At 51.8% G+C, this 255,971-nt stretch overlaps 15 protein-coding genes, 1 long non-coding RNA gene and 1 pseudogene across 33 annotated transcripts in view; 3 read left to right on the top strand and 14 right to left on the bottom strand.

Moving 5' to 3' along the window:
- Positions 1-10,385, bottom strand: part of RTN2 (reticulon 2) — a 27,204-nt gene extending 16,819 nt beyond the window's left edge. For 2 of the 6 annotated variants that reach the window (XM_078145864.1, XM_078145865.1), the window contains exons 1-8: positions 10,107-10,382; positions 9,072-9,116; positions 8,170-8,610; positions 7,667-7,933; positions 3,048-3,255; positions 2,004-2,142; positions 1,309-1,378; positions 1,178-1,224 (exon numbers count right to left, since the gene is read on the bottom strand). In XM_078145864.1, the coding sequence (XP_078001990.1) occupies positions 1,178-1,224; positions 1,309-1,378; positions 2,004-2,142; positions 3,048-3,255; positions 7,667-7,933; positions 8,170-8,610; positions 9,072-9,116; positions 10,107-10,140 (1,251 nt within the window). In that variant the 5' untranslated portion in view covers positions 10,141-10,382. Of the gene's footprint in view, positions 1-1,177; positions 1,225-1,308; positions 1,379-2,003; positions 2,143-3,047; positions 3,256-5,102; positions 5,516-7,666; positions 7,934-8,169; positions 8,611-9,071; positions 9,117-10,106 lie in introns of those variants that run through there. The other 4 variants (XM_078145869.1, XM_078145867.1, XM_078145866.1 and 1 more) reach the window with 4 other exon arrangements.
- A 4,582-nt stretch (positions 10,386-14,967) lies between these two features.
- On the top strand, positions 14,968-28,877 carry VASP (vasodilator stimulated phosphoprotein). 2 transcript variants are annotated; one of them, XM_020979785.2, is made up of 13 exons: positions 14,968-15,189; positions 22,685-22,856; positions 23,188-23,356; positions 24,052-24,130; positions 24,472-24,527; positions 24,853-25,094; positions 25,336-25,433; positions 25,954-26,008; positions 26,207-26,240; positions 26,381-26,426; positions 27,430-27,520; positions 27,787-27,844; positions 28,053-28,877. In XM_020979785.2, exons 1-13 carry the CDS (start codon positions 15,185-15,187, stop codon positions 28,088-28,090), a joined length of 1,143 nt encoding a protein of 380 aa, XP_020835444.1. In that variant the 5' UTR covers positions 14,968-15,184; the 3' UTR covers positions 28,091-28,877. The 2 variants fall into 2 exon arrangements, with proteins under 2 accessions (XP_020835444.1, XP_020835443.1); XM_020979784.2 differs by having other exon boundaries at positions 14,971-15,189; positions 26,204-26,240.
- Positions 28,878-29,529: 652 nt separating this feature from the next.
- Positions 29,530-35,311, bottom strand: OPA3 (outer mitochondrial membrane lipid metabolism regulator OPA3). Its single transcript, XM_020979792.2, has 2 exons — positions 35,086-35,311; positions 29,530-31,129 (listed from the first exon to the last, which is right to left on the bottom strand). Exons 1-2 carry the CDS (start codon positions 35,225-35,227, stop codon positions 30,762-30,764), a joined length of 510 nt encoding a protein of 169 aa, XP_020835451.2. The 5' UTR covers positions 35,228-35,311; the 3' UTR covers positions 29,530-30,761.
- Positions 35,312-39,081: 3,770 nt separating this feature from the next.
- GPR4 (G protein-coupled receptor 4) lies at positions 39,082-46,815 on the bottom strand. Of its 3 annotated transcripts, none has more exons than XM_020979788.2 (2): positions 46,737-46,815; positions 39,082-42,909 (listed from the first exon to the last, which is right to left on the bottom strand). In XM_020979788.2, exon 2 carries the CDS (start codon positions 42,156-42,158, stop codon positions 41,067-41,069), a length of 1,092 nt encoding a protein of 363 aa, XP_020835447.1. In that variant the 5' UTR covers positions 42,159-42,909; positions 46,737-46,815; the 3' UTR covers positions 39,082-41,066. The 3 variants fall into 3 exon arrangements, with proteins under 3 accessions (XP_020835447.1, XP_020835446.1, XP_020835448.1); XM_020979787.2 differs by lacking the exon at positions 46,737-46,815 and adding an exon at positions 46,158-46,716; XM_020979789.2 differs by lacking the exon at positions 46,737-46,815 and adding an exon at positions 45,399-46,143.
- Positions 46,816-52,776: 5,961 nt separating this feature from the next.
- On the bottom strand, positions 52,777-73,022 carry EML2 (EMAP like 2). Of its 2 annotated transcripts, XM_020979816.2 has the most exons (22): positions 72,877-73,022; positions 69,342-69,557; positions 67,108-67,231; positions 66,560-66,667; positions 64,348-64,376; positions 64,104-64,233; positions 62,946-63,095; positions 62,444-62,513; positions 62,121-62,231; positions 61,799-61,894; positions 61,010-61,144; positions 60,232-60,331; positions 59,483-59,637; positions 58,043-58,168; positions 57,106-57,237; positions 56,253-56,320; positions 55,707-55,795; positions 55,507-55,604; positions 54,041-54,128; positions 53,608-53,703; positions 53,145-53,275; positions 52,777-53,001 (listed from the first exon to the last, which is right to left on the bottom strand). In XM_020979816.2, the coding sequence occupies exons 1-22, from the start codon at positions 72,995-72,997 to the stop codon at positions 52,876-52,878; spliced, it is 2,499 nt and encodes an 832-aa protein (XP_020835475.1). In that variant the 5' UTR covers positions 72,998-73,022; the 3' UTR covers positions 52,777-52,875. The 2 variants fall into 2 exon arrangements, with proteins under 2 accessions (XP_020835475.1, XP_020835477.1); XM_020979818.2 differs by lacking the exons at positions 66,560-66,667; positions 67,108-67,231; positions 69,342-69,557; positions 72,877-73,022 and adding an exon at positions 65,117-65,212.
- Positions 73,023-79,571: 6,549 nt separating this feature from the next.
- Positions 79,572-85,891, top strand: GIPR (gastric inhibitory polypeptide receptor). The gene is made up of 13 exons (XM_020979779.2): positions 79,572-79,696; positions 80,173-80,272; positions 80,755-80,862; positions 81,672-81,775; positions 81,908-82,011; positions 82,474-82,603; positions 82,964-83,123; positions 83,607-83,667; positions 83,876-83,945; positions 84,551-84,639; positions 84,741-84,879; positions 85,384-85,425; positions 85,518-85,891. Exons 1-13 carry the CDS (start codon positions 79,634-79,636, stop codon positions 85,701-85,703), a joined length of 1,356 nt encoding a protein of 451 aa, XP_020835438.1. The 5' UTR covers positions 79,572-79,633; the 3' UTR covers positions 85,704-85,891.
- A 4,048-nt stretch (positions 85,892-89,939) lies between these two features.
- Positions 89,940-94,300, bottom strand: SNRPD2 (small nuclear ribonucleoprotein D2 polypeptide). The gene is made up of 3 exons (XM_020979812.2): positions 94,168-94,300; positions 90,457-90,636; positions 89,940-90,218 (listed from the first exon to the last, which is right to left on the bottom strand). Coding segments are annotated over exons 1-3 (357 nt in total). The 5' UTR covers positions 94,170-94,300; the 3' UTR covers positions 89,940-90,043.
- A 4,157-nt stretch (positions 94,301-98,457) lies between these two features.
- Positions 98,458-111,183, bottom strand: QPCTL (glutaminyl-peptide cyclotransferase like). Of its 2 annotated transcripts, XM_020979807.2 has the most exons (7): positions 110,827-111,183; positions 103,325-103,474; positions 102,657-102,938; positions 102,334-102,486; positions 101,244-101,343; positions 101,038-101,154; positions 98,458-100,874 (listed from the first exon to the last, which is right to left on the bottom strand). In XM_020979807.2, exons 1-7 carry the CDS (start codon positions 111,124-111,126, stop codon positions 100,726-100,728), a joined length of 1,251 nt encoding a protein of 416 aa, XP_020835466.1. In that variant the 5' UTR covers positions 111,127-111,183; the 3' UTR covers positions 98,458-100,725. The 2 variants fall into 2 exon arrangements, with proteins under 2 accessions (XP_020835466.1, XP_020835465.1); XM_020979806.2 differs by lacking the exon at positions 102,657-102,938.
- Positions 111,184-115,807: 4,624 nt separating this feature from the next.
- Positions 115,808-123,482, bottom strand: FBXO46 (F-box protein 46). Its single transcript, XM_020979805.1, has 2 exons — positions 123,385-123,482; positions 115,808-118,792 (listed from the first exon to the last, which is right to left on the bottom strand). Exon 2 carries the CDS (start codon positions 118,719-118,721, stop codon positions 116,832-116,834), a length of 1,890 nt encoding a protein of 629 aa, XP_020835464.1. The 5' UTR covers positions 118,722-118,792; positions 123,385-123,482; the 3' UTR covers positions 115,808-116,831.
- A 3,378-nt stretch (positions 123,483-126,860) lies between these two features.
- MEIOSIN (meiosis initiator) lies at positions 126,861-145,650 on the top strand. 2 transcript variants are annotated; one of them, XM_078145861.1, is made up of 13 exons: positions 126,861-127,159; positions 128,181-128,269; positions 130,594-130,684; positions 131,967-132,066; positions 138,316-138,567; positions 138,773-138,926; positions 141,539-141,639; positions 142,237-142,389; positions 142,480-142,556; positions 142,924-143,097; positions 143,785-144,038; positions 144,815-144,904; positions 145,192-145,650. In XM_078145861.1, exons 2-13 carry the CDS (start codon positions 128,181-128,183, stop codon positions 145,382-145,384), a joined length of 1,728 nt encoding a protein of 575 aa, XP_078001987.1. In that variant the 5' UTR covers positions 126,861-127,159; the 3' UTR covers positions 145,385-145,650. The 2 variants fall into 2 exon arrangements, with proteins under 2 accessions (XP_078001987.1, XP_078001988.1); XM_078145862.1 differs by lacking the exons at positions 126,861-127,159; positions 128,181-128,269; positions 130,594-130,684 and adding an exon at positions 130,805-131,804.
- On the bottom strand, positions 135,295-138,476 carry LOC144454259 (large ribosomal subunit protein uL30 pseudogene; annotated as a pseudogene).
- LOC144454260 (uncharacterized) lies at positions 140,816-142,928 on the bottom strand. Its single transcript, XR_013482598.1, has 3 exons — positions 142,328-142,928; positions 141,453-142,183; positions 140,816-140,905 (listed from the first exon to the last, which is right to left on the bottom strand). It is a non-coding gene; the product is annotated as an uncharacterized LOC144454260 (long non-coding RNA).
- A 358-nt stretch (positions 145,651-146,008) lies between the features above and the next one.
- Positions 146,009-150,383, bottom strand: SIX5 (SIX homeobox 5). The gene is made up of 3 exons (XM_020979800.2): positions 149,463-150,383; positions 148,021-148,874; positions 146,009-147,261 (listed from the first exon to the last, which is right to left on the bottom strand). Exons 1-3 carry the CDS (start codon positions 150,353-150,355, stop codon positions 146,705-146,707), a joined length of 2,304 nt encoding a protein of 767 aa, XP_020835459.1. The 5' UTR covers positions 150,356-150,383; the 3' UTR covers positions 146,009-146,704.
- A 701-nt stretch (positions 150,384-151,084) lies between these two features.
- DMPK (DM1 protein kinase) lies at positions 151,085-160,558 on the bottom strand. Its single transcript, XM_020979808.2, is given in 16 exon segments — positions 151,085-151,763; positions 152,039-152,113; positions 152,285-152,331; positions 152,573-152,661; positions 153,030-153,196; positions 153,434-153,533; positions 154,432-154,517; positions 155,221-155,469; positions 155,591-155,797; positions 156,049-156,142; positions 156,281-156,429; positions 157,249-157,299; positions 157,301-157,345; positions 157,651-157,734; positions 157,813-157,904; positions 160,146-160,558. Coding segments are annotated over 16 exon segments (1,899 nt in total). The 5' UTR covers positions 160,315-160,558; the 3' UTR covers positions 151,085-151,568.
- A 3,023-nt stretch (positions 160,559-163,581) lies between these two features.
- DMWD (DM1 locus, WD repeat containing) lies at positions 163,582-170,001 on the bottom strand. 2 transcript variants are annotated; one of them, XM_020979819.2, is made up of 4 exons: positions 169,500-170,000; positions 167,274-167,456; positions 164,846-166,066; positions 163,582-164,030 (listed from the first exon to the last, which is right to left on the bottom strand). In XM_020979819.2, exons 1-4 carry the CDS (start codon positions 169,962-169,964, stop codon positions 163,983-163,985), a joined length of 1,917 nt encoding a protein of 638 aa, XP_020835478.1. In that variant the 5' UTR covers positions 169,965-170,000; the 3' UTR covers positions 163,582-163,982. The 2 variants fall into 2 exon arrangements, with proteins under 2 accessions (XP_020835478.1, XP_078001986.1); XM_078145860.1 differs by lacking the exon at positions 163,582-164,030 and having other exon boundaries at positions 164,231-166,066; positions 169,500-170,001.
- Positions 170,002-170,901: 900 nt separating this feature from the next.
- RSPH6A (radial spoke head 6 homolog A) lies at positions 170,902-217,733 on the bottom strand. The gene is made up of 6 exons (XM_020979774.1): positions 217,019-217,733; positions 212,665-212,896; positions 198,756-199,523; positions 197,793-197,934; positions 172,633-172,750; positions 170,902-171,143 (listed from the first exon to the last, which is right to left on the bottom strand). Exons 1-6 carry the CDS (start codon positions 217,654-217,656, stop codon positions 170,906-170,908), a joined length of 2,136 nt encoding a protein of 711 aa, XP_020835433.1. The 5' UTR covers positions 217,657-217,733; the 3' UTR covers positions 170,902-170,905.
- A 561-nt stretch (positions 217,734-218,294) lies between these two features.
- Positions 218,295-246,743, bottom strand: SYMPK (symplekin scaffold protein). 6 transcript variants are annotated; one of them, XM_020979793.2, is made up of 27 exons: positions 246,342-246,446; positions 241,594-241,725; positions 241,285-241,350; positions 240,551-240,604; positions 240,390-240,463; positions 240,044-240,170; positions 238,744-238,993; positions 238,142-238,312; positions 236,669-236,908; positions 234,878-235,032; positions 233,763-233,913; positions 231,894-232,104; positions 230,122-230,272; positions 227,052-227,287; positions 225,865-225,946; positions 225,372-225,485; positions 224,965-225,112; positions 224,495-224,655; positions 224,133-224,241; positions 223,055-223,155; positions 222,471-222,561; positions 220,716-220,817; positions 220,253-220,440; positions 219,728-219,904; positions 219,384-219,479; positions 218,723-219,064; positions 218,295-218,429 (listed from the first exon to the last, which is right to left on the bottom strand). In XM_020979793.2, the coding sequence occupies exons 1-27, from the start codon at positions 246,351-246,353 to the stop codon at positions 218,319-218,321; spliced, it is 3,852 nt and encodes a 1,283-aa protein (XP_020835452.1). In that variant the 5' UTR covers positions 246,354-246,446; the 3' UTR covers positions 218,295-218,318. The 6 variants fall into 6 exon arrangements, 5 of the variants coding, with proteins under 5 accessions (XP_020835452.1, XP_020835455.1, XP_020835456.1 ...); XM_020979796.2 differs by having other exon boundaries at positions 246,314-246,351; XM_020979797.2 differs by lacking the exon at positions 246,342-246,446 and adding an exon at positions 244,360-244,851.
- Positions 246,744-255,971: the final 9,228 nt, after the last annotated feature.

The following is a 255,971-nucleotide window of genomic DNA, read 5'->3' as shown; positions in this document are numbered from 1 at the left end:
GATCTTGGGCAACTCCTAAAATCCTGTTTGCCTCCCATCTGTAAAATGAACTTGAGAAGGAAATGGCAAACCGCTCCAGCATCTTGGCAAAGAAAACCCCAAATGGCATCACGAAGAGTCAGACAGGACTGAAATAATTGAAGAACATAGCTGTTTGCCATAGTTGTCTTCCCCATTAGACTGTGAGTTCCTTGAGGGCAGGGACTGCTGTTTTGCCTTTCTGACTCTCCCCAGCCTTAGCACAGAGCCTGGCACTTAGCAGGCACTCAATAAATGTTTATTAACTGACTGACTGATGGGAGGAGAGCAGGGTGACTTAGTTTTATACTCTGGAGGAGGAAGCAAAGGGCATTTGATCTCATTTGGGTATGGGTATGGGACAGCAGGCTGGCTGACCTCACCTGTTTGTCTCATTGTGTGTGTGTGTGTGTGTGTGTGTGTGTGTGTGTTTGGTGGGGGCGTGGGGTGGAGCTATAGTCACAGGGGCACAGAACCAGCTAGGGAGGTTGGTAGCACAGATTGTGTCTGTCGGAGTATAATAACAGGGGAGTTTGTCGTCCTGAATTTGGCAACAAGGCATTGGGTTTTGGTTATTGGTTCTGCTACTTACTACCTATGTCAGACAACTCCCTTACCTTCTCTGGGCCTCAGTTTCCTCATCTGTAAAAGGAAGGCCTGCGTGACCTTTAAATTCCTTAACAGCCCTAAATCCTATGACCTCTCAGGTTCCCTCCAACTCTAAGGGCCTATGAGCCTATGAAAGAAGGAGCAAGGGGGATGGGGGGAGGCTGACTGTTGTGTGACTTGGCCCAATTGATGTAACTTAGTTTAGCCCAAAGGTCAGCTGACTTGGTTGTCTCTGGCTGGGATGTGTGTCCAGGACAAACAGGTGCTGGGGTGGGGGTGGGGGGGCGGAGTCTGACTGTTCGTTCAAACTGTCACTTTGTCAGCAACACATATTGTTGCTCGGCTTTTAAGTGTCATTTGGCTAAACCTGGGGGTCAAACAGCCCCAGTGTCTCTGGTTGGCTGGGGTGAATGTCAGTTGGTTGTCATGCTGTCCACCTGCCTGAACCTAGTTGTTAGAGATGGGGGTGGGGGTTGTCAGTCTGCTTTGTCTGCCTAGAAACACTGGGGTGTAAGATTAGAGATGGGTGGGGTCCTGAGTCCCTCCTTACCTGGTGTTGCCGGTACAGCAAAGGGAAGGTAAATGCACTTATCACACCTGGAAAAACAGAGTCAGAAGTCAATAACTCTAGAGGAACAGCCTTGATTCCCACCTGCCCATTGGCCCTCCCCACCAGCTCACCCAAGATGAGAAGAGTCAGCCCATTGAAAACGGCTCCCACGAAGGTCAGGATGTAGAAGAGGAGTGCTAACTGTAGGAGACAGCCAAGGTTAGGAGGATCCTTGGGGTTGGCAGGAGAGGCTGTGAGCTTCCCTAGTAGTGCTAGAGGGTGGGCTGCCCATGTTAACACTTCTTCCACACCACTAGACAGTCTGTGCTCTCTACTTCCCAAGTCCTTGGGGCCCTGAGCTCTGCCCAATGCCCTGATGACCATGTCCTTCCTAGGGCTATGAACTTCACCCAGCAGTGCCTCTAAAATCAGAGGACAATTTCTTTACCCGCAACTCTCACACATGCACAGGCAAGCTGCAGAGTCCTACTCTTTTCGGAACGGCGAGTTTGCCTTAGAAATGTACCCCAGATCTGTGACCAACCCCCTCCCTCAACCCCTTCCAGTTGTGATGCCCTAATCAGCCCAAGACTTTGAGTTTTTTCTCATTTCTCCAAAAATCTCTTTGCCCCCCCCAATATACCAAGTGTAAGGTCCCTAGGGCTAAGTACTCCCTCTCCCGCTCACAGGATGTAGTCTATACTTTTGCCTTCTAGAAAAGGATGCTGCTGGTAATGGTGTCTATAGGCAGGAGTTCCATGTGTGTTTCTGGTGATGGTGGGAGGGCTGTTTGTGGAAGGGGCAGGGTTATCAGAAGTCCTGTTACCTTGAGGGAATCAACCAGGTCCTCCACTAGGAACAGGTGTCTCAGGAGCGTCACTCCAGAAACCACATGATCTGTGATCTGCTCGGTGTAGCGGGCTGTCTGCTCCCTGCTCAGGCTCAGATCCACATCCAGGTACGCCCTGAATGGAGGAGTAGGGATGGGGAGGAGAAACAAGATATTTGGACTGGAAAAAGGTTGGTCAGATGTCCTTGCCCCAAAGCTCCCTCTGGTGGCCTGAAGCGGAACCTGCAGGACAGGGCACTGTCAGAAAGATCTGTGACCCACCAGTATTCCTTAGCAGTACAAAAGACCCTCATGCCTGGGATGCTAAACGCCAATAGTGCAGCGCCACCTGGTGGTGCACACTGGAACCACAGAGTGGTGTACCCAGGAGAGGTCCTGATCTGCTGCGCCACCTGGCGGTGGCCAATAGAAAAACTGCATCTCCTCAAGATCCTTCCCACCCACCCCACCCCCCTTCATCAATCTAAGGGAGGGAGAGGCGGAAGGTGAGAGGGAGAGGAAGGTGGGGGACACATAAGATATGAGCTGGGTGGGAGAGTGTCGAGTCAGAACTCCTCATTTTAGAGATGGAGGATCTCAGAATGAGAAAGGGACTTGCCCAAAGTCACACAAAGTTCAGAAATCTCAAAGCTGTTGTTTGAAGCCAGAGCCTATGATCCCAAATCTATGCTGCTCCCATTACCCTCTGGTTGTTTCTCTTGACTGGGGCTACAGCATGAGCCAGTGACAGAGACAAAACCAGAATCCAGGGCTCTTGGGCAGCATTAGAGAGATGAGGAAGGGGCAGAAATGAAGGAAGAAGATGGGAAGAGACTAAGGCAAGGCTTAAATACTTTAGGGGATCAGTGTTCAACATTAGCTGGGATTAAGGGTCAAGGACGCCTGGTTTAAGATTGGTTTGTGTGTAGGGAGTGGTGTGCTATGGGATGGGGTCAGGGTTGAGGTTCATATTAGAATCAGGGTTGGGATCAGGTTCAGGGTTGGAATGAGGGTCAAGTTCAAGGCTGAAGGTTATCTTACTGGAAGGGGTTGGCTCCATCACCCCGGTGCACAGCCTGCAGTGCCTTGTGGTAAACCCTGAGAGAGATGGTGATTGCCAGCAGGGCCAGGGCTAGGTGGGAGGCCACGGAGACAATGCTGAAGTGTAGAAGGCAGAGCAAGGAGACCATGATGCCTGTGAAGACCACACCTGACGTCCTTGTGTCCCGCCAATACAGTAGTTCTGCCACTGTGGAGACAGGAGGTGAGAGGAGGGCTCAGAGAGCACCTCTAGGTCCCCAAGCCCTCCCAACTGTACCAAATGCAGAGACCCAATTTGGAGTGATACAGTATCAAAGAATAGCAGATCTGGGAGGACTCAGATATTATTTAGCCCAACCCCCAGTATTTCACGGTGGGTAAACTGAGGCCCAGGGAAGGGAAATGACCCACTTTCAGGATCAGTTTTGTAACAACTGGCTAGAATGACTAAAAATAACTTATTTGGTGTCCTGAACAGAAGGAACGAAGTTATAGTAATAATAGCTAACATTTTTAAGGTTTATAAAGTGCTTTAGATAAGTGATCTCATTTGATCCTCATGACAACTCTGGAGGTAGGGGCTATTATAGATCATAGAATAACAGGACTAAGAGAAACCCTAGATACCAGATAGCTCACTCCCAACCCTCATTTTACCACTAGAGAAACTAAGGCTATGAGATGAAGGTCACACAGTGAGTCAACTGGCCTGGAATTCAGTTCTCCTGATTCCCAGCCCACTTGACCTTGCACACATCTTCCTCTCTACCATTCAATCCCAAGAGCAGCCTCTCTGATTTACCGTCCAAACCAGGATCAAATTCTGACTAGAGAACCCTTTCTCTCTCTCCTATTAACTCTGCCCAGGTCACAGATAGTGTCCTACAGTTCTGGCTCTCCCCCAAGGCCCCTGACAGCAGCCTGCCCCTTCCCAAGCCCTAGCCCCACCTGGGCATAAGCACACCAGTCCTTTTGCCTCCCGGGCTTACTTAGATTACTTCCTCCCTTCCCTATTCTACGGACGTGAAGTCCCCTCAGCCCTTCCTGAACCCCCTCCCTGAGACCCCACTTATTTCACTAGGATAGGACCTCTCCCACAAACAAGAAGAGATAACTTTCAGGGCTATCTTTCAAGTGCTCTATCCACAATCTTGTTTCCCTTCCCAGACCCAGAACTCCCATAACAGAACCACAGAAGAGAGAATGATAGAACCTTGGAACATAGAACAGAAAATATTGGCGCTGAAAAGGACCTTAGAACACAAGATATTGAAAGGCAGGGTGGGGAGGGACCTTAGAATACAGAATTGCATAGTTGGAAGAATATAGAATGTTCAGAACTAGGAAGAAGCATGGAACAGACCATCAGAGCTGAAAGGGGTCAAAGAACATAGAATGTCAGAACTGGAAAGGATCTTCCAGACCATGCATGATCAACTTCCCAAATTTTGCAGATGAGGAAACTGAGACTGGAGGAGGGGAAACTAAGCCAAGATCAGACAGGGTATGGGAGAGGAAGGGAGTAGCATCAAAGTCTGTTAAACCCCATGGTTGGTGTGAGGGTAGGACAGTGGGGTGAGGTGGGGAGAGAGAGGCTGCCAGAGGGGAAGACTAAGTTTAGGCTGGACTCAGGGGATCGGTAGAGGGGAGCTGGTGTCTGATTCCCGCAGCTGTCAGGAACCAGTCCTTCCTCCCGCTCTCCCCCTTGAGTGACAGCTCCATCTGTCACACTGGCAGAGAGTGGTGCCTCTCAGAGAGGAGAAAAGGAGCCCAGTGACCCTCTGATCGAAATGGCCCTGGTGAGGGATTTGAGAAGAGATCCCCCTTCTTCCCATCCTCTTCTTAGATAGGGGTCTCCCCCAGGGGCTTAGTGGACCCTCCCTCCACCTTATGGTCCATAGGATGTCGGGACTGAAAGGGACCATAAAGCCCTACCCCTCCCCTCCTTTGGGGAGGAGTTTCCCTGTGGAGAAACTGAGGCACAAAGAGAGGTAAGGGCCCATCCAAGCTCACACAGCAGACCATGCTCCCCTCCAGACCCCCACCCATCCCCACCTTTGCTGCCTCCCATCTCGGCGGGCCGGGGGTCAGGGCGGAGCAGCAGCAGTCCTCGGGGTATGAAGCTCTAAGAAACAAGGGGGGAGGGGTCGGAGGAGAAAGGGAGGGAGCGAGGGAGGGGGCAAGGCAGGGGGCGGAGCGCTCTGAAATCGACCAATAGCTGCGCCCGGGGGCCCCCTAGCGGAGACAAGGAAAAGGCTTACGGTGAGACAGTCCGAGGCGGGGTGGGGGGTGGGGCAGGGTCTTGCCAACAGAGCTCCGGGATCCCTTAGGTGGGAGGAGAGGCAAGAGGAGCCCATAGAAGGTAAGGGGGAGAAGCTACCCAAAGGGGCGGGATCTTCTTTAAATTAGCCAATGGCGACGATGCAAGTTCTCAGAGCAAGCCAATGAAATGGGAAGAGGGACGAAAACTTGGAAGGCGGGACTATTTAGGAAATAAAAAGAGACCTGTCAGCGGGAGGGGCAGAGTGGGGGCTCCTAGCGGAGGCGGAGATAGGCACGGAGGGGGCGTGGCTTAGCTATATTTAACCAATGGAGCTGGGCGGGGGAAGGGCTGGCAGAAAGGCGAAGGTTTTAAGGGGAGAAGTCTGAAGCAGCGCCTCAAGATGAGGTGAGAAGGGAGGAAGTAAAAGGAATGATGCCAGGGAGAACGGGCGGGATAGATGTAGCCTAATTGTATCCAGCCAGTGGAACAGGAGAAAAGGAATCCAATGATGGGTGAGAGGTATGGAATGGGCGTGGTCTATTTATAACCATCCAATAGGGACACTCTGCATCATCCAATCAGGGGATGAAAGGAACGGGGAGGGAAGGGGGCCGGATTTGGTCCTATTTAGCCAATGATGCCCTGGAGCCCTCTCGCGGAGAAGTAAGGAAAGAGTAGGAGAGTTGGGGGGGGGAAGGGGAGAAGAGGACAAGTTCTATTTATAACTAGCTAACGGTGGTACCCTAAAAAAAACGAACAACGACCAAAAAAAAAAGTGAGAATGTAGAGGAGGGGTCAGGATCTACCACTAACCAGTGACGACATTGAATGTCGCAATGTAATGTAATGAATGCAATATAATAAAATGAGGTGGGACGACGAGGAAAGAGGGTGCTGGATTTGAAACCATCCCATGCTTGTTCCTCTAGCATCCCTTAGCGGAAAAAAGGCCAGTGAAGACGCCAGGAGATTAAAGGCAGGATGGGGTTGGTTGGAACTTGCCAATGGACCAGTGAAAGTTGTGATAGCCTCGAAGAGGATGGGGATTATTTATAATTAGCCAGTAGAGGGGTCCCTGTGGGAGAGGATAGTGCAGAAGAAATAAATAGGGAACGGATAGGGAAAAGAGGGAAGGAGGAAATTATAAGCAACCTCAGAGTTACCCCTCGACTCCACTCTCACCCCCCCACACCCATGTCCAATTTGTTGTCACATCTTGCAATTTCTACCCTCCCAACATCTCTCCTCTGTATCTCGGACACTCACCCAGGTGGATTATTATACCTGGATTATTGCAACAGCCTGCAGGTTGGTCTCCCTTTCACAGGCCTCTCCCCACTCCAGTCCACCATTCTCCACTCAGCTGTCAAAGTGATTTTCCTAAAGCAGAGGTCTGACCATATCTTCCCTCTCTATTCAGCCAATTCCAGTGGCTCCCTCTTGCCTCCTTGATCAAATATAAATTTCTCTGCAGCATTTAAAGCCGTTCACGACCTGCCCTCCCCCTTCCTACCTTTTCATTTTTCTTATACCTTTCTCCCCTCCATATGCTCTGGATGCAATAACATTGACCTACTTGTTCCATTTCTAGACTCCATGTCTTTGCAATGGCTGGCTCTGAAAGGTTCTGCCCCCATGACTTTCACCTCTTCCCTGGCTTCCTTCAAGACTCATCTTAAGAGGCAGCTAGGTGGTACAGTGGATAGAGCACAAAGCCTGAAGTCGGGAGGACCTGAGTTCAAATCCAACCGCAAATAATTGCTAGTGGTGTAACGTTTATCAAGTCACTTAACTCTGATTACACACACACACACACACACACACACACACACACACACACAAAGACTCAGCTCAAATTCCACTCTTTACAAGAGTCCTTTCCTGGTCTCTCCCCATCCTCTGTTATTGCCTTTCTGAAATTACTCCCAACTACTCTGAATGTATCTTGACTATAGATGGTTATGAAATGTTTTCTCCCTCATTAGAATGAGTTCCTTGAGGTCACTCTTCTTGTTTGTTTGTTTGACTTTCTGTGTATCCCAGCCCTTAGCCTAGTACCTGGGACATAGTAAAGGCTGAGTTAATGCTGTGGACTGACTGACCAAATGGGAAGTAGAGCAAAGAGAGGAGGAGGGCATGAGGAAGGGAGAGGAAGAGGACTGGAAAGTAGATGGCAGGAGGAGTGCAAAGGGGGGAAAGAAGAAGGGAAATGGAGTGGCAGTTGGGGCACACGGGTACAGGATGGAAGGGCTGATGATCTGCACATTGACTAATGGAAGCATGTCCCTAGTATTTCTTCCACCTTTCTACCCTTAACCTCCCCAGTACCATCCAGGTCGCAAAAGCAAATACTTACCTAGGACATGAATTTCTAGAGTGATCCCTAATTGGTCCGAGCTCTCCAAGCGCTGCCCGGTGATTGGCTCCCGCTCACCGTCTCCCCACACCTCCCCCTCTTTCGGATCTTCCTCCTCCCGCCAAGAGTTTGAGTCACGAGACCCCAAGGAAAGAGGTGGGGAAGGGGTGTGAGTTTGGAGGGCTGAAATTCCTGGGCGTGGGCTGAGACGTAAGCAACCGACCTCAGGCTGAGAGGGTTCAGCTCGGAGGCATGGTACTTCCAAGTCTTCAAAGCAAAAAAGGAGGGAAATGAGGCTAAGAGCTTCTCCTTAGGGTACACCTCCCATCCCCACTAAGGTTGCCCAGCGCTCGGGACCCCTCCCTTCCCAGATTCAGTCACGCTCTTCTCCAAGATTCTAACTCCTAAGAATCCACGCTTCTGCCCCCTCTTCCCCGCCTTACCCCGAACCCACCTTCAGCTAAACCTTGAACCTCCTTTTCAACCGTGCCCTTCTGGCATACCTTCCCCAGCCAATCTGGGCTCCGGTCTGCCCTCGTCGTCCTCGTCGTCCTCCTCCTCCTCCGAGGGGCTGCTGGCCGAGTCCTCCGAGGCCGCCAGCCCCGACTCCCAGGCCAGCTGGTCCAGACGAAGCCGCAGTTCGGCCTGAGGAGGGCCTTCCTGGGCAGCCCGTCGTTCAGGCTCCGGAGACTGGCTCAGGCTGGGGATGCTCTCCAAACTGTCTCCCAGGCCCGATGGGCCCGGTTCACGGGGCTCAGAGCGGCCCGAGGGGCGAGGCCGGCGATGGACAGAGTCTCGGCGGTTGCCCCCAGCTTCGAAAGCGATATAGGAGAAGGTCAGCTCTCGGGGGGTACCCCAGTCCTGCGACGTCGTCTCCTCCTCCTCCTCCTCAGAGAACTCCCGAGCAGTGTGCAGCTCCCGGAAATCCGAATCGTCGTTGCCACCTGGAAGGATACTGGCTTTAAACTGCTGTCCCCTTATCGCCAGTCACCCACCATCGCTAAACTCCAGATTCCTCTCAGAAGTACCCGAGATTCCTCCATGCTCACAGGATTTTAGATAAAGAATGGAATCTACAAATCACCTAATCCCACTTCTTCATTTTTACATGTGAGGCAACTAAGGCTGTTTCCTTCCCCAAGGTCAAAACAGGTTACTACCAGAGTTGGATTTTCTCTCAGCAGCTCCTGATCTGTCTTCTCCTCACACATATTAAATGGCTATGACCTTACTTTCCCCCCACCCCGGCAGTACCTCCTCAGTGGTTCCTCCTCATTTCTCCTTAGAAAGTATGAGCTTACCGTGAGTCACTGATTCCTCATCAGAGCTCTTCACACTCCCCTACTTCATTTAGCCCCCCAGAAATGCCCCTGCCATAAAGGACATGGAGGTAGACTCTACTCACCATCTGTGGAGTCAGGGGTGGAAGAGGCAGTGGATGGTGCTTCTTCTAAGAAAGAAATAGAATCTTAGGCACACCCCAGGAATCTTGGACACTTGGAATCACAACATTTCAGCTTTGAAAGCTTAGAATCTTGGGATTTTAGACTCTCAGAATTGTGGAATCGTGGAAATTTAGACTTTTGGGGTTTTAAACTTTGAGAACCTTAGAATTATAGCCTCTTAACCTTTAAAAATCATAGTGCCAGAAATGAGCCTAGAAAGCAGAATGTCTGAACAGTAAAGGACTTAAGATACCATCTTACACTCTCCAATTTTATAGACGGTAAACAGAAGCCTACATTGGAAAGTTTGCCCAAGGTTGCACTATAAGAAAAGACTGATCTCGGACTAGAACCCAGTTCGTGTGATGCCTCTGTACCAGCAAAGGGGGTGGGGGTGGGGAGTGGGAAGCATCTGACACTCCTTTCTCTATCCTAGAAAAATTAATTCCAAATCTATCAGGAAAGATGGGGGCGGGGTGGGGGGTGGTGTGTGTGTGTGTGTGTGTGTGTGTGTGTGTGTGTGTGTGTGTATTCGAGCTTGTCTAAAGCTGGAAAGAAGGTGTGAGTGGACGAGACTGCCCCTTAGAGGCGGTGGCCCGGGATTAGTCTCAGGGAGTCCTGGGAAAGGGAGAAGGGGGAGGGATGGGGCGGGGAATGGCAGTCTTCCCCTCCCCCATTCATCCTAGGCCTTTCCCTAGGATCAGCACCAGGGCTATGGGACAGCTCCGGGTCTTGCCTGGTCTCTCTCGGTCCCTTTAGGTTCTACTGGCTGGGCCCGGCTCTCGACAGCCCGTTCTGCATTAAAAGTGGAAGGCGCTTGGAGATCATCGAGTCTAACCCTTTCATTTGACAAAGGGGGGGAAACTGAGGCCCATGGATAGCTACATTAGTTGGCGCTGGGAAGGGGATTATTTCTTTGTCCTTACCCCATCAACCCCGGGAATCCCCTCCCTTCTCGAGCTGGCTCCCCTACCCCAGGGACTGGGGGGACTCACTGCAGTGAGCGAAGACAGGCAGCACCTGGCCCATGGCCCCGCCCGGGCCCGCTCTGGCCGCGCCGCCCAGGGCCCGGGGCCCCTAGTGTTCATCGCCTCGGCACCGCCCCAGCCGCCGCCATCCGCAGACCGTCGCCGCCTCCCTCCCTCCCTCTCCTCGGGGCCTGGGCGGGCGGGGCCCCGAGCTGGGACCGAGGGGAGTGAGGAGAAGGGGGTGGGGGGACTGCAGCACGAGCCCCGGGCCGGGGGCGGGGCTTGGGCTGGGGGGCGTGATCAAGCGCGCCTGCGCGAGCTTGGAGACCGGCGAGGGGACGGGAGAGATAGGGAGCCTGCGCGAGTCTGGAAGGGGGGGGCGGGTAGGAGATGGGGGGGCGGGCCCTGAGGAAGACGGGGTGGAGCATAAGCTGTGGAGGGAGTGGGGCCTGCCCAGGAGCGTGCACTGGCGGGGCCTGAGGCAGAACGAGGGAGAAGATCGGAAAAAAAGACTAAGAAACTATACTGGGGGGGACTAAGCCTGGAAGGGAGGAGGAGAGGCCCTGGAGGGGTTAGGATCCTGGCAGAAGGGCAGAAGGGCGAAGTACACAACAAGGAGAGGAGTTGTTGTCTGCTCCTGACCCTTCTGAAGCTCAACTTGTTAGGTGTGGGAGGGGACCGGGGAGCTCGGGGGCGTGGCATCGAGATGGTGAGCCTGGGAAGGGAGGCGGGCTGGGTGAATGTGGTGTAGACCAGAGTGTGACCACCGCCAGGGGGAGCTTACACACTTTCATTCATTCGCTAAACTTTTATTTAGGATCTAATAAGATGCCCAGGGAATCGCACTAGGCTCTGGGGAAGACACCAAATTGAAATAAGATACAGGTCGCTACCTTAACGGAGCTTACCGTTTGCTAGGGAGGTGACTGTAATCTTCAACACTGCCTGATAAACGCAGTAGAGAAGGACAAAGTTCTGGGTGACATCCAGCTCCAGTTCTCCGATCTTATTGTGAGGGAATCATTATGCAATAAAGCACTGAATTTGGAGTCACATGTTCCACCTTCAAATCCTGCCCTTGTCACTTACACCTTGTACAAGTCATTTCACCTTCTTAGGTCTCAGTTTCTGCATCTGTAAAATGAGAGATTGGACTGGATGGCCTGTGAGGTCCCTTCCACCTCTAGATCTTTGATTCAAGGAGGAAGACCGATTCTGAGCCTCTAAGTCAGAATCTCATTCAACGAGAATAGTAGATTCTTTAAGTCACAGACTCTTAGAATTGTATATTCTTAAGTCAAAATAGAATTTTAAGCCTTTATATTCAGGCAGCACCTCCTCCAAAAAGGCTCCCACGATCTCAGCTCTCCTCAGCTGAAAATATTCTCTGCTTCCTCAGATCACCTTCCTAGAGCACTTTGTCTTCATGTTTCTGCTTATCTCACAACACATCCTACTCTGTGATTCTTACTTCTATCACATATTAGAATGTCAGTAAGCTCTTTGAGGGTAAGAATTGGCTCATTAAATTTTTAAAAATCATGGTATCATAGGCTTAGTGCTGGAAGGAACCGTAGAAAATCATCCAGTCTAACCCATCGTCCAAACGGAGAAACTAAGGCAAAGAGAGATGAAGTAGCTTGTCCAAGGTCACAAGACTAGTAGGGTCTGGAGCAGAGATTTACACTAAGGTCTGCCTCTGATAGCCTATCATAGCATGCAGGTTCCCCTGGGTTCTTTCAGGCTGTGTGAGTGGCAGTTGGTCTGTGGAATTCTCTACCAAACTGGAAAGGTTGAGTAGTGAATTGGTTGCATGTAGATTACAGATTAAAGTTCTGTTGTCTGAGACAATTAATGAAGCCTGAGTTTCCCTCTCTTTGTCAAGCCTAGCTTAGCTTGGAGAGATTCACTGGCAGCTTGGCCACAAGGTGATGAGGATGACTCTACTGGTCATATTAGAGGGGTTTCTGGGCTGTGTGCCTAGAACAAGAACTTAGAGGGCTAAAATGACTTCCTCTGACATGTTTGAGCCCAGGTAGTTGCTGTGGATGGCCACACATAGTGGGCACTTAATGTTTGTTTAATTGAATAGAATCTTAGACTTTTAGGACCTTAGATTGATAGAATCATAAGCTCTCAGAGGAATAGAATTTTAGGACAGTAGAAAGTTGACCAAGAAATTTTTACTGACCACTTCCTATGTGCAAACCCTAAAGGAGGAAGTGTTCATATTTGGACAACCTTTAGAGGTCTCTTTACCCTCCAATCTTCCCGTTCCCACCCTCCCCCAAAGCCCCTTGGCCCAGAACAAAGTGAACCTGGAAGGGAAGAGAAAGCCCTGAACTTCTTCATAACCAAGATCAGCGGGCCTGTGGCACAATCTTTCATGTTAACCTGTTAGACAGTGGGCTCCTTGTGAAAAGTCTCTTTTCCCTTTCTGTCTTCCCAGTACTTTGCATAATGCCTGATACATAGTAGGTGCTTAGTAAGTGTTTATGACTGACTGACTCCTCACTTGGCTCCCAGGCTGCTGAGGACTGGAGCAAAAGAATTACTTAGCCACTCACCTCCCCTACCATGAGACTGACCAGCCTAGTGGAAATAAAAATGATTAAGACTAGGGAGGGGACTTCCCGCTTTTCAAGTTCCCCTGTAGTGAGGACATTTGAAAGGAGGAGAAATGTGACCCCTTTAAAAAGGTACAGGGAAGGGAATTCTAGGACTCAGAACCAGGTGAAGAATTTTGTTCCCTTAGAGCCCAGAAAGGGGAAAGGATTTCCTAGAGGTCACACAGAAGTTAGAGTCATAGTCAGGATTCTAATCCTGACCTCTATCTTAGAGAAGCAGCTAGATGGTACTGTGGATAGATCATTGAACCTGAAGTCAGGAAGACTTGAGATCAAATCTCTCCTCAGACACTAACTTAGCTATGTGACCACAGGCCAGTTTGCCTCAGTTTTCTCAACTGTAAAATGCAGATAATAACAGCACCTACCTCACAGGATTGGTGTGAGGTAAAACGAGATATTTGTAAAGCACTTAGTATACGGTGCTGGGTACATAGTAAGTGAACTACAAATGCTTCTACCCCTTCCTACTTCTCTCTTCCCCTTAGAGAGAAGACAGGATTCAATATTGCCCAAATGCCCACCCAGCAGTTCACAGAATGACCAGCCAGCAGAAACTTGTGGACCAAAGGAGATAGATAGATCTCTGGAGTCAAGAGCATTCATTAAGTGCCTCCTAAGCTCCTAAGGGACTATGCTAAGTGCTGGCTGGGGTCCTCAAAAGGAAACTGGGTTCTGGACAAAGAGTTTCCCGCCCCATACAAAGGAAAGTGGAAAAGGGAATGAAGGTCTGCTGCCTGAGCACCAGGCTAGCTCAGGTTGGAGAGATTCATGACCACCTTGGCCATAAGGTCAGGGAGACTCTCCTAAAGTCCTATAGAGAGGCTTCTGAGCTGTGTGTCTGGAACAAGGACTCACAGGGGTGAAATCATATCCCTTGAGGTATTGAAGCACAGGAGATGTGTATATCCCTAGGGCCCAATACAGTGTCTTGAACATAGTGGGCACTATAAGTTCCTTGGGAAAGGAGGACCTGAAAGAGGGCCAGGAGGTAAGGCTGTGGTGGAACAAGGGTTTGGGGAGGTCAGTGGCTTCATCCATGAGGTCATTCACTGGGGACTTGCGAGCTAGAAGCCCCCATTACTCTGGGGGTAGGTACGCCCTTTTCGAGGAAAGTTTTCCTTCCTTGAGCTTTGAGGGTGGCCACTGCTTACTCTCATGACTTCCTGGTAAAACTGGAGACAAACGAGTGTTCTAATATACTGTAGAATAACAGAGCTGGCTAAAGTTCAGAACTCAGGACAGAGCTGGAAGAGCCCTTAAAACACAGACTATAGAATGATTGGGGGGGGAGGCACCACTTTAGAGATCACCTAGCTTAAAGCACTGGCTCAGTGCCTGGCATACAGTAAGTGCTAAATAAATGTTTGTGGCCTTATTGATTTCACCCATGAAGAGAAGATACAGAGGCCCAGAAAGGAGCCGAGAATCTCTTGAAGTCATATAGGGCATCGGAAGCAGAACCCAAGCCTTCTGACTCTTAATCCGAGGCTTTTCTCCCAGAGTCCTCTGCACTCAGTCTCTATGAGGATGGGGAACTCCGAACCCCCAGGGAACTCCCAGCAGGCCGGAACAGGAGGAAATGAACGCGAACTCGTTACTTCTCTTCCCTCTTCTAACTGGCAGTTTGTGTGTTTAGCAGGAGCAGAGGGGGAAACCGAGGCACACTGGACGGGGAGGGCGGGAAAGGGGGCTGAGGATGGAACCCAGGCGTCCCGCCCTTCCCCGCCCTCGCTTCTCTCTCAGTCTGTCTCTTAGTCATCCCGGTCCACACCTACTTCCTCCTCCTCACCTTCCCCAGAGGAGTGGGGGCGGGGCTGGCTCAGGTCAGGTGAAGGGAGGGGAGGGAGGGGGATGGGGGAGTGGATCTTTCTACGCTCGATTGATCCCCGTAGCCCCCAGTGACCCTTTCCCACGAAAAAGTGTGCGTAAGGGAGAGTAACCGGTCGGGAAGGGGGGCCACCAAGGAGAAGGGCAAGGGGCAGCCGGCCGGGTTACTGGACGCCCGGAACCTTTAAGGCGCGAGGCATTGTGGGCGCCCCGAGTGTGCGGAGCGGAGCGGGGCGGGGGGGGGATAGGGGGGTGTTTAGAGAAGCAGGTTGGAATCTTGGAACGAAATGTAACCACAGGAGGAAAAGCGTAACGTCCTAACAGCGGGGAGCTGCGCCGGCGACTGCGCTGGCGGGGTAGGCGCATCTGACCGCGAAGGGGAGCCCAAACCGGGGGGCGGGGGCGGGGGGAGGGCCCGAGCACCCCCAACTAAGAAGGGGGCGGGACCCCAACCGAATCCCCGCCCCCTCCTATGCCCCCTCCTCCTCCCCCTAGAGGAGGAAGCTGCAGCCCTCCACGGGGCGGGTCCGGCCCCAGATCTGACCAGAGCTCTGGGCCCCCCTCCCCTGCCCCTTCCCCGGAGCCTCCGGGTGTACCCCGGAGCCCGGGAGCCCAGTGCGGCCCAGCCGGTCCCTCGAGCGCCCCGCCATGAGGTGAGAGACACTAGGGCGGGGTCTGGAAGCCGGGAGACTTTGGTGGGGAGGGTGCCTTGGGCCTGGGGACCCAGCTGGGATCCAGGGAGGCCGCCTCCTCAGCCCTCTGGCGGGTTACGGGGAGGGAGAAAGAGGGTTGTGGGAACCCAGGTCTCTGGGAAAGAAGGGAAGGGGTGGCGAGGGGCAGACCTCCTTTCCCCTTCGCTACGGGAAGTATTTTTGGGATCCCCCCCTTAACTAACCCTCCGCAACTTTTGAAAGGACTCCCCCTGAACCCTGTAGTTCTCCAGATTGGGCGGGGGAGGGGAGAGGGGTGTGGTGTCCAGGGACTCCCTTGTGAAAAGGAAGGATGATGGTCGGACCGTTGCCCCTTCCCTTTCCAGTAGTCTTTCTTCTGTGAGCTTCCGATTGTTTCTTCCACTGTCCTGTTTCCAGGAGTTCCGAGATCCGTTAATCACACAGTGGTTTTTGGTTTGGTTTGGTTTGGCTTGACTTTTTGAAGGGGATCAAGTTTTGTCTTGGGACCCTTCAAAGGGAAGCTGACACCTTGTGTCCCCACCCCCAACTTGGGCGGTGAATGGTGCTCTCTTGCTTCCCCTTCCCATTCTTGACCCCGTCCAGTCTCTAGCCACCCTGTTCCCCCCGCATCCCCCCTCAAAAAAAAATTGTGGGAATTCCAAACCTCCCCTTTACTTATAAGCCTGTGAGGAGAGTGAGATGCCCTGGGGGAAGGGAAAGATGAGGTCCAGCTACCTCCTTTGGCCTTTGGAGACCAAACCCTATCACGCTTTAATGTCCTCAGTTTTGCGGATGAGTCCCTGTTCATGCACTGGAAAGTCTCTGCCCTGCCCCCAGGGTCGCTGAGCCCCAACTTTTCTGGGGTGCGATCCTTGAGTCCTTGACATCAGGACTGGTGAAGCTCTTACTTCTTAGCTGTCCCTACTGTTTAGCGAAGGCTTAGATACACCCTTAGAGCTGGGGTGAGCATTACCTGTTTCCACCTCCGTCTCTCTACCTCTATACACACCTGAATTTCCCGGAGGGAGAAGGTCTCTTGTTTACATCCCCCTTCCGCTATATCTTGAGAGGAGAGGGCGTTGGGGAGGTTATCCAGAGGGGTAGCCAGCTTTTTCCCAGAGTCCCCACCCTTGACCGGTCCTCCACTTCCCCCTGGGAAGGAAACCAACAGCTGGAGGGATGGAGGAGGGGCAGGGGCAGGGGCAGCTTTTGTCTCCTGAGACTCACCTGTGTAAGAGGGAGGGATTCTTAGCCCATGATCCTCGTTGAGGGGAGGGGGGCTGCTCACCTGCGCGGGATCTAGGTGTGAGGGGGTTTTATAGGTGTATTATGTGTGAGAGGGAAAATAAAGTGACAGGCCTCTCGTAAAAGAGACCTCTGGACTTACAACTCTTGTTTATGAGAGGACCACCCTTCTGGAGTCCCAAAAAGACAGACACCTGAGCTAGTGAGAGAGATGTTGAGGAGCGGGTCCGATCCCCTGGGGCCCTCCGAACCTAGGGATTTCTGGACATCCCCCCCACCCCCCACCCTCTGCCAGCATTGGGGTTCAAACCCTAGAATTTAGCTCCAAGTGGCTTTAACCCCTGCCAGGCCACAGTCCCAAACCAGGTCTGCTGCAATTTAATTTATTAAACCCCTATTAATTTCCTGAGGCTGTGGGGTTAATCTGGAGACAGGGGAGGGATGGTAGGGAATTTCCTCCTTCCCATCCCCCCCCAGCTGTGGCCGGAAGTATGTATGGGGTAGTGGGACAGTTTGACTATGATACCAATTTCCTTCAGTTTCACCACTTTCCGGGGTAAGGGGGTTGAAAAGGGGGGTGTCAGCTGAGGTGTGGGGATATAGGGGGATCAGTGGTAGGAAAGGCTTCCTTGAATGTTCTAAGCGTTCTAGCAGTCATGTTCTATCAACCTGATTTCCCGTTTGTTCTAATTGTCTTATGTTCTGTGGTTCACAGGCTCAAATTCGAATCATTCTAAAGTTCTAATCACTTCTCCATCCCTTGCCCCAACTCCCCCCAGGGGGAGGGGGGAGGGGGAAGAGATGCTGAGGGAAAGTTGGGGGTTAAGACCCTGGGGGCAACAGTATGTAAGGGGATTCAGAATGCCCCCTGGGAGGCTGTGGGAGAGAAGAGTAGTGCCTCTAACAGGCCAGGATCCGGGAGAACCGAGCTGGGCAGCTCCCCCTTCCTGCCCAGTAAGACAGAAACATTTCCCCTTCCATCCCTCCCCCTTTTAGAATTCGGTCCTGGCTCCTTATAAGTCTCCATTCAGCCTTCCTTCCCTCCTTGGAGTCCGGGGAGGAGCTCGGGACCCCTCCCCTTTTCATTCCCCGCCCTACCTCCTGCCCCAGGTCCCTCCTCCTCCCCCCTTTTCCGGTCCCCGGTACAAGGGAGGTGGGGAGGGTTGAAGAGAAGGCGGATGTCCGAGTCCCCGCCTCCCCGCTCCCTCCCGCCCCCCCCCAGGTCCTGGAGACCGTAAAAGGCTAAGGCTGCCCTCCCCCTTCTACCCTGCTTGCCTAGCGCGACTTCCCCCTCCATGGGGGAAATCCATGGCCTGAAAATGAAGGTATTGCTCAGAAGCCTTAGAGAATAACAGAATGCCGATCTATTCCCAACACCATTTTGCAGATGTGCAGACTGAGGCCCAGGGATTGTAAGGAATTTGTCCAAAGCCACATAGGGAAACAGGAGCAGAAGTGAAGCTGGAAACCATGCTAATAACGATTAGAGAGAAGCTGCTTGGTGTCAAGGAGCCCAGGACATAGAGACAGCCTATGACATCTGCCACTTAAGCAAATCATTGACCTTCTATGTTTCTTGGTTCCTCACATGTGTAAAGAGGGGATTGGCTCAAATGACCTCCAAAAGTTCCTTACAGCTTTGAAACCTTCGATGCTATGATACACAGAGATGTATCCAGGTACTCCCTACCTACCTAGGGTCTTCTTCTAACCTCAGTAGAAGGGCAGAGATAAGTGGAAAGAACACTTTGGAATTTGCTTTTGACAGACCTGGGCTGGAATCCCAGCTACCATAGCCCTGTGACCTTGGGCAAGTGGTTTAACCTCTCTGGGTCTCAGTTTCCTCATCTGTAAAACAAGGGTAATCAATCCTCAGACTACCAGATTCATTGGGGTCCTGGTAAGGAAAGCACCTAGGAAAACAGAGCCCTGGGGAAATTGTAGCTGCTGTTACCTCAAGAAACTGGGCGTGGCTTACAGCCTCCAACTTCCTGGGGGATATTTGAGGGGGAGGGTAATGGGATGGAAAGTCACAAGGTTTGTTTCTCAGTCCACTAAAGTCTGAGTGCCTACCAGCTGCCTTCATCAAAGTCATGGAGACCGGAGCTTTCAGCGCACTCATGGGGGCAGAGGGGCTTTCAGGCATTGGGGAATTTCCTGCTCTTCAAGCTTCTAAGTCTATGAGCCTTCCAGTCACTGAACGGTGGATTCTAATGCTTAGCATCTCAGAACCGGACAGGCTGTAGGGCCCATCTAGTTCAAACTTGTTCCTCATGTAGGAATTCTGTCTCCAACATAACCTGCCCAGGTAATCAACCACCTTCTGCTTGGGCAGTCTACCTCTAAATGGGAAGGATCTCAGAATGAGAAGACAGAGCATTAGGAGATGGATCACAGACTTAGAGCTGGAAGAAATCTCAAAGGCCCGCTAGTCTAACCCCTTAGTTTTTACTGAGGCCCAGAGGGCTTAAATGACCTTACTCTAGGGTCACATTGTAGTCATCAGAACCCAGCCAGGTCTTCTGACTCCAAAGCCAGTAATCTGTCCATTGGGCTACTCTGTGTGTATGGAGGAAGGGGAGGGAGAGAAAGAGGGGAGAGAGGGAGGGAAGAGGAGAGAGAGAGAGAGAAGCGGGGAGAGGGGGAGAAAGAGAAGGGAGGGAGGAGAAAAGTGAGACAGAGGAGGAGTGGGTGGAGAGAGAAGGAGAAGGAGAGAAGATCTAGATTTAAGAGCCAGGACCATTGAATTCATTTGGTGCAACTCTGTCCTTTTACAATTGAAAAATTGGTGGCTGAGCTTGTCTCAGTATCCTCAAATCCTAAAGGACCTGGGTTCAAATCTGCCATTTATTACCTGTGTGACCCTGGACAAGTCATCTCATCTCTTTGGGTCTTGCTATTATCATCTGCAAAATGAAGGGGATTAAGTTTTCTAAACTGGATTCTAAACCTAACCCCCTTGTACAGATGGAGAAACTGAGGTCCAGAGAGACTCACAGTGAGTCCTGGAAATCTAGAATTAGAACATAGTAGAACATAGGTCTCTTAATACCCACTCTTTCATTCTACAAACATTTATTAAATATGCTACATGTGTAATACCCCTGTGCCTGGCTGTGGAAGACACACAAAGTTTAGATAATCCCCCACCCCTCCCTGCCCTGGGGGAGCTTATAGTCTATTGGGGTAATAGATAACTACACCATACAATATTACATGGTAAACATATTGGAAAAGAAGGAGAGACAGAGAGAGAGAGAGAGAGAGACAGAGAGACAGACAGAGAGAGAGAGAGAGAGAGAGACAGAGAGAGAGAGACAGAGACAGAGACAGAGAGACAGAGAGAGAGGCAGGCTATGTGAGACCTGAAGGGAAAGATCATTACCAACCAGGGGGATGAGGAAAACTGAAGGAAATGCCATCTGAGTTGGGATTGAAAGGTTGAGGGGAGGCATTCCTGGCATGGAGCAGACTGAGTAGGCAACTCTAGGAGAGCATAGGGTGTGTTCCTCAGACAGGGTAGATCAATATGGCACTCTGTGGAGTGCACAGAGGGAAGTAATATGAGCTGGAACTGGGAACATAAGGGAGTGCCAGAGGGTGGAGAGCTTCCAATGCTAGTCACTGGAGATTGGACTTAACTCCACAAACCAAAGCACAGGAATGAGAAGACCCAATCGATGCTTAAGAAAAGATGGAGTCTTTGTTGTGACGAGGGATTCAAGGGGAGAGAGGGAAAGCAAGGAGACCTACCAGGACCGTCTTGCATTAGTCTGGGGGGTCATGGGGACAAGGGGACTAGCAGTGGGAAGAGAAGGAAGGATGGATTGGAGGGATTTTTTAATGTGTTGGAGCCAATGGAAAGAGAATTATCTTGGAGTCAGTTCAAGTACCCAATTTCTGCCCCGACTTTATAGTATGACTGGCCAAGTGTCTCATCTCTGGGCCTCAGTGCACCCCTCATAAAGGAAGGGAGTAGACTGGATCCCTGAGGTACTGTCCATCTGCTGATCTGATCTACCACCATGGCTGCTTTGAGAGGTGCTACAGCTGTGGGGATCTCAGTTTCCTCCCCTGTAAAATGGGGCTGAGACAGAGGCTACCTGCCTTACCTGAGATGTTGTGAAGCAAGTGCTTTGGAAACCTTAAAATGCCCAAGAAATGTATGCTGTCATCATTATCAAACCAAAGAATGTCAGAGCTCGGAGAGACCTTAGCATGTAGAACGTCGGGGTTAGAAGGCACCTTAGAACATGGAATGTCAGGGTTGAGAGAGACTTTAGAACACATAATGTGAGGATTGAAAGGGAGCTTAGAACATAGAAAGTCAGGGTTGAGAGGAGCTTTAGAACATATGTCAGAATTGAGAGCTTAGAACATAAAATGTCAGGATTAGAAGGGAGCTTAGAACACATGTCAGAACTGGAAGGGAGCTTAGAACACACCATCAGAGATGGGAGAGACCTTAGAACATAGAAAGTCAGGGTTGAGAGGAACTTTAGAACATACATCAGGATTAGAAGGGAGCTTAGAACACATGTGAGGACTGAAAGGGAGCTTAGAACACAATGTCAGAGATGAAGAAACCTTAGAATATGGAATGTCAAGGTTGAGAGGGACTTTAGAACATATGTCAGGATTGAAAGAGAGCTTAGAACACAGTGTCAGAGATGGGAGGGAACTCAGAACTGAACATGTCAGCTGGGAAGGACCTTAAAACACACCAGGAGTCCTGAAGCTGAAGCTGGAACAGGGTGGGGCTCCAGTGTGTGTACTCCTCCTCCCATTGAGGAAAAAGGGGCGAAGGGCAGAGAGCAGAGTGGTGTCTGTGTTGTGCTAGGACCTGCCTTTACCCCAGCAGGCAGTGGGCGTGGGCTCCAGGTGTGGGCAGCCTGCCAGGCCCTACCCTCAGCTGGCACTAGTTGGCGATGGGGGTGGGGGCAAACCCCTTGGGCCACACCAAGGCTCCTGACTGGAAGCAGGATGCTTTCTGGCAGGGATGGATCTCCTTCCCCTCAGGCCTCACCTGTCTGGGGAGTACTTGGCATTCAAGTGCAAATCTGGGGCCCTACTCCTTTTGATATGTTTGCAGCCTCTGGGTGTCCCCCATCTGACCCAGGGCCCTGGGTGGGCTTGACCCCTTTTGGAGATGTCCTCTCTCTCCTCCTTGGGGCTTGTAGAGCTGAAGAAGGGGCTGAGGGCAGCTTTATGTGAGCCCAGTCTCTCTGTGGCTATATGCTTAGTGGAAAGAGTGGCCTTCTCATGGCAGAAGGGGCAGACCCTGGTATTTCATCTATTAGCTATTTCATCTTCCTGGGGCTCCCTTTCCCTCTCTGAGGTCCCTTATGACTCTGAATACTATTCCAGCTTATGCCCCACTTCTGTCTTCCCTTTCTGTACCACACAAAAAGGTGAATCTCATAGTTCTTCCCCACCCCCACACTCCAGATCAGTATCACTCTCCCTCCAGAACTCTTCTTGCCTCCCTACTTCCCCATATCATGGCGGATGGGGCAGATGGTGGGGGTGAGGGGTACTATTAGAAACCTCAGTCTCTTTTAAGGCAAGAGAAGATAGCTCCCAGGATGCCCTGTGGCAAAGGAGGGTTCCATGGAATTCTGGGAATCGTAGTTTCTTTTTGTGATATGCCAGCTAGAGTGAGGGTCCTTTGCCATGATGACTCTGGGGCTGGGAACAAAGTCTTCTCTCTAAGTCCATGTGCCTGAATGTCCTCCTTTGGGGTCCATTTGGAGCATGGGGCAGAGGATGTCTTACAAATCATAGAATGTCCAGACTAGAAGGGATCTCGGGGACTATCCCAACCCCCCATGTTGTACAATTTGGAGAAAATGAAGCCTACTCCAGTATCTTTGCCAAGAGAACCCCAAATGGGGTCAGGAAGAGTCAGACACAACTCATTGACCCAATGACTCAATGACAAGGAACAAACCCCAAAGAAATTCAGTGATTACTCAAGACCGCACACCCCATCGGGATTCTCTCTGTCCATCAGCTCTCTGGACTTGCCTCCTGTGTGACAGGAGGACGTTCAGGAGTGCTCAGAGATCTCTTTTCCAGCCCTCATTTCCCTGCTGTGGCATCAGGCTCAGGAGTGCTTGGCCTCCCTGGGCCCAGGGCTTCTGTGTGGGCATCAGTTTGGAGGGAGGACTGGGGTTTCTGTGAAGTGATTCACCCCCTGCAGGCCACTGAGTCTCTGCCCTCCTCCTCTCAGTGAGAACCTGCTCTGCTCTAGCTGGGCCACGGTGATGGTTTACGATGACATCAACAAAAAGTGGTTACCGGCGGGGACAGGGCCCCAGGCCGTAAGCAGAGTCCAAATCTACCACAACCCCAGCACCAATGCCTTCCGCGTTGTGGGCCGAAAGATGCAACCGGACCAACAGGTGACTTTCTTGGGCCCTGACCTCCCCATACCCCGACTTCCACTGGGGAGCTGGGCCTTGGACAATAATTTGGGCTCCCTTTGGGGAGCAGCCAGGCTAGTAGGGGAGCTCCTCAGGCCCTGGCCTCCCGTACCCCGACTTCCACTGGGGAGCTGGGCCTTGGACAAGCATTTGGGCTCCCTTTGGGGAGCAGCCAGGCTAGTAGGGGAGCTCCTCAGGCCCTGGCCTCCCATACCCTGACTTCCACTGGGGAGCTGGGCCTTGGAAAAGAATTTGGGCTCCCCTTGGGCAGCAGCTAGGTCTCCCTTTAACTGAGTCCCTTCCCCACCAGGTTGTTATTAACTGTGCCATTGTCCGGGGTGTCAAGTACAACCGGGCCACGCCCAATTTCCACCAATGGCGGGATGCCCGCCAGGTCTGGGGCCTCAACTTTGGCAGCAAAGAAGATGCCGCTCTGTTTGCAGCAGGGATGGCTGATGCCCTGGAGGCCTTAGAAGGAGGTAAGAGGAGGGCCTTGGAATTCTGCAGCTGTACCGTTCTAGAATGTTAATGACAGGTTTGGAAGTTTGCTGGGCCCTGCAAGATCTAGAAGGAGCCTTATCTAGAGAGGAAGGGGGAAGGGAGGGCCAGTCATCAGATGGGCCTGGGGGTGGAGGATGGGTGGCCTGTGGTCAGAGAGGACACTGGGCTATGGAATCCCTCTGTAGGTGGGCCCTTAGAGGTGCAGAATGAACAGGAGCTCGTGGGAGGTTTCAGAAGCACGATTAGGACAGCCTGCTTGCTCCTTCATCACATGCAGCACCATGTTGCTTCCTCTGGACCGTGTAACACCCTATAGCGTGTTCCCCTATCTCTGCACCTGTTTTGTTCTCTGATTTCTCCCTGCCTGGCATAGGGTGGCATTTGGACCTATGCTCAAAGGATTTAGAGTTATTAGGGACATGGGCAATAAACCATCAATTAGTCTGGTGTCGGAGATGGAGGGATGTGGGGCCCTATGAAGACTTGGAAGAGAGGTGGGTTAAGGGCCCAGAAAGCCTTTGGGTTTCCAGAGAGAGATGTGGTTGAACAAGTTCCCCCAGAAGGAAAGGGCCACACTGCTGTCTGGAGTCCACAAGGCTAGGGAGGGTTTTCTAGAAGGAGGGGCCATTTGTGGAGATGATCTAAAGATTCAGGTTGATGCCCCCTCTCCCAGGTGGGCCACCACCCCCTCCCCCTGCATCCTGGTCTGTCCAAAATGGACCCTCACCAGAAGAGGTGGAACAACAGAGGAGGTAAATAATACCCCCACCATATTTTCCTTCCCCTTTCACCTTACCTCCTCCCTATAGCCTTTGTCTTTCCCCCTCCCTCTAAGTCCTATCCCTTCTGGGCCCTGGTTGGCGGGATGGAATCAGGATCCGCAGGCCCCCTTCCCATTTAATCCCCCTGATTTAATTGGAGGAAGTAATTGGCTTCAGGACCGAGTAAGGAGAAGACTCAGTGGGGCTCCCTGCCATCCCACACCCCTTCTTTGACCTTCAAGAGGCCATGCTCGAATTCAGGGGCACAGGGATGAGGTGGAGGCTCCCTTCCAACTCCTTCCTCCCCTAATCCTCTCGCTGTTTTCCTGCAGGCAACAGCTAGAACACCAGGAGCAGGTGGAAAGAGAACGCCGGGTTTCCAACGCAGGTAAGGGCCCCTGGGGAGGGATACTGAGACCCCAGCTCAGACTGCCCACCACTGGCTGGTGCCTCTGTCCTCTGAGCCCCTGCTGCGTCATCTCCCCAGTCTCCTTCAAGCTCTGCCTTGACTGCTTTTTTCTCACTGCCTTCCCAGTTCTGTCCCTTTGCCTGCCTGGGTCTCAACTTCCCCTTCTGTGAAATGACGTTGAGCTGGTGCCAGCTACTCTGACATTCTGGGTCCCAAGTTCTCAGTTTCAGAGGTTCCCCTTCTGCCTCCTGAGTCTCTGCTCCCTCTCTCACCCCCCGAACACCCTTTTCTTTCTGTGTTTCAGGAGCCCCAGCTGCTGCGCCAGCTGGGGGGCCCCCACCCCCTCCAGGACCCCCTCCTCCCCCTGGCCCACCCCCACCCCCTGGGCTGCCCCCCTCAGGAGCAGGGCCTCCAGCCCTAGGCGGGGCGGGAGGCCCACCCCCAGCACCCCCACTGCCGTCTGCCCAAGGCCCCAGTGGGGGAGGCGGGGGTGCCCCAGGCCTGGCTGCGGCCCTCGCAGGAGCCAAGCTCAGGAAGGTCGGCAAGGTGAGCTTGTGTGGGTGCCTCTGGGGTAGCAGACACCATGTCCCTGTGAAACCTGGGCTGTCACAGTGGGCTGTGAGAATCCCTGTCACACAGTCACATGCCATCGTGTGTCACTCTGGCAAGAGCAGCCCTGGTTCTGTCTGCTCTCCACTGCACAGTCTTGGGGAGTGGGGGGAGTGTGAGGAGCAAAGAGAAGCTGAGGGCTCTCCCAACGTGCCCTCTGACCTTTCCCCCCTTGCAGGATGAGTCCTCCGGGCCCCCTCCCGCCCCTAAAGCTGAGAGCACTCGGGGCACCGGGGGAGGGCTGATGGAAGAAATGAGCGCCATGCTGGCCCGGAGGTGAGCCCAGGGCCGAGGCCCCATTTACCCACCCCGAGCCCTCAGCCATGGGGTCACAGGACCATGGTGGCAGAACGTGAGGCTACTGTTGCTGTCTAATATTTCTGGAATGTACTAGGTGATGGGTTATTGTGGGTGGTAAGGGGGCAAAGAATGGGCAAACGTGACGCCTGGTTCCTAGCTCTGCATGTAAGCAAACCTCAGCTGCCAGAACATAAAGCTGGAAGGGGCCAAACCAGAAGAGATCAGCCCTTCCAAGGAGCCTTAGAGACCACTGGTTCCAGTCCCTTTTTTGTCTAGTGGGGGGGACTGAGACCCAGAAAAGGGAAGAAAATTACTCAGGACCACACAGTGAGAGGAACAAGTCAGAGGTCAGAAGTGCAATGGAGAAGAGGAAGGAGAGGGGGAATCTGGATGGGGAAAGTGCCAGGAAATCATACCTGCATGCAGGTGGGGGGTGGGCTAGGATGCCTCAGGAGGGGGCCCCACACTCACCCCCCCAACCCACTTCTGGCCACAGGAGGAAAGCGACGTTGATTGGGGAGAAACCCCCAGCCAAGGATGAACCTGCCAATGTGAGTGGGGAGCAGGGGCCTTCTTCTTCCCTATCTCCCCAAGTCTCCCCAAGGCTCGACTTCCAACTGTCCCCTAGCTGCCACAAGGGAGAGAGGAAGGCAGGTGGCATCTTTCTCCCTTCCCCAGCACCTTCGGGAGGTGGGGTGCGTTGGCACCAGTGAGAAAGAACTGAGTCCCCTTTCCCCCTTCCCCAGCAGGAAGAAGCTGAAACAAGAATTCCCACACAGAATGGTGAGTTCGCCTGGGGGGAGGAATCCTCAGGCTGTTCTGAGTTGGCTGCCTTTGGGGGAGCGGGGAAGGCCCTCCCTTCTTCTAAGGCACCTCCCAGCCCCCAACCCTTGTGTCCCCCTTCATTTCCCCTCACCCTCCAGAGCCTGTTCGGAGACCATGGGAGAAGAATAGCACAACTCTACCTAGGTGAGTGCAAACCACCTGGGGGGCAGGGAAGGGGTACCCTGGGCTGGCACTCGTAGGGACTCACTTTGAAGCCTGTCTTTGCCCATGGCGCCTGGATGACCTTGGAATAACCCTTGCCCCACTCAGGTTTCAGGGACATGAGGGAATTGGATGTGATCATCTCTAAGGTTCTGCCCATCTAAGTTCTAGGGTCCCTCCTAGAAGGAGTGACTTAATCCCTGGCCCTTTCTCGGTCTCAGTTTTCTTATCTGTAAAATGGAGGCATGGAGTAGAGGATTCCTAAGAGCCTTACCAAGTCAGTCATGACTCCCACCCTAACTTCACCCCAGATAAGTGGGGCATGACCGCTAGGCAGTCCCATGATGGGAGGCCCAAGACACCAGGTTCAGTCTCTACGCTGGACTGACCGACTCACTGTTGGACACCACACACGGTTGCCAGTCACTCTCTGCACTTGGCTCACAATGAGGTACAGGGGAGAGCAGAGAGGTTTCTCTGGTTTCTGTAAGGGCCAGTGGGTGGACCCCATGTCAGGAGAGATCTGGATTCAAATTCTGCCTCTCATATTGGCCAGGAAGTCCGACCCCCTTATCTTACAAGTGAGGACACTGAGTCTGAGGGAAGTTAAGTGACCTGCTCTAGGTGATACAGATAGGAGCTGAGCAACAGTGGAAATCGACATCGTCTGACCAGAGGGGTTAGCGGTCTTCCCCCTGAATCAGAGTCTCAGTCTCCCTGCAGATACCCCAGGGTTACTGTGAGAAGTACAAGTGAAATGAAGTCTAAAAATGCTCTTTGTGGAAATAGCAGCTGGATTGCCAGGCCCCTTCCTGCTCTGATGTATGGACTCTATTTCTATGAATAATACTTCATTCTCCGCCACAAAACAAGACAGTTTTAATGGATCATGCTAATTTGGTTGAAGTAATGCTCTTTCGGAAGGGGATAATGTGGGTCATCCCATCCTCCCAAACCCCTTTTCTGTACCTTTGAACTCTTCCAGGACGAAGTCTTCCACATCAGCATTGAGCTGTGAGGCCCCTACCTCGACTCCCAGTACCCATGAGGAGTCTGACTTAGACAGGATAAAACAGGTAGGGGGGAAGGGCCCAGGAGAGGTGTGCTCCGCGATGCCTGCGTCTGACCGTCTCTGTTAACTCTATAGGAGTGAATGAATGAGGGAGGGAGGGAGCCTCCTGAATCTAGTGCTCACTCCAACTCTGCCCATTTTGGGGACAGCCTCTAGGGTGGGGGCTTTGGAGGGTATGGCAAACTCCTCCCCCAGGAGAAAGTTCAGCCAATGACGGTTGGGGTGAGTGGCTTGGGGAACGTTCTGACGCCCCCTTTTCCTGCCTCACAGGAATTGCTGGAAGAGGTACGGAAGGAACTTCGGAAAGTGAAAGAGGAGATAATAGAAGGTGAGTGGGGATGCTGAGGGGAGAGGTTGGGGTCCCCAGGACTCAGCACTGGAGTCAGAGGTCCAGCCCCAGTAAAACTGAGGGCTATGACGGGCCAAGCCACCTCTCTCCAGCCTAAGATGCTCTGTGGCTGGGCTCTGTCCATCATCCATTCGAGGTGGCCTCAGGATTCCCCTCTCATAAACTCTTTTCTCCGTCTCTCCTCCAGCTTTTGTCCAGGAGCTCCGGAAGCGGGGCTCTCCGTGACCAGAGGCACCTGGGAAGCGAGCCCTCTCCCACTCCCTCCTGCCTTGAGCTTCGGGAGGAGCTGGAGAAGCCTCCTCCATACCTTCAGCCCCCTTGGGAGACCCCAAGGAGGTGGAGGCCCAGCCCTGCCATTCCCTGCTGGCATACAGATTTGAGGCAGGGGGCTCCACCTCCCCCATCTGTTCTTGGCCCATTCCTCCTTTCCCCCCCCCTTGGGGCTCCTTCCTCTGCTTGGAACACATCACTCAGCTCGAAGAAGGAAAAGGGAAAGGGGAGATCGCGGCTCCCCTTCCTGGAGCCTCTCTGAGGGCCCAATGCTCACTTTAATCCTTAGAAGCCTTCAATTTTTTTAAGAAAAAAATATATATATATTTGTTTGGGAAGGAAAGGGGGGGATTTTATTTGTTTTTGATAAGGGTGGGGTCTTGGCAGTCTTAAATGCTGTAATCCTAGCTGTCCCCCTCTGGGGGTGTGGTTCTTCCAGGGGGTATAGGGAACCAGGACCTCTCCCCACTGCAGGGAACTCCCTTCTTCCCTCCCCCTCAAAATATTCCCCTACCCCTTTTCTATAAGGAATTAAGATTCTATGATTCTATAAAACACTGTAACTTTTTTTGAAATTTTTTTTTTTAATTTGGGTAGGCCTGGGTTTTGGAGCCATTCCCCTGGGTGGGAGAGTGAACGGAAGTGGAACGCCCTCCTGGGGGCTAGGGGGAATGTTCTCTCATCCCCTTCCTCGTGTTAAAGTGGACTCACTTGGAATAAATCTACCCATTTTTACACAACACTCTTTGGGCTATCCAGTGTTTAGCAAGCTCTTGGTCTTTGGCAAATGTCCTGCCTGGGCCCTCACCTGCTTTCCCCTCCCCAGCCCTGGTCTAGGATGCTGGCCTGGCCTGGGCCCTCACCTGTTTACTCCACCAGCCCTGGTCTAGGATGCTGGCCTAGCCTAGGCCCTTCCCCTCCACCCCTGCCCCCCACCAGCCCTGGTCTAGGATGCTGGCCTAGCCTGGGCCCTCACCTGCTTACTCTATCAGCCCTGATATAGGATGCTGACATAGCATAGGCCCTTCCCCTCCACTCCCTCCACCACCTCCCGCAGACTGTGGGCTCCCTGAGGTCTAGACCATCGTCCCACTGCTGGGGTAAGGCATGGGAAGAGTAGTCACATCTCTGAAACCAGGCCCAACTTCCCTGTCAAGCATTCATTCCCTTCCACATCCAAGTCTCAGCCCCCTCTTCTCCAGCCTCTGAGGCCACAGTTAAGTCCCTTCCTTGCTCAGTGCCTAAATTTACCCTTCTGGTTGAAGGAGGGGTCTTGCATGGCATCCATCACCTGAAAGGTCCCATTCAGTCTGCATAACAGTAAACATTCAAACCTCAAACCTCAGAAGAGAGGCCACACCCACGTTCCCCAGACGAAACAGACCACAGGTGTATTGAGTTATTTGTGAGGCCAAGGCCCTCCCCTCCTTTAATTGTGAAGTATTCATAGTCATAAAAAATATAATCAGACCTGGGAGAGCCCTGCCCTCTGCCACTCTTCCTCCAATACCATTAGCAGCTTCTTCCCGGGGGAAGATGGAAGCAGCCACCAGTGAGGAGATATCTCTCCCCTCCACACTGCCAGTGCCAGAAAACAATGAAGGGGTGTCCCCCGCCCTGTGGGAAGGTGGTGAAGAGAAGCCCTGTATGACATTCCACTGGGAAAATGAGGGCTCCTTCTACCTGGGAGGGGGGAAGGGGTGCAGAAAGGCAGATCTGTCAGAACCTTTCATGTGGGATTTAGGATGGGCATGGGTTACTGCTGACATCAACCCAGGGGAGTGAAGATTTTGGAAATTTGGAAACATTCCACACCCGGTGTCAGCAGTGGGATGGAAGGTGGAATCCTAGGGAGGGGTGAACAGGAGGCTGAAGAGGGAAGGGTCACTACCTGTAGTGGGGAGGGTATGGATTCACAGACTAAACCCAAGAAAAAAGGACACATGAGACCATCCCATTTCAAGAATCAAGAATCAAGATAACCCAAGGAAGGCTAGTCTAGGGCTGGTGGGAACAGTCTGGGATAAGAGATCTCCAGTGAGATACCCCCAAAAGACAGGAGTTCTCCATGGACCAAAAAAGGGGGTAGAGGAGTAGAAATGCCAAGCTGGACCATCACATGGATGGGTCCAAGGGACGAGGATATGGAGGGGGCAGGTTCAATGGGAATATCCCATGTTGGTGGAGTGGAGGATTCTTAATATAATGCACTAGGGAAAGGGAAGAAGGTGAGCAGATGCCTGATATAAGGGAATGGGTTTGGGGAGCTGGGGAAGAAGATTCCAATGTGAGGAAGGCTGAGGGGGTGGAAGGTGGAGATGACTACAGGACAGTAGCCCACTGGCCAATTCTTTATGCCCAGGGGGACGCCAGCAGAACATGAAGTGGAGAGTACAGCCAACCCCATAAGAAGAAACACACAGACTAAGGGGGTGGAGATGGGGGAGGGAATGGGAAATGTCACACAGGACCATCGAATGCCCAAGAAGTGCTTTGCTCCAAAGGGAGGTACCATGGCTGCTGGCCAACCATCCCATTCAAGGGGGCCCAAAAGAACATGCTGCCAGCAGGGGTCACTGTGCAGAGGGGAGACGATGGCAGCATCCCCGGGAAGCAGGCCTGGGCATTATTTCTCCTTTTTTTCGAGTAGTTCCTTGAGTGCTTTGACCTGGGTCTGCAGCTCATCAATGGTCCCCAGGTGCCGGGAGACCTCTCGCTGCTGAGTCTGTAGGATTTCCACATTCAAGGTCAGGATGTTCAGCTCTTGCTGAAACGATTCCAAGACCTCACGCTGCTCTTCCTCCTTGCGTCGGGTTTGGCTGGAATGGCGGAGGTACTCCAGGACCAGGCAGGTGCCACCCACCAGGAAGATGGTGGCCTCGCCGAGCAGCTCGGCCCCCAGTTCTGCTGCTGCCTCCTCATTTAGGGGTTTAATTGTGACTCCTCGGAAGCCCAGGATCCGCATCTTTGTCCGCATTTCCACCCAGTGGTACACTGCAGAGATGAGGGAGGGCTGGGGTGAGGCCAGAGCTGAGGGCCAGGGCCAGAGAGGGCACTGACCACCTCCAAGAAAATGGGCAAATTCTTTTCCTCCTCTAGTTCCCCCATCTGCAAAACCGAAATAGCCTCTAAGGTCCCAGTTCTAAGACTCTGTCTGCTGGGTAACCTTAGCCAAGTCACTTCCCCTCTGAAGAAACCTCAATTTCCTCCATGGTAAACTGGACCAGACAGATAGCTCTAAAGAGGAAGGGGGTGGGACTGGAGGATGGCTTCTGGAGAGCCTGCATGCTAAAGCTAAAGAGCAGGGGTTCTCAGCCTGGGGTCCACTAACTGTCAAGGAGAACTGGGAACAACTTCAGGGGATTGGCTGGTGAGCTGGTGAAACTGGGAGAAATGTCTTTCAATGGCACTGGGTCCCTTTGTAATCCTGTGTACTCTATTTTATGCATTTAAGACCTTTATTCTTTGAAAGGGTCCATAAGCTCAGCAGCCTGACTTCCAAAGGGGCCCATAAGAGAGGTCAAGAACCCCTGCCGTAGAGAGTGAAGAAAATGGAGGAAGAGGAATGGTCCAAAGAGATGCCCAAGAACTCCCAGGGCACAGAGAGGCAAGAACAGAGACAGCAACAGAACTCGGCCTCATGGGTCTAGATGCGGGACACACAGCACAAGCAGCAAGTGCTGGGAGTCTAAAAGCACAGAGAGTTGAGATAGGGAGCACCGAGGCTTGCTGGGAAATGGAAGGAGTGAGGCTGCTGGCAGGGATGTTAAGAAGCCATATTCACACAAGAACACTGAAGTACTAGAGAGTGAAATGTGGTAGGAAACATCTGGTTGAAGATAAACCCAGGCAGAAATATATCATAATCCTCCCAGGCAGAAAGAGGAAAGAGATAAAGAGTTTGGGAAAGAAGGGGGGGGGGGCTAGGTGGCGAAGTGGATAGAGCACCAGGCATGGAGTTAGAAAGATGTGAGTTCAAATACAGCCTCAGACACTTACTAGCTGTGTGATCCCAGGCAAGTCACTTGACCCTGTTTACCTCAGTTTCCTCATCTGCAAAAGGAAATGGCAAACCACTCCAGCATCTTTGCCAAGAAAACTTCAAATGGGGTCACAAAGACTCAGATATGACTGAAACAGCTGAACAATAACAAAATGTTCATTTCAGCCTTCCCAAGTTGGAGGAATTAGGGACAGACAGGCTGATCGGAACCCAACTGTCACCAGCAAAGAGGAAATGGTTGCTTTGGTGAAAGAACAGGAATCTTGGGAGACAAGTGATTGTTCTAACTTTGAACGTGAGGGTAGCAGGGTCCCCCCCATTGAGGCAAGTTGGGGATCACCAGACACAGATTTCTAGAGGTCAGGAAAACAGCTCTGAAAGGATTTGCCCTCCTCCTCAACTACAAAATCCCATTGGAGAAGACTACCCAAACTACGTTTTGGAGACAGTCAATCCCCAGGAGTGAATGGTGTGACGTGGCTTCCCACCACGCTGATATATAATCTTAGCTGGCATTCAGAGGGTCCAGGAGGTAGCAGGCCCTGCTGGACTACATTGCCCCATTCTGGAGCAGAACCCTTGGAGAAAGACAATAAAAAGCCCTCAGATCATCCCCTATGCGGTCTAGCTGAAGGAAGTGGAGAATGGTTAGCTTAAAAGAGAAAATTCACGGAGGAACAAGAAAGCCTTTGAAGAGGTGTCACCAGGAAGGGGATTCCCCTGGCACAGTGGGCATGGCCTGCCAGGAGGGCATCTCAGGAAGCTTCTTGTTACATCAGACCTAACAGCTGGAGCCACCACAGGTAGATTCCCCATCATGGGGCATCTACAAGCCACACTGTATGTAGAAGGGGAAGAAAATCATCCCGATCTGGGTGGAACTGGAGATGCCTGGAGACCTCTTCCAGCTTCTTTGGGCTCTGCGAGTCCATGAAACAATCCCAAAGTGGAGAAGAAGGGGGAGTCTAAAGAGCCGTATGTGAATGTGTTAAAAAGACCCGTCAGAAATGCAGGCAAAGTCAGTCAACAGGATGACTAGAACACCACGGCAGAATACCATAGAGACAGTCCAGGAACATCAGAATAATAGGAAGCTTAGGAGAAGAGCTGGAGACAGCAAGAAGGTTTTAAAAATCTACACTGGGGGAAAGACCATCGCCCGGGGGCAGCCAGAATGCTGGTGAGCCCAAAGAGAAGAGCTGATCAGCCCTGAGTGTGCTTCTGTTTGTCCTGCCAGAGACACTGATCTTTGGACTGGAAGGGTCAGGACAAAATGGTCAATGTGGAGAGGGTACTCTAGGTAAATAAGTGGCCAGTCAGAGGACACAGGGCTGTCCTTGGCCACGGAGGTGCTGACAGACTATTTCCCAGGAAAATCCCAGAACAGAAAGTGAAAGATGGGATGCCTGAGTCTGTGAAAGGCAGTGGCAGATGGGAAGTGCCACAGATTCAGGAGTAGAGACAGGCAAACGTTCTGGTTTTCCAAAAACTGCCACCTGCAGTAGAGGCTACAAGGCTCCTTGTGGTGGGGCTGGTCATTAGTGGTTTCATGACCACTTGAAGGTTCCGCAGCAGTGTGCCCCAGGGATCTGTGCTGGGCTCTACAGAGGAACGTCTGTCATCAGTGCTTCGGGGAGAGGACACACAGACAGAAATCCGTCTCCAAGGTGAGGATGACCCCAAGCCAGGTGGAGTGGCTAACCCCTGGAACACGGAGTCAGGCTCTAGGAGGCTTGGGGGAGCTTGGGCAAAGTCAGTCAGTCAGTTAGAAAGGCTTATGGACAGACAGACCTCAAGAAGACGGTCAAAACCGAAAGAAACCTTAGGACACAGTGCGAGAGCAGGAGATCTCAGAAACCCGAATCCACACTGCACAGACTGACCCTCAGACTGCGGGGTTTTCCAAACACAAAGACAATACCAAGTGGGAGCCTCATCTGGACTTTTCCTGGGTCCCAAAATGAAGCCTGGGCCGGGCTACTCTCTTGGAGGTGGGACCTGAGTTCAAATCTGGCATCAGATGCTCACTAGCTGGGTGACCCTGAATGAATCCGCCCAGCCTCAGTTTTCTCATCTGCAAAATGGAGGTGACAATATCCCCTCCCTCCCAGGGCTGCTGGGAGGCGTGAATGAGATCACAGGGTAAAACTGCAAACTTTAAACATCCACACGAGAGCTGGCTACGCCTGTCCCCCGGGCCCCTGGGATGACAAGGCTGGCTCACGCTGGGCTCTGTCCCTAGACTGCTTATGGCTACAGGCTATCCCAGGCCCGTTTTAGGAATGAGGAGAGTGGGGATCAGAGAGGGTCAGTGACTTCGCCAGGGCCACACAGCCCCTACGGAGCACAAGTAGCTCTGGAACCCAGCCTCACGCCCCCTGCCCCTCAAAGAGCTTAAAGGACACCAAGTAGGAGTGGGGAAACTGACAAACGGGATGGTCGGGGATCTCGAGGGATGCGAACACTGAGCCCAGGGAAGTCCTCCCCTCCCCACCCCGAGGGCCCACTAACCCCCAAGTCCCGCCCCGCCTCTGTCATTCCTCCGGCTCAAAGTCAAACTTGCCCGCCCTTCTATCCTCTCCATTGGTTAGCGTCGCTGTCCATCCCAGCACTGCGACTCCCTCATTGGCCCACCGTCACTCACCACGAGGGCGTGGGAGACAGGAAGAAAGGGCGAGCCGGGGCACGCAGGCCTCCAGCCATTGGCCGGCGCAGAGAGCACGCGGCGCCCCGATTGGGCTAGCTGGCGGTCCGGAGAGGAGGGGGGACAATGGCAACAGACCCGCCTCTCCGGCGCGCGACAGCCTCTCCTGATTGGCCAGAGCGGGTAGCGCGCCGCTTCGCGATTGGCCACTCAGGTCGGAAGGAGGAGGAGGGCAGGGGGCGGGCTTCGAGGTCCGGAAAAGACCATCGTGAGGAACGGGGGAGATTCTGGGGTCCGGCTTACGCTGGGCGGGTGGCAGGCAGATGTAGGTCCGAAAGAATTGGCTCCGGCGCGCCCCCTCCTTAATCCTTTGGGCTAGCGGCTTGCTCAGCTGCCGCACGCCCAGGTACAGCAGCTTCGCCATGGGGAACGCGCCCACCACCATCTTGGCGGCCGCACGTGCGTCACGGTCAGGCCGGGAGACAGCCGGGCGTGAGCCCTCAGCGCATGCGCACGTAGCCGGTTGGCCGTAGGCGGGGTGGGGTGGGAGCCTGTGCGCACGCGGCTCCCTCGCTGTGAGGGGCGCGGTGGCGTCAGGACGCCCCGCCTGACGTTGCGTGCCTTTGCCCTCTTCAATATGTATATGAGCCATATTCTCATAGAGGTGGAGGTGGGAGAATGCTGGCTGGCCTGTATGACGTCACAAATCTTGACTGTGACGTCACGCATATGAGGTGATTAATCAGCGAGTTTGGTTTTCAGAGGCCTGATTTTCCACTGACCCCAGCAGCGTGGAAGGGGTACATCGCCCCTCACCCTCCTCCATAGGCCTGGGGAGAAACTCGCCCCTCCCCTTTTTTTCCCCTTCCCCACCTCCTTTCTCCTCCTCCCCCCTTTCTCCTCCCCCATTTCCCCTTCCCTCCTTTCTTTGTCCTTTCCCCCTCCCTCACGTCTTTACCTCCTTCCTTTATCCTTTACCTTCCTCCACCCTTTGTCCTTCCTATTCCTCCTTGTCCTTTCCCCTCCTCCCCACACCCCATTATCCCTTCCCTTCTCCCCCCAGTCCTTCCCCTTCCCTCCACCCCGGCTTTGCCTCTGCCCCCGTCCTTATTCTTTTCCTCCCCTCCTTCTCTTTTCTCCAGTCTCTTCCAAACCCTCTCCCTGCCCCTCCCGTTATCCTTTCGCGCCCCCCCCGTATTCTTTCCCCTTCCCCACTCTTTTCCTTACCTTCCTTCCCTGCCCCTCTCCTCCAGAGGTTGTGGGAAATTCCTCCTTTTCTCCCATGGAGCACCTGTGAGAGATCTTTTCCTCACTTATGTGGGATCTTGGGAAGCTTCTCTCCATCTCCAGAGAGTTTTGGAAGATCCTTCCCTTTTCCATTTAGAGGTTATGGGCAACCTCTTTAGACCACCCAGTGCCTGCCTGGGTACTGTGAATAACTCCTTCCCATATCCATAGGAGAGTCCTTTCTGAAGGAGACAGCCAAGCAAAACTTGACCGGGGCTGTGAGAAAGGTTTCCTTTCTCCCATCGGTGAACTGTGGGAGATCCTTTCCCTACACCATTAAGGGGTGTAGGAACAGACTTTCATGGAGAACACTTTCTTTTTCCACCAAGAACTTTAAGAAACTTTTTTTTTTTGCTTTTTGGTGAGGTGATCAGTGTTAAGTGACTTGCCCAGGGTCACACAGCTAGTTTAGTGTTAAGTGTCTCAGGCTGGATTTGAACCCAGGTCATCCTGACTCCAAGGCCAGAGCTCTATTCACTTTGCCACCTAGCTGCCCCGAAGAAATTCTTTCCCCTCTCCAACAGGGAGTATGGACAGGAAACTGTCTCTCATAGAAGTGTGAGAGATCCATTCCTTTTTGAACAGGGGCTATGAGAAATTCTTACAGTTGTCCACTGGAGGCAGTGGGGAACTGCCCAAGAGTCTCTTCACCCTTTTCTCTTGAAATCCCACTTTGTGGGTGAGAGGTTACTATTGTCAGTTTGTCTTGGAGTTGACCTCAGCCCCCTCCTCAGTCTGTGGTCTCTGAAAGGGGCGTATCAGAGTGCTGGGACTAGAAGATGTTTAAAGATTGTCTAATTCCCCATGTGGCCATTCTACAGCTATGAAAACTGAAGTAGGGGAAGCAGCTTAAGTTTCCAAGGTCACATAGTGAGGACCGAAACCATTTTCTTCCCAACAATTAGAAATCTACAAAAATCACTGCCTTGGAATGTAAAGCTATCAGGGTCATTGCAAGTACCCAAGCCAGTGATAGATGATTCTGTCAGGGAGGCCATGGGAGAGACTCCTACACTGGGCAGGAAGGTAGGCTCTATGCTGTCTGAGAGCCCTTCCCTCAATGAGATTTCGTGGATTAATTCAATAATCCTTTCCTGAGGGGGCTGCCAGGCTAGCTGAAAGATGAGAGACAAAGCCATCTCATCTTGGAGGGGACGACGACAAGCTGGGTCATGTCTAAAGCAGGGAGATCAGGGAAGGAGGGGAGGGAGGAACTAGAAACCAGGCCACAAAAGGTCAGCTGAAGGACCTTGGGAGTTTTAGCCTAGAGAAAAGGAGACTGGCAGGAAATAAACTGTTGACATTTTTATGATGTGGAAAGTGTTTTGCACATGTGATGTTCTCTGATCCTCACAACAATTCTGTAATGTAGGTGCTATGGGTATTACCCCATATTTCAGATGAGGAAACTGAGGTTCTGAGAGGTAAGCTGACTCACCCAGGGTCACACAGCTAGCAAATGTTAAAGTTATGCTTCAAACCCAGGTCTCTCCTGAATGGAAGCACAGTATTCTTCCCACTATACCACACAGGACCCAAGGATTTCCCATTGGAATCTTAGAGGCCATACCAAGAAAGAAATGGCAGAGGAGAAAGGGGAAGGGACTTTCCTCCAAATCTCACAACTGGTAATTGGCCCAGTGGGGATTTCTAACCAGTCCTCTCACTCCCGATCCAGCAGTCTTTCCTCCATGTCTCACATACTTCAGGAAGTTACTGTATTCAAGTATGGGAAGGACTGTTAGGTAGAAAATGAGTCAAACATGGCTTGTTTGGCTCAAAGAAGATGGGGACAGGGTAAGTGGGGAAAGAAGTTTCAGAAAAAACAGATTTCAGCTGGGACGCATGGAAGAAATTTTTAACAATTGGGTTGAACCTTTCTATTCCCCAGCAAGGTATTTGAGAGTTGGGGGACCTGGCTTCTTGTCCATGCCCTGATGTTGACCCCCTCTGTGACCTCAGAGAAGTCACTTTACCTTACTGGACCTCAGTTTCCTTAAGTGCAAAATGGGAGGGGGGAGGGGTTGGACAAGATGTTTTCCAGTCCCCTTCCAGGCCTGACATCCTGGAATAACTGGACACACAGGTTCTTTTTGAAAGCAAATGGATAGACAGCCTTGTTGACTGAGGACCTCACTAAGAAGCAGGAAGGGTCTTAAGGACATATCACAGACTGTCCAACCTTCCCCAGTGGGGAAGTCACCTCAGAGTAACAAGGGTCAGGGTGGATGAGGCAAAATTCCTGGGGGGTGGGAGGCCCAGGGGCAGTCTGATAGTGGGGAAAAGGGCCCTGAAAAACACCAGGAGATATAAACACCTTCCCCATCCACTGCTCGACCCCGTTCTGAGGGGGATACAAAGACCCAGAAGGGGGGGGGGGTTGCCTGAGATCTTGCAGCTGGTCAGTGGGTCTAAAACTCAAGTGTTCTGATTCACATTGTCATAAGCTTTTCCAGGCTGTGGTGCTTTGGGGATTACTCCATGCAGACATCTTTGAGTCCAAGGAAAAAGCAGGAGACATGCTCATTGTCACCCCTTCTGTGCTTTCCTGTTAGAATTCATAGTATGTAAGATCCAGGAGGGACCTTACAACATAGAATGACCAAGCTCAAAGGGACCTTAGAACACAACTCAGAGGGACCTCAGGATGTGGAATGACAGAGCCCTGAGTGTCCTTAGAATATAGAATGTCATAACTGAGAGGGGTCTTAGGACAGAGAATGTTAGCTGGAAATAACTTTGGAACATAAAATGTCAAGCTGAGAGGAACCTTAGAACATAAGATGTCAGGATTGGGAGGAACCTTAGAACACAATGTCAACCTGTTAATGGACAAAGAACACCAGAGCTAGGAGAGACCTTAGAACACAGGATGTCAGTGCTATAAAAGGCTTCAAAAGATGTTCCATAGAAAGTTAGAACTAGAGAGACCTTCAGACACAATGTTACAAATGGAAGGAACTGAGAAGGAAAGTACTTTAGAACATAGAAAATCAGAGCTCAGAACCTTAAGACAGTTAATATGAGCTGGAAAGGACTTTAATGTAAGTAATTTTTTTTCTTTGCTTTTTGCTAGGCAATTGGGGTTAAGTGACTTGCCCAGAGTCACACAGCTAGTATGTGTTGTGTGTCTGAGACCGCAGTTGAACTCAGGTTCTCCTGACTTCAAGGCCGGAGCTCTATCCACTGCGCCACCTAGCTGCTGTAAAGGACTTTAAAAGAAAATGTCCTAGCTAATGTGGAAATATGTTTAACATGAATGTACATGTTTAACATAGCAGATTGCTTGCCCACCTGGGGAGGGAGAAAATTTGGAACTCAAAATCTGATAAAAATGAATGTTGAGAACTATCTTTAGATGTAATAAGAAAAAATAAAAACTTTTACAAACAAAACAGAATGTCCTAGTTAAGAGTTACGTTAGGACACAATGTTAGCTAGAAAACTTTTCGAACATAGGATGTCAGAACTAGAAGGGAACCCCAGAACGCAGACTACCAAAGCTAAGAGAACACTTGGACACTGTGCAGTCCAACCACCCCCTCCCCACTAGACCCCATTTTAGAGTGAGAGGGCTTGAGGCTCGGAAAGGGGAAACAGCTCGCTTGAGGTCACAGAGCCACAATTTGAACTCTGGTTTCCTGGCTCCTAGCCCAGGGCACTCTCCACCCCTACCACTGCTGTCTCTACAATAAACAAATGAGTGATGATAATATAATATTCTGGCTCCTTCCTCAGCTCCCAATCTAAGTCCCGTCGCAAACACTTCCTGTGTCTCACTCTCCACGCCCTCTCCCTTCCCCCTCTCCTTGAATCACTTTCCTCATTTAGAGAATTTTCCCCATTCTTCTCCCCCTGCCCCATGCCCCCAGCATTTCCCAGTATGGGTTTCCAGGAATCTCTCTGGGGGTACAGTGAAGAATTGACCCTTGATGTCACTCACCTCCCCATCTCCAGCCCAGCCTGTCCACTCTTGGTGGGAGAATGTTGGAAGCATCCAAAAGGGTTAATGTTTAAACATGCTTTGAGATCATCTGTCCGTTTTACCCCTTTCTCCTTATTTGGGAAGACTGGGGGGGGGGCAAGGAAAATAAAGGGAAGACTCCTCCTAGTAGCCTGGATAGGTGGGAGGGAGAGAGAGGAGGCTGACTCTGGATGGCAGCTGGAGAAAGCTCCCCAACCCTCCCTCCCTCCTACCCCCCCACTCCAGGGGCGTGTGAACTGAAGCAGGGGGCAGGAAAAGAGAGCCTTGGGGGACCCTGCAGCTGCTCACAAGATCATAGATTTTAGAAATGGAAAAGGCCTTAGTCTCCTACTGACTTGACAAACATTTCTCTCCCCCTGCATACCAGCCCAGGCCGGCTGGTTTGGGCTCTCTCTCTCTCTCTCTCTCTCTCTCTCTCTCTCTCTCTCTCTCTCTCTCTCTCTCTCTCTCTCTCTGACTCTCTCTCTCTCTCTCTCTCTCTCTCTCTCTCTCTCTCTCTCTCTCTCACAAGAGAGCTGGGTACCATCTTCCTGAAGCCTGTGATTTGCAAGGCACAAGGGAGAGATGTGGAAGGAAAGATCCCTTTCCAGTGGAACATTAGAGCCATCCAACAGATAGGGAAATAAAGGCAAAGGGGATTTACTTCCAGGCCACCCAGCCCATAATCTCCCAAGCAGGCATCTGCCTCAAGGATCATCTCCAGCTCACTGATCTTTCCCTAGCATCTTCACTCTCTCCCCTGCTCCCCAAGGGGAGAGCCCCTTCTCCTTCTATCCTCTTTTCTGTTTATCCTTCTCCAGGCCTTGCCTTTCCCACAGTTTGGGCAGTGACCCCATCTTCCCCACTACAGAACCAAACGAATGCCCCTCTCCATCTTAGCTCATGCCCTCTTTATGGATATCCACACAAGATTCATTTGCATCTCATTTGCGAGTAAGAGACAGGGGGTGAGATAATGCCGGGCAGACTCCACCAGAGGCTGGGGTCCAGGGGGGAGGCTGGCAGAGGAGGGTCACTGAGAGGGCGGCAGCATTTTCAGCTGCACATCATCCCCTCGTGAGTGGGAGTTGGAGGCCAGGGCCCCTCCCCAGCTGCAGCGGCCCACACTGTTCCTCTTGGACGCCAGCGGGGTCTCCAGGGTCAGGGAGGCGTTGGCCATCTCCTGGGGCTTGTTGCTGGCCAGGAATCGCAGGAGGCTGTGCAGGGCCTTGGCCACATCGCCGCGGGCACCCTCATTGACGAAGCAGTAGAGGATGGGGTCGGCCACGCAGTTGAGGCTGGTGAAGGCCAGTGAGCTGTGGTAGGCAGCGAAGACCTTCTCCTCAAAGCCGCAGTCCCAGGGGCGGCCCAGGTAGACGGCACTGCGTGAGAGCAGGAGCACGTGGTAGGGCGCAAAGCAGACCAGCACGATAGCGATGAGGCTCAATGCCAGCCGCTTGATCTTGGCCTTCTCCTGGCGCTCTGTGGACATGCTGCCACGCACCGCACGCAGGATGCCCCAGTACGAGAAGAGCATGAGGGCCCAGGGGAAGAGGAAGCCGATGAAGATGCGGTAGAGATTCATCCAGGCCACCCAGCCCTCCATGGGGAACTTCTCGAAGCAAAAGGTGTGGTTGTAGCGGTCCCGGAAGAGCTCGTCGTGGAAGAGCGGAGCTGAGTTGGCGCCCAGCTCCGTGGCCCACACCACAGAGCTCACGGCTACGGCCGTCTTGACGCGCCGCAGGCGGGCGAAGCGCAGGGGGTGGGCCACGGCCAGGTAGCGGTCCACAGAGATGCAGCACAGGAAGGCGATGCTGATGTAGATGTTGGTGTAGAAGACGAAACCGAAGAGCTTGCAGGAGCCGCGCCCGTGAATCCAGTTATCGTGATGCAGAAAGTAGTCGAGCCACAGAGGGAGCGTGGCAATGTACAGCAGGTCGGCGATGCTCAGGTTCATCAGGTAGACGCCTAGCTCGTTGTGCTGGCGGACCTGGCGGTAGGCAGCCCACAGAGCCAGGCAGTTGGTGGGCAGCCCGATGCCCATGACGATGATGTAGAGAGAGGGCGGGAACAGGTGGTCCACCCTCGAGTCCACGTGACAGCCCTCCAGCGTGGTATTGCCCATAGTGGGTGAGGAGGGCAACGGAGGGGCGGGGGCGCACCCCCTGACCCAGGTGGGCGGTGGGGCCTCCAGAGGCTGGAGGGCAGGAGGCCATTGGGGCCCCCCCTATCCCCTCCAGGGGACTCAGGGATGCATGATCAAGGAGAGCACAGACAGCTGAAGGAATGGGAGATAGTGAGCTTAGAAGGCTGCAGGAAAGCAAATGAGGGAGGGTTGGGGAGCAGAGAAGGGGTAGTGAATGAGACAGGTGAGAGAAATAAATATAGGTAGTGGTGGGATGATGGATCCCTCCGCCTGCCCCCTTCTCCTTCCCCTTTTTCTCAGAGAGCCTGGGGACAGTGAAGTGGGAGAGGGCTATGAAATCCTAGAAAAATAAGGAGAAGAGGACAAGAAAGGCAGTAGCTAGGGCACTTGGGAGAGTAAGGGAGGAACTGGTGGGGTGGGCTGTAAGAATGGAGATGGTGAGTATTGAGGCACACTGTCTTCTCTCTCTGAAAATCGGGGGAGTTGCAAGAGTGAGGGAGGGGGAGAGGGCTGAGGTCTTTGGGAAATAGAGAAGATGTGAACTTGGGAAATGGGGGTCAGTGTGGATGGGGGCAGGGTAGAAATAAAAAGTTTCAGGGAGATGAGGGAGCAGTTTCAGGTTAGGGGGTTGGGTGTCTCGGTGAGATTCTTGGGGTGATTCTGGTTGGAGATTTGGCTGAATTATGCCTCTCTACCTCCAACAAGCTGGCTTGAGAGTCTGAAATTCCTCCTGTGTTAAAAGAGAGAAAGAAGCAGGAGTGTAAGGGTTATAGAAGGAGAGTGAATGGTCAGCCCCTCCCATACTGCCACCAATTTCAAGTTAATCTCATGAACACTTGTGAAAAGAATGGGGGAGGGGTCAGCATGGGAGGGAGGGTGGAAAGAAAGCCAGCTAGGAGTTTGAAGAGCTAAAGTTCCAATCCACAACACCCCGAGACTTTGGGCAAGTCTTTTGGGCTGTAGAGGACTCGATTCTCTTTATAAAATGAGGGAGTTGGGGGGCACTAAATGCCATCTCAAGGTTCCCAGTATGAGTCCATGGGTCTCTGCTGTCCCTCCCTAATTAACCCATCATCAGATTCTGTGGCTGGAAAAGGATGGAGCTGTCAGTTTGGAGTTGCCAAGGAAGAGAAGGTCCCTCCATCTGAAGGCAAAATAGCCACCGAAAGAAGTAGACAGAATCCTAGGGGGAAAGCAGGACTCAGGCATTCCAAGAGCCACCTCACCAGTTGGGTTCTCCCCTGAGGAAGCTGGAAAATCACCTAGCAGGCAGTTAATAAGCATTTATTAAGCACCTACTATATGCCCTAGGAATACAAAGAACAGCAAAAGACAGTCACTACCCTCAAGGAGCTCATAATCCGATGGGAGGAAGACAAGAGGGTACAATTGTGGACAAACAAGCTATAAGCAGGATGAATTGGAGCTAATAACAGAGGGAAGGCACTAGCTTAATATGACACAAAACAGGCAAATGAATACAACAGTGAAATGGCAAACAAGTACGCTCAAACATGCAGTAATTCACGTGCACAGCAGTAACACACAGTTATGTTCAAGGCACACTTCACTTGGAGAGGCACAGGATAACAACTGTCGGTTCTATAATGCCTTAGGGTTTGCTGTGCTCTTTTCTCACAACAACAATCCTGAGACAGGGAAATCCCATTTTACGGAGACTGAAGCTGCAATGTAGGGAGGGAATGCAATTTGTCTAGGCTTGCTCAGCTAGGACAGACTAGAGAGAGGACTGAGGATCGAAAGTCTAGAGCTGGAAAGGGCTTTAGAGATTATCTAGTCCAATTCCTTTATCTTGCAGATTAGGAAACTGAGGCCCAGAGAGATGAAAGATTTGCCTTTCAGAGGTCACATAAATAGAAAGTAGAAGAGCTGTGATTCAAACCCAGGTTGCCCAACTCCCAGCCCAGGGCTTGAGCCTTCCCCCTCATATTGTATCTAGCAAATCTGATCCTCCATCCTTGCATGGGTAAGGTAACCTGGAGTTACCCGAAGATGTGTGACTTCTGCTCTGGGGGTGTGCACACGTTTAAGACACACATGCATATGTATGTGAGGGGTCTTGCATGCGTGCTTCCTGGGGCTCAGCCCGCCCTTCTGGCCTGGCTGTATTCCCTTGGCACCAAAGCATGAGAGCAGCCTCCTAATCCACCAAGAGAAAGGTCAAATCTGCTTGGCAACCCTGGCCTTGTGCCTGGCCCCAACAATTCCCATACCCTAATGTCCACCCTATCCTTCCCAGTGGGAACTGGGATCCTGACTACCTGGCTCTTTCCCTCAGCCTCCTCCCACCTCGTCCCCTTTGTCCTTAAGTCTTTCTTCTCGGACCCTCAGTTTACCCTCTTAATCCTTAAGTATCCCCCATTCCTCATCCCTAATTTTCCTCCTTTCAGTACCTTAGTCTCTCCCACCAGCTTCTCTTCGTACCTTCTTTCTGTACCCATCCATTTTCCCTCTCTGTTCTTCAGTCTCCCTCTCCACTTTCCATACCTCTTTCCCTCAATGTCCGCTTTCTTCTGATCTGTCTTTCCTCTCAGTCACTCAGCCTGCCTTTCTATTTGTTCCTTTCTCTCCTTCTTTATCACTCTGTGTCTCCCTTCTCTGTCTTCCAGTCTCATGCTCTCTCTTTTCCTCAATGGTCTTTTGTTCTGTCCCTATCTCTCTTCAGGTTCTCAGTTTCTCCTACCCCTGACCCTCAGCATCTCTTCCCTCTGTCCTTTAATGTTCCCTCTCCATATTCTTCAGTCTGGTGCTCTGTCCTCACTCCTTTCCATCTTTTTCTGTCAGCATGTCCCCACTCTGAGTCTCTCCCATTTTTGATTCCTCAGTTTCCTTTTTTTCCCATAGCCTCCCTAATTGTCCCCACCTGTGTTCTTCAGTGCCCCTCTGTCTTTTAATTTCCCTCTCTCTGACCCACTATCTTTCCTTCAATGCCCCCTTCCTCTGGCAGTCTTCCCTTTCTCTCCCTCCTCTTTTCCTCCATTCTGTCCCTTAGTCTCCCCTATCTGTATCCACCAGTCTCCTTACTCTGTGTATCAAGTCTTCCCCATTTGTCCCAGTCCATCTCCCTCCCCTTTCCCCTGGGTCTCTCTCTACCCTGCCTTTCAGTTTTCTCTCTCTCTCTGTTCCTCAGTCACCCCCTTTCTTTCCCTTGGTTTCTTCTGCTCTGATAGAGTCAATAAATGTCTTTGTCTCCCTTACCTGGTGCCCCTTGGGTGCAGAAGAGAAAACCAACCACCCTGTTTCCTGCTATCAAGGAAACTCACCTCCCACCCAATCATTTCCTCCTGGGGTGGGACGAAGTGGGAGGGAGGTGTACTATTGGCCTCCCCCATCCAGAGGAAGGGGACACTTTAGGGCAATATCTGGGGATGGATCTCCCCCCTCTGCTGATTCAGAGTAGTACCCCCAAGAAACCCCCTTTCACAAAGTCCTAGAGTCTTGCATTAATAGGCTCTTGGAACTTATGAATGATATTCTTATAACACAGAATATTAGAACATACATAGACTGTGAGAACAAGGAAGGACTTTAGAATAGAACTATGAGAACATAAACTATTGGAGCTGAAAAGCATCATTGAATAAAGAATGTCAAAACTGGAAAGGTCCAGAAAACACAATGTCAGAGCTGAATGTCCCATCTCCTAATTTGACAGATAAGGAACTGACTTTGCCCAGGGTTACAGAATTGGTGGGACTAGAACCCATGTGTCTGAATGCTCAGGATTTTTCCTACTATCTACACAGCCCACATACTTCATCATACAGTCTGCTCTCCCTCTTTTGCTGCCTGGTTACCCCTCTGGACCACCACCACTGCCTCCATGTATGCATCTTAGTGTTGTCACCCTCCTTTCTTCCCAGAAACTTCGGGAGCTCTAGAGAATGGGCTTCTGAACTCAACCCCCAACTCCCAACCTCCAACCTCCAACCTCTGACCTCTCTGTCCTACTCTCACCTGCTTGTAAGGAGGTCTAGGAAGAAAAGCGTTCTGGGAAGGAGAGGTAGACGGAGGAAAGGAGCTTCAGAATCCTTCAGTTTATAGTGATCTTCCTCTGCCTCTGTCTCTCACTCATCTTTCATAGGCTTCCGTCTTTCTCTGTATGTTTGTCTCTGTCTCTAACTGTCCCTCCACATCTCTTTCTGTTCATGTCCAGCATGTCACCCTCGTTCCAGCCCCAGTTTGGGAAAGAAGCAAAGGGGGGGAGGGAATGAGGTGGGAAGAGGAAAACTGGCGTCTTCTATCTCTCTTCCCCTTCATCCTGAGTCAAAGAGCTAGCAAGACAGAAAGAGAGAGGTAGGAAGTGGAACTTCGGGCAGAGGGTGGGAAGAGGGGTCAGGGAGGAGGAGAAAGTGGGGGGAGACAGACACACAGAGATAAAGATAGAGTTAAAGCGACAATGAGGAGGGGTAGGGTGACTCAGAGACAGCGGCAAGGAGAGGCAGAGATAAAGCAAGAGGATGGGGGAAGGAGGGGATGAGGGGCTAGAGCAAAAAAGGGGCTCCCCTCCCTCATGGACCCCCCCGGCTTGCTCACCAGCTCCGCCGTCCCCCCTCGCGTGGCCGCCTGCTTCTCAGTCGGTCTCTGTGTCCCCCTCACATCCGCCCCCACCCCCACCCCTCAGCCCCTCTAACCCGGCTCCCCCGGGGACCGCCTGCCGGCTCCTGCTCCCGCTGGCTGCCCATTAGAGGCTGAAATGTGATCACGCCGGCCGGGCCTCGCTCCCCACCTGGTGTCCAGGACGGCCAGAAACCTGACCCTCCTCCCCCCAATCCCCCAGCCTTCCACGGCGCCGGCAACTACTGGACTGGCTCAAAGCCTTGGAGCCCCCACCCCAGATGGAGAGAAACAGTGGCAAGAGAGAAAAGAGGAAGGAAAGAGAAATAGAAAGATAAAATGAGACTGTCAGAAAAGGGGACCAAGACAGAGAGAGACAGACAGACAGACAGACAGACAGACAGAGACAGAGACAGACAGAGATACAGTCAGAAATCACTGGGTTATAGTGATGGGGAGCAAAGTGCGGTGGGGGAAGAAGGGAACTCAGCTTACAGCCATGGAAAGTGGCTTCTTCTCCCCAACCCCTTGTCAGGTCCTCCCAGGTGGGAGTGCCCTGGGAGCAGCCCCCAGCCCTCCCCCAGAGAGCAACACCTTTTCTCCTCCTCCTCCTCCTCCCCCCTTTCCATTCCCTGTTTCTGTCCCAGTCACACCAGCCAAGTTATTAGCTGTCTAGACACCCCGACCAAATTATAGCCCCCAGCAGGGAAGGAAAGGGGCAGGAATCAAGCTGAGGCTTAACCCCTTGCCCCCCATTTTCCCACCCCTCATTTAGGTTCTCTTCTTTGCAATATAGCTTCCCTTCCCATCCCTTGATTTGGTGAGGGGCTCTTCAGTTCTTGGCCCTAGAGCCTAGAGCAGGAGCTCTTAACTTTTGGGGTTCAGGGACCCTTTGGGCAACTAAGTCAGTCTGGGGAAGTCTATAAACCCCTTCTCAGAATCATGTTGTTAAATGCATAAAGTTAAATCCCAAGGATTAAAAAGGATCCAAAGTATATGAAATACAATTGCCAAAATAGATTTTGAAAAAAAAATTCCACAGATCCTGGGTTAAGAACCTCTGATCTCCAGTTTGTAACTTTTAAGGTTCTAGAATTCTACAATTTAAAGTACTAAGGTTCTCTGACACCAAGAATCTAGACTCTTCAAGTTTCACCCAATTTGGCAGCCTAAGATTAGGATGCTATGGTCATTTTTCAGAAGCCCAGCTCCCCATTCAAGGCCTCTCTCTAACACAGTGTGTCGGTAGGATCCTCCTAGAAGTGGGAAAGCCTTCTCCCCATCAGCCTCCACATCCAAAGCCAGACTCAGCCACACGGGTTGGAAGAGGGAGCGGGGGAGCCTAATTCCTAGTGTTTGGGTGGTGTCTGAGCCTAGAGAAGGAAATGCGCCTGCATAGGCTAAAGGGTCTGGGATTGGGGTGGGGGAGTATCAGGAAGGGGTTAAAGTTGGAAAGTTCAAACACTGTAAGGGAAAAAGGTGGGGGAGGAAGAGACTCCCCTTCCTCCTAGGCTCGGAATTCCTGAAGCCTTCCTGTACTGGAGGTGGGAGGGGGCAGGAGAGGAAGTGGAATGGGAGGGGGGGATCAGAGGAAAGGTGGTGCCCAATCTGTCTCCTGCCTCTGAGGGCTTTATCTTCTCTTCCTGAATAGCCTCTTGAGGGGAATTAACCTCTCCCCCCCACCCATGAAACCATCTGAGGGCCCTAGAGGCAGATCAAGAGACAGACAAAGATGGGAGAGGAAGGCACATAGATCTTGGGTGAGCAAAGGAAGCTTTAAAAAGGCAGGAGGAGGGAATGGTGGAGTTAAGGGTAACAGAAAGGGGGCAAGTAGAAAGGAAGGGAGAAGAGAATGACATGCTTGACTTCTCAAACATGCATCTGAGGGCCTCCTCTACCAGGCGTAGATGCCAGCTGAGTATGGGGAGTGAGGGTTAGGGCCAGGAAGGTCTTTCAGATGAAGGTAATTCTGGAGCTAGCCTGTAGGGGAGGTGGGGAAGAGAGAGAGGAAGACTCAAAGAGATAGAGATAGACAGAGCCAGAAACAGGGATGGTGGTAGAGACAGGCACAGAGATAGAGACAGGAAGATACAAAGACAGTGAGACACTGCAACAGAAAGACAGAAAGAGATAAAAAGACAGATACACAGAGAAAATGGGAGATCAGAGAGGGCTTGCTGGAAGGGGTGGGACAAGGGAGCACCAGTTTGGCTCAGAGTGGTGAGGATGGCTGAGAGGGATAGTAAGATAGAATGGGACTAGGGTGGGGGGCAGCTAGGTGGTGCTGCAATGGATGGAGCACCAGCCCTGGAGTCAGGAGGACCTGAGCTCAAATTTGGCCTCAGACACTTATTAACTGTGTGACCCTGGGCAAGTCAATTAATCTCGATTGTCCTCCCCAAAATGGGACTAGGGACTAGGACTCCAAAGGATCTGATTTTATGTGGCCTTGAGAAATACTTGCCTTCTAGGTCTTAGTTTTCTGCTCTCTACCATGGGGTATTGCACTAGGTGATCTCTAAGAGTGTCATGGGTTTAAGACCAGGAAGCCTCACTCTGCCAACTTGCCCTCTCTGGCTTCCTCTTCATCATCTACATAATGGGAATGATTAACCCCTGCTCCCTCTCCCACCAATCCTAGGATGGTTATTACTTGTGAAGAAAATATTTTGTAAAACTCGAAAGAAGGAGAAATTGGAATCATTCCATGACCCTAAGTAGTCACACAGGGTGCCAAAGCAGGCAGGGAGGACTTCCTGGGAAGGTAGGGAAGCACTGAGCTAGCCTCAGAAGGACTGGGAGGGCTAGAAGCAAAGAGGACAAGAAAGAACTGAGGAGCAAGAAGACCAGAGTCTGATCATGAGCTAAAGGATCTAAGATTCCCCTGCATATCTACCCCAGATCCCCTGGGAATGCAGGCTGGGACAGATAGTGATCTGAGGGTCTTGTCCTATAATTCCAGACCCTAAAAGGAAAAAAAAAACTCCTAGAGCCAGAAGAAAATCCCTGCACCCCTCTCTCTGCCTTAGTTTCCTCCATGGCACTTTCCTTTTTTTATTTTTTATTAATTTATTTTAATTTATCAACAATTACTTCCATAAGTTTTTGAGTTTTAAATTTTTCTCCCTCTCCCTCTCCACCTCCCTACACAAGATGGTGCATAATCTGATATAGGCTCTACATGTACATTCCCATTAAACATATTTTCACGTTAGTCATGTTGTAAGGAAGAATTAGAACCAGTAGAAGGAATTACAAGAAAGAGGGAACAAAACAAAACAGAAGAAAAAAAAAAGCAAATAGTCTGCTTCGATCTGCATTCAGACTCCATAGTTCTTTCTCTGGGTGTGGATAGCATTTTCCATCATGAGACCTTTGGAGATGTCTTAGGTCCTTGCACTGTTGAGAAGGGCTGAGTCTATCAAAGTTAGTCATCATACAACGTGGCTGTTACTGTGTACCATGTTCTCCTGGTTCTGCTCACTTCACTCAGCATCAGTCCATACAAGTCTTACCAGGTTTTTCTGAAGTCTGCCTTCTCATCATTTCCTATAGCACAGTAGTATTCCATTACATTCTTATACCACAACTTGTTCAGCCATTCCCCTGTTGATGGGCATTCCTTCAATTTCCAATTCTTGGCCACCACAAAAAGAGCTACTATAAATATTTTTGTAGATGTAGGTCCTTTTCCCATTTGTATGATCTCTTTGGGATACAGCCCCAGAAGTGCTATTGCTGGGTCAAAGGGTATGCACATTTTTATAGCCCTTTGGGCACAGTTCCAAATTGCTCTCCAGAATGGTTGGATCATTTCATAACTCCACCAACAATGCATTAGTGTTCCAATTTTCCCACATCTTCTCCAACATTTATCATTTTCCTGTTTTGTCTTGTTGGCCAATCTGATAGGTGTGATGTGGTACCTCAGAGTTGTTTTGATTTGCATTTCCCTAATCAATAGTGATTTAGAGCATTTTTTTCATGACAGTAGATGGCTTTAATTTCATCTGAAAACTGTCTGTTCAAATCCTTTGACCATTTATCAATCGGGGAATGACTTGTATTCTTATAAATTTGACTTAGTTCTCTGTATATTTTAGAAATGAAGCCCTTATCAGAGACACTGGTTGTAAAAATTCCCTTCTCAGTTTTCTGCTTCCCTCCTAATCTTGGTTGCATTGACTTTGTGCAAAAACTTCTCAATTTAATGTAATCAAAATGATACATTTTGCATTTCATAATGTTCTCTATCTCCTGTTTGGTCATGGATTCTTCTGTTCTCCATAAACCTGATAAGTAAACTATTCCTTGCTCTCCCAGTTCGCTTATAGTGCCAGCCTTTATATCTAAATCATGAAACCCATTTTGACTTTATTTTGGTATATGGTGGGAGATTTTGATCTATGCCTAATTTCTGCCATACTCTTTTCCAGTTTTCCCAGCAGTTTTTGTCAAAGACTGGGTTCTTATCCCAGAAGCTGGGGTCTTTGGGTTTATCAAATAATAGATTACTATAGTCATTGACTGCTGTGTCTTGTGTACCCAGCCTATTCTTCTGATCCACCACTCTGTTTCTTAGCCAGGACCAAGCAGTTTTGATGATTGCTGCTTTATAATACAACTTAAGATCTGGCACAGCTAGGCATGGCACTTTCAATGAGAAGTTTCATAGACTGTTGTAGCTAGATTGAGGCTTGCACAGCTCCCAGATGGATTAAAGTGTGACCAGCCCAGGATACCGTGCATCTGGGTCCTGGTCTGGCCCTTTAACTGGGGGTAAGGACTGTCTTTTGCACCTTTTTGTTTCTCCAGCACTTAGCACAGTGCCTGGCACATTTGTTTGTGGTTCAGTCATTTCAGTTTGTTGGTGGAGATATTGGAGTGGTTTGTCATTTCCTTCTCTAGCTCATTTTACAGATAAGGAAACTGAGGCAAACAGGGTGAAGTGACTTGTCCAGCGTCACACAGCTAGGAAGTGTCTGAGGCCAGTTTAGATCTAAGGTCTTCCAGACTCCAGGCCCAGAGCTCTATCCACTGCAGCGCCACCTAGCTGTAGTAGACACTTAATAAATGTTGACTGAATTTATTGAATTTGAATTGAACTCTACAACACAAGGGGGTTGGAATTCTTTCTAGCTCTGTCTTCTTATGCTCTGTCCCTAGAGATGCCCTTATTCCAATTCCCTCGTTTTACAGATGAGGAAACTAAGGCCCGGGGTTGGGAAGTATGTTGGCCGAGATCACACAACCAGTCACATGCAGGGCTCATGTTGGGACCCAGGTTGACTGATTCTCAGCCCTTTCTTTTCGTTCTAAACAAGGCTCAGGACACTGAATTCTCAGTCTGACTCCAGAATGACCCCTTACAAAGGGACCCAGGTCTTAGGCTACTGAGATAAGGGGCCAAAACTTTAAGTAGCTATATCAGGACCAGAGGGAGGGACAACTGGGGTGAGGAGAGAGTGGGAAACAGCAGCCCAAGATGAAAATTAGCCCCATCCTACAAGCAGCAACAAGGTTTCTGGGTGGCCAAGGCCACATGGAGCCAGAGAAACAGATACACTTCCAGAGATCTACAGTGTCACACAGCACATATTCAATATCTCACTCAGTACACAGTGATGCTCACAAACCCTCCCTGCATGTCACTCACTCACACACACACACACACACACACACACACACACACACACACACACACACTCATAATCACCCCTTCGTGTTGCAATGCTACACGCTATCCCAGAGAAACCCAGACACATTCTTATCTTCTCAGTGCACGGATCTTTACTTCTGGATGATACAAAAGAATGAACTTTAAAAAAAAAAAACTAAACTAATGTGCCCCTTCTCCCTGCAGCTGTGAGACCTGTCCCCTCCCCCACCCCTGTCCCCAACCTGGGGACCTTTGTCTGCTTGACTGGCTGTCCCCCATTCATCCACTTATAACTCTCTTTCATATATATATATATATATATATATATATATTATATATAAATCTCTCTCTACATATAGATTCTCATTTATATATTATATTTCTCTCCTACATAGTCAAAGAATGTCCCAGGCCTGCTCAGGGGCTTTCCTTCCCCAAGGCCCATTGGACCACAGGGGCTCAGACCACCCGCCACTGTAAAACACTGGTGTCCTTGCCACCGGCTGAAAGAGCAGCCGAATCATCCCACAGGAAGGCCACGTTAGTCACATGGCTGCTATGGCCACCATATTTGTGGCTTGGAGCCTGAGGGGGAAGAAGAAGAAGGGGAGGTTAAAAGTGGGGTAGATGTGCTACGTCTCAGCCTCAGTCTTCCCGTCTAGCCCTGGCTGTTCTTCCCTTTCTCCCTCCCTCCACCTATCCTCCTCCCTCTGGTCCCCAGCACTCACTCTGGGATGAGAGCAGGGGTAGGTGAACAGGTGCACTTTGCCGAAATCATCTGCTGAAGCCAGCAGCGACCCGTCATGGGAACGTGCCACAGCATTGATGTCAGTGCCATCAACTCCCTCAGACCAGATCCCTTTGGGGAGGGGACAAGCAGAAGGTCACAGCTATAACAGTGGGAAGGGACCTTGCAGGTTATCGAGCCCAAAGAAGCCGGGGAGCAAATGGCTCAGGGGATCTGAACCCGGTGTCCTGGCTCCCAACTCAGCCTCCGCTAGAGCTCAGGAGGGTCTCTGTCCTTCCTCACTCCACCCTGCCCTCCCCCTCCCCAGACTGAAGGCCAGTTAGGGTCAAGGGCTAGCAGAAGAGAAAACCTTTTCACCCATTCCTCAATCAGGTGGGGGGAAGGGAGATCCCATTGTACATTCTGACTCTCCTCCCACCCCAGCCCCTCCCCCCCCTTCTCACCAAACACTCTGAATCCCAGGACACAGGTGGCTGTGGCCCACTCCACATTCCGCACCACATCGGTGTTCGTGATTTGCTTACAAGTGGCTGGATCCCCTGAAGGCCAGAGGGAAGGATTTAACCATAGTAAGGGTTATAATGCTCATGGAAAGTCTCCTTCATCCACTAGAATGAGGAAGCTAAGGATTAAGAGCCAGACTGAAGAGCCAAGCTAAGCCACAGAGTACTGGCTTGGAAATAGTGAGACAGCAGCTGCCACCAAGACCCACGGCTGTTAAAGGCAGAGGCCAGGCTATGGCAGAAGGGTTGCAAATTAGCATGCTAATGAGGCTGAGGTGTACAGGGCCCAACCAACTGGAAACATGGCTGCTGCAGTCTTCGGCCCTCTTGCAAGACCCCCCACTTCCTGAGAAGCCCAGGCTCTCTCACTCACAGTACAAGATCTCATAGTCCCCTGAGTTGGTGACAAAGCAGGAGCTGTCCTCTGCCCAGTCCAGATGTGTTATAAAGCTGGAGTGACCCTGGAAGAAAGGAATGAGGGAAGATGGGGGGGGGAGGTCAGACGATAATGATGATAATAATAATAATAATAGCCAACAGTTACAAAACACTTGACAGTTTTTAAAGCACTCTACATCTCAATCCATCAATAATCATTTCTTAAGTACCTACTGTTTGCCAGGGACCTGGGCTTACAAAAACAAAAGTACCATAGTCTCTGCCCTCCAGTGAAGAGCCAGCATGGCCAGGTACAGACGGATACCAGATAGATACAAGTACAAGGCAACTTGGTGGGGAGGGAGGCACCAGGAATAGCTCCTGAAGGGGCAGCTAGGTGGCACAGTGGATAGAGTTCAAATCCAGCCTCAGACACATCATGCTTACTAACTGTGTGACTCTGGGCAAGTCACTTAACCCCAATTGCCTCACCAAGAGAAAAAAAAAAAAGAATGGCTTCTGAAGAAAGGGATGCTTGACCTGAGCCTGGAAGAAACCAGGGAGAGGCTTTGAGGTAGGGGTGAGGAGGGAAGGCCTGTTTTATAGCTGATCCTTACAGCGGGTATATTATTCCCATTCTATAGATGAATGTCTCCATGTAATAGTGCAAACAGTTGATCTCAGAGTCGGGGAGAGCTGGGTTCTAGTCCTACCCCTGACACATATGCCTGTGTGACCCCCTGGGAAGTCCCTGAATCTCTCAATAACTAAGAGGCCGAACAAGTGTCCAGGGCTGCTAGGGGGCGCCATAGTGCATAGAACACCTGGCCTGGAGTCAGGAACACTCATCTTCCCTAGTTCAAATCTGGCCTCAGACACTGACTAGCTGTGTGACCCTGGGCAAGTCACTTCACCCTGTTTGCCTCAGTTTCCTCATCTGTAAAATGAGCTGGAGGAGGAAATGGCAAACCACTCCAGCAACTCTGCAAGTGGAGTCCCAGAGAGCTGGACACAACTGAAATAACTAAACAGCAGCCACAAATTACAGGTGTCTTTCAGCCCTGATTTTTCTTACTGGGAGTATCCTATGCCCATGCAATTATAGTTCCAGAAAGAAAAATGAGGAAATTGAGGCTCAGAGGGGTTCAGTGACATGCACAAGGTATTCCAGCTAATCTGTGTCTGAGGCAGGGTTTGAATTCAGGTCTTTCTGACTCCCAAGTCCAGTCTTCCAGTCACCATGCCAGGTTGCCTCCTGGGTTAAATGTTAGCAATGGGGATAAGAAAAATGGCTAACAATAAACCTGGAGGGGGGGAAATAGTCAAGATGGGGGACCATTACCCTAATAGCTGACCACTAGGTAATGTTGCTTAAGTCTTACAAGGCCACCCTTGGAAGTCTGGGGGATGATGTAGGAAGGGTCATGGAGATGGGTTTAGGTTGGGCTCTTTTGTACTCACCGAGCATTTCCCCACTCGGCAGACTTTCCGCCCTCCCTCGCTCACACTGTACACATATACTAGGTTGTCATGGGAGCCCACCGCCAGGAATGCCCCATCTGTTGGGAACATGAGGAGATGGGCCCTTAAAGACCTCCCTGGCCCCCTGACCCAGCTTCTCTCCCTGGGCTCCCTTCTGCCCGGAACTGGCCCCTCCTGACCTGGGGAAAAGCTGACCACGGAGATCTGCTCGTTTCCATCCGTATGAATGGCCACAAGGTCGTGGGTCTCAGTGTCCAGCAGGAGCCACCTGGAAGGGAGGGCCAAAGGCAGACTGAGCAGAGCCAGGAAGCCTGGGAGATTCCCCAGACAGGAAAGCTCCCCCTGCCCCCCTCTCAGGAGGGAGGAAAGGCCAGCAGAGGGATTGAGGACTCTGAGCCTCAGTTTCCTCAGCTGTAAAGAAGGTTAATAACCACCTCACAGACTGGTTATGAGGAAAAGGCATCGGAAGCCAGAAGTATCAGAGAAAGGGAGGGTATTGCTTTAATGAAGCTCAAGTCCAGAGAGGTTATCAGTTTGGTTAATGTAACAGCAACTGAGTATCAGAGCTAAGAGTCAAACACAGGTGTTATGTAAGGTTTGATGGGCTATTTGGGAGTGAAGCCTGAAGGCCCCTGGTAAAAGAGAAGGCTTTCACCCAATGGTGCATCCATGGGTGCATTCCCTTCCTCTCACCTTCCTCCAGGTGACGGCTCTCAGGTCCTTACCTGCCAGTGACTGTACCCACAGCCAGGACAGAGCCATTGGGGTGGAAGCCAGCTGAACGGGCAGGATCCTGGAAGCCAGGAGAGAAAAGGCAGAATGGGAGATGGTGCCTTCTGGGTCCTTCTGATTCCCCACCACCTTCTCTTGCCCAGCAGGCTCTTCTCTCTGCATTCTGGCTTGGAACCTCTTCCTCCCATGTGCCCTCATCTTCCCTGGCTCCTCATCACCCCCAGGGCCCTGTCTGTGTCTTTCAGTCTAGTATTTGGGGCCTTCTTGGTCAGTCCCCAGTATTCCTGTCCAGTTTCATCTCCTTCTAAAAGCCTTATCTCTCCACGTTGGGATCCTCCTCATCCTTCAGGGGCCAGATGTGAGTTTCCCTTCTTCTTGACCAGAAAGCCCTCCCTGATCTTCCTACCAACCAATATTTAATAAGCCTCTGTATTTCCCTGCTCTGTGGGCTCAGGGCCAAGTGAGAAGAACTATACTAGCTTGAGGTAATGTAAAGGATAGGGACAGAGAAAATCGTGGGAGATGAGACAATCAAGGAGGGCTTCCTGGAAACAAGGGGGGGCCAGAGCTGGGCCCTGAAGAGTGGGTAGCTGCTAGAAGGGAGAGAAGCTCTCCAAGTTCAAAAAATCTGGGAGGACTTCCTGAAGGAGGTGGGATCACAGAAGGATGGGGAAGCGCTCATTGTGGGGCTCAGGGCTTGGGCAAGCGAGTCAAAGGGGACTTCTTGGAGTCAGGCATGGGGAGGGAGGGCCCTGCTTTGGGGAGAACCTCAGGAGTAAATCACATTAAGAGTGAGCAAAGGGGATGTGGGAGATGGGGTTGGGATGGTACCTTCCTTTGACTCACCTCTATTGTCTTGCTCCATAGAGGCTGGTGGGAATCTGTACTCCACAAATGTACTTGCTTGTCCTGGCCACACGTGATGAATTGGCCTCGGCTCGGGTGGGCAGCCAGACCCCACAGCTCCTCAGTGTGGCCCTAGGCAGGGTATGGGGGATGGGGACAATCACAGAACAGAGACTATCAGAAATGGAAGGGCCCTCCTGACTTACTATTTGGTCCAATGCTCTTGTCTCACCAATGAAAGAACTACCTGTCTCTGACTTTCCCCGTTCTAAGGCTCCTCCCAGCTCAGATATTCTGTGCTCCCAGGGCCCTCCCAGCTCTGACCTTCCCTGTTCTAGGGTCATTCTCATGTTCTAAGTTCCCTCACAGCTCTAGCACTCTATGTTCTAAGACTACTGCCAGCTCTGACATTCTGTGTCCAAAGGTCCCTCTCAGCTCTGATTTCTGGGATCTAATACCCCTCTGAAATCCTTAAACTTCTGTCCTAGAGACAGCCAGGGAGACTGGGTTTCCATGTTTCAATACCGCCACCTTGTGGCCACTTCCAGTACTGAGAGAACAGAGGCTGGAAAGGTCCTCAAGGGCCTCACAGAATAGAGATTTGCAGCCCAGAAAAGGAACTTGACTTTCCCTGGCTCACAGTGTAGTAATCCTTAAAGGGGGGATTTGACCCCAGGCCCCTCTGAATCCAGAGTCGGGGCTCATTAAAAGCAAGGTTACTGGAGGCACTATTCCTCACCGCATTGCTCTGAGGCAGGGTGTCTAAGGTTGCTCATCCCCTTTGGAAGAGGGGGAAGGTGGGGCCCAGAATTTGAGGTGACCTGCACCAGTGTCCTAGCCGGGGACTATCAGAGACTCTCAAAGGGCAATGGAGCTGGGACTCGGGGGGGGGGGAACGCATGCAGGTTAGACAGGAGGCAGGAGGTAGAGAGCTCACCTGGACCAGGGCAGAGAAGCCTGTGTGGATGGAACCCTGAAGGATGGAGTTGCGGGTCGTGCCCACAAACAGCTCATCTCCCCGGCCTTCTGCCACCGTGCGCACTGGCCCAAGGGCCTCAGGGACCTGGGGAGGCGGCAGGGGAGGGGAGTGGACTGACCAGCAGGGACACACAGGCACAAACATGGGGGACCAAGGGGGGGAATAGGGGCAGCGTTAGGGCTGGGCCTCCCAGACCTCCCCCTTCCTGGCCTTAGCCAGGACCCTGGATCTCCCAAGCCTTCCCTACAGGCCTGGGAGCCAGGAGAGGTAAGGTCCAAGGGAAGGAGTCCAATAAGTGGATCAGAACTGAGAGACATCTTAGAGGACATCTAATCCAACCCTCTCATTGTACGTTTCTGGAAACTGAGGCCCAGAGAAAGCAAAAATGACTTGCCCAAGGTCACAAGGTAATAAGTGGCAGGCCCAGATTTGAAGCCAGTGACTCTGACTACAAATCCAGTGTTCTTTCCACAGAAAGAACAGGAGATGGAGCCCAAACAAATAACTGTTTGTTCTTATCTACTCTCATTTTCCGAGTGCTTCCACATTTCCAAAGGGTTTTCCACGTCACCATGGTGCTTTGCTGTGCAAACATCATGACACCCTTTTTACTGATGAGCAAATTAAGGCTTGGGAGAAGGGTGTACGTGGGGAGTTGTGGAGGAGACAAAGAAACTGAAGTCATGGATTCTGGACAAGGAGAAAGAGGAAGGGGCAAGGTCTGGGTTTAGACAGCTGTTGGCCAGTAACAGCTGCAGTGGAGAGCCGGAGAATTAGACATGCAGGCTGGTCAGTGAAGGAGGAGGTACCAGAAGTGGGTGAAGCTACAAAGGGGTGATGTGAAGTATCAAAGGAGGCAGGGCCAGAGCTGGGAAGAGCAGAGGACTGCTCTCCCCCCACCCCGACTATTTAAAAAAATGCAATTAATTTGATATTCAAGTCAAAGATCTAACGATCTTTGATGAAAATGGACGTGGCCTAGAAGGCAGGACAAAAGGACCAGGAAAGGCTAAGGATCTGTGAGCTCCAGCTAACATTTCTGTCTAGCAAGAGGTCTTACAAAGCACCACAAAGCTCATGACCTTCCCGGGCTGTGATCTAGAATCTTGCCAAGACAAGTGAGTTCTTTCTTTGTCTTCAGGGGACTTAAGAGCTGGAAAGGGCTCTAGAAATCATCTTACAGAGCAGGAAAGTGAGGCCCTGAGAGGTTTGCCCAAGATCAGCCAGGCAGCAAAAGGCTGAGCTGGGATGTGATGCCAGTTTCCATAGCTCCAACTACGAGGCTACCTCTTAAGGCTGGGGGTTAGAAGGCACAGAGCCCAAGGCTCTGAATGGGCAGGGCCTGGGGCTGCAGCAGAGGGCGGGGCCAAACCGAGCTCCCAGCCTCCTGCCCCTTACCTCAGCCTCCTGCAATTGGCAGTAGTCCCGGCCCCAGAGCACCACACGCCGGTCTCGGCCGCCCCCGGACACCAGCGTCCCGTCCCGCAGGACGCACAGGCCGAAGACACCGCCCTCGTGGGCTCCTGGCACCGCGTGGCTAATTCGAGTCCCTCCTGCAAGGGAGGAGCAGAAAGCACTTGCCCGCTCTTCTCTCTCCCACAACCCTCCACCATTCCCCATTCTTCTCCCCCTGGCTGGGGTCTCCACCTCCTTCTATAATCCCTCTTCCCCTCCAGGAAACGCCCCCTGACCTCCCAGCCCCTCCTTACAAAATCATAGCTGAGAGGAACTTTTTTTTTTACAGGTTTTTTTTTTTTTAGACAATTGGGGTTAAGTGACTTGCCCGGGGTCACACAGCTAGTAAGTGTCTGAGGTCACATTTGAACTCTGATTCTCCTGACTCCAGGGCTGGTGCTCTATCCACTGGGCCACCTAGCCGCTCCTGAGAGGAACTTCTGAAACCAGAGTTCCCATCCTCCCCCTCCATCGTATAAACAGAGAAACTGAGGTCAAGAGAGGTGAAGAGACACCCCAGGACACACAATAAGTCAATGGGAGTAGAATGCAAGGGTTCTACACGCATAATTCATGTCTTTTCCACTCACTCTGCCTCAGTTTCCTTTTGTGTCATTTGCCTGAAGCTAAATGGGGAGGCTTCCTTGCTGAGGGAGAGAAGGGGGGGGGGCTTCAAGAGGAGTGTCTCTGACCTTTTCCCCAGATATAGATGTTTCCACTGGAATCTCCAGTGACCACGTCACCACCCTCTGTGAAGGCCACACTCAGCACATACTTAGGCTTCTCATGTTTCTGGGGAAAAGGAGCGGGATAGTCACCAGGAGCAAAAAGAAACTTCATGGGGATGGCCCTCTGCCTCACTATAACCTCCTAAGCCACCTGACTATAAGTTGGGTTTTCCTCCTATCTCCATTTCCTCCCTCCCCTCTTTCTTCTCAGTCTCCCTTCTCTAACTAGTGATATCCCTGTTGCCATTTCTGATTGGTGCCTCAATGGCTCTCTGGGCCTCTGCTGGTCTGTGCCTTGCCATTTCTTCCAATCATCTGCCTCTGTTTCTTGATGAAGACTACGGAGAGACAGCCAGACCCCAAAGCCCTTCCCCAAGCCTCCCTCTTTTTCCCATCTGTGTCTGTCTCTAGCATGCAGGTCTCCAGTTTCTGCTTCCCATCTTCCCATTTCGGGCTTTTTTTCTGTCTCTGTCTCTAAATCCATCCGTGTGTCTGTAACTCCCTCTGAGTATCACACCCCCCTTCTACTTTTTGTTTCCCTTCTACTCCCATTTAAGGATCTGCCTGCTGTCTCTGCTGGGGCTCCCTGTTTGCATCTGTGTTTGTTTTACTATCTCTCCTTGTGCCTAAGTGTCCTTCTGGCTCTATCCTGGTCTCTGCTTCCTCCTATCTGGGCATTTCTCTTTCCTCCCATGCCCCCTAAAATCCCAGAACTGGAAGGAGCCTCAGAGGCCCCCCTCACCTCAAAGATCCCTTGCCTCTTGCTCAGGCTTCCCCCTTCAAGGCTCCAGAAATAGATGTGGGACTTCCCACAAGTGATGATCAAGTTGGGCTCAGTGGGATGGAAGGTGGCTACCAGGACAGCCTCGTTGGAACACTGCGGGTAGGAAAGTAAACAAGACAGATCCACATGTAGGTCAGAAAGTGGGAGCCACACTGAGTGCCACCTGCTCATTTTACAGATGGGGAAACTGAGACCCAGAGAGGTTAAGTGTCTTTCCTGAAGATCACAGGTCAAGCCAGGTCTGGAGGGAAAAGTCCTAGATTGGGGGTTGGAAGTTTGAGCTGTTGGTTAGGGGGCCTGGGGCAAGTGGCTTCTCCTCTCTAGGCCTCAGTTTCCCCACCTGAAAAAGTGAACAGGTTGGACCAGTGGTCTCTAAGAATTCTTCCATCTCTAACAATGTGAGCTGGGGTGGGGTTCTTTTTTTTCAGTCCACTAGAAGGAGCCAGGACGTGAGTGTTGTGGAGGGAGAGCAATTCTATGACGTCTCCACTGATGAAAAAAGACCCATGGGCTGGGAAGGAAGAAGTCTGGATTCGAGTTTCACTGATTTGCTGTGTAAGCTATGGCTAGTCCTTTCTTTTCTCTGGGGCTTGAGAGCCAGGAAGGGATGCTGGACTCCAAAGTCCCTTCTAATCCTGCCAGTCTATGCTGCTAGGGGCCTGAGAGTGCTCAGGGAGCACTTGAGGTTGTGAACTCTTCCAACGAATGAGGGAAAGGAATCTCTGCTGTGGGCAAGGGTGTCCTCACCTTGACTTCAGTCACTTTTTGCTCTTTGGCCCAATCCCACACAGACAGCACATGGTCATTGGATTCATCCACAGCACACAGTAGGTTCCCTCCATTCTGGGTGGGAGAGGAATCAGTCAGCAGAGGCTGCCTCTTCTAAATCAGCATTCCTGACACAGCTAGACCCAGGGGCATTCAACAAAGAGCAGCAGCAGAAATCACAGGCAGAAGACAGGGCCAGGCCACAAGGGAAACATAAAGGAAGGCAGGAGTAGGTGGAAGGGGGATTCCACAACAGGCCTATGGAAGGACAAAGGGCTCATTGGAAGGAAATGGAACTTACGGACTTGGAGAAGCCCACACAACAGACGGCTCGGTCAAAAGCACCCAGGCCTAGCACGTGCAGAGTAGAGAGGGAGACTGAGTCCCAGACCCTCACATGGGGAGGCAGTGGCTACAAAGAAGGACAAGGAGAGAGAAGTGGACTCAAAGTCTTAGTCCTGGCCAGTCCCCTCTTCTTCCACCCACACTTGGGATACAGGATACAGCCTCCCCCAGACTCCAGTCTCTCTCTCAGACACTGCCAGGGGCTCTGTGTCCTCTAGCTTCTAACAGCCCTCCTATATCTGGGACCCTACTGCCCACGTGTCTCCAGGCTCTTTTTACCTTGCCCTCTTTGGTGGTCCCAGCCACTTGTCCTGTGGCGATTGTGACCATGTCAGGGTGAACTGCCAGGCTGGGAAAGGGAGGGAAGGGAAACCCAGGTCACAGGGGTCTCCATCTGTGGACCTTTAAATGCCACCTCCCTCTCCTTCCCTACTTCCACCTGCCAAAGGGTGGAACTGAACCTTTCTGAGAGCTTGGAGAGCCCCAGCCTTCTCCCCTATTTTACAGATGAAGGGAAACTGAGGTTCAGAAAAGGGAAAAGATTCTTCATTTGTCCAGGATTGCCCAGGGAGTGAGAGGCAGAGCCAGGCTTCTTTTAGGTCTCCCAGGCTGCATTCCCGGCCCCCTCCCCCTCACCGGGGCGGGTCTTCCATCCTGGTGACGTCACCACGTCCGGGGCGGCAGAGCAGGGTGGAGAGGAGGGGGAGCGAATGTGCCGCTGGGGGCGGGGTGGGGGCGGTGTCTCCTAGGACAATGAGGATTCCAGGGGTTTTATTCTCACCACTTGATGTCGTCTGTGTGGCCCAGATAGTGGCGTTGCCTTTGTTCCTCCACGCTGTAAAGCACGCCCACGGACGCTACGAAGTACAGGATTTCCCCCGTGGGCAGCAGGTAGAGGTTGGCCCGGCAGTCCCGACCCCGGTATCCGTAGCTGGGCCCACTGAGTCAAGGACTCTTTCCTCTAAAGTCACATCCAAGAAGGCCCAGGTGGAACTAGCCTCCTCCAGAAACCTTCTCACATTGCCTCAAGATAAAAGGCTCTCTGTGGACTCCTCCGTACCTCAGAATCCAAAACTTCCTAGGTTATCCAAGGCCTAGCTGAAACTCACCTCTGCCTGGGAAGTCATCTGGGACCGTCCAAACCCTCATGCGCTCTGCATGTCTAAATCTTCCCCAGTCCCTCTCAGAAAACCCAGCTCAAAGCCATCTCTAAAACATCTTCCTGGATTTTCTGAGCCTATGTATTATCTCTTGCCTACTCTCCTATCCCCACTCCATTTTCACACCCTTCAAGGCTCAGGTCCATTCTACCTCCTTCCAGGAGCCCTCCCAGACAGTCCTCAGGACTCTCTTCTGATTACTGTTCCCTGTGCTTCAGGACTCCAGTCAATGCCACCAACCTCAAGTACCCACATAATGTTAAAGCTCTAAGATCTTTGGAGCTCATGTGGTCCAACCTTCTTTGAGTTCCAGCAATTGAAGGTAGGAGCACTGAGATCTAAACTGAGGCCTCCTGACTCTCCAGCCTTTCTTCTTGGGAGGCTTCGGTGTAGTGGAGTCATTATCAGACTCAGAGCCAGAAAACCTGGGTTTGAATCTTTGCAATGACTCATATTAACTGGCCAAGACACATGATTAGAGGTAGAGGCATGGAGGTGCAGTGGAAAGGGTCTAGATTTGGAATCGCGGGAGAAATGACTTAGAATTTGCCCCTGCCACTTAATGGCTGTGTAACTGTGGTTAAGTCACTCAAGTTCCATTAACTCACCTATAAAGCAGGAATACCACTGCCTTAGCAAATCGGTCACAGGATTGTTGTGAGGCCCAGATGAAATCTTGTAAGTTAAGGGGGGCATTGGGAAGCCAATCTATGCTTACTTAAGCTAACCTCCTTTCTGCCCTCTGTAAGCTCTCTTACTGGAGCCTAGGGAAAGGATACACCCAGTCCAACTTGAATCGTCTGGCAGGTAGCTCTGGGTGGGCATCCAGACTGTAAGTGGGTGCCAAGGAGTCGGGGATCAGCATGGGCACTGGACGACCCCGAAGAAACATCTTCACGGATCCCTCCTCTGCAGGAGCAGCCAGTTCTAGTCAAGAGGCTGAGGCCCAGGTCTCTATCTTCCCAGCTTGACATCCTCCCCTACCCCAGTCTCCACCTCCCACCTCCCCAAATTCCCACTCACCCAGGCTGAAGATAACTTCTTTGGTCTTGCTGTTGGGGAAGGAAAAGGAGACATTAAAGGATGCGATGGGGGAGAGGACCGCTTCCCTCCTGAGGCCTTCCTATGGTCGGTATCCCACCTTCACATCTCCCAAAGGTGAATGGTGTCTTGGAGTCACAGACCCTTAGGATATTGGACTTATCAGAGCCTTGGATGCTCTTAATCTAATATTCAAAGAGTATCTTGAAGGCTTGAAATGTGGAATGGTAGGGCTGAAAAAGACCTTAAAAGCCACCTGAAAGCCTTCCACCTGCTAGGGACAGGTGAGGAGAGTGTGACCACGGTGCGTCAGCTGGCTAGTAGGGCCTTTAGTGCCAACTATCATTTTACATCAGGGAAAATTGAGGCTGAGCAGGACTGAGGGCAAATTAACTAATTAGGAGGCACAGTCAGGTACTGAAACTCCTCCTCTTCAAAGTTTGTGGAGAATTCGTTTTGAAAGGGGGCGTGGTGCGCAAGAGTGGAAAATTCTAGGGAATGGGGGCAGCAGGGAATTGTAGCGGCCACTGTACCCCTCCCCTCCCCACCGGACGCAACAGCTCCGGACCCTTAGCCTCGAGCTCCAGAGGGGTTAGGGGGAGGGGCGCGTTCCCCTTCCACTGTCTGAACGTGCAGGGAAGAGTTACTAAGGCCGGGGAAGGGCATCCGGAGAAAGGGAGAGCCTGAGGGAGCCCTCTGGAAGCAAGGGACACTGGGTGACCCCAGCGATTGGGGAGGGGAAGGGTCTCACCCAGGCCCGAAGCTACTCATGGCGGCGACGGTGGTGGTGGCTGCCGGGGTAAGTGTGGCGGCAGAAAGAGCAGCTCTCGGAGAGGGTGCAGGCGCGGGGGGGGGGGGGGGGGGGCAGGGCGGAGCCAGGAACCGGAGCGGCAGCTTCCTGCCCCTGGAGGTCCAGGCTCCACCCCGCCCTGGCCGCAGCCCTCCCTCGGCCACCTCAAACACCCCGCCCCTCTCCGGGCTTGCACTTTCAGAGAGGTCTCTCTGGGATTATTGGAAGTCTAGAAATCGGCAGGCTCGTGGGGCTACAAACTTGTAGCTGAGGACCTGGGTTCAAATTCCTTTCGGCTGCCAATTACCTGTGTGACCTTGGGCAAGTTACCTCTCGTTTGTGGGCTTCAGGTTCCTGACCTGAGGACAGCTAGGTAAAGCAGGGGATAGAGTGCAGAGCCTGGGGTCTGCAAGATTCATCTTCCTGAGTTCAAATCCAGCCTCAGCTGTGTGACCTTGGGCAAGTCACTTAACCCTGATACCCTCAGAACGAGGTGGAGAAGGAAATGGCAAACCACTCCGATATTTTTGGGGAGGGAACTCCACAGGGGGGTCTGTAGAGTCGGTCATAACTGAACAGAAAAAAGGAAGGGTTGGCCTGGAAGACCCTCTAAGGTCCCTTAGGGTTATAAATCTACAATCGGATTAAACGCCTACTATGTGCCACACGTTAGGCGCTTTGCCAAATGTGCTAGGCACTGGGGATACAAAGGTAAAAACTGCCCCAATCTTCGACAAATTGTATGGCAGGAAATCACATATTCATGTCTAAGTAATTACAAAGTATACTTAATAAAATAGCTACATTGATGACTCCTAGGACACAGAGCCTGCCCTGTCCTCAAAGACCTTTATATTCTAGAGGTGACAGAACAGAGGGGTTTGGAGTCGGTGTTTGGACCCGTGATTTCATTAGTGCATGGGTCCTCCCCGCGTGGAAACTGTCCCCACTGATACAGGTTCGCCACTAGTCATTAATGGATTCTCAAAGCTTTAAGGTCGAGGGACGTTGTGACTCGCCCAAGGTCACATATCCAGTAGGTGACCGCCAGGTGAACCCCCAACTCTTCCTTCCTAACTCTGTCCACTACTCCAGGACGTGATATGTACACAGATCTATGATAGAGTATTATATACAATAATACAGAATACAGAATAGTGTGAAGGGAGAATGACCTGGAGGAAAAGTGAGGAGCTGCGCAGGCGCGGGGCCTGAGAGGAGAAGACAGTGAAAGGTCAGGATGGCCCAGGGAGAGGCACACCTTCTTCTAGGCTTCTGAGGTTCTACTGAGCCTGCTTCCTGAAGCCTGTCTTTTCTCTCATTGTCCTCCCAGACCTGGCTGCTCCCTCTCTGCCCCGCCTCCTCGGCCTTGGCCCCGCCCCCAGCCGAGGCCCCGCCTCCTACCCGTCCTTCTTGGCGCTGCAGTTACTGCTGGAGGATGTGGTGCGGCTGCGCTCATCACGGCGGACCGAGGAGAGGCGTTCCGGCGATGGGCAGCGCCGCCCGCTGTGGCTGGGCAGGGAGAGAGCAGGGCTGGCTACTGGGGCCTCGCCTCCTCCCCCTCTCCTTTCCTCCTCCCTTGCTCCCCGTCTTCTCGCCCCCTGCCCTTTTCTTCTTCTCTTTCCCTTTGCCCCTAACCTCCTAGCTTTCTCCCGTGCACCTCACCCTCCTCTCTCTCCTCCTCCTCCTGCCCTAGCTGCTGCCCTTCCCCTCTCCTTGTTCGTCCGCCGCCCCCCATAGGTTACCAGATCTGGAGCCAAAAGGCCGTCTAGTTCAACCCCTAATTTTAGAGATGAGGGAATCAAGGTCTCGGAAAGTTAAGTGACTTGAACAAGGTCATACAGATAGTAAGTGCCAGGGCTGGGATCTCTGTAATTCCCCCTCTTTTTTCGCCTCCCTCTGCGCACGCTGTCGGAACCTTAGAGTCAGCATGTCCTAGCCTAGATTCTTACCTTCTCCCCGAGGTCGCTTCCTTCTTAGGAGAGGAGGGGGAGGTGGCGTAGCCTCCAGGGCGTCGAGGGGTCGTCACGCCATTTACCGAGGGTCGGGAGGGGAAGCCCTTCAGGAGCTGGCACACTGGAGAGAGAGGAAAAGAAGGTCATTGGGCCAGAGAATGTCAGAGCTGGATGGCACCTTTAGAGCTGGCTCACTTGGGCTTTCATTTTATAGATGAGGAGCCTGAAGCCCTAGAACCCAAGCGGCATGTCGGAATTGATGGAGCTATTATTAGGTGGTAGAGTAGAGCTCTGACTCCAAGTTTTCTCATTCCAAACCTCACTTCTTTCTGCTGTGTCTAGATGTCCCCCCGGGTAAGCCTGGCCAACCCCATTGACCCTACTTCGACGGCAGTAGCACTGCCCCTACCCCCAGTCCTATTCTATCCTGCTTTTGATTTTGGTCCTAACATTTCAAGATGCTTTAAGAGTTAGCTTTTAAGAGTGTAAGATCTTTGCGTAGTTCTAAGAGACAAACTCTAAATGAGGAGAGAAATCAGCTGTAATGAGAATCTGGAGTTCAGGAAGCGTGGACTCAGACACTTAACAAGCCAAGTTACACCCAAGTGCCACTTCCCTGAGCCTCAGTTTCCCCTTCTGTGAGACACAACAATAATACTTGCACTTCCTAGCTAACCTAGGTTTTGTTTAGGAAAATGCTTTGAATTGAAATTATTAATAAGATTTGGTGGCTAAAAATGAATCTGAGGTATTCAAAACATATGGTAAGATTTGTATGAACCAATGCAATTTTCATAAGTAGAATCAGGGAAACAATGTGCACAGTGATTATAACAATGTAAACAGATGAACAATTTAGAAACCTGAATTCTGTTTGACAGTTGCCAAGCCTTTTAACCAGTTGTGCCCCATATCTGAAATGTTCTCCTTTTCACCTTCACCTCTTGGAATTCATGGCTTCCTTCTGGGTGTAAACACCACTTATGCTGAAGACCTTTCCTGGTATGTTTCTCCCCTTCTCCTCTCCCAAAACTGCAAAGGGGAGTGCCTGTTCTGCTAAGGTTGCTGTGTGTTTGCTTTGTATATATCTTGGAAATACCTATATACCCACATGTCTTCTTGATAGAATGTAAACTTCTCAAGGGCAGGGGCTATTTCCCATCTATCTTTGTATTCGTAGGCAGTGTCTAGCATAGAGTGCTGACTGATTAAATTAAATTAAAATGCTGATTGATTGATTCTAATGTCCAGACTTGGTCCCAGAGAAGAATTGAGAAAGTATACCTCCCTCCCTTCCTTGAAGAGATGGAGAGACCATAGCAGCATAGTGTATTGGGGGGTAGGGGGAAATGGCTTGACTTGGCATCAGGAAAACCTGGATTCAAATCCCATCTTAAACACTTCCTGGCTGTGTGACCCCGGCCAAATCTCTTAACCTCTCGGATCCATCACCTACAAAACAACACCGACCTTCCCTGGATCGTTGTAAGGACCAGGTAGGTCCAGTGTTTTGTAAGGAGAGGTTCCTTTATAAATGTGAACTCTTTTGATGTAATATTGCATATCCCAGGGCCTCAGAATCAGGAAGACCTGGGTTCAAGTCCTGCCTTGACAAGTAAAGGCTTTGTGACCCTGGCCAAGTTACTTAACCTCTCGGTTCTCCCAGTCTTAGTGCTTGGCATACATTAGGTGCTTAATAAATGCTCATTGACTGACGTACTGCCAACTTAAATAAATTGCAGAGCAGATGCTTTCTGCATTTGTGAGAGGTTTTCCTCAACGGCAAACCTAGGCCAACGAATTAATATACCAGGTCCTAAAAAGGGGAGGGGGGAATGAAGATACTCTCAGACTGGGTTCGTGAGTTGACTTTGCCGAACTGTTTCTTCTAAAATCCTGTCGACGAGGAAAAGCTGAATTGAGCGGGGTGGGGTGTTTTCAAAAATGAAGACGAAGTGGGGCTTGCTAGCATGCAATAGGCGCTCACGAAATGCTTATTGACTTGATCTGGCATGTCAAGACCAAAGGGAGCGCTAAAAACTAGTGCCTGTTAACGACTGTGTGACTAAGATCCCGAAAGTCAGAGGTTTCTCTGGTTTCCTCAAGTCTCTCGGGGGTGGTCAATGTCTAAGGTTCTAAGGAGTCGAGCTCCCACGACTGCGGTGCCCGGGCAGCCTAACATGGGAGGATTCGGTATTCAGCGGCCTCCGCCCCTGGCCTGGCCCCGGTACCTGTGGCTGCGGGGCCCAAGCGCAGTGGGGCCCGCCCTTTGGGGGTACCGCGGGCGCGGATCGCCGTCCCCTGCTCCTCACAAACGCGGAGCCGGCGCAGGGCGTCCGCCAGCGCCGCCTTCAGCACGGCCAGTTCGTCCTCCTGCAGCTGCAGCCGCTGCTCCAGCGCCGACACGCGGTCGTCCACCTCCATGCCGCTCCCGGACAGACTGTCATCTAACGGACGGAAGGCAGGGTGGAGAAGGGGGCACCCCAGGCCAAACGGGCGAGCAGTCTCCCCGCCAGGCCCCCTTCGCCTCTTACACGGGGCGGGGTGGGGGGTCTTCATGGAACTGGCCTCGGAGCTGGAAGAGACCTCAGCATTCACTTGATCCAACCCCCTCCCTTTTTACAGAATAGGAAACGGAGACCCGGACAGTGAAGTGCCAGAGGCTGGATTTGAACCCAGGTCTTCTGACTTCAGACTCTGCAGTCTGAAGAGGTAGGGCCACTAAGGAAATGGGGTCGGAGAAAGGAGTGGAGAGGAAACTCGGGTTTATCTCTCATTCCTCATTCTCATCCCTACAGCCTCTGTGTTCCGTTTCGAGGACACGGGCAAGTTGGGGCCCTCTCGTGGTCTCGGTTTCCCCTTTTGGGAAACGAGAAGTCCGTCTGAAGTAGGCTGTGTCTAAGGGACCTACAATCACTGACGTTCTTAGCTTTAAGATCCGTAAAGCCTCCGATTCCATGTTCTACCCCCTCCCTCCAATACACACATATGCTCCAACCCAGAACTAGTTTCAAGTCCTGGATTGAGACAGCGCAGCGTCGACCCCTAGCGGCAAATGCAAGGAGTGCCGGCAGAGCGGCGGCCAACTGGGAATCCTTAAAGCAAGGTGCCAGTCATTCCATTGACAACCCACTCCCCAGTTCTCGGAACCACTTTCCCCTCCCCCCAGGCTATATCTTGTTCACCCTGCCTCATCCTGAACCCCACCCATCTCATCAGCCACCCCTCTCAGGCCTTCCCAGAGGGAAAGAGGCTGAGGACCCTCTCCCCTTTCCCCTATCTCCCAGGTACCAGGAGTTCCCTGCTCCCACTTCTCTGAGTTGATGGGGATATAAGGGGGGCACCTGCCATCCTGAGGTCCGCTAGCTCCTCCCGCTAGGTCTGGGCTCCGCAGTGCCTCCGGCCCCGCCCCCCTCCCGCTGCCTGCTGCCCAATCCCCTGCCCAAGCTTCCCTGCCCACCCCGCCCCCACGCCCCGCCCTTGGTCCGAAGCCAGCAGCCTGCAGCGGCCGGATGAGATGGGGGCAGGAGGGCTCCCTTTAGGAGAGGGAGAAGAGGGTCCCTTTAGGTGGGAGGTGGAGAGGAAGAAGGGGGCGGACCCATACAAGGTCCGCCATCCTATTATTTCTAAGCTTCCCAGGTTCCATCTTTCCCAGATTCTGGTTCTACGAGAAGGGGACGGCAGGGGAGGGGCGTGGGGTCTGCATCGTCCTCACCTCGCCCCACCAGGAGAAGGGAGCCAGGCACCCCGGCCCTCCAGCTCTGCTCCTTCCAGCCCATCATCTGGCCCGCCCTCCAGCCGTTTCAGGCGCTCACCCTCTTAATCTGTCCGCAGGAGTACCTGGCATGCGTGGGTTCTCACCGCTACTCTGAGGATTCCCCGAGTGATTGGGAGTGGAGGGGAGGTGTTATATGGGAAGGAGAGGCCCCACAACTGGAAATCTTTCCCTCCCCCCCTTTTCTCCGTTTCTCTTGTTCCCAAAGAGGGCCCCACCCCAGAAATAGTTGCATCTGGAGACATGGGGAGAGGATGTCGCATGCCATCCGTCGTCCAGCGCCCGGTAAGGGTAGGGGGAGCATCTTCTCCTCCAGTCTGAGCGCTCTCTTTACAGGAATCTGGCAGCCCCCCAACACACAGTTTTCTCCCCAGCACCTCTCACTCACCTAGCCCCAGGCATCCCCAGCTAAAGTCCTTTCCCCACCCCCACCCCTGCTGGCTTTCTTCCCCATCATCTTTATCTGTCTGCCTCCCCCCGTCCTGTTTACCCTCATCTTTCCTAATTTCTCTCAGGCCTCCTCTCTCTGCCCCCTCTCCTTCAGTGTTCTCAACCCCCCAAGCCTTCTTCACTTCCCTGTGGCAGTTTGTCCCTTTCCCTCTCACTTTCCCTTTGTTACCTCAGTTTCCCCTAGGCCTGTATAGCCCCAAATTCCCCATTGCTGGAGTCCTGCACTGTCCTCCATCCTCCCCTCCCCAGGTTTCTTACCCACTACTCCGGCATCAAGCCCTGGTCCTCAGCCTTCTGTCCTCCCTGTGACTGATCTCCCATTTGTGCCTTAGCTGGCTGCCCCAGTACCTCTAGACCCACCTATCCCAAAAGTCTCTGGTTCTCCCCTCAGTCTCCATCTCCCAGGCTTTTGTCTCCCTCAGTCTGCAGCCCTCCAACCCTAAGTCACCCCCACCACCCCATCCTCCTCCTTTTCTTTCCTCCATCCATTCCCTCATCCCTGCTATCCCTGGTTTTCTATTCCCCTTCTATCATCTCTCAGGTTCCTTGGCCATCCCTTCCCCAGTTCTTCATCTCCCCTGCTCTTTCCTTTCTTTTATGTCCCTCAGTCTCCCTTTGGATCCCTCTATCCCCACCACTCCCCCATGGTCCAGTCTTTTTCCCATAGCTCTCAGTCCCTACCTTCCTTGTTTCCTGAGTGACCCACCCAACCCTCCTCTACCACCATGTTTCCTGAGCAGGAAGGGAATGGAGCTAGAGCCTTATCTCCCCCGTTCCTCATGCCCCTGACCCTCTGCCCCATTCCCCTGACATTTCTCAATTCTACCCTGATCTTCTTCTCACCTATTCCTCTTATTGCCTCAGTTTCCTCAGTCTCATTTTCTCCAATTTCCAACCCCATAGCCTCCGCCAGTCCATCCTCTGCCATACTGTTCCCAGGTCTCTGGTCTCCCCTTACTCTCCAGCCCCTCCATTGACTCAGTTTCTCCAGTCCCCTGCTCTCGTCCTTCCCATGTCCCCTATCTTACCTCCTCTTGTTCCTTGCAGCCCCTTCCTTCCTTCTTAGCTTCCTTTCCTTCTGGACCTCCTCAGCTCTCAGCCCTTTCTCCACCCCCAGCCCTTAGGGCTTGGGCTCCCTCCTGTCCTCAGTTTGTCCCCAAGCTCCCACCACCACCACCTTTGTGTCCTTGCCGGTGGGGAAGGGTGGGAGGAGAGAGGAGATACAGCAACTACGGCCCTGCCTCTTCCCCATAGTCCTCAGCCCCTCAACCTCCAGTAACCCCCTTTGTGCCTCAGTTTATCCCCGAGTTCCCCACCACCACTGTGCTTGCCAGCCCGTGGCGAGGAGTGGTAGGGAAGGAAGAGAGGATGAGGCGGAGCTTTGCTCTGTCTTTCATCTCTATCAGCTCCCTCTTGAACACACACCCTCTTTATTGCCTCAGTTTCCCCCCCCGGTTCACTTCCCTCTGTCCCGTGAACGGGAGGGTGGCAATGAGGGGGCAAAGAAGGGATGGAGCTGGGACCCCGAGCCGAGGACTGACCGTGGCAGAAGCGAAGCAGAGAGGAGGTGTCGTACAGGCCGGGGGGGCAGGCCGGGCCCGGCTCCCGCTCTCGCTCAGACATCGCTGCGATCCCAGCCCGGGCCCGGCCTCCCGTCGCCATGGCAATCAGATTACCACCCCCCCCCCTTCCCGGTGTCCTTCTCCACCCCCGCCTCCTGAAACTACGGGCGACGGGCGGCGGAGACCGGATCGGCGCCCCACACTACCTCAGACCCCGGGCTCTCCCCACCTCAGCCTCCTGATTGGCTGCCCTCCGGCCAATGGGGCTACAGCAGAGCCAAGGATGCTAAGAGCCCGGGGCTGCCCGGATCCCCAACACCTTCCCCTTCCCCCACCTCGGGGAACCCCGCCCCCGCAGCCCTCACTGCTTGTCATACTCAGCTCCAAACCCAATCTCTTAGCTCCGCCCCAGGATACACCCCATGTTCTAGGCTCCTGCCCCATCCCCATAGCTGCCCCCAGAAGCCTCCTTCCATTCGCCTCTTCTAGCTCCACCTCCTCCCAGACCCTTCAGCCCCGACTCAGAACCCTCCTCCTGGTCCATGCCCCTTGGTCCACACTCGGATCTCCTTAGCCCTCCTGCTTCCTTGTCTCGACATAGGTCTTCCCCAACATTCCACGGGGAAAACTGAGGCTTAGAAAAGCTAAGTGACTTCTAACAAAGCCAATAATTGTTCAGTTATAACAGGCTCAGAACCTCAGAATCTTCCAATCACAAGACCTCGAGACCTTGGAATTTATCATCCTAGAGCCTCAAAATCTTAGAACCTCAAAATGTTAAAGCACAGAATTGTAGAATCTCAAAACTGCAGAAATCCAGAATCTCTTGGTTTAAAAATCTCAGACCTTAGAATCTCAGACCTTTATTTAGCACCCCTTCCCCTAATTTGAACTTGCACTCATAGTTGCCTTCATAGAGTCCTCAGAAGACTTCTCCTGTTCCCAGGTTCTAAGGTACTCTTGTGGTCCTGTACTCCTAAAACTATAACTCACAAGTCTCCAATGATGAGCTTTCCCTAAAGTCAGAAGTAGACACAATTAGTTCGTAGCAAAGAAATCTACTTAGAGGAATAATAAGATACATGTAACACACATTCACTCTAACGTGTATTTTCCTAAACTGGAATTAGCCAGAACTAATTCTCCCTTGAGTTCACAGCCTGCTCTCTTCTCAGCTGCCAGGGCTTTTGCACCTTGCAACTGTTTCTTGCCCCTAGAACTATTGCCTCTCTGTGTCTGATCCTGTCTGGAGATGGTGTTTCTCTGTTCCTTGCTGAACGAGATATCTCCTACCAGGGGAGTAGCTTGGATACTAACAGAGGCTTCACATACCCACCCAGCCCTACCCCCAAGAGGTGAGGAGACATTCCTTTCCCAGGGGCAGAGTTCTTTATCCTCTGTTGGTTGCTACTAGGATGAACGGCTGTTTGACAGTCTTGAGGGGCATGGCCAACCTCCACCTGATCAACGAATGGGCTTCTCTTCCAAGAATCCTTCCCAATTCACAAAGGGAATCTTAGAACCCTAGCATTGTGGAATCTCTCTGAACTCCAACATCTTAGACTCACAGAACATTACCATCTCAGAATCAGACGATGATGCAGCAGAAAGTGGGCTGACTTGGGAGTCTGAGGACCTGGACTGTTGCTGTTGTCGAGTCATTTTTCAATTGTCTGACTCTACATGACCCCCTTTGGGGTTTTCTGAGCAGAGACACTGGCATGGTTTGCCATTTCCTTCTCCAGCTCATTTTCCAGATGAGGAAACAGAGGCAAACAGGGTGAAGTGACTTGCCTAGGGTCAGAAAAGTAAGTGTGTCCGAGGCTGGATTTGAACTCAGGTCTTCCTGACTCCAGGCCTGGTGCTCTATCCGCTGCGCCACCTAGCTACCCTACCCTGTCTCTAAATACCTGTCTGACATTGGGCAACAACAGTCCAATCGAGTTATTCAACCAACTGTTTCCTCATGGGTAAAATGTTTTTGTTTTTTTGCTTAGGCAATTGAGGTTAAGTGACTTGCCCAGGGTCACACAGCTAGTAAGTGTCAAGTGTCTGAGGCTGGATTTGAACTCAGGTCCTCCTGACTCCAAGGCCAGAGCTCTATCCACTGTGCCATCTCATGGGTAAAATGAATCAATGAAGATGAAAATGAAGATCAAACTCTCAGGTTCCTTCTAGCTCTTGACCAATGAACCTTGGAATTTCACAACTGTCATAACTGAGAAACATAAAAACTTCAAAATCTTAAAACTTAGAACCATCTGATCCTTAGAACCTCAACACCTCAAGGTTCTAAGCCACAAGTCCAACCTCAGAGGATAAGAACCCTAGTGCCTTTCAACCACTGTATGTTTGAACAATATCCAAGAATGTGTGAAGAGTTAGTGTTAGAGGTTGTGGTCTCTCGTGGTACATCTCAGAACTTCTCCTAGACCTTAGATCCTCTGAGGAACTAGAACCATGGATCTTGGGCCACTAGTCCAAGGGAAAACTGGACCCCAGACAAAGTCACATAGTCATTGAAACAGAGAGAGCCTCTATCTCTTTGTTTCCATTTGGAGGGTCTTTCTTGTCCTCAGAGCTGAAACCTGAGCTCTGGGGTATGCCCTTGGGAGGAGAAAGAAGAGGCAGGCTGCTAACACACACACGCACACATACACACACACACACACACACACACACACACACACACACACACACAAATTAGGGAAAAGAACCCAGGAAGTCAACTCCATCCCTCCCTCCACCTGGTCCAATATAAAAATAGTATCCTCTCCCCTAATCTCCACCTTGGGAACTTGGGCAGATAGAGAACTCTTGAGTTTAGGGCTGGAGAGGATGTCCACAGGGAACTGACCCAGATCTTTCTTCATCTTTCCCTCTCTCCAGAGGCCCAGTGCTGAGAAAAAGGTTTGACTCCGGAACCGACAATATTTGCTCCCTGGCTTCAAGGAAGTCACTATGACAACCAAAGGATTTGGACTCCAGGCTGTGGAGGGAGATAGACAGAGATAGGGGAGAAAAACATACATACATATATATACTTATGTATATACACACACACCTCTCTCTCTTTATACATACATTTACACATTCTCTCCATATACATACATATACACACATATATACATATGTCATTCACATGTAGTATATATACATGTATAGTATATATTCATTATAGTATATACACATATTAATATATGTAGAGACAGAGACATAGATACAGAAATTTACGTGCATATATGTAGAGACACAAAGACAGATACACACACACACAGAAACAGACACACACACACACACACACACACACACACACACACACACACAAGTCAGAAAGGCAGAGAGGGATAAAGCTAGAGACAGAGAACACATAAAGGGAGAAAGTCAGACAGACCGAAACAGAGAGCCAGGGTCAGACCCCCCGAGGGTCCCTCCAGCAGGCCCAGCCTTCCAGGTCCTCAGGCCTCCACCCAAGGGAGGAGAGTGATCATTAGCTGCAGTGGTTTCTCTCCCATCTGTGTGGCACTATGAGCCTGGCTGGGAGTAGGGTCTGTGGGCAGCTGGGCATCAAAAGGCCAATATGGGAGTGCTGGCTGCCCTGTCTAGGTCAGGTTTTGTATGGGATCTGTAGCTGCCCTACTATTGGGTTTCTGTTTCTTCATCTTCTTGTCTTTGTATATGTGTCTCAGTCATGCCGCTGTCTCCCACCTCCCCTCCCCCAACCCCACCCCTTCAGCAGTGCCCTCTCTCCCCACTGGAGACCTCATTTCCCTGCCTCATTGACCTTGCCATCTGCCTGGGCTCCAGGCCCCTGCCTCTTCCCCTAGGATCTGCTTCCTGTCCCTGCTGTCTTCTTAGCCCCAGGCCACAGATCCCTGACTAGCCTGGCAGTCGGGGGGGGGGGGTCATTTAGGAGAGGCCCCAAGCTAAGAGAAAGAAAGAAAGATACTGAGTCTGGGCTAGAGACAGAAACATAGCAGAAAATAAAACATACCCACAGAAATTCTCAGAGACAGTCTGGGGTGGAGACAGAGATCAAGAAGAAGAAACAGAGAAAGGAGGAGAGATGCCCTGGGTCTTCTCTCCTATCCCTATTGGATCCTAAAAGGAGGAGGGAGTAGGAGGAGAGCCTGGGCTAGGGGGGGCTCAAACACCTGAGTCCAGTATTTAGGGGTCAACTGACCGCAGCCCCACTCTGCTGACAAGACTGACCATTCCATCCTATCCTGGGTTTCTTTAATGCTCTGAGATCTCAGAGAAGAGTTGGGGGGCAAGGTTCAGAAGGAGTTCACACCAACCAGTCTTCTCCTTCCTACTCCACCCCAACACCACAGCCGGGGGTGCCAAGGACAGACATTATATTTTCCATAGCATCTTCTTTGTCTTCCTCTGTCTTTCACTTTTCTCACTTACCTTTCCTGGGGCTCAGTTTCCTCCTTGGGTGGAATGGAAAATGGGTTTCTGATGAGTGGGTGTTGGTGTTTAAGAATATTTAAGACACTGATGAATATGTATGAGATCTTTTGCAAATGAAGGGAGGTTTTTGTTCTGCTGCCATGGGTGGGATACAGAGACACCCAGAAACAGATCAATGGAATCAAAGGGAGACAGAGGTCAGACAGACAGCATACAGGGTGTCCCAAAATCAGTTCAATTTTAAGTTTGTTAAAGACTTTTTGGGACACCTTGTATTTCTATTTGTTGATGCTTGTGAAATTTTCCATTTAAAAAAAAAAGACCCTTGGGACCTTGGAAGCACCATGGTGTAACAGATAGATTGCCGTACTTGGAGTTTAAAAGATTTGTGTTTGAATCTGGCTGTGTGACCCTGGGTAAGTCACTTAATTTTTCTGGGCCTCTGTTGGACTTGATGACTTTTAAGGGTCTTTCCAACTCTAAAGAGATGATACTGTGACCTTCCTTTCCTATCACAACAAAGCAAAGAAACACAAGGGGAGAAATTGGGACCAAGAGGAACAGAACAGACTGAGAGAGAGAGAGAGGGTGACACAGAAAGAGGAAAGGCCAGAGAAGAGATTAGGAAGCCCCTTCGTGTTTGTTCTGCTCTGTTTTCCTTTCATCTGTGGAAGACACAGAATGACTGAGACTGAAAGAGGCAAAAACAGACAGGCTAATTGGAGGTTAAGGTCCCTTCCGGCTTCCAAATCCTAAGATTCTAAGACACAGAAATGAAAGCGCGCACACACACACACACACACAGAGGCAGGCAGGATGAGAGAGAGCCCTGGATAGGTATAGGAGGGCTGAGCCTGTGACGGACTCCATGTGTGACAATGAGTATTTGCACCCACCCCGGGGCGGAGCTCAGAACCCAGAGCCTGGAAGAGAGAGCTAGAGGAAGGAGGGGAAAGCAGCAGCCCCAGGTGAGAAAACAGGTAAAGCAGAAGCCCAGACCTTTTGATCTCTGGTGTGCTCTCTCTGTCTTTCTGTCTCTCTCTGTCTCTCTGTCTGTCTGAGAACCTTGAGGATGACCTCATATCTTTTTTCTCCCCCTACTAACATTTTTTTCTTCCTCTGTCTCTCTCTCTCTGTCTCTCTCTCATAGGACCTTAGGGAAGACCTCATATCTTTTCTCTCCCCCTACCAACATTTTTTTCTATTTCTTCTTCTGTCCCTCTCTGTGTTTTAGTATCTTCTTCCCAAGGCACTAGTGATGGGGATTTGGAGATACGTGGGGAGATGTAGGTGGGGTCAAGGCATGGGAGAACAATTGGGACCAGGAAAATGGTCTGCTTCATTCAGATGCCTCAGATTCCTGGGTTCCTCCCTCCACACCTCAATCCCTCTCTGGCTTCCAAAAGTTTTGAGATCTGAGGTATTGTCAAGAAGGAAGGTAGTGGATGGTACCTCTCCTGAGGAAGGTGGGGAATGGAAAGTATGTGGAGATATGTGGCAAAACAGGGATTTGGCAAACAGTTGTTGGAGGGAGTGGGGGGGTGGCAAACAGTCCATTCCTTCAGTCTCAGTCTGGTATGGGGAAGCACCAGAAATGGCTTAGAAATTTTCTTGTTGTTCAGTCATTTCAGTGATGTCTGACTCTCCATGACTCCACTGGCAGTTTTCTTGGCAGAGACACTGGAGTGGTTGGCCATTTCCTTCTCCAGCTCATTTTACAGATGAGGAAACTGAGGCCAACAGGGTGAAGTGACTTGCCCCCAAGGTCACCCAGCTAGTGTCTGAGGCCAGATTTGAACTCGGGAAAATGAGTTTTGAAGACTTTAGGTCTGGCACTCTACCTGGCTGCCTTATGGCTTATAAGTTAGGGGACATTAAATCATCACCCAAATGATCAGTTTCTGCCACGGACCTCAAAGTGCCTTCAGGAAAACCCAGGAACAGCTTGATCTAGCGGGTTGAAATCCTGTTTCTTAGAATGGACATTGCAATGGCACCCACCCCACCCAGTAGTTAGGCATAGGAAGTAGGCCTACGACTTTCATTTGGATAGAGAGCTAGTGGGGGAGGAAACTCCCTCTACCTATACAGGCTAGCTCTGCCCTTCAATTTCACAGTCACCAGATTGTGCAGACTAGAGTACCAACATGACCTAAGCTAAGGTGACCTGTTCAGGGCCACAGAGCCAAGATGTATCAGGGAACTTCTTGGCTCCAAGGTTATCTATCCTTTATGCTACTCTGCTTCCCACAAGACCGTTAAGAGGAGCTCCAAGGCACCCCTGGAATTGTGGACTCTGAAGGCCAGATTCCTTCCCGTGATGTTGACACCTCCACCTCTCCTGGTTCTCTTGCTGTCCCATCCAGTCCTGTGGAAAGCACAAGTAAGGGGGTGGGAGGGAGAGGCCATAAGGGCTTGGAAATCCTCCTGGGGGTGGAGGGGGGTGAGGGGTAAGATGTAATTTCAAGACCTTTCCTCCCAGGAGCACTAAGGGTGGGTTTACAGACGCCCTCCTCATTCCCAAGTAACTAAGTCACACCACCAAGCTTTCGAGGTTTTAAGACACCCCTCAGTTTGGATGTCGGCTCAAAACCTCCTCCTTTCCCTTTCTCACACTAGCCTGCAAATCCTGCTCCCTTCCTGATACCTTACAAATCTGGGATGAGGGATAGTGCAAGATTGGCTGAAGGAGAAGGGCGGGGCACATTTCAGGATGTAGAGGGTAGGGCAGATGGGAGGGGTTCTGCTGGCTTTCCACGAGGGTTTTAAACCTCCTAACCAACTGTAGTAGACGTTGCAAGATCCGTTCCTCTTCCCCTGTGTACCTGGGGCATGGGGAGGAGGGTTCTTTCTCTACAGGCCGGCTCTCTGAGGAGCACAGCCAATGAGGCCTACCGTCGATGGGTGCAGTACCAGGCTCAATGCCAGGAGGCTCTGGCTGCTGCTGAGCCACTGGCAGGTAAGCTGGGGCTCCTGCGGGATACAGCAGGTGGGCCATCCTGAATCTCATTGAGGATCTGGGGGGAAGGATCAAACCTATGCCAGGCCACTGCTCCAGCTGGTGGAGATGCCTTTACAAGATCCGAAGTGACTCAACTGTGGGTGCTGGGGGGGTGGTTGTGCATGTATGCGGGCACAGAGCAAAATGTGTGTATTGGAGAGGGAGGACAGGAAGGAATTGGTGAAACGGCCAGTCTGTCTAGACCTAGGGGGAAGCAACAAGGGTGGACATTCCATGGGGCAGAAATCTCACAGGATTTGATGGGTCATGCCTGAACTGATGAGAAGCAGCCATTAGGTTCTATGGGTGGGAGAGGGGGAGACTCTACCTCCTTCACACATCCATATTCTCTTCCTCTCTCCTCCCCACCTGCCTTGGGGGAACCTAGGAGAAGGAACTGGGAGTGAACATCTTTGCCCCCTTTGCTTCCTCCTCCCCAGGCCTTGCCTGCAATGGGACCTTCGACATGTATGCCTGCTGGCCCCACGCACCCCCTAACACCACAGCCAGTGCCCCCTGCCCCTGGTACCTGCCCTGGTACCAGGAAGGTGAGGATCCCCTCTCTGGGAGAATAACAAAGAGGCCACCTCTTGAGGCTTTCTTTGAGCCAGAGGCTGCCTCAGTTTCCCTTTCTATGTGTCTCTGTCTTGAGTGTGTGTGTAAGGGTCTGGTCTCCTCTACGTCTCTCTTATCTCCTCCCTGTCCTCTCTGGGTTTCTCTGTGTGTCTCTCTTTTCTCCTGTCTGTGGTTCTGGCTCACTGTCTTTCTCCACCTCTCTGTGTTTTTCTGGTTCCTTGACTCCTTGAATCTCTCAGTGTTGTCTGCGTTTCTCTGGTTTTCTAGGTTCAAGTCCTTTTCTCCCTGTGGGACCTTGGGAAAGTCACTTCCCAGAATGGCTTCAGTTTTCCCTCCACCCTGTGTAAAAAAAAGGGATTGGGTTAGATATCCTCTATGGTCCCTTCTCTTCCGCGTTCTCATGTCTCGTATGCTCAGGGACCTCCACATCTGACATACTCATACTAAGCTCCTCTTTCTCTGGGAGCATCTCTGTGTTTCTGTCTAGAATGGTACAAGAGACAGGGCCCTAGGCTTGGAGTAAGGAAGTTCTGGGTTCAAGTCTTGCCTCAAACTATGCGACCCTGGCCAAATCACTGCTCCTTTTAGGTCTCAGTTTCCTCATCTGTAAAATAAAGAGGTGGTACATGATGGCCTCTGAGGTGCCTTCCAGCTTGAAATCGGTGATCCTGCGAGCTCCCTGTGCCTCCATGGGTGCCTCTCTGGGTCTCTGCCCCCCTCACCTTCCACCCTGACATCACACCCCTCCTTTAGCCTGGTCTGTCTTCCGTGTTCTCTTCAGTGACCATGGGCTCTGTGCTGCGTCTCTGTGAGGCTGATGGGCAGTGGGGATCCTGGAGGGACCACTCCCAATGCGTGTCTCCAGAGAAGGAGCACGTCTTCCAGGTGAGATCACTGGGTGTAGGAAGAAACACAGCCTTTCCTCAGGGGGAGTCTGAAAAATCTCGCTGTCCCATGGGGAAAGTGAGCCTTTGGTCTCAGAGCTGTGCTGAGCTTCATGAATCTTCCTTCCTCCAGGGTCAAAGGTTCATCCTGGAGAAGTTGCAGGTGGTGTATACAGTGGGCTACTCATTCTCCCTGGCTGCCCTGTTGCTGGCTGTGCTGATACTCAGCACCTTTAGGTAACTGGTCCAGAAGGAGAGACATGACACCATCCTCAGGGGGCCCCCAGTCTAAAAAGTGAGACTCGGCTTTGCTCTTTAGGAGACTCTGGTTGGAGGGCAATATGTGAGGGCAGATGGCAGACTGAGCTAGCTGTCTTCAAGCATCAGAAGGGCCTTTAGGGGGATGACAGGTCAGACTTGTTCTGTTTGGTTCCAGAAGGGAGGACTTTTCAGCTCTATATCAGGAAGAGCTGTCTAAAAGTGGAATGAGCTGTCTTGGGAGACAGGGGATTCCCCTCTCAATAAACATCTTCAAGCAAAGACAGGATGACCATTTGTTAGACAAGGGCAGAAGGTCAGTCCAGGACAGGGCTTCGTTAGGGAGAACTAGAAAGGAGGTATACGGAGTGATGAGGAAAGTGGAGAGCTGGTGGCTATGGGGCAGGGTCAACAGATGCTGTCATGACCCTCTTCCTCTAGGAAGCTTCGATGCACCCGAAACTATATCCACATGAATCTGTTCATCTCCTTTGTTTTCCGAGCAGCTGCCATCCTCACTAGGGATAAGCTGCTGCCCACCTTGGGCCTTCACACTGAAGACCCATCTCAGGTGCTCTCTGGGTTCTCCCTTCCCTTCCCCTTTCAGTGTAGGCTGACAGCCTGTAGTTCCAATATAATGACGTTCTATGTTCTCCATTCTAAATGGGTGCCCAGACATGACAGTCTATGTTTGATGCTCGATAATCCTTGGACTCCATTGCCCTCCTCCCACCCCACTTGGCTCACACCCTCTCAACTATCTGACTGCCCACCTACTCACCTCTTTTCCTCCCTCTGGACCAGGTCTAGAAGAGAAGGACTTTATCTGGGGAGAGCATCTGGTTGACGGGATGGGCTGGGGTAAGGAGAGATGGTTGGCTGTTGGGAGAGTTTACCTCCATCTGCTTCTAATCCTCTCATCCACCCCCAGGCCCTAGCCACTTGTCGAGTGGCCCAGACTGTGACCCAGTACTGTGTAAGTGCTAACCACACGTGGCTGCTGGTGGAAGGTGTATACCTGTACAGCTTGCTGGCACTAATGGCCTTTTCAGAGGATAGGCACTTCAAATGCTACCTGTTTCTTGGCTGGGGTGAGTCTCACACTGCCTGGCCCTCCGTCCTCCCCACTTGACAACACCACCGAGTCTTGGGCTAGTGACCATTGAGAAAATAAAGGGGTGTACTAGATTATCTCCTAGTTCTGAGATGAGGTCCTTCCAGCTCTGAGACCAGTCAGTCAAGAAGCATCTATCAAACCCTGATGATGTGCTCACCCCAAGCACATAAAGGCAAAAAGCAATGCCTGCCTTCAAGGAGGATACGTTCTAACGGGAGGGACGACGTGTAAAGAACTGGGTCCACGCAAGATAGAAATAGAAAGAGCGGATGAGGGCCATCTGAACAGGAGAAGGGCATTTCTAGGACTTTGCTGGTTTTTAGATATTTTACACTCCCCGGCCTTAAAAAGCTTTAGATGAGGACAGCCCTCATCTAACCCCGCACCCAACTCTGAACAGGTAGAAAGGAGGGTCTCCCTGTCTTCTCACCTCTGTGGGCATTGCTGATTTTCACAGGGGGCCCCGCGCTCTTTGTCATCCCGTGGGTGATCTCTCGACACCTTCACGAGAACACTCAGTGAGTGAAAGAGGACGCCAGGAGGCGGTGTGCCAATATGGAAAGTGGGCAAGACCTGCTTGTGTGTGGGGGAAGGCTGAGATGGACTGACGTAGTGGGAGGGACTGGGGTGGAATATGGGTGTGACTCACACAAAGGCTGCCGGGGATGGAAGGGCAGGGCCAGGATAGAAGAGGCTGACCAGGACCTTGGAGAGTTCCTCTTACAGGTGCTGGGAACGGAATGAGATCAAGGCAATTTGGTGGATTATCCGCATGCCCATTCTCGCCACCATCTTGGTATGATTCCCCATTCCCTGCCTCACAGAATAGTTCTCTCTTACTCAAGGAAGATGCCTCCTCCAGCAGCCTCTGCACCCCTTTTCCTTAGTTCAGGCTCCTTTTCATCTTAGCTCGGGGTTTTCTAGGGTCCTTTCCCAGAGGAAGAATCTGTCAGAACCTAGCCCAATTTCCCATCGCATCCAGGAAGCCCTCCTTGACAATCCAGGAAGATCTCCTCTTCTGAGCTCCCCACTCCTGACTGTGCGGGGGCTCTGAGAGTGGGAGTAACCAATATTCCCTGAGGCTCCCCAAGGCCCTACACCCCAAGGCTTAGCCTCAGCCCTATCCTAATGGGGTGGGGGAGGTGTGAGGGAAAGGTTCAACAAATAGGACAGCTGGATGAAAAGGAACTATAACATTCCCAGATTCTACTGTGTGTCCAAATTCTAAGTCTAATCTTCCAGAGCTGTAACGTTCTACCATTCTATGTTCTTGAATCCCAACTGTCCATGGTGCTGACAGTCGAAGGCTCTAACCCTCCTGTTCCTTAGCTTCTTACTCCAACAGTTTTGCGCTCTTGCCCAGCATGACCCTTCCCTACATTTTGCCACTCCCCTCCTCAGGTTAATTTCCTTATCTTCGTTCGAATTCTGGGCATCCTGCTGGCCAAGCTGAAGGCCCACCAGATGCGCTGCCAGGACTACAGGCTCAGGTGGGGGGAGGGAGGGAAGGAAGAGTCTCTGGGGTCAGGGAGGATTCCCATAGGGGGAGGGATAGAAGGGCCCCAGAGGTTCACGCTCCCTTCACCCCCAGGCTGGCCAGGTCCACACTGACCCTGGTCCCCCTCCTGGGCATCCATGAGGTGGTGTTTGCACCTGTGATAGAAGAACAAGCAGAGGGCGCCCTCCGCTACACCAAACTGTGCTTTGAGATCCTCCTCAGCTCCTTCCAGGTAGGGTGCTGGGACGGGAACTGTCTCAATGCCATTCCAAATCCACCACCTGCCACCCTTGCCCCTCAGTCTCAGCAGCCCGATCTGTTGCTGCAAACTGCTTCGAGAAGTCTTCTCGGATCAGAGCCTGCCTCTAACGCTCCAGACACAGAACACAAAAACTTGCACCTCTCAAAGTCCCATCCTGGATGCAGAAACTAAAAACTGTTGTCTAACAACAGACCCCCATTATATTTGGGAAAGCTTAGGCTCAAAAGGGGAAGGGCTGTGTCTAAAAGCAAATCTCTCACCCCTGTGTGTCAACCAAGAGCAGATAACCTAGGGCACATTGCTAGGGTGACTCACACAAAGCGGGGGAAGGCCAAGATTATCAGGTTGCTTTGGGGGAGAGAACGCTGGATTTGGAGTCTGATTAAGACCAGGGCTGAAGTGCTGGCCCTTTTTTTAAGAGAGGGCTCAGGCTTCCCATAAAGCACTCGTATTCATTCAGTGTCTTCTCTCCAGGGACTCTTTGTCAGCATCCTATACTGTTTCATCAACAAAGAGGTATGAAGCTCCCAGACCCACTATGATCTTCTTCCCCAAAGTGGGTCAATTGGTAATGGTCACGTCCTACCTTTGCCCTTGGCCCCCCGCAGGTCCAGGCTGAGATCCGAAAACAATGGCAGCGATGCCAGCTGGTCCAAAGTCTCTTGGATGAACGACGCCTGTCCCTGGACCGCCACTCTTCTAGCCACGGGGCTGCCCCCTGCCTCTCCATATGCAGCAGGGGCCTGGGTGAGGAAGGAGAGGAGGCCAGCCCAGCCTCTGAGAGCTCCTGCTAGGAAAGACTCCAACCACTGCCTGCTTTTCCCAACAAAGAATCAAAGACGCATGTGTGTTTAGCAAAAATGTAATCGCCACCATGCCTATTTTTCCAGCCCTAATTTGAGGTTTATAGAGCTCTTTGCTTGGCACAGCCTTGGGCTGGGGAAGGTGGTACAAGGTTGATTATCCCTGATTTCCAGAGGGAAGAGGTGAGGCTCCAGAAGGCTGCATGACTTGGCCAGGGGCGTAGGAAGAGGCAGAACTGTGAAGCTCAGATAAAGACAGGCAGGAGCCCCATGGGTGTATGGAAGAATGGAATTATAGGATCTGGGAGCTGCAGGCATCATTTAATCCAACCTGGCCCTGAGCTACAGGTCTCTCTGCAGCATCCAGCCCCTAACAGGAAGCTCACTACAACCCTGTCTCCCTTCTCCTACCCTGGCAGTCCATCCCATCCTTAGCTCATTATTACGAGTTATTCTCCCTTCTAGAAGACCTGGGTTCAAGCACCATTTCTGCCACTGACACCCTATCCTTCCCATTTTCTGGGCCTTACTTTACCCATGATACTTGAATATTAAGCCAGAATTGGAATGCCTGCCCTCTGAGACCAAGCGGAACAAGTCCTTCAGACAGCACAAAACAGAGACTGTGTCACAAAAGCAGTTTCAGAGCTGAGAAGGACCTTAACGGCTATGTACTACAACTTGTACTTGAAAAGAAAACAAACCTCCTTGTGTAACCCCCTGGACAAATGGCCATCCAAGCTGAGCTTGGAGACCTCGGGTGAGGGAGAATTCACTGTGTTCCAAGGCTGGCCACTCCACTTCAGGATGACTCATCACAGGGACATTTTTCCCCCCTGGTTATCAAGCCCAAATCTGCCTCTTTTCACTTCCCCCTACAGCTCATGGTCCTGCCTTCTGGCACCAACCATGGCAGGGTGGATCCCCCTTCCACATACCCATTGTATCTTCAAATGCTTGCAGCCATCATATCCCCCCCCCCCTGCCCCCAGTCTTCTCTTCTCCAGGCTGGGGGTAAAAGATCCTTCAGTCCCTTCTCATTTGGCATGAAGAAGGCCCTTCACCACTTTGGATGCTCTCCAGCCCACTGGGGTCCTTTATAAATTGTTATCCCTGGAACCAAATCCCCCAGATGGGGCCTGGTCAGTGAGAGGACAGTAGGACCGCCATTTCCTGGATCTCAGAAGTCAATGTGGCCCAAGATCCTAATAGCTTCGGGGCTTTGAGTGACTGAACTTTCAGTCTCCTAAAGACCTCTGATATTCCTCAGAGGAGCTGTTGGGCCTCTCCTACCTGATATGTTTCAAGTTTTGAACACAAGGCTGATTTGATATTAATCCCTATTTCATCTTATTAGATTCAGTCCAATTGTCATAGAATCACAGGTCTAGAGCTGGAAGAAACTTCAGGGGCACACAGGCCCAACCGCTCATTTTACAGATAAGGAAACTGAGGCCCAGGAGGATTACATAACTTGCCCAGGGTCACTTACATGGGATTTGGATGAAGGTCCCAACTCCAGACCTGTAATCCTTCATGTGTTACGTCAGGCTGTTTGGATCCCAAAGCTGTCACGCATTGTGACAGGTTCGTGTCATCTGAAAAGATGCCACCTAAATCCTTACTAAAGTCACCGACAAACATTCGGCAGCACAGAGCCAAGCCAGCTCCCTGCGGTGTTCTACCGTAGTCCTCTTTGTGAAGTAACGTGGAATACCAAGCCTGCCCACTAAACCAATTCCAGATCATCCCTCTGGCCGTACCCTCACCTGGCCCACGTCTCTCCACTCCTTCCACAAGAATCAATAGACGGCTTTGATGAGGTTTGGGTCAACTCTCTCCTGCAGTCCCCTGATGTATTAGCTTAGTAACAGTGTCAAAAAAGGAAATAAAATTAGTTTTGTGTGACTAGTCCTCAATGAAGCCACGTGGGTGCTTCCTCCTTCTTCTCCTTCCAGTTCACCAACTGTCCCTTTAGTAATAATTCATTCCAGGATCAGCCTCATGTTTGCAGGATGTTTGTCCCTCTCCCACTCTCCACCCTTTCTAAGATCCCTGATGGTGGGCCCTGCAATCATACCCAGGGATGTAATTCATCTGGGTCACTGTGGACTCATCCAGAACAGCCAGGGGCCCTCTCCCTTCCTCCCAACTGGAGGATCAGCCCCCTAGTAGCCATTTTCACTTTTCTTTCCAATCTGAAAATCCTTCTCCTTGGTAAATAAAAGCAAAATGAACATGGTGCAGTCCCATCATCAACAGGCCTTCGCCTTCACTGGTCCTCGCTCTTGGCCCACACCACCCTGTTCTTCTTCACCAATTCTGCCATCGCTGGTCTGAAGCATTTAACATCCACATCCGTGGAGTGGTCTTCTGGAAGCCTTCTACAGATCCAAGCCAGCTGTCGAGTGGTCTGTACATCTACACCACATACCCTTCTCACGGGGAGAGTATTCAGAATTTCATTCCTGTGTTTCCCCCACACAACTTCAGTGTGCGGGATGCTAGCCTACTCTGACCTCTTGCAAATCTGGTCTCTCAATTTCTAGGATGCATGTTAAACTATTCTCAGCTCTCCTTTCCCGCATCACTGCTTCCCCCTGCTCCACCACTAGCTCTCTGCTGGAGAAAATCAGATCCAGAATAGAATTCCCTTTGTTGTTTCTGAAATTATTGTTAAGATTAAGGCAAGAATGACTTCACATGTATAACTGTTATCACATTGCTTGCCTTCTCAATTGGTAAGTGAGGGACAGACTTTGGAAGTCAAAATTTTTTTTAAGAAAACGGATGTTAAAAATAAATAAACAAACAAGAGATCAGCAGAGAATGAGCACTAGCAGGTCTGGAGGGGTTCTCAGACCTTCCCTTCCCCATCCCTCCCCTAATCCTCACAAATAAGGTAAGAGCTACAGTCTGAGAAAATCATCTTTTATTTCCATAGATCCAAAGGATTCTTCCCCTCCTTGTGAAGGAATACCCTTTCCCTCTTACAATATGATACAAAATTTTTCAAATCTGTACTGAGATGATGTGAGGATCAGAGGGAGATTCTTGAAGGTGTAAAGCTTTGTGACTTTGGGGTGGGGATGAGACTTTGGGTCTTAAGCCTGTAACAGCCCCAGAGGAAGGGGAGCTCCTTGGGGTCAGGTTGAGCAGTTCAGTCAAGCCCAGTATCACCTCAAACAAAGTCTGGGAAGGCCAGGAGAGCTACCTTTGTGACCCTAAGCAAATCAAGGCTGTTCTTTTCAATTCAGTTTCCTTTATATAAAGAAAGGGTTGAATGAGACAGTCTATAAAGCCCCTTGCAGGTCTAAGGGCCTGTAATTCTAAGCCTTCCTATTCTTAAGACCCCCAAGCATTCCCCCAACTCCTCTTCCTCCTCCTGTCTACAGGGGTTTAAATTTCACTGTACCCCCACTTCCATGACTTTATAATATGATATAGTCTGTACTCTCTGGGATAGAAACAGTGACTCCCTAAGGGTGGGATGGGAAGGAGGAGGAGGGCTCCTGCACTGTCAGAGGCAGGCCAGTGGGAGGCTGTGTCCAACAGGGCTAGGATGGGAGTCCCTGTGATAGATGAGGATTTAGGGGGTGGGAGTTTACGTTTTTCTGGTTGGTAAAAGTAGCATATGTAAATCAACAATAGAAACAACCTGTTCTTCGTGGGGAAAGAGAATGAAAAAGTCAGCCTGAGAGTTCAGGCCCAGGAGTGCCAGGCACAGCTCAGAACACACCCTTAGCTGGGAATGGGAGAATTTGGCCTGTGCTGCCTCTGATGCTTCTGAGGTGGGGGACCTGACCTCCCCGGGGCTCCAGCCTTGCTTGGCTCTGCATTCTGGTAGGAGTTGTTAGCACCCCCAAATTTCAAGACTTCATTAGCCACTAATGGCTGTCCCTTCAATAGACTGCTTCTGTGGCAACTCACAACTCAATGGTAGAAATGTTAGGGATTTGATGTGTGTGTGTGTGTGTGTGTGTGTGTGTGTGTGTGTGTGAGTGTGTGCATGTGTGTTGGGGGGAAACAGCCTGAGTACTAGGTCTGCTTCACCTGAACTACTCTCACCACACCTCTGCCCCAATCTTGGGGGCTCAGTCGCCCCTTTCTGTGCTCTAACCCTACCCCTGCCTCATCTGCTACTCTTACCCCAACCCCACCACACACCCTCTCTGTGGGCACCTGTCTGCTCAGTCCAACCTGGCCCACAAGAACCAGACAGGGGAAGAAAAAACAACAAGGTTTTATTCACAAAAGGTAAAACTAGTGGACCCCTCAGCCTTACTGGGCTGAGCCAAGTGTGGGGGTGGGAAGGGGAGGCTCTGGCTCGGCTACTTGCCAGCAATGAGTGGATTCCTGAGGACCACGATGACTGAATCCCCCCTCAGGAACATCTTGGAAATGTAACGATCTTTGTTCACTGGTTTTGACTTTTTCTTGCCTTTGCCACTTTTGGGTACCTCCGTCCACATCTCCTTCACGTTCTCCAAGACCATGTTGCAGTGCCTGGGGCCAGGAGGGGCAGGGGATGAGCAGAAAAACTGGCTAAGCCTACCCTGATGCCCTTAAAAGGAGCCCCAGAAGGAAAAGGAAGGCTTGGGCAGTGGACAGCAGCAGAGAGCTGGTCCCTCCCCTTTGCAATGCCAGAGTCTCTTTCACCCCTGCCCACGGTCAGGACCTTGGAACTGTCCAAGGATCCCCCCTCTGCCCCCACAAGTGGCAGCCAAGGAGGGCCATCACCCACCTGTCAAAGGCCTTCACTCGGCCCAGAAGTTTCTTGTTGTTTCGGCAATTGATAAGAACCTGGGTGTTGTTCTTCACCGACTGAGTGAGCACTGACAGGGGCCCGGTGTTGAACTCTTCCTCTTCCCGCTTCTGCAGCTCCTCAGGGGTCATCTCGCTCTTGGGCTTGTTTAGGAGACTCCTGGGGGGCAGCGCATGGACACAGACACGTTGGCGTCCCCCCCACCTGCCTGCAGCGGCTGGCCTCCTGCGCACCAGCTCTGGCCCACTTATAGCCCCCTATCCAGGACACGAAGGACTGTTCCCAGGGCTTGTTCCTGAGCAGTCTGCTGGGCTTGGGCTTCTCCACATAACCCAACCCTGCCTCCCTGGAACCTCATCTCACCCTTGACAAAGCTCTCAAGACTCCCATTTTACCAAGGTCCCCAATCTGCTCTGTAGGCCACCTGTATGGCCAAGTGCCCCCTCCACTATGTGGTCTGGGCCAGGGACAGAGATCCTCCGCAAGCCTCTGTCCTGCAAATCAAGACTTCCTTTTAATCTGTGCCTGCTGGTCTGAGCTCCCCTACCACTCAGCAAGCTATTTCTTAAGACATGCCCTACTCATGCAGACCTCCCCACCCAGTGCCTCACCTGGATCAACTTCAAACAGTGATTGGTTCAGTGGGTGTCACCCACAAGGAAGGCTGCCCATCCCATCCCATTGCAGACTCAACGATGCCCAGCACTGGAAGATACTTGGGGAAAGGAACCTTAGTCCAAATACTACCCAAGCATGAATCCCTTATACAACAGCACTGGAGAAGGGACCATTTAGCCTCTGTGTGAACATCCAGTGACATGGAACTCACTGCTTCATGCAAATAGAGAACATTCCCCTAACAACAGTACTCTTCTAGACCACCAGACCTCCAGAGACCGCACCCTGGGGAATCTAATGAGATCTAGATCTCCCACTCAGCTTTGGAACTCCCCTGCCAGGGGTTATGTTGTTCCAAATGCTTGCTGTAGAATTACGTGGCTCACCATGCCCCCCCCCAAGTAATAATTACATTCATTTTCACATGGTTACTACCAAGGCCTTGTCAACCCACTTCCCCCCAGCTCCATTCAACATCCCAGGGACTCCCCAGACCAAACCTTCCTTCCATAGCCACCACATCCTTATGCACGCTGTCTGCCTCTATCCGAACGCAGGCTCGGTGAAGGCAGGGACTGTCCTGATTCTGTATTTATAACCTCTGAGCGTGCTCCACAATAAGCACTCAGTAAATCAAATGAGATGATATTGATTAACACAGCTCACCCAGTAGGTGCTAAATAAACGCTTATTCCCTTCTTCCCCTGATAAATGCTCTTTCCTCTAGTTAACGGCCCTTACGATTTATAAATGGCTGGGACACTAGCTGTGTGACTCTGGGCAAGCCACTTAACCTCAAGTGCCTCACCAAAAATAAATACATGGATGGATGAATGAATGAATGAATGAATGTCTGGGTGGAGGAAGAAATAGGGGGGAAGAGTTTCTCTTCTCAAAGAAGCTTTTGGGTCTTGCAAGTAGGGCAAAACATAAGCTCATGGGCAAACAAGTGGCTTGGCCAGGCCACAAAGCTGCAGCAAATGGAATAAGGGCCTAAGGCCAGGGGTCCCGATGCCAAAGAGTGCCCCACCCTGTTCTGAACCACCTTTGGAGAAGGCCAATATTTTCACAGGGAAGAAACCGTAGGTGGACAGCATGAGGACTGGGTCTGTTTAGGAAATGGACAGACCAGTCTGGCTGGACTCTTCACACAAGTTACTCCCTCAAGCCAGCTTGTCAGTAACTCTGGAAACAAGAAGGAATTTTCTCAGGCTGCTCAGAGGGAACTGGATGAAGGGACATTTAAGCTAGAGAAGAAAAGACTTTGTTAGGGAAAGAATGACTGTCTTCAGGTACCTGAAAGATTAAGACTCACTGCACTTGATTCCAGAAGAGAAAACAGTGAGGCAGATGTTGGATGACAGAAGTGAAACCTTAATGAGACAGCCAGCTCTTGGTTTCTGAGGGTCAACAATCAGAGAGGCTCAACAGCCACTTGTGGGGGGGGGGATGGGGCAGGTCACATTTCAAGCTGGGTTTGGCCCAGGTGACCTCTGAGCTCTCTTCCAAGACTGCAACTTCTCCCACGTGGAGATGGCTATAGCTGCCATCTGGTTTTCTCAGTTCATCCTTGTGGGCTACTTAACTCTCAATTCCCTTTTACCTTCCTAACAATGCTTCCCATATGGCAAGTCCCTCACAGGATAGACCACTCAAGGAGTTTCTTATTTAATTACTCTATAGCTTTCCAACATCAAACCCCTAAGTCTATTTCTCCCCACATGACTCCTTTATTGGGTGCCCTCTGCCCATGTCCAGTCCCAATCAAGGCCTCCCCTCCCTGTGACTCCCTCACACTCTCAGGAGATCCTTGCAGCCTGTGAACCAAATCCCCTCAAGACTTTGATCAATCCCACCCTCCGGCTCCCTGTGTGGGTGGTCCTCTTCCCGAGGTCTCCCCCTCACAGCTAACCTTTAGGTCTTGGACATCTCCCAACAGCTCTCTGCCATCTGTGGCTCTTCAGCTGGGCCAGCTCCACCTCTGACATTCTATGTGATGGCTCGCAAAAGCTGCTTCCTCCCACTTTCACCTCCCACCTGTGGCCCACCACTCTTCTCTCCTACCAGCGTAGATCCTTCACACTTGCAGAACAATCGAAGAATCCCTATCCTCTAACACCCTAAGATCATGGGTTTAGAGGCCTTGGAGTTCAGCTGGTAAAGCCCCTCATTTTACTGACACCCACAGAGTCCAATTCACTTCCTCAAGTGAGTTCCTGGGGGGCAGGGACAATGCCTGGCATAGGTGGTTCTTCAATCCTTTTTCAATCGTGGCTGACTCTCTATGACCCCATTTGGGGTCTTCTTGGCAGAGATACTAGAATAGTTTGTCATTTTCTTCTCCAGCTCATTTTCCAGACGAGGAAACTGAGGCAAACAGGTTTAAGTGACTTGCCCAGGATCACACAGCTAATAAGTGTCCGAAGCCGGCTTTGAACTCAAATTTTCCTGACTCCAGGTCCGGCTATCTACCTACTGTGCCGCCTAGCTGCCGCCATACTACTGGCATACAGCAGGCGCTAAATCAGTGTTTCACAGCAGGGCAGGTAGTGGATCCAGGGCACTGACACCCAGACAGACAGACAGACAGACACACACACACACACACACACACACACACACATACACACACACACACACCCGTGTACCAGCAGACTTAGCCCGCCCCCTTCTTTCCATTAGCCTCTCGAGCTGCTCTACTGGCCCATCCCCTCCTCCCATTGGCCGCCAGCGCCGCTCTCCAGCCTCAGGCCCTCTTCCCATTGGCCACTCTGCCGCCTTCCTAACCCGTCCCTTCCCCCCATTGGCCGCACGCGCCGCTCTACACTCCACGTGCTCCGCGCGCTCACCTCCCCCACCACAGTCGCACCCCCGCTGCGTTCTACTCGCGCGCTGCCTGCTCGCGGCACCTCGCGTTCTAATCACCAACGTCGCCCGGGCGACCCCCCCACCCCTGAGTGGTAGCGTTCGCTCGCCCTCCCTCAGCCCCGACTCCGCTCCCTCGTGGCCCCAGCCGCGTCCCTTCCCCGGATGACACCCCCGTGTTCGGGCGAAGGGAGGACTGGCGCTCACATGATGGCGGTGGCCTCTCGGTCCTTTGCGGTCCTGCCTTCCTCGCGCCGCGGCTGTCTCTGCGCTGTGGCTCCGTTGTCCCTGCCGCCTGGAGTCACTTCCGGTTCCGGTGTAAAGGAGCGCAGCGAGATCAGCGAGGCACTTCCGGTTCCGGGCTGAGAGGCGGTCGTGTTAGAACGGATGCAGGAACGGAAGATAATGAGGAAGGAGCGCCCGGCGCATGCGTGCTGGATTTAAGAAGAAGCTCGAGGGAGAAGGTTGGCGCAGGCGCGTTGTTATAGCGACCGGGGAATTGCCGTACCTTGCCCAAGAGGCGGGGCCCGAGGTGCCTATGTTCCAAAGAGGGGAGCCGCCTGAGAGCCCCAGAGGATCCATTTCGGCTCCAGCTTTGGGGTGCAGGGAAGAACGTGCTTTTGGCTCCCACCCACACCGTGGTGCCCGTGGGTTAGAGCTAGATTTGGAGCCGGAGGACCTGAGTTCTATTTCTGCCTCTACCACCTTTTGTCGCTTGTGTGACCTTGGGCCCTCTCTGGGCCTCAGTTTACTCACCTGTAACCATAATAATAACAAAAACAACAGTAACAATACCTAACGTTTCTACCCCATTTTAAAGTTTGCTGAGTACTTTAATAGGAACGAATGAAAAAGGATTAAGTACATTAATTAAGGATTCAAAAGTGAGTCAGCCCCTGCCCTCAAGGAGCTTACAATCTAACCTGGGGAATGGTGGTGGCCAGGGAAGCCACAGGGATGGAGCAGGAGTGACTTGATTTCATTTGATTACTGTTTCTGGGTTGAAGGTGGCAGAAAATGGGGGGGAGGGTTGGCCTGCGGCAGCAGGGGTCTGGGCACAGCAAACCCCACCAATCTCATCTGACTTTTCCAACAACCCTGTGAAGCAGGTGCTATTATTATCTCCAATTTACAGTTGAGGACACTGAGGCAAAGGTGAAGTGACTTGTCCAGAAATGTCCGAGGCTGGACTAGAACTTAGGTGCTCTCCGCTCCAGGCCCAGGGCTCTGTGCATGGTGGCGCCCCCCTCGCGGCCTCCACGGCACTGGCCACCAAGTTTGCCTCGGGGTATAGACTAGATGCTCCTTGTGGGCCTCTGGGGTCTCTGAGACCTGCTGTCCGGCCTCTCTCTGATGGCCCGAGTGACACGGCCTTACTGCCTCCCAAGGGCCTGTGCCGTGTTTGCTCAAGGCTGGTCAGCGGCACGGAAGTCCCTTCTTAGGTCAAGCCCACTAGGATGCTTCCCCCGGTACCTGCTGCTCCCAGCTCCCTTCTGCGGGCCCCAGCAGAAGTCTCATCCCTCTGCCCTCAGAGCGCTCCTCAGGGTGGTCAGGAAACCAGGAGAGCCTGGGCTCCAGCCCTGCCCCAGGCATTCACCAGGAGGCAGCTGTCCTGTCCCTAGGGACTTCAGCCTTAAGCAGACAGTCCATCAAATGGAAGTTACGTGTTTAGTCAGCTGCCATAAAAGAATCTGTTCAGTTGGTGATGCGAGGCGAGAGCCCTGGGCTTGGAGTTGGGAAGACTCGAGTTCAAATCTGGCCCCAGACACGTAGTAGCTGTGTGGTTTTGCCTCAGTTTCCTCATCTGTAAAATGGGAGTAATAATAGCACCTACCTCCCAGGGTGGTTGTGAGGATCAAATGAGGTCATAATTGTAAAGTGCTTCGAACAGTGCCCGGCACACAGAAGGTGCTATAGAAATGTTAGCTGTTGTTAGCATTATTACTGGGGCATGCACCATGCCATAGAGTCAATGCTAAGTTATTTCCAAGGACTGGGGGAGAGCCCTAACAACTAGGCCTGTCCCCGAAGCTGAGCCTTCTGTGAGGAGGGAGGGCATTCCAGGCAGGAGATGGGCTGTCCTATGTCGGGAACAGAGGCCAGTTTGGCTGCAATTCAGTTCAGTTCGATCAGCATTTATTAAGTACCTACCATGTACATTGGTACAGTCCCTGGCTGGAGGAGCTCACACGCTGCTGGAGGCAGGTTAACACGCCAGGACATACAAGCCCACAAGAAGAGGAATGCAGAGTCATTTGGAGACAGAGTGGCTGGGAGGGGCGTCAGGTTGGAGGGGCCCCTGAGCACCGGATCCTAAGGGGTAGAGGCTAGGCCTGACCATCTTGGAAAGTGACGTCAAAGGCACCGACTGTGAAGGGTTCTAAGCGCCAAGCTGAGGCGTTCATATGTTACTCAGGAAGAACGAGGGAGCCTTTGAAGCTGTCTGAACAGAGGAGAAGATCCCTGGGGCAGCCACAAGCCTGCTGAGAGCTGGTGCTCCTGGGACTGGAGGAAGGGCACAGAGAAGAAACCGGAGGTAGAATCCATGAGCCTGGGTATCTGGGCTGGGGGGAGAGAGTGTGGACGACGGGGTGGTGGTCGGGAGGGAAGAAAATGGTGGTGGTGCCTTCAACAGAAGGAAAGACGTTAAGAAAGTGGGGGAGGGGTGGGGGAAGGAACACGAGTGCCGTGGACCTGCTGAGCCTGCGTTGAATGTGCGCACCAGGGCCGCTGTCCAGCGAGAAGCTCTGGAGAGAGCCGGGGGCTGGGCTGGCCGAGAGGGTCGCCTCAGCCTCCAGATGATGACTGAGCCATAGAGCAGGCTGGCGAGAGAGTCTAGAGGGCAGCTGGGTGGCGCAGTGGATAGAGCACCAGCCCTGAAGTCAGCGGGACCTGAGTCCAAATCTGGCCTCAGACCAAACACTTAACACTTACTAGTTGTGTGACCTTGGGCAGGTCACTTAACCCCAATTGCCTTAAAAAAAAAAAGTCTAGAGCAAACATTCTCCACGCAGGGACTGTGACCTTGGGTTTCTAAAAGAACATTTGGAAGATGGTTTCAATATAATTGGTTTCCTTTGTAACCATGCATTTTTAGTTTATGCATTTGAAAACATAATTGCGAGGAGTCCATGGGCTTCACCAGACTGCCAAAGGCACGAGGAGGGGATCCAGGGCAGGGGCCTGGGCCTAGCCAGCGGTGCTGATGATGCAGCAGGGGAGTTGTGGGGGGCTCAGCCGGAGAAGAACTAGGAGAGGACAGCCACGGATACCTAAGGAAGAGAGGTTCACTGAGAACCTTGGAGCAGTCTGTGTCCTTTGAGAAGTGGGAATAAAGTCAGCCTTGCAAAGGGTCGAGAGCTTGTAGGAGGCAGGGCAGTGGAGGCAAGGAGACTGAAGACAGCTTTTCTGTTTAGCTGTGAGACATGAGGAGAGATGTGGACAAGAGCTTGGGGGTGGGGAAACCTGGATATGTTTGTAGGCAACAGGGAAGGAGGCGAGAGGGCTTGGGAAGAAGGGCCGCCTTTTCCTCAGCAAATGGAGGAGTGAAGAGAATGGGGCTGGGGCTTGGGGAGAAGAGGGAGCTCACGGTGATGGGCGACATCTCTTTTCTCAGTAACGTACGCGGCGATGGGGGAGGTCGAAGGGTTGAGAAGAGTTCGGCCGCAGCCATCGTGGGGGGAGGGCCCCAGAGATGCGTGGGGGCAGGAGGCAGCTGTCAGCTTGTGGCTACGTGTGAGAAGGAACAGAGAAGGTGGGTAGTGGGGTTTGGGAAGCTCCTCAAATACAGAGAATGCCTTTTCTTTTCTCTGTATCCCTGTTACTGAGCACAGTGCCTGGCACACAGTAGGGGCCTGATAAATGCTTACTGGCTGATGAAAAGGACACGTCAGGCAAAAGATTTAAAGGCGCAGGGCAGCGTCGAGGTGAACCGATGAACTTTAGATGTGGTCAGGATGGTGAAGGGAGGAAGGGGAGGGAAAGAAGGGGCGACCGATGGTCGGAGAAGCTGGAGGAACTGCTGCTTGTGCTGAGGGACAGATGTAGGAGGAGTGAGGTAGCAGGAAGGATGCAAAGAGGGGAAGCCACGGAGGGGAGGCATTTCAGAGTCCTAGACCACAGAGGTTACAGATCTAGAACTAGAAAGAGCCACAGAGGCCATCGGCCTGGCTGCCTTATTTTACACTGGAGGAAGCCGGGGTGATGGTGACATGAAGGGGGAGGGAACGCCCCTTCCCGTGGCTGGCCGGGCCGGGACGCCAGGAGGCCGCTGGAGGGGACGTCGCCAAGTCTAGGGTGGGGGACAGAAGCACGGGAAGCGGATGCTCAAGAGCCCTTGAGAAAGGAGAGGAGATGACTGCCTGCCTCGGCACTGGGAGAGGGCGATGTGCCTGGACAGGACGCGTCCTTGTTTCCTAGCTGTACCACGCAGTAGTTACCCTGTCTGCCGGGCTCAGACTGCCAGTGTTAAAAGGGTGAGAAAAATAATAAGATGACTTTACTAATTCAAAACAACATATGTATTTTATCCCACCCAGGTGTCGAAGGCCTGCCCTTCTTCTGTTGCACTTGCTAAGGAGAGGCAGTGTAGGCTCGGTCCTGCCTCAGACACTTCCAAGCATTTATTAAGGCCCTCTGTGCAGGGAATACAACGACAAAAAATGGAGACTCGGTTCTGCCCTCCCAGAGCTTACACTCTATATGACAACTTGCCAACACCTAAGTATGTTCAGGCCCATTTAAGGAGGAGGAAGGGAGCACTGATAGCCTGGGTTCGAATCCTACAGCAGACACTTGTTAAGCTGCTGTGTGCCTCAGTTTCCTCATCTGTGAAATGGAAGCACAACAGTCCCCGTCTCCCAGGGCTCTTCTGTGGGGCCCAGCGAGACAACACAGCGGAAGGAATCTGCAGAATGCCGGGGTCAGGAAAGGAGCTAAGCCTGGAAGGAAGCCGGGGATTGGACAGGAGAGGGCATTCCAGGCAGGCAAGGAGGCACAGAGTTGGAAAATGGAAGGCTAGGTCAGCAAATGGCAAAAAGCCAGTGTGACTGGAAAGGCAGGCTGAAGCCAGCTGCTTGATCCTGGCGGGTAATAGGGAGCCACAGAAGCTTCTGGAACAAGAGAGTGAAGATGGTTTTGGCAGCTGGGCGTAGGATGCACTGGAGAGGGGAGAAAGTGGAGGCAGGGAAATGAAGGAGGAGGCTGTTGTGACACTGATCATCCTGCGAGGCCTGAACCAGAGCAGCAATCTCTGGAGGCCGGCCAAATGATCGTGGGCAGGTCCCTCCACCACTCTTCCCTGTCAAATGGAAACGGACCCCTTACAGGGTGTCTTGAGGCTCACAGGTGAACACATTTCGGGGCTGGATAAAGACTGCCCTCCTCTCTAAGGAGCCTGCCACAAAGGAGACACCCTGCCCACAGCTGCTGCCATCCTGACCCAGAGGGGACCCTGGGCTTCTCCCTAGGGGATGGCAGGCTCAGCCAGGCCTGACCGGGCAAGTAGCCTCTATGCATCTCACCTTCAGGGACAAGGCTCCCAGGCTGCTGGGCACCAGAGGGCCGGCCGCCAGGGATGCCCAGCTGACCATGCACTAAGGGGCGGCAGGAGCCCCATCCCTCTGTGGCCAGAGACCTCTGGGAGCAGGTCAGCGCAGGAGGGGATCGGCTGATTCCCCCATAGGTTCCTGAGAGAAACTGTGCCTAGGGGACAGCTAGGTGGTGCAGTGGATTGAGCATCGGCCTTGGAGGCCTCAGGAACTTGACACTTACAAGCTGTGTGACCCTGAGCAAGTCACTTAACCCCTATGGCCTCACCAAAAAGCAAAAAAAGAGAAACTGTGCCTATTACAGATGCTTCCAGGAGCTAGGATGCTAGGAATTGTTCACAGTCAAAGCCTCCGGGCCTCAGTTTGCTCATAGTCACAGCTGAGCTGTGATGAGGACCGAATAAGATCATAGCTGTCTGAGCATCCTAATGACCCTGTAGGTGCCTACTAAGTGCCTGTTCTGAGCTAGGTACACACAGTAGGCGCTTAATACAGCTTGGCTAAAGTAAATCATAATTGTGATAGGTAGTGGTTAGCACTCTACATTTGTACATAGGTCACCTCCTGTGATCTCCACAGCAGCTGGGGTGGGGGATGGAATGGAAGACTTTCATATGAAGATATTATCGTCATTACTTTACAGATGAGAAAACTGAGGCCCAGAGAAATCTGGGTCACACGTGTGTGTGTGTGTGTGTGTGTGTGTGTATGTGTGAGTCAGCATTTGAACTCAGGGCTTCCTGACTCCAAGTCCAGAACCTTGACCAGTGTGCCTCCATCTACCCAGTGAACAGCCTCCTTCCCTTCCTGGGAGGCTCAGCTCAGGGGTCACGGCTGCTGCTCCCCTTCTCCAAACGACCCAGTATTTACTTCTCTGTTTACTAGCAAAGACAGTAAGTTCTCTAGGATTTTTCCTTTCCCATCCTTGTATCCCAGTCCCTAGCACAGAGCCAGGCACACAGTAGGTGCTTAATAAGTGGTGGCTTGCCCTTCTCAGCCTGGCAGCTCTCTGAGGACAGGCCCCTCAGACCAAATGAACAAAGCCAGAGATACGAGGAGGAATTTTCTCACAGTAGCACATTTGTGTAATCGATCCCTGAGGGTCACAGTCTGGCTGTTCCTCCACCGCTATCATGTGTCTGTGGGGTCCCCGCTGGGGCAGGAGCTCAGAACTGGCTTGGCCCTGGGGCCAGGAAAGGAGCCCGTTGTCCAGGGGCTAGAGCAGGCCCAGGTACTCAGCCAGGAAGATGGCAAGGATGCGACTGAGGTTGTGCACTGTGGGCGGATGCAGGTTGGCCTCAGTGTCAGCTGGGGTGTGCCAGACGGCAGGGAAGGGTGTGGGGATGAGGTGCAGAATGGGCACGCCTGGAGAGGGAAAGAGAGCGGAGGGCTGTGAGATAGGAGACGGGAGGGTCCACCCAGGTACAGTCAGGCCAGGCCCAGCGACGAGCCGCTCTTTGGCGCTCCGGCCTCCAAGCTCAGACAGTGAAGCCCAGGCCGGGCCAGAGACCCGAGGACCCATACCTACCTCTTCGCAGGAAGGGGGTGTGGTCGTCATCCACGGCCCCATAGGGTGGTCCTGGCTGGAAATACATCACCTCCCAAGGATGGGATGCCAGAAGCCCCAGCCGGTGAAGCCGCTTCTCTGCAGCAGCAGAGAGGAGGAGGAGGAGGGGGTCAGAGAGAGGCCCCCCTCGGGTAGGGTTGCTCCCCTTTTCCGCTGTCCCCCATTACCTATTGAGCTAAGCTGCCGGAACCAGGGGGCTGTGTTGGGGAAGTGACTTTTAATGATGGGGTCACGGGCTCCCAGCAGGTCCAGGAGGACAAATATTTCCTGGGACAGATACAGAGAGAGACAGACAGACAGACAGAAGAAGCATGAGCTGCCCTGCCCATGGGCAGACTGGTCAGGAAGGGCCTCCACTGTGTCTGTACACAGAGACAGAGCCTCTGATTTTCTGGTACAAGCCAGTGGTCCTCCTGCATCTGTGCCCACGCGGCCTGCAGAACAAAGGGAGACATCTGCCTTGCCGGTGGTCCGGTGACTGCTGCAGGCTCCGGCCTTGGGCCTCACAGGGAGCTGGCGGGAAGGCTGGGGCCCAGCACTGGGGGTCTCTGCCACAGATGACCCTTATACTGACGGGTCAGCTCAGGCCAGGCTCCTGCATGACACTGGGTGGGGAGGGGAAGCTGACGCCCTGGTCCACCTAGGCCGAACGGGACAGCTGCCTCTGGAGCCAGCAGCTCTCCCTGATGCTACATGCCTCTGGCCTTAGGAGCATGAGGCTTCTCATGGAGTCCTCTCCAGCACTGATCTCCCAGTGCAGCTAGGTGACCCAGTGGATAGAGAGCTGAGCCAGAAGTCAAGAAGACCTGAGTTCAAATCTAGCTTCAGACACTTAGCAGCTGTGTGACCCTGGGTAAGACACAACTTCAGGCTGCCTCAGTTTCCTCAACGGTAAAATGGGGATAATAATAGCACCTACCTCTCAGGGTTGTTGTGAGGAACCAGGGAGGTCATATTTGTAAACACTTAGCATGGTACTTGGCACATAGCTGGTGCTTAATAAATGTACCCAGAAAACCTGCCCACCCACCCCCAGGAAAAGAAATCAGGCATCCCTGACCTCTCGCTTGTAGGCCCCCTCTAACCCTGAAGTTTCCCCCTTTTTCTCCTGGACAGAAGCCCAAAGGAAAGGAAGTGAACCACTTGGTTGACAAGGTGGAGAGCCCTGGAGGATGCTGAGGGATGACCTGAGGCTGGGAAAAGAGGGAAGGAGGAGGCCTGGGGATGAGGAGCCCCACTCACACTCCAGATACTCACAATTGCCTGAATCTCTGAGATGCCAAAGTCATGGGGTGTCTGCTCCATGCGCTGGGCCAAGTGCCGGGCCCCATAGAGAGAGTCTTCTGGCCCCCACTCCTTCAAGGCCTCTTCTCCATCCAGGAAAAGGAGCTGAAGGGTCACAGGAGCCCCCTGTGAAGAAAGAGTGAAGAGCCATCAGGAACAGAAAGGAGGCAGAGGTCACCCCTTCCTCTCCACCTTCCGCAAAACCAAGCTTTGGCCGTGAACATGCTCTGTTCCAGAAAATCCTCCAAGGTTATCCCTCCTTCCCTTTCCCCACAATGGTCCCTTGTTCTCATTACCCGGTCCTTAAAACGGCCAAGCTGAGGGTCAAGGGCACGGACGAGCTCAAGCAGCAGAGCACAGGGCACAGCAGAGTCTGTGGCACCCAGGAAAGGGGGTGCACCTGGAGGGAAGAGCTTGGAATCCAAGTGGCAGGCCAGGGTCAAGCGGTAGGGGGCTTCTGGGGACAGTGTGGCCACCACATTGGCGAAGGCCACAGGCCCTAGTGGGGTCGGGGCTGAGAAGGCGTCCACCTCCACCTGCCAGCCAGCGCCTAGAGCCCGGAGCTCATCCTCCAAGAACTGTGGGTACAGGACGGGGGCTTGGAGGGCCAGGAAGCCTGGGTCCTGGCTGTGAGTTTGGGGGGAACCTAGTGGGACAAATGCCTGGTCCTGGCTATGAGTCTGGGGGGAGGGTAGTGGCCTAGATGCCTGCGTCCTGGTTAGAAAGCTAGAAAAGAGAGGTAGGACATTCCAGACACCTGCATCCTGTGCACAGGTAGAAAGCAGGGAGGACTTGGTGGGTGTAGTAAGGACACTTAATTTCTCTAGTAGATCAGGGAAGGAAAGTGAGCTCCGAGGTCTGGGATTCCCAGTGCCTGCCTATGGGTCTGGTAAGGACCTAGGGCATTTAAGATTCCCAGTCCCATTCTAATCCCTCTTCCCTCCCAGGCCCTTCTCCTCCTTACCTTTCGGACCTTCAAGTTCCCAGGACTGCCTGGTGGCCTTTCAACCAGTAGGGGCTGAAGGTACTTGCCCCAGAGGCGCTGGGGGTCCAGTTGTTCTAACAGTGCCCGAAGGTGGGCTTCAGGGAGGCTTCGGGCCTGCCGGGATTGGGACTGGGAAGAGAACAACCAGGCCTGGGGGATAGCCCCTTGGTTCCTTCCCCACCCCTGCCCTCTATTCTGCCTCCCCGAGGCCGTCCTCTGCTCACACTAACTCTAAGCGGCCCCCACACTCTAAAGCATCACAGACCCTTGGAACATCAGGAGGCACAGAACGCTGGGGCCCTAGAACTTTGGGAGCCACAGGATGTTTGAGTCAGGAAATGTTCGAACAAGAAGCATCACAGAACACTAGAAATGAGGAATTTCTTTAAAGAAACTAAAGGTGCAGAGAAAGGACCCATAGTACAAAAACTCACAGCAGCCCTTTTATTGTAGCAAAGGACTGAAAATTAAAGGGGTGTGCATCATCTGGGGGGACGGCTGGCCAAGTGGCCTATGGACGTAATGAAGTGTTATGGTATTATAAGAATGACAAAGGAAGGTTACAGAGAAACCTGAGAAGATTTGTATGAATGGACACAGAACCAAGTGAGCAGGGCCAGGAGGTGGGTTTCAACAATGACTACAACACTTAAGAACTCTGGTGAAATCGATCGATGACCAGTCATGACTCTGCATCCCAATGCTCCCAGCAAGTGAATTTCTTTTCCTGACTGGATGCCTTTGAACTGGCCTTTCCCCATGTCTGGAATGCTCTCTCCAACTGCCCCCACCTCCCAGCTTCCTTCAAGACTCAACTCAAATCCCACTTTGTGCAGGACCCTTTCTGGGTCTTGTCTGTACCCAGTTGTTGCCATGTGGTCTCCCCCAATTAAAATATGAGCTACTTGAAGACAGAGCCCCTGGTTTTGCCTTTCTTTGCATGAAGAGCCTGGCACATAGTAAGTGTGTTGACCGGCTGATTATATTTGGTTAAAAGGGAGGGCATTCTGGGGTGGGAGGGAGGGGAGAGGGAGATCAGTAATACTGATGCCAAAAAGAAAAGAAAAGATCAGTGAAACTTTTTCTTTTAATGGACAGAGATCAGAAGACAATTCAGAATGAGAATGAGACAGGACAGCTCTGAAGCCAAGGTATTAAATTTGTTCATGCATGCGCGAGCACGTGGGCACACACGCACACGCGCACACACACACACACACACAAAACCTGAGCTGTACTTAATAGACTTATATTTCATGTACAATCCTTTTCTGTTCTTGGCATGTGAAAATGCTCATGTTTGTTGGTTTTATAATACAAATAATATTCCCCCTAAAAGGACAACAGAATTTTAAAATGATAAAATTCCATGAATAACAGCTCTGAGATTCTGGGAATGCCAGGATCTTAGAACTTGTGAATGTCAGAGCTGGAATTTGGAACTCTGCCCCAAAAGGTTACTAAACTCTGCATACCCCTTCACCCGGCAATACCACTATCAGGCCTATACCCCAAAGAGACCAAAGAAGGAGGAAAAGGACCCATATGTACAAAAACATCTATAGTAGCTTCTTTTCTTTTGGCACCTTTATTGTGCAAAACTTTGGTTTATCAGCTTCTTTTCTAGGGGCAAAAAAAAAAAAACAAACTGCACACCAAGGGGGTGTCCTTGGTGACTGGGGAATGGCTAAACCAATTCTGCCATGTGAGTGTAAGAGAAATGGCAAAATGGACAGTTTCAGAGAAACCTGAGAATGGGGCAGCTAGGTGGTGCAATGGATAGAGCACCAGCCCTATATTCAGGAAGACCTGAGTTCAAATCCGGCCTCAGACACGTAACACTTACTAGCTGTGTGACCCTGGGCAAGTCACTTAACCCCCACTGCCCAACCCCCCCCCCAAAAAAACAGAGAAATCTGAGAAGACCTGTGTGAACATCTGATGCAAAGTGGTGCAAGCCGAACCAGGAAAACAATTGCTACAAGCTCAGCTACACTATAGCAAAGACAACTTTGAAAGATTTTGGGTCTGTGATCGCTGCAATGACAAACATTCTGGAGGGCTGAAGATGAAGCAGCTGGCATCTCCTGATGGAGAAGAGATGGACTCAAAATGCAGAATGACACCTATATTTTTCACTAGAGCCAATGAGGGAATGAGTTCATTTGACTTTGTTGCTATGGTTTTGCTTTTTCTCTTTCTCTTTTCTTTCTTTTCCCCTTGCTCCTTTTTCTTTCCTTTTGTTCTCCATTCCTCCCTCCCTCCTTCCCTCCAATTTAATGGAAGAGGGAAGTGGGACAGAAAAACAATGATTAAGGCATAGTCAATTATTTTTTATTAATTATATAATTAATGGTTAATTAATAGAGGGGGGAAAGAATGTCAGAGCTGAGAAAGGACCAGAGATACCACCTAGTTCACTGTCCAGGGAGAGAGCCAACAAGGAAAGAAAGAATGTCACTGAGAATAAGAAGGAAAGGAGGAGTAGAGAACAAATCAGAGGCCCTTGGGGGAGGGGGGAGGGTGTAGCTGAATAATCTGAACAGTAAACAGCTGCTTGGCCACCTGGAAATGATGACGCCCAAACTGTCCAGTAAGGAAGGGAGGCAGTGGATTACAAGGTGCCCTTAGGGGAAAAGGCGCCAGCAACTGGGGGCACCAGGAGTGAGGGGAGCCAGGGATTCTGTGAGGTAAAGAAGAGGCGGGAGGGCTTTCTGGGCAAGGGGGACAGCCGGCACACAGGCACAGCGATGGACTGTCATGTGTGAGCGACAGCAAGAAAACCACTTTGGCTGGATCTCAGAAACCACGGAAGGGAGTGATGTAGAATAAGGCCGGAAAGGTAGGTCAGGGCCAAGTGGCCAAGGCCTTTAAATGCCACAGGGGGAGGGGTGTCATGGGATTTGGGAAACTTCCTTTAGCAGCTAAATGGAGAATGGATCAGAGAGCTGGCAGGGAGCCCAGTGGGAACGTTATTGCAGTAGGAGAGGTGAGCAGTGGCCAGGGTGGCGGCTGGTGCGAGTCGAAAGAAGGGGACCTATGGGAGAGGTGTCGTGGAGACAAGAATCAAACTCGTCAATGGTGCAGGGGAGAATCAGAAGCTGAGGATGACACCAAGGTGGCAAATGTGAGTAAATGGAAGGATGGTGGTGACCTTGACAGTAGCAGAGAAATTCAGAAGAAGATGGGTCAAATATTTTACCAAGATTTCAGCCAACTGTTTGGTAACATTTCTAATGCCATTCCTGTGTAAAATACAGAGTGCGGTACAATTAGTTAGATTCAGAACAAGTTGAAAGGTCAGTCACAAAGAGCCATCAATTCTGTAATTGTTTCCATCTACATGTTGAGCCCTGAGCTTGAGTCTTCCATCACCAACTGCCTGGACATTTGAAATGGGATGTCCTAGAGACATGTCTAAAACTGAACTTAAGACCTTTCCCCCTAAGCCTTCCCATCTTCCAAATTGCCCTGTTTCTGTCAAGGACACCACCATCTTCCCAGTGTCTCAGGTTTGTAAGCTTGGCATTATCCTGGCCCTTGCACTCTCCCTTATCCTATATATCCAGTCAGGTGCCAAATCTTGCCCTTTCCGCCTTTACAACATCTCTCCTCCGACCCCTTCATTCCACTCACACAGCCGCTGTCTTAGTTTGGGCCCTCATTAACTCACCAAGATCATTTCAATTCCCCACTCACTGCTCTTTCACAGGTTTTTCCCCATATGGCTATTCTAGACACAGCTACCAAAGTAATTTTCCTTATGCACAGACTTGACCACGTGGTTCCCCTACTCAGCCAACTGCAGGGGCTTCTGATTGCCTCAGATTCCTCCGGCGCCAGCCTCTCTCTCCAGCCTCACCAGACATCAATCCTCTCTCTGTACTCTGCAATTCAGCCAAACTGACCTTCTCATGTAACACACGATCTCCCCATCTTTTTGCTTCTGTGCTGACTGTCTCTCATGCCCAGCATCCACTCCTCTGTGCCTCATAGAGTACATCTCTCCCTTTAAGATGCACATTGAGCACCGTCTTCGGCAAGAAGCCTTTCCTGAGCTCCTCAACTGCTCCTACCTTTCCTCCCAAGCTACCGTGTATTTAATTACTTTGTATATACATATATATATATATGTATATTATGCTGTATATACCCTTTTATGTACTTGTCTCTTCCTCCTAGAATGTAAACTAATTTTGAATACAACTACTTTGTATATAGATATGTAATTATACTTGGTATATATTTCGCATACAGACACACATTTATTAACTTTATGTTGTATTTTTATATTTTAAGCCATTAAAGTTTAAACCTACATTAAGACTTTGGGGGTACTTTGTCTCCCCCACATGGTGAGTAGATTGTTTTTATCTTTGTATCTCCGGGGCTTGGTACATGTAAATGATTACTAAATAATTACTGACTGGTTGCATATCAACTTGAAAGAATGGACTGCCCCAGATAGTTAATATTTTCATCAGTTAATTGAATAAAAGCACAGATGATACCCTAATCATATTATAGATGATGATCAGGACCCAAAAAGATCATGAGAGGCTGGATAAATGAAATTTAGTAAGTCTGACACTTGGAGTCAAGACGCCAGCTCACAAGTATAATACGGGGAAGGGGAGGCTAGATGGAGGTTCAGCTGAAGAATACCTGGGAGTTTCAGGGGCCAGCAAGCTCAATATGAGTGTGATGTAGGGGGGTCTAACAAGCTAATGTGCTCTCCATCTACATTCACGGAGGCCTAGCTCTGGGGAACAAGGAGGTAGTATCATGCCCTGGTCAGAACATCTCTAGAGTATTGTGTTCAGGTGTGGGCACCACACGTTAGGAAAGCCCTTGGTATACTGGAGAGCATCTGGGGAGAGCAATCAGAATCCAGACGAGTCCCGAGCCAATGCCAGATAAGGATGGGTTGAAGGGGCTGGTGGTGTTTAGCCTAGAGAAGAAAAGACTCAGGGGGCTCCATGAGAACTGGGTCTTGTCTATAACTCTAGAGGAAAAAACTGGGAGGTCTCGGGGATGCAGTCTTTCTATGGGACTGCAATTTCGGGGGAGCAGAGGAAGGTCAGTGGGACGGGGAGGCATCCTGGGAGTCTGGCTTCAGATCTGGGGCTAACCTGGGTCTCTTGCCTAATAAAATCAATAGAACCCAGAGCAAAAAGTGACCTTTGAAGTTGTCCAAAGCTGTTATCTTATCAATAGGGAAACAGCCACCCATGGAGGTGAAGGTGCTTACTGAAGATCACAAGAGGGGCATTTGTTGGGATTCGAACCCAGCCCGTGACTCCAAAGCCATCAGCAGAGGGTCACACACCTGCACTCTGTCTTCCCCCACCTGTCAGCTCAAGGGTCTGGGAAGGAAACTGGGCCTTTCCTGTAGGGAAGCGTTTGGCCGTCTTTCTGAGACCACTAGGACAGCTGTGCCTGGAGGAGGGGTGGGGCCAGAGGAACATCTGGAACTAGAAACCACCCAATGGGACAGAACCACAAGAGCCACCAGCAGATGTGATAGGTTTTGGCTGGCTCTGGGCTGGGAGGAAGGAGCCACAGCCCACTGGTAGAGAGGACCTTTGAAACGATCAGGTACACCGTATCTTTTATAGAGGCACAGGGAACGGAAGAGACAGTCTCACCTATAACTTCATAGTCAGTCAGACAGGGCTTAAAAGCCAGGTACCTGGACTACCAACCAAGGATTTTTCATAGGGGGAAAGCATTGCAGACCAAGCCGAGTGGGTGTAGAAATGCTGGACTCAGTCTCCTAAGGATCAGGGGTCTTGTAAATGAGTCTAGAAAAGGGTTACCTTACGTCTGCACATCGGTCACTACCAGTTGGGTCTCGGGAGGGGACTTAGCCTTACAGCTTTAAGTTAGCACGTGAAGGGGTCTGGAGCTGAGCCACATGGCCCATTCTCCTCATCTCTGAGCCTCCTAACCTAGGTGTTATCCTGGACTCCTCACTCTCCCTCACTCCACATGTCCAGTTAGTTTCCAAATCTTGCCATTTCTACCACTCTCTCTCTCTCCCATCTGACTCCTCTCCACTCCCACAGCTTTACTTCAGGCCCTCATCACCTCGCCCCTAGATTCCTTGGTAATAGTGATACTAACGGGTCTCCCCAGCTCACATCTCTCCCCATTCCAGTCTACCCTACACCAAGTCACTTTCCTGAAGCATAGAGGCGACCTCGTGACTCCCCCCACATCCCCTCCAGTGGCTGACTTCCTACTGCCTTCACTCCCCTGGTTAGCTCTCAAAGCCTCCACCACCTGGCCGCCACCCGTCTTTCCACCCTCATCAGACATCACCCCCCTTCTGCAGTCTGCGATCCAGTCAAGCTGGCCTTCTGTCTCTCATCATGAAGTCTCTCATCTCCCACCTCCATGTCTTTGTACTCTGGCCGTGTTTGGAATGCATTCTCTCCTTACCTCTGCCCCATAGGGGCCCCCTCTACATGTTAGGCCCAGTTCAATTAGATACGGATTACACAATGAACATAAAGTTTGTAACGACAACTATGTACGAGTTAGGATGTAAGCTCCTTGCCAGTAGGGATGATTCCATTCTCTCCGCTTTCATCCCTAGGCCTAGCAGAGTAAGCGATAAAACGCTCGTGGGGTAGTTTTCCATGAATGGTGGTGGTGGTGGTGGTGGTGTGGTCTTCCCTGGATTAATACGTGTGTGGGATCAGTCTCCTGTGGCCCAGGAGGCCAGTGTTCCCTCAATTTATCCATGGGGTGTGTGTCCAAGTTTCTGTCTCCCATGCGTGGCGGCAAAGCAGTATCTTATGGATACATAATATTTGTGTGTGTTGAGGAGTCCTAGTCTCTGCTGGATAAAGGTGCTTGTGTGTAGGGGGATGTTGGTCTCCTGTGGATAGGGGTGTGTGTGTGTGTGTGCAGGGGGTGTCAGTCTTTCCTAGACAGGTGGGGGGAGGGGGAAGGCAGTCAGTCTCTAGTAGATAGGTCTATGTTGGGGGTGTCGGTCTCCCTAGGATCAGTGATGAGTGGTCAGGCCCATCCTATCCAGGTGGATGGGTGGGAGGGGGTCAGTCTCCCAAGGAGCAATGAGGGGGTATGTGTCAGCCTCCTATGGGTCCCTGGGGGCTGTCAATCTCTGCTGGATTACTGTGGGGGGGGGGGTCTGTCTCCCATGGGTCAGTGGGGCTGGGCTGTGTGCATGTCAGTCTTTCCATGGGTCAGTGGTGAGGGGACCAGTCTTCCGAGGGTCAGTGGGAGGTGTCAGTCTCCCATGGATCAATGGGGGTATTAGTCTCCCAGGGTAAGTGGGTGTGTGTGAGGCTCCCATGGGTGGGGAGTATCAGTCTTCCAGGGGTCGTGGCGGTCCCGAGGATCAATAGGGGCTGCCAGTCTCCCACGGGTCGGCGGAGGGGGGTGGTGGCGTGGATCATCCCTGGCTTTCTCCTGGGCAGGGCTCTCCCGCCCAGCTCCCCACTCCCTCTCACCTGCCGCTCGGGGCTGCCGCCGCTGCTCCTCCTCCGGTACGTCTCTGCTTCTCCGACTCCTCCTCCCTTTTTCTCCCCTCCTCCCCTCTCTCCTCCCCCTCCCCCCGGCGCCCAGGCCACGTAGAGCCCGGTGCCCACGGCCAGTGCCACCAGCAGCAGCGGCAGCGGCAGCGGCGGCCAGAGCAGCCGGCGCCGGAGCAGGGGCCGGGTCTGGGACGCCTGGGGCGGATCGCGCTCCCCGCTCCGCCGCCGGGCTCGCCCCCCGCCGCCCCCGTGGGCCCCTCCGCTGACTTTCCGCATGGCCCGGGACCTGCAGAGCAGCCTCTGCGGCCCGGGAAGCCGAGGTGTGCCCGCCGCGCCACGCCCCTCCGGAAATAACCCGGCCAATGAACTTCGGCTGAGTAGCGATCGCGACCAATGGGAGGCCCCGACCCAGGCATACGGGCGCACGGCCCCTTCCGCCTCCTTCGGCGGCAGGATTGGCACCTCAGAAGCCACGCCCACCGAAATCGTCAAGGGAACCCGGCACTTGCCACCCCCATCCTGCCTGTGGACGATTGGACACTCCCCCAATGGGCATGACTCTGATTGGTTCTACAGAGGACACGCCTCCCGAGCTTCTGATTGGAGAAGACGAAGGCGCGCTCTCCTTCAACTAGAGATGGTCGGGCCCAAGTCACACCAGTTTATTTGCTCTCCTGGGAGTCTCGGTGTTCGGGTCATCCCTGCGCCTTGTCCACGTGGGCCCACGAGCTCCCGAGGTCCGGGAAGCCTGGGCTGTTGCCGTTTGGAAGCAACGGCAGAGGGCATCTCTTCCAGCAAGTGTCCTGGACCGCACCCCAAGGGTGGACGTCCTGCCTCAGCTCGGAGCCCCAAAACGTAGGGGAAGCGCCGCGTTCCCTGGCGGCCCATGACATCTGTCTGGGGCAGGGCTAAACCGGGGAAGCCTGACCTGGCCTCAAGCTGCCTTCGAGCTCTGCCCTCTGGGGCCAAATAATTATAGGAATGAAATAATTATCTAGTGCTGGAAGGTTTGCAAATATGTGCTTTACAAATATGATCTCATTTGATCCTCACAAGAAGTCTGGGAGGCCGGTGCTATTCCCATTTTACAGACTAGGAGACAGAAGGCTGACAGAGCTTAAGAGACTTAACCCAGGATCACACAGCTAATAACTGACAGAAGATGCATTTGAACTCAGGCCTTCCTGACTCCAGGTCAAATACTCTATCCACTGCAGACCACCTGTCTGCATATGTTTATGCGAACATAAAAGCACTGTTACTGTGGAATGATCACCAGATTTGAAGACAGAGGACCTGGATTGAAATCATGCCTCTGTCCCCTACTACATGTGTGACCACAGAGCAAGCCACTTCAATTCTCTGGGGCTTGGTCTCCTCTTTCATAAAAATAAGGGCTTGTTCAGCTCTAAACCAATGGACCTAGGGTGCATTATCTAGTTTCTCTTCCATAGGAAAGCCCTTCAAATACTTGAAGACCGCGACCAAATGTCCCTGGAGGGTGAAACAGTCCCACTTCCTTCAGCTTCATGAGCCTTGACCGTTCTAAACCATTCTGGCAACCACCTTGCTTGCCCTTTTCTGGTGACTTTATTTTAGGATCCTGGATCTGAAGGTGGGAAGCACCTCAGGGGCCATCTAGTTCAATTTCTTCATTTTATAGAAGAAACGGAGTTCTAGGGAATTTAATTGTCTTACCCAGGGTTGTCACTCCGGCAGAAAACATCAGAGGTGAGATTTGAATTCAGGTCCTCTGACTCTATAACCTGTGCTCTTTCCTCTGCCCTTCCTAAAATGTGGCCCTTTTTTTTCTTTTTGATGAGGCAATCAAGAGTTAATTAAGTGACTTGCTCAGGGTCACACAGCTGTTAAGTGTCAAACGTCTGAGGCCAAATTTGAACTAAAGTCCTTCTGACTCCAAGGCAGTAGCTCTATCCACTGCGCCAGCTAGCTGCCCCTAAAATCCAGCTTCTTTAGCAGCCAAAGGGTAAACTGTGGTTTGACCATATTGCAAAACATAGCAGGGCACCACCTTTTTTTTTTTAAACCAGATTTGTTATTTCACTGGTATGGGGAATTCCTGATGAGAACTCCCTACACCAATGCAGGGTAGTATTTGCTGTGTGTGTGTATGTGTATGTATATATGTATGTGTATACACACACACACATATCTTCCCTTTAAACTGGCCATCTTGAAGGCCGTCACACACTTCCTTCTCTTGGAATGCCCTCTCTTCTCACCTTCACACCTTAGAATGCAGTTTCCTTCAATGCTCAGTTTAAATGGCATTTCCTACATAAGAACTTTCCTTCCTGATGTCCCATCCCCAGCGGCTTCCCCTGAAGTGCCTTTGTATTTATTTAACTTTGGATTTCGAGGCAGCTGGGTGGTCTGCACATCCGTGCTCAGGGCAACTGGAGTTTGAATCCTGCTTTTGAGGGCAGCTGCGGAATGCTGGCAAGTCCCTTAATCTTCGCTGGCTTCAGCTCCATTGTTTGAACAAAGTGGGCAACTGCAGCATCTACCTCTCCGGTTTCGGTGAGGATCAAATGACCACTTTGTACACCTTGAAACGCTACATAGATGTTGGCTGTTACATATAACAGTTCTAATTGACTTAGCTCTTATATTTTTAATTTATAACATTTTGGGTTTAGTTTTCTGCGGGCACAGTCTCCCCCTACAGCATTTACGCTCCTTGAAAGCAGAGGCTTCCATTTTATATCTTTGGATATCCAGTGTCTACCAAAATGCTGGCAGACAGTAGGTGCCTAGTAAATTTGAGTTGACTGATTTGTATGGGGAACACAGGCTAATAAAAACTTCAAATCTTTTACAGAGGTTGGGCTAGAAAATCTGGCCACAGCACTGACATTTTACAGTCATCAAGATGAGGGCAGCTACTCAGTCTTATCCACAGGGTACAGAATCTGAAACTTTCTTAGACCCTAAACATCAGTTGTTTGACCTTGGGAGGCTCTCAGAAATCACGCCACCCAGAAGCTGATGTTAATGTTATTTTTCAGGGATGTCCTACTCTTCATGACCCCATTTGGGGTTTTCTTGGCAAAGGTCCTGGAGTGGTTTGCCATTTCCTCCTCCAGTTCACTTGTACCAAACTGAGGTAAACAGAATTAAGTGACTTGCCCAGGGTCACACAGCTCGTAAGTGACATGTGTTGTGACTACATTGTGGGGCTCCAGGCTGAGGCAGAACGTCCACTCTTGGGGTGCAGTCCAGGACACTTGCTGGAAGAGATGCCCTCTGCTGTGGCTTCCAGACATGTGTCGGACACTGGATTTGAACTCATGTCCTCCAGACTCCAAGGCCAGAGCTCTATCCACTGCGACATCTAGCTGCCCGTTGCCTATGACTTCTTCAAATAACTCAATCCTGCCTTTGATACTTGTTAATAATGTGACCATGGACAAGTGAGTTAATTGGAGCCTATTTCTTAGGTAGCTGTAAGCCCTAGTTCAGTGTGTTGCTGTGAGGGTCAGATGAGGTCCATCTAACCTTTAAATGCTATACCTCTGTCATTATCAAAAGCTCCTGGTTCTGGCTGTAGTCTTCCTGGATTCCCCTAGTTAGCAATAATCTTCCCCTAGGGAGCACCAGCAAAGGACAGTGAAAACAGTCAGAGAACTTCCTTCCAGCTCCAGCCCTGGCCCTTATCATCTATCTCTATGGCCTTGGGCAAGTCACAGGATGGCAGAATTTGAAACAAAAAGGTAACTCCAAAGTCATCCTGTTCAAGCCCCTCATTTTAGGGACAAAAACACTTGGGCGTAGAAAGAGTCAATGCTCTCCCCCACGGGCATGTAAGAGAGTTAGGTGGAAGAGGCTAGATTCAAACCGAGGTTCCCCAAATTTCAGCCCAATGCCTTCTACTCTACCATGATGCCAATGTCACTTCTCAGGCCTGAGCCTTGGGATCCTCATCTGTAAAGTGAAGGCCACTGGACCGGAAGCCCGCTCAAGGACCCTCCTACTACCTCTGCAACAATGATCTGCTGACTGCACACAGCCCTCAGTTTCATTCAGTTGTTTTTTAGTTGTGTCTAACTCTCTGTGACCCCATTTGGAGTTTTCTTTGCAGAGATACTGGAGTGGCTTCCCATTTCCTCCTCCAGCTCATTTTATAGATGAGGAAACTGAGGCAAACAGGGTGAAGTGACTTGTCCAGGGTCACACAGCTAGTATCTGAGGTCATATTTTTAACTCAAGAAGGTGAGTCTTCCTGTCTCCAGGCCTAGTACTCTATCCACTGAGCCACCTAGCTGCCCTCTGTTCACACCTTTCTAACACACCTGTGATGTATTACAGTCATCAGTTTTGGTGTCTTCTCTCTCTGGGCTAGCCTGTGAGTGCCAGGGCAGACGTGGTGTGTTATCTACACTGTATATTCTCCAGGGCCCAGTACCGGGGGGGGGGGGGGGGGGGGGGGGGGGGGGGTCATTCCCCTAGCACATGCTCAGTACATATCTGAATGAACTACCGAAGGTCCCCTGATACACGGTATATCCTTGGTAACTCAGGGGCCATTGTAAAAGGGAAGGAAAGCCCGAGGTTTGCCATCAGAGGACCTGGCTTTAAATGTTGGCTCTGCTAATTACAGAGCCTGTGTGACCTGAAACGAGGTTCTTGTACTCTCTAAGCCTCTGCTGTCTGTCTCTCTCTCAGCGCAGACTGCAGCATTAACCATCAGACCGGGTCCCTGTGCTGGGGAAGGCACATCTGAAGGTGACTGTGAGATTTTCAAAGTCTGTGATAATAACAGCTTTATGGAAAGAACATGTCATTTGAAGTCGATGATTTGTAGCTCTAAATTCTAAGACCCTACTAGTTAAAATGTGGATGATGGTCTTGTTAACTTCCCAACCCAAACTGGTCCTCCGGACGCCTCCCCACTCCAGCTCCCACTCCCTGAACACAGACCAGCCCAGGCCCAGACTTATAAATAGCTGCTTTATAGAAAGGGCCGATTCCCAAACCGGCCAGACTGCCACACATTAGAAGCATTCAGAACCACAAAGATGTAAAAACAAACAAAAAACCCACCACAAAACAAATAAACAAAAACAAAATTAGACTGTCCCAGATTGGATTCCCAGCTTCCCCAAGAAACCCAGGAGTCTGTTTTTCTTCTGGGAGCCAAGTGGAGGTGAGCCTAGCCCTGCAAAGAGAGCACCAGAGCCCCCCAGAGTTTGCTCTGAGTTGAAGTGGGAAACCCAGAAATTCCAAGCCAGGTTCCCACCACTCTCAGAAAGGATTCACAGCTTTGGGATTGGGGGTTGCTTTAAATTGTGGGGTGAGAAGCAAATGGATTCAAATCTTTAAAAAAAAATGTTTTTCCTTCTCCCTACTCCAAGGAAGAGGCAGGGGAGATTATGGATGAGGCAGATTTGGGAGAAGATGCTGCTAATGTCTCTTCCAGAGACTGGAGAGAAACATGAAGGGGGAATGGGGGAGGGGGGTAGAGAGAAGGAACTAGAGGTCTGGAGACTGTCCAGGAGCGTGGACAGGAGGGACAGTGAAGGTAACAAGCAGTCTAGGGGAGGGGGCACTGGGGATTCAAGAGAAATGACGGTGAGGACTGGAGGAGATGGACAGATGGGGATATGTCGGGGTGTTGGACAAGGCCTCAGTCTACTCTCTGCTGGCAGGGCCCTTGTGGGGAGAGACTGAAAGGGGACAGGGCCCTGGCTCATACCCCAGCACCATCCCCACCTGGTGAGGCCAGATCAGAGGAGGAGAGGAGGAGAGGGGGCTGAGATGAAGACCACATATTACTGAGATGCCTTCTCCATTCCCGGGCCCAAAACACCTTAGGGAGAGCAGACTGTCCACAGGGCTTAAGTGACAAAGCCGATCAAAGGGGGTGTCTCTGGCAGGCTCCTCGTTCCCGGTTTGATCGGCTACCGCTCGGCGGAGGGGCTGGGAGGGGGGGGCGGGCACTCCCTCCCCCTCCCCCCCCTTCACCTGGCGTCCTCGCGGCCGGGCCGGGAGCCTGCCAGCGTGTGGCAGGGCAGCACCCAGTTGTTGTCGTGCAGGCCCAGCCGGCAGCCCGGCGTGTCCTTGTCGGGCCGCCGGCAGCACATCCAGTAGGAGCGGCCGTACGGCAGGTCGTGGTGGTAGGGCTTGGGGTGCCAGCGGCACAGCGACACGTCCCCCTTCTCGTAGCACTTGCGGCACTGCTTGCAGGGGTCGTCCCGGTACAGCGGGTGGCGGCTCCAGCGGGAGTCCGTGGCCTGCACGCCGAACGTCTCGATGACGCACTTGAAGTAGTGGCAAGTGCACTTGAGGGCGGCCAGGGCGCGGGTGGGCAGGTAGCCGAAGATCTTCACCAGGACGTGGTCCGGCAGCAGCAGCATGTACTGGCGAGGCTCGAGTAGGCGCTGGATCTTGAAGCGGATCTCCAGGAAGTCATGCGAGACGTGGTGGTAGAGGCGGCACAGGGAGGCATCGGAGGCCCCGCCTGCCGTCTCAGGCTCTCCGCCTTCCGGCGTCGGGGCGGCCGGCGCCTCCGGGGCGGCCGGCGCCTCGGGCGCCGGCTCCCCGCGGGCTGGCAGCAGGAAGAGCTGGCCCGGGGGCGGGGGCTCCTCGGGGCTGACCGTCAGGCACACTGTCTCCTCCTTCACAGTCTTTGCACCGTCCTTGCCGAAGAAAACACACTCATCCACCACACCGGTGACCACCACGTCCACGTGGAAGCCTGCAGCGCCAGCTCCCCCGCACTCCCGGACCCCCGTGGGGGGCGGGGGCGGGGCCGGGGGCTTATCCCCAGCAGCTCTTTCCGGAGGCCCCTCGGAGCGGGTGGCTCCTGCGGCCTCCCCTTCGCCGGCCTCATCCGCCCGGGCCAGCAGGAAGTCCACGTTGCTGGGCAGGGCGTCCCGGGACGGGCTGATGAGCTGGTACAAGTCACAGGTGATCTTGTCCTGGGCCCGGCTACTGGGGCCCGGCCCTCCGGCGTATGCGCACCCTGGCCGGCCGCTGCAGCCCGCCCCTGGCTGGCTGCCTTCCGGAGAGCGGGGCTCACGGCCGCTGGAGATTCGAAAGGCGATGCGCACCTCGCCAGGTCCTCCGCTGCGGCCCCCGTCCCCTGTGTGCATCTCCTCCTTGCGAGGCCCATCTCGCTGGGCCTCAAAGTGGGCCACGGCCTCGGCCACACGACTGCAGTCGCCGCCTGGCCGTCGCTCCCCACCGGAGCCCCGGGCGCCCTGCTCGGCGGCTGACACGAACACAACGGGAGTGGGGGGCCCAGAGCGGGGGTAGCTCTGCAGGGCCAGAGCCGCCCTCTGCTCCACCAGGGCCACCATCTCGGCCACGGAGAGCAGGTCCACGTCCTCGGGGGCACCGGCAATTGTCTCACCAGGAGCAGGCAGCTGCTGGTCCTCCTCTCCCACGACATCAGGAGGCTTCCCGGGGCTGGGGCGGGGCTTGGTGGAGTCAAGGCAGCGGCGCCTCCGCTTGGCCTTGGAACTGTCACTGCCCCAGTGGCCCTTGACCTTCCCGGCGCTGGCCCGACTGGCACCACTACCGCACTGGTGGGCCACAAAAAAAGCCACCTTCTCCTTGGTGTTGCCTGGCTTGATGACATACCAGGTATCGAGCAGGACCCGGCCCTCTTCACCAGGGGCCGTGGAAAGCAGGGGAGCTGCGGGGGCTGCGGGGACTGGAGGCGTGTTCTCTGATCTGGCCAGCCCATCGCTGGTGCCGATGCTGCTACCACTCCCGGGCTCTGGGCAGGCAGGGGGAGGTGGGGGCTTTCGAGAGGAGGGGGCCGCGGAGCGGGGCTGATTCTGAGAATAGGTACCAAAGGGCCTTGGGCACCAGAGCTGCACTGGAGAGAGGCTGCTGGGGTCCATGGCTGTTGGGCCAGAGGAGTGTCACCACATGCTGAAGACCTGGCGGTGGAGATGAAGGCGCCCAGAGCCACCTGCGGAAGGGAAGACAGACAAAGGCATCTGCTAGATGCTGCAGAAAGAACCGATCTTTTTTTTTTTAAATTAAGAAACTGACTCCCAGTCTCAAAATTGGGAGAACTCACAATGTAGAACCTTAGAACATGGAACCCCTGAGCTGAGATGGACAAGCAGCAGCACAGTGTAAGGGGAACTATGCCATTTGGAGTTTGGGGGAGGGGTTCATCTTGTTTTGCCCCTTCCCTTTCCTTCTTTTGGGCCCCTGTTTATTAACGGTCCTAGGACACCTATGCTTGGGCTCACCTGGTGGTTCATGCTATAGGATTTCTAAGGGCTGTGTGGGGAGGCCAGACACCATAGTAATTTGGGGAGCTGACCAAATGATCATGCCACGTGAGGATGAGCTGAAGGAACTGGGAATGTGTCAGCTGGAGAAAAGAAGATTTGGGGGCTTCAGGGAGGGATGAATGTCTTTAGAAGAGGACCTGAATTTTCAGGCAAAGCAGCAGCTTTAGGCCAGATGGAACGAAAAGCTTTGAGAGCCATCCCAAAATGTGATAAATGGTCTGACAAGGGACAAAAATGCTTTCCCCTCTCTCTGGGGTTCTTCAGAAAGAGGTTGGGCACTTTGGGGGAGATGCTATAGACTGTGCCAGGAGGATCATCAGAACACACCGGACCCCAAGGATCAGAGATCTGGAGCTGGAAAGTGCCCTGAGGCACAGAGAGTAAAACACTGGCTCCAGAGGGGAAGGACTGCTTTGGCCAAATCACGAAACAAGTGGACTCTTAGGGCCCTCCTGCTTCCAGGGCCCCTTCCACTCCAACATGGACCCTTTGTCTCCTCAGCTCCTCCACACCCCCTCTTCTATAACCCTGTCTGGCTCACTGCACCCAGCACACTCCTCAAACACCCCGGCAAGAACTTGCAGCACTGCCCACAGCTATGGAGGCCGGGGCCCACTGGCCAGAAGGAACTGCAAGGAGAGGGAATACTTGTCAAGGCTCTCAGAGTTAGAATGGAGGGACCCAATAAGATAATGGGGTACAAACTCATGTGACACAGGAGGATCTTCCACATAGGCTCTTGTCCTGTCCAAATGGGCATAGCACCCCCCTGGGGCATGGGTCAGGCCTCTTCCTCCTGGCCCTATTTCCTCTGCCTTCATAACCCCTTCACCTTCCCTAACCCCCAACCTCAAAATTCAGACACCAAATAAATCCACCCCTCCCCCACAGTCCTTTCACCCAGACTCCTCTCCAATTGCAGGCAGATATACATCTACTGGGCAGAGCCCTGCGAGGTCATTCTAGAACCAATGCTTTATCTTATAGATGAGCAAACTGAGGCCCAGAGAGGCAATGACTCGCCCAAGGTTACACAGCTAGACAGCTGCAGGGACCAGGGCTCGCGACTCCAAATGTAGACCCCTTCCCAAGGCCCCCAGAAGGCCTACTGGTCCGCTCCCCCTCCCGACTCTGGGTAAGGTTCAGAGGGAATCCCGGAGCGTGGGAAGTCAGAGCGCATGCGCCAAGAGTGCTGGTTAGAGCAGGCCACGCCTCCCTCCTCGTTCTCCAGGCGCCCGGGCTCTCGTCCAGCCTTCCAGTGAAGGTAAGGCGAGAGGGAGGGGGGAAGGAAGGAAGGGTGGAAAGTAGAGCCATCCCGGGAGCCCGCGCCACCACACCCCCCCCGCCCCTTTGTTGACAGACTCGCGCATGACGGCGCGGCCCAATGAGAGGCCGCTGTTCGGGGCCATGCCCATATATGGATGGACATCGGCGAAGGGGCGGGGCCTGGAGACGTGGGGGATGGGAAGGTGTGCACCAGCTGGCCAGGGAGCGTCCTCCAGTTCCTAAGCCCGCACTCTCCCGTGCGGAGGGAGGGGGAAGGATTTACATCCTCCACGCGTCTTTCTTATCTAGGCTCCCTGAACTCCCCTACTCCCTCCACCCCACCCCTATCTTTCCCCCCTCCCCCGCCGTGGACAGGGCGGGATTTAAAGCTCCAGGCCCGCAATGAAACAGACACTCAAAAGGCAAAGTGAAGTGGGTGGAAACCCGGCGGGAAGAGTTAGAGGGGGAAGCCTGGAGCTGCCCCCAACCCCCTAGGAAATCGGGGGCCCCCATCTCTTCCAGGGCCCACCAACTATTCAAGCAGCGTCTCACTCCCTGGCAGGGGAAACGGGCCAGTGAGGGTGGAGGGTGGGCTCTAGAGCCGGGATCGAATCCCCCTGGCCCCCGGCTCTCCGGGCAGTGCCCAGAACACAGCAGGGGCCCCGAACACGTCGGACAGCTCCAGAGGGCAGGGGATGTGCTTGGGGTCACAAGGCCCTACCCCACTGCCACCGCACACGGCCTGGGCAGAGTCTAGGGGGAACCTGACTTCAAATCTCACTCCGGGCACCTACTAGTGCGAGACTCAGGGGAACTTAGTGACTTAGCCTCCACTCTAAAATCGAGTCACAATGCCAGAGACCAGGCCATGGAGTGTACTGTGAACCTTAGGGTGTTATACAAATGTCAGCTAGGATCTTTATCCTTAGACACCCTCTCCCACCACCCCCAGGAGCTGGGAGGAAAGCAAACTTCAGTTTGGGAAAGATACTCCTGCCTCCTCTAGCCGCTGGTGATTTCCTGTTCCTTACAGTATGGAGTCCAAGCTAGGATCACATTGATTCCGAAATACCTGAGTTTGCGTTCCACCACAGACACCACCCACTGGCTCTGTGCTCTAAACAGTCCACTTAACCTCTGGGCCTCGGTTTCCCCATCTGTAAAATGGGCATCATCATAATAATAATTATATCGGCCACTTCAGAGGATGATGGTGAGTCTCACATGAGATAATATCTGTAAAACACTTTGGAAACCTGAAAGTGCTACATAAACGTGAGCTGTCTGCTATTTACATTTTCAATGAAATTTTATTGACAAGCTGTTGTTATTGTTACTATCCTCCATAGCCCACAGGATAAAGGTCAAAATCGATTCAGTGCAATAATCATTTAAGTGCCTACTATGTGCCAGGCAGGTGAAGCTAACTTCTGAGTTTGGCATTCAAGGCTTCTATAACCAAGGTTCAACTTCTCTCTCCATCCTCAGGCCCATTTCCCAGCCCCTATCGCAGCCCTGAAGCCTGCCCAGTCAAGTAGTAAGTCCTTCAAGAAATACTTCCAGCCCTTTTTCCAGGAGCTGCTGAACACCACCAATGCAAATCCTTGGCACTCACGGTCTGCCTTATACAGCTACAGACTGGGAGCTCCCTGAGGACAAGGACCAGTTGTCATTCACTTCTTTTTTCCTTAACTTCTAAAGGGATTTACAGCCAAAGAGAGAAGCTTAGAATCAGAAAGTACTTACAATCTAGAACACTCAGACTGTGAAGCTCAGCCACAAGGCCTCCATTTTACAGATGAAAAAACTGAGGTCCAGAGGCAATGGAATTGCACCAGGGTCAAAGCAAATGTCTAAGGCCATCTATGCACCTCTACCCCTGCCCCACACACACAGAGCAGATGCCAGGGCACAGAGCTGGGGGTGTGCCTCCCACTTCAGGGCTCTTCACTACATCTTATGCTCAGGCACCCCTTCACTGGACCAAGGACATAGAGCCCCTTTATCCTTGGTCCCCAGATCTCATCTTGATGGGGCTCCTTAGGGACATGAAAGCCGAGAGGCTGATACCCAGATACAAGGCCCAGCTCTGATGGCAGAAATAAGCGACCTGGATCAGACCTGGCTGTCTCTTACTACCAGTCCTTTGTCTAGGAATAAAATTCCCTTTGCCCAGCCTTAATCTTGTGCCCTTCCCCTTTTGGGGATATCAGTTTCCCCAACTGTAAAATGAAGAGGCAGACAGTCTAAGGTGCTTCCCAGCTCTGACATTCCTCCCAGCTCAGATATTCCGGGTTCTAAAATCCTTTCCTGTTGCGACATGGCCTGTTGTTCCAAAGTCTCTCTCCACTCTGATATTCTCTGTTCTGTGGCCTCTCTCAGCCTTGATGTTCCATGTTCTAAGGTCAATCCAGGATCCGACATTCCCTGTTCTAAGATCCCTCCCAGCTCCGACACCCTGAAATATGGGGGCCCTCCAGGCTCTCTGGCTCTCCGGGTTCCCTGAACTCCCTGGGGATTCTGCAAGGAGGAATAATACCGATGGTCAGGCTGGTCCCAGACCAAGGATGGGGTGCTGATGGATGGTCCAGGGGACTTCGGGGTGGCTGAGGTTTCTGGGCGTCCAATGATCTCTGGAGCCACTAAGGGGCTTTGACTTCGTACAAACACACCTGCCCGCTCCTCTTACGGATGGGAAACTGAGGCCAAAGACGCCCGCTCCCCCCCCTGCACAGGTAGGGAAACTGAGGCCGGAGAGAGGCCAAACTGGGAGGGTGGTGGAAGGACTAGAAGAGGAGGCGGGACCACCGCCCCCCCCAGGGTCAAGACCCCTGGGCGGGGGCGGGGCAGGAACGAGGCCCCTTCCTCCCACCTGTCTCCCCTCCCCCCAGCTGCCCCGCCCCCCCGGCCCGGTCTCCGCGCGGGGACGCTCCCAGCGCCCGCCTGGGGCCTCCCCTGCCCGCCTCCCCCCGTCCCCCCTCCTCGGCCTTACCCGCTCCGGGCGCCCGCAGGTCGCTCCGCGCCAGGGAGTCCCCTACTCACTCACTCCACTCAATCCACTCACTCGCCCTCCTGCCTCCACTTCCGGGTTCTCGGCGCGGGGCACGCCGGGAGTTGTAGTTCGGCGCGGGGTCGGAGGGGACGGGAAGGGCGGAGGGGAGGGAGGGACTTCATTTCCCAGAAGGCCACTCTGTCGGGAAGATCGGAGACGCGGGGCCGAGATCTTCTATGGGAATTGTAGTCCCCGGGACGCCATTTTGGCCAGAATCTTCTCTCCCTTGGGACTTGGATTGTGAACACCACAGTGGGAAAAAGGACCAATGCCATTCCCCCTGGCCTTTCAGACCCAAGGACAGGGCTGTCAAATATGCACCAGGCACTATCCTAGGTGCTGAAAATAATAAGGCAAAAAATGAAGCAGGGCCTGTCATTCATTCTGTTGATAGACGGCTGTTGAAACCCGTCTAAATTCTGTATCCATGATCCTGTAATCCAGGTCTCCTGGACTTCCCTAACCGCACCTTGCTGTGCTCCACATACTGTGAAATCTAAGGACCCAGCCTTTCTTGCTTTTCCTTTGTACATGGCATTCCATCTCCCTGACACTGTCCCATCATGATAAAATACTCTCCCTCCTCTTCTCTGTCCCAGTTAAAATCACATCTTCTGCAAAAGGCCTTTTCCAATCCCCCTTAATGCATTAGTACCCTCCCTCTGAGATTACATTGATTTTTTCTGTATAGATGTTGTTTGTACAGAGTTGTCTTCATTATTAGACTGTAAACTCCTCAAGGGCAAGAACCGATTTACCTTTCTTCATAGCTCAGTATTTATCACAATGCCTGGCACAAAGTGCTTACTAAATACTTACTGATTGGACTATGAGTTCTTTTCACCCATCCACTCACATATTGCCTCTCTAGAATTATTTTAAATGTGTGTGTGTGTGTGTGTGTGTGTGTGTGTGTGATTTTTAGGGCTGCAAGGGAGCTTAAATAAGGATCATAGTGTGCAGAACCAAAATGATGAAACCAAGACCAAGATGGGAAAGGATTTGCCCAATTTTAAGCACAAGCCCTCATTTTACAAATGCAGAAAATGATTGTGGGGCTTGTGGAAGACAAGGCTTGGAAGAAAGAGGGCCATACTTGGGGTAAGGACCTGGGTGTTTGCATCTCATTTCTGCTATTTACCATCTTGTATGAACTTGGGTAAATTACTTCCCATCCCAACTCAGGTTTGCTTACTTCCAAACTGAATGGGGGTTAGATCGTCACCTCTAAGAATTCTCCCAGTTCTATATCCTATGATCCTCTATCCTTCACTGAAAGGGAACTCTCTACCTTGAGTATATTAGTTTAGTGTGTTAGATAGAGCCCCAGAGGACTCATGTTCTGGTCCTGAATTTGCCCCCCCCACCCCTCCCCTGCCCTCGACTGCTCTGTGCACAAGAGAGAGTCAGGCAGGTCAGACTACCACCACCTTGTCCATCATCTCTCCTCAGACCCTAAAGGAGGAAGCCCAGAACCCTGAGCTCAAGAACCTCTGGAATAGTCATGCTTCCGGCCCGGTGTTAAATGGTTCAGCACTGGGGCAGCTAGGTGGCGCAGTGAATAGAACTCTGGCCTTGGAGTCGGGAGAACTGGAGTTCAAATCCAGCCTCAAACACTTAACGCTTACTAGCTGTATGACTCTGGGCAAGTCACTTAACCCTGATTGCCTCACCAAAAAAAAAAAAAGTAAATGGTTCAGCATCAGAAACTGATATGATTGTATTAGTGGAAATTACATTAGAGAAGAGGTCACAGCATCTGCTTTGCTGCTGCTCCCTCAAGTACCTTGGGAACTTTCCATAGACTTGCAGCTGAGACTTTCCGTGTGTGTTGTCTTCCCCCCCCATTGAATGTGAGCTCTTTAAAAGCATGGACTCTTTTCTAGTTGTGCTTCTAGTGCTTTGCACATAGTAAGCGCTTAATGAATGTTTAATTCAGTCATTCATTCCAATGAGGTCACTTAATTTAAGGTCAATTTTCTTTGCCTCATTTCCCCATCTGCAAAACGAAGGAGTCGTCCCGTTCAGATCCTGAATTCTGAGCGATGAGAACTGAGAATCAGGATCAGAGCAGGGACTTGAATCGGATTGCTAACCCACCAAAGCGAAGCAGGCTCTCGTAAGCCTCAGACCCGGGCGGGACCGGTGCGCACCGTGGCTACAGTAACCGAGCAGGGGAGAGGCATCGGCCGGAGGAGCGTCTCTGGAAGCGAGGCCACGCCTCCCCCCAGGCCCCTAAGACTTCTGATTGGCTCCTGTGCTTATGGTCCCTCCTCGTATCTCTCTCCTCCCTCCCCCCCGCCCTTTTTGGGGCATCCCCCCAGATTGGCTCGTGCCCCCCCGGGGGCGCTGAAGTTCTTTTGGTCCAACGGCTGTCCTTCCACTTAGGGAAAGTAGTGGGCCTGGGAGCCTGCAGCCATGTCCTGATCCTCCCTGTGTCACCTGGAGCCAGTCCCTTGTCCCTCAACCCCAGTTACTGGGCCTCAGTTTCCCCATGTGTGAAACAGAAGGGGTAGCAGGCATGCCTGCTCTTGGGACTTTAGAAGTTGTGCAGGCCGACACCCCTCATTCTGAAGGCGGGAAAGCTACAAGGGAATGCCCCCAGCGGGGTTCTCGGCACTCCACCACGTGACCCTTCCCACAGGAGGACCCCCTCCCCGATTCCGCGGCCTCCACCCATCCAGTGCAGCCCCTTCATTCCCATGGATGGTTTGCTCCACCAGGCCCGAGCCATGATGGCCTTCCGGGACTGGGGAGGGGGAGGGGAACGAGAGAAGTACATCCACGTCTGCCTCGGTTTCCCCATGTGGAAAACCAGGGCCTACATGGCATCTACAAGCTCTCTTCTATTGGTGATGGAGGCCTTGAATGCCAGACTGAAGAACATGGTGGAAAGGACAGGAAAGGGGATTGGAAAGTGAGAGAGTCCCGTGAAGACAGTGGGAGGGAGTGGTGGGGCGCAGGGGGATCGGGAAGGGGAGGTAACAGGTCCTCCTTTTCGAAGCCCCCCCCCCTCCAGGGACGTTAACGTTGACAGTTGACAGTTGACGGTTGACAGTTGACAATTGGAGGGAGGGCAAATACCTTGGACTGGGAGGAGTCTTGGGGAATTGGCGGGCGGGGAGGCGGCGGAGCCTGTGGTGGGAAGGGGGAAGGGAGGAAAGGAGCCTGCTAACTAAAGTGGCGCGGCCCCCCCAAAAGGCGGGAAAGCGCCTCGTGACTGGCGGGCGGGGCCTAGATGACTGGAGGCGGAGCGTCACGAGTCAGCTCAGCTCAAAGAGAGAGCCAAGAGGCTGGAGGGGGGCGAGAGGGGCGGAGCCAACCAGGCTTCCGTCCAATCCAGGGCAGAGAGTGCGAAGCGCGGGAAGTTCGGGAAGCTCGAGGCCTGCTGCAGGGGAACGGGGCGGGGCCAAAGCAGCGAGGCGGATCGCGATTGGCCTGCCGGTTGGGCGTGCGCGGGCTGCAGCTGGGCTTCAAGGCAGCTGCGGCTACTGCAGCAGAGAAGAGGACGAAGGCGGCTGCAGCGGCACGCGCTAAGTCCAGGCCCGGGGTTCGCAGGCCGGAGGGCCGGGCGCGCGTGCGCGTGGCCGACTTTCCCCTGACCTCCCTTCCCCCTCCCCGGCCCACCCGGGGTCTCGCGCCCGCTCCCGGGCAGCGGTCCGGGGGCAGGACGCAGCTGGAGGGAGGCCGGGGCTGGAGGAGGCGCGGCAGGAGGGTACTGGGGCGGGGGAGGGGGGGTACCGACTGGGCACACCGCCTGCCCTCTCTCCTCAGGGTGGGGCCGCCCACCTCGCCCCGGTGGTCCCTCCCCATGCCCCGCCCCCAGATCTTCTGGCCCCACCCAGGGGCCCTGTCCCCCTCCCCCAGCTCCCTTGGCACCTCCCCCAATCTGCGCCCCACCCAGGGGCCCCTCCCCCATGCCCTTCCCCCATGCCCTTCCCCCAGCTTTCTACTCCCTCTCTTGACCCCTGCCCACCCCACCCACCTGCTTCCCAATTCCCAGGGTCCCTTCCTTTCTATCTCTCCCTAACTAGGGATGCTCAGAACCTTCCCCCATGCCCTGCCTCCCTCCCTTCTTGATCTCCTTTTCCTGCCTCCAAGGGCCTTGCCCCCCTCCCCCCGCCAAAAAACCTTGCCCTGTCTTCTAGGGTCTCCTCCACCACTGGGGAAGCCTGCATTCTTCCCCTGGGGCCCCACCCGCAATGTCTCCCTTCCCATGCCTTGGCCCTCTACCTCCCAGAGTCCCTCCCCCAGATCCTTCCTCTCACTTCCCTAAGGCTTCTCCCCCACACTTGTCCTCTCCCTTCCTGCATTCTCCCCCCTGAAGATGCCCAGGTCCCCCCCTCCATGCCCTGCCCTCCCCCTCAGTTCCTTCCCTCCAATACAATCCAGGGGCCCTTCCACCCAATTCTTCCTGGGCCTTGCCTCCTTCTTCTCCCATCCCTCACTCCCCAGCTGGCCTGTATCTCTAAGGCCAATGACCCAGCACTCCCCTACCTGCCTTAGGGAGCCTTTGCCAGATTTCCCCCTTCCTCCCAGATCCTGATCTCCCCTCCTTTATATTTCCTCCACTCCTTCCAGGGCCCCAGGAGAAGAGATGACCGTCTTCTCCCCATGGATTCTGCCTCCTTTCTTAGAAGGCCAACCTGGGGCCTCCGGAGAGAAGTGCCAGTCCCAAGGGTGTCAGAGGCCAATGGCCCACTCATTACCTCCCCTTCTTTCATCTCCCTTTCCAGATGTGGGGCCCCAGTGGACACCTGTATCCCCCTGAACGGCCCCAAGGAGGCCCTGGCTGCGGAATGGGCCCACTCTGCCCCAGTGAGAGGTAACAGGGGAGGACCAGGAGGGGGAAGGGGTCTCCTCTTTGTACCAGAACAGAAGACAGAGCTGGAGATGCTTAACAAAGGGAAGAGAGGTGGAGAGAACATTGGATTTGAGTCCAAAGGTCTGGGTTCCAATTCCGAATATGCTACCTGTGTGATCTGGGACAAGTTGATTCGTCTTTGGGTCTTAGCTTCCTCATCTGAAAAATAAAGGGGTGGATTAGGTGGCCTTTGAGGTTTTTGCTGTTCCTGGACTTTCTGATAATGTGATTTTTCAAATACTTGCCCTGTGCAAGACAATTTAGTTGTTAAACTTGGCCTAGAGAGGGCTGGGAGGGGATATTGCAGAGAGGTTGCCTGAGTGGAGCTTGAAAAGAAAAGAGACCTAGAAGCAGAACGGGTCACCTTTTGAGGGTTGGGGATTCCCCATTACTGAAAAGCTTTAGCACAGACTGGAAGAGCCTTGTGGGAAATCGGGCAGTTTGACAGGGTGGAAAGCTAGCTGAAGCTCATGAAGGATTGCTTTGGTGCCCTGCCTGTGATGCTAGCTTTGGGACTTTGGGCAAATCAGCAGCAACAGCAGCTAGCACCTACTTTATGCCTGATACCTGCTGAGCCAGGGGTACAAAGAAGGGCAAAAATAGTTCCTGCCCTCAGGGAGCTTGCCTTTTAAGGAGCAAAGCAACAAATAATTTGGTGCACACTAGATAGATATACTTATCTAGCTATACACACACATACAGATTAGATTGAAGGCAATCTGGTGGGAGGAGAGGGGAGAGAAATGAATAGCAACCAGGAGGAGACCATGAAAACCCTCCTTGGATAAGTGGTATTTGACCTGAGGATACCCCTCGTTCAGTATGAAAGGAAATGAATTTTAGCCTTTACCATCCTCTCCTCTGGGATTATGTGAGCCCCATGTTGGGAACTTTCGATTTAAAGGAATCCCTCTAGCAAATTGGGAGGATGGACCCCTTTTAGGAGGATTTACAGGAGAACATGGATGAAGGTTGCACAGAATGAGAGGCTGTGATCTTTTCCATCTGTAATTTTATATGGAGCACCCACATTCATGACAATCAAAGATTCATCATACTATCAAAGTAGTACTGACTTTACCAGGGTGTGAGGGTCATTTGAGCTAGTGTATGTAATGATTTGGCCAGTCTTAAATCCTTACTCTGGCATCATCATCATCATCATTATGATGCTCTGGGGAATCCTGCTTGGTGCTAAGCTGGACAAGGAGGCCTCAGAGGGATCTTTCAGCTCTGAAATTCTCGCTTCTGCTCCTGGTCCAGTTCCAGACAAGGCCCTCAGGGAGCCCCCACTGCTCTGTTTGCAGGAGCTTAAGGCACAGACAGCCTGTCTGCAAGCAGGAGTGGCTTTATCCTAGTGTCTACAGCTTCCATTCCCTTTGGGCCCAAGCTGTGCTTCCCCAAACAGCTCTAAGTCAATGAAACTTGAGTGAAAACCATCAGCAAACTGTGCCCTCCGGATTGGGCCGTTCCCTGGGGCTTTTTTCTGAGGCCTGTCTGTGTCTCCCCAAACCACCTTCTCCTCCTTTGGAAGTTTTACAGCCCCACACAAACACAAAGATGTATTGCTCTTGTTAACATTGGGTGTTGAGGGTAAATATTGTAAAAATTGGAAGTAGGAAGGAATGGGTCTATTTGCCTCCCATGAACCCAGGACACAAAGCCACAAGGGGGTTCTGAGCTGGTCCAAGTCTCACTTTGCAGATGAGGAAACCGAGGCAGTGAGGACAAGCAGCTTGTTCTGGGACAGGAACAGCTGAGCTGGCTGATTCCAGGTCTCCACATCAACCTCAGAGCCTTAGTTTTTATATCTGTAAAACAGGCATCATAATAACAGCTAACATTTAGCACTACATATATTAGCTCCTTTGATCCTCACAGCTATGTTGGGAAGTAGATGCTATTCATATCCTCATTTTACAGATGAGGAAACTGAGGCCGAGAGAGGGAAGTGGCTTTGCCCAAGGTCATATAGCTAGTAAGTGTCTGAGACAGGATTTGAACTCAGGGCCTCCTGTATCCAAGGCCAGTCCTCTTAGCCACCTAGAGGCCTAATAATAGTCCTTGTGCTGTCCATCTCACAGGACCCTGGTCTGCTGTGTAAATATGAGCAGATAGCATCATGCATGGATCACCTGTGTGTGTGTGGGGGGGGTCCTAGTCCTTTGACCTTAGTCTACAAGGAGCAGCTGAGATCTCTTTCCTGAGGATCTATAGGCAGCCTCAGAATCTAGGCCTAGATTTGGGGTACTCACTGACCTCTTCTGCATTCTCTTCCCGAACAGAAAACAGAGGCAAAATCACACCAGCACGCTTCAAGAGTTAGCCACGCTACTGCCTATCCCCCTGCAGGCCAGCAGCAAAAAACTCACCAAGGTACAGGGGGAGGGGAAGGGGGAGTGGCTGTGGGAAAGCAGGGGAGACACAGGACAGGGAGCCAGGGGGCCTTAGGAGACAAACTGGCCAATGGGTGGGCCTGGGATTTTAGAGCCTGAAGGGACTTTAGAGATCATTGAAAGGCAAGGGGGCCTGCCCGAGCTCCCATAGGGGCAAATAGTGATTTGAACTCGGGCCCTTTGGCTCTAAATCCTGTATTCTTTGCATTTCACCACTGTGCTGGTGACCACCTGTCAGCCCCTGAGGGTGGACAGCAGGGTGGCTGGGAGAGAAGTGGGAGCCCCCACCGACATTTCTCGTGTGGGAGGCGAGTTTGCTGCCTGGCTCACTGGCTTTCTCCCCTCTCAGCAGGGAGGGCTGAATGGTCATTCCCAGAGCCCGATGGTATGGGGCCAAGTCAGCTAGAAGTGATCCCTGCCCCACCCTGCTGAGTGTGACAGGGTTCAGGAGCCTGAGACTGGAGATCTGGCTGGGCCAGGCCACCCCTCAGGCTGTCGCTTCCTCTCTGAGCCTCCAAATCAGAGACTCGTGCCAAATGATCTTTGAGGTCCCTTCCGGCACTGATTGTGCTCTGTGACAAGGTTGAAGAGGCCAAAGCAGAGAAAACAGGCGAACCTGACAGCAATATTCTAGTATGGGAATATTGGGTGAGCTGGCCCATGCAAGAGGAAGCCTCACCGTTTTGCTCGTTCACAGTCAGTCATCGTACGCTATTGCTATGACTCTGTACGACGTTCTGCTTCGGCTCACTTCATTTTGCATCGGTTTGTAAAAGTCTTCCCAGGTTTTTCTGAAAGCATCCTGCTCATCATGTCTTGGTGCGTGCTGTTGTGATCCTCATTTTTCATTTGAGGAAACTGAGGCAAACAGGTGAAGTGACTTGCCCAGGGTCACACAGCTGCTAATCAGTGTCTAAGGCTGGATTTGAACTTGTCTTCTTGCCTCCAGGCCTGGGGCTCTAGCCATTGTGCCACCTGGCTGCCTCAGGCCTCTTTCATTTGGACTGCTGTCCAGTGATGCTTCCTCCATCTTGTACCCCGTAGTTTAGACATTAATGGAAATTCCCCTTTAGGCAGAGACCTTCCTGGACATTATGTGGGTAAGTTGAAGCTCAACGATACTGAGCTCCAGGGGCCCTGGATAGTCCAGGCCTCTACTGGATAAACACTGACTGACTTAATGACCCGAGTGAGGCCATTCACGGGGGAAGCTCTTTCTGATTCCCGATCCCACACGCACCCTCTGTTTCTTTTGGGCACAGAAGGAGATTCTCCTGCACGTTCTGCACTATATTGAGCACCTCCAACGAAGCATCGATGTGGCCAAGTCTCTTCTCTTATGCCAGCCCTCAGACAAAGAAGGTAACCCCTACGTAATTGGGGCCTGGGGAGGGGATTTTGAGGTGGGGCGTGGTTGGGGAGCATAAGTCGCACAGTGGACTGTGAAAGGCCTGGCCCAGGGAAGGCCTGGATGTGCAGTAGAGCCCAGGCTCAGCGGGGAGTTGGGAACCTGAGACTGAGCTCCAGTCTGCCCTCTCCTTCCCTTTTGGGTGACCAAGCAAGTTGCATCTTCTCCCTGGCCCATTTCTTCTAAATAAGCAGAGACCCGGTTACGTGAAAATCCAGTGAAAGAACAGGATGCTGAGAGCTGGAGAGCAGGAGAGGGAAGGGGACCCCTTGGCCATCCTCAGGTGTCTGAAGGGCTGGCATTCAGAAGGATCAGACCTGTAGAGTTCGCATGTTTGGCAGAACTAGGAAGTCACCAAGAGGAAAATTGTGGCTCAGTCTGAGCAAACACACTTTTGAACAGTTAATTAGACCTGTCCTAGATTGGAATGGGCTGCTGTAGTCGGTGGTGGATTCACCATTGAAGGTCTTCAGATGGGTGCAGGGGGCGCTTAGAGAGGATTCTCATTCAGGTTGGACTACATGACCTCTGAGCTTCCTTCCAACTCCAGCAGGCCAGGAGCCCAAGACAACTAGCTCTGTGCCTCTGGGCAAGGCCCTTTCACTTTCTGAGCCTTAGTTTTCTTAGCTGTGAAATGGGGATAATTGTCAGCCACATCACACTGTTAGCACACCGTTAAGAGAGTGGTCCACCACATCGCCAGGGCTTTTTCATTTGAACTGCTTTCCGGGGGTGTCTCTCTCATCCTGTGCCACACAGTTGATCGTTTTGGGGGAGGGCAGAATTCCTGTCTGGAAACTTTCAGGAAGATGAGACAAAGTTCCCAGGGAGGAAACTTGGTTCCCACTAGGTGAGTGGGGGAATGGATTTTCAAAGTACAAATGTAGGAAGAATTAAGGAGAGAAGAGACCCAGACCTGACCCATTTACGTGTCCCTCTATAGAGCTTGGTGGACATGGGACTGGATGCAGGAAGCCCCCTACATTCGCAGGCAAAGACAAAAGGAAAGAGGCAGCACTTTAAAGCTCCCCTCATGTTTGAAGAGCCTGGTTCCTGGCCTTGCGAGAAGAAACAAGTTGGGAGGTTAGGATAGGGGAGGGAAGGGAAGCACCCAGATGGCCCCCTCCGCCTTCTTGGAGTAGTAGAAAGCTTGGGCTGACTGGGGTGGTGAGGCCGGGCACACTGAGGAACAGACCTCCTCTTGGCCCAGAGCTGGCCGGGTCCCACCGGCTGGCCCTCAGCCACCTGCCCTTCTTGATCCGGGAGCAAACATCTGTAGGGATCCCACTGCTGCTCAGGAGCAATCCTTGCTGCTTGTTGAAAACCCGGCTGCCCCTGGACTCTGGATTCCCTCCCACTACTCCCTACTGATCACCCTGCTCTCTGGCCAAACTGGACTGCTCAGGGCCTCCAGCTGTGCCCATCCCCAGCAGGCCCGCCCCCGGCCCTGCTTGTCTGATTGCTCCTGATCCTTCCAGTGCCCAGCTCAACTGGCACCACCTTTCTAAACTGGGACAGCAGGAAGAACATGGGGTTTGCAATCAGAGGATGCATCCTGGTTCCGCTGCTCGTGCTCTTCGTGACCTTGGGCAAGTCTCCTCTTCCCCATGGCCTTGTGTTTTTTCCTTGTATAATGTATGGGTTGGGCTAAATGGTCTCCAAGGCCTCTTCACCTGTAAATCCTACCATCTTCTCTGAAGACAGAAGATGGGCCATATTGGAAAGAATATTGACTGGCCTTCGACCTGGGTCTGCCTCTTGGCTGAGAACATTAAGGAGCTGAGTGACATTGTGCCAATCCCTTAGTTTGTTGATCTAAACAATGGGGGTAATAATGGTAGTCCTGTGCCTTAAAGAATGGTTGTAAGGAAAGCGCTTCATAAATCTCATGTACTATGGACATGTGAACTGGTACTATGAGGAAGGAGTCCCTTCCTCCTGACCACGAGAGGAGAGAGAAAGCTGGAAGAGATCACTCAGTCCCTAGGCCCCCATTTGATTTGGAACTTGCTTGTAACTGAGGGGGTTTGGTGGAAGCTGGGGACCACATTGGGACAAGCAAGGGACCCCTAGTGCACCAGTGGGACCTTCTGGGCTGTAGGGGGTGTTTAGAAGATGTGGACAGAAATTGCGTGGAATGGGCCTGGGGGCAGGGGCTGCTATCTGTACCTTGGAGGGTGCCTTCTCTTCAGTGAGGTCTCAGAGCCAGTAAAGCCTGGAAGCATCACTCCAGGAACAGAACGCAGAACTGGGAATCAGGTACCTGGGGTTTAGTCAGTGCCTCCCGTGGGCCAGTCTCTGTGCAAGGCACCAGAGATACAAGGACAAAAAAGGAGCCTACATTCTCTCTCAACTCTTTACGTTCTCCTTCTGTGACCTTGGGCAGGTCCCTCAGCTTCTCTCGGCCTTGGTTTCTCCATCTATTAAATGGGTTCTAGATCATCTGTAAGCTCCCTGCCAGGGAGGAAGGGGATGTGGTAGGGTAGGCAGAGGAGGCTACAGAAGATAAGGAGTCGTCAGTCTTTTTGTTTTCTTTTTTACATTGGTAAACTTTTAAAACGATGACCATTTGTTTCATAGACTGATAAATATTAGCTATGGACTAGTGGAAAGTGCTGACTTGGCCCAACTCATTTTATAGGGGCCTCAGTGAGGAGGGGTGAGCAGAATCTGAGGCCCTGAGAGGAGCGAGACTTGCTCAAAGTCAAAGAACTAGTTATTATGAGAAGCCAGGCCAACGCCCTGGTCTCGATATCTGGCCCAGGGCGCTTCCCCTGAAGCACTTAATCTTGCTTTTTAAAAAAAATAAGTTGTTATTGATATTTCTCATTTCTGACAACATCATAGCATCCCATGTATCTGTCCCCTTTCCCTTCCCTGAAAGCCAGCCCATATGACAAATAATATTTTATTGGAGAGGGAAGAAAAAGTCTGAAAACGTGTTCAAATGTGTGGACTTCCCATCTCCATAAAGATTGAGGGTGGCTTCTTGGCTCTCTTTGTGCCAGCTCTACGTGATCTTTACCATTTTGTTACATTTGCTTTTGATTTTTTAGTGTGTGACATTGTTATGGTCATTGTGTGCATTGTTTTCTTGACTCTGATTACTTCCTTCTACATCAGTTCACATAGAGATTTCCAAGCTCTCTGTACTCATCACACACATCATTTCTTTCTTTTTTTTAATCACATTTTTATTAACAGACCATTAGAAAAATAATCATGGTAGGTTCATTCTCCTTTTTTTTTTTTTAAAGGCAATTGGGGTTAAGTGACTTGCCCAGGGTCACACAGCTAGTAAGTGTCAAATGTTTGATCTGAGGCCAGATTTGAACTCAGGTCCTCCTGACTTCAGGGCTGGTACTCTATCCACTTGGTTCATTCTCCTAATAAGCCTATTGATCTGGTTTTCCTGTTACCAGCATCTCCACCTTCCACAAAATGTTTTTTTTTCATTTTTCTTTTTTTTCCCTTCGTTTTGTCCTGTGGAAAAGATCATTTGAAGGGACACAGAAAGTTGTTGGCAGCTTTGAAGTGCTTGCCAATGGTATAGATCTCATAGATCAAGTCCTCTGCAGATAATTCCATATTTACTAAGAGATTTTGCAATAATGGCATCATCAGGGCAATTCTCTGTTTCTTGATCTTGCCATAACCACATTTGTAAATCAAGTCATTCACAGACTTCATGTTTGGGTAACCCCGCACAATATATGGTTCCACAGTCCTCAGCATGTTAAATGAAGCTTTGTTAAGGTTAACAAAAGTGCCATTGAAGATTTGGCAAAGACAAAGAAACTACAATATTCTTTGGACCTTTGCGCTAACACCATTGATCTCTGATTCTGATCACAAAAGCTAACTTCGGTTCAGCAGATGCATAGCAGGTGCCAGCTTTGCATATCATTCTAGCCAGACAGATTTTGCTTCTGTACATCTGTCCTTATGAGAGGCCTTAGCCTTTTCACAGATAACTTTTCTCCATATTTTACAGAGCTTTTTTATAGCCATCTTCTTCTTCAGGTGATTGGCCTTCAGTATCACAAAAGCCTTTTGTTTTTTCAGAAAGGATTCTGGAACGGACGGTCGCTTCCTCTTTTCTTCTCTGCCCTCCATGATTCCAACTGGAAAAAAGCTACACACATCATTTCTTCTAGCAGTCATATTCCATTGCATTCATGGACCACAATGTGTTTAGTCATTCTTCAGTGGCTAAACTTTGGGCATCAACTTGATTTCCAATTCTCAGCTATCCCAAAAAGTATTGCTATCAATATTTTGGAGTACTTATGTGGGGACTTTCTTCTTCATGATAGCTTCCTTGCTGTAAAAGCCCAATAATGGAGTCTTTGGTTCAAAGCGTGTGGACATTTCTTTGCATGATTCCAAATTGCCTTCCAGAATGGTTGTGCCATATCACAGCTTTATCAACTGTGTATTAGGGCACCTTTCTTCTCACACGCCCTCCAACATTAACTGTTGTCATTTTTGGTCATTTTTGCCAATTTGCAGCGTGTGAGGTGAAACCGCAGAGTTGTTTTGATTTGTACTTCTCTCAGTATGAATGATTTTTTTCATGTGGTTGTGAATACTTTGCATTTCTTCTTCTGTGAACTGTTTATATCCTTTGACCATTTTTCTATTGGAGAATGGCCATTAGTCATTTATATATACATATACATATGTGTGTGTGCATGCCAGGGTGTATGTATGTATGTGTTAATTATTTATATATCTTGGATATTAAACCCTTATCAGAGAGATCTGATACAAAGATTTTTTTCCCCTTTGACCACTTCCCTTCTTATGCTAGAGGCATCAATGCCGACTTTGCAGAGGCTTCTCAGTTTTATCTGTTTTATCATCTTTTGGTTGTCTCTGTCTTCTGTTTGGTTAAGAATACATCTCCTAGGGGGCAGCTAGGTGGCACAGTGGATAGAGCACTGGCCCTGGAGTCAGGAGGACCTGAGTTCAAATCCGGCCTCAGACACATAACACTCACTAGCTGTGTGACCCTGGGCAAGTCATTTAACCCCACTGCCTAGCCAAAAAAAAAAAAAGGAATACATCTCCTACCTATAGCTGGGAGAGGTACGTGAACTGTCTCTCTTCTAATTTTTTGATGGGATGGTCTTTAATATTAAGGTCATGTATCCCTTAAGAATGCATTGTGGGGTGGGGTGTAAGAAGCCAGTCTAAACCTAGTTTTTGCCAGACTGCTTTCTCGTTTTCCCAGCAGTTTTTATCCCTTGGTAACCTCTGTTTTCCACTTTATCAAACACTGGGTTATTGAGTTCTGTTGTATCTGAATCCCTTAGTCTCATCCCTTCCACTGATCTATCATTTAGCCAGTATCAGATGGTTTTCATGACTGCTGCTTTAGAATAGAAGCACTTAATCTTTCTATCCCACTTCCAATTCATTTTTCACCCCAATGCCCAAATTGTTTTCCTGGTGCACTGCTCTGATTCCAGCACTTCTTTGTTCAAAAATCTTCAGAAGCCCCCTGCTTAGTGGATGAAGTCTAAACTCCTGACCCTGACATTCAAGGCCCACCATCCTCGCCTCACACCATTCCCGGTTCTGGCCAGACTGGTCTGCTTTTCTCCCTGCTTCCTTGTCCTGTCTCCTAGCTGTGTCTCTGTTTATGCCGTTCCTCACTCAGAGGACATCCCCCCTTCCTACCTTTGCCTGTCTGAAGGCTCATCTCAGACCAACATCTTCCTTTGAGCCTTTCCTGGCCCAGCTAGATGAAAGAGGGCTCCTTTCCTTCACCACCCCTAACTTTCTCTTGGCCTTGTCACATTCCACCTGTGTCCTGCAACCCCATTAGACTGTATGTAGTATGAAGGCAGACTTTCTCTCTCTGCACAGTGCCTCCTACCATAACCAGAACTTGGTAACAACAACAGCAACGTTTACAGAGCGCTTGAAGGCTTGAAAAGCTCTTTACAAATATCAACTCATTTGATACAACAATCCTGGGAGGTAGGTGTTATTGTTATACCCATTTTACAGAAGAGGAAACTAAGGCAACTCTAGCCCGTAAGTAACTTGCCTGGGGCCACATAGCTGGTGAGCTTCTTATCAGTCTCTCCACTGCATCACTTAGCTCTTCTCAGAGGATATGTATTGCTTGAACCCAGAAGGGAGTGTTTTTGGTTTTGTATTCCTCTCCAACCGCAGTCACTTTGGTTTCTCAGAACGAAGGGCAGTGGCCGCAGATCCTCATCCATGCCTGGCCCCGGGCAGAGGCCCCTCCCAGCCAGGGAGGCAGCCTGCCGACCAATCGACACCAAGCAGAAGCGGAGGAGACGCTGCGGGGGGAGCCGCTCTCCCCAGAAGACTCCCCACCCCCTGCGGACACCTGGAGTCCTGGTCGCCCCCGGCCCATGGAGGAGCTGGGCTCACACTTCTGGAGATGGCTGAAGGCGGGGTTCAGTTCTGCTTAGCAAGTTGGTTCCTCAGCCTCACCCTCCGCTCTGTTTCCCCTCACTCCACTCTGAACCTTCAGCCCTTGGTGCTAAGCATATAGGGGGAGGGAGGATGAGGGCCCATCCTCAGGGGAGGCATGAGATTCAGAGATGCTTGCTGGGAAGGGAGGGCTGACATCACAAGGCTGGTGGGGTCTTCTTTCCTTTCCTGGCCCTGTCTGCAAAGGGAGCCAAGCAGAGCTGTCCCCTGCCTCCCCTGCTCCATCCTGTTGTGGAGAAGCCAGTGCCCAGGAAGAGCGCCCCTACCCCACCTGCCAGGCCCAGATGACAGCAGGTGGTGGGTGGCTGACACCTCCCCCCTGGAGTGAGCCTCTGCCCAGGTAAGGCCCTCCCTGCGCTCACCTCCACCAAGAGCCCTGGCCTCGAAGGCCTCCCAACTAGAGGCCCATCACTGGACCCTCGGAGCCCAACTATGAGTCATGTTGTGTGGGCGTTCCTAACTTCCTGGCTCAGGGGCTCATGGAATAGCAGAGGCAGAAGTCGCCTGGCTGAGGATGATAAAGGCAGTAGGCCTTCCTCTGGGGACATGGCTGGCATCCTCTACCTCCTTTTGCAGAGAAGTAAACTGATGCCCAGGGCAGGGAAGAGGCCTGTCCAGGGTCACAGAGCCACCTGAAGGTTTAGGGATGTGAATTGTTACTGTTTTTTCCTACTCTTCCTGTACTAATCTTTACCTGGGGTTATTTGCTGGAGAGAGGAAAGCCAAGGAACTCCTGCTAATGACTCAGGTTGCTCAGGCTACGGAGCAGTCAGGAACTCTGAGGAGGGTGGAAGGAGGCCTTGACTTTTCCCTCCAAGCCCTTCATTCCCGTGGGCTCAATGGGAAGGGAGCTTGGAGACTCAGAAGAGCCCCAGTGCATTTAAGGGCTGGTGTTAGAGGGGAGGCCCCTGACAGATGGCACAGGAGGACCTCCACTGATGGGCAGTTCCCTGCTGAGGGCCTTGAAGATAGACCCATTCCTACTGCTTGTATGGCAGGTGGCCAGGCCGTCATCTGGGTGACCATCCTAGTCACCCTCATCCGGATGCTCCAGCTTGTCAGGGCCTGCTCAGACCTAAAGAACAAAAGTGGCGTGCTCAGGACAGAAGACAGAGCACTGATTAAGCACCTGCTGTGGGCTATGCTAAGCACTTTGATCCCCACAGCAACTCTGGGAGAGAGGTGTTATTATCATCCTTGTTTTATGGCTGGGAGAACTGAGACACACAGAGAGGGGAAGTGACTTGCCCAACGTTACATAGCTGTGAAGTGTCAGAGGCCGGATTTGAACTTTGGTCTTCCTGATTCCAAGCCCCGTCCTCTGTGCCAAGCATTGCCAGCTACCTCAGCTAGAGAAGGAAGATTATTCAATCAGTCATGGCTCCTGACTTCAGTGAGCTTACAGTCTATTAGGAGAAATAAGGCAATGACCATAGGAAAGGACAGACTCTGATCGGTGCAGGAGAGCAGCTGGCCTCAGTGTCTTCGTCTGAGGGCATCAGGGAAGGCTTCCAAAGGAGGCAGCATTTGGCAGGTGGCTCGGACGACCCGAAGGAGGGGATGTTGCTGGGATCTGAATAACTGAAGCCAAGGATCCCTCACCGGAGGGCTGAAATGCATGTTTATGGGACATTTGGCTCCAAATATCAGCCGATAGGACTGGGGGAGGGGGGGCCGGGCAAGCAAATATCCTTATGCAGAGAACTGGGGGTCTTGTGGGGTACAGTGTGGTCGCCAATGAAATCAGTGCCATCGTTTTTTCATTTTCCACTGGACTTGTGATTTTATTTCTGTGCGTAGGGAGCTTGCGCAGCCAAGGTAAGTCAGCTCCAGCTCAGAATTATAGTCCGTGAGGACTGAGGGAGAGTATGGCATGCTGGATAGAGGGCTGCTCTCAGAAGCAGAAGACCTGGGTTTAAGTCTCATCTCTGACCCACACTGGCTCCATGACCCTGGGCAAGTCACTTCGCTTCCAGATGTCCCCACATAGGTCTGTAAAATACAGTCTTAGGTCCTACTAATAAGAGCAAAACATCGAGGCTGAGGAGAGGCATGGCCCTGCAGCCCTCCGCCTTGGCAGATCACTTCTGGCTACCACATGTTAGGAAGGCCAGTGAGAAGAATAAAATAACAAATAAGGACAAAGTTCCAAGGAAGGCGGCCAGGATGGCCAGGGGCCCTCCAAACTATGCCATTGAAAGGTCTCCTGAAGGCTCACGTGATGCTTGTCCTTGGAGAGACAGGAGAATTGTCACCTCGGATTTGAAGGGCAGTCATGGAAGGATTAAACTTGTTCTGCTGGGCCTCAGAGGCCAGAATCTGGACCAGGGAAGAGGAGGAACAGGAAGAGGGAGGGTGATTGTGGCAGCCCCCTCTGGGGAGCAGGAGACTTCCTGGGCTTCTTGGGGTTCCCGTCAGGCCTGCCCTCTGACTCCACCTCCAGTTCACCCTCCACATGCATGGTCGTTTGCATGTTGTCTCCTCCTTAAAGCACGAGCTCCCTGAGGGCAAGGGAAGGTTTTTGCCTTTCTTTGTATCCCCAGCCCTTAGCACAGTCCTGGCACACAGTAGGCACCTATTAAATGCTTGACTGGCATTCTGTGGTTGTGAACCAATGGGCTTAGCTGGCCTGGAGATGAGTGAGAGGCAGACAAAGAGGTGGGGTGGAGCCAGACCACCTAGGGCTCTGGATGAGAGGCAGAGGCTGCGGCCACATTCCCCTCCTGGAGCAAGGTCCCTGGAAGGCTGTGGGCCTAGAACTATGATGGCATGTTCCTAGATAGGCCAGAACTGGCTGGGGCTGGGGGCTGTTACTTGGGGTCCTTTCCAGTTCTGTGCAAACTCAGGGAAATTACTTTCTTTGTACCTTCGTCTCCTCTGTGAGGTGAAGGACTGGATTAAAAGGTTCTCTCAAATCTCTGATTCTTCTTCTTGCATCCTTCTGTCTCGCAGGCAGAAGCTGGTGTTCTATGACTCCTGTGAGGAGGAGGAGGAGGCGGCAGTGGACACAGGGCCTTGGCTCTCAGCCTGGTCCCCCGACAGCAGCCCCCACTGTGAGTGAGGCAGGCGGATACAGCCTCTTTGGCTTCCCTTCTGTCTGAGCCTGGGCCCTAGAGCTTGGGAGAAGCTGTGGTTTGGGCTGAGACCATACAGTCCAGCCAAGCCAAGACGGTGAGGACCTGGGCTGATCGTGCTTTGGACCTCAATCCAGCCCCTGGTGGGACAAAATCTGAAATGGCCCAGACCGAATTTAAGCTGGGGATCTGGAGGATCCTGACAGATGATGGGGCATCCTTGCTGGAAGGGGCCTTAGCACATATGTGGGAGATCTAGGATGGTGGAACCTTAGGAAACCACTTCGTCCAACGCCATCGCCATACAAACAGGGAGACTGAGGCCTGGAGAGGGGGGTCAGCTGCTGAGCCCTGACCAGCTGAATCCCAGTCTTGTTCATGGCTGCATGCACTGGCCTAAGCCTTTCTTGGAGCTCAGAGGCAGCCACTTCCCAAAGTCCTCACTGCAGAGCGCTCCTGGGTAGGAGAGAGAGTCTCTTCTGGGTACCTGTCATCCTTATCTGGGCTCGGTCCAACTTGGAGTCTGTTGATAGAAGAGTAACTCGTGTAGCTCAGGCTCACCTGTCTGCTTTCCAGGGAGCCCCGTGGTGAATACTCCTAGGCCTAGCAGCTGGCCTGGAGTTGGCCAGCCAAGTGAGGTGCTTGGCCTGAGCCCCTCGCTCTTTACCTCTCCGGGGCGACTGTTGTCTGGGAAGCTTCTTCAGGAAGGCACAGAGAGCTTCACCCAAGGTGACATCACAGCACTGACATGCCACGGGGTGGGGGCTGGGAGACCTTTGGAGGGGGCCCTCCTCACCCCTCTGCCTCCTTTACACACAGCTCTCTTTGAAGATGTCTGCCTGAGTCCTCAGTCCTCTTCCTCCTCTGCCAGCCTGGTTGGGGCTCCACAGAAGAAGGTGGCTGGCTTTGAGGCCTCTCCCTGCTCCATCCCCATTCCTATGCCTCTGTCCTTTCACTTCCTAACAACCCCCTTCTCTAGTAAAAAAAGAAGCCCCAGCCCCACTTTTATGCCTCAGGGAGAGGCTGGAGCCCCGAGGTGTTGGAAGGGAGGATGGAGACAGGCAGTCTGTGTCGGGGAGTCATTGGGTTGAGTTGGCAGCTTCTCTGTTGGGGGAGGATGCCTGGAGGCCAAGGGGCCTTGGAAGGAGTGAGCCGCAGGAGAGGTCCCAGAGCAGGGCGAGGGGGCTGCTGCAGAGGCAGGAGGCCCATAACTTAAAGCAGGCCTGGCCCAAGTTCTCATGCCATTCCTGGTCTCCTGCCCAGCCCCAGGACCCAGCCCCATCAGCCCCTGGAGGCCCTCTCCACTCCCTCAACTTCTTCCAGTCAGCATTCTCCCTAGACCACTGTTACCTCTCGCTGAGTGAGACCAGCAAGATTGACTCCAGCCCCAGCTCAGGGGCGACAGAACTGGTGTCCCTGTGGAACAGACGGCAGGAGGTGAGATCATGTCTTCTGCCTTGGTCAGAGGCCAGCTGGCCCCAAAGCAGTGGCACTTTCGAGGGGGTTGGCCACCTGGAGCTGACCAGAGGTGGGTGGCAAGAGGCCTGAAAAATCAGCCTGGAAAAGGGAAGACCTAGCAGAGGGAAGGCGCTGTCCTGAAATCTGTGCATGAGAGGGATGAATTATAGTAACACCTCACCTTCGTCTAGCACCTGCTCTGTGCCAGGCACGGGCTAAGCACTTCACCCAGGGAGGGAAAGAGAGAGGTGCTGTTATTATCCCCATTTTACAGATGAGGAAACTGGGCTGCTTGGCCTCAGAGGGCGGCTCTCTGGGAAAGTCGAGGACAAGTTGATTTTGTCTCAGGGAGAACTTGATTATAGTCACAGAACGGGAAGAACTCTGCAGAGCATCTCTTCCAGTAACCTAGTTTTTCAGAGGAGGAAACTGAGGCTCAGAGAGGGGCTGGGCCTTAGCTTGGGCCTCATGGCTAGTAAGCAGCCGAGCTAGTGCTTGAACCCAGCCCAGTGACCTTTCTGCGTGTTGGCAGGGTCCAAGCAGAGATTTCTGCACTGGGCTGGAGGCTGGCTGAGATGACCTTGGAGTCATCTGCCTCCTGGGACTGGGATGCTCTAAAAAGTGGGTAGGCCAGGGTCAAGACTAAGCCCTCTCCTCCTGCCCCAGGCCTCCCAGTCCACCCCAGATGGCTTCCTGTCCTCCAGCGACGAGGATGGCGACCGTACCTGGACCCCCACCAAGCATGCCTCTCCTCTGCCTGCCTCTGGGAAGAAGCGGAGGAGGGGCCGGGCAGGGCCCAGTGGCAGCAGCCTTGGCAAATACAAGGAGAGCAAGAAGACACACCGTCCTTTCCAGCTGAAGAAGAAATGTGTCAACGGCTTCATCATGTTCTGTCGCCTCAACCGCAAACATTACATTCGGTGGGTTTGCGACCCAGCCTGATCTCTGGCTTTCCTGGGTCTTCACGGGGCCCCTTCCCTGAGCCCTCCATCACAGCCTACACTGGGCCAACCCTGCCCCTCCCGCCTGTCTGAGCTCGGTGCCTACCAAGGGAGGCAGGCCTTCCTGGGCTGTGTCATCTCAAATTCTTAAACTAACCTGGTCAGGAGGTGACTTAATGGTGGACAATAGCTCCCAGCTTTCCTTCTCTGAGGGAATATCTGTGTATCAGTAGTAGCCTTCAGTGCCCTAACTCTGTGGAAGGATTAAAGGTGAGACTTCGGGCCTGGGGCTGAGGGAAGCTTTCTGGGCCACTTGGGAAGGAGAGGTGGGGGTTAGGGTGTTAAGTCCCCCCCAAGCCCTATATCGAGTTCATCCCTGATCAGAAAACCTCTTTGCTTCCTTCTCTGGATTGCTGGTGGTAGAGGGGATACTGGAGAAGATCCTGACCACTTACGGACTCAGAACAAGGAAGACCCTTTAGATCTTTTAAACCAGGAACGTCAGGGGAGGGAGAGGACTTAGAACAGCGAATGTCGGGGCCGAGAGGGCCCCTAGAACAGAGAACGTCAGAACTGGGGACAGTGACTTAGAACAGGGAATAAGAGTGTGAAAATGCCCCCTCCCCAAAGGAGAAGGGGTCTTACCCAAGTCCACCAGAGCAGAACTAGCCCCCTGGTCCTGAGGCTCCCCGGGCCAGGCTCTTCCTCCCCTCCTCCCCCCGGGTTTCCTCACCCCATCCTCCTCTTCCTCTCAGAGCCTGCCCGGGCACGGCATCCACTGTGGCTACCAAGGCACTGGCACACCTGTGGCGGGTCATGACCAAGCAAGAGAGGAGGCCGTACTGGTAAGAGGGTGAGGGAGGCTGCTCCGGGGGGACCGTTGGTCACCAAACTAAAGGACTCAATACTGGCCCTTCCCACCGAGTCCTGAAGGAGTGACTCACCCAAGTGATAGCCAGAAGTTAGCTACGGGAGAAGTCCCCTAAGAGATCAGCCAGGCCTTGCAATGGGGGATGAAGCATCCAGGGGCCCCATGCCCAGCCTTGGCCAAACCGCCCTGATGCCTCTCACACCCGAGGCTTGGGGTGGGGGGCAGCAGGTGCGAGCGCCCCTCGGTGATGCCCTCCCCCAGCATCAAGGCCCGCAAGTTCAGCCGCCAGCACAACCGCGTCGTCAGGCAGGACTGTTCCAGCGAGGACGATGACCGCTTGTCCCCCAAGCCCTTCCACCTGCTTCTGGCTGAGAAGGCCCTGTGCTTCCCAGGCCTGGTGTGCACAAGCTCCCCTCTGGGGGACCCTCTCCCTGACAGCCCAGCATCTCTGTGAAGCAGGGGCTGCCCCTTCTTTGACCTCAGGGTGGCCAGTGGGGGAGGGGCCTGGCCCCCATCACCCCCTCTGCTGGGGATTTGTTGGCCTCTGAGCATGTACGTGCAGGGGCTAAGAGGCTAGTCTGCACCCCTATTTATCCTGTAGGAAGGGGGGTACCTGGGGAGACCCCAGGCCAGAGGGCGACAAACTCACGCTCCCGCTTTCCTCAGCTTTGGGTTAGGATCAAATATTTGAAACCCAATTGTCCTCTCACTCCACCCCACCCCCCCAACTGTTATATTTATAGATTATTTATTGTTCTAAAAATAAAATCATACTTGTTCTTGAACTTTCCCTGCAGAATGCTGGGTTGTAATACTGTCCTGGCACGGAAACAGAAGCTGCCCCTGATCCTGGGACACGCACAGGGGTGATGAGGGGCGGGGCAAACTGTTTCTGGCTTCTCCAAATCGTCCCCCCTTCCCCAGCAGTCTTGCTTGGTGGTCAGACCACAAACCCCACGTTCCTTCCCTCCCTGTGACTTCCCTCCCAGAAGGAAGCGAAAGCTCAGTTGGGGTTGAAAAAGGGCATCAGGAAAGGGTGCTGACTTGCCCCCACGCCCCCAGGATCAGAGGCCCCCCCTGCATTTCTGGGTCTGGTTTATTGAAATTGAGGCAGTAACATGTCCTAGAAAAATATAAAGATTTGGGAAGGTACAAACCAAGGTCAGGAAGGTTACCCCCTCTTGGGAGGAAAGATCTTTGGTCTGGGGTTAAGGAGGGATTGTGGGGCCCTCACTGCCACCACCCAGACACTGTTGGCTACTTGGGAGACACGTGCACATGTTGGTAGGGCCCTAGGCCGTCTCACACTTGCCCACACCCTCTTCTGGGACCTCTCAAATTAACAGCCATTTGCAGGTCAGGGCAGGGTGTTCAGGAGGGGTAGGCCCAAGGACCGTAGTGTTTTTCCACAGACAATTCACAGCCAGTACCGGATTTGACAGGGATGGGTGTGCAGCCACCCCTCAGTCCCCCCAAGAATGGCTCCAGGCAGGTGGGGGGGGCATATACAGGAAGGTAGGGGCTGTAACAAGCTGAAGCCTCCACTTCCAGGAGAATTGAGGGCCCCCCAGAAGGAGACGGGCCGGGGGGGGGCCTCTGACCCCAAGGAGATGGGGTGAATTAGTGTTATGATTTGGAAGACAGTAGCATTTGTGGTAGACACAGGACCCCTGATTCCCCTTTGGCCCCTTGAAGAAGGAAGGACGCTGCAGTCTTCAGAGCACCTCATTTGGAGAGTGAAGTAAGGGAGAAGAACACAGAGGTATGGATCCGCTCACAGCTCCAGTGGCTCCTCCACAGGCACTGACTGCAGCTGGGTCAAGACCTTGTCCTCGGGCTCCAGTTCATCCCCCTCCTCAGCCCCCGTGTCCCCCAACAGGAGGCTGTCCCCATCAGGCAGCCTCAGGAGGGCATGGGGGGTGGGCGTTCCTAGCCCCTTCTCCATCTCAAAGAGCCCCTCAGTCCCCACCCCCAACTCCAGCCCCCCAGGCCAAGAAGGGACAGCAGGGATGGGGACGCTGGTTAGGAGGCCAGAGGAGTCCGGGGAGAAGGCCGGGCCAGCTGCCCCTAGGGCCCCAGGCGCCTGGGCCTGGGCCGAGAAGGAGGGGAGGGCTGGGCCAGGGGCCACCGTAGCCAGGACCGGTCCCTCGGCCACAGGAGCCGGGGCTTCCTGTTTGATGGGCAGCGCCAGGCTGGCGGCAGTGGGCGGCAGGGTCTGGGAGACCAGCATGCTGGCTGGGAAGGTTGCAGTCAGGATGATCTTGCCCTGCTGAAGCGTCATCCCTGTCACAATAGGGCTGCTGGAAACCGGGTTTGCCAAGAGGAAGTTACCTGTCAGGGAAGGGGGGATGGGATGAGATGGTGGCCACCTGAGCTTGACGCCTGTCACTGGGCTTTACCAACTGGCCACCCAGCAGCCAACCTCTTCCACTCTGGGCCCGCTTCCTCCTCTGCTAGGGGGATCACTTCTGCCTCCGTGGGGCTACAGTGACATAAACGCCTTCATCTGACAGGAGAAGCTGAGGCCCAGGCCTTCCTCCAGGTCACATCGCGTCAGACTGCCCGGACAGTCCCAGACCAGGGCCCCCGACTCCCAGGCCAAGAATTAGGAGAGAGATGAGAAAACAGGAAGGTGGTCCCGTTTATGCCTTAGAGCTAGAAGGAGCTTTTTCAAGATCACTGAATCCAATTCATGACACCAAAGGAAAGATGGAAGGCCCAGAGGGGGAAGGAACTTGGCTCCGGTCACATGGGGGGAAGGGGGCAGGGCAAGATTCTGGGCTCTTTCCACTGAATCGAGAGACAGGAGGGCAGCAGTGAAGAGAGGTAAGAGGGTGACCAAGGTTACTCTCCCCACCCCCAAGCCTTCCCAGGTTCCCTTCCCTTCCCCTCACCCTCCTCAGATCACAGGTTTGGGACTGGGAAGGGCCCCATGAAATTATTTAGTTTGGAAATGACAAAGTAGCCCAGAGAGAAAAGTGAACTTTCCCCAGTTCACACAGGTAAGAAAACAACAAAAGGGGTATTCAGGCACAGGGGCTATGGGTGCTCCCACCCAGAGGAGCCTGAGGAAGGGGAAAAGAGGTTTACCTGGGGCAGCTGTAGGTAACTGCAAAGCTGTGACCCCCATTCCTGGGTTGATGAGGTGAACATTGGCCTGGCCCAGGGTGGCTCCTGTTGCTGCCGCCACCTTGACAGGGCTAGCAGGCCCAGCCAACAGCTGTAGGGACCCCACGCCTTGGGGCAGGGTCACCACCTGGGATGTGGGCACCACTTGGGGAAGGGAGACCAAGGGTGAGGCCCCAGGGTAAACAGGGCCTGATGGAGATAGGGGGACCACCTGGGGGGCTGGCACGGGAGCTACGGGACCAGGGGGTGACAGTGGTACCACCTGAGGCCCCGGCCCAGCAGGCGTCACCACGGCAGGAGGAGGGAAGGCTGCTGCTGGCTGGGGGCCTGGGACCACTTGGGAGAGGGACAGCCCCTGCAGCGGCAGGGCTTCCTCCCCAGATGCCTGGTTCCCTTTGGAGCCCCCGTCTTCAGGCTGGGCATCTTCAGCCTTCGAGTCTCCAGGCTGGGGAACTTGGAGCAGGGAGGAGAGCGGAGCCTGGGCCTGTGGGCTGGAGGGTGGTGGGCCCCCTCCTCCAGCAGCCCCAGTGAGCAAGAGTGGAGCCAGGCCTGGGGCCTCCCCCAGGGCCAGCCCATTAATGATGAGAGAGCCTCCGTTAAGCAGCACAGCCGGGGAGCTGGCCGTGGTCAAGAAGCCCCCGTTGAGCAGTATAGACGGGGCACTCGGGGGTCCCGATGGAGCTGCTGCCCCAGCCAGGAACACAGAACCTGGAGCTGGCACGTCTGTGCTCCCTGGGGCCACTCCTGCTCCAGCCTCCACATCCTCGGCTCCGTGACTGGACTCATCTTCTGTACTGGGGTTCCCATCTGACTCACTGCCAAGAGAAAAGAGAGGCAGAAAGCTGAGTTTTCTGCGGATTTGGTAGGAGGCCCAGAAGGTCTTTGTCCCGAAGTCCCTAAAGGCTTATGGGGGACAGCTGGGAGTTGCAAAAGGCACTCTCTCTGAATCTGAGATGCCTCAAGTGTAACATGGTGGTGAGGTGGGGACAGACCCCAGGGCCCTGCACCCAGGGTGACTGGATCTCGATGGCAGCACAGCTGGGGAGTTCCACGTGGACTCTGGGTGGGAGGGGAGCTACTCGGCTTACGGGAAGGAAGGGTCACATTTCACAACAAAACAGGAGGCCCAAGCATGCTGCCTCTGGCCAGTCCTGCCCCCTCCTCCCTCGATCCCTCCCCGGCTCGGCAGGGCAGCGAAGGGGGCACTGCATCAGTCCTGGGGTCGAAGGGAAGACCGCCGGGGGGGGGGCGTGCCCAGCCTTCCCCCTCTCCGAGGAACAGTGAAGAGACCCCGAAGAGTTGGGGGGGGGGGTCTGGAAGGCAGCACGGGGAGGGGGAGGCCGCGCATCAGTCAGTCCGGACTGCCGGAGGAGGCGTGCCCAGCCTTCCCCCGGGGGTCTCACCTCCTGCTGGGCGCCCCAGCCGCCGCGGCAGCTGCCGCTGAAGCCCCGCTGCCGCCCGAGCCCGGGCCGCCCGTCCGGTCGCGCTGCCGTCGGTTCTTGAACCAGTTGCTGACCTGTGTAAGCGAGAGGCCGGTGAGCGCGGCGAGGCGGCGCTTCTCGTCGGGCGCGGGGTAGCGGTTGCCACGGTAGCAGGCCTTGAGCGCGGCCCGCGAGCGCTCCTTGAAGCAGTACACTGTCTCCTCGCCGTCCCAGATGGTCTTGGGCAGCGGGAACTTCTTGCGCAGCCGGTACTTGTCCACGGCGCCCAGCGCGCGGCCCCGGGCGCGCTCGGCCTCACGGTAGCGGGCGCGCAAGTAGAGATCCTGCAGGAAGGCGTGGTGCGCCGCGGGGAAGGGCCGGCTCTCCAGCAGCCGGTAGAGCTCGGCGAAGTCCCCGCGCTGGAAGGCCACGAGCGCCCGGGCGCGCAGCAGCGCGTCGCTGCCGCCACGTAGGCGCTCGGCGGGCGGCAGCGCGCCCAGAAAGCGGCCCAGGCGGCCCGCGTGGCCCGCCTGCAGCAGGGCCTCGCACACGCACGACACCTGCTCGGCCGAGAAGCGCAACCCGCCGCCGGGCGCGGGGCCGGGGGCGCCGCCCGGGCCCGGCGCCGGGGCGGCCGCGGCGGGGGGCGGCGGCTCCAGCCCGAGCGGCGGGGCCCCCGCGCCCTCCCCGGCCGCCGCCGCCTCACCCTCGGCCGCCTGCAGGGTCTGCAGCAGCCGCCGCGCCGTCTGCTCGTCCGCCTCGCCCTCGCCCTCGTCCTCCTCCTCCTCCTCCTCCTCCTCCTCGTCCGCGGCCCCAGCCGCCGCCGCCTCCCCGCTCGCCGGGCCCGCGCTCGGCTCCGCAGGGAAGGTAGCCATGTTTTGCAACTTTGGGAAGTTCCTCCCCCTTTCCTTCCCTCCCTCGGGCTTCCCCCGGCCCCCTCCCCTTCCAGCCCCTGTCCCCCCCTTCCAGCCCCTGTCCCCCCCTCCCGGCCCAGCGCGGGGCCCCGCCTCCCCTCCCCTCCCATCCCGAGCCACCTCCTTCCGCCCGCGGCACCGCCCCCTGCCCTTGGCATCCCCTCCTCCCAGGGGGTGTCTCCCGGAGACCCGCCGGCACGCCCCCGGCGCCCTCCCGGTCTAGCTTCCTCGCGTCCTCGCGCTTCGCCCGGGACGCGGCTCCTCCACCCCCTCCATCCAGGCGGGCGGGGCGGGGCGGGGCGGGGCTCTGGGCCTGGTCAGCTTCTTCCCTGGGGCCCCAGCCCCGCCCTCTCCCGCCCCTGCCCTAGTCGCTGGCCCCGCCCCCTCCGTTCCCTTCCCTTCTTCCTACCCAGGAAAAACTTGGGGGAAGAAAGTTTTCTGTAACTTTGGGAGCGCGGCGGTGCCTGCGCGGGGCGACTTCCGCCCTTAACCCGTTTCTCTCCGGGATCCCAGTCCAGTCTGCGAAGGCCCCCCCCACGCCCCCGGGGGGCCGTAGCAGCAGGCTGGACCCCTGCGGGCTCCCAGCCCCCCCTTCCCGGCTGAGACCTAGGCCCCGCCCGCCCTAGGACCCGCACTGCCCACTCAGACTCCTCGTGGGGTGGCGGGTGGGTGCAAGAACCAGGCCTGAGCCAAGGAGACCAAGAGGCTTTTATTGGGCGACAATAAATACCGGGGGGGGGGTCGGGCTCTCAGTGCATAAATAGAGAAGGGGTTGGGCACGGGACAACTCAGCCACCGCCACTCGGGGAACCCCGGCGTCCGGCTGGTGCAGAGGGCTGGGAAGTGGGTTTCAATAAATATCAAGCCGGGCAGCGAGTGGTGAGGGAGGCAGAGGAGGCCCGGGGCGCGCGTGGTGCGTGGAGGCGTGGGGGGCGGGGTCCCTGAAGTGAGGGCCAGTGTTTGGTCTGGGAGGGGGCAGCCCAGTGGGCGGCGCGGTCCTCCTCCCCCCCCCCCTTGATTCCCTCTCCTGACGCCGCCGGAGCCCCTGGGGACGGGTCCGGATCACGGGGATGGGGTCGCGCGCTACGTCCAGGGTAGGCGAGGATGGACTGCGCGCTGGGACCGCGGCTTCCCCTCCCGGGACGCCTGGGTTCATCGGGGACAAATCTAGGGCTCAGGGGCCGGGGGCGGTTCTGGGGCTGAGGCGAGCCGGCCAGGGGAAGCCCCAGCCGGGGCTGGGGCCAGGGCCAGAGCCGGGGTCGGGGTCAGCACAGGCCCCCAGCCCAGGGCGGCCCAGCGCTGTGGCAGAAGCCAGAGCAGCGGCGACGACGAGCAGCTGGCGCGTCTCCGATAGGCCTGGCTTACGGACCTGTGGGAAGACCGGGCCGAGGGTCAGGGGCGCGGTCTGATTGGTCTTTCTAGGCGGTCTGAGAGGAGCCCATTGGTCGCGACACCATCCCCCTACCCGGTCCCAGGCACAACCTTTCCCATCCCCATCCTCATTGGTCCCCTCGGCGTCCATACGTCCTGATTGGTCTGCCCTTCCATCCGCCCCTTCCCCAGTGGTCAGAGCCGGCAGAGAAGGAGCGAAGCAGAGGGGCCAGGCAGCAAGGGGGGGGGGGGTGAGCAGCCGGAGGGACGTACCCGGGCACAGGGCAGCAGGTGGCAGGGCACCACCAAGGGGTACTGGCACAGAGCCACGGCCGGGGGGCCATCTGGCTGGAGAAAGAAGGGACAGGTGACCAGATCGGAGACCCTCCAGGTCCCTCCCCAAGGCCACCCCTAGAGGGATCGCAGGAGAGATGTATTGGGCATTCCGAGGGCAGGTGAGGTGGAAAGAGGCCCTAGGGGATCTGGAGGGGGTCCCGGAAGCAGGCAGGGGAGTCTTACATGGGGAGGCAGCTCCGTGGCCTGGGGAAGGGGGAGCCCCGAGTTGGCTGGAAGAAGAAGAGAAAGGAAGTGGGGACGAGCAGTGGGCAGGCAGAGAGAGAGAGAGAGAGAGAGAGATCAGGACAGAGAGAGGACAGCAGCCTCGTGGCCTGGGCAGTCTGCTTCGTGTGCTGGCAGCCTCCAGCCCCCTGCTATCCCCATTGTGTCCCTAGGGTTCCTCCGGTTCTCTCTCCAGCCCTGCCCAGCACAGGGGGTGGGAACCCCTGGGGGGGGCGGAACTGGACTTGCCTGATGCTTGCAATTCCTCCATCCGCTCTCGAAGCTGCTGTATCTGAGCCTCTAGCTCCCCATTCCGGCTCTCTGCGGCCTGGAGCTGGCTAGGGGCAGAGTTGGAGAATGGTCACACCTGGGGTCCCAACCCCCTTCACTATGGGGCCAAACTTGGGAGAATAGGTCCACGTGGGCCATCAGTACTGCCTTGGCTCTTGAAATAGGACCCTAGTGGTTGTGTTCCTAGCATCCTGACAGTGTCCTGACCTAGGATGGAGAACTGGGACAGACCCCAGAAACCATCTAGTCCAATTTCCCAAATTTACAAAAAGGGGAAACTGAGGCCCAGGGCCAGGAAGGGACCTGCCCAAAGTCCCAGAAGTCTTGGTCATGACATGGCTTCATATCATGACAGAATAACTTACCTCCCTCCCTCCCTCAGCAAAAATATGATTCCAGCCAGGGTTTCACTGACCTGGCAAAGTTCTGGTTGGCTAAGCGGATGGCGTCCAGCTCTCTTCGAAGGCTCTGCTGGTTCAACATCTCTTCCTCCAGGGCAGCTTGGAGCTCTTGCAAGGTGAACCCCTCTTCTTCCTCCTTCTCTAGGCTTAGTGTGGCCTCCTCAGCCTGAGTCTGGGGGACCTTAAAATTTAGAGTGGTAAAGGACTTACCCAAGCCCATATAACTAGGAACTAGAATTCAAACCAGGGTCTTGTGACTTCAAAGTGCTCCTTCCATTAAGCTGAGTAGTGGCTCCCACCCTCTGCCAAGAGGGCCTTCTCATGATTGCTTTCTCTTTTCCAGCCCATTCTAGGTCCACAGCCCCCTCCTCCAGAAGCCTTCCTGGACTGACCCTCCAATCATACCCCTATCACTCACAGGCTCTTCGGGGGTGGCCAGCTCGGGTGGGGTAGGAACTGTGGGCTCAGGCTCCAGCTCCATAGGGGCAGAGTGACTGAACTCCTGGGCCTCACTTTCACTGTGGGAAGAGCATTTGTGCATTCCAAGGCTGCCCTGCCCTCCCCCAACCTCTTTGAGAAAGAGGGCCCTTCTGGAGAGGGGTAAGGGTAGTAGTAAGAGGGGTAATCCCACTTTCCCTCAGGATTCCCTTTCTCAGCAAGCAGGTGCTAGGCTCTGGGGCCACAGACATGTGCGTGCACACATACTGGTACTGATAACAACTGAACCTCGATTTCCCTGCTTTAGGGAACTCTACCAATGCAGGTCAGCATCTTCTTCAACTGACAGACTTAGAGCATGGCCTGGGACACTGAGAGGTTAAGTGTAAAGCCCAGGGTCATACAGCCAGGATAGGCTCTTCCCCAGTGAATCCATCCATAGATAGACAAGGTGTTCCAAAACCCTTCATGTCATTTTTCAGATTGTTTGTTTTTAACTTTAATAACTTTAAACTGCAGTAAGACTTTGGGGCTGGGAAGCTAGGTGGCCCAGAGTCAGGGGGACCAGAATTTGAATCCTGGCCTCAGACTAGCTATGTGACTCTTGGGCAGATCACTTCACCTGGTTTACCTCAGTTTCCTCATCTGTAAAATGAGCTGGAGAAGGAAATGGCAAACCGCTCCAGTATCTTTGCCAAGAAAACCCCAAATGGGGTCACATAGAGTCAGACATGATTGAAATGACTAAAACAACATTTTTGAGACACCCTGTATATGGGTGTATTCACATATATTTTCCACAAACATATGTGTGTGTGTGTGTGTGTATAATATATATATATATATGTATGTATGTATAATAAACACAGAGGAGTCAAGGTATGGGGGGTGGGGGGGAGTGGAGGCGCTAGTAGCTAGGACAGATCGGGAAAAGCCCCAGGTAGAAGGTGAGAGAAGAGAAGGTTCCCCCCTCCTCACCTGAGAGCAGCATAGGAGAATGAATAGCCCACAAAGGGTAAGTGTATACCCAGTGGGGGGCTTTCTATCAGGTCAGACAGTGTCTCCTGGAAGGAAAGAGAAGGGGACAGGCTTAGGGAAGCTCTGCCCAGTGCCTAGTGGAGGCCCACAAACCCAAGATGAGGAATCCAGGCTTCCCAACACTGGCTCCCAGACCCACCCTCATCCCCGTCTCCTTGAATGACAGCTAGCTCGAGGCCAGTGTAAAATGACCAGACAGTCTGGACAGTTCTTTTTGGTTCACAGTCCATGGTTTTCCAGGAGCTGAACTAGAGAACTTTTAGGGACTATCCCAGGCCTGAGGTTCTAAAACTTCATAAAACAAACTTCACGAAGAAATCTCCTGGATTCAGCACTTGAGGACCTAGAGGGCCACGTGTGGTCTAGAGGCTGCAGGTTCCCCACCCTGTAATCTAGAATTATTCATGCAAGGAGCATGTATTGGGAAATTGGAGGTGGGGGGGAGGTCATTTAAGGACATCCCTAAACTTCACTACTTACTAATGTTGATATATGCTTGCTCAGAAACTTCAGCCTGACAGAGCTGACCAGGAAACAAGAAGAAATCTTCCTTACTTATTGTCCTCTGCCCCTGCCCCTACCCTGGTCTAATGCTCCCCAAGCCTTAAGCATCCTGTTGGCTCTGAGGTGACCAGATGAGCTCAGGTTCTTGGCAAGCTGGGGACCCAAGCGGGGCCCCTGGGGGAGGCTGATAGGCGGGGCCGGGGTACGTACCCCACCCCCGCTCACCATGGCCGTGAGCCCGTCATCCACCAAGTCGAAGTTGCAGGTGTCCGTGGCTCCGGAAAAGTCAGGAACGAAGGGGGGAGAGCTGTCCCGAATGCCCTCCCAGTCGAGTCCCTGGAAGAACGGATGACCTCGGAAGTCCCCGGCCCCAGACCGTCCTAGCCGTACCTCCCGTGGGCATAGAAGCTGTTGGATCAGGTCTCGGGCTTCCGGAGGGACCTCAGCATCAGCCATGGGCAGGGACAGGTGCTCCTAGGGAAGGGGGAGGAGTCAGGGGCGCGCTCAAGGGAAGGGCTAGCCCCAGATCACCGTGGCGGGGCTGGGTGCCAGTGCCCGACTCAAAGATTCTCCCCGCAGGGTTCCCCGGGGGCACCTTGTAGTGGACGATTTTGCCGTAGGTTTCGGCCGTAGATTCAGCATAGAAAGGCGTCTGGCCGAAGAACATCTCGTAGGCAAACACACCCAGGGCCCACCAGTCACACTCGGGCCCATAGGAACATGCCCCTGTTCCGTCCCCCACAGACTGTAGGATCTCCGGAGACAGGTAGTCCGGGGTACCCACGGCTACTGACGAGCAAACCTGGAATGAGGATGTGAATCAGGCCCCGACCCCCAACCTTCAGCTTTCAGTGCTCTGCCCCCTCCCCGGCCCCACCCCTTTATCCATTTCTGCCCTCTGGCTTCACCTCCCCGCTTCTTTGTTTTGACCGCGCCTCTAGACTTTTAACCCATCGGGGGCCGCCTCACCTCTAGCAAAGGAGCCTCTGGCCCCTGCCTTACTCTACCTGGGGCGGTGTGTCAGGGTCTCCAGCTACGTCCTCCCCCACTTACCGTTCCGTCCTCTCGAAGCTTGAGGCAGGAACCAAAGTCGGCCAAGCGAATGTGGCCGCAGCGGTCCAGAAGGATGTTGTCTGGCTTGATGTCCCTGGACAAGGGGGTAACAGCTCTGAGAAGCCACTTCCTACACCCCCCCCCCGCCTCACTGTCCCCTTCCAGTCCAGTCCTCTCTCCTCCCCTCCTCCTCGCCCAGACCCTTTGGTGATTCACCCCCCAGGGGCCTGACCGGTGCACGTAGCCGAGCCGGTGCACCGAGTCGATGGCCAGGACCATCTCAGCCAGGTAGAAGCGAGCCATCTCTTCGGGGATCCGCTCCCCAAACTTGCTCAGAAGGGTCAGCAGGTCCCCGCCCACATAGTACTCCATCACCAGGTACTAGGGGGGAAGGAGGTTTGAGAGTCACTGACTTGGAGGCTCTCCCTCCACTGCTGCACTTGGTCCAGGGACCAGAGAAAGGAGGATAGGACAAGTGTGAAGACAGATAATCCCAAAGACAGATACCACTGAGTTGGCAACCTTTTCAGAGGCATTGAGATCTTATTGAGATTATTTTATTGAGATCCTATAGTCTAATTGCTAAAGCCCAGGTGTGACCACACCGTTCTTGTTCAATAAAGCTCAGTGGCCCCCTCGTAGCTCTGGGGTCAACTCTAGCACCCTAGAGACAAGCCACTCTAGCGTTCTCTTGACCCTTCACACATGACATCTCATCTCTGGCCTCAGTGGATAGACTGAAGTTCCGCATTCCTGAAATGCTTTCCGTCCTCCCTCCTCTTCTCCATGAAGACTTTCCTGATGCCCTCCCTAGTGCTTTTCCCTCCAAAATTACTTTGCATTTACCGTGTGCATATAGTCTGCACACACATATACAAATATATGTATACACAAAATAGCGTGCAAACTGTGGAAGACTGGGACGGGTTCGTTTTCTTCTTTGTAACCCCCACGCCTGGCACAGTAGGGACTTTCAGTTACTAGCCCTAGGACTCACGTGCCAGCGTAGGTGAGACGTACTTAATAAGTGATTGCTAAGTTGTTTTGCAGAAGAGGAAATCGAGGCAGCCCACAGTGTCCTCTGCCTCCAAGCTTATATCTATAACCCAAAGTCCCTGCATCTCCCTAAGGCCAGGCCACCAAAAAAGCCTTCCAGAACGACCGAGCCAGGCAGCTGGTTCAACTCCGCCCCCTCCTCACCAGGTAGTTCTCGTCTTGGAAAGCAAAATGCAGCTGCGTGACCCACCGGGGGGTCCCCATTCACCAGCACATCCCGCTCCTCTCGGAAACACGATACCTGTCGGGATGGGGTGGGGGGGAGAGACAGACGAAGCTGAGCCCCTGATTGAGGCCTGCACCCGCCCTAGTCCCCTCAAAGACTCCGCCCCTCTCCAGGATCCTCCCCCTTGTCCCCTCCCTGGATCCACCCCCGACCCCTCACAGACTCCGCCCCTCTCGGGGCTCTTCCCCATGCCCCTCCCTCCCTGGTTCCGCCCCTGATTCTTTACAGGTTGGGCTCCTCCCCCTTGTCCCCTCCCGGACCCCTCCCTAGCCCCGCCCCTTCTGGGACGCGCCCCTACCCTCCGGGCTCCGCCCCCTCACCTCTCCTCGCTTCAATATGTCCCATTTGTTCATGATCTTCATGGCAAACACCTGCCCGGTGCGCCTCAGCTTCACCACGGCCACCTGGCGGGGGAGGGCGTGAGTATGAGGGTGGCCGGCCCAGCCCCGCCCCAGCCCCGCCCCGGCCCAAGCCCCTCTCACCTCGCTGAACGCCCCGCGTCCGATCACCTTCAGAATCTCAAAGTCGTCCCTGCGCAGCTGGATCTCCTTCAGTCTCGCAACAACGGGCTCCGCTATGGGGGGGAGGTGGGCGAGAGCCGGGCCATGACACCCCTTCCCTTCTGCCCCTGGCCTTCAGGGGAGAGCGGAGGGGAGCCCGGCACGGAGTAGGCTCGCCCATGCTGGGGAGGGGGCGGGGAGTGGGGGGGAGGAGGAAATGGAGGGGGCGAGCAGCGGGGGGCCGGGGGCGAGCTGCTTGGTGGCAAGGGCGGGGCGGAGAGTGGGAAGGGGAGGGGGAGAAGAGCCGCAGCCGCCGCTGGGGCCGCCAGAGCTGCCGGCCCTTTTATGGCATAGCCCCGGCTTGGTTCTGGTCTAGCACGAGGGCGGGCTGTGCCCACACTGTCCACAAAAGGCAGCACCCTTCTCGGGGCTGGGGGTGGGGAGAACCATGAACCGTGCCCCCTTGCCTCAGTTTCCCTTTTTGTCTCCTCCCTGGGAGGAAGAAAACCTGGCTTCCACTTCTCCCAAGAGAAGAGAGTTTATTTAGCCCACGCCGAGACAGAGAGATGGAGAGATTTGAGAGAGAAGGAAAGACCCAGGCACCGAGAGATGGGGGGATAAGAGACCTCCAAAAAAAGGCAGAGGCAGAGACAGACACATGGAAAACACGGACAAGCAAGCGACGGGCAGCCCCTCGAGGCCACGGAGCAGGGAGCTGAGGAGGGCTCGGGAATGGGGAAGGCAGGCCGTGGGCTGGGCTGCGGCGAGGGCTTGAGTTTGAATTCTGGACTCCACAGCACCCCTCATACCTGGGGGAGGAAGCTGTTTACCCAGCAAAAGGAATGGGATTAAAAGATTAAGTGTTTGCCCCCACCCCCCCACCCCAGGGTTCTGCATGTTCTCCGACCGAGAGCTCGGGCAGTACCAGCATCTAAAGCCAGGTGATGGCAGGGGTTTGGAGTTCTTGGGGGTGGGGGGGAGATACAGACACCTGAGGGGGCTCTCGGGGCCCCACCTTTGTCCGTTGCCTTCCTTCCTTTCCTTCCTTCCTTCCTCCCTTCCTTCCTTCCCCTCCTCCTTCTTCCTTCTTTCCTTCCATCCTTCCCTCTTTCCTTCCTTCCCTTCCCATTCCTCCTTCCTTCCCATTCCCAACCCTAAGGGATAGGAGGAGGAGAGAAGACTGGAATAAAACTGAGGAATGATGGGGCAAGGCAGAGGTGGCCCTGGGGTCTCGTACCATCCACTTTTCCAGACCCTGCCCCTGCTCCCTTCACCATGGGATCTAGCCCTCAGTTCTCCCTTTTGTGAAACGAAGTCGGGGGACAGGACAGACAGGATGACCGCTAATCCAGGGAGCTGCCTTCCAGGACTGTGGCCAGTTGGGGATTCTGAAGCCCCAGGATAAACTAATCCTATTCCTCCCCCATCCCAATACCCCAACATCAGCCTCTCCAACACACATAGGCTTTTGATGCAGGCCCAGCCCTCAGTCAAGCCCAGTGGGACTTGGGGTACAGGAGGCCAAAACCTAGGGTCACTCAGACTCGGGGTGCTTCTGGTGTTGGTGAGTCAGAACCTCCTAGGGGCCAGAGAGGGCCCTGACTCACCCAAATCTCTCTTCCCTCCCTCCCCCGGGGCCCTAGGCACCTGTCAGGCTGTGGCGCCGACCACCTGCCACTGGCTGGCAGCTGCCACCCTTCCCTCAGACTCCTGGGACCTCTAAGCACTTAAGTGATCAGAGCATAGTGTAGGTGGCTAGAAGGATGTTTCTGCCACTTATGGGGTGGGGGAAATCTAGGAGAACTGGAACTTTCAGGTCAGAGCCCGAGGCCTCTCCTCCTTTACTCACCCTACCCTACCCCTCCCCAGGGCCGAGTCCTGTAGCCCAGGCCTTCTCTGATAGAGGGCCCAGAGAGGGAGGCTGCCCTCCCCTCTTCCAGCAATCTGCCAGATCCCCTAACTTACTCACTCAGCGTGGAGACCTCTGTTGCCCACTCCTCCATCCAGGAGCTGGGGCTGGGGCTCTTCTGACTCTCCTTTTCCTCTCCAGCCCCCCTCTGGCCCCTAATACTTCTCTGATGCTTCCTCAATTCTGCTTCCCCAAATCCGGACCCCTTTTCGGGGCTCTCTTCTTGTCCCCTGAAGGCTTCTTCAATGGCGCACCCCCATCCCTTCTTTGGGCCCTATCTTCCTCCTCCCCACGAACTGCTCCCTCCCTCTTGGGGATGCTCCCTTTCTGGCCCCGGTCCCCATGGCCTTGGGAGCGACCCTGTGGCTCGAGGCCCCTGCCTCCCTCCCTGGGGGAGAACACTCACCCCACTGCAGGAAGTCCAGCACATACTTGTCCTGGGCCAGGGCTGAGGCACTGAGCTCCTGGTAGACACACAGCAGCAGGTCGAGCAGGGGCTCCAGACCCACACACCCTCCATCGACCACCAGCTCCCGGAGCCGACGGAGCCGCTGCAGCCGGACCTCGGCCGACATGGCGGGGCTGCTGCCACCACCATGGCCCCCGCCCAGGCTGGGGTGGGGGGGGGCCTCACCTCTCACAGGCCTGGCAGGCCTGGCCCTAGCTCCCGGGCCTCATGGCTCCTCCCCCTTTCTCCCCCCCACCCCCAACCAACACCACCTCAGGGCCTTCTGCCCTCTCCCCTTTGGGAATAGGAACTCCAAGCGAGGCAAGTCCTGTGTTCCCCTTGGAGCTCAGCTATCCTGCGCTGTCTCTTCTCTTCTCCTCTCTTCCAGCCCAGCCCACCCCTGCCCTCCCTGCCCCTCCCTCCTCCCAATTTAACCCCCTTGTAGGCCCCAGGACACCAGCACCCCCCATACACCCCTTTTCTAATCCCTCTGTTTAACTCGTGGACATCACAAAGGGCCAGGGACCAGGGAATATATTCTTAACACTAAGAACTGTTTCACTAAGGTTAAGATTTACAGCTATTTCCTTACAACTGACCCTGTGAGGTAGGGAGCACAAATGTTATTTGCAGATAAGGAAGTTGATCCTGAGAAATTCAGTAACATGTCGCACTGTCACCCAGCTTTGAGAAGTCCAAGCTAGTTCTGCACCCCAGCCAGACCCTCGGTCTCTTTCCGCTTCAATCTTTCTTGCCTGAGGCAGAGGCACCCAAAGTCCCCAAATTGTGGGCTGGCAGTGGGGGACGTCAGATTTCTTTAGGGAAAGCATACAGGGGTCTCCTTCAGAGCGTGTAGCGGGAGCCGGACAGGGCCTTTGGGACCACTTCGTCCAACCCCTACGGGTTGCCACTGAAGAGCCTCTGGCCCAGAGTCCCGGCTTCCAAGCGACGACGGAGCCCTAAGGCAGAGCCAAGTCTGGGCTTGTGCCCACCACAGTCCCAGGAATGGGTCCTACTGGAGCGGGGAGAGCCCCTAACAATAGGATTTCACACCTTACAGTGTAGTCCAACCCCATGATGTTACAGATGAGGCCTAGATGGGAAGGGCACAGTAGAGAAGGGGTTCAAACCCAGCTCTCAAGTTGCTCCTGGTTGTGGGCTCTCTGAGGACAGAGAAGGGGATGGGGGGGAGGGGGCGCGGTATGGAGCAGCGGCTTCTCCCGTGACTCAGACTGTTTAAATTTAGCTGGGAGGTCCCTCCCGGGTTTAAATGGATCCATTTTGGGAGGGGAAAGGGGGGGGCAGGGAGAGGAGAGGAATTCACCCCTTCAGAGAGTGACTATGGCGGGGGACCCCCTTTCCAAAGGAAGACCTGCGTCTGGGGGGCAGGAGCTACAGCGCGGGGATCGTCCCAGACTCTGAGGCCCCATCCACTAGTTTTTTGGACACTAGCCCTGGGGGCCAGGGGGTGGGGACCAGCTACATTCCTCCCAGCTCAGATTAGAAACAGAAACATCTGGGGGGGAGGGAGGGGTGTTGCTCCCCAGAGCCAGCCCTGGAGAAGAAGAGGAGTGAAAAGCTGGCCTGGGGGAGGGGGGAAGAGAGGAAGTCAGGAAAGAGACCAGGAGTTTTCATTCATCCCTGCCTCCCCACTCCTCATGGCACTGAGCCCGAGGAGTAACTTGTTATTACCACCCCCCCCAATACTTCCTTTGACAGATTTTGGGGCAATTTAGAGATTTGTGGCAGAGTTTAAAGGAGGCCCCAGTGCAGCTCAGTCACTGATCTGTGACCTTGTCCAGGTTACTGGTCTTTTCTAGGACTTAGTTTCCCCACCTGCAAAACAAGGGGAATTGGCCCAGACTCCATCTGATCTCCCTTCTAGCTCTGAAAGTCTCTGTTCTGAGGTCCCTCTAAGCTTTAATATTCTCTTCGTAATGAACAAAGATTTTTTTTTTAACTTTTGAGGCGTTTGGGGTTAAGTGACTTGCCCAGGGTCACACAGCTAGTATGTGTCACTGCTTGGTCTGCGGTCGGATTTGAACTCGGGTCTTCCTGACTTCGGGGCCGGTGCTCTATCCACTGCGCCATCTAGCTGCTCCCAAAGATCTATTTTCTCTCCCCCAAAATTGGAGGAAAACAAAACCCTTGTAATAAATATGGGGCTTAGGCCCCATCTACCTTCTCTGTTCAGCCATTGGAGGTCTACCTATTCTCTCTCTCAAGACGCCCTTGAGCCCATCAATGACCTGTCAAAACAAAACCAGGTCCCACTGAGGTCATCCACTGAGGGCCTCTGCCCCGAGCCTCTCTTGCTCAGTCTACACCATGTAAGCTGCTGGTCTTCCTCTCACAGTCCAAAGTCTGGATCCATATACTTCAGTGGAAGGTGATTGCTCCAAAGCTACTGGGCAGCTCTTGACAGGCCAACCCGTCAGTCTCGTGAGTCCTTGACCTCTGACTGCTGACCTCCCATTCCATATTAAAAGCCTTTCTTCTCTTGAGGCCTTTGTGACACAGCTCTCTCTCCGGGTCAGGATGTTCCTTCAGCATTCTTAGCGGGATCTTCACCTGGGTCATATCCGTGAACCACAGGTGCCCCCCACTGCTCTGGCCTACGGCCTCTCCTCCCCTTCCTATGTGATCCCACTTGGCGAGCTCCTCAGGGCCTTTAGATTGGGAGCTCCTTGAGGTCAGGGGCTGTCTTTGTATCACCAGCATTAGCTCCACGCCTGGCACATAGTAGGAGCTTAATAAATGCTTACTGAATGGAATGAATCCCAGACCTAACTCCTCAGCTCTGGTCTCCCATCACCACCCGCCTTGGACATTTCAAACAGATGACAGGCAGGCACCTCCAGCTCCTCATGGGTAGACTATATCTTTCGGCTCCACCAGCCCCTTCCTCTCCTTGGGGGCTCCTGCCACACTCGCCCTCCATCATAGTGGTGCAGTAGGCTCTCCCTGCCTCAATCTCCCCTCACCGCAACTGGGCCTCTACAGACTCCAGCAGGATGAATAGCTTCATAAATGCCTGCGTGCCTGATGGCTCTGTTGGAAGGGCCCTCCCAGCTCCGACATTCTGGGTTCTAAGGTCCCTTCTGGCTCTGATGTTCTGGGCTGCAGACGAGGGGAGCTGAATGGGGAGTTAAAGGGGGAAGTGAGGGCGAGATCAAGCCCCAATGCGCCAGCACTGTTCTGGCTGTGTGACAATGCCAACCTTGGCCTCAATTTCCCCACTTGTAAAGGGGTGGAGGTGCTGCCAGGCTCCACTCTTTCTAAGGTCTAATGTTTCATGTTCCTCCACAGCCTTGGACAAAAATACGGCAGGAAGACCAGCTGCTCTCCCCACCCTAACCCCCAACCACGAGACAGAAGAGAGGCCAACAGCCCAGACTGTAAAAACAAGGAGCGTTTACTATAAATAAGAGGTTGAAGGAGTGGGGGGAGGCAGAGACACTGGGGTTTCCATAATTTATAACACTCGTCAGGGGCCTCCCCCCGTCCCTGCCAGAGGGGGATCAGTGCAAAGAGCCAAAGTAGAAGGGAAGGCGAGGGGCCGGCACATGCAGGGGAGCGAGGGGGGTAACACTGACCGTGTACAAGCAGGGAAGAACACTGGGCCCCACATCCCACAGGCCAGACCAGGGATGCCCCTGGTGTTGTGCAAGGCCCGAGGGAGGGCAGGGGGGCTCCTTCCACTGTTAGTCTCATTAATACATTAAGGGGGATTAGGATGGAGCAGACAGGACACGGACCAGGAGGCTGAGGCGGGAGTGGCCGAATCCACGAGCTTCATACCACAGTGCCGCTGGGGGAGTTGGCAGGCTGGGAGGAGAGGCCCTGCAAGGAAGCCGGAAGAAGGGCATGTGGGCCGGGCAAGGAGGCCGTCACAGACCACCCACCTCCAGAGGGAGGTGCCCTGCCTGTCTACAAGGCTCATCTCCCGCCTCAGTTCCCGCTGTGGTCAACGGCATGGTCCGGCCCCTCCCTTTCCAGCTCTGGTCTCTTGCACCAATCCTTCCCCCCCCCCCCCCCCCCCGGTCCATGTGCAGTCCCCACCCTGGAGAAGTGCTGAGTTTACAGGACCCATGGGGATGTGCCCCGGGCCCAACAGAGGTCTGGGGGCCTGCACCCCCAATTTTTAAAGTCTCCGCAGTTCTGACAATTATTTTAAGAAGCTGACATTCTATAAGAATGGCAGCTCACGTTCACATACCACTAGAGTTAATGAGCTTTCCTCAACCACCACACTGAGGAATGTAGCTCCAACACTTCCATTTTACAGATGAAGAAACTGAGGCTCCGAGCCACGAGCAGACTCGTGAGTTAGTGAGTCAGTCCTGGAGCACCCTGCCCTCCCTCCCTCCCACTGGCGTCCTTCCACAATGCCAGGACCCTGATACCCATTCTTCTAACACGCTGACATTTCAGGCACGGAATACCTCTTCTCTGCAGATTGCGGCATCCCAGGGCTACGGGACTCCAATGGCTGATGATTATTCCTACAGCTTCTTTCCCTTCCCACCCCTCCCTCCCCCTCCCTGAGGATCTCCGAGCACTCAGTCTGCAGAGCAGAGCCCAGCAGGAGAGGAGGCAGGCGCCCGGCCCGACTCTGGGGCCAAGGGGGGCTCCCCCACGGCCCCCGGGGTACTCACAGCTTTGCCAGGCCGGGCCCAGGTGCAGATGAGACCCTCCTGGCAGGCGGTGATGATGCAGTCCTCCAAGAACAGGAGGACTGTGAGGCGCTCCTGGGCAATCTTCTTGCACACCAGAGGCTCGAGCAGGGGCACCTCGTGGATCCGAGGGCACAGGGCCGTGCCCAGCACCTTGGCCGGGTCCAGGCGGCCCCTGGGGGCCGGCCCGCTCAGCTTGTCTCCACTGCTCCCGCCGCCTCCACCGCGGCTGATGTTGCCCAGGCTGTGGTAACGCTTGTGTTCTTTGTCAGCGCCCTTGTCACGGCGCTCCTGGAGGGTCAGCGTGGCAAACTTGCCAATGCCGAAGGGGGTCCCAGGCTCCGTCACCCCGCCTGTGCTTGCCCCAGCCCCCTTTCCGCTCACTGCCGGGTGGGGGAGGCTGTTGGAGCGGGACAGAGATCGGGGAAGGGGCCCCGGGGTGACGGGCGCAGCCTCCGTGCTGCCACCGCCGCCACCACCGCTGCCGGCCAGGGCCCGGGGCCGGGCCAGCGGGGGCCGGGGGTAGAGCACATCCTCCGTCAGGTCCCACAGGCAGAACTGTGTGTCCTGGCCGGCCGAGCCAAAGCGGTAAGTGACGGCTGGGGGAGGCAGTCGGGGCAAGGAGCCTGCCTCCCTCTCACTCCCACCGCTCGTCCCCTCCTCCTCTGGCTCTTCCTCGCTCCTTGTGGTATATGGATCGAAAGCCACAGCGTTGACCCAGGACTTGTGGCCGTGGCCTCTGGCCACCACTCGGGCCTCAGCGAAGGACCACACGGTGACCAGGTCATCCTCGCCCCCGGTCACCACGTAGCGCCCATCGGGGCTCCAGCACACGCAGAGCAGGCCTCCGAAGTAGCTCTTCATGAGGCCGCGCAGGAGCATGGAATCGAAGTGGAAGACGCGCAGGCAGCCATCCTGGCTCACGCAGGCCAGGTGACGCCCGTCCGGGGAGAAGGCAAACTCGTTCAGGGGGCCCTCGCCCACGGCCCACTTGGCCATCGGGTTCCGGGGCGCCTTCCCCTTGGCAGTGTAGACGGCAAAGCCCTCCCCCTGCTTGAGCAGACTGTACTGGGGCGGGGCGGGGCCACAGGGGCGAGCCACATCATACAGGTAGAGGTGGCCACTGGCGTGGGAGGCCAGGAACAGACTTTCAGACTCGGGCAGCCACTTCAGGTGGGTCACCTTGGTCTTGTCAATCAGCCTCTAAGTGGAAAAGCAGAGGGAGACAGGAGGGCCATGAGCTTGCTGCCAGGATGGGGCAGTGAGTGCAGTGGAGGGAGCCCTGGATTCGGGGTCCAAGGCCCAAGGCCCAGAGCGTGGCTCTGGTGCCCAGTTCCCGCCCCTCTCTGAGCCTCACCACCCAACGTGCTGCAGAGGGAGCCCAGAAAGGGCTGTTGGGACTCTCGGCTCCAAATGTCAGGTTCTCTCCACTGGGATCCCAGTTGAGGTCACAGACCTCAAGCTGCTAACCTGCCTGCCCTCACTGCAGAACTGTCTCATCTAGCTCCCTGTCTTATCTGATGGCCTCTCTTCATCACTTCCTTGGTCTGCCTGGCACTGCCTGTCCCTTCCGATACTGGAGGAGGGGGGAGGAGCCGGTGGGAGCTCAAAACTAGAGCTCAGGCCATCCATTCTTCTGATGCCAGCTCTCTGGGCCTCAGTTTCCTAAACTGTTGAGTGAGAAGGCTGGATGGGCTGTGCTAACTCTAAGAAGCAGCCTCTGGCCTCAGCATGGGCAGCAGGGCAGTGCCAGGGGGCAGGAGCTGGCAGTCAGATGGCCTAGACCTGGCACACTATCTGTGCCATCTCGGCAAGTTCTTCATCTCTGGGCTTCAGGAACCACCCCCGTCAAACAGGGCAGAAGGTCCCTGACTGGCCTCACTCCCTGGGATAATGTCAGAATCACAGGAGATAATGGCCACGAAAATGATCTGCAAGTACAAACAGGAAACCCTTTTATTGGGCAACTCTGATTTCCTCAGTTTCTCCAAATGGTAAAATCAGAAAGAATGGAAAAGCTTTTCTCCCAGCCCTGACATTCCCCGTTCTAAAGGCCCTCCCAGCCCTGACATTCCCTGTTCTAAGGGCCCTCCCAGCCCGAACATTCCCTGTCCTAAGGGCCCTCCCAGCCCTGACATTCCCTGTTCTAAAGGCCCTCCCAGCCCTGACATTCTCTGTTCTAAAGGCCCTCCCAGCCCTGACATCCCCCTGTACTCAGGCCCCTCCCAGCCCTGACCTGCCCTGACCTCCCCTGTCCTAAGGTCCCTCCCACCTCTGACATTCCCTGTTCTAAGGGCCCTCCCAGCCCTGACATCCCCTGTTCTCAGACAGTCTGTTAAATCATTCCTGTCTCTCGCCCCCACCCTGGCCAGGCTCCAGTGTGCTCCCCATCAGGCCCCCTCTCAGTCACCTCCTCATTGAAGAGTTTGCTGGTGTCCTTCTTGATCAGGTCCAGGTACTGCACCTGGCCGGCTGAGAAGCCCACCAGCAGGGAGATGGTCTCGGTGGCCGCTGTGTACTGGTTGAAGTCATGACAAGTGGGCTGGGTGCCCTTGTAGATCCGCTTGTCAATGGGCTTGTTGAGGTCTATGGACTTTGGGTGGGGGGGAGGGAAAGAAGGGTGGTGAGTGACACCCAGCCAGTGAGGCTGAGGCACAAACAGGCCAGCTCCCCAGGGCAGAGTCAGGGAGAGTGGCTGGCCCTGGCCCTCCCTCTGGCTCCCCTCTTGTCCCTGCCCAGCCTCTCTGAACCCTGAGGTGCCTTCAAAGCTCAGCTATCCCATCTCCTTCCTGTCAGGGGCCTGTCCTGATCTGCCTGGCGGCTCATACCACGCCCCCCTCCAATCTCCTGCACTTATACGCGGTTGTCTCCGACCACATGCAAACTTCTGGGGGGGCCGGGAGTGTTTCATCTGGATCCCTCCATCCCCAGTGCACAGCTCGGGGTCTGACAGGCTCCTGATGAATGCCTGAGGGCAAGGAGGTCTGCTGCTGACCAGTGCTGAACCTGGGGCCTCCACGACCCTCTCGCTTCTCCCTGCCTGGGAGCAGGGCTGGACATAGCTCCCCAGGGCCCCCCCTTTCTGCTGACGCCTCCACACTCACATCTCAGAGGTTCTCTTTCCTCACCCCTGGGTTCTGCTGGCTACCATGCCTTCTGGATGCAGCTGCTGACCCACTGAATTTCTTCCCGCCTCTAACTCCCAGACTTTCTAAAGGGCTGGAGCATGTCTGGTGAGCTCCACACCGCTTTGCTTCCTTTTTCTCTTTCCACTCCTCTCCTGTCTGGGCCATCAGAGCCTCCACGTCCACTGACACGGCTCTCCCTCTCATCTCCCATTGCTGAACTCCCCCAAAAAAAGCAACAGGGCTTGGGGCTTGGCCAAGTTCAAGGCCACTTACTACCTGTGGCACCAGACTAGGCTGGGGTCAATAAGGAAGTTGACCCCTATGGTCTCTAAAGTTCCTGCCAGCTCAGAAGCTGCAGAAATTCTGCTCCTGACAAAGTGGCCCTTGAGTCAATGCAGAGCCCCCTCATCCCCACAGATTGATCCCTTCCAATCCCCTGCCCATCCTGCCTTCCCTAGCAGGGGGAATGCTGTCCTTCTCCTCCCACGAGCACACGCCCCTCTGTCCACAGCATCAGCCCCATGAGGCTGGTACCACAGCCGCCCGAACCTCCTTCCTTTCCATCTTCCTTCCCTTAAATCCCATCTACCACCAGGCCTTCATTTACCCTGAAGCAGCACTAGGCCTCACCCCTTTCTCTGTCCTGGGCTACCTTTTCCGTTGGAAGCATTCTCGCAGCCTGGACATTCTACAGTGTGGCTAGAACCCTGGCCCAGAGTCTGGAAGAGCTAAGTGAAAATTCAGCCTGAGACACCTCCTAGCTGTGTGAGTCTGAGGAATTCATCTAACCTCTGTTTGCCTCACCTGTAAAATGGGGATAATCACATCCATGTCCCAAGGTGGTCAGGAGAACCAAATGAGACAATATTTGTAAAGCACTTACTTTGCAAGCCTTGGAGAGTGAATAAATGCTGGCTTTTATTACGATGTTTGCATATTCTAATGTTCTAACGTTACTGCTAATGTTCTTTGACCCAGAGATTCCATTTTTTAAACTCTAAAATTCTGAATTCTACAGCTTCTGCTAAGGAGCACTGTATTTTCTCAGTGTCAATACTCCCAAGTCCTCTAGATGCCCCCCCCTAATGTTTTAGAGCCCAGGACCCCTCCCTGCCAGCACCCCGAGATTCTGGTGCCACTCCTCTAAAACCCTACTCCCCCCTTTCCTCCCTCTACCTTCCCTCTCCATGCTCTCCTCCTCCCCACTTCATCCTCCTGCCATCTTCCCTCCCCCTCCATTCTTCCCCCTCCTTGCCCTCCCCACCCCCATCTCCCTCATCCTCCCCCTCTCTATTCTCTCCCCCCCATTCTCTCCCTCCCCTCCATCCTCCTCCTCTCCCTCTCCATCCTCCCTTATCCTTCCCCTCCCTTCCATCCTCCTCCCTCTTCCCTCTCTATTATCCCCCTCCCTTCCAACCTCCCCCTTTCCATCTTCCCCCTCCCCTCCATCCTCTCCCCTCCCCCTCCCCTCCCCCCTCTCTCCATCTCCTCCTTCCTCCGTCGCTCACCCGGTGGCTGCCTCGGCGCCCGGAACCTCCGGGGTAGAAGTAGAGCTCTCGGCCCAGGTTGAAGCAGACGCGATCGCCAGCTGCCGGGGGCGGCCCGGCGGGCTCCCCGGAGGCGGCGGCGGCGGCGGAAGCGTCGGGTTCGCCCAGGCGCACGAGGCTCAGGCGCACGGCGGGCAGCGCCGGCCCCGGCCCGGGCGGGGAGGGGGTCCCGGTGGCGGCAGCGGCGGCGGCGGAGCCTGGGGCGGCGGGGGCTGGGCCGGGGGCTGGGCCTGGGGCCGCGACCGGGGCCGCGCAGGAGGCGTTGGAGGCCGCGCCGGGGGCCGGGGCCGGACCCGCCCGCCGGGCTGCGCCCTCGGCGCCGGGCAGCAGCTTGTAGAAGCCCTCGCGCGTCCGGAACTGCGACTTGATCTCGGCGCAGTCGCCCAGAGCCCCCGCGCCCGTACCGCCCTCCGCGCCCGCCGCCATCTTGGGCCTGGCGCCCCTCCGCGCCCCCGGCCCACCGCCCCCGACGCCGCTTCCGCCAGAGGCCCCGCCTCCCGCCGGAAGGGGCGGTGTGTCGCCCAGGCAACCGCCTACCGGTTGGGGGAGAGGCGCAGCTTCCGGTGGATTGATTGAAGTAGATTGGTCAAAGGGCGGGGCCAGGCAAGGAGGCCCCTCAAGGCGTCGTCCCGGCAATGAGATCCCGATTGGGGGAAAATGTTAGGGGTGGGGCGCCGGGTGAAGGGGTGGGGGAAGAGCAGCTGTTGTCTTGGTAACCGGTTGCCCATTTGGAGAAGAAGGGGCTACAAGGGGCTTGGAGCAGATAAGAAGGAAAAAGGCGTTGCCAGGGCAATAGTTGGCGGTTTAGGCTAGCCCTAGGCACCAGGAGGGGCCGTCACCACAGCAATGGCCGCGCGTTTCGGGGGCTTGACGTCGTTTTGGACGCAGGGACGGGCGTGGGGAGGGTAGAGTAGTTGCCAAAGTAACCGAACTGTGATTGGACGCGACCAAGGGGGGCGGGATCTCAGAGAGACGAGGGAGCAGGGAATGGGCGAGTCCCTAGCAACCGCGCCGCTTCCCTAACGACGGGGAGGCGGGGCAATTTCTCAACCTTCCACAGGGATGATGCTTGGGGGACGGAAGGTTTCTAGGGACACTGTGTAGAGGAGGTGGAACGAGGGCCTTATGGGAAGGACAATCAGGAAAGGCTGCGAGGGAAGGAAGGATGAGGACCCTGGGGAACGGATCCTGAAGACACAGATCTCCCGGGGCCTCGCTTGGGCCTGGGGGAGGCCAAGCCAGATCCCTAAGCAGGCCAGCTCCATGGGGGGAATGGTATTTTTAAAGGAAAACACCCCACTCTTCTCCAATGTAGAAAATAAATAATTAAGCAGATAAATATTCACAAAGTAAAAAATCCCCTCCCCTTAGTCATCGGCATCCTCATCCTCTTCATCCTCCTCATCTTCCTCCTCCTCCTCGGCTGCTGCCAGGGCCTGCTCCTGGGCAGCCTTCAGGGCCTGCTCCTCTTCCACAGTGGGGTCAGCCATCTCCATGGTCTCAGGCCCAATGACGTACTCCGTCTGCACCGCTGGTGGCAGGGTGGGGTTGAAGTTCTCCTGGCTGTACTTGTGACCCCAGCCGATGTAGATGTTCTCAAACTTCCTGAGAGGGGGTGAAGGAGGACACTTTCCATGGCTCTGTGAAGCTTTGGATCATAGGACCCCAAGGGACCTTACACATGATCTAGTCTAGGCTTCCCATTCCACCCGGGAAGAAAGTATGACATAATGGAGGGCACCCTGCTGGGAACCAGCTGTGTGACCCTGGGCAAGTGACTACCCCTAGCTGGGCTCTAATCTCTTCATCAGTGAAACCAGAGGGCTGGATTATCTTTAAGGAGCCTTCCAGCTATGATAATAATGATAGCTGGGCAGCACAATGCAGAGAGCGCTGGCCCAGGAGTCAGGAGGACCTGAGTTCAAATATGACCTCAGACACTTACTAGCTGTGTGACCCTGGGCAAGTCTCAAAAAAAAAAAAAGTAGTAATAATAAAGATGGCTAGCATTCTACAGGCTTTAAGGTTTGCAAAGAACTGTGCAAATAAGATCTCATTTGAGCCTTACAACAAGCCCAGGAGGTTGGTGCTGGTGCCCCCATTTTACAGAAGAGGAAATTGAGGCAAGCAGCAATTCAGTGATTTGCCCAGGGTCACATAGGTAGGAAATATCTGGGGCTCCATCCACTATACCACCAGCTGCCTTACAGATCTATGATCCCAAGAAATTGAGGCCCAGAGAGAAGGGCCTGGCCTAAGGTAACCCAGCAGTGGTCAGCCACACAGCCAAGATGTGAAACCAACTCCAAAGTAGGCTTCTGTTCTGCTATATCTCACTGCCTACTCTGAGCCTTGGCTGTCACTGTTCTTAAAGTCTGGAAGACCTTCTCTAGCTTTTCAAGATCCAGCCTGAGTCAGGCCTCCTTTGTGAAATTTTCCTCTGACTCACCTGTACTGTTTTCTAGTATTCCCTGTTCTAAAGCCCCTCCCAGCCCTAACCTTCCCTGTTCTAAGGCCCCTCCCAGCCCTGACATCCCCTGTTCTAAGGCCCTCCCAGCCCTGACATCCCCTGTTCTAAGGCCCCTCCCAGCCCTGACATCCCCTGTTCTAAGGCCCTCCCAGCCCTGACATCCCCTGTTCTAAGGCCCTCCCAGCCCTTACATCCCCTGTTCTAAGGGTTAAGGTTAGGGTTGGGCGCATTTAGGGTTAGGGTTAGAGTCGGAGTCAGAGGGTTGTCTCTCTTCACACTGCTCTAAGAGCCTCCCTGACTGTCCTCCAGCCAGCCCAGGCCCTGCTTGCCCTCAAAGAACCATGGCATGTCCAGGTCTAAGAAACCTTGCAGACTGTCCAGTTGAGCCCATTCGTTATTCATAGGGGAAAACTGAGGTTAGTCAAAGACCCCAGAACAGGTGTGAAGAACCTTTGAGCTGAGCCCACGTGGCCCTCTAGGTCCTCAAGTACGGCCCTTTGACTGAATCTACTTCAGGTCCCCATCCCTGCCCCACAGTAAGTCAATGGTGCTGGCAGCCTCGCAGCCCCACTTTGTCCTCTGTCTTCCTGGAGAAGTTTCAGGGGGAACCTCTGAACCCCTTACCTGCCAATGGCATAAGCATAGGCCCCAGGCCACAGGTTGGATCGAATCATGGCCACCGAGTATTGAGGGCAGAGGGGGCAGGAGAGGCGGGCTGTCCAGGGGGCCAACTGCAGGATTTCTGATGGGATGTAGAGATGAAGAAGGGGTCAGGCTGAAAGAAGGGCCGGCCTGGGAAGGGACGCTCCCTCCCTCCTAACCCTCCTCAGCCCAACTGACTTGGGTGATGTGGAGATAAGGAAGCTCCTGGCCCAGAAACCTTCCCTGGTCACCTGCTGTCCACAGTATCAAGTCCTGAGGGAAGCTGTCCTCCAAGGCTGGGCTCCTCTCCGTCTCCACACCGGTACCTTCTGAATCTCACTCATCCCCCGAGTCTCAATTCTCTACCTCCATCCCGCAGCTTCTGCCCTGAGCCCCAGTTCAGTAAGTTCAGCTGCTCATTGGAAACCTGGAAGTGTAGCTGGCATTTCCAACTCCACAGTGTTGAAGGCTGCATTCCTCATCTCTCCCCCTAAGTAAACCTGCTGCTCCACTTAGCTCTGAGGACCATCATCCTCCAAGTCACCCAAGCTTAGAACCTAGCAGTCAGCTTTGCTGCAGTCTCCCAGGAAGAGGCAGCCCTTCCCTAACCCAGGAGAAGCCCTCGACATGTGTCCCCAAGCCTGTGCCCCCCCACCCCCACCCCAATCACCTCCACGATCTTGTACTTTCAATCATTTCTTTCTCTCCCCCCTCTTCCATATTCCTCTCTCCTGGCTCTTTCCCTGGTGCTACAAGCATTCCTGTCCTCTTCAAAGGCTTCCCAGGTCTTAACAGCAGGAACACCACAGATTCACCCACCACTTCTCAACTCTTTCCAGGCAAGTCAGGCTTTTGATCTCACCACTGAAGAGGAGTGTTCTCTCCCAATTAATTCCCTCCACTAATTATCATTCAACTGCTAAATCTCATAACCTTTCTCTTTTCCCATCTTTCTCGACCCCTCAACAGCTCTCTCAACACTGCCAATCAATTCAATTCCACTACCTTCTATGTACAAGGCCCTGCTGGGAAAGATGAAAAAGGCAAAACCCTCTCTGCTCTCTAGGAATGGGGGAAAGGTGATGGATCATTTATTAAGCCAGGCACTGTGCTAAGTGCTTTTTACACGTGTGTCTCATTAATCTCACATTTAATCATGGGAGGTCGGTGCTATTATTCTTGTCATTTTACAGTTGAGGAAATTGAGGCAGACAGATGTGAAATGACTTGTCTAGGGTCACATAGCTAGGATGTGCTTGTGGCTGAATTGGAACTCAGGTCTTCCTGATTCCAGGCCCAGTGTTCTCTCCCCTGTTCCTCCCTAGCTAGGAAAATCAGTATCAAACCATAGAGTAAGGCCTCCCCTTCTTTCTTCTCCCAATTCTTCCCAAGTAAACTGAGACTGATTCCAAAGCTTATTCTGTTCTGCAAAGTACCTGTCTGATTTCTTTGGAAGTATTTTGAATTCCTCCTGCCAATGAGATAAACCTGATTGGCCCACCCGCTGTATGCCTGTATCTTGCCTTATTTGTGAGTGGGGGGTGGCAATAGGGAGGATTAGGGTTCAGATATTGATTTACAGGAAGGACCAGGTTTGAGGGCTGGTCCCCCATTGTGACCATCTTTCCCTTGGCTGAGTTAAAAAGAGAGAGAATCTTGTGGTTTTTATGACTAATAATTGCATATACTTCCCCAAAGGCAGAGCTAAATCACATCTGGGCCTTTTCTTTCCCTTGCTCTGGACTGAAAAACAAGACAGAACACTATTTTTACTGTCTGAGGCAAGGTGGGAACTCTCAGGACAAATGCCCTAATCACTCCTCCTTCCTTCCTCCAGTCCAAGCCTAGAGAAAGGGTTGGAGCTGGAGTTGACTCAGGGACTAGGAAACAGGAACTGCCTGATGGGGAGAGAAAAGACGTGGCTGGTCAGCCAGCAAGGCCCCCACTCCTTTCCCGAATCTCCTTCCACCTCCCACCTCCACGCTTCTGCCCAGTCAAGCGCAGGTGGTGGCACTGATTAATCTGCTTGTGTGCTGTATCTGTCTCCTAGAAGAGTGGAGCAATTAGTGAATGCAGTGAATGATCCCTCATTAGACTTGCACTTGCGAAGACCTGGGTTCAAATCCAGCCTCTCATATGTACAGGTTGTATATGACTCCAAGAGGAGTTACATGGAGGAGTTGGACCAGAAAACCCCCAGCTCTCATCCTCCGATTCCAAGAGACTAGCCCAAGCCAAGGCCTGGCTACGCTTTAGGAAAAGGTGGGAGCTACAGGAGCCAGGCTGTTCCTGTTCTTGCATACCCAAAGGGCATCAGAGCTCACTCAGACCCTCAAGGTCAGGGGGACCTGGCAGCTGGATACTGACGCATCATCTTCTGCTGAGGCCATCCTGGGAGTAGCTGCTCCAGCCCTGAGTCTTTCTGGAGAACTAACCTTAAAGTCAAGAAGATCTGCCTCTGGCACATATTGGCTGTGTTGCCCTGGACAAGTCATTTTACCTCTAAGTGATCTAGGCAACTCTCTGAGACTATACAAGTTGTTGAGAAAGTACCAGTCTCCATTAGTAGAGGGAATTCCTTGTACCGTTGAAATCACAGGTCCAGTGCCCATCCCTGACCTTATGTATTGGAAAGGGGAAGGGTTTGGTCCCTCCTCCCCACCACTCACCTCAGGCAACCTAGGAGATGAAATCACAGGAAAGGATAGAAAATGGGGGTAATGAGGTATTAATGTGTTAAACCCATATCTACACTCTGTTATCCCCTTGTGAAGCGTGAAGTAGTCTTCCTGATGGACATATAGTTTGCCCTAGGCTGGCCAAGCACGAGCCACCACGCTGGTAGTCGCGAAAGAGCACACTTGTCAGCCTGGAGAGATAGTGAAGGCAGAAAGCAGCTTTGCGGTGCCTGGTCCCTGTATTTAAACTGAGCAAAGGTGGTGAGGGGGAAGAGGAGAGGAGAGAGGCAAAAAGAAGAGGAGGGAGGGGTGAGGAGAAGGGAAGAGAGGGGAGGGGAGGAGAAAGAGAGGAGAGAGAGGGAGAGTTCAAGAGAGAGAAGCCATGGAGTTGACTCCAAGGAGTGTGAACTCTGGCAGCAGAAAAAAGAGCCAGCCATGGATTCAAGAGACAATGCTCCCCAGCACTGGGGAGTTAAGCTGATGAGAGGAGAAGGCCTCGGGAGCCCACCTGAATGGCCTGCCCAGCAGAGATGCGGCACTCAGCAGGAGGCAGTGTGAGGAGACCACAAGAGGAGAAAGGGCATTGGCTCCCTGCACTACCAGAGGTATGAGTCAACCAGCATGCTCTAAGCTGGTTGCCTCTCTTCCTCCTGCTGCTCTGTGTATTGGGAGAGTGTACTTCAGGTTTGGGGAGGGGCAGGCATGTTGTGTAGCTCCTTTTAAAAAATGGTGCCATCTTAGTAGACGTCTTTGCTTTGAGATAATTGTGTCTGCTGCCTATTAAAAGGAAGCACCCCAGTGGGGGCCTACGCATCCTTGGAGTGCAAACCCACACAGTATCAGAGAGGGCGCTACACAAATGGTGTCCCGATTTCTTGTATGTTTTACAGCATTTCATTACTGAAGATAATTCTATACTCATCTGTAACATGGGGACAATCATAGCACCTATCTCCTAGGGTGGTTTTGAGGATCAAATGAGTTAACGTAAGAAAAGTGCTTTGAAAATCTCCAAGTGTTATAAAGTTCCAGCTATGATATTTGAATTATTGCTTCACTGGGTACAATTTTAACAAGAATTTGAACATGATGGAAAAGTCAGAACTTTAAAAACACATTATGTCATCATGTTCAGAATGGAAACATACTAACGACTTTTAATTTTAGGAATAAACCATGAGTTTCAAAATAGGAACACTGGAGAGGCAGAGGCAAGATGGAGGAGAAAAGGCAGAGACTTGCCTGACCTCTCCCCAATTCCCCTCCAAACAACTTTAAATAATGCCTCAGAATGAATTCTGGAGTGGTGGAACCCACAAAAGGATGGGGTGAAACAATTTTTTAAGCCCGAGACAACCTAGAGAGTCTGCAGGAAAGGTCTGCTGTACTGGGGGTAAGAGTGGAACTCCTCAGCAAACCAGCAGCAGGCCTTAGGGTATGACTAAATTGGGGGGCTGCAGCTGCTTCCAGAGCTCTCCGCCCACCGATGGTACGGAAGTCAGAAGACCGGTCAGAAGGAGATTACAGGGATTCCAGTGCCTTTGCTGGCACTGAGTGCAGGACTCTATTACACTGCCCATACTTGGATCTGGGTCACAATCTTGGGTCACAGTCCCAGGGTGAGGAGGAGAAGTTATGGCCACAGGGCAGCGGGAACCCTGGCCACAGTTCCAGGGTGGAAAAGCGTGCTTGTGGTTACTCACAGACCAGAGCAGAGGCCGGAAGAGCAGTGACCACACCTCTCCTTGAATCATACAACTTCAGAAGAACTGAAAACTTATAGACCCCTAGAACTAGCTCTGAACACAGTTGTACAAAAACCCTGAAGTTTGGGATGGTGCCCCCTCTTCCACAGGAGCACAGCCCAACTTTAACCTAAAGTTAAAAGTCAAGAAACAGGCTAGAAAAATGAGCAAACAAGAGCAACGAAAGAACTTGACCATAGAAAGTTACTGTGGTGACAGGGAAGATCAAAACATAAACTCGGATGAAGACTGCAAAGGCAAAACTGCTACATGTCTAAGGCCCAAAAAGAATTCCTGCAAGAGCTCAAAAAGGAATTTTAAAATCAAATAAGAGAGGTAGAGGAAAAATTGGGAAGAGAAATGAGAGTGACTCAAGAAAATAATGAAAAAGGGGCAGCTAGGTGGAACAGTGGATAGAGCTCCAGCCTTGGAGTCAGAAGGACCTGAGTTCAAATCCAGCCTCAGACACTTGATACTTTCTACCATAGGCAAGTCACCTAACCCCGACTGCCTCACCAAAAAAAAGAAAAGAAAAGAAAAAGAAAAAGATAATAATGAAGAAAAAGTCAACAGCTTGGTAAAGGAGGCATAAAAAATACTGAAGAAAATAACACCTTAAAAACCAGAATCGGCCAAACAGAGAAAGATATACAAAAATTCACTGAAGAGAACTGTTTAACAAGCAGAATTGGCCACATGTAAAAGGGGGTACAAAAGCTCACTGAAGAAAGTAATTCCTTAAAAATTAGAATTGGAAATGTGGAAGCTAATGACTCCATGAAACATCAGGAATCAATCAAACAAAATCAAAAGAAGAAAAAAATAGAAGAAAACGTGAAGCATCTCATTGGAAAAGCAACTGACTAGAAAATGGATCCAAAAGAGAAAATGTAAGTCTTGGACTACCTGAAACCCATGATCAGAAAAAGAGCCTAGACATCATCCTTTAAGAAACTATCAAAGAAAACTGCCTGCTATTTGGTAAAATAGAAATGGAAAGCATCCACCAATCACCTCCTGAAAGAGATCCCCAAGAGAAAGCTCTTAGGAATATTACAGCCAATTTCCAGAACTCCCAGGTCGAGGAGAAAATACTGCAAGCAGCCAAAAAGAAACAGTCAAATACTGTGTAGCCACAGTCAAGATTACACAGGATTTAGCAGCTTCTACATTAAAGTCTAAGAAGACTGGGGATATGATACTCCAGAAGGCAAAGGAACTAGGATTACAACCAAGAATCACCTAAGCAAAACTGAGTATAATCCTTCAGGGGGAAAACTGATATTTAATGAAATAGAGACTTTCAAGCACTCCTGATGAAAAGATCAGAGCTGAATAGAAAATTTGAATTTGAAAATTGAAATTTGAAAAAAAAAGAAACAAGACTTAACAGAAGCATTAAAAAGGTAAACAGGAATGATGAGTGAAATGAGCAGAACCAGGAGAACGTTGTACACGGTAACAGCCACATCGTGCAATGACTAACTTTGATAGACCTAGCTCTTCTCAGCAATGCAAGGATCTAAGACATCTCCAAAGGCCTCATGGTGGAAAATACTATCCATATCCAAAGAAAGAACTATGGAGTTTGAAGTGCTCTTTTTTTCTTCTGTTTTGTTTCCTCTTTCTGGTGGTTCCTCCAATTGGTTCTAATTCTTCCTTACAACATCACTAATGTGAAAATATGTTTAATAGGAATGTATATGTATAGCCTACATCAGATTGCATGCTGTCTTGGGGAGGGAGGTAAGGAGAGAGAGGGAGAAAAATTTGAAGCTCAGAAGCTTATGGAAGTGATTGTTGACAAAATAAATTAATAAAAAAAAGGAAAACAAACAAAAAAGATAAACAGGAAAGAGAAATTATAAGGGATTCAATAAGGTTAAACTGTTTATATCCTTACACAGAAGATGATACTTGTACCTCCTAAGAACTTCCTCATTATTAGGGCAGTTAGAAGGAATACACACAGACCAAGTGCTCAGGTGTGAGTTGAATATGATGGGATGAGATCTAAAAAAACAAAATGAAGAGGTGAAAAAGAGTACTGCACTGGGAGAAGGGGAAAGAGAGAGGTAGAATGGGGTAAATTATCTCACATAAAAGAGGCCTGAAAGAGCTTTTACAGTAGGAGAACATAAGTTCCCAAACTCATTTGGCCTACTGCCCCCTTTTAAAAAAAATTACTCAGTGCTCCCTGGAAATCTACTTTCTTTAATTCTTTAACATTTTTTAAAATTCGCATCATTTAAAAATATATAAAATATTTTTAAAATGATGCATCTTAAATTTGATGATTTATTGTAAATTTGTGGGGCTTTCCTGCATTGAAATTTTGATGACGCAATATTGCATCATGTAACCGTATAGTATCATATTATAAAAAGCATTACATGCACATATTCCTGCCAACCATGTTTGCCTACCAACACTGTTTGTTAAGACCTGTTGGTGTGTTTGACCATTGATAAATTATAACTTGCATTTTGTGTGTTTATTTGGGAAAAAAAATGTAATCACTATGAATTTAACTCTATTACACAACAGATGAAAAATGTATGAATGGTTTTTCAAAATTTTTTTTATCTTCACTTCTTTCCTTATGCTTCCACCACCTCCTTATTTTTATTCAATGTTCCCCCTGCCTAATTGCACCAGAGGCTACCAACACCTGCCCTGGATTGTTCCAGCCCCTCTCCTGACCAGGGGGCAGTATTGCCCACTTTGGGAAACTCTGCATGGAAAGAAAGATGGAGGTGGTGGTGGAAGATGCTTGAACCTTACTCTCATCAGAATTGACTCAAAGAGAGAATAAGACACACACTCAATTGTATTTACCCTACCAGAAGCAGGAGGAGAAGGGGATAAGAGCAGGTGGAGCTAATAGAAGGGAGAGTGGCTTGGGGGAGGTGATGGAAGCAAACACTTCTGACGATAAACAGGGGGGGAAATGGGATGGAGGGAAAAACACAGTAATCATAACTGTGAAAGAAATTTTACAACAAGTATCTCTAATAAAAGCCTCATTTCTCAAATATATTGAGAACTGAGTCAAATTTATAAAAATAAGAGCTACTCCCCAATTGATAAATGGTCAAAGGGATATGAACAGTTTTCAGACAAAGTAATCAAAGCTACTTATAGTCATATGAAAATACTCTAAATCACTATTGCTTAGAGAAATTCAAATTAAAACAACTCTGAGGTTACCACCTCCCACCTACCGGATTGGCTAATTATGAGATAAAAGGAAAATGATAAATGTTAGAGGGGATGTGGGAAAATTGAAACACTAATGCATTGATGGTGGATCTGTGAACTGGTCCAACCATTCTGGAGAGCAATTTGGAACTATGCCTAAAGGGCTGTAAAATTGTGCGTACTCTTTGACCCAGCAATACCACTACTAGGTTTGTATCCCAAACAGATCAAAGAAAAGGGAAAAGGACCTATTTGGTTGTTTTCTTTTTCCCAGCCAAAAACAAAGTTTTTTAAAGATCCACCATATTAGCCAGACTCTTGAGGAATCTAGGAGTCTGCAAGTATTGGCTTAGATTCTAAGAATCTGAACAGTAGCTAGATTTGAGGAATCTGAGCAGTGAGTAGATTATAAGAATCTGAGTGAAAAGGACCTATTTGTATAAGAATATTTGTAGCAGCTCTTTTTATGGTGACAAAGAATTGGAAATCAATTGGGGAATGGCTGAACATGTTATGGTATATGCTTGTGATGGAATATTACTGTGCTAAAAGAAGCGATGAGCAGGATGAGAGAGACAGACAGAGAAAGAAAGAGAAAAAGAGAGATTTCTTGTTAGCTCTCCTTCCCTTTAGACCAAGGGAAAAGAGAAAGTGAGGTGGAGATGCTCTAAGGGGTCATGTGGAATCTCAATCCCTCGTGCCTGAGACAGCACCTGCTGCTGATGGAAACTGCTTGCAGCCGGCATAGCCACTGAGCTACCAGGCATACATGTCATGAGGCTAGAGATACAGGCATCTGATAGGACCAGAGAAGGACAAGATTGACCACTGCCCCACTGCCGTGACTCTTTTTTTGGGGGCGGAGGGGGGTTAGGCAATGGGATTAAATGACTTGCCCAGGATCACACAGCTAGTAAGTGTTATGTGTCTGAGGCCGGATTTGAACTCAGGTCCTCCTGAATCCAGGGCTGGCGCTCTATCCACCGCGCCACCTCGCTGCTCCTGCCTTGCTTCTTGATGGGTTAGTGAGGAGGCAAGGACGCTCCCCTCCTTGCCTCTCCCCTATTTCTCCCCCTTTTTAAAGGAGCTGAACCTAGGCAGATTTCTGAGTTGTACAACCCTTTCCCATGACCGATGTTGGGGGCTGGGGTCTTGTACTTCATAACTGTCCCTTTGAGGCCCTGGCAGTCGGGGTTAAAGTTGTCCTCACCAGCAACAGTCTGTACAAAGATGGGGAGACAAGTGGGCAGAGTACTTTGTGAGGGGAACTCAACAGTTTTCTTTAAATTTTGCCCAGTTTAATGAATCAAAAGGCCATTAAAAGTTGATTGAATGAATGAATGAATGTACAAACATCTATTAAGTGCTTACTGTGTGCAAACCACTTCGGAGTAAAATAAGAAAGTAGAGACTGAGCCTGTTCTCAAAAAAAAACCCAAAACCATTCTAATGCGGGAGGTGAAACACTGAGGTTTTAGAGGCTGGTCAGATGGAAAGACACTGTGGCCTTCAGGTACAACAGCAAAGCAGATTGATTTTTTACTATTATATACATATAAAGGGTCCAGTTTGAGTTAGGAAATCTCCTAGATATGAGGAGCACCATTTTAATTAACTTATCATTATAAAAATCATAAGGTTTACAAGTCGTAAGGCAAAATCCTAAGCCATATGTAGCGATATGGTGGTAGTGTTGTTTTGCTTAGGGTGGTAGGCGGGCTGTCACTCTCATTGGCCCCCATTTTTGTGTATCAGGCCACTCACAGATACTCCCTCAACTCTGTTTCCCTCAGGGAATGGTTTTCCTTTCAAACAGGCCATGGGAAGAAGTTACCTAGGTACACTACTCAACCCACTCAAGAAAGCCTCCCCACAACAAAACTGCCGACTTGTTTTGCCTAGAAAGATCCACGTCTAAGTTCTCCTGGCTCTGGGAAATTGCAAAATTGAATTGGTAATTTTCTCCTAACGCCGAGCTGCCAGGCTGGAAACCTGCCCTGGTGAATATAAATTGCACTTGCAATCTTTTTTTTCTCTTCCTCTCCCTGGCTTTCTCCTCTAATAGCTTTCTCTGATGCATTTGAGTCATGAGTCACATAAATCAGTAATGCAATGGTTAACCACAATTATCTGAAAATCAGCTCGAAAGACAAGATAAGCAGGAAGTTAAACTTTGAAGAAACAGAAATAAGTTTCAGGAGCAAACAATCTTCTGAGAAGAGAGTTAGTGGGTGGGGAAAGAGGAAAAATGGCAGTCTGTCAGCTTTTGTCAGGTACTTACTGTGTGCCCCGCACTGTGCTAAGTGCTGGGAATACAAAGAAAGATAAAAGAGAGTTCCTGTCCTCAAAAAGCCCGTGATCTAATGGAGAGCTAACACAGAAATAAACATATACAAAGCAAGCTATGTACAGAATAAATAGGAGAGAATTAATAGAGGGAAGGCACTAGAATTAAGAGGGGATGGGGAAGGCTTTCTGGAGAAGGTGGGATCTTGGTTGGGAAGGAAGCCAGGGCCTCCAGTAGGCAGAGACAAGGAGGGAAAGAATTCCAGGCATGGGGGTCAGTTAGTGAAAATGCCCAGATGGAGAGAATGGAGGGTCTTGTTCTAGGAAGAAGCAGGAGGGCTGATGTCACTTGATTAGAGAGTGTGTGGAGGGGGTGACGTGTGAGAAGACTAGAAAGGGAAGAGGGAGAGGCTAGATTATAGAAGACTTTGAAGGCCAAACTGAGGATTTTCTCTTTGATGCTGAAGGCAATGGAAAGTTACTAGAGTGTATTGAGTATGGTCAGACCACAGCTTTGGGGAGTGAATGCCGAGTGGATTGGAATCACCCTCTGGGGGAGTTCAACAAGGCAGAATCCACCCAGAAGACACCTCTGCCCTAGCAGCGTCCTCATAGTTCCCATGGCCAATCTCCACTTCCCAAAGCATCTCCTGCTCCCTCTGGATCCATTGCTTCTGGCCTCCTGGTCTCCCTTAGCACAGAAGGGCTGGCTTCTCAGTCAAAGGCTGGTCCTAGACAGCTGACTTCTCTGGGCTATGAGGGTTTCGGGCCCAGCACCATCTCTGGGAAGCATGTTGTGCTGACTTACCCAAGCTTCGCAGTTCATCTACTGCCATGCATTCTCTGTCTGTTAGAACTACCAATTTTTCAAAACATCAGCTTTTTTGACAATTGGTGTGAGGGTCAAATGAGATAATATTGATGAAAAGTGCTTAGCACAGTGCCTGGCACATAGCAGGTGCTCTAGAAATGCTTATTCCCTTTCTCTGGCCAGTTCCCAGGTACTCTTGTCTATCATTTGTCTATCATTGATAGACTCTTTATCATTTCTGCATCAAGAATTTTTGAGGGATTATTTGTGTCGGGTTATTCACCAAAAAAAGCAGCTAAGTGGCGCAGTGGATAGAGAGCTGGGCCTGGTGTTGTGAAGACCTGCGTTCAGATCCCACAGGTCATTTAACCCTGTCTGCCTCAGTTTCCTCATCTGTAAAATGAGCTAGAGAAGGGAATGGCAAACCACTCGAGCAAAATCCCAAACGGGGCCACAAAGTGTTGGACACAACCGACCAACATTCATTAAAAAAGGCAGATGGGGCAGTGTTTCCTGGCTTGATCTTACAGGTTTAGAGTTGAATGGGACCTTGGAAGACCAATGTCCAATCCCCTTATTTTACAGATGAGGATACAGGACTAGAAAGGTGAAATTACTTGCCCAAAGTCAAAAAGGTAGTAAGTATCAAAGGCAGAATTTGAACCCATGACCTTCACCTCTGTGCCACACTTGTCATTGATTACTATGTCTTTCTCCAAATATTTTAAAATTCTTTCTGATAATTTTATGATGTTCTTATTTTACGCAACATTATCTTCTAGGGATTAAAAGATCTCTTCCTGCTTTTTATTGCTTCACAAAACCTTTCTATAATTTCGACCTCCATTTTGCTCAAGTTAAAATTGTATTCAGCAAATCAATAACGCAAAAGCAACCAACCAAAGCTTCAGGAGCAGTTAACAAGTAAAAGCAGTAAAATCAAGATTCAAATGTAAATCTAGAGGGCTCCTGCATAGCAGCAGTACAAACCCATGCAAATGCAGAAACTGACAGACATCAACAACAGCATATGAAAAAGCTAGAAATATCCAGGCAGCAGAATCACTAAACCTCCTCCCCCCAAAAAAAGAATTATCCATAGTACATAATAATGCATAAGTACCCAATAGCATTAAAGAAGTAAAAATGAACTTGGTATCTTTTGAAATATAATTGATCATGAGAGAGAAAAATCCCAAGAGGAAAAAAAACTAACATAAAAATCTTTACCAGAAGGAAGTAATTCCAAAGAAGTAGTAAGAGTTTTTCAAAATTAGTATTGAAAAGGACAAAAAAATTCCCAGAATAAAGCAAAATCAAAAATAAGTTTCAGCTCAAAATTTAGTAACATCAGGGGAAAAAATCCCAAATGGGCATCACTAATTGTGACTTCTGAGTGTCATTGCAACAGTTACAATAAAAAAAAGTTTCAAAAATCAAAAAATCTTGAAAGAAGGATCCCACAGATTACACCTGCTGGTTATGTGTAGACTTTGTATATACTCCATATGACACTTGGGACAGCCCAAATCAGTTCACGTTTTGCCTTATCCTATGAAAGGTCAGTATGTCACTATATCATTTATCCAGCAAGAGAGTAGAATATCTGAGTTGTCCACAGAGTGGTTTTCAGAATCAAACTACTACAAACCAAGAGGTTAATCAGAGTCTTTCCAGAAGCACATCCCATACCATTGAGCCATTAGGTTCTGGATGACTGGGCAAATAAAAACCCATGCTGGCTGGGTTCTGAATTTCAGCTAGGGGAAGGATAGGAAATGCTACTCTGAATTATTTTTTTAAAATAGAAAACTTGTAGGAAAATGGTATCATATTAGGATCTAGAGAAACATAGATATACTATGAGGAAATACCCCAGTAAATCTTAAACTTGTACTTGATAAACAAAAGGAAACCTCACTCAAGAACTGAAAGCCTTGAAAATTACAATGGGCCAAACAGAAAACAATGACTCTATGACACACAATAAATATTAAAATCAGAAGATTGCCGGGGTGGAGAGGGTGGAACCAGAAGAAAATGTAAAGAGATATAATATCAACTGCTCTGGAAAACAGACTCATTGAACTATCTGAAAATCATGACCAAAACAGCTCCTGGATACCATTGTTCAAGAAATTATAAGCAAAAACTGCCCAAATCTCTTAAAATCAGAGGCAAAATAAAAACAAACAAACAAACAAAACCAAAAACAATTCTACTAGTCATCTCCTGAAAAAAAAAAAAAACTCCTAAGAACATCATAGCCAAAATCTGGAGCTTTCAGGTTTAAAAAAAAAAAAGCCACAAACATCCAGAAAAAAAAGGGTTCAAGTAAGAAGGAGATGCAGTGAGGCTCATAGGACACATAAGACTTGGCAGCTACCACTATAAGGAGAAGAGAGCCTGGAATATGATATTACAAAAGGCAAAAGACAAAGGCTTACAACCAAGAATAATCTATCTAGCAAAACTAAAAATACTTCTACAGGAGCTAATGATAGACCTTTAATAAATTAGATTATTTTTAAGCACTCTAATGAAAATGCTAGAATTGGCAACCGGGTAGTACAATAGATAGAGTGCTAGACTTAGAGTGAGGAAGACTTGAATTCAAGTCCTGCCTCAGACACTTACTAGCTATATGACCACAGCAAATCGCTTCTTTCAGCCTCATTTTCCTCGTTTGTAAAGTGGGGATAATAATAGCATCTTCTGGACAAAATTGTTGTAAATGTCAAGTGAAATAATATACCTAAAGCACTTGGCAAACCTTAAAATACCTTATAAATATGAGATATAAATAATAATAATATCTTTAGGGGCAGCGAGGCGGCGCAGTGGATAGAGTACCAGCCCTGGATTCAGGAGGACCTGAGTTCAAATCTGGCCTCAGACACATAACACTTACTAGCTGTGTGACCCTGGGCAAGTCACTTAACCCCATGGCCTAACCCCCCAAAAATAATAATATCTTTAAGGGTCATAGAGAAAGGTAAATATGACAGACAGAGGGCTTATGGGTGTTTTATGGGTATTTTGATGGTCTCAGGGGAAGACAGAAATGGGAGTGAGAAGGGGAAGAAAGAAGGGGGAAGATGAAGGAAATCACTATCACATAATAGAGGTGCATAAAATAAAGGGTATTTAAACATCAAGAAAGCAGGGCAGGAAACAGGCCTATCCCTAAAGTGGAGACCCCAGGAGGATCTCAGCAATGACAGAAGGGGGCCAGCATAGGAGAGGCATGTCCCAAAGTGAGAAGTCCTTAGGGAAGGATGGATGTTCCAGGGTGAAAAGGTCCCACCAAATTCACCTTTATCCAAACTGCATAAAGGAGAGTGAACATAATTATACACACCCATGTTTAAAGAGTATGGTATTATGTCATCTCAATGGAAAAGAGAAAAACTTATAATCAAACAAGAGATAGAAAGGATCAAGGGAAGTAATTTTGATTACATTAAATTAAAAGGGTTTTGCACAGACAAAACTTATGTAGTCAAAATTAGGAAACTGAGGGTGGGAGGGATTTTACAGCAAATTTCTCCAATGAAAGCCTCATTTTTCAAAGATATAGGGAACTGAGCCAAATTTATAAAAATAAGAGCCATCCCCCAATTGATAGTCAAAGGATACAAACAAGTAGTTTTCAGAAGTAGAATTCAAAGCTTTCAATAATCACTATTGATTAAAGAAAAGCAAATTAAAGCAACTCTGAGGTACCACTTCACACCTATCCAATTGGCTAATATAATAGAAATGGAAAATGACAAATGCTAGAGGGCATATGAAAAAATTGAGAGACTAATACACTGTTGGTGGAGCTGTGAACTGATCCAATCATTCTGGAGAGGAATATGGAACTATGCCTGAAGGACTGTAAAACTACACATAACCTTTGGCCCAGAAATACCACTACTAAGTCTGTATCCCAAACAGATCAAAGAAAAGGGAAAAGAACCTATTTGTACAAATATATTTGTAGCAGCTCTTTTTGTAGTGAAAAAGAATTGGAAATTGAGGGGATGTCCATCAAATGGGGAATGGCTAAACAAGTTGTGGTATTATGATATGAATTATGATAGAATACTATTGTGCTGCAAGAAATGATGAAGGGAATGGTTTCAGAAAAACCCAGGAAGTCTTATGTGAACTGATACAAAGTGAAATCAGCAGAACCAGCAGCACACAGTAATAGCAATGTTGTCATGTGAAAACCTTAGCTACTCTGATCAAAACAATGATCCGAGACAATTCCAAGGACCCATGATGAAAAATGCTATCCACCTCAAAAGGGACAACTGATGAATTCTGACTACAGATTGAAGATTTTTTTCACTTTATTTTTCTTGGGTTTGTATGTGTGTGTTTTCTCTTGCAACATGACTAAATGAAAATGTGCTTTGCATGACTTCAAATATATAATTAATATCATAGTGTTTACCTTCTCAAGGGAAAGGGGAGGGGTGGGAGGGAGAGAATTTAGAACTCAAAATTTTAAAAATGAGTATTAATTTTTTTAAAGATCATTGGGAAATATTTAATGAAACAAAAAGGTATTAAAAATAAAAATATAGTGTAGAAAAATATTGAACTCTCAAGAGAAATAGAAGGGGACAGGGACAAGGAAGGGAGAAATAGTGATTTAAGAGGGAGCATGGGATTGGGAACAGCATGGTATTAAACAAAATAAATGCCATTGTTGGAGAGGGGAATGTCAAGGAGGAAGGATGAGGAAAGGAAAAGAAAAGAGAGTTAAAACCTGGGATAGGGTTGGAGCAAAGAGAAGAGAAAAATGGCAACAAAGCAGAACAGGCTATTTCATGTATAGATCAAAAATGTCAGGCAAACTCAATATTTTTTTTAACCAATTTCTTCTTGTTATTAAGGAAGGGAGGGTGGAAGCAAAGAGAGGAAGAAGTGTAACAGGAGAGGATGGAAGGAGATACACAATTAATATTCACCACCATGAAGGTGAATGGAACCAACTCACCCACAAAAAGGAGAAGTATAGCAGAAGGGACTAGAAAACAGAATCCAACAAGATTTCATCTGCAAGAAACCCAGTTGAAACAAAGAGATTCATTTACAGTTAAAATGAGGAGGTAGAGAAAAATCTATAATGCTTCAACTGAACTCACAAGGGCATGGGTAGCAATTAGGATCAACAAATAAGAAAAAAAAACCGGATCAATGAATCGAGCGCGCAACTAAAAAAACAGAAGCAGCAACAAACCAACTCCCCAACTAAGCAACAACGTGGTTATTCTGGGAAAATTCTCTTTAGAGACTGGGTCTCCTTCCCATGCCCTGGGTGGAGATGTGGCAGCCACCCATGGACCCAATTCCCTGACTGATTAGCAAGGACACTTTGACTTTGGATTTTCCACATGGGCCAGTTCACCTCATCTTAGGCACATACAACAGAGAAAGAAAACTATGGACCAATACATCTGATGAACATCAGTGTAAAATGTTTAAATAAAATTTTAGCAAACAATCCACAGTAGCATTAAAAAGATTATTTACTATCACCAAGTTGAATTTCTATCAGGAACATAGAGTTGGTCAAACATAAAGAAAAGTATAAGTGTAATAAATTATGTTAAACATAAATAATTAAAACCACATGATTATATCAGTAGATGCTGAAAAGATTTTTGATAAAATCCAATCTCTGTTTTTGTTTAAAAAGAAAACCACACTAGAAAGCATAGGAATAAATGGACCTTTCCTTAATACAGTAACTCTCATCTACCTAAAACCAAGAGCTAATGTGCATAATGGAGAAAAGTGAGAGTTCTTCCAGGGGAAAAGCAAGGACGCCCATTATTGCCACTACCAAGACATACCTAGGAATATATGAACCCAAGTGCTCAGCTTGGTGGCACAGTGGGTAGAGTACTGGATTTGGAATAAGAAAGACTTGGATTTAAATCCTGCCTCAGACACTTAGCTGTGTGACCACGGGCAAGTCATTTAATACCTCTCAGCCTTAGTTTCCTCATTTGTAAAATGAAGATAATAATACCATCTACTTCACAGAGTTGTAGGGGTCAAATGAGATAACACTTTGCAAACCTGAAAATGGTTTATATAAATGCTACCTATTATTAGTAACATAGCTAGCATTTATATAGCACATACTATGTGCCAGGCATTATGCTGAACACTTTAGAAGTATTATCTCATTGTAACGTTAAACAACCCTGGGAGGTAGGTTGCTATTATTATCCCATTTTACAGTTGAGGAAACTGAGGCTAAGTGACTTGCTTAAAATCACGTGGCTAGTAAATGTCTGGGGATGAACTCAGGTCTTCCTGACTTCAGGTCTAGCACTCTATCCACTTCATCACTTAGCTTCATATCACCTAAATGTTATCATTATTATTATTATTAAAGAGAGACTTACATAATTAGAGAAATATTAATTGCTCATGGGTAGTTTGAGCTAATGTAATAAAAATGTCAATACTACCAAAATTAATTTACTTATTCATGCCAATTAAATCATGCCAGTTAAACTGCCAAAGATTATTTCATAGAGTTAGAAAAAATAATAACAAAATTCTTCTGGAGGAAAAGGTCAAGAATCCTAAGGATAATCACAAAAAACTCTGTGCCCAGAGCCTCACTCTGACTATAGCAACCATTGGCTCCCCAGTATCCCACAGAGCAGAGAGGAAGACTCTCAAGTGGATGGGAAAGGACAGAATGTAAAGCTCAACTGTGGATGCCAGCATCTGGATTTCCTTCGCTTCCTCCAAAGACATGACTTCCTGTTCTAGAGCACATGCCCTCTGAGGCACCTCTACCTCCCTGTGGCATCTTGCCCACCGTGAGCATGCACATCCCCAAAACCAAGTGAAGGGGGAAGAGCTTGGCAACCAGCAGCCATGCTCTGCCAACCGCCATGATGGTGATCGTCATCTGTCTCTTTCTTACCTTCTCTCTCATTCTGTCTCTGTCTCTGTGTCTCTCCTGTCTCTCTCTCTCTTCTCTCTCTCTCTCTCTCTCTCTTTCTCCCTCTCCCTCCTTCCTTCCCTCCTTTCCTCTCTTTGTCCTCCAATTATCATACCTTGGGTCCCTGAGCTAAGGAACAACTTAGAACAGATAAGGGCAAAGGGTAGGCAGAGGTTACATTGATGGTTTTGTTGTTGTGTTTTGGTTTTGCCGGTGCACTAATGGAATGCATGTGCTACAGCTTCATGTGATCGTTAGCTGTGCATGTTTTTTTCTTTTTGCTCTCCTAGGTTTATTGTCTTACGCAGCAATGTGTGATTGCCTTATGCACAAACTCGGTTTTGCAAGTAACTTGGCACTGAAGTTGCTCTATCAAGAGGTTTTTTATAGCACTGTTTACTGCATGAAAAGTGAGTGTGGCTGCTGTGTATGTGATACCATCGCATAATTACCTGTGATGTTCGGATAATTACCTCAAATGGTTTGAATCCTGTTGTTTACATCATGTTTATGATGCACACTTACAAGTGTTCAGGTATACCTCGAGGGATTTTGCTGGGATTGCAAAATCTTTCACTGGGGTGGGAGGTGGGAGGTGGGCAGGAATAGGCATCCTCCCCTCCCCCACCCTACTTGGCCAGGTTTTCCCTTTCTTCCGTACTCTCCTGTCATCTCCAGATGCCAAAAGAAAGCAGAAAGGGCATGGGTGAAGTGCCCAGGGCAAGCAACAGGAAACACTTGCCTAAGGTCATTCTGATGTCACACTATGCCTGGGATGTTTAAGATAGAATCTCCCAGCCTAACAGACTATAGCTATGGAATGCTGTATTTAAGCCAGACTTGGTCAATGCACTAGTTTTCCTGATTGGCCCCTTCCCTCTCCTTATTTTTTCTTCTTTGTTACAAGGGATGGCTCTCTGGGTAGGGTGGTGGTGAGAGATCTAACAGAAGGTGATATTTTAAAAGTCAGTAACAGTGAAAACAAAAAAAGAAAGAGAGACACCAGTAGATGCTCCCAGATGATGCATGAGACACATGCCAGAGATGCTGACAAGGTGCTTCACCCTAAGCCCTCCAGGGACCAGCCTGCGGGGTATCCAGCATACCCCTAACCCTGATTCTGAGCTGCTGGCCATGACAGGGAGGAGCTCAAGTACAGGAGAAGCCAGATGTGGGTGCATGTAGTGAGCCAAGGCAGAAACCACATTCTTCCCCTCTGAGATCAAAATGTTTGAGGGGTGATCCTCTCCCCTATGGTCTATGGGCACATATGTGAAAAACTAGATAGAGAAGGATGAGTGGGGGGAAACTGAGATTTCAGGCTGACCTAAGAGTGATGAGGATATTGTTGCTAGGGAGTTTTAAAGCCAGAGAGTCTTAGATTTAGTGTTCAAAGACTATAAAGGTCAACCCCCCTCATTTACAAGATTGGGAAACTGAGGCACAGAGAAGTTAAGTTGACATTTCTAATTGTTTTCACTGTAGTAAAGGGTCTGGGGAGTAAAATTTCAGACCCAAGAACAGCCCTTCTTGCATCTCTGGGCTACTATATTTTATTTGTTTTGATTCTGGGACCTCAATTCATATATCACTGATAAAAAAAAATGAGGCTGCCCATCATGAGCTCCCTCTTCTACCCTCTAGACACTTCAAGTCATCTCTCCGTTACTCCCCTCTCCCTCATTCTTTCCCACTTTGCTCTGGTCTCTGAGGAAGAGGTGGCCTTCTTGAAAATGCCAGCCCCTCTACTTAGCACCTTGAACCCAGCCCCTCCCACCCCCTTCCTGATGGGAAAGCCCCTTAGCCTCTTCATCCACCCGGTCCATTCCTCCAGCTTCCAAACATGTCCAGATCTCTCCCAACCTGAAAAAAAATGCCCTTTAAGTGGAGCTAACACGCCCTCCAGATCTCTCCCTGTGTTTCATCCTTCCTTTCACCGCCAAGCTCCTAGAGAAAGCTGTTTCTGCTTGTTACCTCCTCAACCCCTTGCAACCAGGCGTCTGACCTCATTTCTGTATTGGAATTGTTCTCTTCAAGGTTAACCACGAGAACTGCAAAATCTGCGGCTCTTCTTAATGATGACTTCTCCCTGCAACATGCCTGGCACATAGTAGGTGCTTTAATAAATGTTTTAGACTGACTTGGATTTTCATGGCATTAGCCTTTCCTGATTCTTTTACTGGTCTGACCACTTCTTCTTGGGGGCCTTTGCTATATCATCATTCATGTCCCACCCCACTATGGGGAGGGTATGTACCCCAGTGCTCTATGCTGGGCCCTCTTTTCCCTTCACATTCCTTCTAGGTGATCTCATCCGTTCCTGTAGGTTCAATAATCCTACCTGATCTCTCTACCTCCAGTTTTTCCCCTCTGCAATCCTCCACACAGGGGGCAAATTGACATTCTTAAATCCCAGGTTTTACCTCGCCATTCTCCTGCTCAAGTGGCTTCCTTGGCTCCCTGCCGCCTCTTGGGTAAAATATAGATCCTCATGTTTGCTTTTTTGTAGCCCTTCACAGTCTAGGTCCAGACCACCCTCCCACATCATTTTCCTTTCACCCCGATTCTCCTTCCTGTACCTGACCTTATGGCCAGCCGGGCCTCCTTGCTGTCTGTCCCCTCTACACACTCCTCTCCCATCTCCACACTTTTATACAAGCTGTTCTTCATACTTGGAATGCCATCCTTCCTCACCTCTGCCTCCAGGAATCCCCAGACTCCTCAAAATACAACTTGTGCACCACCTCTTTGTAGACATTTGTACTGCCTCTCTCCCCTACTAGTAATGGCCCCTGGAAATGATTTAGTATATCTTTATATATTGAACTCTCTGGATTAAGAAAGTCAGCATAGCAGAGTGGAGAGAGTTGGCCGAGCAGCCAGAAAGACTTGGGTTCAAGTCTTTGCTGTGTGACCCTGGCCAAGTCACTCAACCTGGGAGTGCCCTAGGTAACTCTGAAACTCTTAGTCTCTTGAAGAGGAGGTTCCAACCTGTATTTAGAGAGGGAATTGTCTCACCCCAGAGTTCCTTACACCAAGGAAATCACAGTCTGGTCCCAATCTCTCCTCCTGATTTTCTGTATACGTGTTGTATCCTCCAGAAGAATGTAAGCTTCTTGAGGGCAGGGGCTATCTTGCTTGTCTTTGTATCCCCAGTACTTCACACGATGTCTATCACATAATAAGTGACTAACAATGCTCTCTCCCTGTCTTTCTTTGTCTGTCTCTCTGTCTGCCTCTCTGCCTCTCTCTCCCTGTGTCTATCTCTCTCTGCCTGTCTCTGTTTGTCTTTTTGTCTCTCTGCCCCCCCACCTGTCTGTCTTTGTCTCTCTCTGTCTGTCTATCTCTTTCTGCCTCTCTCTCTCTATTTCTCTCTGCCTGTCTCTGTCTCTCTGTCTCTCTGCCTATCTCTGTCTCTGTCTCTCTGTCTCTCTGCCTCTCTCTCTCTGTCTCCCCACCCCCAAAGGGGCGAGCTGTGGGAGCCAGGCCAGTTCCCCCTTTACAGACACACGAAGCTTCTCTGACCTGCTCCTACCTGTGCTCCTACCTGCTCGTACCTGCCCCAGGAGAGAGGCGGAGCAGCTTGATCTCAGGCCGCCACCTGGTGGCCTCGGCAGAGATCGTACCCTGAGTAGAGGTTTGTCCTTTGGGCTCCAAGCACAAAGCAGGTGTCTAGTGCATGAGACCGCCTTCCCCTCCCCTACTCCGCTCCTATTGATAACTTCCTCTTTCAAAAGATGGAGGAAGCAACAAGCAGATCGGCTATTCTGGCCCAGGTTCTGTCAAAGTGCTCCAAGAAAGCGGAGACGGAAGGGGATGGCCAGGATCTAAATGCAGAAAGATGGAGGGACAGCCAGGAGGCCAGGGACATTGGGTCAAAGGGTCGGGAACTAAGGTGTGAGAAGGGTGTGGGGAGGGCCAGGTTGTGAGGGGCTTTGAAAGCCAAATAAAGCATCATGGAGGCAATAAGTAGCTGCTGGGGTTTAGTGTGTGTGTGTGTGTGTGTGTGTGTGTGTGTGTGTGTGTGTGTGAGAGAGAGAGAGAGAGAGAGAGAGAGAGAGACAGAGAGACAGAGAGACAGAGAGAGAGAGAGAGAGTGTATGTGTGAGTGTGTAGGAGTGACATGGTCAGACTGGTGCTTTAGGAAAATCATTTTAGTGGCTGAATGGAGGATAAACCTTTATGTGGAGACATCATGGCAGGTCCACTCCTTCCCTGCCCCCAGCAGGTATGGCAATAGGCCAGGCACCAGGTGACCAGGGCCTGTGGGGATGCGGGCGTTGGGGTGGGAGTGTCAGAGAAGAGAAGGGTGTGTATGAGAGAGGTGCTGCAGATCTGGCATGGCCACTGGGCTCAATGTGGGGGATAAGAGACAGTGAGGCATCCAGAATGACCCCCGGGTTGGCAGTCTGACGGACTAGAGGAGGGTGTTGTCCTCCATAATAACAGGGGAAGGAAGAGAGGGGGAGGGTTAGGGGGAAAGATAATAAGTTTCATTTTGGACATGCTGAGCTTAAGACGTCTACAAGATATGCAGTTCAAGATGTCTAGAAGGCAGGTGAAGATGCAAGATCGGAGATGAGCAGAGAGTTCAGGGCAGGGAAGGTAGGTTTGAGCACCATCAGCACAGATGATAATTACATCCATGGTAGCTGATGAGATCACCCAGGGAAGTGGTCTGGAGCAAGAAGAGAAGATCCAGGACAGAGCCCTGGGCATCACCTAGGGTCAGAAGGCCTAATCTGGAGGAAGATCCAGGAAAAGAGACAGAGAAGCAGAGAAGGAGTGGTCAGAGAGGGAGGAGGAGAAAAGAGAGACAGAGACAGAGACAGAGACAGAGACCAAGAAAGAAGAGAGGGTGTCCTGAAAATCTAGAGAGAAGCAAGCATCAAGGAGAAGTGTGGTGGACAGTGTCCAGGGCTGCAGAGAGGTCAAGGAGAATGAGGACTGAGCAAAGGCCGCTGGGTTCAGCAGCTAAGAGATCATTAGTAATGCGAGTGAGAGGAGAGAAAGTGGAGGTGCCTGTGGTAGATATGCATTGGCCTTTTCAAGGAGGTTGGTTACAAAGGGCAGAAGATACATAGGATCATAGGAGGGATGGAGGGACTATGGGAAGGTTTGCTTTCAGGACGAGAGAGCCATGGGCATGTTTGTGGGCTTTGGAAATGAGCAGGTAGAGAGGGAGAGATTAATAAGTCAAAGAGCGGGGATGCCCAAGGGGGCAGTGTGCTTAAGGAGATGGGATGGAATGGGATCACTTGGACAAGCAGAGGGTCAGCGTTGGTAAGGAGTGAAGCCGCCTCATCACGTGAGACGGGGAGGAGGAGAGAGGGGCCCGGTGGAGTCCCCAAGTGGCAGTTCCAGTGTATACATGCTATCAATCAGTTTCCATCTTTTATTAAGGACTTTACCAGTGACACCAGCCTCCTCACTGTTCTTCCCATAAGACACTGCCACGTCCTGCTCGCTCATTTTCGTTGGCTGGTCCCCATGCCTAGAATTCTCTCCTCCTTCCTTCAGATCGCAGCTAAAATCTCACCTTCTGCACGAAGCCTGTCCGGATCCTCCATGATGCCAACGCCTTCTCTCCGTTGCTCGTCTCCAATTTATCCTGTCTATATGCCGTCTATATCGTTTGTACACAGTGGTTTGCATGTGGTCTCTCCCCCAATTAGACTGTGAGCCCCTTGAGGGCAGGGACTGTCTTTTTGCCTTTTATTGTATCCCCTGTGCTTAGCACAGTGCCTGGCACATAGTAGGGGCTTAATAAATACCTGTTGACTTGAACCAGTCCCTGTGCTTGGGCAGCTTACATTCTGGTGGAGGATACAACATAGTAGTATATACAAAACCTAGGAACAGGGGTAGGGATGGGACCTGTGATTTCGCTGACACCTCTCAGGTGGGGAAACTCCCTTCACTAATTCATTTCTGCTCTCTCTGTCTCTGTGTCTCTCTCTGTCTCTTCCTCCCTCTCTCTCTCTCTCTCTCTCTCTCTCTCTCTCTCTCTCTCTCTCTCTCTCTCTCTCTCTGTGTGTCTCTCTCTCTATATGTATGTATGTGTATATGTGTGTGTGTTGTGTGTGTGTGTGTGTGTGTGTGTGTGTGTGTGTGTGTGTGTATGTTTCATAGGGGAGACTTGAACTCAGCTCTTCCTGGCTCTGAGAGCTGGCCTCTCTGTCCACTCCACCAGGGCTGTCTCACATACACAGAACATTCTCAACATATATACAAAGAAAACACAAGGTGATCTTTAGGGGCAGTCAGGCACTAGCATCTAAGGGGACAGATCACCTCTCAGCTCAAACTCTCCAAGGAGATGCTAGGGAGGCAGAGAGGCAGAGCTGAGGCGTGAGACAGGAGACGGGAGGCAGCTGGTTTGGCAGGATTGTGGGGTTTGGGAAGGGCAGGCCCGAAGGCTATAAATGCCGGATGGAAGGGTGTGTAGTTGACCCTAGTGACCCTGGAGGCATTGGAACATATTGCAGGTGGAGTGATTTTGTAAGACCTGACCTTTAGAAATATCACTTTGGCAGCTAGGGGGTGATATAGTATATAGAATGATGGGCCTAGAGTCATGAAGACTCATCTTCCTGAGTTCAAATCTGGCCTCAGGCACTTACTTAGCTGTGTGACTGGGCAAATCACTTAACCTCTTTGCCTCAGTTTCCTCATCTGTAAAGTAGGGACAATAATAGTATCTCCTGCCCAGGTTTGTTCTGAGGACAAAATGAGATAATATTTGGAAAACATTCTGAAAAACTTAAAGAGTTATAGAAATGTTACCTGTTACTATATCACTAATACCCTGTGGAATCTGCAGGTGAATGGGGAGTGAGCTTGTACAGAGAGGGTAGTGCACCACCTGGTGGTGCATGCAGATCATTGCTCTCAGCAGCTATCTCAGCCCAGCTCTGCCCCATCTCCAGGTGCCATACGTCCTTGTAAAAGGGGGTCAGGGGAGGGGAAGGGCAGCAAGTACTTTCTGACACTTATTTGTGACATTCATTTATCCTTCTCCCATTAGACTGGAGTTTTTTGAGAGCAGAGACTCCTATCTTTGTACCTCTGTCACAAACACAAGGACAGAATGGCTGAATAGATGCTTACTGAATTAAGACACCCAGAAAATAAAACATCTTCTTGGCTCAGGAAGAACCTCCTGACCTTTGGTTAGGGAGAAAGAATCCTCCCCCTTCCCCCACTCTTCCCTCCTTCCTACCCAGAGAAGATGCTCATGTTCCGAGACCATGCTGGCTAGAGATGGTTATAGAGAAAGCAGGGAGGGCTTCCTGGAGGAAGTGGGACAGAATGAGAGGTTTCCAGGAGCTCAGAGAAGGAAGAAAACCCCTGGGCTGGAGCACAGGGTGAAGAATAAAGAGATGGAAAGGAAGATGGGAAGGAAGGAGAAGGAAGGAGGCTAGGAGGCTGGGGAAGGCAACCTCAATCAGTACCTGCATCTTCAGATAGTGGGGTCAGGAGTGGGGGTCCAATTTCCTGTTCCACCTCCTCCAGTTCATCTGCCTTCTCCCCTTCCTCCCCCAGCTCCTCTTCCTCCTCAGACTTCTGGTTGGGATTCACCCAGGTGCAGCGACCCTAGGGAGAACCAGACCTGGGTCAGGGCCCCAAAGCCCTCAGTCTCCTAGGAGGTCAGAGGCGGGGAGTACCGGGGTTCTGCACACCCAGGGAATCTTTGGGAAGGTCCAGAGAATCAGGGATCATGTTACTGGTGGGCCCAAGAGCTCCCCTGCCCCACCCCCTCCTTTCCTGTGCCACCCTTCTACCTCTAAATCTGTGAGCCCCTGATCCCATCTACTGAAAAATGAGCTCAGAGTTCTCCCTGGTACCATGAAGACGCGCCTGGGTTGTGAGCCTGAGATTCTGAGTTCAAATACTACTTTTGCTACTTAGCAGAGTAAGTACCGGCCTGGAGTCAGGATGAGCTGAGATCTAATCCTTCTTCATGCTATCTGTATGAGCCTGGGCAAGTCACTTAACCACTCTCAGCCTCAGTTTCCCTGCTCGTAAAATGGGGATAATATTAGCACCTACCTCCTGGAATTATTGTGAAAAGCAAAGGAGATGTATGTAAAGCACTTTGCTAACCTTAAAGCCTCGAGGAAATACCACTACTGCTACTACTGCTGCTACTGTTATTGCTACTGCTTTCTGCGACTGCTACTGTTACTACTACCACCACTACCAACTATTACTCCCTGTGTGATCTCGGGCAGCAATAGCTAGCACTAATAAGGGCTATATTTCCGAGGCTCCTTAAAAGTGGCAAAGCGGCTTTCCCTCGGTCGTCCGACTCGGGGGAGTCGCCGAAGGGGCAGGTCCACTGCCCCCCGCCCCCCTCCGCGCCCCGCGCGCATCCTTGGCTCTCCTTCCCCGCTCCCCGCCGGTCCCCGTCCTACCTGGGGCAGGATGTGCTGGGTGTGGTGCACCCAGTTGGCCAGCGAGTCCACGAGCTCGGCCACGGGGATGCCCTCGAAGTCCGGGTTCTCCTCGTAGCTGTCGCGCCCGGCACCGCCCTCCTCCTCCTCGTCGCCCTCCTCCTCCCCGAACTGGTAGAAGCCGAGCGGGCTGATCTGGGTGCCCGCGGAGATGCGCGCGATCTGCGCCCGCAGGTAGCTGGCCTCGGTGCCCGGGAAGGGCGGGTAGCTGACGATGGGCGTGTCCAGGTGGCCCGTGAAGAATTTCTTGATCTTGCGCGCGTTGACGATCTGCGCGGGCGTGACGTGGGGCAGCTTGGTCCAGGGGCGTCCGGGCTCGTTGCACACGAAGTACAGGTACTTGTTGGCCCCCGTGCGGCTGTCCTCGCGGGGGATCACGGGCGGCGGCTTCCACGTGGGCTTGGGCGGCTCGTCCACATCCTTCTCCTCGTCCTCCTCGCCCTCCTCCTCGCCGCGACCCTCCATCCCCTCGCCCGCCCCTTCCACCAGCTCCTCGGCCTCCTCCTCTTCCTCCTCTTCCTCGCCTTCGCGGAATTCCACCTCGGCCACCAGGTAGTTGCGCTGCAGGCCCAGGATCTTGCCCCAGAAGCGGCACTTCTGCACGGGCTGCTGCTCCACCAGCTGCTTGAGGGACAGGAAGATGCGGAAGGTTTCGTCTGAGTTCAGCCCCACGCCCGCCTGCTCGAAGTAAAAGGCCGACTCGATGATGTTGGGCACGGGGATCTCTGTCTGTGAGAGGGGAAGGGAAGGGGGGGACGACTCAGAGCTCTGCTCCCAGGCACAGCACGTCCGAGGGGGATGTGGGAGCGCCCGAGGGACCGGCTAGCCCAAGAGTGAAAGGGAGAGCACCCGAGAGACCGGCTGGCCCAAGGGGAAAAGGGGGAGTGCCCGAGAGACCCAAGGGGAGAAGGGGGAGCGTCCGAGAGACGGGCTGGCCCAGTCCTGCCCCCTTGCCACCGGTTTACAGAGGAAAAGATGGATGGATGGACCAAGGACCCCCAGCTAGCTGGCTAGGGTCAAGTCCGGGTCTTGATACTCCAGCTTCAGCTCTGCTCTCCCACACTGGAAAGGGTGTACAGGTTTGCTCCTGCCTTGACTGACGCCCTATAACCCTCTAGCTCCCCAGTGCTTGGCACACAGAGTAGGCACTTAATAAATGCTTGTGGATTCATTGGAAGGCACTTGTAGACTTTATCCAAACCAGACTCCTGCAGAGAAGTAGAAGACTGGGGTAGCACACACACACAGTGAGGAATCAGACGGGCTATAAGGGCTTCAGGACATAGAACCTTCATCGTAGAAGGGACTATAAGATGTGGGAGCCGGAGAGAAACCTTAGAACATGGAACGTCAGAGCTGGGAGTGATGGGTTGCTTGGGTGCCTGTGCTTGGACCTGAGTTTCTCTCTGGCCTCAGAAACACTAGCCCTAGCAGTTTCCCTCCAGCCCAAGGACCCTTTCTCTGGCAATAACTCATGAGTGGGCCCAGTGAGGCAAGCTATCTCTCCCTTTACAAGAACAAGCAGACCTCTGTAGAATTTCCCTTGTTTTGTCTTGTATCGACAAAACTATCATGTACTGATTCCCAGTTACCATATATGATCCAGAGATGAAGCTATAGACGTCAATTCCTGAAACTATCCAGTTTAGACATAACTGACTAAAAACACACCCCTTAGGAAGACCCCCCCCTTCCAGTAGGAAATGATGCCTGTGACCAAGGTTGTATGTTATCACTTAATTAGCATATTTGCTGCATAACCCACTGCTTTTCCTATGTAAGCCTTGACATCATTCCTGTTAGATTGCAAGTTTCCTAAAGAGCTCTGCCCACCATGGCAGGTTCCTTGAGAATCCTTATCCACAATACAGCATAACAATAAATCTTTGCCACCTTGACTTAATGCTTGAGTCTGTGAATTCATTCCAGACAACCCTGTCCTGTACTCCCGTTTTTGAGGGATCTCTGAACCTCTCAGACCTCAACAGGAGGGCTATTAGAATAGGGAATGTCAGAACTGGGAAGGCCCGTAGAACAAGAAACGTCAGAGGTGAGAGGGCCCTTAGAACCTGGAAGGTCAGAGCTTGGGAGGCCCTTAGAATATGGAGTAGAGATTATCCCAGCCTGAATCCCATATTCACAACCTCTCTGAGTTGGAAAGTAGCTCAGATGTCAGCGAGCCAGACTCCTATCTGAAGGAGAATCCCTTCTACAGAAGGATTCTACCAGAGAGATAATAGTCACTAATAAAGCAAAGTCCTTGATGGTGAAGGAAGGGAGGTGGGGTGGGTGGGGTGAAGCAAGAATTTCAAAGCTTAAGGCACCTTAGACAATGGGAAGGTTGTTGTGAATGAAAGTGACATAACTTTACTGAGTCAGAAATAACAAAGAAATAACAAAAGAGATGACTTCAGGCTATATTGGGAAGTAGGAACTGAAGGACAGGCAGGACACAAAACTAGAACAATTTCTCCAAAGACAACAAGTAAAATAAAAGAACGTGGGTGGGCCCGCCGATGAGCTCTGAAGCAGGCCCTGAGCTGCCCTGCCTCTAAAGGACCTGGGAGGAGTGGGGAGGCCACCTACTGTCCCAGCATGGCCTCCAAGGGCTCAAAGACACTCGAATGTTAGTCCACAGCCGCCTGGTGGATTTCTTTCTGCTAGACTATGCTTATTTGTTACAAGGATTGATTTTCTTTTATTTCTCTCAGTTTTACTGATGCTAAAGATTAAAAAAAAATGCCTCTGAAACATTTTTTTTTTCAAAGCACAGAAGAAACCAAAAGGATATTCAGAAGGAAGCAAAGAAAAGCTGGGCAGTTTTCAAAGTAAGGTGAGGAATTTATTATATCTTTTTCATTTTTATTTTTTTTATATAGCACTTTAAGTTTTCTTTTTTTCAATGTATTTTTATTAATTAATTAATTCATTCATTTTGAGCTTTTAACATTCACTTCCACAAGATTTTGAGTTCCAAATTTTCTCCCCATCTCTTTCCTCCCCCATGCCAAGATAGCATGCATTCTGAATACCCCTTCCCCCAATCTGCCCTCCCTTCTATCACCCTCACCTTTCTTTTATCCCCTTCCCCTTCTATTTTCCTGTGGGACAGTATAGATTTCTATACTCCATTGCCTGTATATCTTATTTTCCAGTTGCATGTAAAAACAATTTTTAACGTTCGTTTTTAAAACCTTGAGTTCCAAATTCTTTCCCTTCCTCCCTCCCCCACCCACCTTCATTGAGAAGGCAAGCAATTAGATACAGGTTATACATGTGTAATCATGTAAAACACTTCCATAATAGTCATATTGTGAAAGACTAACTTTCCCTCCATCCTATCCTGCCCCTCCCTTTATTTATTCTGTTCTCTCCTTTGACCCTGTCTCCCCTCAAAAGTGTTTGCTTCTGATTACCCCCTCCTCCAATCTGCCCTCCCTTCCATTATCCCCCATCTCTTATCCCCTTCTCCACTATTTTCCTATAGAGTAAGATAGATTTCCATATCCAATTGAGTGTGTATGTTATTTCCTCCTTAAGCCAAATTCAATGAGAGTAAGATTCACTCATTCCCTCTCACCTCCCCCCCCTCTTCCCTTCCACTATAAAAACTTTTTCTTTCCTCTTTTATATGAGATAATTTACCCCATTCTACCTCTCCCTTTCTCCTTCTCCCAGTACGATCCTCTCTCACCCCTTAATTTTATTTTTTAGATATCAGCTCTTCATATTCAACTCACCCTGTGCCCTCTGTGTATATATATATTTCCTCCAACTACCCTAATACTGAGAAAGGTCTCATGAGTTACAAATATCATTTTTCCATATAGGAATGTAAACAGTTCAACTTTAATAAGTCCCTTATGATTTTTCTTTCCTGTTTACCTTTTCAAGCTTCTCTTGAGTCTTGTATTTGAAAGTCAAATTTTCTATTCAGCTCTGGTCTTTTCATCAAGTATGCTTGAAAGTCCTCTATTTCATTGAATATCTATTTTTCCCCTAAAGGATTATACTCAGATTTGTTAGATAGTGATTCTTGGTTTTAATCCTAGATCCTTTGACCTCTGGAATATCATAATCCAAGCCCTTTGATCCCTGAATGTAGAAGCAGCTAAATCTTGTACTATCCTGATTGTGTTTCCACAATACTTGAATTGTTTCTTTCTGGCTGCTTGCAATATTTTCTCCTTGACCTGGGAACTCCGGAATTTAGCTGTAATATTCCTAGGAGTTTTTCTTTTGGGATCTCTTTCAGGAAGTGATTGATGGATTCTTTCAATTTCTACTTTATCCTCTGGTTCTGAAATATCAGGGCAGTTTTCCTTGATAATTATTTGAAAGTTGATGTCTAGGCTCTTTTTTTGGTCACTGTATTCAGGTAGTCCAATAATTTTCAAATTATCTCTCCTGGATCTGTTTTCCAGGTCAGTTGTTTTTCCAATGAGATATTTCACATTGTCTTCTATTTTTTCATTCTTTTGGTTTTGTTTTAATAATTTCTTGATTTCTCATAGAGTCATTAGCTTCCATCTGCTCCACTCTAATTTTTAAGGAATTATTTTCTTTAGTGAGCTTTTGGACTTCCTTTTCCATTTGGCCAATTCTGCTTTTTTAAGGCATTCTCCTCATTGGCTTTTTGGACCTCTTTTGTTATTTGGGGTAGTCTATTTTTTAAGATGTTATTTTCTTCAGTATTTTTTGGTGTCCTTTAGCAAGCTGTTGACTTGTTTTTTATGATTTTCTTGCATCCCTCTCATTTCTCTCCCCAGTTTTTCCTCTACTTCTCTTATTTGCTTTTCAAAATTCTTTTTGAGCTCTTTCATGGCCTGAGATGAATTCATATTTTTCTTGGAGGCTTTGGATGTAGGAGCTTTGGCTTTGTTGTCTGCTTCTGGTTGTCTGTTTTGATCTTCTTTGTCACCAAAGAACGATTCTGTAGTCTGAGTTTTTTTTCTCTGTTTGCCCATGTTCCCAGCCAATTACTTGACTTTTTAACTCTTTGTTAAGGTAGGGGTCTGCTTCCAGTGAGGAAGGTATACTGTCCCAAGCTACAGAGGTTTTGTGCAGCTGTTTTCAGAGATACTTCTAGGGACTTGTACATTTTCAGTTCTTCCAAGGTAGTGTTTACTAAGGGGCGAGCTGCTTACTCCTTTCCTGGCCTGTGCTCTAGTCTAGTCTAGCACTCTTTTCTGTCTTGGAACGGTGAGGAGGCTTTCCTCTCCACTGCCACCACAAGCTCCACCATGCCAGTGCTTGTTCCTGCCTTAGGACCACCCCCCAGAACTGTGACCCAGATCCAAGCACGGGCAAAGCAAGAGAATCTTGGCTCAGCACCAGCAAAGGGATCACTGCAGTCCCCTTCTGATCAACTGCTCAATCCCCCCACTGTCTGTGAGCCAAGAGCTCCAGAAGCAGCCACCATCTCTGCCACCCTGGGGCTGGGCCAGGGCTGGGGCTGGACTGTGCTCCTCTCTCACCCAGGTCCGACAGACCTTTCCCACTGACCTTCTAAGTTGTTTTGGCATTTGTGGGTTGAGAAGTCTGGAAGCCACCACAGCTGCCTGTGATTCAGATAGAACCTGAGGCCTGCTCCATCTTTGCCTGCGCGGCCCATGCTGAACTTCACTCCTCTCCCAGTAGAACAGACCTTTTCTGTCAACCATCCAGGTTGTCTTGGGCTGGAAATTTGTTTCACTCCCTCTTTTTGTGGGTTCTGCTGCTCTAGAATTTGTTTAGAGTCATTTTTTACAGGTGTTTGGAGAGGTTTGGGGGAGAGCTCAAGCGAGTCACTGCTTTTACTCCACCATCTTGGCCTATTACATCCTCTTTTAAAGCCCGCAGTATGAAATGGAAGTTCACCGTGTCATCCACAAGCCTCCTTTGGTGTGCTGCTGGCATGTAGAAATGCTCGTGCATGTGCACGTGTGTGCATGTGTGTGTGTATGTGTAAAAGTCCATAATTAAACCAACTTTTAAAAAATTTCCTCTACAGCAGCAGCAGTTGTCAAACTTTTTAGTCTCTGGACCCCTTTACACTCTTTAAAATTATTAAGGATCTCCCTCAAAGAGCTTTTGTCTCTGTGGGTAATATCTATCCATATTTACTGTACTAGAAATTAAAATATCTTAGTATTAATACGAAAATGATTTTGACCTATTGGATCTTGGGGACCCCTAAGGGTCATCGGACCACATTCTGAGAAGCACTCTTCTACAGACTGAAACCTTGGACTGAATTCTTCCAGGGAGCAGAAACCTTGTAGACCCCATAAGGCAGTTTCTCTCTCTTTTTCTGCCTATCTCTATACAGTTAGGCAATCTGTCCTTACATGAAGATGAAACTGGCTTCTCTGAAATTTTGACCAAGTGCTCCTAGTTCTGGAGGTAGCTCAGTGGATAGGGCGCTGGCCCTGGAGTCAGGAAGACCTAAGTTCAAATCCAGCCTCAGATACTTACTAGCTGTGTGACCCTGGGCAAGTCACTTAACCTCTGTTTGCCTTAATTCACTGGAGAAGGAAATGGCAAACCACTCCGGTATCTTTGCAGTATTGGCCTGCTATGGGCCTCGCAGGTCGTGAAGAATCAGACACAAGTGAATGACTGAACAAAAAGCTCCTAGTTCTGCCCAGGAAGGCTGAGCAGCTCAAATCCCTTTTCTACATGATAGAACCTCAGCCCTCATGTTATCCTAAGTCTTTTTTTTTTCTGACTAAACATTCATAGCTCAATTGGCAGCTTCAAGTCCTTCCTCACCCGTCCTTGTCACCATTCTCTGGACCTGCTCTACCTGCTCGATATCCTTCCTAAAATTTGGTGCCCAGAACTCAATGCCATCCTCTAGACAGGGTCTGACCAAGGCTAATGTGGCCGGTGCACTTTTGTTGTGAACATCCTCCCTAATCTTCCCGACAATCCGCTCCTGGATGGACGTTGACCCTGCTGGAGGGAACGCAATCCCTCTCCTGGGAACTCTCCAGACAGTGATGGTGGGCTGGTATCTCCAGTGGGTCCCCCACCCCTTCTGAAGATCAGACAATCAGACACAGTGGCTCGCTCTGCCTGGATTAGCTGGGAGTTACCAACTAAAATCCTTCAGGTAAGATGGAGGACCTCCAGGCCTTCCTTACCATCTGTCCTGCTGATAAACCCTTCAGACCTTCTGACCTGCGGATGCATCTCATTGACCTCTAGGCCTTACCAGCTGCCCTGCCACCGAATCCTTCAACTCCATATATATACCTTTCCAGTCTCCCTTTGAACTCAACCCTATTATATGTGTTGTCTCCTCAATTTAGATTAGAACTCCCTAAGGACAGGACTGTCTTGCTTTTCTGTTTGTCGCTCCAGTCTTAGCATAGCACTTGATACAGAGTAAGCACTTAATAAATGGTTTTTTTCATTCATTCATTCATTCATTCATTCATTCATTCATTCATTCGTCATAGTTCCGTGATTGTTAGAATTTAGATCATGTTAGAATGCATGGGTACTTTGTTAGACTGCTTGCTTGTGTTGAGCTCACAGCTAATTAAAACCCTCTGAGTATCTTCACAATATTTTCTACCTGAATTTGTTTTCAATGAGCACTGTTAAGCACCTACTATGTGAGAGGCACTGTGCTAAATGCTGGGGATACAATGAAAACCAAAGTGTAGTCCCTGCCCTCAACGGGCTCACAGTCTAATGTGGAAGGGGCAGAAATTAACTTGTGTAGTTAATTTTTGAACCCAGGTGGCACTTTACATTTATCTTTATTCAGTTTATCTTATCAGAGTCTCCCCACAGTCCAGCTCTTACCTAGATCCTTCCCTGTTTAGAAACCATCATTTCTTCCATCTCTCCTCCCACAGCAAGTCAAAGCAAGTATTCAAAGCCCTCCACATTCATCTGACAGTCCCCAGTATGCTCCCCTGACTCCAGAAAGATTCTCTATACTCTCTGGCCAAGGGCACCAGACACCTTTGCTCTAGCAGTACACCCTACCTGGAATGTCATCCCCTTTCCCCTAAGCCTATCTAAATTCTACGGTTCCCTCAATTCCTACCTTTACCAAAAAGTCTTTTCCAGCTGGCAGAGAAAGGCAGGAGCTCACTGGAACTCTCCCAAATTTACTTCCAAGCAACTATAAAATAATGCTCAAAATAAATTCTGGAGTGACAGAACCAATAAAAAGATGAGGTGAGACAATTTTCCAGCCCAAGACAACTTAGAAAGTCAGCAACAAAGGTATGGCTCACTCAGGTAAAAGGGGAGTGCAGTCCAGTGCAGGTGGCATCTGTGTAAGCCAGGAGCAGACCACACCTCAGCATGCCAGCAGACAGGCCCTGAGCCCTGGTGCAGGTCAGCATCGAGGGCCCATGGCTCTGTGCAGCAGGCCAGTGGCCAGGCCCATGCCCCTAGTGCAAGAAGCTTGGGACAGTGCCCTCACCAACCCAGGATTGAGCCCAACTTTAAAAGTCACAAAATAGGCTGGAAAAAATGGCAAAAATAACCCCCCCCCAAATGAGCCTGGCCATAGAAAGTTACTAGGCGACAGGGAAGGTCAAAACACAAACTCAGAAAAGGACAGCAATGTAAAAATGAAGCCTCAAAAAAATTTTTGAATTAGTCTCAGGCCCAAAAAGAACTCTTGGAAATGTTCAGAAAGGATTTTTAAAATTGAATAAGTGAGGGAGAAGAAAAATTGGCAGAAGAAATGAGAGTACTGCAAGAGAATCATGAAAAAAGAGTCAATAGCTTGGTAAAGGAAGCACAAAAATGGGAAAATATGTACAAAAATTCACTAAAGAAAACAACTCCTTAAAAAATAGAGCTGGCCAAATAAACAGAAAAAGGCTCACTGAAGAAAATAATTCCTTAAAAATTAGAACTGGGAACATGAAAGTTAATGAGACATGAGACATCAAGATGTAATAAGACATAAATCAAAAGAAGAAAAAAAAAGAAAATGTGAACTATCTCATTGAAAAAAACAGCTGACCTGGAAAACTGATACAAAAGAGGTGATTCAAGAATTACTGGACTATTTGAAAGCCATGATTAAAAAAAAAAAAAGAGCCTAGACCTCATCTTTCAAGAAATTATCAAGGAAAACTTCCCTGGTGTTCTAGAAGCAAAGGGTAAAATAGAAATGGAAAGAATCCACCAATCACCTCCTAAAAAGATCTCAAAATGAAAACTCCCAGCAATATCATAGGCAAATCCCAGAACTCTCAGGTCAAGGAGAAAATACTACAAGCAGCCAGAAAGAAATAATTCAAATATTATAGAGACACAGTCAGGGTTACACAGGATTTAGCAACTTCTACATTAAAGGACTGGAGGGCTTGGCATATGGTATTTTCCAATTAAACACCAAATTGAAAATCCTGAAAATCAAAGGAGAGATGAATAAAATTGAAAGTAAGAAAACCATTGAACTAATAAATAAAACCAAGAGCTGTTTTTATGAAAAAAATCAATAAAACAGATAAACCACTGGTTAATCTGATTTTTTTTTTTAAAGAAAGAAAACCAAATCACCAACATCAAAAATGAAAAGGATGAATTCACCACCAATGAAGAAGAAACTAAACCAATTATTAGGAGCTATGTTGCCCTATTATATGCCAATAAATTTGACAACCTAAGTGAAATGGATGAATATTTATAAAAATATAAATTGCTCAGATTAACAGAAAAGGAAATAGAGTACTTAAAGAACCCTATCTTAGACAAAGAAATTGTACAAGCCCATCAATGAATTCCCTGAGAAAAAATCCCCAGGGCCAGATGGATTCACAGGTGAATTCTACCAAACATTTAAAGAACACAATTAATTCCAATACCATGTAAACTATTTAGAAAGATAGACAAAGAAGGAGTCCTACCAAATTCCTTTTATGAAACAAATATGGTGCTAATACCTAAACCAGGAAAAGCCAAAACAGAGAAAGGAAATTATAGATCAGCTTCCCTAATGAAAGTGATTTTTTTTTTTTAGGTAATTGGGGTTAAGTGACTTGCCCAGGGTCACACAGCTAGTAATTATCAAGTGTTTGGTCAGAGACGGGATTTGAATTCAGGTCCTCCTGACTTCAGGGCCGGTGCTCTATCCACTGAATGCAAAATTTTAAAATGAAATGCTAAGCAAGGAGATTACAGCAATATATCACAAGAATCACACACTATGACCAGATGAGATTTATACCAGAAATTCAGGGCTAGTTCAATATTAGGAAAACTATCAGCATGATTGACCATAGCCAATACCAAAACAAAAACTAGAAATCATATGATTATCTCAATAGATACAGAAAAAGCTTTTTAACAAAATACAGCACCCATTCCTATTGAAAACATTAGAAAGCATAGGAATAAATGGAGCTTTCCTTAAAATGATACGTAGTGTCCATCTAAACCTATCAGCAAGCATGATCTGTAATGGGGATAAGCTAGAAGCTTTCCCAGTAAGATCAGGGGTGAAGCAAGGATGCCTATGGTCACCATTATTATTCACTATTGTACTAGAAATGTTAGCTATAGAGCAATGAGGAGAAAAAGAAATGGAAGGAATTAGAATAGGCAACAAAGAAACAAAACTATCACTCTTTGCAGATGATATGATGGTATACACTTAGAGAACCCTAGAGAATCCACCACCACAACAAAAAAAGGGTTGAAATAATTAACTTTAGCAAAGCTGCAGGATATAAAATAAACCCACACAAATTACCAGCATTTCTCTGTGCTACCAACAAAGTCCAGCAGCAAAAGACAGGAAGATAAATTCCATTTAAAATAACTGTAGACAATATAAAATTCTTGGGAGTCTACCTGCCAAGACAAACCTAGGAAGTATGTGGACATAATTACAAAACACTTTTCACACAGATAAAGTCAGATCTAAACAAATGGAAAAATATCAATTGCTCATGGATAGGCCAAGCCAATAAGATAAAAACAACAACTCTTACCTAAATTAATTTACTTATTCAGTGCCATACCAATCAAACTACCAAAAAATTATTTTATAGAGCTAGAAGAAATAATAACAAAATTCATCTATTAGAACAAAAGGTCAAGAATATCAAGGGAATTAATGAAAAAAGAATGTGAAGGAAGGTGGTCTAGCTGTACCAGATCTCAAATTATGTTATAAAGTAGTAAGTATCAAAACAATCTAGCACTGACTAAGAAATAGAGTGGTAGGTCAGTGGAACAGATGAGGTACACAAGACACAGTAGTAAATGACTTTAGTAATCTTAGATTACTAAGCTTTTGGGACAAGAAGTCACTATTTGACAAAAACCTGTTGGGAAAACTGGAAAACAGTACAGCAAAAACTAGGCATAGCCCAACATCTCACACCATATACCAAGATAAGGTCAATATGGGTATGTGATTTAGACATAAAGGGTGATACCATAAATAAATTATGAAAGTATGAAATAATATACCTGTCAGATCTAAGGAGAAGGGAAGAATTTTGTGACCAAACAAGAGATAGAGAACATTATTAGATGTAAAATGGATAATTTGGGTTATATTAAGTTTTAAAAGTTTTACACAAATAAAGCCAATGCAACCAAGATTAGGAGAAAAGCAGAAAGCTGGGAAATAATCTTTATAGTGGATGTCTCTGATAAAGGCCTCATTTCTCAAATATATATTGAGAACTGTGTCAAATTTATGTGAATACAAGTCATTCCCCAGTTGATAGATGGTCAAAGGATATGAACTTTATCTTCAGACAAAGAAATCAAAGCTATCTATAATAAAATTTTAAAAATGCTCTAAATCACTGTTGATTAGAGAAATGCAAAGTAAAACAGCTCTGAAGTACTATTTCACATCTATCAGATTGGCTAATATGACAGAAAGGGAAAATGATAAATGTCAGAGGGGATGTGGGAAAATTGGGACACTACAGTCATATGAAAAAAATGCTTTAAATCACTATTGATTAGAGAAATGCAAATCAAAACGACTCCGAGATACCACATCACATCTATCAGATTGCCTATCACGACAAAACAGGAAAATGATAACTATTGCAGAAGATATGGGAAAACTGGGACACTAACGTACTGTTGGTGGAGTTGTGAACTGAACTAACCATTCTGGAGAACAATTTGGAACTATGCCCAAACGCCTGTAAAACTGTGCATACCCTTTGACCCAGCAATAGCATTTCTAGGTCTATATCCCAGAGATTTTTTTAAAAAGAAGGGGAGGGGAGGACCTTTTTGTACAAAAATATTTACAGCAGCTCCTTTTGTAGTGGCAAAGAATTAGAAATTGAGGGGATGCCCATCAATTGGGGAATGGCTGAACAAGTTGTGGTATATGAATGTAATGGAATATTATTGTGCTATAAGAAATGATGAACAGGTGGACCTCAGAAAAACCCAGAAGGACTTACATGAACTGATACAGAGTGAAGTGAGCAGAACCAGAACACTGTACACAGTAACAGAAATATTATAGATGATCAACAGTGAATGCCTTAGCTATTCTCAGCAATACAATGGTACAACACAGTTCCAAAGGACTGATGATGAAAAATGCTGTCCACCACCAGAGAAAGAACTGGTGGAGTCTGAATGCAGATCAAAGCATACTTTTTTCACTTTTTTTTTAAATTTTGTTTGTGTCTTCTTTTGCAACATGACTAATATGGAAATATGTTTTGCATGACCGCACATGTATAACCTATCTCTAATTGCTTATCATCTCAAGGAGGAAAGGGCAGCTAGGTGGCACAATTGATAGAGCACCGGCCCTGGAGGCAGGAGGACCTGAGTTCAAATCTGGCCTCAGACACATAACATTTACCAGCTGTGTGACTCTGGGCAAGTCACTCAACCCCAATTGCCTCAAAAAAAAAAAAAAAAACCCAAAACATCTCAGGGAGAGGGGAGGAGGGAGAAAACCTGGAACTCAAAATTTTAAAAAATGAATGTTAAAAATTGTTTTGACATGTAATTGGGAGGAAAAATAAAATATCATCTTAAAAAATAAAGTAGTTCAGAAAGAAAAAAAGTCTTTTCTATTCTGTCCTCATGGTCTCGCCTTGCTTTTAGAATTTAAAATGAAATATCAAGACTGGAAGGAACCTTAGAATGTCAAGGATGGGAAGCCTTTCAAACAGTGACAATGAAGGCCCTGATCTTCTCTAGGTCACCCCCTTCATTCTACAGCTGAGGAGATGGGGGTCAGAGAAGGGACACTGATTTGCACAAGGTGAATTGGTGGAATTCCAATATTCAGCACAGGGAAGGGAAGGGAAAGGAAGGGTAGGAGCATTTATATAACACCTACTGTGTGCCAGGCGCTGAGTTAAATATTATCTCACTTAAGGTATTTGGAGGATGGATGGTCATACTACTTGTATGACCCTGGACAAATCACAGAACATTCCTGGGCCTCAGTTTCCACATGTGTAACATGAAAGGGTTGGACTAGATGGTCTCTGAGCCTTAAAACTCTGTGTATGTGTATATGTGCATTGTGCATTTGTGTGCATGTAAACGCATGCATATATTGCATAATGCATATATGTGGTGCAGTGTACTGGCGATGTATGTGCATACACAGTGTTTGTGTGTACCACGTATGTGTGTGCACATGTATATAGCATTTGTGTGTGTGCATTATTGTGTGATGCATAATGCATTGTGTATATGTGTCATGTATTTTTATCATACATGCATGTGTATACATGAGTAATGCATGTATGTGTGTGCATGCACATGCCGTGTGTGTAAGGTCTCAGCTGCCATATCCCCAAATGCGGCCTTCATGCCCCCCTTGCTCTGTCCCTGGGGGACGCCAACCCTCTGTACAGCTGGGTCTCAGCAGGGACTAGGGATGGGGCAGCCAGCTTACCATTTCCTCTTCCATCTCCTGCTCGCCCTCTCCTGCCCCACGCAGGAACAAGATCTTTTGCTTCTCGGCCATCTCGTAGGTGGGCTGCATCTCGGGGTCGTCCCTCAGGGTATCTAGCTTCTTGTGGAACCAGTCCTGCTGCACGGTCCGGTTCATGGACTCCAAGATGGCCAGGGGGTCTTCGGGCCGCTCATTCAGGATCTTAGTCAGCAAGTTCACCAGGTGCTCGTACCTGCAAGGACAGAGGCTCTGAGAGCAAATGGCGAGGCACCCCCTCCCCACAAAGCAAGCTCAGGGAAGGGAGGCGGGGGCTGTGGTCAGGAGGCAAAGGGACTGTAAGGATTGTGTTGTCTGCTCCTGGGAGGACAAATGAGGCAGAAGGGGGCATTCATCATGGCCCCTCCTGGCTCCCCATGGCCTATGGGATCCAGTCCGGACTCTTTAGCCTGCTACTCAGAACTCCCACAGCCTAGCCTGACGTCTTTCCCCCAAGTCCTTACATGACCCTTCTCTCCCATGAGACCAGCACCCGGGAATCTTAGACTAGTGATGAGAGGCTCATTGTCAGAAAGGATCCCAGAGATCAACTCTGGTCCAACTCTTTTAATTAAGGTCCAGAGGAAGTAAGGGACATGCCCAAGGCCACACAGTGGAAGCAGCAAAGATTCAAACCCAGGCTCTTTGACTCCCGTGTCAGGGCATACTGAGTGGAGCCCTCCCCCACATCTGGATTTGCTTCAGGTCCTGCAGGAAGATAAGAGCAGAACCAAGGCTTGAGCCCAGACCACCTTCATTTAGGGTCTGGGAATCACATGCCCACCTCATGCATCTTGTAAATCTAAAATCAGCTATTACCAATTTTTTCTATGCTAGGCTCTTTCTCACCTTCAAGCCTTTTCCCAGGCCATTCTGGACACCTAGAATTCCTTCCCACACTGTCCTTTCACCTTTACTCCCTCTAGTACATGTTAAGGCCTCACAGCATCTGAGTTTTTTCCCTGTGCATTAGGGCTCAGCTATCCCTTACCTGATCTCTCTAGGAAGGCTTTACCTGCTCAAGAGACAGAGAGAGACAGAGAGACAGAGAGAGAAGAGAGGAGAGAGTGAAAGAGAGAGACAGAGAGAGAAAGAGAGGCACAGAGAGAGAGAGAGAGAGAGAGAGGAGAGGACAAAGAATTAGTTGTGCCTTCCTGACCAAATCCAGGGTTTCCCAGAACAGTGGAAAGAGATGGGCTGAGTCATGGGCCCCAGGTTCTAGGCCTGCCCAATCTCCTCCTGAACTTGCTGTGTGATTTCATTCAAGCCTCTTCTGCCTTCTGGACCTCAGTTTTCCCTCCTGTAAGATGGGTTGATAACAACTCCTCCCTCTTAGGGCCATGGGGAGGACATAAGGGCCTTACAACCCCACGATGTTACAGATGGGGAAACTGAGACCAGGGAAGGGGAGGGGACTTGCACCAGGCCACACAAGTCTCAGCAACCAAGCCAGGATCTTTCGGCTTCACATAAAGTGTTCTTGACACCAAACCGTGACAAATAGGAAGTGTTTTAAAGATCAGACAGAACTGTCCTCACAGGGAAGGGTAGAAAGCTCCACAGGCTGGAAGGCAAGTGCCCTGGCTCACCTGACCAGTTTCTTTCTAATCCATTCCAATCTAAGAAGCATTTATTAAACCCTTTCTGTATACAAGGAATTCTGCCAGATGCTAAGACACAACCAAAAAACCAGTGCCTGTCCTCAGGGAGGAGGCAGGGGGAGGGGATGAGGCATGTGAACAGATCCACAGGAGAATTTGAGGAGGGGGGAGGGTTGGAGGACACCTTGAGGCAGAGCAGAGGGAAGCCTGGGATTCTGAGGGGCAGAGGTGAGCGGGGAGGGGTCGGATAGACCATGCAAAGATTTGGAATGCTTGGGGACTAGCAAGCAGGCTGGTGTGGCAATGTGTCCTTTTGATGTCTGGCCCCTCTGTTGTTGCACTGAATTGAATGTAGAGTGAGCAAAGAGAAATTAGATTATATATGACTGGAAAGCTGGGCAAAAGCCACATCATAAAGGGCTTGAGATGCCAGATGGAGTTAACCCTAGGAGTAAAAGGGAGCCATGGAGATTGCTTGAGCAGGGGAGAGACACAGTCAGGGTTTAGGTGTTTTGAAATCTTCATGGAGCATAGATTGGGGAAGAGATAGGCCAGAAGCTGGGAGTTGTTATGAGTCTAGACAAGAGGTTAAAAAGAGAGCAAACTGCAAGAGTGGCCATGTGAGTAGAGAGAAAAGGATAGATGGGAGAATCATTGAGGGAGGAGGCTCGCTGAGACTTGGTGATTGTCTGGCTCTGGGGAGCAAGGGACAGTGCAGAACCCAGTATGATACCGAGGGCTGGGAACTTTGGTGACTGGGAGGATGATGGTGCCCCCCCCAAATGAGGAAAACGGAAATGAGAGCTGAGGAGGGGACCACATGTTGGAAGTCTTTGTGTAGGAGATGCCTAGTAGATATCCAGTTTGAGATGTCCAAGAGGCAGTCAGTGATAGGCTAGCTCAGTAGAGAGGTCAGGGCAGGCTAGATCCACCTGGAGGTCAGCTGGATAGAGATGATAACTGAGCCCCAAAGGATGTCCAACAAAGGTGCAGGACAGATCCTTCAAGGCACCCCCACAATTGGGACAGGAAGATGGACTAGGGAGGAGAAGACCCAGGAGACAGCAGTTATAAAGACCCAGGGATCGGAGAGGGTGATCAATATTCATTCAAAGGAGCAATTAAGAGATCTGGTAACTTCAGAGAGAGAAGGCCCATTGAAGTGGTGAAATTGGAAGCCAGATTGCAACGGAATGACGAAGGAAACGGGAAGAGAAAATGGAGACAGGTTTTTTCAGGGAATTCATCTATATAGATTCTACCTTGGGAAAAGGTTTTGTTTTTGTTTGTTAAACGTGGCTGTGTTTGTAGGCAGCAGGGAAGGAACCAGTAAATAGGGACAAATTGAAGCTTTCGGGGAGACGGATTTGAGGAGGTGGGCTGCTGGGGCATATAGGAGAGAATAGAATCAAGTATGAAGGTAGTCCTTAGCAACAAAGATCACCTCTTCATCAGAAGTGGGCAAAGGAGGGAAGGATGAGCAGGGAGAATGATGTCAAGGAAGTTTAAAGTGCAGAAATAGGGGAGAAAAGGGAGTTCCTCACGGACAGCCTGTTTTCTCACTTAGGTCTTCTGCTCATCGAGAAGGGAGAGGATGGATGGTGGGGGACACTTGTGGGAAGGGGCTATGAGACAGCCAGGGTGGGGAGTGGGATGGAAAGCTAATTAGGAGAGAACAAAAGGATTGCTTGGCACCTGTGAAGGCCTGATTGAGGTTGGGTGGCATCCACTGATGGTGGACCCAGCTGGCTTGGAGCACCTTTCTACAGCAGGAGAACAGGCGTGGGAAAGGTGGATGGGGAGGGGGACCCAGGGTCAGTGTGGCCACAGACAAGGCAAATGGTTCACAGGGAGAGGACAGACAGAGGAACAATATTGGGAGGGCAGAAAAGGGAAACCAGAGTTGGTGTGGTGGCTTGAGGGCAGAGGGAGAGACAGGGTCACAGGTGGTGATGGGAGGAGGAGGTTCATGACAGGTGAAGAACAAGGTGCCAAGGGGCAGCTAGGTGGTGCAGTGGATAGAGCACCAGCCCTGAAGTCACGAGGGCCCGAGTTCAAATTCGGCCTCAGACCAAACACTTGACACTTACTAGCTGGGTGACCCTGGGCAAGTCACTTAACCCCAATTGCCTAAAAAAACCCCCCAAAAAACAAGGTGCCGAGTAGTGACAGAAGCTGACTTATGGTCAGAAAGGGGAATTTCAGAGTTATGTACTCTGGACACTTATGGGTGATGATAAAGAGATCAGGGCCTGAGCTTGCTGTGGGTGGAGTAAAGGGGCAGGTCAGGGGCCTCAGTTTCTGTCTCTGCAAAATAAGAGGGGCTTGTATTCTAACAAAATGATTTCTAAGAACCATTTTGGCCTCAAGTCTTGACCATGGCAATCATGTCCTCCTGTGTCTAAAGCTTTCAGGACAACAGTTCCTAACAATAATCCTTTCACAGATGCAGAAACTATGGCTTGTGAAAGAGGGCGCTTTCCCACGGTGTGAGAGGGGGTCCTTTGACCCCAGGACCAGCTCCTCTCATACACCCACTGCCCCTAAGGTTCTCCAAGCCTGAGTCCTGACCGATAGACCCATAGGTTGTGTGACCTTGGACAAACCCCACCCCTTCCTTGGGTCTGCTCCCGATTTTGTCCAATGGGAAGGGGAAGGTGGTGGTTTAAGTCTCCACAGGCCTTCCCTGCACAGGCCTGGGGCTGCCCACATCTCACAGGCTGAGGTCACACTTGACGCTGGTCTTCAGCAGGTAGGCTTTGGCGTTCTGTATCATCAACTCCCGGGGCTCAGGCTCGGGCAGCTCGTAGTCCAAGGGCCCGAAGCTGGGCTCCATATAAGAGCCTCTGAATAGCGGGTCGTCTATAGTGTAGGGGCCGTGGGACCCCTCGTCCTCCTCCAGGTAGCTGCTGCTAGACAACAGCGGTTCAGGCTGAAACGTGTCGCTGCTCATGTCCATTGGCTGATAGGGCCCAAACTGAGAACCACCCATGGGGGCATAGGTCTCAGGCATGCTGACGTCGCTTGGAACAAAACCCACCAGATGATGCAGGCTCTGGGACCCCATTTGGGGGACGCTTTCCATTGGCTTGCCCTCTGTGGCTTCTTCACCTGGCGCCCCTAGGCTGCCTTGGGACCCTGGCGCCCCCGAGCTCTTTTGGGACAATGGCAGTCCCGGGCTGCCTCGGGACGGTGGCGCCCCCAGGCTGCCTCGGGACCCGCGGGCTGAAACATCAGTTGGCCCGGTCACCGATGGGGTCTGGGACAGAGTACGCCGCCTGTCCTGCGCCTCCCGCGTCTCCAGGCTCTGCCTGCGGGACTGGCTCTTTTTCTCATCCTGCGGCTGTTCTTCCATGGTGAGCCCTGGTCAACTCTTCCCAAAGGCGGCGAAAGAACGGATGCCCGGAGCTGAGAGCGTCCTGTCTCCAAGGGCAACCGTTACCAAGCCGGTGCGCACAGGACTTGGCGTATGGCAGTCTGGCGACGCTGGGGCCACGCGGGCTCACGGACCCCTGCCCACACCGGAGCGGGAGCTCGGGCTCTGAGACGCAGGGCTACGGAGCGGGGCATCCTCCGCGGCAGCCCGGGCAAGCCCGCCATCGTTCAAAAGCCCCGAATGGCCCAAGGGCATGAACTGCCCGACTGATGAGGGGAGCCCCAATCTGCATAGGCTCGCCCAGCAGCCCGGCGCCTCCTAACCGCCCCACCCCCGCAGCCAAGCCAGTCCTACAGGTATTCATTAAGGCGAACGCCGGGATTGGGCGAACCTGCCTTCCAGAAGCCTACATTCCATCGCGGCACGGACGTCTACGGTATCGGGGAGGGCAGTCTACTGGACAGCTCGGCCCAACGCTGGGCAGCCCCCTCCCGAAGAACCCTAAAGGCGGCGGTGGCGGCCCCCAGCGCTTCGGAAAGCAACCCACAACCACAGCTGGACCAGACAGGCCTCTTTATTGCAAACGAATGGACCCTATTCCCCCCCCCCCCCCGGCGTCCCGCCCCCTCCCCCACGGTCTGTCAGCTGTCCATCTTGGTCTCCGAAGCCGCCTCCCCCCCCTCCTCCTCCCGCGCAGGGCCTGGAGGCTGCGGGCTCCGGTCCTCTTTGGAAGGGACCCCTGCTGGCTCCTCCTGATGGGGGAGGGGGACAAGTTAGAGGAAAGGCGGGGGGGAGGGAAGGCCTGCCGGTGCTGCCGCCACCCCCCCCCTCCCCCGCTGACCCAGGCGGTCTGGGGCTCCTTGCTCCTGCCTCCCCCAAGCCCCGCAGGCCCACCTCCACCAGGACGCCCCGGGCCCCCCTCAGAGCCTCTCCTCTGAGCTTCTTCCTCCTCCATCCTTCAGGGCTCCCACACCTCCTTCCCCGAAAGCTTCCTGAGCTCGTCAGTGGTCCCCAGGAATGGGCTGTGGAGGAGTTACTGACTTGCCTTCTGCTTGGGCTGTGGAGGGGAAGAGGAAGGGGAACGCCCTACCTTCTCAGGCAGGGGCCCCTCCTGGCTCGAGTCCAGCAGGGTGGCCTCTGTCAGCCCCCCATCCTCCTCCATACTGATGAAGATGTTGGGGGCCTCGCCCTCCGTCCCCTCCTCCCGAAAATCCATGGCCTCCTCTGAGGGTGGGGGACCTGCGCGGGCCGAGGGGGCCGAGGGCAGCAAGGGCTTCATCTTCTGCTCCTCCTCCAGCTGCCGCTTCAGGGCTTTCTCCTGGGCGAGGCGCAGGGCGATGAGGTCCTGGGCTGGGCGCGGGGCCTGGGCCAGGGCATCGAGGTCCTCCTGGGGAAGGGGCGACAGCTGAAGGCCCCCTGCCCCGATGGCGCTGGCTCCACCCCACCCCCATGCTCCCACAGCCCCATGGCCCTGGCGGCAAAGCCCCTTCCCTCCTCAGGGCCTCAGTCTCCTTGTATGTTGAGCACCCAGGAAAGGGGCTCTGGGGGGGGCCGGGAGCAGCAGGGGGACTGAGAGCTTTGTAAAGGCTCAGGGAATGCTGGGCCTCTGAGGCCCAGGAAGGTGGGGGTGGGACAGGCCTCCCACACCCCACCATCCCCAAGGGACCCCCCTCCCCGCTGCCCCACGTCCGGGGCTAAGCTCTCACCTCCTCCAGGGACGCTGGCACCGGCTCCTTGACTTCCACATCTTGCTTGCTGCTGGCTTCCAGGATGGCCATGATGGAGTTAGGGATGTGGGCTTGCTGCGGGGTAGGAGTGTGAGAAAGCAGAGACACATCAGGTCTTTTCACAGAATTTCAGGGGGCGGAGGAGGGCCCACGGTACCCTGGGAGTCGGTTCCCGGGGCTAAGGCTGCCTGGCTGGGCACGGGAAGCCCTCCCTCGTCACCCCATCCCACAGGCCTTCCTGGCAATGGCTGCGGCCACATCTTCTGGGATGCCATTGACCACCCCTCTGGGGAGGGCAGGGGAGGGAGGACATCCTTGGATACCTGGTGCGGGGTGAAAGAGCGCACATGTGCCAGGAGGGGCTCTCGGAGCTCCGGGCACTTGTCAAAGACCGCACTCAGCTGTTGGGGGGGCAGCTGCAGGATCACCTGGAAACTCTGGGGCTTGGTCCGCTGGCAGCACTTGATGAAGCCTTCCCACACCTTGGGGTACTTCCACACCTGACGAGAGTCAGAGAATATCAGAGCTCTGCCCCCCCCAATTTTAGAAATTAGTAAACCAGCACCCAGACAGGGAGAAGGGACCTGCCTAAGGGAAAACCCAAGTGGAAAATGGCCGAGCCAATTACCCTGGAGCCCTTGGACTCCACAGCCCACAGGCCAGGGCCCTTCAGAGCCAGCACACTGGAAGGAGGCCCAACAAACCACCGCTAATCCCCATGCCCTCTCTGGGCCCGTCTCCACCTCCGCACAATGGGGGTGCTAGGCCCCTCCAGCCCTACCCGGAGCCACAGGCTTCTTCCCACAGCTGTGGGCTCTTAGCCCCTGAGGTAGGCCTGGCCCTGTCACCTGCTTCATGATGAGCCGGGACAGGATGTTCATGACAAAGCCACCAAGCCTAGGATACATGGTGAGGGACTGGATGACAGTGCGCATGAGCAGCATGGGGAGGGGGCTCTGCTCCATCAGCTGCTGCATGACCACGGCCAGCACCTCCGACGTGTAGACATTGCGCTCAGCGAAGCACAGGTTAGTAGCTGCAGGGTGGGAAAGGTCGTCACCCCAAGGCCTGCCTGCCTCAGGAGCCCTGGGCTGACAAGTTGACCCAGGGGTGAGGGGAGGGAGGCAGGACTCCAGCCCCCCTCCCAGGCCTTCCCCTGCCCCTCCCCAGGGCTCTGCCCACCAAGGCCTTCTCCTGCCCCCTCCCCAAGGCTCTCCTATCCCCCCCAGGCCTTCCCCCTGCTGCCTCCCCCCTCCCCAAAGCCAGGCTGGAGGAAGGGAGGAGGAGGAGGGGGTGGGAGAGATTCCTAACCCTTAATGATGGACTTCATGTCACACTTCACAGAATCGATGTTGTGGAGGGCAATGAGCAGCTCCCCTGGATTCAGGGGTGACACTGCTGAGTTCCCTTCACCTAGAAGAAGGAAGGAGGGAAGGTGAGGGCCCCATAACGACAGAGAACCCTGCCTGATGGGCCAGGCCTTCATCTCCTCCATGTCTGGGGGCACAGCAAGGCCCTCCCAGCTTTTAAGTTAATTCAGTGATGACAAGAGCAGATTTCCCTTAAGGCTTACAGAGCCCTGCTGTCCCCCAGTGCTGGAGGGGGGCTGCACAAATATTACTGGCCCCATTTCACAGAGAAGGACACTGAAGCTTGGAGAGAGGAAGGGATTTCAGCTCCTAGGATGCTGGGAGACCAGATAAAGGATGGAGGATCCCAGAAGAGAAAAGGACAATTCTGATCATATAAAATTTACTAAGTTTCGCACAAACAAATTGAATGCAACTAAGATTAGAAAGAAAATAGTCAACCAGGGAAAAAACTCTTTGCATAAAGTTTCTGCTAAAGTTCTCATTTCCAAAATATGGAAGGAACTCATTCCAACTGACAACAAAAAGAACCATTCTTTACCTGAAAAATGGTCAAAGGATATGAACACACAGTTTGCAAGGAAAAGAAATTTCTGGTGGAGAAGCAAATGGGTCCAGCCGTTTTGGAAGCAATCTGGAACTAACGAGGTCCCCAAGTAAGGACTTATTTGGTGAAAATGTGGATTTTAAAAATACTGTCCAAAGCATATATTTCCATGCTCTCCATCTATGGCCTACATAGTCACAGCAGCTCTTTCTCTGGTGGCAAAGAAAAGCACACTAAATGGGTTGCCCATCCCCTGGGGAATGGCCGCACATGGGACGGTACCAGGATGTGCTGGAAGAAACCCTGAAGGGGGAGCTTTCAGAGAAACCTGGAAGACTGTAGGAACTGCTACAGAATGGAGGAAGCAGAACCAGGAAGGGACTTTATAGAACAAAACCACTGCAAAACAATTTGGAAACGCTTAGGAGTTCTGATCCACACCATCACCACCCGTGACTCCAGAAGACTGCTGACAAATGCCAGGGAGAGGACGGTCCAAACGTGCCGAATGAGATGCTGGCTTCTGGGTGTGGCCAACGTGGGGATTTGGTTTGTGAACCACACATGTTTGTCACCAGGGCTCCCCCTACCCTCACACCCCACTCTGGGGTAGGGAAGGGAAGAAAAAAGTCATTAACTTGACAAAGCTGCTAGGACTCAGAACAGGAAGAACCCTTCAGAGAAGGTCCTGGCCAATTCCCTCATGCACAGCAAGGAGGGGCCGAGGCCAGGCACGCAGGTGGTCGGCTCTTTCCACTACACTAGGCTGCCTCACTACCCTGGATTCACACACTCCACCAATCTGACCCTTATCACAGCCCTGGGATGCCAGCAGAAATTTTCCTTTTCATTTCACAGGCTTTGAGAGAAGTGAGGCCCTGTCCTGAGATCAAAGGTGCCCTCGCTGGACCTGGCTTTGGGTTCTTGCCACACTCAGGTCCTTGGGTAAGGGATTTCAGCCACTTCCTCACGTATAAGCTGAGAGGGTCTAAGTGAACCATCTCCTAGGTCCCTTTGCGCTCTACCTCAGGCTCTGTGCAGCCAAGGTCGCGAGGCTCGGCCCACGACACGGCCCTCTTGGGGCAGTAAGTGCAGGCTTTGGAAGGCGCCCCACTGCTGTGTCCTGCCCCAGCCTGGCAGGGCTCTTACCGTGCTGCGTGCCCAGCAGGCGGTTGAACACCTCCTTCACCACGATGGGGTTCAGTTTGATGAGTTTGGGTAAGGCCTGAATCACTTCCTTCTGCAGAGAGGAAGGGGTAGGGGGTCAGCAAACAGCAGCTCCTTCCCCCTCACAGACAGGGGAGAGAACACCTTCCCCACAACGCAGAGCATCTGGGTGAGGCAGCGCGGGGCACAGGGAGGAGTCGCCTCTCTTCCTCATCTACGTGACGGGCAGCCCCGTTCCAGTTCTGGACCCCATGGTCCTCGACACGTGGGGCAGATCTCTTCTGCGCACTAAGTCCTCGTCTTGGACCCTCTCCTGATCCTCTCTGCAGCAGATCTGGCCCTTCTCCCTCATCCTCACCCCCACCAGGCCCGCAGAGGGCTTCTTCCTCAGCCTGCCCACACACACTAGCTCATCATCTGCTGAAGGGTCAGGTGAGGCAGCTATTGGGGGGTGGCGCAGTGTGCTCTCCCCTCCATGGCCCCGAGAGAGCTGGGGAGCCACATCCTAGCCCCTCTCCACCCCTTCATCTCTACCTTGGCTGAAGAGGGCAGAGCCCGGCCCCTACCTTCTCCAGGCCATTAAGCACGGGGATGAGGAAGCGGACATCTGGCAGCCGCTTGTGGTACAGGTCTCGCACCCGTTTCACCAACTCTGGGGAGGGGGGCACTGCAGACACAGGCAGATGGGGGAGGGGGGAGAAGAGGTGAGGGGAAGAAGCCCCTTAGGGAGTCATGTCTCCCTAAATGTAAAATGTGGCTGCTGGACTCTGCTCGAGCCAGGCTGGGACAGACCCTGGAAACTGGAGGTGGCCCGCCTGAGCTCTAATGGGAGTTAAATGCACATGGAGCCTCTGCTGCCAGGGCCGGGCTGACCTCTTGCAGTGCCGAGGCGGCCACCAAGTGCTGCGCAAGTCTGAATCAGGGTCACCCCGGCCCCCAGGGCTCCTTCACCTTGGGCCCCTCCGCTCTCCCCTTGTCTCGGCTCTAGCCCAGCCCCTCTCACACAACGTGCTGCTCTGAGCACACCACTCCTCTCTTCAAGAGCTTGGAATGGCTCCCCCTGGCCTGCTGACTCTGCCTTCAAGGCCCTGTCCCCTCTTATCATGAACTCCTCCCATGTCTACACATGCTTGCCGTGCCTCATTCTCAACCCAAAGCAAACACTGTCTCCTCCAGGAAGTCCTTGCTGATTGGCAGGCTTGTTCCTTGGACCTGCTATGGCCCTGTTCTGGACCTCTCTAATGCACTCAGGGTATGACAGTGACCTGGGGGGGCCTTGCTTTTCCCCTCCTAGGCTGAGTCTGGTGAAGGCAGGGATGGCACCTCTGTCTCCGTCTGCTGAAGCATCTTTTCCCTGCTCCTATAAGACTATCTCAGACCCTACCTACCTCCATTCTTCCCCTGAGCTCTCTGGCTCCTCAGATTTCTCTTGGATAGAACGCTGGCAGGTAACTCAGCTCTGCCTCCTCCCAGTGATGAGTGCATTTAACTTCCATCAGGTGGGGAGTATTGTTTCTACCTCTGCACCTCCCTCAGGGCCAACCCAGGGCTCTCCCTTAAGCTCCCAATAGTGTTTTTTAATGACTGCCCTGTGCAGAGTCTGTGTGTCTGCTGAAGTGAGTGAGGCGGGGGAAGGAAGGATACCTTTGTCCGTGAGACTGTGCAGGCAGCGGGTGACCAGGGTCTCGGCCCCCTTGGGGCAGTTTTCCACTAGCAAGAGCAGCTCTGGGGAGTTCATGCCCATCCCTCGGATCTGGAGGGCAGAGGAGTGAAGAGGCTGAGGTCCTGGGGAGGCTGTCACAGGGAGGGGGCCTGAGCTCGAGGGGGGCTGGTCATAGGATTTAGAACTACAGAGATCCCAATCAAACCTTCTTTAGCAACAAGGGGCACAGGTGGAGGAGGGTGGGCCAGAGGAGTGGGGACCCATGGGGTGCTGGCTGGGGAGATGCCCTTGGACCGAGTATAGGAGGGGTGGAGCCAGCCACAACCCCAGGCCCCCTCCTTACTGGTTGTTCGATGACCCGCAGCACCGTCCGCTTGATGTCAGCAATAGCTTCAGTGTAGACGGCTGCCAGCTCATGAATCAGCTTGTGGTTCTGGGGCAGCAGGGCCAGGTAGAGGTAGAGACACTGCTTTACCGTCTCCTCTGTCCATGGGGCTGCTACCTCTGCCAGCAAGAGGAGGCAGCTTCACAACCGGCAGCCCGAGGGCCCATGGAGGGACAGGGAGCTCGTGATGGAGGAGGAAGTGGCTGAGCGGAGGGCATTCTACTGGGGCCAGGAAGACACCCAAGGGAGTTGTAGTGAGGAGCTGGGTGCAGGGAAGGGTGGCAGAGGATGGGCCTCATCAGCCAGGGAGGGGAAGGAATGGGGAGGACCGTCTTGGGGGCTGAGCAGGGATGGGAGGAGGCACAGGAAGAGGACCAGCCCCTCGCCCTCTCTCAGGAGGCCCAGCACTGCCTCTCCATGACTCCCACCTGTGTCCTTGTCTGCCCCAAAGAGCACGGATGGTGGGTTGGGATGGACGAGAAGCTGCAGGTAGTTGAGGGCAAACTTCTCCACGTAGGCCCGAAGCTGCTCTTTCTCATACATGCGTTTGATGAAAAGCAGAGCCTGTGAGCGCACCTGGAGGGAGGGCACGAGGTGACCTGACTGCCCCTCCAGAGGGGGAGCCTGAGGGACCCACGAGTCACCCATATGCCAGGTGTAGGCAAAGAACAAGAAGTGAACTGGGGTCAGGGCAGCGAGGGGGGAGGGTACAGAGACAGACAGATGGACCAAGGGATGCTGGCACAGGACCCTCCTTTCCCCAGCAGCTCCTGACACTCCCCCACAGGCCTGGGAAGAAGAGGGTCCCCCAGATGGCCCCAAGGGAGAGGGCTACCTTATCCTTCTCATGGGAGCTGAGGTCCAGAAGGACATGGAGGTACTGAAACTGACGCGCCGGGCGCTTGAAAATCAGATCACGGAGGGTCGACATACCCAGGTAGGTGCGGCTCTAGGGAAGGAGGCCACCGGGCTCATCCCCAACGCCCCCAGGTCAGCTTCCCTTCCTCCCAGGCCCTGGCCCCAGCAGCTCGCACTCTCCCCCTTACAGCCACACCCTGGCCTCCCACTGGCTCGCTCCACAGATGGAGGGGAAGAAAGAGAAAAGGGGAACCGCCCCAGTTCTGTACCTGGGACCCTCCTCACTCACGACCTGCCTCCTCTTTCCCCTCTGCCCCTCCCAGACCAGGGGCCTCCCAAGGAGGGACAGGCCCCATCCTCCTTCTTCCCTGGTGCCCCTCCTGTCCTTTGTCTGTCAGGAATCTGTTCCTGAGCACCGCCAACATGGCAGGGCCGGGAATGGGCTGAGGAGATGTCTCTGCTCCTCTCACCTCATCCTCACAGTATTTCCGAACCACTTCCAAGGCACTCTCTGTGATCAGCGGGGTCTCCAACACGACCTTGGTGAAGATCCTGAAGGGAAAAGGGAACAGACCGTTGCCGAGTGGACGCCGAGTCCCCCGCTGCCTCTCCACAAACAAGCGAAGGGATCTCCGGCAGCTCCCACTGCTTCTGCCCCCACATGGGAGGTCCCCTGGCACCAGACCCTCCCTCCTCTTCTCCAATGCTGGTCCTGGCTCCCCCGCATCGTCCTCCCTGTATCATCCAGTCACCCATCTCCTCTGAAGCTCTGCATGGCCTTCCTCAGGCAGCAAAGCCCCTGCCTCCTCTGAACCCCCCCAGTTCTGTCTGTCTGTCCCTCTCACATGCACTTGGGACCACAGGCCAAGAGCTGGAAAGGCCCTCAGAGGCTAGCTCGTCCAGGTGCCAGGGCCCACAGGAAGGAATCGTCGAAGTGGGATCTGAATCTAGGTGCTAGGACTGCAGAGCCCTTCACATCTCTAGTGACTGTCCCTGGGAGGGCGGGATCCTCTCCTCCCCGCACCCGACTTCCTCTCTCTTCTCCTGTCCAGCTCGATCCCACCTCCTCCACAAGCCTCCCGAGGCTGGCATGCTCCCCGCCTTGTGCCTCACACAATGCCCCGCCACACTGCCCAGGTGGGCGCCCTTGGCCTCCATTATGTGCTACCATTATCTCTGTGCCTTCTTCCTGCTAGACCATTACCTCCAGGGCAGGGACTAGCTCTAAGGAGGCACCAAATGGAGAGCAAAGAACCAGATCTGAACCTGCTGCTAACTGGCTGTGTGACCTGGGGCCCGTGCAAGTTCTCAGTCCCTCTGAGCCTCAGTTTCCAAGGTTGTAAAATGGGGCAGGCACAGCCCGCCTCACAAGGTCACTGTGGGCAGAGCATTTTGTAAACATTTGTGCTGCCACAACAGGAGTCCTCACAAGACAGAGGCGGCCCAGCTTTCCCTTCAATCAATCTGCACAGCCGTCCTCCCCCAAGGCTTGTGGGCAAAGGAAGCCCTTTCCAAGCCTGGGCGGCCCTGAAGAAGGGGGCCTCCCTTTCCCCCTCATTTCCTAAGCTTCGTGTGCCCTCCAGGGCTCTGCCCAAACAGAGCAGGGACAAACGCCGGCCACGTGAGCAGCTGCCTGGGGATGGAGGGGCTCACGCACCCATCCTTCTGGTCAGGCTTTTCCTGCAGGCCTGAGAGCAGGCGGATGAGGCATGCGTCGTACTTGTCCAGGGTCCCTGTAGGCCCGGCGGCCAGGTAAGCATTATATTCCTGGTACAGCCAGGCGAAAGCCAGGTCCAGGCGGCCCCGAATGTCTTCCAGAATGAAGGCGAGGACCTCCTCCTTCAGGCCCACCTCGAACTGAGTCACCAGCCTGGCAAGGATCTTCACTCGGACCTTAGGGGAGAAGGGTGGGTGATGAGATGCCCCATACCGGCCCTGGGTCACAGCCTACCAGCCTCTTGTGGCCTCCCTGGCCGGGCCTGTGCCTGTGCCCCCTCAGGCCGAGGCTCACAGAGCACAGCAGCTGGGCCTCACGTCACACACAACCGGAAACTGAGGGAACGAGCTTTGGGATGGAAAGGACCTGACGAGCAGGGAGGGGATGCCCCAGGTAAGGAAGGGCAAGAGTAAGAGAGCACCACCTGGGACGGAAAGGCAAAAAAAGCAATAACTAGAAACTGAGGCAGGAGTGGGGGTGCCCATCCAATGCTGGTGTACAAATGTAATGAGAAACTCTGCCTTAAGAAATGGCCAAAGAGACAAAGTCAGAGAATCTCAGGCAGGATGGGCTGAGGCTGTGACATCAGCAGGTCCAGAAGAACGTCTTAAACACAGATGATGAAAGGTTAAAAAACCCCAACTCTGAAAGACTTTGGACTCAGGTGGATGCAGCGACCAGGCAGCCATGGCTCTAGAGGGCCCCACTTCCTAAGGGGGGAACCGAGGGACTCTTGGTGCAGAAAGGGACAGGTTGGCCACAGGGGGATTCCGTCTGCTGGCCTGGGCCTTACTGTTGTTCCAGGGTCGGTTTGTTTTTCTCAAGGTTCTTAATGGGAGGGAGAGGCATGACAGGGGGAGGGAGGATTATCTATAATGAGGCCCACAAAAGGGAGGGCCATCAAAACATTTTTTTTTTAATTTTAAAAAGGTACAGAAGAGAACAGAAGTTCAGAAGGAAGCCCAGACAAGCAGGACACAAGAAGGAAGCACAGACAAGCAAGACAGTTTTGAAATAAGGTGTGAAATTTATTATATACTAAAAAGAAACCCCCCCCCCCAAAAACCCCAATGGTGATTCCTGGTTTCATACACAATCCTGTTGTGTTCTCTTTGTACACAGAAATGCTTGTTTGGGGGTGTTTAAATTTAAAATAAAAAATAAAACTAACAAGGAGTGGGGAAAAGAGAACACCTAGCTGCTCTTGAGAATTCAAGTCACCAGGCCCAGACCCACTGGAAAACTGGCACCTGTGCCCAGCGAGCCATTGGCAGCGGTCCTTCAAAGACCCCAGAGCCATGGCACAGGCCTGCAAAGGGCTTGACAAATAAAGGATAAGTGGAGCCTACTACCTTTTATAGGCCAAGGAGTCTGACTTTGGTTTATTATGAAAGAGATGGTAAGTGACGAGCTGGAAAAGGAAAACTCGATGACAAGGATTCAGCACTCCTTCCCTGTGTGGACAGGGCTGCTCACTGGGCAGCTTGTATGTCATCTGGGTTTCTAGCCAAGCACTTGACCATCTGACGAGCTCTCCCTGGGGACAAGACAGAAGTTCTGGACAGCTAACAGTCCAGGAAGTACACTCAGGACTCGCTAGCTGGCAGACCCAAAGTGTAGTCCCCCCAGGCCAGGTCCCCACAGAGGGAAGTCCTGGTCGAGGTCCCAGGGAGCCATGCACGGGCCCCGGGTGGTTTCACATGCTCACTGATGACCTCGGATGCTTATCAGAATTTCAGAGGACACAAAAATGGGGTCCAGAAATGACTGACGAAATCCAGAGTAATCTTGACAGGCCAGAATTTTGGATCAAATCTAATTAGATGGAGCTAAAGACAAAGTCTGACACTTGGGTTTTAAAAAAATCTACTTGACCACTTCAAGATGGGGGAGATAAGCACTGGGCTTGGAGCCAGGAAGACCTGAGTTTACATCCAGCCTCAGACACTTACTAATTGTGTGACCCTGGGCAAGTCACTTAACCTCGGCTCGCCTCAATTTCCTCATCTGTACAATGGGGATAATAATAGCACCTACCTCCCAGGGTTGTTGTGAAGATTGAATGAGATATTTGTAAAGTGCTTTCAATTTTTAAAGTGCTATATAAATACTAGTTATGTTATCATCATTATTAAAAAGATGGGGTTTTAGTGGATTATAAGCTAAATGAGTGGATGAAGTCCTGGGGGGCTGGGCAGCCCCCAAACACGTGTGACTTTGGGCTGCATTCTGAGCCCCAATGTCCAGGTCTGGGGAGGAGACAGTCCTGATGCACCTACTGTAGGCCCTGGGTTTGAGTATCTGGAGGGCAGTGACTAGGACGGTGTCACACGAGGCATGAACTGGGCATGTTTAATCTGTGGATGACAGACTTGAGGGAAGGACATGACAGCTGTCCTCAGGTATTCTGAGGGCTGTCCAGCGGAAGAGGCTGGTTTCTGCAAACACACAGACTTAGACTGAATGTAAGGAAATGCACTCCAATGACAAAAGTGGCTCCCAAAGAAAACTATGCCCCCACCCTCCAATCTCCAATCAGAGGCTGAAAGCCCACACGAGGGGGTGGGGAGCCTCACGAGCATGCTCTGGGATGGCAGGAGGTGAATCTCCAATCCCCAGGGCCAGAGGAGCCTGGGTGCTCTAAGCGGCACACAGGTGTCTACCTCAGGGAGGGAACAGGGTGTGTGTGCCAGTGATAAGACTTCAGGCTCAAGGGCAGAAGGGCAGCCTCAGACCAGCTCAAGGGGACAGTGTGCAGATGAGGCGCAGGGGGGAGCTAGGCTGGGGTCTCCAGAGGGAGTGGTGCTTGGAGGACGGACGATGCAGGCCGTGGAGGACTCAAAGCGAGAAGGGAACTTGGTAAAATGGGCTTATTTTGACCAATGGGGAAGCTGATTCTGTGACTTGCCCAAAGCCATCCAGGTAACACAAAGCAGAAGCAGGCCCTCTAACTCCAAATCCCACCTGCGCGTAAGAAGGGGTATGGGGGCAGGAGGAGCTCATCTTGTACCTGGGCCGCGCCGCTACACGCCACAGACTTCTCAGCCCTCAGGATGCGTCTCACGGCCCCCAGCTTCATGCTCTCAATCTGGGCATCTGTCATGGGCTTCACCACGTCGCTCAGGCGGAAGATCTTCTTGCGCCCACCCACACCTGTCAGCCTGGAACAAGGGAAGGGTCAGCTCCACTCAGGCCTAGCTCCCAAGGACCCCGAGCGTCGACCTGGGCCTCTCCCCTTTTGCACCCCGGTCCCTCTGGTGGGGATTCAGTAAGTACCTTCCTTGAGGAGACCCCTCCAGCCTGCTCCCAGAATCCTGCTTTGTTGGCCCAGTCCCCACAGCCACAAAGCCACTGATCTGGTGTCGTTCCCCAACCCTCCCCCCCAATAAAATCCAGGCCAGCCTCGTGATAGCAGAAGGAAAAGAGGGGACATGGGGTCGAGGATGTCTTCTCATTTTCTCCCTCCTCAAAACCCTGAGCTATATTCCTCTTCTCCTCCAGTCTTTGATGAAAAGAACGTCTCCTGGGGCCTCATGGACCTGGATCCCCTCCCCTCCCCTCCCCTCCCCTCCCCCAATCTTCTGTCTCCCTCTCCTGGCTCCTTCCCAGTGTCCACACACAAGCTACAACATCTCTACCTCCTCCCTTTCTCAGCCAAACTCCAGGTAAAGCTTGTTGTCTCTGACTCCTCTCCTCTCCCTTACTTTCCAAATCCTTGCAATCTGGGTTTTGGCCTCTTCACTAAAACTGCCCTCTCAGCCCTGGTCCTCCATGACCTCTGCAGCATGTGACTCGAGGCCAGGATCTCCTCTCTAGGTGTGGGTGACGCACTTGGTTCTCCATGTCTGCCCACCTCTGCGTCCTTGGCCACATCTTCTTCCCTCCTGACTAAGGGTGGATTCTAAGGCTCTGTCCCAAGTCCTCTGCTCTCCTCTCCCTACACTCTCTCATGTGGGCCTTATAAGGTCCCCTTGGCTTATGGCTCTCTGTGAAGATGCCTCAGATCGACAGACGTAGCCCTAGTCTCTCTCCTGAGCTCCAGGCCCCAAATCACCAACTACACAGGAACATTTCACACCTTAATTCCCAGACAGCTCAGCTCACTTGTCCACAACAGAGCTCTCCTCTCTACCCCTACCCCCTTTCCAAAGCTCCCCATCTCTACAAAATCATACATGTTAGCAGCCCACCTTCTGGTCTTCAGGCTTCATGAACTCAGGGTCATCCTGGACGCCTCCCCTCCCTTCTCTCCCATTCCATCAGTCACCAAACCTTGCCACCCACCTCCCCACCTGTCACACCTGATTCCTCCTCTGCCCTTCCTGGACAAGTCCCCAGATCTCACTGGGCCTCAGTCTTATCCTAAGAGCCAATGTCAGCTCCACTCCTACCATCCTATCTAGGATTGCACCTGCAGACTCCGAGCTAAACGTCACCTTGTGCCTCGTCCCTAGTCTAGGCCCTTTCTGCTCCAAATCCATGAAGCAGAAGGGAGCAAGATATCTGCAGTGAGAAGACATGCCACTTCCCGGCTGGTATACCCCTTAAATCACACAAGCCTGCTGAGGCTCAGTCTCCTAGTCTGTAAGTTGAGGGCTCATGAGCCTCTTCTACCCAGGGCCTTCCCCAGTGGGCCCCTCAATCCTTTCCAGTTCCTCTGGGTCCTCCCAGAGGATGGTGGGAGGTCTTCTGCAGTCCGTCCCAGGCAAGGGGGTCCCTGCACTCGCTCACCAGACCCAGGGCTGTACCTTGGGTCTCCCCAACTTCAGGCTGAGGACTCACCGAGGCTGTGTCGCGGGGATGATGGGCTCAGGCCTCCGCTTGGCCTGGGGGGCCTCCTCCTCCAAAGTGCAAACGGGGCTCAGTGCCCCCACCACAGAAATGGCCTGCCCCTGCCCCAGCACAGACACACGTCGCTTGATGAGAACGCTTTCGGGCTTTGTCATCTTCTCCTCCTTCGGCTCCTCCTTGGAGTGCTTCGTCTGCTCCACACCTTGGGGAGGCAGGAGGACCAGGCTCGTTAAGGGCCAGCCTCCGAGCGTCCCCTTCATTCACAGTCCACAGACCCACTGGACTCCTCCTCACCGCTACCTGAAGCGCCAATGCCTTGGCCTCCCACTGCTGATGCTAAAGCTTTCAATCTAACACCATCTGTAACTCCCTAGTGCCAGTGAAGGCCCTCTGCCAACTGGCCCTGCCTGTCCCCCACCCCTGTACTCTGACCTCCAGGCCTGCCTACACCTGCAGTAACACCCTCGCACAGCACTTGGCTCAGGTAACACTGAGGATGACAGCTACCCGTGTTCACGTCTTAGCCTCTCCTAATCGCACTCACTCACTGTCCACAGATCTGTTAAGCAAAGCCCTGTCAGCTTTGACCCAATTGTAGCCTCCCTACTCCGAACACTGAGGCACTTTGTACATGGATGTAAAGGAGCAATTCCTTCCCAAGCTGACCCTCTGCTACGGGGCACTCCAGGCAGACCCCGTGACCATGTCCCTGCCCTGGGCCTTGGCCCACCTCCTCTGGCCGTCAGCTCCTCTTGCCGCACCTGCCCCCACCTCCAATGCCCTGTTCCAAGCCCAGCTCCAGCGCCACCCCATTGTAAGCCTTCTCTGGTCACTCTCCCAGGTCACCTCTGACTCATCAGAGCTCATGGTGCTGCCTACTCATTCACCACCATTTATGTAGCAACTGCTGTATGCAGGGCCCAGAACTCTGTGCTGGGCAGGTGGGATGGGCCCTCCCAAGACTAGCACATGCTGACTTGTAGCAAGTATTCAGTACACAGAGGACGAAGGATCGATCCCAATTCCCCATTTTATAAAAGTAGGAAGGGCACCCAGGGTGAGCAACTCATCCAAGGGCAGCCTCTCCACTGAATTCCATTCCCCTGTGGCCCTGTCTTACTTGCCCACTAGACTGCTGTAGTTCCCCGGAGGCAGGAAGGCTGGCTCACGTGGCCTGGCTCTGCCATTCCTGGGCACAGGGAGGGATTTCACGGACTCACAGGGCTGGACTTGGAAGGACCTTAGGAGCGATCATGCCCAATGCTCCCATTTGGTAGATGAGGAAACTGAGGGCAGGAAAGGTGATGGGCCTTGCCCGAGGTGCCCAGCTCAGCTGTGAATCAGGCCTCTGGCTCCAAAGCCAGCTCCCTTCCCTGTCTACTGCACTCAATCTTAGGCGTGGTTCCCTGGTCCCCCCTTCCTGCACATTACACACTCAGCCCCATCTACCAGGCTCCCCCGCAGGGCTGAGGTCAGAGATCCCTGCCCTGCGGCCCAGGCTGAACTGGCCTCTTGTTCTGCTCCCTCAGCCTGAAATCTACCTCTTGGCCCCTTCCCCAAAAGCACAGGGTCCAGCTGGGAGCCCCAGGACCCAACGGGACCGGCTGGGCTCCTCTTCAGACAAAGCGTGTCTCCCCCGAGGCTGCAGCTTGGCCCGTGGGGTCCTCAGGGCCTCGGCCCTTTTCCACCGCAGCCTCACAAGGAGGGTCCGGTCCCCGCGAGCCTTCCCGTCTGGCTCTGACCCGGGGCTTTTTTCAATGCCAGTGACAGCCCTTCCCTCCACCGCTGTGGTCTCTCTGGTCTCTCTGGCATGGAGCCTCCCTACATGTGCCCTCTCCACCCCTCTCCCCACAAGCCCACCTGGCCCCAGACCAGCTGCAGTCATCTGGGTGGCCATGAGCCGGGCCAGGTGCTTGATCTGGGCGTCTGTGCCTGCCGACTCCACCGGCGTGTAGATGGCCTGGAAGGAGGCTGGCATGGCCTCAGGTAGATACACCATGCTGATGAGCACCTGGGGGGACGCAGCAGAGTCAGGGCCTGTGGGGGTGCCCATGATCACTACCACATTTCTATCATGCTTTAGAGAACGTTTTCCTCACAGGCACCCTGAGGAAGCATTATCATCCCTATTTTACAAAGGAGGAAAAGTGTCTTGTCCAAGGTCACTTGGCCAGGACTCCAAGTCAGATACCATGACTCCATCTATGGTTGTTCCCATGACTCTATGACAGAAAGGAAGAATGCTTCCATGCCTGGTGGGAGGGCCGGGAAGGGGGATGGAGGAAGGGGTACTGTCCAGCGGCCCCGGCCAGGAAGCCAGGAGAAGACCACAGACCAGAGGGTTTTAAAGCCGTGACACCAAGGATCCAGACAAACTGGAGAGGCGGAGCCCTGAGAGGCTGCTCTGGCGTAGTAGGGTGTGGTCGGAAAGCCTGGCCCCGCTCCTCCCTGGGGGTGTGACCTGGGCCCAGGCACATCTTCCTGGGCCTCCTCTGTGCACAATGAGCAAGGTAAGCCTCATCATAACCACGGGCCCAAGCACCAATCTCTTGATTCTCCAAGGGAGAAAAAAGGGCTGAACTCCCCAGACGCAGGCATAAGAACGCCACTTTACATCTGAGGATGGTGAGGGTCACAGAGGCAGGCCTCGAAGCCTGGTCTTCTGATCCCAAGGGCGGCACTCACTGCCTCCAGATCTCCTCCTGCGGGAAGGTGCCACCCCTGCACCTCGGGAGACCATAGTGATTCTGGTGAATGGGGGTCCGGCACACGGATATCTGGCCCAACGAGGCCTGGCGGGCAGTGGGAAGAGAGACCGCTGTGGGGACCAGAGCCTAACCTCCTCTTCCTCTGCTCGGTCCCCAAAGCAGGACCAGGGGCAACTACCACTTCCTAATGATGAGAACAGACCACCCACAAAGCCAACTGCCCCCTCAAGCAGACCTCTCCCTCAGCCCCCAGGCCCAGCTGCGCACCAAGTTGGCCACGTTGTCGGGTGTCAGCAGAGGCTGTAAGAATTCCGCAGTGATATCAGTGTCCGACTGGGCTCCGCTCTGGGCTGAAGCTTTCGAGGTCCCTGAGGGGCCAGGCTCCATGTCTTTGTCCTCATCATCCTCACCAAGGGTAGGCTCTGCAGGGAAGGGGAGACACAAGAAGCTGCATTCCTCGGCCACTTTAAGGGCCACCACAGAATGATGTCCTCACAATAGCCCTGTGAGGTAGATAGAACAGTAGAAGGCAAGAGGTCTGTGGCCTTGGCCCTGCCCCCTGCCGGCATCCATCCCCAGTCAGCTTCCTTCTCCTGGAGATGTTCTCTGCCCGAGAAGACTCAGGGCACCTTACAGCAAACCCCTTGTGCTAAAGGAGGAATCTGTATGTTCTGCTTGGCCCCATGGAGCAGACCCAGACCCCAGAGGAGAGGTTACAGTGGAGAGGTGGATTCTGGCTTGACATTACATTTGTTTGTTCAGGAAAACTTCCTAACGACTAGAGCTGTGACAAGACTGACCCTGGAGGAGTGGGGCTCCCCTACCCAGAGGCCAGATGACCATTCGCTTTGGGGACTTGCACAGGGAGGTCCCTGTAGGCTCACATTCTGATTCCCCAGAGAAGCCGGGACCTGGCACCCCAGCCTATACTCCGGCACCATCAGGGAATGTGAGAGGCACACAGATGTGATTGTCAAGTCCCCCAAGAAAGCACATCCCTTGTTACTAATCTGATTATTCCCCTGCTCTTCTCTCAAGGTTTACAAAGCTGTTCTGGTACTGCTCTCAAGCATCTGACCTTCAGGTACAAAGGAGGAGACCTTGCCTCAGAAAGGTGAATTACAGGATGGGGCAAGGCCACAAGGTGAAGAGACGTCAGCGATGGGACGTGAAGCCAGGCATGCTGGCTCCTGGCACACGACTGTTCCACGTTGGGCTGTGCCCCTGGGCAGCATCAGTAGGGCCCCCTTCCCAGCCCAGTCCCCTCCTCTTCTTCCCCATGGCTACCATCAAGTCCCAATCGCACAGTGCATCTTCTCATTATCTGAGCCTCACGATCAGCCCAGCAGCCTTACTAGTCTAGCCCCTGACTTAAAAGGAATCCTCATTCTAATACCCCCAACCCCCAGTCACCCAGCCTCCCAGGAAGGGGAGTCCTCCTGCCAATCTCGATACAGCTTGGTCCAGTTCCGGTCAGCTCTCAGGGTATGAAGTTTCCTTACATCGCACCGAAATATGCCTCTTTTCAACTTCTACTATTCACTACTTCCAATTTCACACCCTAGAGCCACACACAACATCCACACAGCACAGACCCAAAGCTATCTGAAAAGTTACCGCATACCCCCAGAATCTTCTCTTCCCCAGTCTAAATATTCTTACTTCTTTCCACCGATTCTTGTCTGGTATGGACTTGGGGCTCTTCACTTTCCTGGCTGCCCTCCCCAGCACATTCCTCAGTTTACCAATCACTTAACACTCCCCCCGTGGTCAGACCAGGGCAAAGGCCTGGGAACGATCATGCCCAGGCTTGAAGGTGTGCCTCTCCTCTCCTAAGGAGGCCCAGGATCCCCTGGGCCATCATCACTCTGGGAAGGAGGCAGCACGGGGGTGCGTGGGGAGCTAGGAAGTACGTGGCTGACCCAAGCCTTGGGGACCATCGAGGAGCCTTAGAAATGGAAGGGCCCTTACAAACCTCTAGACTTTCAGACTGAATGAGGCTCTGAGAGGCACGGTCCCAGAGGAGGCAGGGAGAGGTGGCTCACCCCTCTGGCTTACCTAGCTTCATCTTCTTAAGGGCTGAGTCTGGGTCATCTCGCTGGCGTCTCCGAGGCTCTTTGCCTGTGGGCATGTTTCTGGCAATCTCAGCCTGGGGGGTGCCCAAATCTACCAGGAGGGTGGTGATTTGGGCCTGGAACTCACAAGACGCGGGATGCTTGAGGACACTGAGCAGGTGTAACTTGAGGTTTTTCCGCACGCTGCTCACCTGGGACTTGGCCAGGGTTGGTGGCAGGTTGGCTGCAGGAGGAATGAGACCCACAGGGAGTCAGGGAGTCTTACTCTCCAAACCCCAGTGGCCAACCCAAACCCTCCTGTCTGGATCTCGCCCACCCTGCCCCCCGGAGACTCAGAGAGAAAAAAAGGGAGAATTCGTGTGGTTTGAAGCATATGTGCCCATGACCCTCTTGTAATCCCCACCCTGTGACCAAAGTTCTGTATCTTGTGCCCCAATGTCCCTAAGATGGGAGTGAGAATGAGGGGAGAGGGCCCCCAATGTTCCCATCCCTCCATCTCCATGTCTTCCATAGTTGGAAAGCCAGAGAAAGAAAGAGAGGAAGGCAGGGGAAAAGAAACGAATGGGGAGGAGGGGACGGAGGGAGGGAGGGAGGGAGGAAGTCTCTTGGCATCTTCTTCTCAGTCACTGGCCCCACGTGATCTCAGGGACTCAGGCCCAGCACCTTCTAGCTACCTCACACCGTCCTCTCTTCCTGGACCTTCCCCATCCAAGCAGTCATGGAGCCCTCGGCCCCCTCCCCAGTTCTCTGTTCTCATGGTAACCAACCAAACCTTAGCCTCTTGCCTCCTGTCTGGCCCTGTCGAGTCCTGTTGTTCGGCATTCTCATCAACATCTCTCACAGATGCCACCCCTCCTCTCTATTCCTCAGCCCCCTCCCTACCCAGACCTCTGCTCTTCCTGCCTCGAGCTCCCCCCTTGCCGATTGACTTTCCACACCAATCACCCTGATAACTAGTGCAGACATGACCACCACCTTCCTCTGCTTCCAAATCTGCAGGGGCTCTTGGGGCTTGGGAGTCAAGTTCACAATGCTGAACTGTGTACCAGGCCCCCAAAACGAGACCGTCTTTGGCCCCCTCCACATGACCTGCACTTCCCTTCCTTGGGGCATTTTCCTGCTCCCTCCACCTGAAACAACTTACCCGTGAGATTCCTATGCACTCTTGAAAGCTCAACCCAAATCTCACCCCCTGCGCCATCCAACCAGCCCTCTGTCCCCCTGCTTCTGCAGAGGAAGGCCCCTGACTCTCATCTGCTCTTCTACGCCATGATTTACCTAGAAAGCTCTGCCTCTCCCACCAAGGTGTCCCCTGACCACTCCAGGCTAAGGCTAGGGAGGTAATTAGGTGTGACGAGGGTGACAGAGAGGACTGGACATTGAGGAGAGGGGGAAATTGCAAGACGACATGGCCGAGGCGAGCAGCGGAGCGGGGACTGACCGTGAATCTACTCACCGTGCAAGGTCTCGTAGGCCTGGATCACTTCAGACATAAACATGGGCCGCTGACGGGCAATGTTGGCCAGGGAGCCCAGGGCGGTGGTCAGGTTGATGGAGGAGATGGCCGGGTGGACCATGAACTTCAGCAGCTGTTCAAGGGCTGCCTTGCCCTCCTCCCAGAGCAAATCTGAGTGAGGAGGAGGGGGATCGGGTCAGACCTCCACCCCTGGCCACCAGCGGGAGAGAGCTGTGGGCCGCAGAGCCTGAACACGAAGCCCTGGATGGCTGGGCATCTCCAAAAGCCTCTCCCTCCCCTCAGAACAGATGATCCCACCCACCCTGCTGATTTTCAGGATGAGTTAATGCAATCTTGGGCCACATTAATAGGCCATTGTCCAGCACGAGGGAGGGGACAGGCCTGCTATTCTCTGCCCTGGTCATGGGCAATGCCTCTCTAAGAACTTCGATCTGGAAGGAATCTTATCCTACGAGCCTGAGAGAGAAGAATGAACACCTTCCACCGCGGAGTCGTAGGACGTGGAGCCAGCAGGAAGCCCTTGCTAAGGACAGGCCTCGCACCCCCAGCTCAATTCCCCCCCACCCAGGGCCGTCCCTCACTGTAGTTGATGTAGGGGTGGTCCCGGGGAACGCGGTCCAGGCTGATGTCATGCTTCTGCCGTCGAGGCACCTCTGAGTCGGCCATTCGAGGGGACAGGGTGACGATGAGGCCTTCCACAAACTTGATGGCGTGGGTGCGGATGCCGTCGTTGTCCGAGTCCAGCAGGAGGATGATGTCGGTCGCCATGGCGGACATCATGTCCCAGCAGGCTTCCTGCAGCTCACTGATGATCTTGGACTTCACCATCCACTGGGGCCAACATTAGGGGGAGAGACTGAGATCAGGCTGGCAGGGCCCAGTCCCTCCTCCTGGCCCTCAACAAAACGACTCCAACTTATCCTTCCAGACTCATTGGCCATTTTCTCCCTTCACATCACTGATGTTCCAGTCAAACCCGCTCTTGGCTGAAAGTAACCCATCCTGCCCCAGGCCAGCTTCCCTCTTCTGTGAGGATACGGTCCCTCCTTCCCCACCCCGCTGGTCTGAGCCCCATGAGGGGAAGACCTTGCCATTCCCCAGTCCCGTCACCCCACAGCTGGTGCTGTCCCTCCTAAGTGGGCGCTTAATAGATGTGTTGGAAGCCCCTGAGGATCCTAGAACTTGAAGCTGGAAGGGCCCTGGGAGATAACTTCGTCCAATATCTTCGTCTTATAGAGGCCCAAGGTTCCCTAAGCTGGGACAGATCCAGGGCTCAGCTGCAGCTGCCTTTCACGGGCCATCTTCTCAGCTCCTCACCTCGGGCCTTCCATCCCAGGCTGACAGAGTCTTCTCTCTGACCCTTGAGGATACCTTTGCTTAGGTGCTCTGGCCGGCACTCCAGCCTGCCCCCATTGGCTCGCTGGGTCCCCAACATGCCCCTTCCACTGCTGCTCCAGACCAGGCATGGTCCTGGCTCTCCCACCTAGGCTCTGGCCCACCCTAGGCAAAGCACGCCCTCCCTCATTCCCAAGTCTTCCCTGTCTTTGCCATCCTATCAGTAGGATGACAGGTTCTAGTGCAGACATCACCCTACTCCACCTTCCATTTGGCAGATGAAGAAACTGAGCCCTAAAGAGGCTGGAAGTGAAAAGACTTCCTACAGGCCCCACAGGTTATAAACAGCAAGACCAAGATTTGAACTCAGGTCCCATGACTCCACATTGCCAAGACTCACTCAGCCCAGGAATCAGTCGACAAGCATTTATTAAGCACTTACTCTGTGCCAAGGGCTGGGAATACAAAGAAAACCACCACCACAGGCCCTGCCCTCAAGGAGCTTCCATTCTAACTGCCGCCGCCGGCCAAAGAAGGAGGCCTCACCTGCAGGGCGACCTTGTAGAGCTGCGTCATGGTCAGGATGGCCTTCTTCACCACGTTCACGCTCTCGTCCCGAAGCAGCATGTTCAGGTTGGCGATGAGCTTCAGCAGCAGCTCGATGTCCCGTTTGCTGCAAGGCAGAGCCAGGCAAGGGACTGAGGGCTGGGAGAGGTCAGGGTGGGGCAGAGAGGATCGGGGCAGCAGGGAGTGACCAGGAAGAGGACTCAGGTTGGGAAGATGGGGCTGGGCTGCCCAGTGGGCAGGTCACAGAGTCCACATGAGGCAGAGAGGGAAGACAGGCAGGCCCTAAAGAAGCCGTCCCCTGGCTCCTGCGCGCCTGCAGCCGTACCAGGCCTCCTCGATGAAGCCGATGACAAACTTGCGCACCTCGATTGACTTGTCTGCCTGGAAAGCGATGATCTCCTGCCAGGGAGGGAAGAGCAGGAGGGTTGGGCCTGGTCAGGCCCAGCTCAGCTCCCTCCCCCACTGCCTCAGGCTGACTTCACTCACATCCAGGAAGTTATCCAGCAGGGTTGGGTCCTTATTTATGATCAGCTCCTGGACCTATGTGGAGAAGGGAATGGGGAGGAAGACAAAATGGGGTCAAATGGCCTAGTCCAGGCCCATCTGGCCACCTGTGCCTAGACCAGACCAAATTCCATCCAGAACACTGCTCACAGAATCCTATAGTGCAACCTTTGAACACAGAAGAGCAAAACTGGGAAAGACTGATGACCATCTGGTCCACTCCCTCACTTTATAAACAGGGAAACAGAGGCACAAAGTGACTTTCAGAGTCTCACATAGTGGTTAGAATTTGAAAGGCTGTCATGTGGAAAATCCTAACTTGTACTCCAGGCCCCAGAGGGCAGGACCAGGTACAGGGGAGCTGCAAAGAGGCAGACTGATGATGGATGCCAGGAAAACTTCTAACATGGAGATCAGTGCGAAAGGGCAGTGGGCTCTTCTGAGAAGAGGCTGGACCTCCATGCCAAGTGTCAAGCACACAATCCCAGAATGCCTTTTGTGTACTGGCTGGACCAGATGGCCACAGAGGTACCCTTCTACCTCTGGGGAGCTCCTCCCTCCAGGACCTGGGGGAAAGCTTGCCCCTCTTTCTCCTCCTCTTCTATCCACTCCACCCTCCATTTGTGGCCCTTCCCAGACTCCTGGTTCCAAGGCAAAGTTACCATTCCCCCTTGGCCAGCTACTTTTCAGGCCTTACCCAACCCCTCCAGCTTCACCTGTTTGAGCACTGTGATCTTCGAATCATTTGCAATCAGAGCAGCCTGGTTCAGAAGATCTACCACCTGCCAAGCAATGCGGGAAGAGCTGGGGATCCCCAGACCTAAGAGCCGCGCCAGACCTCCATCCCCATCCCATCCTATCCTCCTCATCTTACCTTATCTAGACTCTTCTCCAAAGACCCACCTTCCCTAGCCCTATGCCCCCACCCTTGAATCCTTCCACACCACGATTCCATTGAGCCATTCAGCTTATCTCCCCATGACTTGGGGATCCCCCACCCATGAGAGCCCTGGACAAGTTCTCACCCTCTCGGAAGTGGTCATGCCGTCAACGCCGCTCCCCTCCTCCTGGGTGAAGAACTGGGAGGCCACACTCCTGCGGGTGATGCTGTCCCCACTCCCGCTCCCACTCGCCATGGCTCCAGTCAGCTCCTCACCCTGAAGGGAAGAAGGGCAGAGGGCTCTGAGGATTCTGGGTGGCTCTCCCACTCCCCTCCCCCCCCTTCTAAACTCTGGCTGACTCTACTCTGAAGTCTCAGCCCTTGTGGGAGAGAACACCAGCCCAGACATGAACTGCCCTTTGCTAGGCCCTTAAGGTTGACCCAGCTGAGATACTGATGACCCCTCACAGGCCCTGAAGATCTGCAAAGCACTTTTCAGAGATCTCATCTGAGCCTCACAACAACAACCTATGGAGGTGAATCCCATCATCCACTTTTCAGATGAGGAAACTAAGGCACAAAAAGGTTAAGTGACCTGTTCAGAGTTGCCCAGCTGCTAAGTGCCTGAAGAAGGATTTGAACTCAGGGCTTTCTGACCCTAGGTCAGGAAGGAAACTCCTCCTACCAAAGCAGACTGAGAATCAGTGGGGGAACTAACTGGCCTCAGGCCACGAAGCCAGCAAGTGTCCAAGGTGAGTCCAAGTCTTCCTGAGCCCACCGCACATCCATTAGGGGATGCTGCCTCAAAGGAGATAGGAGTAACTGTTGCCTGCCTTCTGGAGAGGGGGGTGAGGGTGGGAAAGGTCACACAAAGGCTGGCCAAACCAAGACTTAAAGCCCAGACCTCTGAAGCAAAAGAGGTGAGGATTTCCTGGATTCAAACCTAATGCTCCATGAGATCTTGGTGAGTCATTTCACTGTGGGCCTCAGTTTCCTCATCATTAAAACGGGAGGGTGGGGACTAGACAGGATCTTAAAGCCAATTGTAATCATGATATTTATATTAGATACTTTCAAACATCTTGCATCTCCAGTGCGATGCAATGTAGTTTTGGATTTAGTCAGAGGCCCTGGGTTCATATCCTGCCCTTTCACCTCAGTCACCTTGGGCCCAAGGGGACCAGAAACAGATGGCCTCTACAAGTCCCTCCCAGCTCTAAATGTATGACCCCATGAATACATCCAGCCAAGAAGGTTAACATTAGACATGGAAGTTTAGGACTACACGTGAAATGCTATTTTTCCTCCACCCTGATCACTCTGTGGCCACCCTCGGTGAACTCCAGAGAAAACCCGCAGTACCCCCAAGCCAAATCTTGTCTTCACAAGCCCAGCCGGGGGAGGCCGAGACGGAATGAGCCTCAAACACCCTCACACTTCTCTCAATGTTTCTCAGCCCTTCCTGCAAGGGCCTGACTCGGAGAACTAGATAAAAGCTGCAGAGGCTGATTTTAGCTCAACATAAGGAAAAACTTAGCACTGCTAAGGATGGAAAGAGGGAATAGACCTGGGGTTTGACATAAGGGAAGCCTCATGGGGAAAGTCTCCCCATCAATTTTTGCAGGTCAGCATTTTCTGAGCAACTCTAATTTTAGGGGCACCCTAGGGCACTAAGAAATTACGGGACTTGACTACATTCTGTCTCAGATGCAGAACTTGCACCCTGGTTGTTTTGGCCCTGAGGCCAGCTCTACCCACTACTCCATGAGGCCTACTCCAAAGGCCAGCTGCCTCAGGAGATACTAATACCCCTGTCACTGGAGGGGTGAGATAACATCCTGGGACACTGAAGGAGGTCCAGGCCAGGGATGGGAATAAGCATTTAGACAGCACTTACTACGTGCTAAGAACTTTACATAAATGATCTCATTTGATCCTTGTGAGGGAGGTGCTGCTATCACTCCCATTTTACAGTTGAGGAAACTGAGGCAAAACAGAGGTTAAGTGACTTGCCCAGGATCATACAGCTAAAAAGTGTCTGAGGCTAGATTTATACTGGGATTTTCCACTGCACCATGCAATAAGTGGCTGAGCCAGGATTCAAACCAAGCACCGAGATCCCAAATCCAGGACACTTCCCACTAGTCTATGATGTCTCTTGTAGGCAGGCGTTGGACCAGACAATTCTGGAGATTACATGAATCTAGGAATATATGTGCTTATTGAAGTTTCCAGAATGCGCTGCCTGCCTGGGATGGGGGAGTTCAGTGTCCGGAGAGCTCTTCTCTCCCCTGTGAGCTCAAAGGAGTCTGGGTCTGCCTGAACTTCTCCACTTTGGGCTCTTGGGGGGAAATCTCTTGGTCCCCTGGGATTCAGTGGACAAATCAGAGGTCCATGGCCAAGCCAGGAGACATAATTGACGATCTCATTTGTTCCCCTATTCCACAGGTTAGGGAACAGCAGATAGCTCCCAAAGAAAGCCTCCATCTCTGCCCTTCCCCTATTCATGAGGATGGTCTGCTAGCCAGTATCAGCCTCCCCTAGTTTCCCTGGCCCTCCAAACTGGAAGAACCCTCAGAACATCCAATTTCAGAGACCAAAGATCCCTGGGAACAATGAGCTGCTAGCATTGCTCCGAATGTAAATATACATATATATATAGTACTTTAATGTTTTACAGAATGTGTGAGAGCTCAAAAGGGACCTCTGAGATCATCCTGTCCCCCATTCCATCCCTCTTAAACACTCAGCCTGTTCTAATTATTGATCTATCTGCTGGTTGGTTATCATCCTAAACTTCCTTTAGAACAGGCTCTCATCCACCTCTGTGACACCTGCAGCCCTAATTGACAGAATTTAGTCCACCCTCCCCCATTTTATAAGAGGTCCCACCGACCTCAGGCTAGCTTACCTCCTCACCTGGAGGATGCTATCTACGCCCACCCATGATCCTTCCTAATTCTCCATCTCCCCTCTCCCTCCTCCCCAAACCTCGGAACAGCTGGCATCTAAAACATCTGCAAAGCGCTTTACCTACATTATCTCATCTGGTCCTCACAACAACCCTGTGATGTGCTATGGGCACTATGATCCCCATTTTATAAATGATAAAAGTGAGGCTGAAGGAGATTAAGTGACTTGCCCAGGGTCACACAAAATTTGAACTTTCCTGGCCCTTCCCACTAATCACCATGAAATGGTTCTTCCCTTTACCCCTTCCAGGATAGGTAGCTTCCCTCAGCCCACATAGGTCTCTAACACCCCTTGCCCCCTCCCATCCCCACAATGGTCCTCCTCCACTGTGTTCTAGGGCAGTCCAACAAACAAAATGGCACCTCCCTCCAGCTCCCTCAGTCTTCAGTCTCAAGCTGTCTCCAGTTCACCCCCTACCCCAGTCTCCCATCGCCCCTCACCATCCTCCAACTCTGCCCAAGGTTTTCTCTTCTCCCTAATGAGCTCTACTATCCCAGGGCTTCCCCCCCGCCCCCCCCCCCCCGCCCTTACCCCTCCCCCTACTAGTCTCGACCTCCACGGGGTTCTTCCCCCCCATTCTCCCTAGTGGTCTCTTCCTCTCCAGTGTCATATTCCCCCCACCTTAATGGTCTCTACCACCCCAGGGCTTTCTCTGCAGCCGGCCCCCAAGCCTCTGTAATAGTCTCTTTTCAAGATTTACAGTGGCTCCTCACCCCCTCTTCTTCAAGTGCTCTATCTCCCAGCTTCCCCCATTCTCCCCAATGGCCTCTACTTCCCCTGGGTTCTCTTCTCCCCTACATATTTTACCAACCCAGTGTTCCCCGCCCCGAAATGGTTTCTACCACCCCATTCTCCCTATTGGTCTCTACCTCTCCAGCATTCTCTTTCCCCCCATTCTCCCCTACAGTATCCACCTCCCTAGGGTTTTCTCCCCCGCCCACCATTCTCCCCAAAGATCTCTTCCACCCCAGGGTTCTCCTCTCCCCCCATTCTCCCCAATGGTCCCTCCCAGCCTAGGGTTCTCTTCTCCCTCCATTCTCCCCAGTGGTCTCCACCTCCCCAGGGTTCTCCCCCCCATCCTCCCCAATGGTCCCTCCCAGCCCAGGGCTCTCCTCTCCCCCCATCTTCCCCAATGGTCCCTCCCAGCCCAGGATTCTCCTCTCCCCCCACTGGTCCCTCCCAGCCCAGGGTTCTCCTCTGCCCCCATCCTCCCCAATGATCCCTCCCAGCCTAAGGTTCTCCTCTCCCCCCAGTGGTCCCTCCCAGCCTAGGGTTCTCTTCTCCCCCCATTCTCCCCAGTGGTCTCCACCTCCCCAAGGTTCTTCACCCCACCCTATGGTCTGTCCTCAGGGTTCACACACGCACACATGCCCCTCTCCCCTGTTTCCATTCCCCCACAGCCTCGGCTCAGGGCTCACTCGTGCATTCCTCCCCCGCACGATGGTCTCTCCCACTGTGACCAGGAACCTCACACGCAGACCCTCCCCCGTTCTGTTCCCCCTGATAGGCCCCACCTCCACGGTCCCTCTTCGGGGCTCACTCACATTCCGGCCCCCCCCCACGCACGATGGTCTGTCCCATCGCGCCCCCCTCTCTAATCGTCTCCGCCTGCCCAGGTTCTACCCGCCTCGGGGTTCCCGCACACACGTTCTGCCCCACCTCGCAGTGCTGTGTCCCTCTGCCCCCCTCACGCACGATGGTTTCGCCCATTGCTCCCCTCTTCCCAATGAGCTGCTCCTCCACAGGGTTCTGCGCCCCAACCCCCACCCCATCATGGTTTCCTTTTCCCTAGGGGCCCGAGTCCTTCTGAGGCCGCCCTCCTCCCATCCTCTTCTATTCTCCCTCTTCGCCTCCTGTCCTCTTTCCCCTCTCTCTTCCTCCTTCCCCCTCACGCCGCCCTCGGCAGCGTCTCCTCCTCACAGCCGCCGCCATCTTCGGGCCGACTGCCGATGCCCTTTCTGCGCAAGCGCGACCCCGCGAGGCCCGCCGGGAAATGGAGTTTTCGGAAGGGTGCGCGCCCCCCCAAGGAGGAAGCGGAGGCAGGGAGAGGGTTAGGGATGCCGGGAAATGGAGTCCAGGGATTCCTCCTCGCCCAGGGAGACTCGTCCGCGACGCCCCAAGGCCGGAAGAAGACTCTACGAAAACGTAGCCATTGCGCCGCGGAGCGCCGGAGGCGTCTCGGAGGATTGTGGGAAATGGAGTTCTCCCCGCTCCAAGAGTTCTCCGGAAGGAAGGCGGTGGGGCGGAAGAGATCCGGGGGGTGGCGCTCCTGCCCTCCTCGTGGCAGCTGCGAGTGGGGAGGCGAGAGGGAGCTGCGGCCTCCCGCGCCCTGGGACGCCATCCACGCCCCCGTCTGGCCCCCTGCGACTCCCTCTCCCCCCAAAGCTCGAGCTTGAGCGTCACACCCTGCTCTATAAACCCCGATGGCTCCCTATGGCCGCTGGAGTCAAATGCTAGTGACGTCTTAGCGGCCTTCCCGGCCCCGTTCCAGCCGGTCTTTCCTAGCTTATCCCCCTTTAAGTCGCGATGGCCAAACCGTCCGTCTTGCGTCTTGTCTTGGGCAGCGGTTTCTCCCTTCCAGGCTCTTGCCCAGGCTGCCCTCCCCACCCGGAGTGCACTCCCTCTCCACTCCAACCTTAGAGGGCCACTTCCTACTGACCAGCCTTTCCTGGTTCTTCCCACCCCTACTTTTCTATTATATCTTTACCACTCCTCCCCAAGTACTGTGAATTCAAGGGCTGTTTTTGCGTTGAATCCCCAGGCGTGCAGCAGGCGCTTAATAAATGCTGATGGACCTGAGCCATTCCCATTAGAGAGGTGGTGGACCTGGCCCAGAAGGAGATGAATTTGTGGGCATGGTCATGGGTGGGCGGGATTTGTTTTGCACTACTATACCTATTTGTAATGTGTTTTATTAGGAGGAGTGGAGAATGAGGATCTTCTTTGGGAAAAAAATTTTTTTTAATGTTTGTTGATTGACATCTGATCTGGGTGACAGTTCACCATCCCCTGTGGTGGTCACTCCCATTCAATTGGTCCAATAAGCATGTGCCAAGCACTGGGGATACAGACAGCCCTCAGAGGCCTGCTGGTCCAGGTGTCTCATTTTTCAGAGGATGAAGGGGAGGCCCAAGAGAGGTCATAGGAGGAGTAAATGGCAGAGGCAGTATTGGAACCCAGTGCTTTGACTGTAAAGTCGATTGCACTGTGCTGCTTCCTGGGGGGCGGGGGGTGAGGGCAAGCATTTACTACCTGCCTGCCTCTGTACCGAGTCCTGTATAAATATCTCATCAGACCCTCACTGTGAGGCACGTGATATTATTATCCCCATTTTACAATTAAAGAAACTGAGGCAGATAGAGGGGACATGATTTGCTCAGCTAGTATGTGCCTGTGGCTGAATTCGAACTCAAATCTTCCTGACTCCAGGCCAGATGCTCTATGAGCTGTGCCATCTAACTGCCATCATAAGTGAATGGTGCATACATCTACATGTTTATATTTGGATTGTTTGCCCTTTTTGAAGAGGACCAGTGACATCACGGGGTGACGTGGATTGAGGTGGGGCAGAGCTGTACAAAGTCTCAGCCTCTCTCTTTCTTCCAGAGCCATCCAAGTTCAGTGGCAGGACAAAAGTGAGGCCTGGCGATCATTGGAGATGCAGGGGATAACCTTGGTGTCTTGGATGCCTGACCGGGCGCTAAGTGCCCGCTTCAGCCTCCTCCGTGGCAGTTGGAATAAATTATTCTCCTCCACCCATTCGCTTGGGGAAGCCTTCACACGCTGGGGGTAGACACCCCCCTAACTCACCAGGTCCATTAGAGATACAGAGATAAAAATATCAGTCTCTACCCTCAACAAGCTTTTATGCTAAGAGGGCTGAAGCATGGTATGAGTTCATAGAGAAACAGTTGTGGCATCAGGAAGAGGTGGGTTCACGTCCCTCCTCACACACTTCCTGGCAGGGTGACCCTTTACAAGTCCCCTATCCTCTCTCAGCCTCAGTTTCCTTATCTGTAAAATGGGACCTACATCACAGGCTATTGGAAGGATCAAAGAAGGCACAATGAAAGGGGCTTTGGAAACCTCAGCTATTAGCCGTTATTACTACGTATTTTGAGGGAGATGAGGGATGACACCCCCACCTTTGCAGTCAGGAATACCAAGGTTCGGACCTCTGACATATATAGTAGCCCTGTCACCAAAGGCGACTGCTTAACCACCAGGTGCCCCGGGAAATTCAAGAATAAAAATTACAGGTGAGTTGCTATTATGCATCAGGGGAAGGAATTCCCAAACCAGGACCCAAAAATATACTTTGAGTCCAGAGGGAGAACTGACCTTGCGGCCAAGAAAAGCATTCTGCAGGGGGCCACCTCCGAGCTGAGCCTTGAAGAGGAAGGGAATAATATTTATTAAACAACTACAAGCACTCTGATACTTTACAAACATTACTTTATTTGATCCAACAATCCTGGGAAGTAAGTGCTGTTATTCCCATTTTACAGGTGAAGAAACTGAGGCAGAGGCAAAGTGACTTGCCCAGAGTCACACAGCTTAGTAAGGAATTTGCGTGAGGTGCAAAGGGAGTCTATTTCAGGCATGGTATGCTCTGTGCCAGGAACATGGCGTACTCCCAGCAAAGGCCCCAGAAGTGAGAGGGGGGTGGAGCTACGTCAGTCTAACTGGAATGGAGATGGAATGGTGGAGTAATGTGAAAAAATATCTGAAAAGGTGGGCTGCAGTTGGACTGTGAATGTGCTGAGCTGAAAAGTTTGTGTTTTGTTTTCTTAGAAGTAAGAGGGAGCCATTGAAGATTCTTAAGTAGGGGAGTAGCCTAGGCAAATATGTGGTTTAGGATTTTACCACCATGGAGGATGCATCAGAAAGAGGCTAATACAAAAATCCCTGTGTGTGTTTCTGAGCCTGAATCTTTTCTGAGCTCTGTCCCCATCTCTGATCCCTCATTCCCATCCCTGGACCCCGATCCTTCCCTCTGATGCCCTATCCAGAAATTTACTGAAGCACTACTGATTATGTCTTAAATTATTTTGACCCAAACTCATTTCTCAACCTCTGCCCCAACCCCTGTCTGTAAACTCAACAGCTCTGCCTCTGAGATTATGCTCCCAACCCTGATCCTCATCCCTGTTTCTGAGGACCTGTTTCCATAACTGAACCCCCATCATCACTTCAGCGTCCCCATTCCCATATCTGGACTTTCATCTCTGTGTCTGAATTTCTCTCACTGTCTGTGATAACCTATTCCTGTTTCTGAGTCCCAGCCCCCATCTCTAAGCTTCCCTCAATCTCCTTCTGGTACTAAGCGCCTATATCTGAAACCCCATCCCCATCCCCGTCTCTAAGATTCCATCTCTATCACCAAGTTTCCTGCTTTGTCTTTGAACCCCTGTTTCTGTCCCTGTGTCTGAGGACTCCTTCCTATCTCTGAATGTCTATTTCTGTCTCTGAGCTCATGTCTGTGAGCCCTCATCTCTGATCCTAAGCCCATATCTCTATCTCTGATGTCATATATCTGTCTCCGATTTCCTCATCTCTGCCTCCAAGAATCCATCTCAGTTTTTCCATTCAACTGGACATTTATTAAACACCTACTGTACTAGGCACCAGGGTAATGACAAATGACAATGACAAAAATTAAACAGTTCTGTCAAGTAGCTTGTGTTCTACTTGGGGTAAAGGGGAGTGACATGCACACAAATAAGTAGATGACACAAAGTGATTTCAAGAGGAAGAGAATAACTAGAGGGATCAGAAAGCATCTTACGTAGGAGGTGGTACCTAAATTGTGACTTGAAAGAAACATGGGACTCCAGAAGGGAGAAGGGAGAGGTGAGTGCATTCCAGCCATGAGGACAGCTTGTGCAAAGGTGGAGGTGGAAGATGGAATATGACGTATGGAACAAAAAAAAAAAGCCCATTTCAGAAAAAAGCAATACTAGAGGCACAAATGGAAGAAAATAGAAAATCTGTTGTAACTTTAAATGTAGATGGATTAAACAATCCAATAAAATGAAAGTACAGGTTGGATAAGGAAACAGAATCCCATAATCTGTTGCTTATTAAAAAAAATATCTAAAGCAAAGTCATGCAGAATAATAATTAGAGGCTGGAACCAAGTTTACTATGAATCAATGAATCCAGAAAGAAGGAGCTGCAGTCATTCTCTCATTAAAGCAAAAGCAAAAATCCACAATATAGAGATAAAAAAAGAAATTATGTTACACTATAGGAACCACAGAAAACAAGCCAACATCAGTTTTAAACTGACTTGTAGCAAATGGTGTAGCATCTAACTTGGCAAAGAAAGAAGATTTAGATAGTAATAGTAATTGTAAGAGACTTTATGTCTCTCATATTTGGACAAATCTAGCAGAGACACAAATGAGAGAAAAATATAGAATTAAACAAATTATCTGGAAAAATAAGAGCTAAAAGATGTGGCATCTTCTGAAAGTAACAGGTAAAGAATATACATATTTCTCAACACCACAAGAAATTTGTACAAAAATTGACTGTATTAAGAGAAATAGTGTAAATAAATGTAAAAATATGAAAATAGTAAATACATCCTTTACAGATCACAACACAATAAAAATAATTCTCATGCTGGAAATCATGAACAAAAGACACAGAATTCACTGGAGACATGATAATGAAATCCTAACTAATGAGTTAGAAGAAATCAGAAAGAATGATGTGAAAGACAGTGATAATGAGGAAACAATACACTAAAATTTCTGCCATGCAGCTAAATGAATCTTCTGTGGAAAAATTATATCCTCAATAAAACATATTAACTTATGTATGGAGAAAAGCTAGTGTCCCAATGACTGGAAAGGAGAATGAACAAGGGGATGTAATATGAAATAATACCGCAAAGGTAAGTGGCAGCCAGATTTTGGAGGGCTATAAATGCCAGGCTGAGGAGTTTTACCTAGAGTAAACAGGGATCCGCTGAAGATTTCTGTTTAGGAATTACATGGTCAGACCCGCGTTTTAGTAATATACATTTGGCATCTGTGTGGAGGATGAAAGAAAAGCAGAAGAGAGGAGAAAATTTTGAAGCAGGGGGACTAATTAGGATCCTATTACTATAGTCTATGCAAGAGGTATGAAAAGCCTGAATTGGGACAGAGACTATGTGAGCGGAGAGTATAGTTCCCCCACCCCTGTCTTAAAGTTCCCAGACTCACAGACATTGAATCAAATTAAATTCCAATTCCCAACTCTTCCTCCCTGCTCATATTTAATCAGTTGATTCCACCAACACAATACATCTGTCATTCCTCATGGAGAACGTTTTTTCTCCTGTCCTTCATGCCAGGAATGTATGCCATCCTTACTTCCATATCTTAGAATCTATAGTTTCCTTCAATGTCCAGCTCAAGCATCATCTCCTATATGAAGCCTCCCTTGACCCCTCCTCCAAGTGCTAGTGTCTCTCCCCTCTCCCCTAATTAATTTGTATTGATTTTGAATATAGCTTATATTCACTTATCTAGCACCCACTCTGGAGTTGCTCCTCCAATTCCCGCTGGAACTGAGATTGAGGCCCCAGAGGGAAATGACTACTATCCCCTCAGGAACTTAGGGATAATTTTGAGAAGTTGGAATTTCCAGTATTGTAGCTCCTGAGCCCCCAGCAATGTGCTCCCAGTTATGAATCTGTAAGCTAAAACTCCATTAGCGTTTTAGGAAAGAGCATTTAGTAAGAAGGTATAGGAAAAGAACTTGGTATAAAATATTCCTCCTATAACATGGGTATACTCTCCCTTGCATATAAAAAGTCCTTGAGGAAAGTGTGCTCAGACTTAAATCACCTGTGGCCAAAGGATACTTCCCAACCCTTGGTCCTATGAATCCTTTCTTCCATTTGTGGAGTCCTCAGGATCAGTTTCCCATTAGGTGTAGCTTTCCACTGGGGTCTTCAGATTGTTGCCTTTCTAGAGTCCCAAGTTGGCCCTTCTGTCCACTACAAGAGTTCTCATTCCCTGAAGCTATCACCATCTTTGGGTGACAGTCTTTATTTATCTGAGTCTTTATCTTATCTACCTGAGGCTGTCATCAGCCTCTACCATTTTGGTGGTAATCTTTGGTCACCTATGGAAACTTCAATGGGCAGTTGGGCACTCCCATCTTGGAATACTCATTCATCTAATATCAAGAAAGAATAAACCCAAAAGAAATAGATGTGCTACATGAACATGGACACATGGCTGCCGAGTGAGGAGATGTGACAAGCTTCCCCTCCTCAGCCTGGCAGTTCCAAGTAATCCTCGTCCCCCTCACTGCCAGGAAAGAAAAGAGAGCAAGGTATAGGCAGATGTCACCTTTTGTACTTCATTCTGGTTCAGCACCTTGTGAGTCACCAAAGAACTGATGTTAATTGAAAGACTTTTTGACATCATACAGGAGCAACCACACGTAGCCATTATTGGCCAGAAACAGACTTCCACATGTTGGATTGGAACCAGGGCAAAAAAGTCTATGAATGCTCTGTGTAGTCCACCAGAGAGTGCAAACCTAAGCATGGCCTCCTTGTGTTGTTGTTTAATCGTTTCAGTCATGTCCAACTCTATGTGACCCTATTTGGGTTCTTCTTGGCAAAGATACTGGAGTGGTTTGCTGTTTCCTTCTCCAGCTCATTTTACAGATGAGGAAACCAAGGCAAACAAGGTTAAGTGACTTGCCCAGGGCCACACAACTAGAAAGCTGTGGTCCCTCTACTACAATATAAATTGGAGTTAACTGCTGATGTAAGGCAGTAGAAGTGGGGGGTGGTGATGGGGGTACAGACCAGCAATGGCCTCTTGGGGAAGGTGGGATTTGAGCTGAGTATTCATGGAATCCAGGAAAGCCAGAAGATAGAAGTGAGGAAGGAGAACCCACTGGACGTGGAGGACGTAGCTAGGGGTACATAGTTGGGGAATGGAGCATCGTGCTAGGCAAAACAAGGAGGCCAGTTTCAGTGGGGAACCAAGTGTAAGAAGACTGAAAAGGTAGGAAGGGGCAGGTTAGGAAGAAATTTGTGTTATACATATTTATATAATATATACTATATATATATATATATATATATATATATAATATATATATATTATATATATATATATATATGTATATTGGATCTTGGAGGAACCATTGTATCCTAGAGACCCACTGGAGTTCACTGAAAGGGAGAGTGACATGGTCAGTCTTGCGCTTTAGGAGGGTCACTTTGGCAACTGAATGGAGGACAGACTGGAGTGGGAGAGACTTGGGCCAGGGAATGCATCAGAAGGCTACTGAGCTAGTCTGAGTGTGAGTGATGAGGGCCTGCACCAGGGTGGTCACAATATCAGTGGAGAGACAGAGAGGGAGCCTGGGCAAGTTCTCTCCCTCCATCAACCCTTGTAGATGATGCTATTGGAGAGATATCATGATGGTAGAAATGATAAGATCTGGCAATGTATTGTACATAAGGGCTAAGTGTGAATGAAGAGTTAAGGATAATGCTGAAGTTGTGAGCCTTGGGTGAATGGGGAGATCGTGGTGACCTCAATAGTAACAGGGAAGTTTGGAAGAGGGGAGGATTTTTTTTTTTTGGTGAGGAGAGAGGAGACAGTGAATTCTGTTTTCTGCCTGCTGAGCTTTCAATGTCTAGGAGTCATTGAGCTCAAAAGGTCTAATAGGTAGTTGGGATGTGAAACAAATTCAGGAGGGAGGTTAGGGCTGGACTAATAGATCTGAGAATTCTCTGCAAAGAGATGATAATTGAATCAATGGAAGCTGATGAGATCACCAAGTGAAATAGTACAGAGGGCAGAAGGGAAGAGGGTCCAGGACAGAGCCTTGGGGCTGCTCACAGTTAGCTGGTATAACCTGGATGAAGTCATTCGGTGTGACCTGGATGGAGATCTAGCACAGGAGAAAGAGGAGTGGTCAAACAGATAGGAAAACCAGGAGAGGGAGCAGTGCCAAGAAAATCTGGAGAGAATTGTTTATCAAGGAGAGGAGGGTTTTGACAAAATGATGAGGTTGGAAACCAGGCTGAACAGAGTTAAGAGAAGAGTGAGAGAAAAGGAATTGGAGGCCTTAGATGTAGATGGCCTTCTCAAGAATGTTAGGCACAAAAGGAAGGAGAGCTATAGAAGAGTAGTTAACAAGATGACAAAGTAAGGGTTTTAGGAGGGAGACCTGGACCTGTTTGTAGGCAGCAGGGAGGCAGCCAGGAAGAGATAGAGGGGGCAATCTGCTGGTGCAGATGGGATGGAATGGGATCACTTATGCTCTTAGAGAGATTGGCCTTGGCCAAGACAAGGGCCACCTCTTCATGTGAGATGGGGTTGAGGTTGGAAGGGGGGAGATACCTAACATTTGAAAGGATCAGAAAGGGGCATATGTAGGAGGTGGCACTTTAGATGAGCCTTGAATGGAGCTAGGGATTCCAAGAGAGAGAGAAGGAAGGAGGGAGAGCATCCTAGGCACTGGGGCCAAGTCTATGCAAAGATGGGAGGTGGAATTCCATGTACCAAGCCAGTTTGGCTGGACCACAGAGTGCAGGAAGGAGATTGGGAAGTGGATGAAAAGACTAACGAGTTTTAATTTATCCTAGAGGCCACAGGGGGCCCCTGAAGCTTCTTCAACAGGGAATGACACAATCAACTCTGCACCTTGGGAATATCCATTTGGCAGCCATGTGAAGGGTGAATTGGAAAAGGGAGAGAGTGGATGCTCAGAGACCAACAAGGAGGCTCTTGCAGTAATCCAAAGGAGGGGTGAACTAGGGTGCTGGCTATGTGAGTGGAGAGAATGGGACAAATGCAATAGTTAGGATAGAAAGGGCAACAGCTGACTGGATATGGGGGTGAGTGAGATGAACAGGCAAGACAGATGTCAGTACAATGCCCAAAGGGCTATAAACCCTTTGACCCAGCAATAGCACTTCTCAGGCTGTATCCCAAAGAGATCATACAAATGGGAGAAGGACCCACATGTACAAAAATATTTATTTTTGTGGTGGCAAAGAATTGGAAATTGAGAAGATGCCCATCAATTGGGGAATGGCTGAGCAAGCTGTGGTATATGAATGTAATGGAATACTATTGTGCTAGAGAAATAATGAGCAGGCTGACTTCGGAAAAACCTGGAAAGACTTGTATAGTCTGATGCTGAGTGAAGTGAGCAGAACCAGGAGAACATTGTGCAATGACTAATATTGGTAGAATTAACCCTTCTCAGCAATACAAGGGTCTAAGACATCTCCAAAGGCCTCATGATGAAAATGCTTTCCACAAAGAAAAAAGAACTATGGAGTTAGAATGCGGATGATCGAAGCATACTATTTGCTAATTTTTTTTCTTCTGTAGTGTTTTGTTTCCTCTTTCTGGTGGCTCCTCCTATTGGTTCTAATTCTTATTTACAACATCACTAATGTGAAAATATGTTTAATAGGAATGTATATGTATAGCCTATATCAGACTGCGTGCTGTCTTGGGGAGGGAGGTAAGGAGAGAGAGGGAGAAACATTTTAACCTCAGAAGCTGA

The sequence above is a fragment of the Phascolarctos cinereus genome, unplaced genomic scaffold (assembly GCF_003287225.1).
Source record: "Phascolarctos cinereus isolate Bilbo 61053 unplaced genomic scaffold, phaCin_HiC Scaffold_726;HRSCAF=1367, whole genome shotgun sequence".
NCBI classification, from domain to species: Eukaryota; Metazoa; Chordata; class Mammalia; order Diprotodontia; family Phascolarctidae; genus Phascolarctos; species Phascolarctos cinereus.
Note: the sequence above shows the minus strand (reverse complement) of the source record. Positions and strands in the feature narration are given on the sequence as shown.

What these genes read in the sequence shown, in the direction of transcription:
- FBXO46 (XM_020979805.1), bottom strand. Translation starts at nt 118,721, where the DNA reads ATGGACCCCAGCAGCCTCTCTCCAGTGCAGCTCTGGTGCCCAAGGCCC.
- RSPH6A (XM_020979774.1), bottom strand. Translation starts at nt 217,656, where the DNA reads ATGGAAGAACAGCCGCAGGATGAGAAAAAGAGCCAGTCCCGCAGGCAG. An exon ending in GTCAAGTGTGACCTCAGCCT is followed by an intron (nt 212,897 to 217,018) that starts GTGAGATGTGGG and finishes CTGTCCTTGCAG; the next exon opens with GTACGAGCACCTGGTGAACT. An exon ending in CCCACTATCTGAAGATGCAG is followed by an intron (nt 172,751 to 197,792) that starts GTACTGATTGAG and finishes ACATCCCATCAG; the next exon opens with AAATCCTGCAGTTGGCCCCC.
- OPA3 (XM_020979792.2), bottom strand. Translation starts at nt 35,227, where the DNA reads ATGGTGGTGGGCGCGTTCCCCATGGCGAAGCTGCTGTACCTGGGCGTG. An exon ending in CTGCCTGCCACCCGCCCAGC is followed by an intron (nt 31,130 to 35,085) that starts GTAAGCCGGACC and finishes TCATCTCTGCAG; the next exon opens with TGTACCACTGGGTGGAAATG.
- DMWD (XM_078145860.1), bottom strand. Translation starts at nt 169,964, where the DNA reads ATGGCGGCGGGCGCGGAGGGCGGTACGGGCGCGGGGGCTCTGGGCGAC. An exon ending in GGCGCCGAGGCAGCCACCGG is followed by an intron (nt 167,457 to 169,499) that starts GTGAGCGACGGA and finishes CCCCACCCAAAG; the next exon opens with TCCATAGACCTCAACAAGCC. An exon ending in GCAAACTCTTCAATGAGGAG is followed by an intron (nt 166,067 to 167,273) that starts GTGACTGAGAGG and finishes TTTTCCACTTAG; the next exon opens with AGGCTGATTGACAAGACCAA.
- GIPR (XM_020979779.2), top strand. Translation starts at nt 79,634, where the DNA reads ATGTTGACACCTCCACCTCTCCTGGTTCTCTTGCTGTCCCATCCAGTC. An exon ending in CAGTCCTGTGGAAAGCACAA is followed by an intron (nt 79,697 to 80,172) that starts GTAAGGGGGTGG and finishes CTTTCTCTACAG; the next exon opens with GCCGGCTCTCTGAGGAGCAC. An exon ending in CACCTTCACGAGAACACTCA is followed by an intron (nt 83,668 to 83,875) that starts GTGAGTGAAAGA and finishes TTCCTCTTACAG; the next exon opens with GTGCTGGGAACGGAATGAGA.
- VASP (XM_020979784.2), top strand. An exon ending in CCAAGGATGAACCTGCCAAT is followed by an intron (nt 26,009 to 26,203) that starts GTGAGTGGGGAG and finishes CCCCTTCCCCAG; the next exon opens with CAGGAAGAAGCTGAAACAAG. An exon ending in GAAAGAGGAGATAATAGAAG is followed by an intron (nt 27,845 to 28,052) that starts GTGAGTGGGGAT and finishes TCTCTCCTCCAG; the next exon opens with CTTTTGTCCAGGAGCTCCGG.
- SYMPK (XM_020979793.2), bottom strand. An exon ending in CCTTAAGAAGATGAAGCTAG is followed by an intron (nt 235,033 to 236,668) that starts GTAAGCCAGAGG and finishes CCTTCCCTGCAG; the next exon opens with AGCCTACCCTTGGTGAGGAT. An exon ending in GCTCTTTCACCCCGCACCAG is followed by an intron (nt 219,480 to 219,727) that starts GTATCCAAGGAT and finishes CCTACCCCGCAG; the next exon opens with CAAGCCCACATCCCTAACTC.
- SNRPD2 (XM_020979812.2), bottom strand. An exon ending in CGAGTGAAGGCCTTTGACAG is followed by an intron (nt 90,219 to 90,456) that starts GTGGGTGATGGC and finishes TCCTGGCCCCAG; the next exon opens with GCACTGCAACATGGTCTTGG.
- SIX5 (XM_020979800.2), bottom strand. Translation starts at nt 150,355, where the DNA reads ATGGCTACCTTCCCTGCGGAGCCGAGCGCGGGCCCGGCGAGCGGGGAG. An exon ending in GCTGGGGCGCCCAGCAGGAG is followed by an intron (nt 148,875 to 149,462) that starts GTGAGACCCCCG and finishes TTCTCTTGGCAG; the next exon opens with TGAGTCAGATGGGAACCCCA. An exon ending in GTTACCTACAGCTGCCCCAG is followed by an intron (nt 147,262 to 148,020) that starts GTAAACCTCTTT and finishes CTTCCCTGACAG; the next exon opens with GTAACTTCCTCTTGGCAAAC.
- GPR4 (XM_020979788.2), bottom strand. Translation starts at nt 42,158, where the DNA reads ATGGGCAATACCACGCTGGAGGGCTGTCACGTGGACTCGAGGGTGGAC.
- EML2 (XM_020979816.2), bottom strand. Translation starts at nt 72,997, where the DNA reads ATGGCGACGGGAGGCCGGGCCCGGGCTGGGATCGCAGCGATGTCTGAG. An exon ending in GAAGCGACCTCGGGGAGAAG is followed by an intron (nt 66,668 to 67,107) that starts GTAAGAATCTAG and finishes CTCCCTGCCCAG; the next exon opens with CCACAGCGGGCGGCGCTGCC. An exon ending in CGTGGTCAGCTTTTCCCCAG is followed by an intron (nt 55,605 to 55,706) that starts GTCAGGAGGGGC and finishes TGTTCCCAACAG; the next exon opens with ATGGGGCATTCCTGGCGGTG.
- QPCTL (XM_020979807.2), bottom strand. Translation starts at nt 111,126, where the DNA reads ATGCGGAAAGTCAGCGGAGGGGCCCACGGGGGCGGCGGGGGGCGAGCC. An exon ending in CCGGCAGCTTAGCTCAATAG is followed by an intron (nt 101,155 to 101,243) that starts GTAATGGGGGAC and finishes CTGCTGCTGCAG; the next exon opens with AGAAGCGGCTTCACCGGCTG. An exon ending in CACCCCCTTCCTGCGAAGAG is followed by an intron (nt 100,875 to 101,037) that starts GTAGGTATGGGT and finishes TTCCCTCTCCAG; the next exon opens with GCGTGCCCATTCTGCACCTC.
- MEIOSIN (XM_078145861.1), top strand. Translation starts at nt 128,181, where the DNA reads ATGTGGGGCCCCAGTGGACACCTGTATCCCCCTGAACGGCCCCAAGGA. An exon ending in GCAGCAAAAAACTCACCAAG is followed by an intron (nt 130,685 to 131,966) that starts GTACAGGGGGAG and finishes TTTTGGGCACAG; the next exon opens with AAGGAGATTCTCCTGCACGT. An exon ending in CACAGAGAGCTTCACCCAAG is followed by an intron (nt 142,390 to 142,479) that starts GTGACATCACAG and finishes CTTTACACACAG; the next exon opens with CTCTCTTTGAAGATGTCTGC.